Raw genomic sequence first — 270579 nt, 5'->3', positions numbered from 1 at the left:
TACTCGAGCATCAAATTAACTAGGTAGGTACCTACATATTATGCATAGGTATTTTACAAATTTATTTTTCCGCTGGAAAATAAAAATTGATAAAATTGAAATTTTTTCCAATCGTTTTCAAGAATATTACTAAGTACCTATTAATTCTCGTTACGAATTTTTTTCTCTGTAAATGGTAACAAACTTTGTATACAAAATCACGTATTATTTATCTGCATTCTGCAGTATATACAGTATGAATTCTCTATATCTACATAATAATGTCACGTGCGTTCTTGTAAAGTTTTTCATTCAGAATACTCACTTAATCCTACGTCTACCTATCAATGAGCTCAAAGTCTTAAAAGTTATGAATTACTTTTTTAATTTCATTCATATATATCGTAATACTCGAACTTTACGCCGGAACTTTTCTGATAATTACCGGATGTGTTGGGTTATTATATTCTTGACCCATGTAATAAAAATATTTTCTTATACTTTCTATGAGGTTATAGGTAACATAGATCGGAAATTCAACTAATTAAAGAATAAAGTACCTATCAAGTATTTGAATATACTTATATGCACGTAGATTGGAAGTGGAAATCTGATGAAATACTTGAGCTAAATAGGTTCTTTAAATTTAATTTACATACCTATATGGAAACGATTATTTTTTATTCGATTATTTTATCTTGGAGGTTATGTGGTCAATTGCCCTTACCTACTCTCATATTTACTCCGTTTCTCAAAGCGAATTAAGGCCATATTTTTGTTTACTATTTTCAAAAACCTACTCGTTCTATATTTCTGCAGTAAATTTTGTCCGATTTTCATTTCAATAGAGGGGATATCACGAGTGTGGAGGGTGGAGGGGGTTGGATCAGGAAAATCAGGCCATGTTCAGGGCTTTTGGAAATTTAATATTCGATGCATCGCATTATTTCGACATTTTTGAAGATGTTGTCCTAATTTAAGGGTAGTCTGCTGGATGTGTCTTCTTTTCAATGAAAATACCAATTCCGAAAATTTCTAGAGTTCAACTTACAATATTTAAATGTTCAAATTTTCATCTTAATTATTGGTGTTGGTGAAAACTAGGTCAGAAATCGTATTTGTTTAATTAAATCTCCCCATACATTTTTTTGGGGGATTCGATTTTTGAAAAAATGGACTGATCAGTTAATTGCTTTCTCTAGCAGTATAGGTACCTATACTTCAATATTCTCAACATTCGAGGTCAACACAGGATTATTCAAAACTCTTAATTTATTAAAGGAGTTGTATACTTACCCAAAATTAGAGTCTACATTTTTTTCTCATCCAATTCAATCTGCAATAAAAAAATTTGTAACTTTTTTAACGCTTTTTTTGAGCGAATAAGTTTCAAGATCTCTTTGATCTATAATTTCAACCCCGTCGACTTTTTTTTTACACCGATTTAAAAAAAGAATTCAACTCTGAGTAAAACTTTGAGTTTGACTCAAAATTAAAGTTTTCAGAAAACATGCCTGAGCTGACAAGGGAACCTCTTGAGGTGTCACACTCCGATTTGAACGGGACCGCGATTTTTGAATAGAGCATAGTCTAAAACGCCCAAAACCAAATTTTTAGCTGCCCAAGTTCATTTTTCGATTTTTCGCGAATTTTTGAAAATTCAAGATTGACTGTTTTTGGCGATTTATGCTTTTTTTTAAAAGTACGTACTTGATCAGTAAAAATGGTCAAAATTAGTCCCAAAACTGATATCATTTACCCAAATCCAAATTTTACCATTTCCAGCCATTCTGGAGCCTCCAGCGCGATTTTTCAATTTCTCCAGAATTTTGAATTTGCTCCAGGAGGCGTGAATATGAAGTTGGGCAGCTAAAAATCGAGTTGTATATTACACTCGACCTGTTTAACGAGTTTATCTACATTTGAGCCGATTTTGAGAGTGACACCTCAAAAGTGGCTTTTTCTTTTTTCAAAATTAAAAAAATCAAAAAAATCAAAAGTTTCTCGTTTGTGTGGAAATTTTCAAAATTCACGCGAATCGCTGTAATTTGTCCAAAACTAACCCCCCAAATCAAAATTTCACAATTTCCAGCCATTCTGGAGCCTCCAGCGCGATTTTTCAATTTCTCCAGAATTTTGAATTTGCTCCAGAAGGCGTGAATATGCAGTTGGGCATCTAAAAATCGAGTTGTGTATTATACTCGACCAGTTTAACGAGTTTATCTACATTTGAGCCGATTTTGGGAGTGACACCTCAAAAGTGGCTTTTTGACCAGTTTTTTTCAAAATAAAAAAATCAAAAAAATCAAAAAATAACCGTTTGTGAGGAAATTTTTGAAATTTGTGCGAATCGCTGTATTTCTTCAAGAACGAACCCCCGGAGCGCAAATTCTACCATTTCCAGCCGTTTTGGAGCGAGAGAGTGACGCCTCAAAAAAACCACTCTTGAGGTATCACTCTCAAATTCAGCTAAAATGTGGATAAACTCGTTAAACAGGTCGAGTATAATATACAACTCGATTTTTAGCTGCCCAACTTTATATTCACGCCTTCTTGAGCAAATTCAAAATTCTGGAAAAATTGAAAAATCGCGCTGGAGGCTCCAGAATGACTGGAAATTGTGAAATTTGGATTTGGGGGGTCAGTTTTGGACGAAATACAGCGATTCGCGTGACTTTCAAAAATTTCCACACAAACGGGAAACTTTTGATTTTTTGTATTTTTTAATTTTGAAAAAAAGCTGGTCAAAAAGCCATTTTTAAGGTGTCACTCAAAATCGGCTCAAATGTAGATAAACTTGTTAAACAGGTTGAGTGTAATATACAACTCGATTTTTCGCTGTCCAACTTCATTATCCACGCCTTCTGGAGCAAATTCAAAATTCTGGAGAAATTGAAAAATCGCGCTGGAGGCTCCAGAATGGCTGGAAATGGTAAAATTTGGATTTGGGTAAATGATATCAGTTTTGGGACTAATTTTGACCATTTTTACTGATCAAGTACGTACTTTTAAAAAAAAGCATAAATCGCCAAAAACAGTCAATTTTGAATTTTCAAAAATTCGCGAAAAATCGAAAAATGAACTTGGGCAGCTGAAAATTTGGTTTTGGGGGTTTTAGACTATGCTCTTTCCAAAAATCGCGGTCCCGTTCAAATCGGAGTGTGACACCTCAAGAGGTTCCCTTGTGAGTCTATTTTAGATGTAGGTACAGGTACATATACCTACTTAACTTTCAAAACACTTGGAAAATTGAATATGCCTGTAGAAAAGACAATTTTCAAAAATTTTAGCCACCCAATTAATTTCTTGTTTTTAGTAGAAGTAGGTACCTCAACATGTAAAAATATTAATTTTGAAAACTTTTTGTTTGGTTTCTAAAGGGCTCAAAAAATAAAGGATTCTAGAGTGGAATTTTTCAAGTTTTAATTTTGTTTTTATGATCAAAATGAAATATACCATTTTTTTAAACAAAATTTTAATTTTATTATGTTTTCAAGAACAAATTTTTATGCGGAGGGACAATTTTCCTCGAGAGGCTGAGCTCAAGCTGAAAAGTTCGACTTGAACAATTTGTTCATGATGAAAAAATAAATAGTATATTACACAACGAGGGCCGAAAAAGTGATTTTGGATGAGGGTGAGGTTTGTGACCCGAACGAAGTGAGGGGAACAACTCACACGAGTTCAAAATCACTTTTTCTCCAAGTTTAGTGAAGTAATTTTTCCTGAACGAGGGTGGAAAGTACTTATTTTTACATCCGAGCGATTCTCGCGAGGTTGGAAAAGTAGTACTTTTCACCCCTAGATAGGAAAATCTTTTTTCAGTTCTTTCATTATAAAAGAAAAATCCGAGAAAAACGACCCCCCCCCCCAAAACACAACTAGGGAACCTTACAACGCAGCAACCGATTTGAACCCATTTTTTTTGATTAAGTGAAGCTTAAATTGGTACAAAAAACTTGTGATCAGTGTTTTTGTAAAAATTGAAGCGTTTTTTTGAGGTAGGTATTTGGTGAAAAAAATCGTACGTGAGTGGAAAAGGGAATGAGATTCTCACTTAATGGCAGATTTTTTTTTAGTAAATTTCCTACACATGACCCATTTTCTTCTGTCTATCATCAATTAATGAACCAAAAAAAAAACAAGCCCAATAAATTTCGACGATTAAAAAAATTACCTACCTACCTATTTTTATTTAACCTCTTGCGAAACCTGTACTAATCATAAAACTGATTATTCCCTCACATATAGAATACAGAATCAATGACGATATTTCCTTCCCTGTTTGTCCCTCCTCTCCCCTCCTCTCCCCTTTCTGCTATTCGTTATGAATGAAATGCTACCAAATATCTCATTAATATAAGTAGGTAACAGATAAATTTCTCATTGATACTCTCTTGTAGCTTTTGGAAATTATTTCATCACCATTGAGAAAAAAACAATTTCCACATCGGTTCATTAAAATACATTTATAATCACGATTGCAAATAATGAAAAGGAAAAAAACACACTGGGCAATTTACTAGATTAATTAATTTCTGAAAAAAAAAACGCTTCACCGTGAGTAGAGTTGTTGAATCGCGTTGATGGTATATTTTTCATTGAAAAATATCGCTAGGCTGCGAACTCGATCTTATGAACTGCTTTTTTAGCTTCATTCATATCGTGCGAACTGTACACGAGGGACTTTTCCGATAATAATCGGGATGCATGAAGCATGACCTATTTAAAGGTGACGCTGACGTTTGTTTTGAAAACCATGGTTGTGGAGAGAAGCGATGCTTTTGAAATGATGGAAAAAAAATCAATATAGCATTTCTCATCGTGTATATGTATTATAAATCTAGGTATATATCTTTCAACCCCCTCTCCCCCTCAACTCCTTTAGCTTTTAATGAAAATATACCCTCGATTAATTCTATATAAAATACCTATTTATCGATGTAAAAGTAAGTACTTAGCTAGGTATAGTTACTTTGGTGTGATTATTTTTGGTAAATTTTAATACGTTGGTATTTTTTTATTCGAATGTTTCAGAGCAGGGTTCCAAAATCATCTAGAATTCTCAACCACGGAACATGAATCGGATTCGATCGGTGTTGTTTGCACATACACCTGATGTTTAACCTACAGTGGGCCACGTGATGGCCTATATTCCATTGAATAAGAGTAAGGGACAAATTTATACTCGAGTTATTTTCATTCAGTCGAATGGGTTTCGTTGTTGCCATGTTTATAGGTGGAAATTTTCCTGTAAGTTGTGCCCTCGTCGTCGATTTTGCTGCGAATGATTTCGAAACATTTTTTAAATCGCGAATTTATATTTTTTAAAACGATTTTTTTTGGAAATGAAAATTTTTACGTTGCCAAAAATGATAAGGAAAAAATCGAGTCGAGATTTTTACAAAATCCGAATAAAAATTTTTATAATTCGAAAGAGATGAAAAATGGGTGAAAAAAATTAATCTACATCGCCTCGGGTGACAAGACGCGCAATGAATGAATGTTGCGATGAATTAAAGGCAGCTTTTGAACACATCAATCGATTACTAGGGCAAATCTATTCATTACACCGAATGCACTTTTTTCGCCCCTGAACGCGTGGCCTGGCGCGTACTCGTATCTCGAAAACGACGAGCTTTTTTTCCGCAGCCTGCGGGTATTTGGCCCGATAGCTTTTTGTATGTGTACTCGAAATAGCCGATGATTTTACGATTTAATTTTAAAAATACATAAAACCATACGTTGGACGTTGTGAGAACTGGAACTATAAATATGCGCAGTAGCTTTAATCAGCCAGACGAAAAATAAAAACACCCTACGGTTTTAGGTCAAACCCTCGAATGACGTCAGAGCACCGTTGCAGTATTGATTATTAATAGATAGAAAAGCAAAACTTTTAAACAATGTTTTACGTTTTAATAAAAAGAACTTGTCAACTTTTCGTCGTGCTGGTGAAGAAAAAAAATGAAATTCGTCGACAGGTGAAATTCTGCAGGGTTTTTGGGTTGAGAAGATTGGAGATTGGTCAGTTTGTGAGGGGGAGGGGGAAGGGGAGATGAATTTGCATTTTTGCTGATCTTTGAAAAATAGCTTCGATTACGACTGTTGGGGTGGCGGTTCCCCCTCCCCCGTTTGATTAGATGAAAGCATTAAACCTGCATTTAAAAGATACTCGTACTATACCTATATTATGATTTTAAATTTTTTAGCATTTTGATTATATGTGATCCAGATTCTATCGTGTAGGTAGATGGTGCATATATGCCATTCTTGTTACATTTATTTTGTACACTCGAAGCTTCGAAGTCGAAGTTTGAAAACATTTCACTGTTTTATCGAAGTACATACCTACCTATACTTACATAAATGATAACAGAAATTGTTTTTGTTATGTTATTCAAAATGTACAAACGACGCTAGCAGATTGTGAATATTTTAACGAACGAATATGTAGACCTACCTATACGTACATTCAGCTGATCTATGCTACGATTATTATTAGCAAAGGTAGATACGTAAAGAATGAAGGAGTAAGAGCTCTAAAATACAAATTGCCTCAAATCTTATCAACAGTTGGTTCGAAAGTGCCTACTCGATGATAACAGATTTGAAAAATCAACCCTCGTTGCGAAAGGGTATGTCGGCGTGCTCCATAGAGTAGCCCCTATAGCCTTATACTTATGCTTGGTGGACATTTTTTTGAAAATTTTTATCGCATTCCAATCGAATCGATTCATTTTAGCCGAAAAATCAGACCTTGAAAATTTCAGTTCAAAAAATTAATTTCAAATCGTGCCCCAGCCCTCCTGTTTATCTGATGGGGAAAAGGGAGGGGTTATGAGGCTCAAATTTTTTAGAATGGTAGGAAATAAATTGTGTCTGTAATTAAATACTTTATAGTTTTTCTACTTAAAAAATTGAAGTCATCATCATTGAACTTTGACCCGGTGACCGATGTGTCATCAAGTTTTTTCTTTGGTCTTCCTTTGCTCCTCCTGCCAGTTGGAGTGTATTCTCTGACTTTTCGAGGGGACCATTCGTCAGGCATTCTATCAACGTGTTTTTGCCATTTCTTTCTGTAATCATTCACCCATCAGATGAATGGCTCTGCTCCTAACTCATTCAGGATATCTTCATTCCTTTTCCTATCGCATCTCATATATCCTGCCATATGGCTCGCATGAATCTCATTTCCTCTGCAGTTATGTACTCTGCTTTTTATATCCTTTCTCATTGTCCATGTTTTGCTTCGATACAGTATGGTAGCATCCTTAGTGGGGAACAACCCCACGACCTTTGGATTCGGAGTCAACGAACATGTGTTGCACTCTGGCGGTGAAATGCATGAAATACATGTTATCATGCTGAAAGGGGGACATTTCCATACTCACGCACACTTACACACGCGCACACACGACTTGTCAAGATGCGAATGAATGCGATTCTCTGCAAAAAGTCCCCCTTTCAGCAAGTCGATGGTGGCGCTGCAACGAGATGTTAACGCCGACTTAGATCACCAAAACAGGTCCTCCAATATACACCAATGGGGAAGAGAAGCAGAGGGAGACCACGGAGGAAACTCACTGACACCTCAGGCTCATCCTCAACCAGTTCCACACTGTAGCACTAGCAGACAGGCCAACAGGCCTTCCCGCTTACAAGGAAACCACGACAACGATGATGACGACAGTATGGTAGCATTGGTCTTGCTCTTACCAGGGTATTGTACTCGTAGATTCTTATTCGAGTTTGGGATTGGCTCTCACTTTTTGTGAGGGAATGGCTCGGTTCATAACCCCGCTTACTCTCAGGAATTTGTTGATCTTAAGTTGTGCGTCAACCTCTCCTTCATAAGATAGTTCGCACCTGAGATACTTAAAGCTTCTGAACTGTTCTACTGGTAGTCCATTTAAAACAATTTTACTGTGTATTGGCTCTTTTCCCCTCAAAGGCCATTACCTACCTTTGTTTTTGACAACGAGATTTTCATTCCATATTTATCTGCTACTTTCTGAAGATTGTATATCATTCTCTGCAAGTCATCTTTGTTGTCAGCAAAGACCACCTGATCATCAGTGAATAGCAGGGTAGTGACGTGGGTGTCATTGCCTCATTGGGTGAAAATCTGCCGATGATAGGTATGCAACAAAAAATGCGACAGGAATTGCAACACTTTCCACCAATACTTTTCCGTTCATTAATCAGCGCGCGTATTTTTATCACACAATAAATTCTGCCAATGTCCAATATTCATGAAAACTTTTTTGGCTCTGCCGGGGGTCGAACCCAGGTCTCTGAGTTGGAGAGCAAGTTTTCTACTTACCTAACCACAGGGACTTGTGATGGAATGAATGCAAATACTTCTGTACTATGCTAATTTGCGGCTCTTTCATCAAGAGAATCACAAAAGAAAACACAATTTTGCTGTTCCCAAATTTTTAAGATTTAGCCAAGTAAATGTGAAATTCTTCAGTTGGATTTATAGACACTGGGTCTGGACCTGCGGAATAAGACAACCAACTGCAGCCTGTAGGCCGAGGGGAACGGAAACGGCAAAGAAAACTTGTGTAACGCAAATTTATCCCGCTGGGTGCTCTTGGCAGTGCTGTACTTCAATTTTGCAGGCAACAGGGAAGTACAGCGCTGCCAAGAGCACCCAGCGGGATAAATTGGCGTTACACAGGATATCTTGCCAAGATGGCTGCCAGTTGGTTGTCTTATACGCAGGTCTAGTGTCTATAGTTGGATTCTTCAATTTTTCCCAAATAAAGTAGGTCTAGAACTAAAGAGTAATGCGAAATTTCTTTTGTTGCTTTGCTCAATATTGGTCTGTTTTCAAAATTTGGAAAAAAATGGGAACCACTAATGAGATCTGAGAGAAGAACCGCGGTTCCTGTGCATGAGGAACTGAAAACAAGCGATTCTATTATAAAAATCAAAGAATCACACTTTTGAGAACCGCGGTTCTTTTAACCTGAGAATCGCAACATCTCTGGCTCCATCTAAGCAAGACCTTCCCTTTCAAAATCCATTTTGGCATTCCAATATTACTTGGCTCCACATGGCTCTCGATTCTTCTCATTAGCATCTTTGCAAGTATTTTGTAGACAGAATTTAGTGGACTAAATCTAGTAAATCAGGGAGCCCAATGGTCATGGAAGTTATGAAAAAGTAATGGATTTTGCTCGAAACACAATTGACAATTTTTTCAATAAGCCCATAAAATGAACAAAAAATTAAAAATGAAAGATTTGTTCAAAAAATCAGAAAAATGATAAAAATTGAAAACGAGTAGGTACCTTCTTGCATACAAATTTTAAAAATGTCCTCTCAGTTTCAAGCTATTTGATTTTTGTTTTTGGGGGGAGGGCGGGTGTTTTCATGTGGTAAAAATGTGAAAAATAGGTCATGAAAAAGTCATGATTTTTTGTCTGGGAATTTCATTAGACACCCTGTAAATGCTTCAATCAAATGTGGGTTCGGACCTTCGGAGGAAATTGAACTAACTGAGAGGAGAGTTTGAATGTCCTGAAAATTTTGAAGATCAATATTCTGTAATTATAGTCATGTTTGTTAAGTGCTGAAATTCATTATTAAATTTTGGCGAATTTTTGGAATTCAAATTTGGCCCATTTGTCATGAAAAAAATCAAAACCTGATTAAATTAGAATAAAAGGTTGAAATTTGGTTTCTACCCTACTTTTGACCTTCTGAGTCGACTGACGATGGTTTTGAATCGTTCTGGAGCCTCGAGTGGATTTTTGTATACTTTCAAAATCTTTTGGTGCCGTTTCAAATTCAAAATTTTCTCCAACGATGAATTAATTCAATCTTTTTCCTTGAAAATATTCATTGGGGACAAATTTTGGAGTTGAACCAGCACAAAAATATTCTGAAAGTATACCTATGTATGTGCCTAAATTGATCGAGGGGTCACAAAGATAGTAAAAATAGGTGTTATTGAATTCCATTTTCACTCTACTTACAGCTTTTTCTTTCATAAACTAGTGGAGAATCTGAAAATCTGCTGGAGGCTTTAGAACAGTTTGAAATTATTACCAATCGACTCGGGAGGTCAAAAATATGACAGACATCAAATTTCAGTATTTTATGACAATTTGACCAAATTTTGATTTTTTTTCATGAAAAATAGGCCAAATTTCAATAATTTTAAAGAGTTTGCCAAAAATGAAAAAATGAATATCCCAAAATTTTCATCAATTTAATCTGTCTTTCAAAAACTTGGAAAAAATGCCAAAACTTTCAAAAATAACTTTTTAACATTTTGCCAGCATTTTTTTGAATTTGCAAATTCGAAATATTGAGAACTTGAGCAAAAACCGTACTCATGATTAAAAACTTTCCTTGAAGAGGAGACTTTTCCTCCACTTTTTTGAATACCTCAGCTTCATTCAAAGCTAATAATGGATCAAGTACGCCTGTGTAGGTAAATGTTATTTTCTCTCTCTTTTTTTTCTTTTTTTTTTAAAAAAATACATATGTACCTAGCTATAAAACGGATTGATTCAGATATCGGGAATGAAGAATGATGAATTTTGAACTCTGAAAAAGATTACCCTCATGTTCGAGTTTTTTCATCCTAAAATAAAATGATGAATATAAATTTTTTGTTTCAGTTTCAATTGTTCGAATATTCTGACGTTTTTGAAGTGATACCTACATTTCGTCGATTGTTTAATTTACGTAAAATCGTACATGTAACTAATAAGTTATCGCCTTGTGCACCACCGACTAGATATTCTTTTTCGATTGCTGTGCTTCAGAATGTATCTACATATAACGATATGATCGCCTTACCAACAAAAATGTGTAGTATTTTAAACCCATCCAAAGGTTCATGTGTAGCAGCTTCACAAATAGGTACCTAAGTGTACTTTTCGACGCGTTGCCCTTTTTTTTTTTTTTTTTTTTTTTTTTTACGGCATAGTCTACATACACATACATTGTAGTTGTAGATTACCGAGTATTTATCTTATCACTGTTGTGTATACTTATCCGGCTCGCTATCAGTTTGAATTAACAGAAACGGAGTAGGAAAAAAATTTTCTACTCGTAACATAATATTATACAGTCCCCTTTTTTACGTGCAGAGGTTGCTGGTGCTAGATGATCTCAACGTCTGATCACATCTTTAGGTACCTACTGCTCTCGGAGACCAATATTTTCTTCAGTCGATACGAGCAATTGTTAAGGATCAAACATAGTCGGAGATCTGAGAATTTATTCTTCGGCGCGTAATTTTACGTGAGAGGCGAAGGATCTCTTATAATTATATATTCAATTTTCAAGACTATTCTGATACTTCTGATGGAATCTGAAACCGGATGCGAGTTTTTCATCGATTGGTGAGTAGGTTAATGATTTTATTTTTAATTTAGATGTTGGTACTTTATTAACAAGTACCTACCTACATATTTAGAAAGTTTGCGAATTGAAAAATATGTAAGTGGTGCGATTGGTTTATTATGCTTATACTCAGGTATCGACCTCCCCCCCCCCCCTAAAAAAGCTCCGTAAAAATTAAAGAACGTGTTCAAGTTTTTTTTTCTTCAAATTGATCATAAATTGTATTTAATAGCAAAGTGAATGAAGTGAATTAGCTAAACTCAATTCGAGTATCAAACTATATCAACTTACATTTCGTTATTCTACCATGTGTCTTTAATTTTTAATTAATTTCTGGATAATTTCACGTTGAAAATGAATCAACTCAAATACAATTCGATCTATTTTTTTTTCATTCGAATCGTCGTGCATCTTCTTAGTATACTTACCTATCTCGTTTTGAAAAAATAGAATCCACTAGTCACGCCACCCTTTCATGATTGTTCAAACTTTTTTTTTCGAATGAATAAGCCAGAAAGACATTTAGAGGTTATATTAGAAGAAAAAAAAGATATTCTATTTTTAACTCATCCGTGTTCCTAAAAATTTATGAAACGATGCATCAGGCGTCATTTTCAATTTTTATGGTATTTTGACCGCGTTTGACAGTCCTTGATGAGTTTGGGGAGGAGGAATTGGACTATATGCCCTTTGGCTTTCAAAGTACCTAGGAGCAAAAAAAAAAAAAAAATGATTTGTGAACGTGACTTATGGCACATCTAAAGGGTGTTCCGGAAATCATCTGCCAAAATTCAACCGTAGATAGTGCTCGAGTAGACGAACAGAAAATGTTATTATGACAAATTGCCTATCTTAGAAATTGAAGGGACAAACTTAAATTGTGTCTAGCCCTTCAATTTTGAAGATATGACTTTTTTTGTTCATCCACTCAAATGCTATGTCGAGTTAATGAAGTCAATTGAATGATCAAAATATTTTTTCACTTTTGGCGAATCTTTTAAAATTGGAAATTTTGCCTAAAAAATGGTGTAACTTCTTCAATTTACAGTTTAATGTGGTAAGAAAATGTTTGCAACATTGAAATGACTTTGATAACCCATATAGTGCTCAAATGGACCAACAGACAAACAAAAAAATATGTTATTATTACAAATTGTCTTTCTTCAAAATTGAAAACGAAAACGCAGTTTGAAAACTTGAAATCCTCAAAATTTGAAGTATCCCAAATGTGGAAATTTTGAATCAAGTTAGCCCCTTCAATTTTTAAGATTTGTTACAATAACATTTTTAGTTCGTGCACTCGATTACTATGGGTTATGGGCATCATTTGAATGATTCAAACATTTTCTTATTTTGATGATTTTTTCCAAAATTAGGAAATTTACTTATGTAGTTCCTTCAATTCACAAGATAGGCAACCAGTCATACCATAATATCATTTTTTGTTCGTCTACTCGCGTACCTCTACCTATACTATCTATAGTTTGAATTTTGGCAGACGATTTTCGGAACATCCTGCGTATAATAAAATCGAAAATTCGTTTTTTTGCCCGTGACCTAATACATAGAAGGAATTGTGTAAATGGATGTTGTGACATGTTTTTCGAGAATCGGTTTGATACTAGGTTGTAATCAAAGGTAAAAGATGAAAGGTCCAAATATTGATGATGTCATCATTGAAGAGTCTCATTTTCTCACATTATTGTGATAACAATTTCCATGGTAATTGAATACTCAAGAATATTTTCAAGTTGTTTTTTTTTTGTCCGCGTATCACGTCAAAACTAGTGGACGGATTTTTTTGAAATTTTGCGTGGACTTTCTCACCATTGTATATAGGATGGATGATGTGATATGACATTAGTTTTTCGTTTGTGATATATTGCCAAAAATATTTTTGGTAAATTAGTCTTCAGCTTCGTTAATTACTGGTAATTGTACCTACTTCTTTACAATTTGGTCCCGTGCGAATTCTGCGCCAGGAGCTCCTATTTCTGTCTGTATCATATCCAATGATGAATGAGTTCTGCGCCAGAAGCTCAAATTTTGAATATCTGTGTACCTAATCAATGAGGGATGAGTTCATGAGCCATAGGAGCTCATGTTTTGAATATTTCTGTGCCACCTGATCACGAGTGAGTTCTGCGCCAGGAGCTCCCACTTTTTTTGCCATCCGACGATGAATGAGTTCTGCGCTAGGAGCTCCAATTTTTAATGCCTCTGATTCTACCAATAATGGATGAGTTGAGTTCTTAGCGATACGAGCTCAAGTTTTAAATATTTCTGTGCCACCTAATCATTGAGTGAGTTCTTCGCCAGGTGCTCAAATTTCAAATGTTTCTGTACCTCCCAATGATGCGTGAGCTCTGCGCCAGGAGCTCCTATTTCTGTATCATTCGATGATGAACGAATTCTGCGCCAGGAGCTTCAATTGAATATCTCTGTATCTACCAATAATGGGTGAATTCTGAGCCATAGGGACCCAAATAGTAAATATTTTTATACATACTTCCTGATCATGAGTGAGTTCTGCGCCAGGAGTCATATTTCTGTACCATCCGAAGATGAATGAGTTCAGCGCCAGGAGCTGTAATTCTTTATATGTAGTTTGGTCTCACCCTATGGCTTGTGAATTCTGCGCCAGAAGCTAAAATTTTGAAAGTTTGCTTATTACTACCTGATCATGAGTGAGTTCTGCGCCAGGAGCTGATATTTTTGTAGCATCAGATGATGAATGAGTTCTGCGCCAGGAGCTCCAATTTTGAATATCTCTGTGTCTGTATCTATCAATGATTGGTGAGTTCTGAGCCTTGAGAGCCCAAATATTAAATATTTTTGTAGATACCTCCTGATCATGAGTGAGTTCTGCGCCAGGAGCTCATATTTCTGTACCATCCGAAGATGAAGGAGTTCTGCGCCAAGAGCTGAAAATTCTTTATAGTTTGGCCCCACCCAATTCTGCGCCAGGAGCTCTTTTGAATGTTTCTTTACCACCCGATCATGAGGGAGTTCTGCGTCAGGAGCTCCCATTTCTGTATCATCCAATTGTAAATGAGTTCTGAGCCAAGAACTCAAATTTTGAATATTTCTGGACCTACCAATGATTAGTGAGTTCTGCGCAAGGAGCTAAAATTTTGAATATTTCTGTTCACACCCAATGAGGAATGAATTCTGCGACAGGAGCTCCCATTTTTGTACCATCCGATGATGAATGAGTTCGTGTTCCCGAAGCTCAAATTCTCAATGTTTCTTTACCACCCGATCATGAGTGAGTTCTGCGCCAGTAGCTCCCATTTCTGTATCATCCGACTGGTAAATGAGTTCTGAGCCGGGAACTCAAATTTTGAATATTTCTGTACCTCCCAATGATTGGTGAGTTCTGCGCCAGGAGCTCAAATTTTGAATATTTCTGTTCCACCCAATGAGGAATGAATTCTGCGACAGGAGCTCCCATTTTTGTTCCAGCTGATGATGAATGAGATCAGGCTCAGGAGCTCAGATTTTTATAGTTTTTTACCACCCCGATCATGAGTGAGTTCTGCGCCAGGAGCTCCCATTTCTGTATCATCCGAGGTGAATGAGTTCTGCGCCAGGAGCTCAAATGTTATATATTTCTATTCCAACCAATGATGAATGAATTCTGCGACAGGAGCTCCCATTTTTGTACCATCCGATGATGAATGAGTTCTACATAATTATGAAAGTGGGCAAATGACCACCCAGTGAAGCCTGTTTGCCCACGATTATTTTCATACTTCACTCCGAAAAAATGATGAATATTTTTTCTGAAAAATTGTCATTGTGTTTGGCATTGGCAAGCTAGTAAGTCAGAAGGCAAAATTCATTAATTGAAAAGATACAGTGGAAATCGCTTATAATGAGATCGGTTAGTACGAGATTTCGGATACAACGAGCAAAATGCTCGGTCCCGAGCACATCGCCATTTAAACATGTACAATATGGTACCTGTTAGAACGAGCTCATTTATAACGAGGAATCCGGATAGTACGAGCTGAAATTCTTGAAATTTGGTTCGTTTTATTGTTTTTTCTTCCGCTTATAACGAGTGTTCATGCAGAAAACATTCATTAAATCCCAAATTTAAGTTTCATAGGTCAATTTGGTAAAATTTTGAAATTCAAGACAGATTTTGTGGCATTTTTTGAAAAACAGAACTTTCTAAAAAGCTGTTGGAGTCACTAGAATTGCTCAAAACGATTTGAAACCGTTACCAATCGATTTGACAAGTTGAAAACAGTAGTAAAATTGGCAATTTTTCTGCTGAATGTGTTATACGAGTATCATTTATAACAAGAAGCTCTTTATATCCAGTTATTACAAGATACTCGTTATAAATGCAATACCTTTTAGTACGAGAGACCGGATACAACGAGCAAAATGTCCGGTCCCTTCAATCTCGCTATAAGCGATTTCCACTGTATTCAGAATTTCAGACAGATCCGGAAAAACGTCATGAAAATGGTCAAAATAAAATTTTAGCCAGTCTTACGAACTCGTACTTGTGACTCTTCTCATTAATTTAAGAATAATTCTTCAAGATTTATGCCTTTTTCAAATTCCAACAATAAATTTTTGAGGCAAAAAACTAAAAGTGTCTTTATTTAAAAGAGCAGAAATGGAATTTAAAGAATTGTACCGATCTAATTATAGCTGATAGCTGAAGAGAGATAAAAGTTGAAATCCTCAAAATGGCCCACTTACAGGGCACTTTTAAAATTTGCATGCCAAATTTCAGCTTTTTAGATCTCTAGTTCATCTTGAAAAAGTAGAGCAAGTTTTTCAAACTCAAAAATAAACACAAAAAAGCTAATTTCTCTCCTCCAAACCGCTCGTCGTAGCACATTGATTTTTGAATATGTGATACAACTTCTGATTTCCTATCGATTGATTTCTATTTCAACTTTTTTGATTTTTTTCACACATCACCTCCCCTCCACCCCTTCTCAAAAATTTGGAAGAACTCGAATTTTGTGTCAAGATCATCCTCACTCAAATTCCTAAAATTCAACCTCAAAACAAGCGTAAATATGTACCAAATTTGAGCTAATGTCAATTGTCATTGGAATAAGTATGCCTCTGGTTGAGCTGTTTTTAGTAATTCAAGGAAAATGAAATCAGTCTGCGGATAAAGTTGATGAAAATGGTCTTTTGAAACCCAAAAACGGATTTTTTGAGTAGTTTTACACCAATTTTGGAATCATGAGGTCACAACAGTAGTGAAAACAGTCTAAAAATGCATATTCTGTTGTATGATACATACATTGGAAATTTTCAAGCGATGAAATTTTTCAAACAGATGCCCCTTGAGCTCCATTTCCAGGCAGATTTCGGAAAAACCAAATCCAGGGGTTAAATTTCACTCCTTAGAGCACAAGCAATGCACAAAGTATCGTTCTAATCAGTGCGTTGATTACTTCTGACTATTCTCACACTTCAAGATGCGCACCACAAACTGGAATATTGGAAAGAATAATTCTCCACAATGACGTACTCGTAGGTACACAACCGGGCAAATATTCAACCCAGAATAATTCTCAGTCAAGATTAAGTATGTACAATGAAGCTTACAATACAATTATTACAAGACGACCAGGAAGAAATCCCCTATCTCGTACTTTTATACACTCTATGGTTGAAAATTATACGCATACGGGTAACTTTGGCCTATTATTATACGGTCAACTTATCGATAATAATTTCCGTATCCTCGATACCAGGCATTTTATACCATTGATTCGGCTGTTGTTGTTGTCGTGAAAGCGCAATAGTTGCGAAAGGATGGATATACCTACTCGTATATAGCGACTATACCAGAGGATATAGAATTACAGAATAAAGCAGCCAGCAGAAGGAAAAAAATTACAAAGGTTGGAACACGACCATCACGATGAATGAGCTTCTTAAATGAAAACCGTTGTTGCGGTAAAAGTATATCACCATGTAAACAGGCTTTTCCGGGCTGAAAACATGAATGGCAAAATTTCAGTCAACTAAACGATGACCTAGTTTTCGAATGCAGCACTTAGTGCAGTCCGATTCGTCGGCTCAGCTCGAGCACACTTTCAACACCGCCGCCGCGTCCAAACGAGGTCAACACGCAGCTTTCAAACTTCTGCTCAAACGAATACCTAGCTTTAAGTATATATTTTCCCGTCGTCGTCGTCGTCGTCGTGTTTGTGTGAACTGGAAAATCTAACAATTCGTGTGCCTATTCCCCCCTCCTCCCTGCCGCTACCCCTGTCCTTCCTTTCTCGATTAATCGACAAATAGATCATTCTGTAGTAGGTACCTACGTAATACGTATACACATACGAACAACGATGGATTTTTCTTCCTCGAATTTGGCATCCAACTATATACCTATCTACGTATGCTTTCATTCGTATATTTCTACGAAACAGGCAAAAAAACACGCCGAGTTTAACCCCCATTCATTTCTTCAAGCTTAATGATAATGTCGATAAAGCCTCGTGTATACGCGTTTACTTCCAACACGTGGCTTTGTTCTGGCTCTCTAATTTTTCGTCGGATTCTAGTTTCGATTTTTTTTTCTTCTTTCATTTTAGCCTCTTTCTATACCGAATAATACTATAGGTACCTACGTATAAGTTGTATATAGGCTATACGAAACAGAAATACTATACCGTTTTGGTAGGTACATATTATAAATACGAATATTACTGCTAATTAGGCCACAACTTGCGTTATTTTTGTTCGCATTGGTTTTTCCAAGTTGAACTTTCTTGGGGAAAATACACGGCTATTACATCGCGTATATCTACTTTATAACTTGGAAGAGTGATAAGGAGGAGGGGAAGAGGTGGAATTCTCACACGTAAAATCCATTAGGCCATTTTTAACCGAGTCTAACGAATTAAATATCGTCTACTGGTATGGTAAAGTGTTAATTTACCTACCTACATTATATTTTTCATTATTTTCCTATGTATACCTACCTATCTACATTTTTTTTTGACTCGTGATATCGAAGAAATCGGCTTCAAAAAAATATTTCACACTAAAATTCAGAAGAGATCGATGGGCATAAATAAGTATGTGATTCCACAGTGTACAGTTTTTAGGAACATTATTTTTTGTAAATTAATACCTACATTTCTTATTTATTGAAAGTCCGGATATTTGTACATTAAAATGGCATAAAAGACTGTGACATGATATCAAAACGCCAGAAATTGGTCATTTTTGTTTATAAAAGTCCAAAATAAGGATGAGGATTAATCGCATGCTTTTTCAATTATTTAGTCGGTGAGCCCCCATAAGGATCTATTGCACCCCCCCCCGATCGATTCTCCGAGACAACTTTTTTCTTAAAGGGGAAGTCCTAAGGAACATTTCTAGCCCTTGTACTCATAAAAAAGGTGGCCCTATACTTACAAAATGGCGGCCATTTTGATTGACAGGTCAGCCGAAATCGCAGATTTTGCGTTCCAATATGGGACTTGTACTTTAAACCTTACAAAGGCAGATGAAAAGATCAGGCAAAAATTCATCACCTGTCAAAATTTCAAGTGCTCAAGTGCCTTTTTCGATTTTTGGTGAATTTTTGAAAATCAAATTTGAGTCAAAAATGAGGGGAAAAATCAAAATTTTACCAAATTGTTCAAGAAAGCTGAAATTTGGGATATACCCTATTTTTGACATGCCAAATCGATTGGAAACTGTTTCAAACCGTTTTGAGCAGTTCTGGAGCCTCCAGCAGATTTTTGAAACTCGAAATTCCCACAACATTTCATCACATGGAGTTGGAAAGCCGAAATTTACCCTGCGAACTAATTTCAATACACCACGAAGTCAATTGCAGGTGAATTTCAAGTCGTTTTGGAGCATCCAGTGACTTTTTGAAAATTACTGGAGCCTCCAGTAGATTTTTGAAACTTGATATTTCCCCAAATTTCATGAAATGGAGATGGAAAGCCGAAATTTACTCTGCACTTCAATTTTACCACCAGTCCTCTGAACACGACTTCAGGTGGGTTCAAGTTATTTTGGAGTCTCCAGCGATTTTTTGAGAATCACTGAAGTCTCCGCCAGATTTTTAGCTGAAATTTACTTCGCAAACTAATTTCAATACGATAAAATGAAATAGTTTTTTTTAGCTTACAGCTACTTTTCGGAAATTTTAATTTTTCAAAAAACGCCATACAACCTTTCAAAAAGTCGCTGGAGGCTCCAAAACGACTTGAAATCCACCTGCAGTCGACTTCGTAACACATTGAAATTAGTTTACAGAATAAATTTCGGCTTTCCATCTCCACTTGATGAAATTTTGAGAAATTTCAAGTTTCAAAAATCTACTGGAGGCTTCAGTAATTTTCAAAAAGTCGCTGGAGGCTCCAAAACGACTTGAAATCCACCTGAAGTCGACTTCGTAACACATTGAAATTAGTTTACAGAATAAATTTCGGCTTTCCATCTCCACTTGATGAAATTTTGAGAAATTTCAAGTTTCAAAAATCTACTGGAGGCTTCAGTAATTCTCATAAAGTCGCTGGAGGCTCCAAAACGACTTGAAATCCACCTGCAGTCAACTTCCTAGCGTATTGAAATTAGTTTACAGAATGAATTTCGGCTTTCCAACTCCATTTGATGAAATTTTATGGGAATTTCAAGTTTCAAAAATCTGCTGGAGGCTCCAGAACTGCTCAAAACAGTTTGAAACAGTTTCCAATCGATTTTGCACGTCGAAAAGAAGGTATACCGTAAATTTCAGTTTTTTTGGTCAATTTGGTAAAATTTTGATTTTTTCCCCTCATTTTTGGCCTAAATTTGATTTTCAAAAATTTACCAAAAATCGAAAAAAGCACTTTAGCACTTGAAATTTTGACAGGTTTTGTAAGTAGAGGCACTTTTTTTGATGACAAGGGCTAGAAATGTCTCTTATGACTTCCCCTTTAAGAAAAAAATTGTCTCAGAGAATCGAAGGGGCGTGCAATAGATCCTTTTGCGGGCTCCCCGACTATGACTCGAGTCAACTTGATAGAAATATTGGACAGACCCTCGGCCCAAAAAACATATCAATGTCGAGGATTAATGCTCCATAAATCCATAATCTTTCACTCTTCCCCTCCGGTCTCCTAAGCGATGGTCCTCCTGTATGTACAAGTCCTTTAAAATTGAAAATATAAAAAAAATTAAATTGAAAAGAAGTCGATGGAAATTTTTTTCAATTTTCAATGTCTGCGTTAGAATTTCCCGAATTAATAATCATCCTACATTTAACAAACAAGTAATTTGGCCAGTTTTAAAAATTCTGGACAGAACCCCGGCGCAAAAACATACTTATCCATGTCAAAAGTTTTTTCAACAATTTTAATCTAAACTTTTGAACAATTTCTTTTTTAGAACCCCCCTCCTCCTTTCCTCCAAGTCTCTTAGACAATGTTGGCCTTCCTGTAGGCATAAACTACGAAGCTTTCAGACTTGAAGAATAATGTTGAAAAATGAAATTGAATGAAATTTTGATTTTTTTGAGTGGGGGGGGCGAAACAATGTTTTTTAAAGGAGATTCTGATTCAGAAATTGAAAAATTCTAGAAACAAAATATCTTAGAATAAAATATAAAAAAACGATTTTTCGGAGGATTATTTCACCCACTTGGCCACTTCTCTTTCAACTCACCGTAGGTCTCATCCCCTCCATTTTCCGGGTTTTTTAGTTACGCTTTCTGGTTTAAAACATACCTATGCATTGCACAATTTGTTGGTAGGTACTTATTTGAGGCAATTAACGAAGTTAGTTTTCTATTCTGTATTTTTATTCAAAGACTCGTGATCGATGTTATGAGCATATGCATGTACTTATACGTGTACCTAGCTACTGTATGCATTCAAAAAGATAGGTATTTTTAGAGAGAGATTTAAATTGATATGTATTTCCTGTGTTGATCATTTTAAATATGTAAGTTCATCTTCCTGTTAACCTCATCACTGATAAGCCGGACTTGCATCAAAGCTCGTTAATAATGACTTGGAAAATCGTATACGGGGTTATCTTTTTATATAAATTTATTCCGCTTGAAAAGAAATGCTTAATGCTTAATGTGAAAGAAATCACTTATTTTTTTATTTTATTCAACTCTCACGTGTAAGTATGTACATTGACGAGATTGTAACCCGTTGATGATTTTTTTTGAAGTGTTTAAATTGATTGAATCGAATTATGAAGCATGATAACACGATGCTCGTTGAACGTGAAGTGAAGTTCTTCATTTACTCTGATTATGGACCATTTAAGCTGACATGGTGTACTCCAATTTTAAGGAGGCTAATTTGAATCAAAAAAATCATTTTATGGGATTTTTTGGCGAATTTTTGAAAATTTAAATCTGGTTTTATGGAAAGTACCTATAAAAATTTTATTTGATTGGCTTTTCAAACAGAACAAAGAAAAATCAAAAAAACATTCAAAAATACATCATCAAGTCAAATTTCAAATCCTAAATTTCAGTTTTAGTTTTTTGATGATTTTTTTGGAAATTTAGAGGTCCATTTTCTGTGAAAAATCAAAATTTGATCAAATTAATACCTCAGGTACTTTTGAAGTTTCGACCCTTCGAATTGATTGGAGATGGTTTAGACTTTTGATCCATTCTAGAGCCTCCAACGTATTCTTTTGGATTTTCCAGTTTTTGAAAAATTACCATCTTTGTGACCTTTTTGATCAAAAATTCAAATTTTCAGAATTTGTTTCTACATGTTCAAATCCCAAAAATTGGGGATGTTGAAAGTGGCGCAAAAACCAAATTTCAGGTTTCTACTTCAATGTGATCAAATTCCATATTGGATTACTTATCAGAAATTTACCAAAAATCGAATGATGAAATTCAGCTTCTGAAATTCGTCGCGAGCTGCGAAATTTCAAAAATTTCCAGACCATCGAGTACGAACTGAAAATACTCGCAATATGACCATAAATAAAATTCCTATTAGGTAACTGAACAATTTTAATCAAATGCTTGAAAAACAAACACTTGAAATTGCTCGTTGAAACTGAATTACACACGCTAGGTACTCAATGAATATAAGACCTTCGAATACTTTTAATGAATGAAGTTCAAGTTATATACCTCGGTTTTTCATTAATGATGTTTTATTTCAACCTAATTGTATTATCACATTTATCACTCACGTACAAGTACTGTACATACATACGAGTAATACATAATTAAATTACTTTTTTATCTACCAAATGGGCATGTCCTTTTCTGATTGGTTAATCTGCTACTCAAATAGTACGCCCGTTATTAAGGTTTAATTAAAGCTCCATATTGTACCAAAATTCAGTATACCTACCTAATCGTTTCGAATTAGAAATAATTTAATGGGAAAATTGGCATTACCAATCGTACTCGTACGTAGAAAGAATATTTTCATTTATCCATTGTGGTTTGGAAATAAAACGTATGTACGAGTACCTATACCTATATACTCGTAAATGTTACCTACCTTCTTAAATTATGAATACCCTTTCGAAACTCAATGATAAATAAATACCTAGATGAGATTATTGCTCGTGTATTTTCATATCCATAGCGTTACGTACCTATACAGCCAACTTGCATTGTTTGTAATCGATATAATTTCTAAAACAAATATGTAGGTACTTCGTTTGGTACGTCCAGTTTAATGGTAACCAATTTCGATCAAACTTTGTTAAAAACAGTCCAATTATTTCGTAAAAATAGCATATTCCTACTTTCCTACTTGAAAATTAAGTGGTCTGCTTCTCTGTGTGTACAATAATTATCAATTCAGTGACTGCCCTACTTGGTCATTCTTCTAAAGAAATGTTGACAAAATTAACCATATTAATGAATTCGTTTTGTGTTCTACACTTTTTATTGTTTGTCGAGTTGGACAAATATTGTGAAAATTGTTTTACGAAATATACATATTCGAGTATAGGTATCTACCTATGTAGATAAAATATTCATCATTTATTTTTTCGCTATAGCTTCGTGACCTTGAAATTTCAAAAATGATTATTGGTATATTACATACGTTGACCTGGAATTTTATATTCGAGAAATGTTCGGGATTACAACAAATATAGGTACCTATATTCGAGAAAGAAACATGAAAAAAGTCATCACTTGAAAAATTTGTCCACCGGAAGCAATTTAGCCCAACTTGGGGATCAAATTATCATTTTTTGGAAGGTAAGATGTCTTTCTTTTAAGGCTGCATTTAAAATTTCAAAATTTTAACCGAATGATGTGCACTTTGCTCAAAAAAGCACCTCATTCGTGTTCAGAAATCATGGACATTTCAAAGAAAATTTCCCACATTTTCAAGAATTTGACCAATTGATGATTTTTTTTTTTGCTTCGGCGCCTTTTCCTGGAGCGCTTAAAAGTCGATTTGAAAAGTTCATAAACTTTTTTTTTATTTGACCCCCCCCCCCCGGTCGATCCTCCGGGACAACTTTTTTTTTAAAGAGGGAGTCCTAAGGAACATTTCTAGCCCTTGTACTCAAAAAAGAGGTGGCCCTATACTTAAAAAATGGCGGCCATTTTGATTGACAGGTCTGCCGAAATCGCAGATTTTGCGTTCCAACATGGGACTTGTACGAAATTTTTCAAACCTTACAAAGGTAGATCGAAAGATCAGGCAAAAATTCATCACCTGTCAAAATTTCAAGTGCTAAAGTGCCTTTTTCGATTTTTAGTGAATTTTTGAAAATCAAATTTGAGCCAAAAATGAGGGAATAAATCAAAATTTTACCAAACTGTTCAAGAAAGCTGAAATTTGGGATATACACTATTTTCGACATGCCAAATCTATTGGAAACTGTTTCAAACCGTTTTGAGCAGTTCACGAGCCCCAGCAGATTTTTGAAACTCGAAATTCCCACAAAATTTCATCAAATGAAGTTGGAAAGCCGAAATTTACCCTACGATCAATACACCACGAAGTCAATTGCAGATGAATTTCAAGTCGTTTTGGAGCATCCAGCGACTTTTTGAAAATTACTGGAGCCTCCAGTAGATTTTTGAAACTTGAAATTCCCCAAATTTCATCAAATGGAGATGGAAAGCCGAAATTTACTCTGCACTTCAATTTTAATACCCTCTGAACACGACATCAGGTGGGTTCAAGAATTATTTTGGAGCCTCCAGCGATTTTTTGATAATCACTGGAGTCTCCACCAGATTTTTGAAACGATTTTTTTAGTATTTTTGTGCCACTTTTAATACATTTCAACTACGTTTCATGCAAGTTAATTTCAGTGGTTTTTTGTATGCTGTTTTTATGTAATTTAAAATTCATTTTAACTTTGCTTTACACAATTCTCGTTGAATTTTCTTGATAATTTACAAATTTTTGATATGTAATTTTTTGTGCCATTTTTAATACGTTTTAAAAGATAGTGGTTTGCAATTTTTGCCTAATTCCGTTTATTAGTTGTTTGATGTTTTTATACCATTTTAAACTCATTTTTATTTTTGTTTCGTACATTTTTGTTAAAAATTCACCAATTTTTAACGTTTTTTTGTTGTTGTTTTTTTTTTAAATTTTGAATTCATTCCAACTTCACTTCATGCAATTTTTGTAAAATTTTGTTTATAATTTACCAATTTTTGGTAGTTGATTTTAATCATTTTTTTTAGTGTTTTTTTTATCTTCGTGACTTTTTAAAAAAATGTATTTTAACAATGTTTTATGTATCTTTTTTCCAAATTCTTCTACATATGTAAGTATATTCTGGAGATGAGTAAATTTTTATTTTTTTCAATTTTAATGTATTTTTTAAGTGCTTTATGCCATTTTTTATACATTTCATACATGTTTGGTACAGTTTTCGCTAAATTTTGCAGAAAATTCATCAATTTTTTGTAATTTTGCATTATTTTAGTGCTTTTTACTTTTTAATACATTTTCACGACGTTTTATTCATTTTTTAAACTAAATTTTGCCAAATTCTGCTAAAAATTTATCAACTTTTGGTAATTTTATTTCATTTAAGTAAGTATTTATTTTTTTTTTGAAATTATTACTCAACACTACTAATTTTTATGGGGTTTTTATGGAATTTTTAACATACTTATTTCAATTTCAATAATTTTTCACGTGACTTTTGCCAAATTTTGCCAAATTCTGCTGAAAATTAATTAATTTTTGGTCATTTTTAACGTAAGTACTCGTATTATTACTATGATTAATGAAATTTTTGTAAAATTTTACTCTACAATCCTCACGTATCTGAGTATATAAGCGAAATGTCCACTTCAATAAGAACATAACTCCCCCACCATCCTTCTATATAGTGTTCTACGAGGTTGAAATTATTCCCGTTCTGTTCACCTCCTATGAATTTTGGGTTTCGGTACTCATAGTTTTTGAGCATCTCATACCACAGCTTCCCCTCTCCCACAACTCCTTCGGGCACAAAATGCATCCTCAGGCTAAGCTGAGCTTGGAGGGGGGAATGGGAGAGGCCCTTCTGAAAATTTGAGAAATCAATTTTCGAAAAATATGTAGAACAATATATTTAGGTATGTAGATGAGAAATTTTTTCGGAGGATGATTTTTTTTTTTGCTGGAAACTTGGAAAGTTGGAGAAAAATTCATTTTGAGTTGAAACAAGTTGCCTTTACTCCTACTTGTTTTTATCTACATCATCCCCAACTTGGCCTCTTGTTTACCTGTAAAAAAAAAAAAAAAAAAAAAAAAAAACAGCCTGCAGTGTAGGTAGATAAACAGATGTAGGCATAAAACACACTCAAATATCTATCATAATTCATTACACACGCGTGCATTAAACTAGGGCATGAAAAAGAGCTGTATTTTTGATAATTTGATCCAATTTTTTCGTTATGGAAGGTACCTATTCAGCCTCATCTACTTACGTGCTACGTCATCGGAGAAGCTCTACTTTTGACGAACAAATTAGCCAGTTCAACCATTAGCCACCTGCCAACCTTGGGTAGGTACCTAGCTACTTTTCATTCGCGTAAACGCTATTGGAAATTTTTATTTTCAAAAACGAAATTAAAAATTGAAAAATGAAATACCGATCTCGTCTCTATTGCCAACCCGTTTCAGTGGGAAGTACACCACATTTATAGCATAGCATAGCATATCCCTATAGGTACGACTATACGAGTACATAAGCTGCATACACAATACACCATACACCATTCCCATTCAGTATATAAAGAATTACATAACAAACACACCCAGGAAATAGAGAAGAGAACGGGGAGAGTAATTAATACACGCTATACACACACACACAGCAGAGAAGAAGGGAAGCTGAAGCCGAAGCTGAAGAAGAGAAAAAAAACGTGCGATCGCGATGGTGGCGGGTTCAAAGTAAAGTATAAGAAACAGAGCCAGAGAGAGGAAAAAAAGGAGATATTTTCAGATCTTGACGTATACTTGTCATATACAGAGTATACCCAAAAGGAACAGAGAGAGAGAGAGTGAGAGAGACCGAGAATCGAGGGCCAACCAAGGGGGGGCACACAGAAGACGAAAACGGATAAATAAATGATGTATTTATGTAGGCTATATCGAACACTGGTCTCTTCTTGGTTCAAGTTGGGAAATATTTTGCTTCTTCTTCGCCTCGGGTAGTATCCTAACCGAATGTACACATAAATTGCACTTACACTTACACTTGCTTCAATTCCTAGTGTATTGAAAATTTATGAATGAGCCAACGCGTACATTCAGTTTTAAAATGAACTAGTAAAATGGAGAACGTGTACCGAGCTATTCTCTTTCACCTTTTGTCCAACTAGTGCGTTTATTTTTTTTCGTATACGTTTTTTTTTTTAATTTTCGAATTATTTTTTTAAATAATGTAGATATTTACAAAAATTCTCGAGAGGTGAAAAAATTACTTAGTACCTAGGATAGTCAAACGTTAGTGTCGAACCGAGTGCGAGGAATCGGTGTATTATAAATGTGCATTACGCAATAAAACAAAAGTAACGTTATTTTCAATTCATTCATTGATGTTTTCGGATGTAGTTCATATTATTACCGTAACTTATGAACGAATATTTCGAACCCGTGTGTGTCGAGGTCTTGGGTGCAGCGTTTTTTATTCTACACGAGTGTTTTTTTTCATCCGCGTTTTGGCGAATTTTCATCGTAAACGATTCTAAACATCTCGACGATAATTACCATCGAATTAAAATTAATTTCGCCATCGCGAACGTAATAAAAATATCATCGAAACGGGGAACTATTTTTTTCGTGATTTTCATTGAACGTTTTTCGAACTATCATGCGTGGTTTAGTGAACGTCGTCGCGCATGCGCCGACTCACTTCCTGCCTTGGCAAGTTTTAGTTCATACATTTCATATGCCTCGAAAATGGTGGTGAAACGGGTAAAATGGATACAATTTAACAGATTTTTATTCCAAAACGATGACAGAGGCGACTGAAAAGTAAGTTTTTTAATTTCGCATTATTTCTAAATAATTGCTCGTACGTAATTCGCGAATTAAAATTAAAAACCCGACCAGAATCGGATCGACCTAGAAAGTTAAATATACACAGGCGTATATCAATGATTCGGTACTTAACCCATTAAGATTTTCATTTCCATTCATAATTTTCTCTACTTGCGAATTTTTCGACTACGTGTTTTTGAAAAATATCTTCGAGTCGGATTATTTTTCTGCATCGAATTCGAGTGTTGGTGGTTTATTTTTTTCGTACGAATTGAATCGAATTGTGTGGCCGTGCGTATTATATATTTTCTTCGCTGCTTCTCTGTGTGTCTGTGTCTTTCTGCTGTGTTCTCTCTGTTTTAAATGTTTCTCTTCTTGTGTGTATCTCGATGAACGGGCACGTATATATAACACCTACTCTCGTGTAATAATTGTGTAAATCGTAGCAAAATAGTTTACGCGGATTCATTTTTAAAATATCTGTTGGCTTTTGTATCGTATATATATATTCGAGTATCGTACGTTGAGTTGAGTATTATCTACGATAAGGTGATCTCGATCTCGCGATCGAGTGGTGGGTTTCTTGAGTTGAGCACACACTCGACTCGATGATTATATTATTTTGATGGATTCGTTAGGTTTGTTGACCTTCGTCTGTGTGTGTTTTTTTTCTAAACACCTCGAAGAGGAAAATATTATCGATGATTGAGGATGATACGGTTTGAGGAGTACTCCTATCGCTGCTGTTTTCTGCAGTCTTGATGGCAGCAACCGGTTCGATATGGTAGTTTTTTTGTTTTACACGTTATTATTTTTGTGCATTGGCTTACGTTGTGTATTTTGCTTGTATATTTTGTGTGTATTTTAGTATTATAGCGTAAACATTTAGTCCTACGCACGAGAAAAAACATTCGCAAACGAAAAGTAAACCATCGTCGATGTTAAATTCGAGCTTCGCGAACGCACACAGCACGTTAAACAGATCTGTGAGTAATTCGTTTCCCTGGTCGATGTGATTTTGATGAGAGTTGAGCTCGAGTTCTGAGTCTTCTGAGAGACCATCGACAGCTGATCGAGCTACAGGATCATCGAGTAAGAGTAAGATATTCTGGAAAGGAAAGATTATTTCGAAGTAACGCTAAATACTTTGTTTGAAATCATCCTAGTATTTTATTCGATTTTCTCACGAGTTTAGTGTGTTCAGCAGCGAGAATTTCGTGATTCGTTCGACAGATGATTGAGCTACGAGATCATCGAGTAAGAAAAAGATACCTCCGTTCGAAAGATTCGTCGTAACCGTAGAAAAGGTCATCTCGAAGTAACTAAAAATCTTGTTTGAAATCATTTTAGTATTTTATATGATTTTATGAACGATTTAGTATGTTCAGAAGTGAGAATTTCGAAATTAGATCGACAGCTGAACAAGCCACTCAGAATCATCGAGTAAGAGTAAGGTACCTACGTTCGAAAGATTCATCGTGACCGTAGAAAAGATCATCTCAAAGTAAGAGTAAGGTTCCTACTTTCGAAAGATTCATCGTAACCATAGAAAAGATCATCTCAAAGTAAGAGTAAGGTACCTACGTCCGAAAGATTCATCTTACCCGTAGAAAAGATCATCTCAAAGTAAGAGTAAGGTTCCTAATTTCGAAAGATTCGTCGTAACCATAGAAAAGATCATCTCAAAGTAAGAGTAAGGTACCTACGTCCGAAAGATTCATCTTAACCGTAGAAAAGATCATCTCAAAATAAGAGTAAGGTACATACCTACGTTCGAAAGATTCATCGTGACCGTAGAAAAGATCATCTCGAGTAAGGTACCATCGTTCGAAAGATTCATCGTAACCGTAGAAAAGATCATCTCAAAGTAAGAGTAAATATACCTAGGTACGTTCGAAAGATTCGCCATCGTAACCGACTAATCGTACAAAAGATCATCTCAAACTAACTCTAAATGCCTTGTATGCAATTATTTCTAGTATTCGTATGATTTTGTAGAGAGTTTAGAATATCTCAGCGAAGATTTCGTGATTCGATCGATATTTGATCAAGCTACAGAAGATCTTTGAGGAAGAGTACCTATATAAGCTAGAAAAAAAAGGATCATCTCGAGTAACGCTAAACACCCTCCTTAAAACCATAGGTACGAGTACCTAGAATTTCATAAACAATCGACCTATACGGACGTTTTTTTTACAGCATTTCGTTCGTCTAAATTTCATTCGAATATCACTGCTTGACCGTATTCTCTGTATTCGCGACCTAGTCGAATCTGTATAAACCCACACCGAAGCTTTACCTAAGACCGGACATCGTCGTCGCTAAGTAGGAAACTATTCCATTCGTGTACTTAACGTAATTAAGACGCTGTAACTCTCAATGTCCAGGAAATCGTACCCACACAGCCGTGAAGATTTTGAAATTTCGCAGTAGCCATTATGGGTACCTAGAGAGAGGAAAAAACCGCCGAAAAACGACTAGAGGAGGCTTCTTATATGTATCTATATATTCTACAAGTACCGAGTATCTAATTTATAGCATTTGGAATCTGTTCGATTGCTATACGGTAGCGGTTTCGCATTTCATTATAACTAACGTTAGATTAATATCAAACGCGTATATATAACGTGCTCAGGTATTTCGGCGGTGTAACGAGCGACGACGACGCGCTGTTGAACGTGCAAAGCGTATTACACGATAAAGGCGTTTCCCTTTTAGACAATTCTCAGATCGTCGAGTATCACCCTGTATACTCTGTGATGATGGTTTGGTCTCCTTATGAATACTAAAATTGTTCTAATTAAAGTGAAATTTTCTTCTTCGTCGCGAGAACTGAGCAGCGAGCACTTTCTAAGCGTGTATTTCATCGTCGCGTTCGCAGAGGAAACGATGTGATTTGCAGGAAGGAAATGTCGAGAATGGCAGAAAGAATGGTTATGGTGGTTTAAAAGGATTGTTAAAAGGTGGTTTGGATGAGGGTTAGAATATGATCGAGTGAATCGAAACGAGTGAGGGAATATGTGTATGAGGTAAAGTACGTATCTAGATTTATGGAGGAAAAAGGTTCAAAGAACGATGGAATCGCAAATGGACTTGGAAAGGAGATTTTATACACTTAATTGTAGTTCTATGAATATTGAAATAATTGAAGGGTGTGAAATTCGTTGAGTTGAGGAGCATTTTTAACGATCAATGTCTGTTGAGATTGGGATGAGAGGGACTTCACAAGTGAGCAGAAGAAAGAATAGTCGAGAGTTCGAGTTTATTGAACAGAAAGTCTGTGATATTTTTGAGTTACTACGACTTACGAGTATGTTTGAAATCAACCGAAAGGAATGAAAAAACTCCAGTATTAAATCTGGTTTTTTGTATAAATATTTTCTGAAATTATCATATAGATATAGATTACGAGGAGATGATTGAGAAAATATTCTAACCATGAAAAAATGATATTTGCTTCTCGTATTAGAAATGAAATTTATTCAATTCAATTACTCGTAATTTTCACGTCGAAAGTGAAAAAATTCGAAGGTTCAAGGTGAGAAAATATTAGAAAGGTAGGAGAAAAGTTGGTTCAGAGGTTTGAAAGTTTCTGGACCCGAGATTTTAGTATTGAACGTTGAAAGCTGATAAATTAATTTAAAAAAATAAATATTATCAAAATTTTTAAAAACAACGTTGATGAAATCTAGCAACCTAATGCATAAAATTGTTTTATTTAATTAAAATACGTACAGTTCGAGTATCATATCAAGCATATGACAGTTTAATTTCGATTTTTGACTCATAATTCGAGTTTTTCAAACGTTAATGATTTTAGAAATTGAATAACGATGAATTTTCCGAACAAATTTTTTAGTTTTCCCTTTTTTTATGTATTTCATTTTTTAATTGCCTGTGTTTTTTTTTAAATATTTCAATTGTTATGTATTTATTTTGTTCATTTAGGAACCTCCATTGCTTATTTTTTCCATTTTAATGGTGAAAAGTGACACTAAAATCAATTTATAAACGAAAATTATTCGAAATCGTTCGACCCGATGGCTGAAAATATTTCCATACGTTAAATTTTGGCTTAAAACCCCATAAAGGTTGAAACAAAAAATGTCAATTTCCCGCCAAAATTAATGAAAAATTTATATTCGTTTGTAAATAGAAAAATGTTCCAGGAACTAAAAATATTAAATGGTATTTTAGAGTATGAAAGCATCATGATTCGAGTATCAAGTTCACGATTATTCGACTACGTTGAAATTCTTATCCAAAGTTTGTAAATTTTTTGAAGTTTTGTGTAAAATAATCTAAAGAATTGCGTCGATCTTGGAAATTTAGGTGTTTGCGGCGAAAGTAACAAGACGAAAGAATTTCTCACCAGATGAGTAGACTGTTGCGATAGTAATATGAAGAGAATTGGCGAAATTCTCAGAGCGAAAGTGCGAAAAATATTTTTCAAGTATGATAAAATTGTTCAACGTTGAAATTTTACTTTAAATCAGACGTTTTGATAGATAATTAGGTAATGTAAAGTACATTCATGAAAAATGTGAGCTAATTCGCGTCGATTTGAATCAAGGTGGGGTAATATTTTCTTTTTAAAATTTCTATATCTACAGGGTGTCCGAGGAATCGTCTATCGAAATTATAGACGAACAAAAAACGTTATTATTACTGGTTGCTTGTCTTGTAAATTGAAGGATTTGCTGGAAATTTATTAATTTTGAAGAATTCGTCAAAAATTAGAAAATATTTGGATCGTCTATAATTAAAGGGGGCGAATACAAATTTGAAAATTTAGAATTTTCAAAATTTAGGGCACCCCGAATTCGGAAAAAATTACGTTTTTTTGCCTCCCTGCTTGAGTAAACGATTCTTGGAACACTCTCCATAAGAATACAAATGATTCTGAATGTAAAAAATGCAAAAAAAAACTTGTTTGAGACTACTGATTTCAAAAAATTTATAATTTTTTTGTAAGATGAGAACTGAATCATCCTTCTCCCTCCTTTTCCTGTGTTTTAATTTCTTGCATCAATTTCATAGTCGTATTTAAAAATTATTCAACATCACAATTAATATTTTCCCGCCATAATTCGATTTGAGGGGAAAAGGAACAAAAATTCTCTTGTGCAGCGAAAAAGTTTATCTTCATCGCTGGAATCGTCGTTAATTAATTTGATTAATCGTCCCAATTTCTTCGATTGATAACTGTTTTAGTCGGAGTAAAATTCGCTTTGATAATTCTTTCATAGTCAGAGTGCGTATCTTATCCGCGTCAGATTATGAGGTGCTCGAGACCTTATCGCTTATCCATTTTCCATTTGGTTTAACGGTTACCTATGCTATATGTAGTTCTGTAGATCTAGATAGATTAAAAATGACACGTGACATTGTCACATTTGATGAACGTGATGAAAAGTGCCAAAGGTGTTCATATTTGAAATACCATTCGTACTTGGAGGGCATTTTGGCGGAAAATCTCTAACCAAGTTGTGTGGATATTATAAGACGAGATGTTGTCATTAGGTAAAATGTCGGACTTGTAAAAAGTATTTCAATCCCGAAAGTGTACCTGTGAAGAACCCTCGCATTTGAGGATTTGCTCGCTGCTCTCTTATACCCCTTCAACAATAATATGTCACTTAAAATCAAATATATAAATTTACGCAAGGTTTACAGTCGTCGAGCGTTATTTTTATTTTATTTTTTCCCGAGCAAAAAAAAAAAGATAAACACTACTCGTAAAACGAAGCAAAAAAATAAAAATCCGATTACGTCATGCTCTCGGAATTAAAAAAAAAGAAAACTCCGCTTTTAAAACTGAAAAATAATATTAACGAAATGTCGTCAAGTATTTCGAGGTTTCCGTTTGATTTGCGAAAATTTTTGCACCCTTCAATTTTACTTTTTATAAATACTCGGCGATTCGGATCCGAATGTCTGTGTACGTAGGTTTACGAAACCTTCCATTTACCCTTCCCCTTCGTCTGTCCTGTCGACAAAACCAGCGGTATACCGATGCGGAAATATGGTGGATGAAAACTGAAAAGCGAAGCGAACTGTGTAAGGGTGTGTATCTTTTGAAAATGTCGTCTCGATTCCGACTGTGTATAAGAATTTGCTTTAATAATTATCGTAATTAAGGGTATTTTTTCCCCAATTGATATTTTTGTACAAGGAAGTATAGGTGGGTATTCGTTTTGGGTGAGGTGGTTTGATTTTTTTTTCTTGACGTAGGTATCTTTTTATATAAGAAGAAATGATGAATTGATGAAGAGGAAGGTTCGTGAGATGTATAGGTTTTAAATTTAGACTGAAGAATGACGATGTAGGTATTCTCGAGGTTCAATGTGTGGGAATTTTTTTTTCCAAGTTGATTGAAAATTTGGCTTTGATGAAGATGAATTTTGAGGTTGATTCGGATGATGTGGAGTTGATGAGCTGGTGATTGGGATCAGATTTAGAGAAATCGTGTTTCATTTTTTAGTCAGTTTCAGACTCATCCTGTGTGAAGTGTGAATAGTTTTTTTCTTCTTCTTAATGACTGACCCATCATTCCAGGGAGCAAAATGATGGTAGGTACTCGTGACTCATGATCATCAGATTCTCATTTAGAAGGGTAATTAAAGAAAAAGATCATGAATTTTTGGGGTTTTCCACTGAATTGTTGAAAAAACTTGTTACATAGGATCAATTGTGACCCAACAGAACATCCTTTCTCTTATTCAAAACGGTACCTTTTAATTTTTCAAACTATAGTGAACTGGTTTCGAGATACGTTTCTTCCATTCAACGATGAAAATAATTACTACCTACTCCCAATCGTTTTTAAAAATCCTTCCATCCTCTTTTATCTTTTGGACGACTCGACGATGGTTTACTTCATTCGTATAGAAATCACCCTGGAATATTAATCTATGAAATTAAAGACCAAACGAACCTATGTATCTCTATCTAGCCAGGATTAAATACTATGTTTCTCGATCTCGAAGACGAGCACCGCACTCATTCATACCTCTATACACACATTAAAGCCAGAAGATTCCGGTTTCGATCGGGTATATGATCTCTGATAGACGACGATTTAGTTCAGACAGAGGCAGGTTGTATTTGTTAAGATTTTGTTGTAGGCTTTTCTAAATCTCGATCTCGATACTCGCGACGACGGTGAGCTAAGGAGCGCGTTGTCGTTTATGAAGATAATGGTCGTGGGAGGTTTTTTTTTCTTACTTTTTACGTGGTACGTCCGCAGTCTGCCTCTGTATAGTCTGTAGAATGATGTAGATGTACGTGGTACTTGTACTATTACGAGTACAAATGGCCAAGTGCGGCGGAGTTGTCAGATTGATCGAGAAATAGGAAGTTGTGGGATATGGTTAATGTACTTATAATGTGGATTTTGTTTTCTTTTTTTTACAATTTCAGGTGATATTGCCATAAAAATATGTATTTTGTAATTGGTTGCATTTGCATTGGTGGGATTTTGTTGAGGATATTAGCTGTGAATTGGGTGATAGGAGTTGGTTTATAGGAGTGAGATATGAAATTTGGTCAATTTGAAGATGGCAGTTTTGTATGAAAAATTGATCAGTGTGAATTGAAAACTTTCTGTATAAAAAAATATTGAAAATATGTAGAAATAGAGGGCTCTAGTTAGTAGTAATATTGAAATTGTCGTCACCTCCTTCGTGAGAATCTCATTGAAATATTCGGAAAACTGGTCTCGAAGTACCTATGTAAAAAAAGGTAGTGTGAGGCAGGGCTGTCGAGAGCCAATTCAGGCCTGGGGTAAGTACATATAATTTGCCCCCATTTCTAGAGACAAAACTATACCAATGTTTTTTGAGAGGGGGAAGGGGTTCGACTGAAAATTTGTCGACTGATCAAGGAAAAAAAATATCAATTTTGCTGGCTGATGATATAACATTCATATGATTGGAAAAATTTTCATTTTCTATTTTAGAGATTTTTTGGGGCCCAAATGTGATTTTTTCTACTGCAAAACAGGAAATATAAATTGGCCCAAGTAAAGCAAGGGCGAAAGTTTTTGAAAATTTGACTTCAAGAGGCCTGAAACGATTTTTTTTAGCGAGTTGATTCTGAAAGAATAAATAGGACAGGCCCGAGCGAAACTAAGGTGAAAAGTTTTGAAAATTAGTATTTTGAGAGAACTAAAACCGATGCTTTTTTATGCAGAGAGTTTATTTTTGGCTTTTTAAATTTTAGAATTAAAATTTTTTGGGGAGAAATTTCAGCCTTCCTGAAAGCGTTCCTTTTTTGACGAATCATTTCCATCGATTTGACTCATTTTACTATGAAAATATGCAAATTTTTCCTCTATTAGGTAATTCCAGTTTTTATGGAAATTCATTTTTTTTTTTTTTTGATTTTAGCATCCTCAAAAATTCAAGGTGTGCTTATTTAATTTTTTTTGGAAATTTTAACATCAAACTCGTTTTTAAAAAATCTGTCATTTATTTTAATAGGAACCTGAAAACTGAAAACCAAAACCAAAAAAAATCCAGCGAAGATTTCTTCAAATGTAGGATTTCTGATTTGTCTCTTCTCATTTTTGGAAGAAAGAAGCGTTCTTGTCCGTTTTTTTTTTTCAACTAAAAAATTCCATTGGGATTTTAATTTTATTTTTATGAAACTTCATTTATGATATCACATAACGTACCTAACTCTGGCATTTGAGAAATTCTGACCTGGATATGGAGTTTTCAAAATGCTGCTTTTGGAAAACTTACATGAGTGTAAGGTAAGGTGTTCCAGTTGGAAAATTTTTTCAAAAAATTGACGGACATTGCCCAGAAAATCGTATGAAGAGAGGGTGATTTCACACGAGAAATTCATCAAGTTGATTATAAACACATTGAATAAATTACCTCCAATTTTTATACTTATGAGGATTGCTGCGGTCACTTGAAAGAAAAAAGAACACCATTGTCGTTAAATTGGCATTCAGTGTTGCGAAAAATAAAAAATGATCTCCTAAAGGAAGACGTTTTTAAATCTTGATTAACGAATAATGAACACTTCGCATGCGTATGTAATTGATCAACCTATTACAGCTGCGAGTTGATTTAGTGGCAATGGCGGTCACTATTACATGATGGCAATTTACCATATCCCATTTACTCTTTTCGATAAGAATTTGAGTCTGTAATATTCTACCTGAACATATGGATTGTATAATGTACATTTTTTCTATAAGACGAATGTGGGCAATACGATTACATGTACGAGTACATATGTGTGGATGTTTCACTGGGATAGGACTGGGATAGGACGTATAATGTGTGTGAATGTGTGTGTGTGCTGTGTATAATACGTACGCGTAAGCTTTTTTTTTATCGTATTCTATTCATATAGGATTTCCGGTCATTTAAAATTGCATTTATAGCTTGACCAGCTGAATGTGCGTATGCTTGATGGTGGCGACCATTACAGTGCTTTTAACGTCATTGCAAAATCATGTGTGTAAGGTAAAGATCCACTATCGACAGCTATCTACATAGATCAAACGTAATTTGTCCTTTCTGTTGGAAATGAACTTGGAAAAATAATTCTAAATTGTTCCTTCAGAAAGAACCTGAAACTCAAATATTTTTTCATGAATTTTATTAGCCAACTACTTCTACAATTTCATGATTCATTATCAATTTTAGGCATTTTATTCTTCATACCCTCTGGAAAATAGATGCTCTCTACAAATTGTCCCCCTTTTGCCCCCTTATCCACGTCGATACTTGAATTTTGCATCTAAATATCAACTTTCGATTTAAAAAAAATAAAAACGCGTAGGTGTTTTGGCATTTTTGAAAAAAAAATTATCTAAACGAAATTTCCTGCGAATACACAAATGAATTTATGATTTGATGAGTAAAAATATCGTTGAAAATTGACGTGTACGAGTAATTATCAGCGACGTATTCCGGTGTGTAATGAAATTACTCATATTTGGAAAATGAACGTTGAGAGAAGGGATACAGTTTGAGAGTTTATTTTTTTTTGTTTTTGCTGAATATGGTGTTACGAAGGTAGGATGCAATTACTGAGTTGTTCAACTTTGACACGTGCAGTGTTTTTTGGCGCGAAGTTCGTTGAAGTTATGAAAAAAATAATAATATGAATTTTGTGGTAATTTTGATAACGTTTCGATGAATAGAAATGGCGAGTATGTTTTCATATTGCACGTTATATGAAATAGGTACCTAATATTATTTTTTAGTTGTGATAAAATCAAATAAGGATGTGGGTTTTGTGATAATTTGATCGGGCATTATTTTGGTCACTGGAGGAAAAGTCAAACAGTGAAAACAAAAATACGATGGTGATTTTTATAGAGACATTTTTCAATTTTTTCCCCGTAGAGTAGACCATGAACACTCGGAGGAAATTTAAATACGATTGCCAAAGATGATTCAAAAAGTTGTGACCGGACGTGGGAGTTTTTCAAAAAAAAAAAATCGAAATCATTGAGTTTCAAAAACACATTTTTTTGGTTACTCGTATCGAAAATCAATGGGGTTCAAAACATGGAAAAATGGAAATTAGTAGAAAAAATTATTCATAAAATTGTATTACTCGCTAAATCAACCTTTTTGCAATTTTTTATTCAAAAAATTTGACATGTTTAAAATCAGTATGGAGATTCCAATTTTGAAAATTTCAGCGATTTCTAGAACCTTGAATGTTACAATTGAAGAGCTGGAATTTCTTCTGTTAATTCCACTCATATTGATAAAATTGTATCAAATTTTGAAATGCGAGTGAGAAAAGACCAAAAAACTGACTGATGTGATACAACATAATTTGAATTTCGTGTTTTTCTAAAAATTTGAAAATGGAAGGAAAAAATCGATTTTTTTTTAGAATGATACTTATTGTGCGATCAACTATTTTTACTCGAAGGTTAACTTCGAGCTCATTTTGTATCCACATTTAGTATAAATTTAGTTGTTTGAGGTTTGTTTGATGATATTATTTTTTGTGGGAAGTGAGGAGGGGAGAATTAACGTGAAAATTCACGTAAATGAAGACGAATACTTTGAAATATGGTGAAAATTAATTCAGCTTTCTTAGTTCTTACTGAAGCTTGAAAAAATTCTTTTGAATATGTTTTTTGATATGAAATTGAAATTCTGGAATATCAATTTTTTTTAAAAAAAAGAACTTTGGAAAAAATAATTTTGAAAAAAAATTTGTTGGTTCATTTTTACGTTATTTTTAACATACATACTTCAGTGTATTTTCCAATTATATTTCAGCATTTTTTTTGTACAAATTGATGATTATTATTCGGATAGGGAGAAAGGGATCTATGTAAAATTCATATAAATGAAGACGTGTTTTGATTAGTAAATTTAAGCATAGATATAATATAAAAAAAAAACAATTTTTTTTTTTTAATGTAAAGGGGGACCAGAGAACGGGAAAACGTGGAGATTATTTTGGTTATCTATCGCGATAAACCTTATCGTTCAATTGTTCAAGTTTGATGATTCGATTCACAACCATCATCTTGTTACCTAATTTCGATAACTACGAGATAATATTATACCTTAATATGTTGCACATTATTCTATTTTCGCGCCGCATAAATTATTTCGTGATAATACAAGATACAATATAATACAATAATGATATCAACTTGCAACGGAAGCTGTGTGATCTTTGATCTTTTATCCAAAGAGTACCGCAAATGAACGTATGTATCAGAGGGATGGATTTGGGGAGTATTTTTTGTGCGTAAAATGATCAATTTTGACGATGTTGTCGTACAAGATGTGCTGTGGTTTGAAAGAGAATTTAATTAGGTGATTTAAAAGGGTATAAGGGATCGGTACTGATTCGATTCGAGTTTCTAGAATGAAAAAAATCCTTATACAGAGAGTGACATAAATAAAGGTGATCACCAAAACTCGTTTTTTGGAGCATTTGAATGGTGACTAGAAATCGATGAAAGCATCTTGAAAATTTGGCACAATTACCCCCCCCCCCCCCCCGCCCCCACTCCTCCTATTGCCCAAAAACCATTGAAAGAAAAATGTTTTCTGAAAAGCTTCAATTGTAAGTACATAGGAATAACGAAGTGGAACCATTTTGAAAAATACCAGAACTATTCAGTACCAATAATAATGAATTTTCTGGGAATTAAAAAATCATGAAATGAGACCTCTGAAGAACTAATTCAGCTAGTTGATATTCATGTGAATTTATCATTCATGATCCGTGTACATATTATACGATACCTATTTTTGGTTTGAAAATTTCCTGAAAATCCAAATTCAATTTACCCAAATTAATTTTTCGATCTCGGATGATCCTGTTTCCATTATCATCATTTTTTGGCGGTGCAAAGAGGGGTCGAAATAAATCGGAAATTTCGAAACAGCATTTTGTAATCGTTCTTCAAAAATTTACTGGAATGACGGATTTTTCGATTGAATCCTTCAAAAATTGATGGGAGAATTCTTACTTGAGGTGTCACACTCCGATTTGAACGGGACCGAGATTTTTGGAAAGAGCATAGTCTAAAACCCCCAAAACCAAATTTTCAACTGCCCAAGTTCATTTTTCGATTTTTGGCGAATTTTTGAAAATTCAAATTTCGACTGTTTTTGGCGATTTATGCTTTTTTAAAAAAAAAAGTACGTACTTGATCAATAAAAATGGTCAAAATAAGTCCCAAAACTAATATTAATTACTCAAATCCAAATTTTACCATTTCCAGCCATTCTGGAGCCTCCAGCGCGATTTTTCAATTTCTCCAGAACTTTGAATTTGCTCCAGAAGGCGTGAATATGAAGTTGGGCAGCTAAAAATCGAGTTCTGTATTATACTCGACCTGTTTAACGAGTTTATCTACATTTGAGCCGATTTTGGGAGTGACACCTCAAGAATGGTTTTTTGAGGTGTCACTCTCGCTCCAAAACGGCTGGAAATGGTAGAATTTGCGCTTCGGGGGTTAGTTCTTGAAGAAATACAGCGATTCGCACAAATTTTCAAAAATTTCCTCACAAACGGTCATCTTTTGATTTTTTGAATTTTTTAATTTTGAAAAACTCTTGAGGTGTCACTCTCATAATCGGCTCAAATGTGGATAAACTCGTTAAACAGGTAGAGTGTAATATACAACTCGATTCTTAGCTGCCAAACTTCATATTTACGCCTTCTGGAGCAAATTCAAAATTCTGGAGAAATTGAAAAATCGCGCTGGAGGCTCCAGAATGGCTGGAAATTGTGAAATTTGGATTTGGGGGGTTAGTTTTGGACAAAATACAGCGATTCGCGTGAATTTCGAAAATTTCCATACAAACGGAAAACTTTTGATTTTTTTGATTTTTTAATTTTGAAAAAAGCTGGTCAAAAAACCACTTTTGAGGTGTCACTCTCAAAATCGGCTCAAATGTGGTTAAATTCGTTAAACAGGTCGAGTGTAATATACAACTCGATTTTTAGCTGCCCAACTTCATTATTCACGCATTCTGGAGCAAATTCAAAATTCTGGAGAAGTTGAAACATCGCGCTGGAGGCTCCAGAATGGCTGGAAATGATAGAATTTGGATTTGAGTATCTAATATTAGTTTCGAGACTTAATTTGACCATTTTTACTGATCATGTGCGTACTTTAAAAAAAAAAGCATGAATAGCCAAAAACAGTCAATTTTGAATTTTCAAAAATTCGCCAAAAATCGAAAAATGAACTTGGGCAGCTGAAAATTTGGTTTTGGGGATTTTAGACTATGTTCTTTCCAAAAATCGCGGTCCCGTTCAAATCGAAGTGTGACACCTCAAGAGGTTCCCTTGTTAGATGCTCAAGTTGATTTTTCATCATTTTGTAGTAATTTGAAATTCATGTAGAAAATCAAGAAGGGCTGGAGAAAACGAAATACGAATCGACAGAGTGGGAATCGAGTAAAAATCCTTTTTCCTCGCAATTTCGACTGGTGAGGAATTAATAAATTAATCAGAGATGGAAAAATTTACTCGAGCTGCTAAAAATTAGAATTTTTCATTTCGTCGAAAAATTCGTGAGATTTTCTTGGTGGGTTGAAGTGAAAATGATCCCATCTCATACTTACATCATTGAAACGCAGAACTGACTGAATACGAAGGAAATCCCCTCTCCTAGTCTTCTGCTTTCGATTGACAATAAATCCGTGAAATTTACGACCGAATTAATTGCTTTTTGAGTCACGTGAAGTACCAGTAGAGAACCTATGGGCCCTGTTGCTTTTCTTTTGGCTCGTGCCTAAATTGGTACCGCGATTTCGAAATGAACGTGTAGTTGTGCAGGTCACGATCTATCGACGATGACCATTTGTAAACAAAAAAGCCCATTGATCTCGATCGTCATGTCTCGATGGATGTCACCACGGGGGAGAAGAAATGAGTCCATAGATTTTGGCGAATTTCCTCTGTAAACTTTTCAACTCGTGCTTGTTCGTGAAATATGTGTGTATTGTAATCGATGACCTTGAACATGTATCTTCCTCTTTAAGGTACTTTTACCTATTAATGCCTACGTCGCGAAAAAAATTCTAAACGTGATCGGACTACCTATACTAGGGATCTTTGGAATGCGTATGGAAGAGAAAAATTATAGTCGTAGTCGTCGGAAGAACGACGGCGACAGCGACGCCGGAAAATACGGCGACGTAGCCTATCTAGACACGACCAGACTCAGCAGACGACCGCCAACGCGGAAAATGTAGCCGGCCGTGGTGATGAAATTTTCGTACTAATGGAAAATTTCACGTTCGCGGGCATAAGGGTACAGGTGGCAGCGCCTATTTTAACCGGTACGCATGCTTCATCCTCCTCTTGGTATTCGTCATTGGCGCTTAAGTCGAATTTCCACGACCACCGAAAACGCTATACCCAGCCCCTCGGCGTTCAATGTTATGTACCCCCCGACACCCCCCCCCCCCGCCTCACATGAGGTACATTGTTTTGTATGTATTTACAAAGGCCGATGTGCGTTTGTATACGAATGTTGAACCTCGTGCTGCGTATATATTTAAGGCGGTATTAGGCGATTTGTTTTTTCCTGCTGAAGGGGTTCTGTGGTACTGTGGTGTTGGGAAAAATAAAGACAGAAAGGATTGCGACCAGTTGGGCCATCCGCGTTGTCAATCTTAGTGTGATTTTTGGTTCTGGGTGCCTTCGAGGTGTTTTTGGTGAGACGTTCTGGTCCCGGAAGTGGTCCATGTACTCGTATGATGATGTTTCGTCTGTTTGGGTTTACGTCGAGAATCGTGTACGGATGAATTGCGGTGATTCGAATTCGAGGTGAGTTGAATCGAGTTGAGTACGATTTTTTGATGGAATTGTGACGATATATTGAAGAATTGGCGATGATTGTATAATTGTATATACTGAATTGAATACGTGGAGCCGGATTTGGGTTCAAAATGTTGATCTGATTCTGATAGTGAAATACGTCAACTTTCTGAGAAGTTCGGTGTGGTGTGGAAATTACGACGTGACGAAGAAATACTCGTACTCTCGAAATGAGCTAATTTTTTGCATGTAATTTAATTGTGTCAGGAAGATCAAAGGGTATTATTGATTTAGGAGAAATGAAAAATTGTGAATGTTAGTTGACATTTTTCAAAAAGTTGAATTTTTTCTGATAAATTGATCATATTTGGGCGATTTTTGTCAATTATTGTTTGTTGAAAAATTCGCGAAAAATTGGACGAAATTATTCTCGAGTTAAGAAAACAAATCAGCATTCCTATAAAAATTAATAGTATCGATTTTTTCACCACTTTCTCTGTTTTAGAATTACCTAAAGTGCATCTAAAATGATGAATTGAGATTTTTGAGGCACCCTCAGACAAAGAGGGGAGTGGTAAAATCGTCAAATTTAAATCCAGTTGTTTGCCAAATTTTCTATTTTTTTTTTTTTGAAAATTTGAATCTTTGATTTGAAATTTTTGGCAAGGTTTTTTGATCATTTCACACTTTTTTTTACTATCCAGTTCAGAAATTATAGACTCGAATCTTTTTTTTTTTGTTAAACACTTAAAATTACTCTTTCTTGACAGTAAAAGAAGATGACCAAAAAGCTAACTATTTTTTCAGCAGTAATTTTTGCATTCAGCGAAGTAAAAAATTGAGAAAGCATAGGAGCTTTTTTTTAGCAGTCTGTGATCTTATGTCTTGTAAGACGAGAGATTGGAAGCAGCTGCAGGTCTTTCTGCGATGCTATAATTTCGTTGAAAAAATCGGATTCTGGTCTGAAAGTTATGATTTTCTAAGGAGGAAAACTTGTGCTTACGAATTGATCAAAGCATTGTGAAAAATTTTTGGATTGGAAAATTTCAATTTTTCAATTCAGTTATGAATTAATTGATAATTTTTTCATTTTTTACGTAAAAAAATGCCAAATAGATAACTTTTTTGAACGAAATGTAATCAGTTGTAAAATTTTGATGAGAAATGTGATCAAAAGTGACTTCTTAACGGATATTTTGGAGGGGGAGGGGTCAATTTGATCAATTTGATGACACTTCCTGCAGTTTTGACAAATCATCATTCAAATTTTGAGAATTTCCGAATAATTCTTGGTATTTTTCAATAACCTAAGCAGTTTGTGCAAAATTTAACCGAAATGAGACATTTTCTCAAATTTTGGTCGTTTTCTAATGCTCTATCAATTTTTGATATTTTTGAGAGATTTTCACAATCGATTTTACAATTTTTATGTTACTTTCTTTGTGAATATTCATTTCTAGCTCTTTAAGTATTATTTTTACGTTGGTCTTCAACCATTTTAAGTAATATTTCATTGATATCTGTTGATTGATCTATAATTTTATAGATAGCTAATCCATCTTAATTTTTCTTTGTTTCAGGTGAGTACAAATTTGCTTCCAAAAATGATAAAATATGAACTCGCGAATGAGAATAAGTGAGTAATTTTATAATCCTTATGAGAAAAGTTACGTAAGTCACTACCATACTACACCAGTAACCTTTTATTTTCAATGGCAAATCAAAAGAAAAAAATTCTAAAATTACGGAATTGGAAAATCAGCTGAAATAATTGTCCATCAGCATCAGGTTCGAATTGAGGTGATCTGATTTTCCGAATACGAATTTGGAAACAGTTGGTCAAATTTTTGAGTTCACAAACGATTTTAATTTTTAATGAATTTTTAAAAAATCAAACTTGGATCAAAAATGGAAAAAATTGAAATTTTTCCAAATAGATCGAGAAAGCTGAAAATTGTGTGCCCTGTTTTCGACCCTCCAAATCGATTGGAAATTATTTCGAACCATTTTAAGTGGTAGTTCTGGAGCACCCTATAGCAGATTTTTGAAAATTGAAATTTCCACAACATTTTACCCAATTGAGCTGTTGAAATGAAATTTCCCATTTTAATACAGCGAGTCGATTGGAGGAGGTTTCAGGCTGTTCTAGAGCATTATTCGGGTATATCTTGAAAATTTCAGATTTTCTAAAAAATTGTCTGAAAGCCGTCCAAATTATAACTTAATACCTTCTATAATCGCTCAAAAACTCAAGTTGAAAAATGGGAATTTTGAAAATTGTAATTTATTTGGGTTCGTAATAGAAAAACTGCATTTGAATGAAAAATTCTACGAAATTTTGAATACGAAATAATGAAATGAGAGAGAGCATTGTTTTCAAGCATTTGTCTACTCGAGTTCGAATGCTTGAAAAAATTCCGAATATTCTGAAGGTATTGACCAAAAAACTCTTATGAAAGCAATCTGAACTCTGAAGCACTAAAATAATTCTAGGGATAGCTTGACATTTTTTTGAAAATTTATTTTGAAATATTGAACACATTTTCCAGGTTTGAAGAAGAAAAAAAATGCAAAAATGCTTTGTGATCTCAGAAAATTTCTAGTCTTGCGTTGAGTTAATCTTTGAAGCATATCGTCGTAAAAATTTCGAGTACGTTATTTTTTTGGGAGGATTGGTGAACATTATTTTTTCGTATTTTCACCGAAATCAATTTTAGTGCAGTGGACAATTTTCAAGGTCAAGCTCCGAAATGAACTTTTACTTTGTTGAAAAAATTTCTATCGATTTCTGTACTTTTTTCTGCAATATTTTCAACGCCAGTTTTCTTTTTTAACGAGAAATTTTTCTGAGGTCAAATTCATACTCTTCATGAATCATCATTTCACCTAAATGGGTTTTCATCAGAAAATTTTTCTCAAGAGCAGGAAAATGTTATCCACCAAATTTGCTGAATCTGTACCTTCTTGATAACAATTTGATTTCACAGGTCTCCGACTCCGGATTCGAATTTGTGTTACAGATTGGTTGAAAATTTTCCCAAATTATGATGAAAATTGATTTTTCCTGTTGTGTTTGGATAATTTATTATATACGTATTATGCACATTTTATACTTATTCTTTCATATAGGAAAAAATTTCTAGGAAAAATCTCTATTACATACCTATTTGATTAGAATGAGAACAATAATGTCTCTGTGGCAATATAAACTATTTTACAAAGGGATATTAGTACGCAACATCCATGACTTGTAATCAGCTTTATCTCAGTTTTGATTTCAGTGAAAAAAAACTGCATCACTTTTTCCCCGTAAAATACCGAGTGATGCAGTGGCTCAGAGACAGACCATGACTCAGGTTTCCTGTTTGTCTCATTGTTCAGATTTTTATTCTGAAATTCTATCTATACGTTGTACACCTAAATATAGTAAAAAAAATTTTTCGAAATATATTAAAAATGAATTAATCGAGATCAGACAAACTGACGAAGAAAAATTGCGATTTATTATGAAATTGAACAAATTATCTTCTACTACCTATCTTCAAACTTGTTTTCGTATTTTGAGTTGTTTTCTTCGCAGGCCAATTTATTTTCGTAAGAAAATGTGATTTTCGAAGCTTTAGGTCAGGAAAATCATGTCAATTTTTGCTTATTGGATTGAAAAATAAGGAAAGTATTCTCGGATTTTAAGCAAATTTCTGAGGAAAAAAATGGTTAAAAGGCTCGCTTTTTGTCAAAAATTTCCAAAAAAGCACTACCTTTTCAAAAACAGCCAAAATCTCGCCTTTTCTTCTAGCAAAAGTTCTCTGTATTGGTTAGAAAACAAAACCAAGAAAAAAATCGAATTTTTTGGCTTCGAAACCTTTCAATCCCGCAAATCTTTCATCATGCACATTCGAGATTCGTCGACGTCGACGATAGAAGATGGCCTTTAGTCTTTTGTTGAAGTCTGTCGTCGTTAGACATACCATTTCCAAAGACGCGACGAGACGATTTTAGAGTTCGACTCGCGTATTGTATCTTTTGTAAGCCGCAAATGATCCAGTGGCGGGATGATGGAGTGCGAGAGAATGTGTAAGAATGCTCTTCTATAGGCAAATATTCCTTCCTTTTTTTTTCAAATACGCGATGAATGGAACTTCTGTAGTTCGGTTCACGGGTCTGTTCAAAATACACATAGAGACAAACTCCCCCTTCATCGTTAATCATTTGAATGACGCGATGCGACGACGACGACGACGGTGGCGTTTCTCTCTAGGTTTAGGATGTATTTATGCTCCTGCTCTGAGAGATGAATACGTAGGTACGAGTATATACGTATTTTGAAAAAAGAAAAATCGTCGCGTGTATATGTATGTATGATGGAAGATGGCGAGCATCTTCTGTGATGAAATTGTTACCATATACTCGTATGTACTATATGTTTTCACTGTCGTATAATATCTTCATATGTGTAGATATGTATAGAAGAACGATGCTAATCGTTTCAAGTGTATAGAGATTTAAGAAGCCAGCGATTTTAAATTTAGAACGAATTTCGTAATGATGAATACGTCCTATGCAGATACACGCACGTTCGTATTTTAATTAACCCACTTTTATACGCAGCAGCCCCTCTTTTATTTTTTTCCCAATTGTTAATGACCCATTCGAGATTATAGGAATTATTTCGGGTTTGGTTCGAGGCTAGTACGAGTGTCCCTTGTGTGTCTTCGAGTAATTAGTACATTTGAAATAATTTTTTTTTATTGGTCCCCAATCCGCACGAGGTGGTGAGGATTTTATTCCAAAATATATTCAAAACTTACATCCAAGATTAAGACTAATAATCTACAGGTTGTCTGCCCCAACCCATACCCCCTAGGCGATCACCAAGGGTCCCGACCACTGATTCCACGTGTTATTTGGTCCTTGTCTAGTGAAGTGCTGCTCATTTTCATAACATAGCCAGGACCACTAAGCTGTTTCAAGGTTAAGATTTGAAGGGGGAGAGATTAGAGCCTAGAGGGGGGGGGGGTCAGCTGGAAGTTTTTCTCTGCTTTTTAATAAAAAACCAAAAAAAAACGAATCTTTTTGAAAATTTGAAACAAAAAATTCAAAATGTTTAACAAATCTTTTTAAAGTTTTTCAAATCTTTGATGGATTAATTTTACCAATAAAAAATGCTGGGTGTCTTGAGTAATGTCAGGCCTTCGTCGAGGTATTATATTCGCTAAAAAGACAGAGAGTGAGTCACCTATCAGCTCAAACTCATCGTGTGGTAGCTCATGGAATTGCTCCACTTGTGCTAAGTTGCACGTGTCAGCTACTCATTTTCCAACGGCTGTTCCGTTGAATCAATAGATCCCTCCGGTGACGTAGGAAATATTTATGAAAGTCATGAAAAATCATGAAAAATTCATGAATTTTACTCGAAACACACTTGAATTTTTTTTTTTAAATTCCATAAAACAGAGTTTGGGCAATTCCACAGTTCTTCAGAATTGGACTCGTGAATTACAGTTCTTTCCCTGCAATTCCCAATACTAATTTTTCTCAACTTTAGGATTTAACGAATAAATTTGAAATGAAATAAGTAATTGCCTCAACTGCATAATAATCATGTCAAGAGTGATATTCCAAAACTCGCTCTGTCCATTTTTATCGAAGTGCGTTTTTCAGCGGTACCTGGTAGATGAAGTAATAACTCACATTCCTACATCATCAACCTACCAAAATGAGGTGTTAAACTCACCTAAATAGCCAATTCACTAAAAATTAAAAAAAAAATAATGTTCCAAAATGCGCTTTGTCCATTTTTATTGAAATTTTTTTCAGCAGTATCTAGTGGATGAAGTGTATACTTACATTCCTACCTCATAAATCCACCCAAATGAAGTCGTTACCTTAATGCCAAATCCGAGTATGTCCATACCAAAAAAGTACGATTTTACGCATCACTGATGAGGTTCGGATATGCTCGGAAGGGTTTGTTGAGTTCTGATTGAACGTCGGTCAGCTTCGTGCATCTTTGGTGGTGCATTTTAACTGTACTCAGATGCAAATTTTTCAATTCAGGGCTTCCCAGAGTCTTATCAGTGACGCAAAATGGCGATGTTTTTTTGGATGGACATACTCGGATTTGGCATTAAGGTAACGAAGTGTTAAACTCGCCTAAAAATCCAATTTACCCGTTTAAAGGGAAACTGTTTTTCCTCTTTCCTGAAAAGTTGTGAAAATGGACAAAGCGAGTTTTGGAATATCACTCTTCATGTGTTAATTAGTGAATAACACCTACAAGGAATTGCAGGGAATTGAGAAGGTCTGATTCTCCATGTAAAGGGAATTGGATTCCTGCATTTCACGATTCTGTTGCCTTGGGGAATCTTGATTCGAATCCAATTTGAATCATAAGAAACGGATTCTTTCTCGATTTTCTCACGCAATTAGAATCATGCCAACTGTGCCATAAAAGGAAAAAAACAAAAATAAAAAATAAAAAATTTGTTCAAAAAATCAGATAAATGAAAAAATTGAATGGACCTACTTGCTTACAAATTTTAAAAAATTTCCTCGCAGTTTCAAGTTATTTAAATTTTTTGTGAAGTGGGAGGGGGTATTTTCATGCAGTAAAATGTGAAAAATAGGTCATGAAAAGTCATGATATTTTTGTCTGGAAGTTTTGTTAGACACCCTGAAATGGCAACATTGACAGTTGGTGCACTTGTTTTTTCATCAGGGTAGTGGTGTATTAATGACATGTGTCAACTTCAAGTGGATAAGACTTTTTGCAAGGATAAATCTATAGTTTTGCACGTAAAAAAGAGAAAATTTGGTTATGGAGGGTTTTTGAAGGCACCAATTTCATATTTGATGACTAGTTGACATGACATCTGAAAACACTTCATCTCAGCATGTTAAAATTTAAATTATTGGTGTCAGTGTGAAATCGGCTGCAGAGCTGTTAGATACAAAACGTATAGATACGTGTTGTTTCAATTTTGTTCTTTGAACCAAACTGTTTTGTTATCCCATTTCATTCTGTTCTATAAAAGGAACTTTATATAAAAGTTGTACCAGTATCATTTTGTTTTGTTTCATGTTGTTTTGCTCCAGCCAAAAATTCAAAAAAGGTGAGAAAAGTAGACAATCATGTTCTAATTAATTTGAGGATTATACCTTTTCTCTACTTTCTCCATTCTGAATAAAATCAAAGCAAGTTCCAGAAGTTTTCATTTTTTATTAACAAATGCAGAAAAAAAGACAAAAGATGGATGAGTTTCTTCAAAATTTGGCCACAATTTACAAAAAATTTGCCATGAAAAGCCAAAAATTTAATAAACAGAAAAATGTTCAAAATGATTCATTTTGTTATAATGCTGATTTCCTATCTGGTCCCTAGACAACCCCATTTAAACCAATGTAAAATTAATCACGATATAACACTCATGAGCAATCATAAATTGCGTTTTAACGCTCTAAATTTCAGGAAAAATCACATTTTTTTAAAGTGATTTTTGACAGCAAAAAACCACTTTTTGTGACAAAAAAGCTACATTTTCTGAAAATTTTGGCAGCAACAACAGTTTTTTTTGCAGTTTTGATTTTTTTTTAAATGTGTAAAAACTTTTTTGGCAAAATTTTGCTCAAAAATCTGTTTTTACTCAAACTTTCAACAGTTTCAGTTCATACAAACAAGTAAAATTATTTTCGATTTTAGCCAAAAAAAGTAAGATTTTTTGACATCAAACTTTAATAGTTCCCTTTCAGATTTTTTTACTCCTAAATAAGTACATAATACAGCTAGTTGTTCAAAATCCAAAATAAAATTTACGTCTGAACTTCCTTTTATTACACTTTTTTTGTTTTGAAACGAGAGTTTGCGATATTACGCTCATCAGCGTTAAAATGAGACTTTTGCCTAAAGCGTGTTTCGGCTTATAATGCTCTTTTTTCGGTCCCTTGAAGAGCGGTATAACAAGCTTTTACAGGTTGTCTTGCCGCACTATATGTCTGAAATATCTCAGGATCCTCCTTCTTATGATGGTTCTGAGTCAATCCTTCACACCTAGTTCTTCCAGTATTGACCTGTTTGTTCTTTTCTTGGTCCATGAGATTCTAAGCATTCGTCTATAGCAATACATTTCAAATGCATCTATCCGTCTATGATTTGTTTTCTTCACTGTCCATGATTCCAAGGCATATAGGAATATTGAGAATATGAGTGTTTGGGATAGGTTGTGTTTTATTATCGGAGTTATGCTGAATTTTTGATCAAAGTGATGTCATACTTGATGAGGAATTTCAACACTTAATGCATTTGATTTTTAGTCATTTTCAGCAATTTTAATGCTTTTTGGAGTGATTTTCCATCATTTAACACATTTTTATGCGTTTTCCTTCAATTTTACCAAAAATTACCTTTTTTTGAAATTTTCAGCGATTTTACATCAATTGCACGACTTTTTCACATATCCGACACCTCTCCGGCCCAATTGACTTAAGATAATCGGGGGTCTATTGTACTTATTTTCAAGGTTTTGGATTTTTAGTAAGGATTTTTAATTTAATTTCGTGATTGGGATTTAATTTTTGCCTGTTTAAACAGTTCAGTTTTTAGAGATGATCTAGATTACACCTTACACAATATTCTATTTACATTGAGTTAGGTCTAATTACATCTTAATAATTCTACGTTAAACGAATTTACAGCTTATAATTTAGGCTTAGGCTTATGATTGATTCGTTGATCATGAAAAATTGTATGCAGTACCTATTGTGGGATCAGAAAAAGGAGTTGAGTAAACTGAATGAATGGAACTGTGAGATGTTCATTTCTGTGGTATTTCAGCAAAATACATATCCAACTGTTCCAAAATTTGAACACCTCAAAAGCAGGCATTTTTCCTACACTCTATTAATCTACTTCATATGCCACCGACTTCCACACCACGTGGGCATTACTAATAAGCAATTAAGCATACGTGTTCTGTACATATGTAGATTTATAATTTATTGTGTACTGTACTCCATCGAACGACTATAATGCATTCTGCAAGCACCATAAAAATTCCAAGTCCTTTTTTTCTCTCACATCTCTTCAAGCACGTATGCAATGCATATCTTCTTGCAGATATATCGACCAGGACGCCTCTGCTGTAGCTCAGCACAGCTCACTCCCCCCCCCCCCCCCCCGGTCCCATTCCGCTGCTTCATCGCTTGTAATTATAAACAATAAACAAATTTCACTATTATCACACCGGAAATGGCTTTATAATAACAATGTAACGTAATTCAATAGCTATAATACCGGCACGTCTTCGCCTTTTTTAATTCCCTCATTCATGTATGCGTAGACGTACTATACAGTACTCATATATGCCGGTATGCTTCTCGGATAAGCTATTGGATTGCGAGGTCGAGCATGTATATCGAATCTAAACGAGAAATACACTATACAGACGCGAGCAGGGGAGATTTCGCAATAAACATTACTGGTAAATCGTACGCCGGTAATGTGAGTTATAAAAATGTACGTGGCTCGTATAGGATTGTTTTTTGAGTACCTATTCATTTACCATTTTCTACTACCTATGCAGTATGCAGTTGGTTTCATTTTTGGTGGAATTTTTTGCTATTTAGAGGGATGCCCAGGGCTTGATCATTTCTCCTACTCAACAACTGGGTCTTTACTGCTTTTGGGCATTCTCCCCTTTCAAAGGAGGTTTTTTATTATGCTTGGTGGATTTTTTTTTTGATTTCAATGGACAGCTGCGTCTCTCTTCATCTTATCAGGACCATTTTTACTAGAAAATGGCATTTTAATCGAGAAATGTGGATATTTACACTCTCCAATTTGAACGAAATCAAGCCAGATCAAAAAAGCATGTCCTGAAACCCTCGTAACTAAAATTGCAGGCCCTAAAGTTAATTTTTGGTTTTTTGGTGAATTTTTGAAAATTTAAAAAATCCAAAAAAATTATTTTAAGTGAGATTTTCGAACTTTTTCATGAAATAGAAATTTTTTCAAGCAAAGTGAACCAATTCGAATGATTCCTTCCATTCAACTAAAACACATCAACAACTCGTATTAATTTTGAACCATTTCTGGAGCCTCCAGCAAGTGAAAAAAACAAATAGGTACTCTAGTTTTTTTGGTTCTGAATTTCTATGAAAAGTCTGCAACCAATTAGTTCAAAAACCATCAAATTTTCGGCATTTTTAGCACCGTTCGATGAAGATTTATCATCTTGAAATTTGAAAAATGCTAATGTTCGCAAATACATCATAATTTATGATCGATTGATCGTCCATTCCACATCGCGAGCTTCGGAATCTATCCATATTTTCACGGTGAGAAAGGCGATGAATTTGACGAATACGTAAATTTTAAACGATACGATACATAATCAAGACTATTTCCGGTCGTCTCGCGTATAAATAAATTAATGGAAATTCGCCTCTCTCCGTCGCCTCCTTCCTATCGCGTCGTATTGGCGGCGGTTTGTCTTCGTCACAGCCGACTCTATTTTTGCGTATCCTATTTCCTATGCGTAATCTGTGACTGGTGGTGGCTTCCTTCGGCGTAATGATAATTTCGCTGATTCAGATCACCTTGTATAATGTACTTACTTCGTGTGTGTATTTCACAAAATAATACACTTACTTGGTGAATTTTTTTGCGGCTGAAAATTACGAAGCCAACGACGTGTAAATTGATATTGAGGAAAAGCGTTGTCGTAGTCGTCGCGACTTGGTCGGTTGAATTTTCTAACGGAAACGTCGATGAAAAATTGCTAGCTAACATGGTGACGTGCTAAGTGAAAATATGTATGGTACGTCTACGTACGCAGAGCTGGGGGAAGAATTTTTTAAATTTATGAAGCACCGAGGCGAGCTGCGAGCGATTAATTTATCGGAATCGTGATCAGGGGTGCGAGAGAGGGATGGCTTGAGCGGAAATTACAATAGAATGAATCCTCATCGCGCCACAATTTTTTCCTTCAGTCTTCGTCGTCAGTCGTCTGACGGTCTGACCGGAAATACGCGATAAAGGTTACTTCAATGTGTAATATGTAAGCGGATGAACGAGATTCATATTGCTGTGATTTTATATTGGTTCGATTTCGTTGGGGTTTTAGGGTACATTTTACGATGAAATTCCCCCCCTCATCCCTCAAAAGTGCTCTAGAAATCTAATTTAGTTTGCATATTTTTTATGGCCAGAAAAATCAAGTTGGTTTATGTTAGAAATAGGACTAAAATGTTAATGAAGACGTGATTCGGGCTCGAAGTCAGAGGCCCCCAAAATTCATATTCGTAGTATAGAGGAGCTTGTTCCACGTCCATTGAGCCAAAATTCACGAAAAACGGCTTGCACAATAAGGTATGGTCGATTTTCAAAGTTGAGCCCCCTCTAATTTCGAGTAAAAATGAGCTGTCGTAAAATTATTCAAAAGTTACCTTGCGACCTATCAAAATAAGTTAAAATTTCGCGAAAAATTCAAATATTTCAATAAAAACATTTTTTGGCCATTTTTGAAGAATTCGGACTTCGAAATTCAGTCACGATTTTTCGGACTTTTTGAAAAAGTGTCGTGTGACCTATCAAAATAAGTTAATTTTTCGCGAAAATGTCAAATATTCCAATGAAAATGTTTTTTGATCATTTTTGAAGAATTTCGAGCCAAAAACTGTGCCATGATTTTCTGTATTTTTTCAAAAGGGGGTCTTGTGACCTATCAAAATAGGTTAAAATTTCACCAGAATGTCAAAAATTTCCACCAAAACTTTTTTTGTGCAATTTTGAAAAATTTAAATTTTTGACAACTGTTGTAGCAGGAATTTGGGAAATAGAAAATCAGTTGTTTAAAATTCAATGGAATCTCAAGTTATTAAACTGCTCAAAAAAAGTTTCCAATGAAAGGTGTGATTTTATGCCGAAATTTCAACCCGTTTTAATAATTGGTATGACATCCCTTTCCAAAATTCCGAAAATATGGAACCAATTTTTGACTCAAAAATTCTAACAAACTGCTAAATAGAAGTTTTGATTAAAAATTTTGATTCTTCTGTAAAAATGTGATTTTAATGGGTTTCAAAGCACCATTTTGAAAAATCTCTAGTAATATCATGATCCAAATTTAGGCTCCAAATTCTTCGAAAATGCTCAAAAAAGAGTTTGATAGAAATGTTTGACTTTCTGTTGAAATTTTAACCAATTTTGGGTCGCATGACACTTTTCCAAAAAATCGTGGTTTACATTTGGTCTCAAAATTCTTTAAAAATGCTCAAAACATAGTTACGTCGAAATATTTGAATTTCTCGCGAAATTTTAACTCATTTTGATAGGTCGCAAGGTCACCTTTGGATAATTTGTATAACAGTTTATTTTTTCTGGAAATCGGTGGGGGGGGGGTTGACATGGATAATTCCGCAATGTCCTATTATGTCTGTTGTTTTTCGCGAATTTTGATTTTTTTGAGGTGGTAGAAGCTCTGGGACGAAACTAGAGGATTTTTTTTGGGGGGGGGGGGAGTGTGCAACCGAAAATATGCTACTGCTACTGATATGAGAAAAAAATATGTACCAATTTTACCGAATAAAACGAAAGATGAGAAAAAAATTCTGCCAATTGATATCATAGGTAGGTCTTCTTATGGCATTTATTGTGACTTTGAAAAAAGTTTCCTTTCCCCTGTTCAATTTTTAGAAGCTTCATTCACGGAATTTTTTATTTTGTAAAAATTCGTATTTTGATACCTAAGTGAAAACACAATGTTTTCTATGTGAAGACGTGAAGAATTTGATTTTTTCGGTTTCAAAATTTTAGAATTTGAATGATGATTTTTTAGAAATTCCAAGTTTGAAAAAAAAAGCAAATTGACCCTTACGAATTCAGCACAGAAGTTTTCCAAAATTAGTATTTTGATATGGATGAAAGAGCTTCATTTTTTTTATGTGAGGAGTTTGATTTTTTGATTTCAAAATTTTCGAATTTGAGTGATTTTTTTTAGATAAATTTCAACTTTGAAAAAGAAAAGCAAACAGATCGAACGAACAAGTGAGAGGAAAATCTTTCGAAAATTTGAGTTTCGAGAAGTAAAAAAATGTTAATTTTTTATGTGAGGAGTTCAATTTTAGTTTAAACATTTTTTGATTGTGAATAATAAATTTCTAGAAAGTTTGATTTTGAAAAAGAAAAACTGACAGGCCTGATCGAAGCGAGGCCAGGGCTGAAGTTTTCTGGTGCTAAGGATTTCCATCTTCTCCTTTTCTTGGGCATATACCTTTATAGTTTTATTTCAATGATTGAGGTTCTAACAGGCATAATTTTTTTCTCCGTCGTTCATTCAACAACATATCGTATTTTGTATGTGTGATGTTCGAATACGTGCAACTGGACTCGGTTTTTAATGTTTTTATTCCGCTGCTTAGACACTAATTATCGGTCGCAATGTATCCTCGTATAGAGTATTCGCTACTGGAATTCTAAACTATGGTATTGGATTTCTGCTCACGTCTTGGAGGGTGCGGCACGACGATGCGGTGCGGCGATGTCTTATAGCCTGCTAAATACGTACGTTCAGCTTCGGTATACCTACTCGAACTTGGAAGAATCAGTTTGATGGCTGCGAGAATGAAAAGAGAAGATTTTGCTGATTTTATTTTTCATGTATTTTTATTCATTTATTAGCAATATTATATGGTTTATGAGAGATCAGAAGGTTCTTGAAGGCATAATACATACAACATATACTTTATAATACATCTGAATGATGATGAAAGATTAAAATTTTTCCCTCTCTCAAATACGAGTATGTACAAGCAACCGCATTGTAATCTAATTTCCTTTTGTTGGAGATGGTAAAGTCTAAATTGACGAAAAATGAATTCCTCACCGATCCCACTTCTGTTCAATGGAGACCCTAGTTCGTCAATTGGTCGCATAATTCTGTACTACTTCGACCTATTAAACACCTAGTAGCCCTTGTAATTGATATTGACGCTGGTTAGTTGAGCTAAAGATATGTACGTTTACGTAAAATGACATAAAATAATCAACCAATAGCTGACCATTTTTGCTCTTTATTTCCAATTTATACAGTCTACTATCCTTCTGAATGTCTTTTTTTAAGTGTTAATTAGTAGGTAATTATAGAATGGTGTGATTTCTCCGAAAATGAATTATAGGACTCAAATAAGCTTTATCAAATGTATTTCTCTCGTATTCTTACGCATCGTGCGTCAACAGAAGCTGCGCAACGATATCACTATCTACGACCACCTATGAAAAATTTTCTAATACGTTGATAAATTTTTTTGTATTCAATCGTGGTCTTCGACTTCACAAGCCGCACCGAGTCGTATGCCCCCGCTCTCATCTCCTCCTTCGGTGCGTCGTCGTCGTTGATCTCGTATGTGTTGTGTGATCGCCGATCGGGTTAAGAAGAGGGTATGGTACGCAAACTGATGAGCACGTGATGGATCGTTGCGATCGGTGATTCTTTTATTATGCTAATGCGCACGTGGTACGCTGCAAGGATGAAGAGAAGTGTTGGAAATATGTACAATTGGATGAATGGTGAAATGTGTTTGGAGAGGTTTGTCGCGAATGCGGATGTAGTGTATGAATTGGTGCGGAACTGGGGTTGGATTCCAATGTGGAGTCGATTAAAAATATAGTTGACCTTATGTCTGTTGAATTGGAGGGATGAAAAGTGCAAAAGTCACTACTTCAGTTGAATCATAGCAAAGGTTGAAAAAATTGGAAAATTTTGTTGAAATGTTGAGAATTTACGAAAAATTTATTTCAAAAGAACTTGAATCAACGAGTGGATATCTCTCTTTTTTGGGAGGGGGATTTATTTTCGATTAGCTTATCCTTCTGTTTTTTGGCAAAACTGAGAAAATCTGACTTGAAAAAAAATGATATTTCGCGAATAATTTTCACTTATTTGAGTAGGTAATGTGGGCAAGGATTTTTTTGCATTTTTAAAAATCAAAAATTTTAAATCAATTTTTTCAAAATTTGAAAAAATGAAAATTTTGGAAAAACAATTAAGCTACTTGAGTATTGGGCAAAAAAATTCGCTTTTATCGCGTTCTTTTGAGATTATTCACCACAATTTTATGGATGAGCTTTGTCAAATTTCAAAACGCAAAAAAAAAAAAATGAAATCAGCCCCCATTTTCCCTCACTTTTGATGCTATTTAGACCTGGAATAAATTTCCGAGTATCGACCTCGAATAATACAGCATTTATTCATAATTGTCGTTGCTTTTGGAAAAGTACAGAGACGAAGTGAGAAAATTTTCAATGTTGATGTCAGAAGGAGAAATCTAGAAAAATGGGAGGGTTTGGGTTTGAAATGCGCTGAAAAATGCCCGAAAATTTTTAAAAAACAATCCGTTGACCTGTTCTGGGGTCGAAAATAGGACGAAAATTGAGTTTTTTCCATCTTACTATTTATTATCAAAACTTACTGTGGGTTGCTTTCTCGATCGGAAACCAATAAAAATACATAATATTTGAAAAATAAATTTTTTACCCATAAACTTTCGTGGTACAAATTTTGAAAAATTGAATTTTTTTATGCATCTTTTGGGGAAAAAATGCCGATATAATGCAACTCGCTAAAAATTGTGGCTTTTGCAAAAAAATTCCAAAAACCCAAAAATTCTCCAATTTTTTCTAGAAATTGTCCGATAGTCTCGCTTTTTTGCTAAAAAATGCTAGAAAGTCTCGTTTTTTGAACCGAAAAATTGAAAAAAATCTCCCATTATTGCCGAAATGCTTGTTTTTGGCCAAAAATTGTTTTTTAATATCATCTATGTTTTACAAAAAATTCCAAAAAGTGTTGCTTTTTGCCAAAAATTGTTCAAAAGTCTTACTGTCTGCCAAAAATTGTCCAAAATGACAGATAAGTGATCTCTTTTTACCTAAAAAGTACAAAAAGTCTCGCTTTTTGAAAAAATTCCCAAAAAAATAATATGTAGTTTTTTCGCCGAGAATTCCCAAAAAAAAAAATTTGGAATAAATTCTCGCAACAGCTAAAAAAGAATTTCACTTTTTTTTCAAAAATTACCCATTTGTGCCAGGGCAATAATTCTCTAAAAGTTCTACTTTTTGTCAAAAATTGTGCAAGTCTGTCTTGCTTGATTCCGAAAATTGTAGAAAATTCTCGTTTTACAACAAAATGGCTAAAAATTGTCGGTTTTTTTTTGAAAAAATTCCAAAAAGTCTCACTTTTTCAAAAACTGTCCGAAATCCTCGATCTTTTGCCATGAATTTCCAAGACGTCCCTCCTTTTGTTAAAATTGTCTACATTTCGTTTTATTTAGCCAAAATTGTTTTTTTTTTTGCCAAAAATTGCAAAAATTCTCAATTTGTTGCCAAAAATTGCTCAAAAGTTTCGCTTTTTCGTCAAAAAGTTTTAAAATTGTTCATTTTTAAAAAAATTAAAAACCGAAACATTTCAATTTTTAATATTTTGTGTTTTTTTTGGTGATTTTTTTCTCATTATAATGATTTGGTCGCATTTTGGTTTCTTTTTTTGTCACTTTTTCAAGCTTTTTTGGTTATTAGGTAAAGTTGATTTTTTTTTTTGAAAAAAATGTCATTTCTGTAATTTTCAATTTGACATTCACCACTTCAAGGATCAAATCTGCATCCACCTCTTCCTCCTCCCAAAAAAACATTCCATGATTTTGACCTCTTTGGACTCGTTACAATGAACGTCAAATCAAGAAATGCAGTCATCTTCGAGTGAAAAGATTTTGACAAAATTCTATAAAGACCTTCATTTTGAATTGAAACTGATCCAAAAAAAAAAGTTCAGTTCTAGAGATTTTCCTGAAAAAAAAGAGATATGAATGAGTCCTCAAAGAGTAGTCATTCACGAAAAAATCGTCATTTTTTCGCTCTAGCTCCTGCCAACCCATTTTGGGATGAATGCGAATGTCTCATCGTCAGAGGATTTGACTTTTGTTTGAAAGCTACGAATAATTCATCTTATTCAAAATCATTTTTTTTAATATACCTACTTATATTGCCATATCGTGTAATTTTTGTACTCAAATACGCATTAAAATAGAATGTATTTAAATTCGACGAAATTTCTAATTTTTTTGTGTGTTTTTGTTATTGCAGTGGTTACAACGGGACGGTGTTGGTGCGTCTTCGAGCGGTGGCTATGGAAAGAGATGACAACTCCGACGGATGGGTTCCAATGGGAGCCGGCGGATTGTCGAACGTATGCGTGGTCAAAAGAACAATACCAACTCCTCCATTACCCGACGCTCCGGCTGCCACAGCTACGTCTTCCCTTCCTGGCGCTCCGGCCGGCGGCGGATGCCAGGATGCCAATGGGAACTCCAATAATTTGAACATACGGTTCGAATTCGTTATTTACGCGCATCGACTAATCGATGGCGAAGTGAGTGAATTTTCTTCATTCGTCTACTTTCTAGTTTCCACGATGAAAAATTATCACCTATAATATGTACTCAACTTTGCATTTGTATGATTTTGTTCGCAGTTGGTTTTTCGATGCGTTATTTGTAAAGATTTTGAATACAATAAAGTGATGCCAACTTTCCACAATTGGAAAAGCGGCGGCAAACGAGTCGGATTAATATTTCAGACGGCTGCGGACGGCAGAGTCTTTGATAGAGGGATTATGGGCGTGCTGGTTGAATTATCAGCGGGTATGTGTACCTATTAGAAATGCGTATAATATTATTTTCAATGTGCTTAAGAGTCGGTTTTTGTGACCCGAATTTTTAATGGTTTTTTTTTCGTGTTTCTGTTGTACAGGCATAGACTTATTACCGACTTCGTTCCCTTCTGTTGAAAGTGACAACGAAGTATTTATGGTGAGTTTGTCGTATATGTACTATCATCTGCGTACCTGTATGCGATAATTATTATGCCTTAGAGTAGATATGCGATTATCCTAACGAGTCGAATGATGTCGAGAAACTTCTGAGCGAAATCTTATCACGATAGTTTTTTAAAATCGGGCAAAAGGCTCGCAAAAATGGATGGAAGTTTCTATTATTATAGTGTCAAATTGGTTGACATTTTTCAGAGGTGTCTTTAAAATGATTTTCGAGAATCGAAGTCGCCTCCAGTGGTAATAATTGACCAAACGAGCTTAAATTTTTTTTTTGAGAGAGAGAAAACGTTCCGGTGGTTTTCCAGTCATTTTCGATTTTTAGAAGTTTTACACATTACCAAATTGGTTGAATTTTAAAGGTAACATAGTAGAAAAATCAAATTTTTAAAAAATCAATGCTCTTGGGAAAATTTATCAAATTTTCGTTTTTTAAAAAATCATGTAAAAAATATAAAAAAATTGAAATCTGTAGAAATTTAAATTTTCATTAATCAAATTGTAGAATTGCCATTGAAAAGAAGAAAAAATGTCAAAGTTCAAAATTTTTTAAAAATAATGCATACTTTTGAAAAATTGGTAAAAAAAATTATTCGACAAAATGCGTTGGCTTTTGAATTTTTGTGAAAATAATTTTTCATTGGAGTACGTGTTTGACTGGAATTTGCTGGAACAGTGGATTTGCAAACTGAGTGGGTTGAAAATGTTTAGTTGTTTTATGAAAAGTTGAAGTAGGCACCTACCCAATTTCAAATTTGAAAGAAAAATCTAAATCCTGCTGCAAGGTATAGGGACTTGGTTAAGCATTATCTGTATTTTTTTTGGAGGGATTGGGTATCTGAATTTTACAAATCATGAAGAGTTTGCCTTATGAACAGAATTCTTGTGATTTTATTTTAGCTATGCATATGACGTTAGTTCGAAACTGCAAATAAACAAAGTTCTTTGGAATTGTTTTAGCTTTCGACCAACCTGTTCTCTCCTTTCCATCTCCTTCCATCCTTTCCTCCAAAATGAAAAACTGTGCCCAATTTTTTCAAAATTCTATTTGAAAATTTGCTATTTGATTTATGGTTAGTTGATGTTGAGTTCAAATATCAGTTTTTGTTTTTTTTTTTCAATTCAACGCCTCAGAATAAAACAAAAAAAATCAACGTTTGAGAGAAACTGAGGAGTCGAACCCAAAAAAATTACCTGATATTCCAATTCAGTGACCTCGAATTACTTGGAATGGCCATGTCACTCCATACTTTTGAATTTAAAAAAAAAATGAGAGTTCGGAAAAGTACTGGGGTATTGTACCGAAAAAAGTGAGTGGATATTCAAACCTAGTGTCCTCGAAAGCCAAACATATGAGGTGTCATACGTCATTATAATTTTTTTTAATGGGTTGGCTTGACCATTAATGTGGCTTTTATTTATATACTTGTGGACATTTTGCGATTTTTTTTTTGCTCTCACTCTCCAATGTTGTTGGTTTCCATGAAAAAAAATCTGAAAATTTTAGCTCTTCTACTTAACATTCAATCGTTCTAAAGAGCCGCAAATAAAAAATAAAACCCAGTTTCTCCGAATTTTTTTCATTTCTGCGTCAGAATTATTCTAAATAATCCATTTTTCAATCCTTCTCCCTCCCTTCCTCGGCTTCCAAGGTATTGTAGTCGCCTTTTATGAAGCTCTCTAAAAATGAATAAAATGAAAAAAAAAAAATTAAAAAATATTGTTTGGGGGCCAAAGGAAGTTTTTTCGTAGAGGGATTGTTTAAATTGTTTGAAAATATTCTCACCAAAATGAAAAATTTTCAAAATTTGTTTACATGCTTTAATTGATTTTGATTTTCACCCATTTTTCAAGGCTTCGGGAAGTTTTTTTTTTAATAGTTGGTGGGGAGCGAGGTTTTTTCTGGAAGGAGGGATTATTTAAAAAGAATTCTAACGTAGAAATAAATATTTTTTGAGTGTGTTGGATTTTTTTCTGTTTTTTATTTTTGAGCTGGAAGGGTTCCTTGCACAATTTTTTGGAGGAATCATTTTCTCATATTTTCCAACAGCTTCAGGGGTGGGAACAAAACAAAGTGATACCTACTTCCGCATTTAAAGGTTATTGGGGGAAGGGGATTGAAATCAACGTATCCAAATTGATAACAATCTATATTATTGTGCCACTCAATTTTTGATTTTTTTTCCTGTTGAATTTTAACCAAACTTGGTTTCCTTGTGCCTTCTAAGAATTTTACGATCCTATTCTGCTGTTGAGCTTTGTTGAATAGGCAATGCAATTTTTTTTTTCAAATTTTCACAGACCAAGTTCAATTTTTGTTCTAATTATGAAAGTTTGAGCTTTCAGCGTAAAAGTTTGATTTTAAGCTTTCAAAACTTTGATAAACTCCTAAAATATTTTCAAAATTGTTGCATTTTTCCGACTTGAAATTTGATTTTTGGCTATTCGACAATGAATTTTCATAATTAAATTGAACTACGAGTAGAAAAGTACATACTTTCATTCTTAAAATTTGGAGAATGTTTTTTTTTCATTTTTTTTTTATCATCGTTCAGAGACGTGCAGAAAAATTGGGTGAGTTGGAAAAAGTTGGGAAATTTGGGGAAAAATTGTGTGCACAGGAAAAATCAAAGAATCGCCAACAACTATGGGTTTTTACTTCTATGTCTTGAATTATAAATTTTCAAAAGTTTTAGCTCGAGCCTGATCATTTTCCTTTTCATTTCTCCTCTCATATCAAAAAATGTTGTTTTACGTTTCGAATTCTCAGTTTTTTACAGATTTCACGCACACTTCGTTCGAGCCAAAATTGAAGGGTTGAAAAGTTGACTTCTCGCATCGAAAATAATGTTGTTTTATTTTTAAAAAATTATTAATTTTCGAAAGCTCATACCCTCGCTTCACTTGGGTCTTTATTTCTATTGTCGAAAACATTATTTATTTTCCTGAAAATTATTGTTGAAATTTTCAAATTTATTAAAGCTACAAAAAATCAACTTTTTGCGTCAGTTATTCTACTTTTCGAATTCTGCTGGGCAATTTTTCAAAAATACCTGAAGCTTTCGACCTCTCTTGGCTCGGGCAAAATCGAAAATATTATGTTCTCTTTTTAAATTTGATTTTCAAAAGCCAAAAGCCTTTTTTTTTAAAGAAAAAACGAAAAATAACACAAAAAAAATTTTAAATTTTGGATTAGAATGATTCAAATTTGTTGTCAAGTTATTAAAGCATCGTTTTTGCACATTTAAAATTATTCAACTTTTGTGTTTTCAATTCTCTCTTCCAAAATTTGTTCGAATCACATCTGGCTAATTAGCATGAAAAAAACTGAAGGGTGAGGGGGGTCTGGGATAAAAAGTTTGGAAAATCTGACGAAAAAAGTGGAGAAAATCTTACAACCCTCCTCGACACATCACTTCGTCATCCCTCTGTCATCATTATTTTCTAAATTTCCTAGAATCAAAATTTGAGTGATTGGTATTTATTTTTTTGAAACGTGCCCTTCTCAATAGTAAATTTTACCATGGCTCATTTGAAAGAGGTGTTCAAAATATCTGCTTTTGGGGCGTTCTATGAGTATGATTCTTGGTGGAGAGCCTTCTTAGTTTCTTTCTACTAGTTCCATGAACTTTAAAGTTTTATTTTTCAAGTTCTTGCGCTAATAGATGAGACAATTCTTTGCACCGTAAAGCTCATTCGAATCTCGTTAAATATTGATTAATTTCGCTGAATCGTTAGCTACCTAATTGTATACGTTCTCGTATCTACAAAATTCACTAATTCCTGTATATTTTCTGTTTCGTAGGCTGTAGAACTTCCATATAAATTTGACAATAAACGTAATAAACCAGAAAACAACAACAACAACAGCAACAGCAACAACAACGGCGGCAGTCGTCACGTATCGCCTACGTCGACGGATTCGTCGTCTCAGAAAGGCGGTGGCGGCGGCACGCCGACCATATCGGATACCAGCAGCGAGATGAAAACGTATCGTTTCAAGCAACTGTCGCCCAACGAACAAAACTACCTTTACCAACCAGCGCCGCCACCGCCTTTACCGCCATCGCATCATCAACATCAACGTACGTTGCTGGACAGCGGGAATTTGCTATCGACGACGACCGCAACGTCTCAGCGGACTCGTAGCAGCGCACCGGGCTGCGGATCCGGCTCGGCCGCTTGCTATACGCCTTCGTCGACGCACCATCAGCATCAGACGGCCGAGTCGCCTGTAATGTTCAAAAAGCATATGAGCGAGCACACCGGAAGCGAGTTGCATTTCACGATGAAGGCTGAGAAACCGCAGAGTCTGACGTGCCGACACTGCCGCAAGACTTACACCGAAGAGGAGAACGTTAAGGGAAGCTGCGAGTACGCACCGGACTGCGTACGTACCAGTATCGATACGGTAACGTGTATACCGTGCGCACGTACGATGGTCTATCATTGTATGTCCGATTCGGAAGGTAATTTTGCTCAACAGCCTTGCGAATGTGATACGTCCGATAGTGGCTGCGCCAAGAGATGGCTCGGATTGGCCATCTTATCCATTATATTACCTTGTCTGTGGTGTTATCCGCCGCTGAAACTTTGCCATTTGTGTGGCGTCTCGTGCGGCGCTTGCGGCGGTCGACACGAACCTTTGAATACTCCGTCGGCCGCTACTACGTAGCTGTTCCGGTTTTTTTGTTTTTATGTTTAATTCAAATATTTTTTTTCTCGTTTTGAGTCGTTGTCGTCGTCGTCGTAATTTTTTTTTTTCGTTCGTTTCGTTTCTGTATTTTTTCCCTCCGTTTTTTTCGTTTCGTTTCGTTTCGTTTTTTTCGTTCATCGTTCGTTTGTTCGTTTTAAAGTGTTCTGACGCGACGCGACGATTACGATAATTTTTTTGTTTTGCGAGTGAGAAACATCCATATTGCTCAAGATCGTCGCGCAAAACGCGCCCAGCAAAATCGTCCGTAAACATCTTACGAAGTACTGTGTTCAAACGTGATCAAGGTCATCAATTTTAGCGTAATTTTATCACTCTTCTCTTCTTCTGTGTTGTGTGTTTTCTTTCTGTGTGTGTCATGTCACATGTCATGTGTCGTAGATTAACGTATCGAGTTCGATTTCGAGTATTATGATGATGATTCTGATGATGCTGATGATGATGATGGATGCTGGTACGTTGTTCGTATCGGTATCGTTATAGTTTTATAATAACATAGTAGGTACATACATACCTACTGTACCTACCTATATATTGCATAAATAATATATTGCGTTAATATTTTAAAACTGTTCTATTCATCCCTCTCCTCCACCCCCTCATCCTGTTTCATTAAATTACATACTTACTTCATAATCGTACAACTACATACCTACATATATGCGACATATGACCATATGGATATAATATTATTTATTATATTATGTATACCTAATATTATCTATCTACCTATATAGAGATCTACTACCGGTGATTATTTTAAGCGTAGGAGATGCGCACTCGCGTAGATTTTTGGTTCAAGCGGTTCGCCTCCTTGGTCCTTTTCCTAGATACGTTTTCCTGACGTTTTGAGTTTTTCTCCTCTACAAGTACCTGAAAGTAGTTCCTTGAGCGTTGTTTCAAGTTTTAATGCATTTCTTCAGTGTCGAGTACCGGGTTGAATATTATTGACGAGTGCCATATCGTGCGTTGCTTTAATTACCTATTGTGAGAAATGCTCGGAGCAGAATGGCGGAGTGGAATTTTTATTTCATTTCTTCACGAGCTGGGGGTTGTATGGACGCGGAGGAGGATTAGAATTCCAAATAGGGGTGTGAAAATCTCACTGTAGCAGTGTTTTTCATCTGAATAATGAGTAAATACTCCTCCTAGTGAGGTTTGGGAGTTATTCTGTTTGGAAAATCAGTATCTAAATCGACTTCAAATAAAGCTACAGAAATGAATATCAGATTCAGGCACAGACTGGGTCGGTTGAAGGGGGGGGAGCTGGCGGATGCACCGAATTGGGCTTTCAAAATTTTATCCCCTCTCCCCTGTGAGAATTTTTTTCGTCCTGTTTTAGTCAATCAGACAGGAACAAAACTAGAAATGAATGTTTGGGGGGGGGGGGACTAAAAATTTATCACTAGAAAAAAACACCAATTTTGCCGAATAAAATGACAAGTTTTAAAAGTGAAATAAAAGATGAAATGACAATTTTGCTAGTTGATTTGATTCGAATTAGGCTAATAAAAAATTTGTTGTTTTCCTTTTTGAATTTTTGGAAGTTAGATAGAAATTGACCGGAGTAAAGCGAGGGCAAAAGCGTTTAAAAATTTGTACTTCGAGAGGTAAAAAAACGAATGTTTTTTAAAAATTTGTTCACTTTTTTAGCTCAACATTTTAGAATTTTAGTGATGGATTTTTAAAAATTTTCAATTTTTGAAAAGGACTCAGATGTTCTCTACGTTGAGAAGTTTTGAGAGCTGATATGAGGAGTAGGCTCCAGGAGTGCCATGAATCTCCAATGTGTGTCGACGAGTTCCTCATCCTTCCTCATTTTTGATAAATTTTTCTCCTTAATTGTTTTTTTGACACCAAATTTTTTATTTTTGAAAATTGACAATTTAAATTCTTCAATTTTTTGAATTTGATCCCTCAGTGTTTTTCGAGCCTTTCGTATTGAAAAAGTGAGCCATTGGGAGGATTCTGAGACGTCAAATCTTCACAAAAAAACGTTCGAACTCGGCCAGTTAAATTTAGTAAAAATCGACATGTCTCATCACATTTTCAAGATTTTTGAGCGAAAAAATAAAAATAAATGAATAATAAAAAAAAACAAAAAAAAAAGGAGACTTCTCTCCTCAACTCAGACGCTACTCCCACCGACACCCACGTTCAGAATTATTATTAAAATGCGATCTAGGAGCTGATTTCGCTCTGAAGCAAATTTTCTAAACACAGAATTTCAATTTTCAATTTTTTGGCCAATTTTTGGAAACTTAAAATTTAATTTTTTGTCTATTCAAAAAAGTCAAAATTTCATCAAATTGGTGTAGAAAGCTGAAATTTGATTTACATAGTATTTTCGATCCTCTCAAAGCCAATTTTTACCCACCCCCCTCCTCTTGCACAAAAAAATGAAACTATCTACTGGAAAAATAAGACTTCATTGAATTTACAAGAATAGATTTTGAAAGTGCTTACCAAAATTCCTCGCAAGAACAAACAATTTGAGAGTCAAATTGTATTTTTTTTTTTCGGTTGGATATTTAAAAATTCAAAGACCTATTGAAAAAAAAAAACAAAAAACAATTTGATTAATTTTATGTAGAAATTGTTCACCTCCCAAATCAATTTTGTATCCCCTCTTTCCCCTCTCCATATTTCTTTCATGAGGAGATACTTGAAAAGTAAAAAGAAATGTGGATTTGAATCCACAGAAACGTGTTTGGAAAATTTCTGTCTTAATCGATGAAGGGGAAGGGGTCAGAATTACGGTTAATCCGAATTTAAAGATATTGAATTTACTTGTGATCTTTTTTAAATGAGATTTTTTGGTATCTGAAAAATCCAAAAGTCTAATGGAAGCTCTAAAGTGACTTGAAATAATCACCAATCAATTCAAAAGTTTCAAATACATAAACCGAATTTCTGCTTTCTACTTCAAATTGGTCAAATTTTGACTTCATATTAACCAATTTAGATTTTTTTAAAATTGAAAAATGAAATTCATCCTCTAAAATTTTGCTATGTGGCGTAATTTTGAATCCTCTTTTTTTTTTTGTTTTTTTTTTTTACCTGCTCCAATAATTTTTTCTTGTCTGTGGCTAAGCTGTATTTGGGGGTGGGGGGGGGGGGGTAGAAAGATTTTATTGACCGAGGAATCTAAAAAATTATTTTTCGTAGGCCCTTCTTACCTCAAGTGTCTTGAAAACAGTTCAAAATGTAAATTTCTCCCTCCATTATTCTTTTCATTAAAAATTATTTTAAAACGTCACCTAGACTTCGAAAAATTCATTTCGGGTTTATCAAGTCATTTTTTTCTCTGATTTTTCCAAAAATTGGTCAAATCCTGATTTCAGCTTGAAATTTTGCTTGAGCCTTGAAAAAATTCCTCAAGTGTCTCCAAAAATGGTCTAATCCAAAAATTTGAAAATTTGGTTCACAATCTGAAATTTCACTTGAGCTTTTAGAAAAATGATTTTGAGCGGTACCTATTGAGTCTCCTACTCCCCTTCTCCTTATAAGTTCCAAAAGAGGACCAGTTTTAAAAATTTCACATTTTTTATTTCAGTGAAAAATTTCACTTGAATTTGGAAAACTTGATTTAGGGCAGTCAATCCCCCCTCCCCTGCTCCTCCCTCGGTTTCCAAAAAGAATGTGAAATCCAAAATTTTGAAAATTTCAATTATGTACAATTTGAAAATTCAAATCAAGCTCTCCCTTTTCTTCCAGCCTGCTGCTGCTCCTCCCTCCTCCCTCCTCTGAAAATGGCACCTGATTCAAAATACTGAAAAAATTGATGTTGGGTGGTATGAAACTTCCCTGGCCTCGAAAAGCGTCAAATTTAAAGTAGGTACCGAAATTTTTCATTTCAGTCTGAAATTTTCATTTGACATTGAGAAAATTCATTTCACGTTGCTATTTTATTTTGATCATGAAGAACAGTAAAAAAAATCAAAAACAAACTTCCAAAAATGCATAAGAATAAAATTATCACGAGCGTAAAATTCTTCGTTTTTTTTTTTTTTTTTTTTTTTCATTGCTCTTTTAAATACGCCTTATTAATTTAAAAATGAGGAGAAAGGAGTAAGATTTCCCAAAATTTTGAAATTTTTGTACATTAAAACAGCCATGAAAAAAGATTTGAGAAAAATCATAACCGTTCAATTTTGTGAAAAGTAGAGAAAAATCCTCCTAGTAAATATTAATCTAAAGAATGGACCAAATCGTGTGACGTTACTGATTTTGTGTGATTTTCATTAGGTGACTTTTTTCTGCGAAGTTTTCTTCAATAATCTGTATGAAAAAATCGTGTGAAAAAATTGATACTTTAAAAAAAGCTACGAGTACTTTGAAAACAAAAAAAAGTTGCGTAAAAACTGCCAAATAAGGTGAAAAAGTAATATTCAAAATTGAGTAAAATTCGTTAATCTATTTTATAGACTGTTTCAAAAAAATCAAATAACGCCAAAATTTCTTAAAAAATAATTTTTTAAACCTTTATTAAATTCTTGGACTGGTTTTGTATTTTGCTACGCTTTTTTTTTTTTTTTTTTTTATAATAATTTTTTCATTATTCTATCTCGTTTTTTCGAACAAACTGCATAGGTAGCGAAGAGTATTTGTTCGATTTTATTTTTTCTATTCCCTGCATATTCTCATCGGCGACCACTCTGAAGCAATGGCCAACTTTTCGTCTATGGTTTCTTAATTCTTTATCACCGGTGACATTGAATAAAATTTTAAGTAATTAGCACAAAACAAAACGCATTATTTTTATCTGATTTCATTGTGATATTGTATAAGCTATGAAAAATAGAATATTTACCGATGTGTATTATTCATCGTCGTTGGTTTTATTAATATTATAACAAACTTGAAACACGCCAAGTGTCCAAGTGTATAGGTATTTTTTTTTATACTTCATATTGTTTCACGAACACCAAGTTTTACTTTTTTTTTCAGCAGAAGTTACCGTCTATTATTTAATATTGATTGTTTTATAAATCTAATCAGACAAAGTAATTATGTTCACCGGATTACGCGGTATGTTATCGTTGAATTCGTCTTTTAAAGACGCCTGTGTATGTTTTTTTTGTTTTTAATTTTTTTCTTTTTTGTGTGTAATTTTTTTTTTGTACCAAAAATTGTATTTTTTTTTGACATGAGATTATTGATCGATTGATAATATCGTTTTTTCCCCCCAAAGTCTGATTATTTTATCTAATCGTTGAAAAATCGTCGCGACGTTAAATTACTTTATAGGTACGCGTATTGACAACCAGTATTTTTTTTGTTTTTTTTTCTCTCTCTCTCTCTTTTGGTAATACTACATTATGTTGTAGATGAATCGTACGTACGCCAAAATCTGATGTTCGTTTTAAGCGTACGAGTGTGAAACTGGTTTTTATTTTATTTTATTTTATTTATTTTCGTTATATTTAATCAATTTTATTATTAGTAGTATGATTTTTAATTTTTATGTAGGTATTCGCGTATATAAATGAAAAAAACATTGACTACCGTAACTGTACTACCTTGTTTTTTTTTCCTTTTTTTTTGTTTGTTATGTACGTTAATTCTTTTCTCTATTTCTGTGCTATTTGTTTAATTACTCTTCTCCTAAATATCCTGTGGTTTTTTTTCTCCTCCTCTTAATCCTTGAAATACTCGCAGAGTTCTATTATAAGAATAAGGTGAAGAATCGATTGCAAGGAGTTCTCTTCTTATTTTTATTTGTTTTGTTGTCTAACTATTCTTCTGTTTTTTTTTGTTTGTTTCTTTTTTCTCAACGAAGCATATGTACATATTCAAAGTAAATAATTTCAAATTAATAGTAACAATTAAGTTTAAATGTATTTCTTCAAAGACTTAGTATGCAGGTACATAACTACATATCAGTAATGTATTTGCTTTTTAATATTCCTCCTGACTGCTTTGTTAATTTAATCTCTTTGTTTTTTTTTCTATTTATTTATTTATTTATTTATTTTTTTCGTTGTTATAATATATGAAGAAAAAAAAATTGAAAAACGTATTTTATACTTAATTACTAATAAAACTTCCACGTATTATGATTTTACGTTCTGTTATGTTGTGTTTTTTTCTTCTTCATTTATTTATTCTTTTTTTTTTTTTTTTTGCTAATGTAAATGTTAAAAAGTGTTTTTTTTCGTTTAATTTTTTTTTTTCATGTAATATACCTAGTAATAATTTGTAATATACGAAGGATACGAAGGTATAAATGTTAAATAATTGTTATACTATTGTAACTAGTAATTTATTTTTGTAACTATTCTTATATATTTTGTCTGGTAAAAAAAAACAAAACAAACAAACAACCCTTTAATAAATTACTTAATAAAATAATTAACAATCCTGTTTTTTTGATTTTTTTTTTTAATTTGGGTGGTTTTTTGGGATGTGAAGAAGGTGGTTGAGGGTGAGGGAGGGGGAATTTGTGGAGAATCTGAAGCTAAAAGGATAATTAATCATAAGCATATTTTCAAATTTTGCACCTCCCCTCATAAGCCCATTTTTGAGGTATTCGCTGAAATCATGTCAAATTCATACTCGAGAGGTTCAAAAATGTACAGTATGACACAAAAGTAGTGCTTTGTGGCTTTTATTTCGAAGTGGAAAGAGCTAGCGAGATGAATGAAGCGGCTTTGAGTAGGAAAAAATGAGGGCTTTCAAAACCGACCTTGAAAATTTCAGGCCCATGCACAGGGTGTCCACAAATTGAAAAACCGGTTTGGTCAAAAAATTCAAACTGGTTTTCATTGGGCCAATGTATTCTACACACTAAGGTGACAAAAACGTGATATGAATATTTTGAAACCAGTTCATTAATACGTAACCAGTTAACAAGCTTTTGCCTCGATCTCCAATTTTTAGGTAATTTTTATTAACTGGTTGCAAATTAATGAACCGGTTTTAAAATCATGATCAGCAAAAATAGTTCAATTTTTCACACTCTACAACTTCTTTTCCAAGCTTTTTTCTCCATCTCCAATTTTTAGGTGATTGTTAAAAACTGGTTAATAAATGCGAACCAATGAACCGGTTTCAAAATGTGATTATACAGAATTGTGTAATTTTTCACGCTCTACAACTTTTGTTTCAACCCTTTTTCTCTATCTACAATTTTTGGGTGTTTTTTGGTAACTGGTTGCAAATTAATGAACCGGTTTCAAAAAATTCGTATCACGTTTCTGTCGCCTTAGTGTGTAGAATACATTGGCCCAATAAAAACCAGTTTGAATTTTATGACGAACCCGGGTTTTCAATTTGTGGACACCCTGTGCATGGGCCTGAAATTTTCAAGGTCGCTTTTGAAATCCCTTATTTTTTCCTACTCAACGCCGCTTCATTCATCTCGCTTGCTCTTTCCACTTGGAAATAAAAGCCACCGAGCACTACTTTTGTGTCACACATTAATTTGCTACCCAGCATAAAATTATAGCATAGGTGATTTTCAAATTTGCACCTCCCCCTCAGAAGCCCATTTTAGGGGGTTTCGCTGAAATCATGTCGAATTCATACTTAGGAGGTTCAATAACGTATGACTGGACACCCCATATGACTTCTAAGCTCCTTTTTGAGTTTTACCTTCATGCACCTTCCTGAGGATTATTTTGAGTAATAGATGTACCTATGAAAATTACCTCAAATATGAATTTTGCGTATTTCACCCCCTTCTTCTCTCCTCCAGGCACCAAATTTAGATGTTTTTCCTCGAGATTTTATCACCTTAGCTCAAAAATTGATCGAATAATCGAGAAATTTTTATAAAATATATTCTGCCCCTTATTTCGGATACATATGCAACTTATAGGACATCGCAAAAATGGCTAAATGAGTCTTATTTCAGTCAAAATTCTAGTAATGTTATTAGGAGAATATAAGATACTTGAGGGTCTTCAATCTATCTTGTCGCCTGATATCAGATTGGTTCCCCTGCGTAAATTGAGTATGCAACTTATTCGACGCGGGAAAAAATCGCCAAACGGCTAAAAATCCGCTCGAAAAGTGGCTATGTTATTAGGAGAATATAGGATATTAGAAGGTCTCTGATACCAAATTTCCAAGATACTCTACGTAGTAGGTCAATGTTTCGAGAGATGGCGCTACGTGTCCGTGTGAAATTGAAATAGATTTTTCGTGATTTTTAAATTACATAATTATAATTATCATTTTGGAGAACTTTGAAACTGGATCGATTGATTATGTATAATATTTTTTTGAAATGAAATTATTCTGCAGGAGATTATTATTACAAGTGTTTTGTGGAGTTTATGGTTAGCTAGTGATATTTTTTTCTGCATAGATTTTTAATTCAGTTTTCTGTACTCGAAATTTATTCCTATTTTTGAGGAAAGGGAGTAGATTATCATCGAATGAAAAATTCGAAAACGTTGTCCATTTTATGAAACATTCGTTTACTTATACAAAAAAATAATTTATTTTTTATTGGAACACAAAATAAAACTACCAAAGTTATACATTATAGGTAGTCTACATAACAAATTAATACTAATTATGTTTACAAAAAAATCAATAAAGATAAATAAATCACGAAATTGTCAATGAGAAATGAACCAAGATAGGAAAAATCTGAAGAAATCACATCGAAACAAACGCTGCAATTCAACTTGAAATTAAACTTCTTTTTAGGTAATCTTATTTCAATGTTGGAGGAATGAAAAAATAAAGGAATGAAACGAAATTTTTGCTTAAAAAAATGGGTACATTTTTATAAGAATAAAAATAAAAACAAATTAATATATTAATTCAGAACAAAAATAAGGAATAAATTAGCACGAGCTGTAGTAAAATTATTTAAAAAATGACTTTGCAACCGATCAAAATGGCTTAAATTTTTGCGAAAAAATCAAATCTTCTTACGAAAATGTTTTTAAGCATTTTTATAAACAATTTTTTTTAGCCAAAAATTTGGTTTTGATTTTTGGCCTTGGGGGTTTTGAAAAATTACCCATCATACGACCAATTGAGGGGCTTCATGGAAAAGGGGCCTCGGTCATTTTTTTTGTCACTGATTTTTACGAGTTCAAATGGACTAGAAATGTTTTTCTATAAGCAAATTTCATCAAAGAACACTTCAATATCACTGAATATGGTAGAATTAATAAAAAAAAATGATTTTAAATACATTCAGAATTTATTGTGAAAATCAGAAAAACAAAAAAAATTGACTAAGGCCCCTTTTCCATGGAACCCCTCAATTAAATTGTTTTAAAATTTAGCGAGAAATTAAAATTTTGGCTAAAAATGTATTTTGGGCCTTTTTGAAGAATTTTGAATTCTCAAAATAGGATCAATATTTTTGTAATTTTACAAAAAGGTGTCATGCGACCAGTCAAAATGGGTTAAAATTCCGTCAGAAAATCAAAAATTTCTACAAGTTTTTTTTGGGACTACGTTTGGAGTATTTTGAGGTTAAAATAAGATCATGGTATTGAGGATTTTTGAAAAAAATGGGGCCAGAGTTGTAATCTAATTACAATAATTTTACGTCCACACTTTTTTTGCCTCCATATTATGGCAATTTCGAAAGCACATTAAATAATTGATTTGATTTTTCTCATAAATAATAACAATTTTAATACAACTCTTTCTCGACGGTTTACAAAAATCAACCAAATTTAACGCTCTAATTTTTCGAAAATGTTCAAAAACAGTTTTAATAGAAATTTTCAATTTTCTGCTGAAATTTTAATCAATTTTGAAACGTCGCATGGAATATTTTCAAAAATTTCGAAAACCATGATCTAATAATATTGGGCTCGAAATTCTTCAAAACTGCTCCAAAAATAGTATTGGAAAAAGGATTTTGATAGGTCGCATGATACTTTCACAAAATTTTCAAAAACCATGAGCTAATTTTGCAACACTGTTTATAATTTTTCCAAAAAAAAAGTAACTTTAGTAATCAAAAAAGTTACAAAAAGTGCGCAAAACATTTCAAAGTAGGAAAAAATACACTTTTCAATTGAATTAAAAAAAAAAAATTATTACAAGACGAAAAATTCCAATTAAAATCGAATAATCAATTCTTTTTTACAATTTTAGTCTTAAAAACAGACTATTTCGTAATTCCTTACAATTGTGATACATTTTCATTTTGGCAATTTCTGACATCAATCTGCGGGCATTAAGTGAGACTTAATCGCAACTTTTGCCGAAAAATTAAGACTTTTCTGAATACATTTTTGTAAAAAAGCGAGTCTTTCAAGTGATTAAAAAAAAAAAATTATTGAAATTTTGCAACAAAAAAAAAAAAAAAAAAAACACGACTGAAATATTTCTAACAATTCTTGGAGAAAAACGAGACATTTTGTCAATTTTGATAATTTTTTTTCAAAAAGAAAACCAATGTTGGAAAAATTGAATTTTTGAAAATCTTAAAAAAAAATGATAATTTTAGCAACTATCATTTTGAAAAATTGACTAAAAGTTACTAACTAACCGAGTACGAGCTTTGATTACTTTAGGCTTAGAATTATTTTAAAATACTCAAAAACACTTTCGATGGAATACCTATTTGTAATTCTCGCGAAATTTTAATCCCCTTTGATAGGTCGTCATGACATCTTTTCAATATGAAAATCTGTGAAATTAATTAAAAACGTTATTAAAAGTAGAACACAAGAACAAACAGTAACAGAAACAAAAACAAACAATTTTGATATACTAAAAAGAACGAGAACATTTTCGAATATTCTTTCAAAAAAAAGCTAAGAATAAGAACCTAAATTCTTATAATATTCTTCCAACACTGATTCGAATCCTCTACAAACGTCTATCTACATCTTTGGCTTCAGAATCACCAATCTTAGAAACCTTTCGATTAATCACATCTATTCAGCTTCACATATTAACATCAATTTTACTACAATTTCCTTTATCCGCGTAATAAATGAACATTTTCGAACGTTGCTCTGTTTGTCTATTATCATCACTTTCAGCACTTTCAGTCGACGAATTATTAGTTGATTCGGTACCGCCGGAGGGTTTTTTGGTATTTTTAGCACTTTCAGTGGACGATTTTTCAGTTGATTCGGTACTGCCGGAGGGTTTTTCGGTATTTTTAGCACTTTCAGTCGTCGACGATTTGTTAGTTGATTCGGTACCGGTACCGTCGTAGCGTTTTCTTTCCCACCAGCTTTGTAATTGAATACTTTTCAGTTTGAATACACAAGCGTGAATATGTTGACAAATGGTAGTCTTCGGGTTCGAGATATGATCGATGCAATCACAAATGTACAAATGGGAGCAGATTTTACAGAATCGACATTTAAACGAACAGTTATTTATATCGCATTCTTTTTTTATGCGAATAATGGCGTGTTTTTCGGAACCCGATTCGATAGTCCATGATATGTCCGAGATTGTTTGAAATTTAACCTGAACCAGCAAACGTTTCGAACCGTTGTGGTTCGAGGTTATACGTTGATTGTATTCTTGGATTATATTCAGCAAATCTTGTTTCGTAGTTAACGCTCTGGTATGGTACGAGTCGGATGTGCGATCGTTGACTTCATTTAGAATTTGTTCGAAACACGCGCCGTTACCGATTTTAGCTGAAAAATGAATTTTCAATTAGTAAGCTTAGAAAATTGGAACATAAAGAGTAATTCTGTCCAATAATTGGAGATTTCTACGAAAAATATTTACTTGCGATCAATTCTCGTTCATCATCAGTTAAACATCTTCTTATACCAGTTCCATGACCGAAATGAGTCTTATAAAACGTGACATCTACACCGTTCGCACTTTCAACCACGGTCTACAATCGACAAATGGGAAAATATAACTATACATATGAAAACAGATCCCTAAACAGATAGAGATACATCTCGATGAAAGCATTACCATCGTAGAAGGGCAAGTTGCATCGATTTTGATACTAAGATGTCGTCGAAGCCCTGAGGCTTGAGATTTGTTATATCCACTGCGATTACAGAAGAAGTACTTCCGTTCAGTTGTATTGGTATATGTATGTCCTCTTCCACGATATCCGCAATTAACTTCTTTTTCTATACCTTCTTTCCAACTAAGAAAATCTAAACAATCGAAAAAAATTAGAACATTCGTAGATCTAATGAATAGTCAGTGGCGAAGTACTCCGAAATTATGATTTTACCAGACATGGTTTTGAAAAACAGTGTCTCCATTTCAATTTTCACGTCATGATTTACTTCGATATGTGTTCTCAACGGATCTAAATTCACGAATGATTCTTTACATTCTGGACATTTCATAGGATCAGGAGGATTACCTTTGGCAACATTTGCACGTTTGCGTAATATGACTCCTGTACATATCATCGAGTGACGTTTCAAAGATTTCTTAGTCGAGTATTCTCCGGTACACCTTTCACATGTGAAAGTCATTTTTTCAGTACACTATTAACGAATAAACTCAACGAATTATTCCTTTGAAATGAAACTAAATGAAACAATGAAACTAAGTAAAAAAGTAAGTAAAAAATTCGCCAAAAACTTCGTTCGTTATCAAAATTTGAATTCTACCTACCGGGTGTCTAAGAAATTGGTACGTTTTGATAAAGCAAAGTCAAAAGTGGGGAAAAAATTTTCCCAAGTGAAAATTGAATTGAATAACAATCAAAAAAATGTGCTTCTGAGTTGGCGTTATTTGTTTTAATGCAAAATGAAAGATTCTCTCGTGTTTAATAATTGAAATAATATAATCACTCAACAAACGCCAATTTTTTTGAATGATTATTTCTTGGACACCCGGTATTTAGAAAAATAGAAATACTGATAAGAATATGAACATTTCCTATTGGTTCTGAAACTGAATGGAACAACGTGATTGGCTACACCCCACGGTTCGTATAACAACAATCACCCAACAACAACAACAACGCATCTCCTTATCACTATCACCTCACGTGCTCGCTTTTTAAAAATTTTTCCTGATCCTAATTTTCATTTTTACATTAAAATAAAAATTACAGTAAAGTTTAGTTACAAATTTCTTTATCGAAATGTGTTCACTGTTCAATTAGCTCTAAAGAAATACTCGATCAGCTCGAAATTGCGAACATGGTTCAAGAAAAAGGCAGTCGTTTAGTCTTCAAAGGAAGCAATTATTTTCGTCAACGTATAGCTTTATCTATTCTAAGCGGTAGACCAATTGAAATTACCGATATTAGAGCTCAATCCGAAGAACCCGGTTTAAAAGGTACGTACTACGTGATGTTTGATTTCATTTATGATCAGAAATTGACTCATTTCTTCTCTCTATTCCAGAACATGAAGTCAATCTGCTTCGTTTAGTTGATAAAATGACCAACGGAATGGTCATAGATATCAACGAAATCGGTACCAAGTTATTTTTTCAGCCAGGATTGCTCACAGGAGGTATCGTCGATCACGAATGCTGTAAAGAAAGAGGAATTGGATACTATTTAGAAGTTATATTTATACTGGCTCCATTTTTTAAAAAGGGATTACAAATTACACTGAGAGGTGTAACTAATCACGAGGTGAGCTATTAATCTGCGCGTATTGTCGATGAGTTGACATGAACGTATCTTAGAGACGTTACTCTTAATCTTAAATTCTCTCCGTTTATAGAAAGATCCTCCAGTCGATGCATTTAAACACGCAGCTATCCCAATTCTCAAACAATTTATGTATATACCGGATGAGATCGAATTCAACATCAAGAAGAGAGGTGTTCAGCCCAATGGTGGAGGTGAAATATACTTCAACTGTCCTAATATCAAGAAATTAAAAGCCGTTCAAGTACGAAATGATCGATTCAACGTTCACACATCGTTGATTTCTATATTATCTTAACGAATCGTGTCTTTTCCAGGTAATGGATTATGGAAAAATCAGACGAATACGTGGTACAGTGTTTTCGTTACGTGTTTCACCTTCCATTTCTAATCGTATGGTGGAAAAAGCTAAAGGAGCTTTTTTAAAATTTATTCCCGATGTTTACCTTAGTGTGGATCACATGACTGGTCAAAGAGCTGGTAAAAGTCCAGGTACGTAATTACCCAAGTGGTTTTTAAGCTTACATTGTGCTACGAATGTATTTACAATTTACATCGTTGTGTTTTTATTATAGGATTCGGAGCATGTTTATATTCGGAAACTACCAGCGGTGTTTTTATGACATCTGATGTTGTATCAACTCCGGGCCAAGGTGTGAAAACCGTCCCCGAAGAGTTGGCTGAAAAAGGCGCGTTTCTTTTACTGGAGGAAATATGTCGAGGAGGATGTATCGATTCGTCGTTTCAAAGTTTAGCTTGTACTTATATGGCTCTTCAGGCTAAAGATTTATCTCAGTATTTATTCGGACCTCTATCTCCGTATACGTAAGTTATCCCAATATCAATGATTTAAATCATATTTGGATTCTGATTCTGACACCTGTTGATGTTGTTTTTGGTATTTTTAGAGTGCAGTTTTTACGACACTTGAAGGACTTTTTCGGAGTTGTATTTAAACTTGAACCGTATTCGAATCCTGACGAAGATGTTGTCAAACATGCGGTGACTAAAGTGAAGGTTACTTGTATGGGAATAGGTTATAGTAAATTGATTTAATTTATTGATGTGCGAATGTTTTTATTAAATGTTATTTTTTGATATTCATCGAGTTATTTTTACGTCGAATTTGTTTGGACAAATTGAAATTACACTTCGGCGCGAAATTCGCAATATTTTATTATTATCGAACTGCTAAATTATAATTTCACCTAGGAAACATGAACGGTTGGGTTACTAAATAGAGAAAACTATCCATAACTTTAAAGTATCTTTTATTAAACAAATACTCGAATACACAAAATACTTACAGATGATACAAAATGAACACTTTAATATCACTTGCATTGAAATCACTCAATTACTATTTTTTTTTAAAAATAAATAAAAATAGATATGATAATATAGGTTGAAAAAGTCGAAAAATAATTGATACTTTAATTAATCAATTAAAAACTAAAAAGAAATTAAATTACTGAAAACTTGGTATATTATGCACCGTACAAAGAAAATTCATTTTATCATTCATAATCATAATACATAATATTGGCTGAGGCCAAATAATATTTCAATCATCTGAATCTAGTAAACACTTCATCAAACCTTGATTAGAGTACAAATCATTCCAGCCTCCTGATTTGATGACTTTGATCAAGTTCGCTCGAATATATTCAATAGCTTGAGCTTTCAAACATTGTGCGTCATTTAAATCAGCTAGAACCAAAATTTTTACCACAGTTTCCACTGACAGCAATGCACCTAGTGCACTTAAACATGCATTCTTCAAAGGCGCAAGATCATATTTCTCTGCAACGAGCACCAATTCTAATGCTATATCGTTCAAATTCTCAACTTTCCCAGTGTAAATATACCGCAATATCTCTTGGAAAATTTTCTCGTCGGTATCTTTAATTTCAACACAGTTTTGTCGGCTTTCTTTCATATCGTGTTTGAACATGGCTTTGAATACTGGACTACGAGCTGCCAGGATAATTTTATGAGCTGGGTATTTCTTTCCGTTAACGTCGATTATAACATCGCTGCTATCATCATCGTTGAATAATTTTTCGAAGTCATGCACGGGGTTGGATCCATCGACTAATTCTAGTGGAAAATGATTCGAGAGAGTGATTGTATCGATAATGTAGGCAATTTTGAAATAAATCCTCAACTCGCCTTCGGGTAATAATTCGTTTGTCAAATCACTGCATTTAATAAATCGTTCGCACCACATGTTGTCGAGATGATTTTGATCACCCGTAGAAAACTGGAATTGAAAACTATTGCACTTCTGATGTTCGGAGTTTATAAGTGAAGCAATAAAACTGCCTGATATTGAGCTGGAGTTAGTCTCAATTGGAATCCTTTTTAATTTAAGAAATATAGAGTCCGGCTGGCCGCCGATCCAGGGTTCTAAAACCCACTCACGAGAATCATTCGCAGCTGAAAACGCGGACGACTTTAATCGACTATTACGCATGTTGGGTACTTGTAACTTGAAATCTTTAATTATCCACGTGAACTCGTGTTCGAATTTTTTAGCACTTGTATGAAACCAGTTTTTCGTACAGGTGGGGTGCTTTGTAAATGCAGGAGTATTCGTTGAAGCATTCAAGTCGCTCATTATTTGACTGGTTCGATGAACTTCTGTTGAAGAAAAAAACCCAATTAAAGGAATAGAATTAGAGGAATATTAATCAAATTTGCGACGAAAGTAGATATCACCTTATTTCATTAAAAAATGGCCCGTAGTAGTTGAAAATACCCACTAAAGTGTATCGGAAATTCGGAATCTTCCAATACGTCCTGGAATGAAATAATAAAGGCATTACCTATTACAAACTCTCATTTCTTATATTTCAGAGGTATGCATAAATTCACATAATGTAGGTATTGATATCCCTGGCAAGTCGATACATACTCGTAATATATATTCAGATCACAGAGCTGTTACTAAAACGACCAGGATTAACTATTATTGTCATCCATTTGTGCTACGTTGCACTGCTGCAGTAATTTCAGTGACCAGTGTCACAAAGTTTTCAGAAAATCTGAGGACGTTTTATGACTTCAGCGTAGTTCTCATGTTACACTACAACTCAGCATAAATTTAAAAAACAAATTTGAAATTACTTACCTTACTAGCATGAAATTCTGGCTAATGTGCTGATAAAACCGTAGGGCTTAGGGCAAACGATTATCAAATATGGTATATTGTATCAACTCAAACTCACAAATTATAGAATAAAGCAAGCAAATCTTTGAGAAATTAACATAGATAATTCTATTCTGCACGTATGAAATAGATCATCAACTCAGATACTGTGGAGGAGGGACCAAGTTTTTACTCACTTTTTACGCGAACATAAACAAAATCTGAATGGATCGGACCCATAGTTTGTCATTCTGTCGCAGCAATAACGAGCGCTAGTGTATGATTCATGTTTACTTTTCGATTTCATTCAAATTTTTATTTTTTATTACTCGCGTTGAAAAAAAAAAACATCGATTCGATAATGAGTATGTGATTTATTCAAATCAATATTACGTTTTACATAACAGAACAGTGTACAGGTAAGTTACAAAAATAATTAAGATTTGTATTTTGTTCTAGAGACACTAAAGTATAAATAAACAGTAGTTTTTCAATTATTTGAAAAAAATATAAAGAAGCATCTCAAAAGATTTTCTGTTTTATGTACAATCAAATTGAACACACACTACACAGGTATGAAACTAGAGGTTTTCTGGAGGGAGAGGCTGAAAATTTAATGACTGACAAGATAAATGATGGAAATACTAATTTTGCTGAATAAAATGAGGAAATGACCGAAAGTGTTTTTCAAGAGTACCATTGTAGTTTGTATAGCTACCCACTAAACCAAAATTTGGGATGGATTTCAATTTTGGGTACAAAACCATTTAAATTCTAAAACAGAAGATTCACAAACAGTTATTAACAACGAAGCAAAGGTAAAAGCTTGCGAAAAATCGTGTTTCAAAAAGTGTGAGAAGTGTTTTTTTCTAGTTTGAACATTTTAAAAATTTAAATAACATTTTCCCTAAAAGTTCAATTTTGAAGAAAATTAAGCTTGCAAAAAATTCGTGTTTCGAAAAATGTGAGGACTGTGTTTGCTTTGTTTAAACATTTATAAATTCTAATTTTTATAACAGTTCATTTTTTTAAAAAAAGGAAACAAAAAACAAAACAAAATTGAGCGAATACATGGACACAAATTTTTGAAAATTGATGTTGTGAGGTAAAAAAAATGCTTCTTCTGATCTGATTATGAGGAGTTCATTTTCTGACTCCAAAAATTTATAATTACTCATTAAAGTTTTCTAAAGAAGCAAATTTAAAAAGATAACAGAAAGCAAAAATTAATTTGTACAGAAAATGAAAGATGCTTTTCTGTAGTGTAAACATGTTCCGAAATTGTTTACTTTAATACTTCTTCAAGATAGGTATACCCAATTTTGAAACAGAAAAACAAAAATTTTGTCAATTTTTAATTCTAGAAGTAGTTACCTACCTAAAACATTGTTTTTTCACATACAATCAAATTTTTCAACCTTCGAGCATAAATATTACAAAATACAGAAATTCAGAAGTTGAGAAAATATTTAACAAGGGAGAAACAAGGTCGACAGCTTTTATAAATTTGTAGATGTAATTTTCCTACGAAAAATTATGAAATTTTACATTTGCCGCATCAATCATGATGGTAGGAGAGGGGGGCATCCCTCATCTAAACATGACAGAAATATTTCTTTAAAATTTTATCGCTCTCATAAGACAGATCGCTTCATACGTATTCCTAAAAAAATCATATCCTGAAAATATCACCTTGAAAAATTAATTTTAACCCGTGCCCAAGTCCCCCTTTTTCATATCGAAATTAAAATAGAGAAGCACGGTGAAAACGTTTTTATTTTTTTTCAGCATTAGGTACAATTTTTTAAAAGACGTTTATGTGTTTTTACTTCATTACGATGCAGTTCTGCCGTGGAAGAGTTCATGGGAGACAATCTCCTTGAATCCAAATTATGAGTCAGTTTTGTTCCCCGTGCGTCCTATGAATTTCATTAGGAAGGGAGGGGGCTTGTGTACCTCAAACTTTTTTCAAACTTATAACACTTTGCCAAATTCTACAAGTTCTTTGACCTAAAAATACAAGTGAATACCCTCATTATAGTTGAGATACAAATGGTCCAAAAGAGAGGGAAGAATGGTTAAATACCTCCCAAATAAATTACGAAAATGGAAAATGAGTAGGTACTTATCCAATTTCAGTACCTACGTTTTGTCGTCTCATTGTCTTTTTATATCCTATGAATAAAAAATGATCCCCAAAGATAATCTTCATCCCGTGGGACTCAATCGAGGGGATTCCTGTGCACCTTTTTTTTTTTTTAATTCTGAAAATTTGCCAAATTCGATGACTTTTTTTACTGAAAAATCAAAGTTGATGCTCTTATTGTAATTGGGGTACGAATAACCTGAAACAGACTTGGCACAAGAAGAGTAAGAGTATCTAAATGCACAGTCAAAAAATTCTCAAACCTTACAAATTTTCATAGGTAGTTTTTAAAAAAAAATTGGGGCCTCATAGGTTGAAATTATTCTGCAATGTTCACCTTAGTCGACACTCGAATGGTACAGCTTCACCACCAAAAAGTTAAACAATACCAAAATAATTCACTTATAATATTGAATGTTTTCTATTTTGGCCTCAATTTTGAGGTGGTAAACAAATTGTTTTCACTATGTATCTCCATGTTCCCATAATAAGCAGTTTTGCGGCGGGGGTTAAAATATAATTTCTGAGCTGAAATGTTCAGTATCTCATATTGTAGGTAAAATGAATCGACGATCGATCTAGCTATTGGGAGCAATCAAAATCGAACTTTAAATATTAGGCTCACCCTAGGGGGACATGGGACAAGTTCCATACCTGTGAACACAAATACTACTTCTTATATGATAAAACACAACGTTGAAAACATTAATACAAAATAATACTAAAAATAATTGATTTAACGTAGGTAACTGAAGTTACAAAAAATGACTTATAGTTATACAATATACATGCATAACCCTTTTCAGCGTATAGCAGTGTCAGCGCCGTACCGAGGTGGTTTTTCAGGGGGGAGGGGACATAAAAATGCCAACTCGTAACATTTTTTGTCTTGAAATTTCCAACTCAAATTTTAGAAGAAGGACTTTTAGCAGGACATTTTTTAAACAATTGAAGGATATTTAAGAGGGAAGGGAGTGGACGAGGCAAAATTTTATATTCAACTTTTTCAGTTTTCCAATATATTCAAACATTCCAAATTTTTTTTTCAAGCAAGCGTTTGTCGAAAACATAATTTTTAGCCCCGGCGCGGCGAAGCAAACGCAAAAAGCTCTCGAAAATCAATATTTCAAGAGGTACATATAAAAAATTACGTTTTTTTAGGTGATGGGGAACTTATAAGAAGTTTATTATTTTGCTTAAAAATTTTTAAATTCAAATGATGAAATTTTTTAAAAAACATTCAAAATTGAAAATAAAAGGCAAATGAGCCCGAGCGAAGCGAGGGTTAAACCTCTAGAAAATTAGTATTCCAAGAAGTATAAAACAATGGAATTCAACTTATAATTTTTTTTGAAAAATTTATTATTAAACAAAGAAAAGCAAACGGCCCCGAGTGAAACGAGGACAAAAGCTCTCGAGAATCAGTATTTCAAGATAAATAAAAACGGTGTTTGTTTGTGTGGTGATAATAAGTATAACTTATAACAAGTTTATCATTTTGCTTCAAAATTGATTTTTTTTTTTTTTAATTCAAAATCGAATATAAAAAGTAAACGAGCCCGACGAAGCGAGGGAAGAAGCTCTCGAAAATTAGTACTTATTTTGATAGGTATAAACGCCTCTCCTTAAAAATAAGTACGTAGGTACCTATCACCTACCTATACCTGCTTATTAACCAACATGAATCAACAAATACTAGATATGGGTTTAGTCGTAAATTCAAACATGCCTACTTGCCTACAACAGAAAGGTACCTATATTAAAAAAAAGGAGGTACCAACTACATATTCGCATAAAGAAAAGAAATAACATTTTCACTGAATCAGTGAACAAAATCCCACTCCACTGGTCCCTGTTAATCACTATGAAGTGATTAAATGAATGTCTCACTCACTCACTCACTCACTCACTCACTCCATTGGAAAAACAATTTAAAATCCGCAAAAAATTCATGAACCTTGGTTCATAGGGTAAGCCCCATACACAGGAGTTTGTGACCTACACTACCTACCTAGTACCTACACATTTCAGATCAGTTTGCGATGAGAATTGAAAACGTGAAAATAAATGAAAAATACCTATTAAATATCAGATGAAAATCGAACTAAATTAAATGAGTAACAATTAGGCTAATCTAATTTCTTCATACTTGCAATTGCATTTTTTCTCGATCGGTACGTGATGAAACGTTTCAAAGCAGCTTCTTTGATCCTATCGCCGTTGATACGATCTGCTCTGGTTTCATTTCCTTCGAGTATACGATTGACATTTTTTACATAGGTATTAATATAAAATGGTACAAATTGCGATAGAACAATTTCTTCAATATCATGTTTCTCACAAGAGAATTTGGTTTCTACATCTATAAGATACACGCGACAAATGGTAGTTAATTTTGAACAAAGGTGCTTTTCTTGAATAAGCTTAGGTAAATAGTATCGCAATACTTGACTTAGTACAAAAATTACACGAATAAAATTTGACTCGGGACGAATCAAGCATCTTCTGGTATAAGCTCTAAAATTTATAAGTTTATACTCTGGAGAATTTGATTTAGGTGAAGATGAATCCACAACTAGTTCCTTTCTACATAGCTTACAAACTCCGATTTTTTTGAACATCTTCTTTATAGAAAACCCAGCAATTAATGAAGTAATATTTATTACCATGATATTTTGTATTGAAGGCTGCTTGACAATAAGGGCATCATCCTTCTGAAATTCAAATTCAAAGAAGTTTTCTGTTTTCGCCGGATTCTGAAAGAGTTCTCTCAAATTTGACAACGCGCCCAATTCGTCATCCTCATCTTCGCAGTTGGCAAAAGGCGAGCTCTTGGTCGAAAAATTATTCATAACCAAAGTTTTTGTGGAATATCCAAAAGATGCTGCAGTAGGATTCACATTGCGTGCTCCATGCAAACGAATATTACCGAAAAAAATCTCCAACGGATCCTGATTCAGATTCCTCGTGCAGAGTTTGTCAACGCCCATATCAGATAGTTTCTTCCAAAGATCTTGCATTCCTAATAATAAAAAAATTTGAAATTAATAATGTACCTATTATACCGAACTAGGGCTAGGAAGATCTCCCAAATGCAGGAAAACTTTCCAAACCGGACAAAGATAGATCACAAGAGCATGCAAAATGTACTACCACCCAAAATTTCAGGTGCTTAAGATAATTTTTCCGCTTTCGTTTCGGTGAATTTTAAAAAAAAAAGTTGGGTCCAAAATTTAAAAAAAAAATAAAATTTCACCAAATTAATGTACAACGCTAAGAATTGATATGCGTCCTAATTATGATCCGCCAAATAAATTGGAAATATTTCGTAGCAAAGTGGATTGTAGGCCCAATTTGACAGATACCTAAACGATTATAAAATAATTTACCTCTTATCGTATGACCCCAATTTTTAACCGATGGAGGTACTGATATCTTATTTTTTTTGGTTTTAAACGAAATGGTAGACAGGACCGGCAAGGATTTTCTCCATAGTTTGTGGTGCGCTGACTTCTTCGACACTGCTTCACGCAGTACTTTTCCATGCGCATCTTTGCCCAGAATGCTGCTGTTGCAGCTGTCGAAGAGTTGGTCAAATAGGTTTAAAAATTTTGCCGTATCCGCTGCTTCCTTCGGCAACACAGGACCTAGAAATACAATGAATAAGTGATACACAGTTGTTAAGGTAGGTACATATTAAAAATACCTACTCACAAGGGAACGTCACAATTTGTACAATGACCCATTTGGCCTTTCGAAATAAAGGAATACAATCCTTTAAAATTTTTAGCTTTTGTAGCTGCCCACTCACGATCGGTGACGCACTCTTGTGAAGTTCCCTTGTCAGAAATAATGTGCAGAAAAACCAAAAATAGGTAGGTAGGTTTACTAGGGTGGTCCTTAACTACATGGTAAAAAAAATGTGCGATTTTTTCCGCTCCCACCCCCTAAATTGGTGACCTGGGGTGAGAAAATAATTCCCTATTTTTTATTTTTTCCATTTTCGAAAAATTCGGGCTGCGGTGGGCTCCTCAATTTTCAAAAATTTGAAAAAAACCCAATTCAAAGAAAATTTTTTAAAATTTCAAAATTTCGAGTTCCATTATCTCTAGAAGGTACTTTTTGAGTGAAAAAGACTCTCATGGCGATTTTAGCCCCCTCCCATGAAAACCAAGCTGACCCCCCCAGAATAGCTGAAATTCGGATATTATGTGGGATGTCCTAAAATTAGTTGTTTTTGGTCTTTCCTCCTCCCAACCTCACAACGTGGTGTCCTTTGGTGAAAAAATAGTTCCCTATTTTTTATTTTTTCCATTTTCGAAAAATTCAGGTTGCGGTGGGTCTCTCAATTTTCAATAATTTGAAAAAAAAAACAATTCAAAGAAAAATGGTTAAAATTTCAAAATTTTGAGTTCCATTGTCTCTAAAAGGTTTCTTTTGAGTAAAACAGACTCATGACGATTTTAGCCCCCTCCCATGAAAACCAAGCTGACCCCACCAGAAAAGCTGAAATATAAATTTCAATTATTCTGGTGGGGTTAGCTTGGTTTTCATGGGAGGGGTCTAAAATCGTCATGAGAGTCTATTTTACTAAAAAGAAACCTTTTAGAGACAATGGAACTCGAAATTTTGAAATTTTAAAAATTTTTCTTTGAATTGGTTTTTTTTCAAATTTTTGAAAATTGAGGGACCCACCTCAGCCCGAATTTTTTGAAAATAGAAAAATAAAAAATAGGGAATTATTTTCTCACCCGAGGTCACCACTTTGGGGGTGGGAGCGGAAAAAATCCCAACTTCAAAAATAAGGACCACCCTAGTATTCGTGTTTCATTTTAGTTGGACATTCTGAAGTCAAGGAATTCTCTTGTATGAACCTAAGTCGAATTAAGTAGGTACCTACCAGCGGCAAACGTCATTGTGGACGCGACTTTATGCGAAAACACTTGAGCTGCCACGCTGACCTTCATTTTTTTGAGCTTGTCTTCGTAAATATGCTCTGGCGTTAATTTGGTGAGGATTTGGAAATCTGTATTTGCGACATCCTTTTCGTACAGTTCTTCAATATGTGCCCAGGAAGCTGTGTATTCTACTGGTTTTGTCTTCTCTTCATCAGTGAAAAAATTGCTGGGCATTCTGAATGAAGCGTACTCAGATTCCAGCAAATTGTTTCTGATACACTTCAGGAGGTGAGGTGGGTCGAAGAGTGGTATAATTTCTTGTCCATTAACGTAAAAGCCCAATGATCGATTTTCTTGTTCTTTGCGGAATGCGGCTTCAGTGGTTTCCAGCTTCATGAAGTTTATACAACGAGTGTTTATTGTGGACTGGTCACACACCGTTGCCACCACTTTTAACCCTACTTCCTGGGCACATTTGATGTTTTCAACTATTCGCGCCTTCAAAGCGAACGCCTCCATACTACTTTCGACAAAGTAGTAGCTGAGGGGCTGTTTCCACTTTTGGTAGATTCCCCTCAGCATGAACGTTGTTGCGTGATCTGCAAATTTTGGTTTTCTGTCCTCACCTCCCAAGTCGACCAATCCTGTGATTTCGTCGCTCTTCCGATCATACGACAAATTAGGTTTTATATTAATTTCATCGAAAATCAGCGTGCACAACCGATTTTTTCGTGGCATTCGGGCTACTTTTTTTTTTAGGAGTTGTTTAACTTTCGAATTGATTCCAGTTGTGAAGGGAAGATTGTGCAGGACAGTCATCAACGTGTTTTTTGAAGGCAGCGCAAATGTTTTTTGAAGCAATCTGTACGACTTTGGGCTGTGTTTGTACAAATTGAGCGCAAAAATCTTGTCATCAAGTGAATACCTTCTGCCTTTTTTCTTTCTCCTCTGGCATTTCACTTGACAGCGAAAGAAATTTTTTGAGGCTCTATTTATCCGGGCTTCTTCAATTCTGGCATAAATACCATCTTCGTTTCTTAAATTTTCTTCCAAAAGCTTCACTCTCGTTTTCAAGTTTTTAATCCGCCGGACATACTTGATGCTCTTTTTTTGCGCTCTTTTAACAACATTATATAATGCCAAGGCCTCAGGAGACAGTTGTTTTAGTCGTGTAACGCCGGCCTTCTTCAAGATGGATTTGTTTTTTTTTTTGCGGCCTGAACCTAAAAAAAGCGAAGTAAGTATTAAATGAAGCATAAATTTTCCAAAATTTTGACAGAATTTTTCATTTTTGTTTTAATAGGTAGGTAGGAGCGGCATTTTGTGGTTCTTTTTTGAAATTAATAAAAAAAAACCTTCGAAAACATTTCTTATTTTCTATTATTTTTGAAAATACCTAGTCAATTTGAGTTTTTTACTTTCCATTCGTTCATAGGAAAAAGAAATAGGTAGGTACAAGGTACATATTTAAACTTTTTTCTTATTTTTGTTCTTAATCGCTTTTTGAATAGCCATTTTTTCAAATTTACGTGAAACCTATTCACAAGTAGACCTACAATTGGGTATACAGTGAGCTATATTTTTGATAAAGTTGATGAGCCTTCTTTGGTACAAGCAATTGAAGGGCTAAGAAGAGAAATTGTTATCGGAGTGGATAGGGGATTTTGCGCCAGGAATCAATAAACAAACTCCCGAGAGATATCCCAATTGGCAGAAAAATTTTCATTCTGGACAAATCTACATGGAGAGAGCACGTAAAGATATACTGTTACCCAAAATTTCAGTTGCATTTTTCGATTTTTGGTGAATTTTTGAAAATCAAATTTTGGCCCAAAAAAATGAAACCTCAAAATTTTTCCAAATCAACCTAGAAAGCAGAAACTTGGTACCTATACAATATATGTATATCCCACTAGGGTGATAGTACTCATTTCCATGCAAACTTGGGATTTTCACCCCTTCCAGCCCTCAAATTGGTAACCTGTGATGAGAAAATAATTTCCAATTTTTTTATTTTTCACATTTTTGAAAAACTTGGGCTGCGGCATGGATCCCTTAAATTTAAATTGGAGGAGGAGGGGGCACAGGACCAGAGATTCCCAAATTAGTATCACGAACTCACCAAATGGCTCCCCGTTAACTGAAAAAATTTTCAAAGTTTATTGGGGGGGGGGGGAGGTCGAGTATTACTAGTTTTGTAGAATAAAACGGTGAATTTTTAAAGTTTAATACGTGATAAAAATTTCATTGTTTAGGTTTAAAAATTTTCACTTTTTCCTCTTTTAAAATTTTCAATTTTCTTTTTTGAATTTTAAAAAGCTTTACTGATGATTTTTTTTTAAATTCCAATTTTCAAAAATACATCTCGTAATAAGGACAGTGGGGTTCACATGTATCAACTATAATTGATAATTCATCGAAAATGAACAATATTATGCATTTTATTCAAGCAGCTACCCAAATACACAAAACGAGTAATATTAGACTTTTTAATGTGGGTAGGTACCTACTTGAAATACAAGTTTCAGGTACTGTATGGGGCCAACTGGGTTTTCTAGGGAGGGGGATAATATCGTAACGAGAATTAATTTTACTCAAAATTTTAAAATTTTAAAATTTCACAGTAAATTTGTACTTTTTTTTTAAATTTTTAAAAATTGAGGGTCCAACCGCAGCCAGGGTTTTTCAAAATTTGAAAAAATAGAAAATAGGTAATCTTTTTCTCACCTGAGGTCATCACTTTGAAGGTTGGGAGCGAAACAAATTGCCAATTTTTTTTTCGTCATGTACTCAAGGACCACCCTAATACCCCACTTATAACCACCAAACCGATTGAAAACGAATTCGAGAAGTTATGACTAAAATTCTTCTTAGCTTTCTACGTTGATTTGGCGAGATTTTTATTTCTTTCAAATTTTGTTCCAAATTCGATTTTCAAAAATTTGCTATAAATTTGAAAATGCACTTCAACACCTTAAATTTTGGTCGGCAGCATATTTTTGCATGGTGTTACAATCCAACTTTTCTTGTAAGAATTAACTGAGATAAATATTTATTTTCCTCCACGCTGAAATGTTCTAGTTGGTATAAGATCCTTGACCCGTAAAGTATTTACACTCCAATAGAATTCGTGAAAAGAATTTTCAACGTCTGAAATTTTTGGCCAATTCATCAATGTGAAATTTGGTATGGTAATGGGGAGAAAAAAGGACCTACAATATATACGTAGGTATTACAAAGCCAGGTCCTCATCTAGCTCGGACACAAGCCACACACCGATTAAAATAACCAACAGCAACAAAATGTATGCTACCTACAACATACATATGTACTTGTAGATAAAACATTATGTAAGCAATACATACATGAACAATTCACCAAGCCTACAACATACCTAAACACCATACATAAGTAACAGCAATATCATCGAGGGCGGATGGGCAGTTTTAATTTCATTTTACCCATCGTTTATTGGCATTGATTTAAGCAGAAAAGTACAATTTATATGGGATGAATTCACAGAATTCAGATATCATTTAAGGAGTACTTTATTGTGCAAGGATGGAATTTTCAAGCTGCCACATTTTGCAGTTATCTCCTAGCATGAGAAAATAATGTTGTACATTATTATTTTTAATGTGAAAATCTCTCACCCTAGTTGAAGCAATTCAAAAAATAAATCAATTCAAGTATCCGAAAGTTGATCATTTTTAGGTTGGAATTTTTGTAGATTGCCCCGCTTTGAAGAAAATATCTTCCCTGATCCTCTAACAGAAGAACCTGTCAAAGTAGTTGCCTTCAGGAAAGAGTATAGTCTTTGAAAATTTATGAAAAATATATTTTTAGTAGGTAAAAATGATGCAAATTAGTCATGAAATTTATGTTAAATCCTTAAAACTTAATTTCAACATTCATGGCCATTCTGGAGATTCCTGAATCCATTTCACCGTTGACGTTAAGAATTCTCCAATTCTTCAACCTGCGTCGATAATTCGCTGTTGAATCCATCAATGTGCCACTCGGTGGGGAAAATAAGAGATAGAAAAAGACTTGACTATTTATTTGTTTTACTAAGCCAAGTCCCCATCTAGCTCCGACATAGCCACACACCGATCAAAATAACTAAGGAAACGTACTTATGCTACATACACTCAATTATTACGTACTTGAATACTATGTACCGTAGGTACCTAAACAATTTACTAGGCCTACAATATAAATACCTAAGCTACTAAACAATACGATCAATAGTAGAGAGGAAATTGTATGCTCTCTTAATTTTGGTGAAGTTAAATTGTAGAAGATTAACATGTATGCTAAAAAATACAAGAATTTGAAAATTGAAAAAAAAATTTCATATTGACCCTACAAAAAAAGTTGTTATATGCATTTCCCCCTTGAAATCATAAATTGAATAAAAAGTTTTGAATTTTCAGCATAAAGCAGCAGTGAAAAATCATATAAAAAACCTCAAATTCGTTGTTTTCCAAACTACGTAATTACGTAAGTACATTTTAACAAGTTTAAATATGAAATTCTTATAAAACTTGAAAGTATCAATTGTGCAATTTGTGCATGAAATGAAAAGTAATTTCATGAGATTTCACACAGGGATGCACTGGCCCATGATGTTACCTGGTGAATTGACAAAGGTCTCGAAACACCAATGAGCCCCCCCCCCCTCTCCTCGCTTTGTATTCAAAGCAAAAATATACGATTTTAACTATCTCCAAACATGAATTTTCACAAACTTGTGCTCTCGCTTCCCTTGGGCCTGTTCGCTTTTTTTTGTTTCCAAATTGAAATTTTAAATTACCTATTTTATTCAAATAACAAAATGATAGAGTCAAAAAATTGATGCATCGCAAAAAAAAATTTTCACATTTCAAAACGCGAATTTTTGACAGCTTTTGCCTTCGCTTCACTTGTCTCCAATGAGTTCTTTACTTAAACTGAACTTACAGAAACATTTACCATTCACTCTCAAAACAGGATTTCGCCCTCGTTTCATTCGGAACTGTTTGTTTTTCTTTTTCATAATTAAATTTTTCAAAGATCCTTCATTCAAATTCTACAATTTTGAAGCAAATATACATATACAAATTTTTGAAAAAACATTGTGTTTTAAAACCAGTGCAACTTGCGTAAATTTAGAACGAAAAATAATCATTTTGAAATAATCATTACTTATTGCAACTATGTATTATGTATCAATCAACTGGAAAAATTGTCATTTCATTTGAAAAACTTGTTTTCTCATACAAGTTAGAAAATTGTCAGTTCATTCCCTCTTTCTCCGAAGAAACTTCTACTTTTGTTCCCATAAGATTAACTCATTTTTGCGAAATTAAATGAAAGATAAATAACAAAAATCAATTACACAACTTGCATTCGAGTATCTGAACCCGACGAAAAAACAAGAGAAAGATTCTGAAGGGAGAAAGGAGGGGTTGTGAAGGACTCATTTGGTGCATTCACCAGGGTCCCCCAACCGACCTATTCCGCGCCTGATTTCACACACTGTACATATAATATAACATAAATGCTCATGTTTTAAAATTGAGTTTCAATACAACACAATATCTAATATACATTTTTAACATATAACACCACATTTACTAGATGTAAACTAAGTACTTATGTACTACATAATTGAAAATTAAAAATTAAACTTTCACCAGTTGGCCGGATTATATGTACCTATCAGAGTTGCGCATGATTAAAACAAATACATATAAAAAAATTAGTGTTTTAAACCAAAACAAAAAAAGACAAGAAACGTTGAAAACGTTTTCAAACGTGTTTTTTTTTCACCTCCGACTTTCTAAAAAAATAATTTTTTTTCACTATCTCATAGAAAAAAAGGTGGAATTGAATGAACTAGATGTTTCGATTTTCATTTTTCTTCCTGTACTTTTTTTTAGACAAATTTTGTGTTTTGATTGTAATTTTCCAATATTTGTAGAGCCTTATAGCAATTTTATAATGTTACCTACATCTTAAAAATTGATGACTACCTACATAACGAATATTTGAAAAACTGAATCCAAAACAATTAACAATTGAATTTGTGTTTAAAAAGCATTTTGAACATACATTTTCAAACAAGGGGAAAAACTGTTTTAAAACAATATTTTTTTTCAAAGGAAACACGTTTTTGTACAATTCTGATAGGTATACTACATTGAGGAACGATGAAATGTACTACCAAACTACAAAACTATACTACCTATACTAATGTTGGGTGGGCAGTTTCTTTCTAATGTTGGTTACTTGGTCAGCTCTAACTAAACAATAACAAACTACAAGATAAAATAGTAAGATGATAGGTACAAAAATCTGAAGAAGTTTTCAAGCATACCTTTCCGATTTCCTGGCTCTTTTTTTTTTCGTGTGACATTACTGGGAGACCTCTTTGATTTTTTTCGTTTTTTCCTGGTGCTGCTTCGTTTCCTCCAGCTCATTCTCCATGTCGCTGATATTCATAAGTTTAGCTAACATAGAAATAAAGTGTAAATTAAAACACAGGCATAATTGAAGTGAATAAAAAATGAAGGTAGGTATAGTGATTTGTATTATTACATTATGAAATGCGTGTGTACCTACCGGAGTTATTCAACGAGTTGTCATCGATATTCACAGTTTCCATTGAAAATTCATTCGGGTCTATGTCAGCATCTCGGATATCCAAAATTTCAGCTAATAAGTATAAAAATAAAGTGCAAATTAAAACACAGGCATAATTGACATGAATATAAATATAGGTAGGTAGTACTTGTATTATTAATTTATGAAATGCGTGTGTACCTACCGGAGTTATTCAACGAGTTGTCATCGATATCCACAGTTTCCATTAAAAATTCATTCGGGTCTATGTCAGCATCTCGGATATCCAAAATTTCAGCTAATAAGTATAAAAATAAAGTGCAAATTAAAACACAGGCATAATTGACATGAATATAAATATAGGTAGGTAGTAACTTGTATTATTAATTTATGAAATGCGTGTGTACCTACCGGAGTTATTCAACGAGTTGTCATTGATATCCACAGTTTCCATTAAAAATTCATTCGGGTCTATGTCAGCATCTCGGATATCCAAAATTTCAGCTAATAAGTATAAAAATAAAGTGCAAATTAAAACACAGGCATAATTGACATGAATATAAATATAGGTAGGTAGGTAGGTAGGTAGGTAGGTTGTGATTTGGATCATTAAATTATAAAATGAATGGATCCTTAGTTACGTACCTGAGTTATTCTCCAGCTCATCTTCGATATGGTCTACATCCATGTCCATTGCACATTTGGGAATTTCTACAAAAATGAGGTTAATAAATAAATTTTGCTGAAATGTAAGCCTGTTGATAGCCGTTACAGGACATAGTTACGACGTTACGAGTATCAATAAATTCTTACTTAAACAGGGGAAGGCATCCGCTTTGAGAATTGATCTCAAGTGATCCCTCTCAGCTCCTGGCACTCGTTGATTATCAGGAAAATGTTCATTACAAACACGGTAACTTTTCCGCACATTTTCTTGACTTTTTAGATGTAGGTCTGACCTTCCCACTTGCTGCAGCCACAGTTCATATCTCTGAAATAAAATTACAATAAATACTCATGTGCATAAAGCTTTGATTCAAATACGATGTTGATTTGAAATACCTACCTACCTACTAAACAAACTATTTTAAAATAATTTTTCAATCTCTTTTTATAATTATTTTGCCACTACCTATACATGTACGCATTAGGGTGGTCCTTATTTTTGAAGTTGGGATTTTTTTCGCTCCCACCCCCTACAGTGGTGACCTCGGGTGAGAAAATAATTCCCTATTTTTTATTTTTTCCATTTTCGAAAAATTCGGGCTGCGGTGCAGTGGGCCCCTCAATTTTCAAAAATTTGAAAAAAAACCTAATTCAAAGAAAAGTTTTTGAAATTCCAAATTTTCTAGTTCCATCATCTCTAGAAGGTCCTTTTTGAGTAAAAAAGCCTCTCATGGTGATTTTAGCCCCCTTCTATGAAAGCCAAGCTGACCCCCCAGAATAGCTGAAATTTGTATATTATGTGAGATGTCCTAAAATTGGTTGTTTTTGGTCTTTCCTCCTTCCAACCCCACAAAGTGTTGTCGTTTGGTGAGAAAATAATTCCCTATTTTTTATTTTTTCCATTTTCAAAAAATTCGGGTTGCAGTGTGCCCCTACTGCCCCTCAATTTTCAAAAATTTGAAAAAAAAACCAATTCAATGAAAAATTTTTAAAATTTCAAAATTTTGACTTTTTGAGTTCCATTGTCTCTAAAAGGTCCCTTTTGAGTAAAATAGACTCTCATGACGATTTTAGCCCCCTCCCATGAAAACCAAGCAGACCCCACCAGAATAGCTGAAATTAGGAGGAAAGATCAAAAACAACCAATTTTAGGACATCTCACATAATATACAAATTTCAGCTATTCTGGGGGGTCAGCTTGGTTTTCATGGGAGGGGGCTAAAATCACCATGAGAGGCTTTTTTACTCAAAAAGGACCTTCTACAGATGATGGAACTCGAAAATTTGAAATTTCGAAAATTTTTCTTTGAATTAAGTTTTTTTCAAATTTTTGAAAATTGAGGGGACCACCACAGCCCGAATTTTTTGAAAATGGAAAAAATAAAAAATAGGGAATTATTTTCTCACCCGAGGTCACCACTTTAGGAGTGGGGGTGGAAAAAATCGCATATTTTTTTTTGCCATGTAGTTAAGGACCACCCTAGTATGCATACTTGAAAGTACTTAGTATGTAACAACATTTTCAAAATGTGTGATGAACTCTGAGAGATGAATTTTTCAAGGGACCTCCAATTTTTTATCATTTATCACTTGCATATGGCTATTTCAACGTCAAAAATAGAATATTTGCCTATCAATTCAGCTCTGAAGTCAACAGAGGGTACTTATTTCCAGGTAAAGTAAGTGAAATACCCTTCTCAGATTTTTGACATTTAGCTGAAGCACTGTTAGGAACTTTTATGAAAAAAATTTGAAACCAAAATAATTTCTCCGCCTCACCTCTCATGACCACAATTACAAAAAAATACTTTTTTGGGATAAAAAATCATACTTTAGCGAGTTTGGATTAAAAAATTTTGGATTCATCGAAAACATGTGTAAGAGACATGAGTCTAGGCACATGAATTGTTTTAAAATTATTTAGTCCTCCAGAGGGGGAGGGGGTAGATATTGACAAGATACGTTTTGAAACCAGCATATATCAGAACCTAATTCTGGTACAAAATAATTTTTTCTCCTAAAAATATGTTTACATGAATAGGTGCTATTTTCATAAATTGTTTTCAAATTTTTCCTCAAAGGGGGATCATCCTCAAAAATTCAAAAAAATTTACGGTGTTTTTCTTTTTGTAATTAGAATGTGTGAAAAAGGTGAGCAACACTACATGCGAAAAATTCAGTGTGATGTTTAGTAAATATTTTGTATGTGTGATTTTTAAGTAATACATATTATAGTCCAGTCATTTTAGCAAAATTTTTAGTCGAACCTCGAGAAAATTAGGGGCAAGCTGAATTTTACATTAATTTGTTCAGATTGGTCTCTAAAACAACCCATCAAAAGTTGCACACTGCAACTTCACCGCTACCCCCCCCCCCCCCCCCCCGCAAGAGGTCATTAACCTTTGCCGAAACATGTTTTTCGGCTTTATCGCCGAAATGAAGGGTCCTAGAGGGAAAATGTTCGAGTAAATATTATTCTACGTTAAATTTCCTATTACCATGACCAGTTCAGTTTTTCCCAAAATGGCGATTTCACCCTTAGTAAGGAGGGGATAAAGTTGTCAATTTTATGGAAATTGTTTTAAAAAATGAAAATCGACAATTTAGAACGTGAACTCGGTTGCGGGTACACTCGAAAATATTTTGACCAAAGTTGCACACCACAACTTGTATGCTACCCCCGCAAGAGGTCATTAACCTTTGTCAATCTACGTTTTTTTGCAATTTAACCGAAATGAACGGTCGGAGGGGAAAAAGTGATTGAACTAAAATTGTTCTACGTTAAATTTCCTATAAGCATGACCCGTTCAGCTTTTTCCAAAATGGCGATTTCACGCTTACTGAGGGGGGAGAGGGGTAAAGTTGTCAATTTTATGAAAATTGTTTTACAAAATGAAAATTGACAATTTGAAACGTGAACTCGATTCAAGGTACATTCGAAAATATTTTGACCAAAGTTGCACACCGCAACTTGTCCGTCACCCCCCCCCCCCCCACCGCAAGAAATCATTAACCTTTGTTAATCTACGTTTTTCGGCTATGCCACCGAAATGAAGGGTCGGAGAGATAAAAGTTTTCTTTTCTATTTTGAAAACTAAAAATGTCAAAAATTTCCTAGGACACTCAAAATGCCTCCCAATTGATTTTTTTGTTCGAAAATGGGCTGTAAGCCAAAAATCGTAGCTTTTTATGTTGATTTGTTCGCGAACTGCTGTTCATTCACATATTTTTTCAAAAAACCTCATCGGAGAAAAGTTTGAATTTGAACCAAACGAATTTGAAAATATGTTTTCAAATTAGGTACCTAATCGAAAGATACACCAAGATAATGAACCTTTTATTCTTTGATACAAATTATTCGAAAACAAAAAATTTTAAAAATTCGATGGAGTCTCTCGAATTCTTTGAAACCACAACCTATCAATTCAAGAGGTCAATAATGGTGTTTAGAAAAACAAAATTGAAGTGAGTTTATTTGATTCCCCTCGATAAATCTTTATTACAAATTATAATCATTACCTTACATTGGTCACCTGGGCAGCCATACCAGTGGAATCTTTACAACCCTGGAAGAGCACAAAGGGTCTCTAATATTCGGTCAAAATTTGAAAGTGAAATGACATGTTGTCTGTGACCATCTCAATGAGACTGAATTCAAATATTGGTTTATTTTTTCATTTTGACTAATCAGCTGGACTTGAACCCACCTCCCTCCTTCACCCTCTGATACCTAGTACCTTTATTTTTCAACACATTTTTCTGCTATTTAATCAAGTTTTAACTTTTAACAATTTAAAACATGATTTTCTGGTGTTGATTTTTAGAGATGTTTTTGGGATTTTTAAATTTTTTTCAGGCAGAACTTACTAAAAAATTACCTAAATCAATTTCTTGATTTTTTCAATGTTTTATAGGTACCTATTCAACATACTTTTTAAAAAAATTTCTAATGCTAGGTGTCGTTTTATTCTTTTTTTAAAAGCATATTACCTATACAACAAAAGCAAATAGGTACCTACCTAATGAGAAAGTTATGGCATAGAAAGTTAAGTATCATCTTTTCAGTTTGAAAAATTATAATTTCATCAAATTTTCGTTTTTTAGAATATTTTTCACAATTTTTTTCAAATTTTTAAAATGTTCATGTGACACCTATCTAGGTATTTATCAAAAAAGCAAAATCAGTTTTTTAATTACTTTTTTCAATTTGAAACACTTCCACTGTAAGGCTGAAATTATGATTACGCAAACAACTGCTTATAGGAAATTTGACTTAGAATAATTTTAGTTCAATTACTTTTATCCCTCCGACCCTTCATTTCGGCGGTATAGCCGAAAAACGTAGATTAACAAAGGTTAATGATCTATTGCGGTGGCGGGGAGGGGGGGTGACGGACAAGTTGCGGTGTGCAACTTTGGTCAAAATATTTTCGAATGTACCTTGAATCGAGTTCACGTTTCAAATTGTCAATTTTCATTTTTTAAAACAATTTTCATAAAATTGACAACTTTACCCCTCTCCCCCCTCAGTAAGCGTGAAATCGCCATTTTGGGAAAAGCTGAACGGGTCATGCTTATAGGAAATTTAACGTAGAACAATTTTAGTTCAATCACTTTTTCCCCTCCGACCGTTCATTTCGGTTAAATTGCCAAAAAACGTAGATTGACAAAGGTTAATGACCTCTTGCGGGGGTAGCATACAAGTTGTGGTGTGCAACTTTGGTCAAAATATTTTCGAGTGTACCCGCAACCGAGTTCACGTTCTAAATTGTCGATTTTCATTTTTTAAAACAATTTTCATAAAATTGACAACTTTATCCCCTCCTTACTAAGGGTGAAATCGCCATTTTGGGAAAAACTGAACTGGTCATGGTAATAGGAAATTTAACGTAGAATAATATTTACTCGAACATTTTCCCTGTAGGACCCTTCATTTCGGCGATAAAGCCGAAAAACATGTTTCGGCAAAGGTTAATGACCTCTTGCGGGGGTAGCGGTCAAGTTGCGGGGTGCAACTTTTGATGGGTTGTTTTAGAGACCAACCTGAACAAATTAATGTAAAATTCAGCTTGCCCCTAATTTTCTCGAGGTTCGACTAAAAATTTTGCTAAAATGACTGGACTAATACCTATTATATCGAAATATAATATCATTCCTGAAACTGCAATAATATTGTGGAATGCATAAATATTATGCCTACTTTTTGGTACCTAATTATTGCCAACTTCGAAAAATCAAGCCGACCCTGACCTCTCAGATTATAAAATTTCAAAAGCTTTTGCCCTCGCTTCGCTCGGGCTACTTCACTTTGTTTTCTTCAACTTTCTTTCTAAAGGATTTTCTCTAAGATCAAAGCAGTAGTAAGGCCAGAAAAATCAAGTGTTGCATATATGTACAAAGTTTTTTACCTCTTGGATTAGAAGATTCCGCTCTGGCCAATTTAATTTTCTTCTCCAAAATTGAAATATTTAAAAAGTTTTCATTAAAATTTGAAATATTGAATCCAGAAATAACGTTTTTTTGACCTCCTGGATTATAAAATTTCAAAAACTTTTGCCCTCGCTTCGCCCGGGCTACATTACCTACTTTGTTTTCTACAATTCTATTTCTAAAAAATTTTCACTAGAATCTAAACACTAGCAACTCCAAGAAATCAATTTTTGACATAAAAAAAGTTTTTACCTCTTGGATTAGAAAATTTCGCTCAGGTCAATTTAATTTTCTTCTCTAAAATTATTCAAAGTAAAAAGTTTTCATTCAAATTTCAAATATTAAATCCAGAAAAATAATCTCACACATTAGAAACAACGTTTTTTGACCTCTTGAATTATAAAATTTCAAAAGCTTTTGCCCTCGCTTCGCTACGGCCAATTATAATTTTATTATGCTTATGGAACTTACTGAGGAAATTTTAATAACCTTCCTCAAATAGTTATTCATCAATACGTTAGCTCCTTGAAGGAGATGGAGGGGTGGTTGGTAAAAATGGAGTGCATTTTCGCACCCGGCACCCCAGAAAACCTACCTGACGATATTTCACATGAAACATGACTTTGGGCCCTTTTCCCCGATTTGCTCCTCGGGCCCTAATCCTTAAATCCGCCACTGACAATGTTTCATCAAAATTTCAAAAATCCGTGGACAGAGGCATTTCACCTATTTTCCTGGGAATACACTTTCAATTCTCAAAAATCTAGATTTACTGGAGTGATTTTTTTTCGGAGAAACACTTTCAATTTAAAAGATGGCCTCTTTTTGAATTTTGAAAATTAACCTTTTTTTCTTTCAAAAAAGTAAATCATAAATTTTGGTCTGAAATATCGAAGGGTACGAGTATTCCTGATTAAGATAGTTGAAATGACCATATCCTCGAATTTTTGAAATTTCATATTGAACATTGTTGTATACCTGTAAAAAATGTTGAACACGAAAAAATTTCACCCATAGTGACTGGAAACAATTTTTTTCTGATGAAAAACCTTAATTCAACGAGTTTAGAATTTAGATTTTTGAATAAAAATTTTTACGACTCAAATCAAATCATCAAATCTTACCTTTTTCTCGCTCGGGAATTTGTGCATGCGAATCTGCCGATCCCGATTGTCATTTCGGGTTCGGCAGTTCGGTACACAGCAGTACACTACCATTAATATTAAAAAATAAATCTAAAATCACACCAAAATTTACATTGAAAAAGATCAATCTCAATCGACATTGTGTTATTACAACCACATTTGTTATCATCCTGTTGAAAATTGTAGAAAATTTTAAAACATGTTTGAACCCTGTTTTGATGGCCACAGGTGTTTACTGTGATGAATAAAAATATTACAAGCAGCGCTCAGAAAATTCAGCGACAGAATGACAAACTACATGTCTGATCTAAAATAGTAAGTCTATGCCAAACTTGGTCTCGTTTTTTGTACCATATGAGTTGAACCCCCATGGAAATTAAGAATATGGCGATAAAAAATAAAAATGAATTCCTCGCCGGTTAATTATTTTATCAAACCTAATGCTAATGAAATAACCACATGATTGCTGAATGGTAGCTATTAATAGCTATGGTAGTGTGTTTTGCTTTTGTTAATGTGTTTACGCTCCCTTCACTCCCATGATCAAAAAATTACACACCTTATAAAATTTTGTTGATGTTATTGTCATTGTTGTCATATTGGTTTCCTACAAAATGCAACCAAAACGACATCATTAAAACTTCTACATTTTCTGCTTCCACCTTCAAAGTTCAAATTTCGATCATGGTCGATAAATTCCACAGATTTTTTAAATTGAAGTTTGAACTTGAGCATATGTGATGACTGATGAGAGATGTGACTCAATATTCAACCATTGAATAGAATTCATGAAATAACTACTGGCTCGATCAGAACAAAGAAGCATTTTATAATTTATTTTTTAAGCAATTTATAGCAAGTAGGCAAAGGTACCAAATTCAATCTAGCAATTTATAAAGTGGGTAGATTAAAGTTTTGAAACTGAGAAAACCCTTCTACATATTATGTACCTATACTACATCACTTGCATTAAAATTCAAAATCAAACATTCAAAAATGGAAAAGTAAAAAATCCGAACATTTCACGAAGTCGAATGATGATATAAAGTGAGCTCTTTACATAACATTTACAATCATGATCACTGGCATCAAAATTCCTTGGTGATTTTTTTTTTCAAGTGAAAAATTAGGGCATACTTTGAGAAATAATTATTTATTTTGAATTCATCAAAAATAACAAAAATAACTTGAAATTATATTACAGCGTCATTTTATTTATAAAAATGTATTTCATCGATCTGAATCTAATAAACATTTCATCAAGTCTTTATTCGAGTTCAAATCATTCCAGTCTTTTGATCTCATAACTTCTAATAAATTCGCTTTTACATATTCAATCGCCCGAGTTTTCAAGCACTCCACATTAATCAAATCCGATAGAATAAGAATTTTTACAGCAGTTTTTTCAGACAGTAGCACACTCAATGCACTTACACACATATTCTTCAAATGCTCTAGATCATATTTTTCAGCGACCAGCAGCAATTCCAATGCGGTATCTTTCAAATTCTCAACTCTTCCTGTGTAAATATATCGCAATAGTTCTTTGAAAATATTCTCATCGATATCTTTAATTTCAATGCGATTTTGTTGAGTTTCAGCCACGTCGTGTTTAAGCATGGCTTTAAATACCGGGCTACGAGCTGCCAGAATAGTTTTATGGGCTGGATAATCCTTTCCATTAACGTTAATCATAAGATCACTACTCTCTTCATCATCGAGCAATTTTTCCAAATCATGCGTAACACTATTAAATTCATCTATTTGATTTGGAACATCATTCGGATTCGTAAAATTGACGAATTCCCGGTTGAAATAAAGTTTGCAAAGAATCCTCAGCTCACCTTTCGGTAATAATACGTCGTCGTTTATAGAAATCAAATGATCGCATTTAATGAATTTAAACGCGTGGATATTACGAGTACTATCTTCTCCACGTAACTCAACAAAAAAGTTCGCTTCATTAGTATTTGCTTTACGATTCTTGGAGTCCATGAGTGAGATAGTCACGTTTCCCGAAATTGGTTTAAAGTCATGAATCCTTTCTGTTCCCAAATGTAAGCTTATACACAACCAGTCTTCGTATTCTTGAAGATTATGGTTATAATGATCATTGATTGAAATCTCTAAATACCACTCCCACTTGGAAGAATCATTCGCAGCTGAAAATGCAGATGATCTCAGTCCTTTCTGACGGATCCTGGAGGCATTCGTGCTATAATCTTGAATTATCCAGGTGTATTCGCATTCGTATTTATCAGCTTTCGTATAACACCACTTTTCAGTGAGAATGCAGTCTTTATGTGAAGCAGGAATAAACGAAAACATATTTGAGTCGCTCATTGTCAATATAAGTTTGGATGGTTGCAGAAATGACTGTTAAACAAAGAAAGCCAGATTGATATTACCTAGGTATACGTTATCGATTAAAGTAAACACGAGTGACTATGTAAAAAGCTCACCTTATTTCATTGAAACCAAAACAAATTTTGATTCTGGTGCATGGTTCAGGAAACGCATACAAAGTATTCCGGTAGTAAAATTGAACTATAGTAAAGTAACAGTTGAGTAGATTTTAGGTATGTGTAAAAGTAAACCAATGTACTACTTATAACAGCAGAATGATTGAATGAATAAAAATGACTGAAAAATTGTATAATAAAACTATAGACAGTCTATAAATAAAACAAAATTCCGCTGATTTTGAAAGTCGAAACACATGATGATGAATATTGATAGTGATACTGTAAGCCTTACTTTGTCAGCACGCAGGTGGATGCAGTACTTGTACTAATAGTTCTACTTCCAAGTTCTATTAAACATCTTGACTTTGATTTTTTCAATTTTTTTATTCGTTGTTTTCGTTTTTTATTTTTTTAAATAGCTACGTATTTGACTATTTGTTGACAAGGTTGACTTGAAGGTATTGCATTGGTTGTACAAGTTAAGTTGTACATTTATTCGGTACTACTTTGAATTTTAATTTTGATCAAGTATTACGAGATTACGAGTTACGACTCGATTTGTTCATTAAATTTATTGACAAGATTCAAAATTGTTAATTTATGAATTATTTCCATCTTCAGAGTTCAAAACATTGAATTTTTTCGTTTTTGTTTCCTGAAGCTTTACAATTATTGACAGTGACACTCATCAACAAATTATTAAAAAACAAAAATGAATAAAAAATTCAAAGTTTAGAGCCTGTAAAATTTAATAAATATTCAATATTTAAAACTAAGTACTAACCCTCATCAATCAAATAGTTATTTTATGGTTGACGAATTTGGTTTGGTCAAATAATAATACAAAAATTAAAATAAAATAAAAATGGTAAAAAATTTTAAAAATTGAAGTTTTTTCTTTTTTCAAAGCTGAATTATAAACAAAATGAACGAATACTTCGTTTTTTTTTTTTTTAAGAAAGAAAACGAATTAAAAAATCAGGAACGTGAATTGTGATTGAAATGATTTTCATTTTTGCTTTTTTAGTAGAGTTGTCGGTTTTTGGTACATCTTTGAACGTATGAATGAGGATTGACCTTTTACTCACTAAATAGGTTGTCCTCCTTCCAAATTCTCATTACGAAGCGTTTTTTCAGATCGCTTCCTTCACAATCCTAATAAGAGGATTTTGGTCCACGAAAAAGCAGCTTGACCCAGAAAAAAGCTAGCAATCTTGATCACTATTCAAATGCTTTTATTCTTTGAAGCAAGTAAAGTAGGTAGGCTACTAAATAGTTCTAAATAATGGACCAATCGAAATAGTAAGAAATAAGGCTGTCTGAAAATCTTTTATTTAGCAAATATTCGAACACTTTGAATACAGATGATACAATATGAACCATTCAGTATCATTATACGCACTTACATAAGCCAATAAATATAATAAAATGATAAAAAAAAACAAACAAACACCTACTCGTATGTTGAGAATTGGAAAGAAAAAAAAACATAATATATCAGATCAGTGAGTAATAAAAATTAGCGGATGGCTAATTTTTCAGCATCCTGTGCTGTTTAGTGTGTAGGTAGGTACCAAATACGTTTCATCAAATCATGGATACCTATAAGCGTTTGATTTTCGCCTTCTGATCTCATACGATGGTACTGAATTTTTGAGTTTTTCAAATAACGTGCGCTGCTCAAGTCGACGCACTTAGTGCATTCAAGCACGCTTTCTTCAAAGGTCCAAGATCATATTTCTGAGCAACGATCATCAATTCTAACGCTATATCGCTTAAATTCTCAACTTTTCCGGTGTAAATATAGCGTAACACCTCTTGAAAAATGTTCTCGTCGATATCTTTGATTTCTATGACACAATTTTGTTCATTCTTCGAGGAGTCATTTTTAAACATCGCTTTGAATACTGGACAACGAGCTGCCAGGATAGCTTTATGTGCCGGGTATTTCTTTCCGCCAACATCAATTATAACATCGCTAAAATCGTCATCGTTGAATAATTTTTCAAAATCTTGCGCACAGCTAGATTCATCCAGTGTAAAATGATTCGAAACTGTTATTCTATCCCGAAGTAAGGAAATTTTGAAATAAATCCTCAACTCGCCTTCTGGTGATAATTCGTTCTTCAAATCACAGCATTTAATGAATTTTAAGCTGAATTTTTCAGTTTCAGTTTCCTCATTGAAGTTACGCACAAGGGTATTAGATTTCTTATTCTTCGAGTCCATAAGTGAGGCACGCACACAACCCGACATTGAGCTGACGTTTGTTGTTGTACTGGGAAACGTGATGAAATTGAGAAATAACCACTCAGGGTCCGGGGATTCCATTAGAGACTCATACACACCCTTGATTTTGAGTTCTAAAAACCACTTGCAAGAATCATTCGCCACTGAAAAGACGGGTGATTTGAACTGATTTCGACGGATACTGGCTATCTGTAAATTGTAGTCTTTGATGATCCATGTGAACTCTTGTTCGAATTTTTTGCCACTAGTGTAAAACCAGGTTTCTGTACAGATGGAATCTTTTTTAAATGCAGGAATATTCGTTGATGCATTCAAGTGACTCATCGTTGAATTCAATTGGTTCGACGAATATCTGCCAGAGAAGTGAAAAAAATTAATTAGAGGAAAATAAAGTACGAGAACTGTTGACTAAATTTACGAAAAAGTTACTCACCTCATTTTATTGATAGCATTAGCAAATAGCAAAAAATTTGGTTTGGATGGTTTATTGAAAATACTACAAAGGTGTTTCGGAATCATATTCAAATGCCCTAGAATGAAATGCCAACGTATCAATGAAAAATAAACTCTATGAATGAGGTATAAGTATGTAAATTCACATTATCGCGTTCATAATCTAGAATAAAGATTTGCGAATGGATGGATACCTATACTAGATGTAGATATACCCATATACAGTACAATGTCACTGTTACGTTCAGCTGTAGGTATGAGTTTATTACGTACTAATGCAACTGAACTAAACTATTATATTATTGCATCATTACAATTCTATGCTTATAAAGAAAAATTACTTACGTTATATACTTATTTATATGTATTCAGGTACAAGTCTCAAATGTTCAAGAATGTACGGCGATGAAAATGAATAATAAAATAATTTCGTTTTCAGTCCTCGAGTAGGTTTTTTCACACATCTCTTTTCGTGTATTCTGTTCTTATCAGTTATCAAACACGTGTTCTAGCCTAGCGATCTGGCGTTTTCTCCCTCCCTCACCTTTTTTCCTTCCAAATGCAAAACGCAACCAAAACGACATCATTTTTGAAACATAACGTGATGAAATACGAGTGTGAAGTAAATCTCTGCTTTCCAATTCCAACTTTATTTGGTAAACTTTTCTGGACATTTCAGGCTTCAAAAATCTGATAGAGGCCCCAGAACTGCTTGAAATGGTTTTGAACCGTTTGCAAATCGATTTGGCAGGTCAAAAATATAGGCCACCTCTAAAATTTCAGCATTCCAGGTCAATTTGCATTTGATAAAATTTTGATTTGTCTTTATCATTTTGACCCAAATTTTATTTTCAAAAATTCATCAAAAATCACAAAATGCACTTCAGTTTCTAAAATTTTGCCTGGTGATATATTTTCCACTTTTGCATGCTCTTTTGATCTAGTTTTTTGTCGGCGGTTCTAAAAACTAATAAAACTTATTACCATTCACTATAAATTTCTACTTCATTGAAGTTGTAGCAGCTAGATAAGTACCTCTACCTACTCAGTGGTTGGGTTATAAGTAGACTAGAAGACTACCTATTATGCCATGATCATTCATTACTCAAGTTAAAAGTGCATAACTTTTATTCTACAACAATGATAATTGATAAACATATTCAAAAATATAGGTATAAGAACGTTCCTGAATGAATTTGAATGATGCTTATAAAATGAGCTCTTTAATCACTTTGCATCAAAATCTCTTGATTTAAAAAAAAAAAAGTAAACAAATTTTGAGAAATATAATCATACCTATACTTATTTTAAATTTATTAAAAATAACAAATCAACATTAACTATAATATGTAGTAGGTATTCGAATGCGTAAACATAAATTATGCAAAATACAAACTTAGGATAAGTATCAATGTCTACATAATTTTATTCATAAAAATATAGGTAGGTATTACATCAATCTGAATTTAATAAACATTTCATCAAATCTTTATTCGAGCTCAAATCATTCCAGTCTTCTGATCTCATAACTTCTAATAAATTCGCTTTTATATATTCAATCGCCCGAGTTTTCAAGCCCTCCGCATTACTCAAATCCGAAAGAATAAGAATTTTTACAGCAGTATTTTCAGACAGTAGCATACTCAATGCACTTACACACATATTCTTTAAGTGCTCCAGATTAAATTTTTCAGCGACCGGTAGCAGTTCCAACGCAGTATCTTTCAAATTCTCAACTCTTCCTGTGTAAATATACCGCAATACTTCTTCGAAAATATTCTCATCGATATCTTTAATTTCGATGCGATTTTGTTGAGTTTCCGTCGTATCATCTTTAAACATGGCTTTAAATACCGGACTACGAGCTGCCAGAATAGTTCTATGTGCCGGATAATCCTTTCCATTAACGTTAATCATAAGATCACTACTCTCTTTATCGTTGAGCAATTTTTCTAAATCATGCGTAACATTATTAGATTCATCTGTTTGGATTGGAACATCATTCGTACTCGTAAAATTGACGAGTTCCCGATTAAAATGAAGTTTGCAATGAATCCTGAGCTCGTCTTCCGGTAATAATACGTCCTTCTTAGAAATCAAATTATCACATTTAATGAATTTCAACGTGCTGATGTTATTATCATCTCCATGTAGGAACTCAACTAAAAAGTTCTCTTGATCGGTATTTGCTTTTTGATTACTGGAGTCGATGAGTGAGACCGTCACGTTTCCCGAAATTGGTTCGAATTCGTCGATTCTTTCTCTTTCCAAATATAAGCTCATACATAACCAGTTTTCGTCATTTTCAAGTTGATCGTTATAAAAATCTTTGATTCTGACATCTATAGACCACTTGGAAGGATCATTCGCAGCTGAAAACGCAGATGATCTCAGTCCTCGACAGATCCTGGCAACATTCGCACTATAATCTTGAATTATCCAGGTGTATTCGCATTCGTATTTTTCAGCTTTCGTATAGCACCACTTTTCAGTGCGAATGCAGTCTTTACGCGAAGCAGGAATCGTTGATGCATTTAAGTGGCTTACTGTTGAATTCGACCGGTTCGATAAATATCTGTCGAAGAAGTGAAAAAAATTAATTAGATGAATTGAAGTAGGTAGTAGAATACTGTTGACTAAATTTGTGAAAAAATTACTCACCTAATTTCATTGATGGTAGATTGCAAAAAATTTGGTTTGGATCGTTTGAAAACTCTAAAAAGGTGTTTTGGAATCATATCAAACCAGTAAGTATACCTATCATAGAATGAAACACTATAAAACACATTAATAATAAAAAACAAACTCTATTAATGAGGTGTACCTATGTAAATTCACATAATCGCGTTCATAATATAGCATACTGAGGAATTGCGAATTGGATGAAAACGTAGTTATACCAACATATGATTTCATCAGCTGTAGGTAGGTACTGTATTCGCAATCCAACAATTGTATTGCATCAGGAGTGTTCGAGCGATTTTGCTTTGCTGTATCTACAGCATGTTCTTCGAACGTTCTTCTATAAGGTGCAGTTTTACGTAAATTTCTGCTTACTTTTTTACAACGGATGAACAGGTGTTGTAAATAAATAAATTCAATTTATTGATGTGTATGAATGTTTTTATTAATAATTATTTTTTCATATTCAACGAGTTATTACGTCCAATTGTCTGAAAAATTAAAGCGACGTACGCTTCTGCGTAAAATTCGAAATCTTTTTCTATTATCGAACTGCTAAATTGTTTCACCTGGAAGGAAACACGTAACTTGGTCACTTACAAATTATACTTCATTGAAGCAGATACTCAACGGTTAGGTTATTAAAAAACAGAGTATATAATATACTCATTCACAACTTGAAAGTATCTTTTACTTAAGCAAAAACTTGAATTACTCAAAATACTTGGGTAAGTAGTTGATTATAATTATTAGGTATACATATTAAAAAAAATATAGATTTACCAATCTGGTAGAAAACTGAAAACTTCAAAAAATGAATTGAAGTAATACTATAAAGTGTAATTAAAATAAACAACTCAATTCATCAATATGCATCGTACGAGTTATCTGAAGCTAGTAAACATTTCATCAAATCTGGATTACAGCTTAAATCATTCCAGTCTTCTGATTTCATAACATTAATCAAGTTCTCTTGAATATACTTAATAGCTTGAGTTTTCAAACACTTTGCTCCATTCAATTCAGCCACAGTCAAAATTTTTACAGCAGTTTTCTCTGACAGCAATGCACTCAGTGCGTTTAAACACGCGTTCTTCAAATGCGCAAGATCATACTTCACAGCCACGGGGATCAATTCGAATACTATATCGTTCAAATTCTCAACTTTTCCGGTGTAAATATAACGCAACACTTCTTGGAAAATTTTTTCATCGGTATCTTTAATTTCAATACGATTCCGTTGACTCTTCATCGTATCATTTTTAAACATGTCATGAAATACTGAGCTACGAGCTGCCAGGACACTTTTATGAGCTGGGTACTTCTTTCCATCAATGGCAATTACAACGTCACTACTATCCTCATCGTTGAATAACTTTTCAAAATCATGTGTATGATTAGATTCATCCAATGGAAAATGATTCGTAGCAGTGATTGTGTCGCGAATGAAGGCAAACTTGAGATAAATTCTCAACTGGCCTTCTGGTAATAACTCGTCCTTCAAATCACCGCATTTAATAAGTTCCAATCTGACTTGTTCTTTTTGACTTTTTTCACTGCTCGTTTTATAGAAGTTGTGTGAACAAGAATTGAATTTCCGATTTTTCGAGTCCATAAGTGACACACTTAGACTGCCGGATATCGGGCTGATGTTAAATGCACAGGGAACCATATCAAAATTGAGATGTAAACGGCTGTGCTCGAATTCGAAAGAACCATAACTCCGGGACATGTTCAGTTTTAAAAACCACTTGTACGAATCATTAACTTCTGAAAGAACCGGCGATTTCAATTCATCTTCGTAGATGTTGGCCATTTGTAATTTGAAATCTTCAATTATCCATGTGAACTCTTGTTCGACTTTTTTAGCGGTAGTATACAGCCATTTTTTTGTACAGATAGAGTCTTTATTTAATGCAGGAATATTCGTCGATGTAGTCGCGTGGATCACTCTTGAATTTGGCTGGATCGATAAATATCTATGAATATGTAAGAGAAAAAAAATTGAAAAATTAATTAAAGAATTAAGATTCGAAGAACTATTGCCTTTTGCAAAAAAATTACTCACCTTATTTCATTGATAGCTGATAGCAAAAAAGTTGATTTTGGCGGTTTAAAAATCCTAGAAAAATGTATCGGAATCATACTGAATACTCTGAAATGAAACGATAAACGCATTAATAAAAACGAACTCAAATAAAATGGGAAATTAGATTCACGTATAATCGTATTTACATCTAGAATGTGGATGATGTGTAAGTGTAAGGTGATCACAGCCAAGCTATTTTACAATAATCACTAGCTATTAATCAATTCTCTGATAATCAGTATTGTATGGTACACTCAAACACTGCTATGTTAACGAATAACGAGATTAAAAATAAAAAATTGCATACCTTCAAGCGAGATTTTGGTTCATACGCTAATAACAATAACACAGTTGGGTTAAGTATTCAAATTTCAAGAAGATGGCGAAGAAATATAATGCATACAAACTTATTGAATTCTTACGACGAGTTGGTTTTTTCTTGCATCACTCTTATCTCTGTCTCTCTTATCAAACACGTGTTAGAGTGTTAGCAGAGCGTGCGAGCGAGAGCGACTAGAGTTCGGGAGAGAGTGAGAGAGAAGGACAAACGCTGGAGTGGAGGGCCGGACGAGCCTTTTTTTAGTTTTTTTTTTAAATGGTGGGTTTTGATCTCACTCATTCACTGTTGTTGTGTAAAGGAGGGTCTATACTGAACTTAACCGTAAACTTATTCCCTTAACTTAAGAATAAGACTGGTTTATACTGAATTTAATGTACGTCAACATTAAAGTTGCCTTTGTTTAACTTCTAGGGTTAAGTTTAAGGTAACGGTTAAATTCAGTATAGCCGCACCTTAAAATTTCAAATTTTCGCGAATGCATGGTATACTTTGAATGTGTACGTAGTAAAAAGTGCGATGCATTTTTCCAAATTCGAAATATTTTTTTATTATTGAACTGCATATGTACTTCATTGAAGCAGATACTCAACGGTTAGGTTAACTTAAAAAACAGAGTAATCGTTCATAACTTGAAAGTATCTTTTACTTGAGCAAAAATAGCATTACACAAAATACCTACTTACAGATGATACAAAATGAACATTTCAATTACACTCGCATTTATGATTCAAATCACATGCAGATAATAAATTTTTTTTTAAAGAAAAAAAATATAGATTTAGGTACCTACCTACCAATTAGGTTGAAAACTGAAAACTTCAAAAAATGAATTAGAGTAAAACAAAAGGAAGTAGGTATATGTGGGTACCTAATTAGGTAAAATAAAAAGAACATGAATTACGAATTACTGGAAACTCTATAAGTACCTACATCATGCACCGTACAAGGAAATCATTTTCAGCACCTATCATATTTATCATAGTAATCATTTTCATTGCTGGTTAAGCATTTCATCAAATCAGGATAACAGTCTAAATCATTCCAGTCTTCTGATTTCGTAACATTAGTCCAGTTCTCTAGAATATACTCAATCGCTTGAGTTTTCAAACTCTGTGCTCCATTCAATTCAGCCATAATCAAAATTTTTACAGCAGTTTTCTCTGACAGTAATGCACTTAGTGCATGTAAGCACGCGGTCTTTAAAGGCGCAAGGTTATATTTTTCAGCAACGGGAATCAATTCGAATACTATATCGTTCAAATTCTCAACTTTTCCGGTGTAAATATAACGCAACACTTCTTGGAAATTTTTTTCATCGGTATCTTTAATTTCAATACGATTCCGTTGACTCTTCATCGTATCATTTTTAAACATGTCATGAAATACTGAGCTACGAGCTGCCAGGACACTTTTATGAGCTGGATACTTCTTTCCATCAATTTCAATTATAACATCACTACTATCCTCATCGTTGAATAATTTTTCAAAATCATGCGTAAGATTAGATTCATCCGCCGGAAAATGATTCGAAGCAGTAATTGTATCGCCAATGAAGGCAATATTGATATGAATCCTCAACTGGCCTTCTGGTAATAACTCGTTTTTCAAATCACCGCATTTAATTAGTCTCAAGCTGACTTTATCACATTTTTTAAGACTTTTTTCATAGAAGTTGTGTGCACAAGTATTGAATTTCTGATTTTTCGAGTCCATTAGTGAGGCACTTATACTGCCTGATATCGGGCTGATGTTAAATGCACAGGGAACCATTTCAAAATTGAGATGTAAAGATTCGTGCTTGAGAGAATAATATTGCAGGGGTATGTTCAGTTTTAAAAACCACTTATACGAATCATTAACCTCTGAAAGTACAGGTGACTTCAATTCATCATCATAGATGTTGGCCATGTGAAAATTAAAATCTTCAATTATCCATGTGAACTCTTGTTCGATTTTTTTAGCGGTAGTATAAAACCATTTTTTTGTACAGACAGAGTCTTTATTCAATGTAGGAATATTCGTTGATGCAGTCACGTGGATCATTCTTGAATTATTTGGCTGGATTGATAAATATCTATGGAAAAAAAATATTGAAAAATTAATTGAAGGAATTAGGATTCAAAGAACTATTGCTTTTTGAAAAAAAAATACTCACTTTCTGTCATTGATAGCTGACACCAAAAAAATTGATTTAGGTGGTTTAAAAATCCTGGAAAAGTGTATCGGAATCATACTAAATACCCTGAAATGAAACAATAAACGCATTAATAAAAACGAACTTAAATGAAATGGAAATTTAAATTCTCATCGTCGTATTTAAAACTGGCATTTGGATGCAAACGATGATCACAGCCAAGCTTATCATACAATAATGCTATGTTAAGAGATTTCGTGACAACAGAAAAATTGCATACCTTCAAGCGAGATTTTGGTTCACACGACAATCAGTACCACAGTTAGATAAAAAGAATCAGTTAACGTACCTATAGTTGAACAAGTTGAAGAATAAAGTATTCAAATTTCAAGAATATGGTGAAGGAAACGCAAAAATTCTAGCAGTTTGTTCTTATGGCAAGTTTGTTTTTTCTTGCATCACTCTCATGTTGTTGTCTTTCTTATCAAACACGTGGTCTAGAAGAGCGTGCGAGCGACCTAGAGTTCGTGCGAGACCGACGCAAGCGCAGGAGTAACAGTACTATGTACCTCCTTTATATTTTTCACCAACACTGCTTTCAAAATTCAAATAAAAAAACGAGTACGTAGCTACATGGTACAAACCTATGTTGAAAACTTTGAAAATTCATAATGGTGAATGTAAAATCATTAATTCATTAGGCATTACCTAGGTCATTATAAAAATTGACGGAGATCTAATAATATTTCAGCTTCCTACATCCAATATATTGTTCATCAACCAAGTTCATGCCAAGACGGAAATTGAAATTATAGCAAACTTCAACTTTACTTTACTCTTTAATTCACATTTTATGAGCTTCAGCCTTCATTCATTGAAGGAGATAAGTAGGTATAGTTATAGGTGTGTAGGATGTATAGGTCTACAATTCTGAATACATGACGTGTAGTTAACAAATCAAAATACTGAGAAACAACACAGTCAGAATTTTTTTTTTACTTCGCAAATATTCAAACACCCAGAATATACAAATACAAATTGAAGAAATTCAGTAGATATTAGCATTTCGTTCTCGCATTAAAGTCTGCTACAAAACAATAAATAAAAACCAAATACCTATTTGATATAAGTAGCTTTAAAAAATCTTAATCAATTGTAAAAAGTGGAACAGACAGGAGGCATTATAATATTTCAGCATTCTATTACACAGTTGGACTAAGTATACTGTTGTATCGTTTTCTTTAAATCTGGATAAGCATTCAAATCATTCCAGTCTTTTGATTTCTTAACTTTCTTTATGTTCCTTCTGATATAATCATTCGCTTTTTTTTTCAAATTAGAGACGCTATTCAAGTGGGCGAAAATCAACATTTTTACAGCAGTTTTCTCTGACAGCAATTCACTGAATTTTTTTGAGCACGCTCTCTTTAAAGGCTCAATATCATACTTGACAGCAACGGGGATCAATTCGAATACTATATCGTTCAAATTCTCAACTTTTCTAGTGTAAATACAACGCAACACCTCTTGAAAAATTTTCTCATCGATATCATTAATTTCAATCCGACTTTGTTGATTTTTCATCAGATCATTTTTAAACATAGCTTGAAATACTGGACTATTAACTGCCAGGATACTTTTGTGAGCCGGGAACTTCTTTCCGTTAACGTCAATTATAATATCGCTGCTATCTTCATCGTTGAATAATTTTTCGAAGTCGTGCGTCAGGTTAGACTCGTCTAATGGAAAATGATTTGAAGCGGTGATTGTATCACGAATGAAGGCAATTTTGAAATGAATCTTTAACTCGCCTTCAGGTAATAAATAGCTTTTCAAATCACTGCATTTCATTAATTTTAAGCCGACACCACTGGTGAATTCATGTTCTGCACTCAAATGGAAGTCTTGTGTATACGAATAGGATTTCTCATTTTTCAAGTTCATAAGCGAGACACTTACACTGCCAGATATTGGGCTGAATCTGGCTGAACTGCAAGACATCTTTAAATTGAAATCTAACCATTCACACCACAGTTTAAGATCGTTGTCTTTATGAATTCTGCGGATAGTCGGTTCTAAAACCCATTCAAACGAATCGTTGTGATCTGAAAGCGTAAGACACTTCAATTCCTCTGTACGCATGTTGGCTATTTGTAAATTAAAATCCTCAATTATCCATGTGAACTCGTGTTCGATTTTTTTAGCAATAGTACAAAACCAGTTTTTCGTACAGATTGAGTCTTTTTTTAACGCAGGAATCTTATTCGTTGGTGCATTCACGTGGCTCATTCTTGAATTCGGCTGTATCGATAAATATCTGTCAACGAATGAAAAAAATGCGTAATTACTTACAGGAAATGGAATTTCAAGAACTATTGACGACTTTTGCCAGAAAATTACTCACCTTATTTCTTTGATGGACGATACCAAAAAACTTGGTTTTGGTAGTTTAAGAATAGACCTACTGAATAAGTGCATCGGAATCATATTGAATATCCTGGAATGGAATAATAAACGCATTAATAAAAACGAACTCAAAAGTAACTAAATGAGGAATTTAAATTCACATAATCGTATGTAGGTATTTACACCTCTCTAAAACATCGGATTATATCTATTGTATCGTATATAGCGCTATATTATAATGTCATTTTGAGAAAACAGAAAAATTATCTACCAGCTCATACCTTTAAGTGAGATATCCACACGCTAATAACACAGTCGGATGAAAAAATTACTTAACGTACACTAAAATTAAAGAATGAAGTATTCAAATATCAAAAATATGGCGAAGAAAATTGAAAATGCATAAAATTCTGCAATTCTTAGCTGCGAATATCAGGGTTCGTTTTTTCATCTCATCCGGTCTTATCATACACGTGTTCTAGATTCGGTTTCTTCCTCCCACTTCCATCAGGCGTAAATCTAATCTAAACCAGAATTACCCATCTTTTCAGGCATTTTCAAATGTTGGTTTCCTCCTGTCACTCATGTCTAGTCTAAATACTCGTAGTTCACAAAAAGGACGAATAACGACGCTATACCTGGAAACACTTTTAATTCAGTAAATAATAAACACCCAGGATACTGATACAATAATAAAATAATAATTCAATATTATCTCTCATCAACACTGTCTTCTAAAAAAGTAAAAATAGAAAAAACGAATACGGTACCTACGTTGAAAACTTTAAAAAATAATTCATAAGTTTAAACTCATTAGGTGATTATATAAATTGAAACAAATTCAACATCCTACATCTAGTATATTGTTCATCAAATCAGGATGAGCGTTCAAATCAGTCCAGTCTTTAGATCTCATAACTTTTAACACGTTAGCTCTGATGTACTCAACAGCCTGAGTTTTCAAATAATGCGCATTATTCAAATCAGCGATAATCAAAATCTTCACAACGTTGTTCACCGAAAGCAACGAACCAAGTACCTTTAAACACATTCCCTTTAGTTGCGCTAGATCATATTTTTCAGCAATGAGCATCAATTCTAATGCTATATCGTTTAAATTTTCAACTTTTCCCGTGTAAATATAACGCAATACTTCTTGAAAAACATTCTCGTCCGCGTCCTTGATTTCAACGCGATTTTGTTGATTTTCCATCAGATTATTTTTGAACATGGCTTTAAATACTGGACTACGAGCTGCCAGGATAACTTTATGAGCTGGGAACGATTTTCCATTCACGTCAATTACGACATCGCTGCAATCATCGTCGTTGAATAATTTCTCGAAATCGCGCATAGGGTTAGATTCGATGAATTCCAATGGGAAATGATTCGTAACGGTGCCGATATCCCGAACATAAGACAGTTTGCAGTAAATCCTCAACTCGCCTTTCGGTAATAGTTTACCGTCTTCGGCAAGTAAGTCTCTAAATTTGACGTACCTCGCAATGCTCACATTATTAGTTTGATTATTCACAAAGAACTCACGTTGAAGAGTCTTTGACTTTTCATTATTCAAGTCCATGAGTGAGATATCCACGTTTCCTGATCGTGGTTCGGAATTAGTGGTTTCACTTCGGCATATCACAATGGATAACCAGCAATCGGATGTTGGACAATTGTAAGAACTGTAAGAAGTGATTTCCATTTCGAGCGACATAAACCATTTGCAGGAATCATTTGGAGCTGAAAACTCAGATGATATCAGTTTAGTACGGACAATCCTGGGTGCTTGAAGATTGAAATTTTGAATTATCCAGGTGTACTCGCATTCTAATTTTTCAGATTTAAAACAGCACCAGTTTTCAGTACTAGAGTCTTTATGTGAACTGGGACTGTTATTCACGAATGCACTCAAATCGCTCATAGCAGAAATAACCTGTTGAAAAAAAAAACAGATCGGTGGAATTTAACTATTGATAGGTAGAATAGGTATCAACTAGGTAGTTAATTAGGTATCAAATCAATATTCGAATATGCCATGAATATGCAAATGGTAACGTACTTAGTAATAAGCTTACCTTATGACGATGTTCTGAAACTAATTTCAGCTAATGTAACGCAGCTGGTAAAATAAAGGGATTTAGGACTGGTGCACTATTCACAGAAGCAACTATGCGAATTTCTAGAAATCTAATCGTATCAACACAGCCGCAATTATGAATAACATTTCTATTTTCAATCGATTTCTTATAAAAATTCATATGATCCACTGTACTTACACAAAATGTGCGCAGTTCTTATCATTTCTTATCAAGGATTACGATAACGACGAGGCAGGATCGAATGGTTTCCACATGTAAACCTTATTTTGTCAGCTTGCAGGTGGATGGGGCCGATGGGGTTGCAATTGGATTAGATAAATTTAATTTCCCAAGTTGAATAACAAATTTCAAGGAAATTTCAGCAGTTTTAGTTTAGGTGATAAAGTTTTTTCGATGCTTTTACAACTTGGGTTTAGAGGAGGTTTCAACGATATGTTGCGCAACTCTAACTTTTGCCATTTGTTAATGGAATCTCGAATCTCATAACTTTTTTGTTAATTTTTAATTTAATTTGCAATGATTTGTTGTTGTTATTTTTTAATTATTGGTTTTCTTTTCAACTGTCATGACCCCTTACTCGACTCGTAACTATTCGTTCACTTGTTGATGAACGTTAATTTTGAATTGAGTAGGTATTTATAAATTATTGAAGTTTAATCCGAAATTGACACTCCCACATCTATAAATCAAAGATTAGTGATCAACTAATAGGTAATTCCGAATTCGTGAAGCAATACGTTATATAGGTACCTAATGAATAAATACAAAAAAAAAAAAAAAAACGAAAACAAAATATAAGAATTTCAAAATTTAAAATTTCAACTTTCTAAGTTTCAAACTTGAAATTTTTTCATTTATACTCGGAAAAAGAAGTATGGGTAATTTTTACTATTTCGGTAACCGGATCCCATGTTAAAATTTGTTTCGAAACTCAGTATTTCTCACTGTTCAATTACAATAATTTTTACTGTAATTCTATAGTTAAAATTATCCCATTTTAATAAGTTTTACTATGCCAATAGTAAAAATGACTGTGAAATTTATCCTTGAACAGAATAGTAAAAATTACACTGAATTTTGTACGAAAAAAATACCATACAGAAAAGTAATTTCTGCTTTCATCATCGAATTGAACCACACGTTGAGTGATTTTTACTATGAGATTAGTAAATTTTACCATGAGACTAATAAATTTCACCTAATTCCAGGTAAAATATATTTTTTGGCTGACATTAGTGACATTTATTACTACCTATTTGACAAGTAATTTTTGTTAAAAATTTTTTCCGTGTACCTCCACCCATTCGTTTTTTTTATGGAATATTATTTGATTATTTTGTTAGTTGTAAATTATCAAATAATTGCACTTGCACATCATCCACCTGCCAGCTGACAAAATGTCTCTGATTCTGATCAATGACTTGTAAATAGTAAAGTTGGTTCTTTTAAATTTCTTCCTTCAGAATATAAAACGCAACTCAAACGACATTATGTTCATAATTTTCTTTTTTATCCTACAGCTACGGTAGATTTTTTCAATAAGGGAAGTCATCGTACGACTTCATCTCTTGCACAAAATTTTTGATTCTTACTATCAAGTAAAAGAACACTTCTATAATCACTTGGATCAAAATCGCACAACAATGAAAAAATTAAAAATAAATAGGTGCTTCATAACAGATTATACCTACATAAATAAAACATATACAATAAGTATAGCAGAGAGAACCTGAAATAGTAAGCACTATTGTGGCTTGTGGGTCTGGGTACTTAGTAGTGAAATGTCGATAAACCAAGTGTAAAAAATTAGCAATTAATCCTCAACTTATTTTCTGGTAGTAGTTCGTTTTTGTGAGCGATGAAATCGCAACATTTGATGAATGTCAAGTCCAAATTTTCGCTCTGATCTTGTATATTGACATCTTTCTGGATAATATTGCAATTTGCAGTTCTAATTTTTTTGAGTTCACAAGTAGGACAGTTGGACATTCTAATATTTGTAGGTATATAGATGATAAATGTTTTCAAAAGTATTTTTATATGTATCAATGCCTATGTTTTTGTAGTAACCGGTCACAATATTTTACCAGCATCACTATTCTGAGATTTTAATCCAGTGATGCCTCAATATTCACGATTTTATTCAAGACTTTCTCCTGCCAAAGAAGAAAATATAAAATCGATGACATTGGAAATACGTAGGTTAATTGTATTAGGCCTAGCAAGGCGTTGATTAAATTTGAAATCACTTTTTCATTAATTTTTGATATTATCACAGCAGTACCCAAGTTTGTCGAAACATTTTCAAAATATTGAGAGTAGATGGGAAAGTTGAAATGCTTGGAGATTAAATAATACATACATAATATTGCACCAACTCGTATACATTTGGAATGTTTATACATAGGTAAGTAATTAAAAAATAACATCACATCGCACTTCTCTTTTTTACTAAGTTGATTTTTCTTCCAGAAAATAAAATACGATCAAAATGCATTTTTAAAGTCTCAGTTCCACTTATAAAATTCAAAATTCATTTTCCTACTTGCCTACTAGAAACAAATGATCAAGTTTAGCTATTTAGTACAGAATATTTTTTATTCAGGAATTATTTAGAACAATCCTTCAAATATATGAATATGAGACAACATGAACATTGGAATATCATTGGCAAAAAAAATCGTAAAACAATAAAATGAGTAAGTACATTAGGTACCTACATTAAAATTTTTGAAAATTTTTTACATAAAATCACCTCTTTATACAGTATCAGCACATGACATGGGTACTAGTTCAAATCATTCCATCCTTCCAATTTCATTATTCCTTTCAAGTTTACTTCAAGTGTAAGCTACTAGCATAAGTTTTCAAGCTCTAGACGCTATTCAAATCCGCAAAAAATCAAAATGTCAACAGTACAATTTGTTCTTGAATGTTCATTGTTCTCAGATTATATGTATCAGCAACGGGTAACAAATTCAAACGCTAAATCCTGTAAATTTTCAAATTTTCTTAGCCACTGCTCCCAGGATGACTTTGTGAGCTGGGAATTCCTTTCCTTTAACATCGATTACGAAATTGCTACCATCTTTATCGTTCTTCTGGACGAATTTCAAACGACATAATTCCATTTTGATTTTTCAGGACGAAGTTTTTTTTTCACAAGGATCGGATCTCTTATTTTTTGAGTCCATGAGCGAGACAGTCACGGTTCCAGTGTTTTACTTTACATGACGTTCAAATTAAAATGCAACCAGTCGTACGATTTTTTTTTATCTTTATCATACAAACTTGAAATTGACAGCTCAAAAAATCGTTTGCGGCATGAAAACGGTTTGTTTTCTTTGATGCTGGCGATATGTAAATTATACTAAGAAATTATCCATACGAATTCGCATTTGAATTTGTTGACCATCGTACAACGCCAGTTTTCAGTCGATTTAGGAATATTAGCGACTGTATTCGAGTAGTTCATTGTTGAATTCGGCTTGTTCAATGTTCAAAAAACACCTGTCGAAGACGTAAGAAAATCAATGATTTAAATTGAAAGTAGGTAGGCATTGATTGAATCATCAACGAAGTACTTGCTTGATTCTAGCGATATGCGATAGATGATATACCCAAACAGTATGGTTTCCTCAATTGTTCTCAAAATACACGACATTGTGGGTATGATATTGGAGTCTTGGTATAAAATAAGAAACTCTTTATGAAAATTGATTTTGGTGTCTTTCCCTACTTTAATCATGTGCAGCTGATCAGCTGAGGCGAAACATTTAAAAATTGATACTTACAGAACATTAAATTCATTAAAATCTGTAATAAAGAATTAAAAGTAAAATAATGATTGTATTATCAAGTAAAAATATAAAATAAATTCGAAAAATATAAAAATTAAAAAACTGCTTGATTTGAGGGGAGGGGGTGAAAACACATCAAACACATGAGAAAGCTGCTTGCAAAAATTTGCCTACAAAGATTCCAACGTTACCTACTTCTTTGTTGATTTTTCCTCCAGAACGCAAAATGCAACCGAAACGACATTTTTTTCAAAGCTTCTCCGCAACTATGATTTTTCCATCATATTTTGAAAATTATTACACAATTTCGAATTATTTCGATCAAAAATGATTAAAAATTACCGAAATCCATTTCAATTCGCTAAACCACTCCCGAAAAACGTTTCAAAATCAAATCTAGCGACATTCTAGCGAAACACAAAAAGCATTAATTGAAACTTCCCGCCACAGAGATGATCTCGAATACGCGTTTTTGATTGGCGAAAAGGCGTGATACGCCATAGAAGTCGGTCCGGATACGGCTTCTGATTGGTTATCTCGACACAGATACCAGGTCGGTGGTAAGTGGAAGAATTATACTTTCACCAATTATACGCGGCTTCACTACAGTAGTAAAGTTTACATGGTTTACAATCGGTGAACGGTGATTGTTATTTTTCCGAATAAATTCATACATGGCCTAAAAGTGACATATTTTGAAACACGCGTTACCATTTTTATTTCGAATATTATGTAAAAAATCGCGTACATAGATCTATTCTACGATTAAATCACACTCGAGTTAATAATCCGCTTTACCCGAGTTGTTTGTAAAATTGAAAATTAAATGTGTTATGAAATGTATAGTATAAAAAAAGAGGACATCAAATGGCGTACATAAAAGTTCATTGTTCTTTGATAGTGTAATTACTTTTGGTAATGAATTTTCGCAATATATATTTTTCGTCGTTTGTGTGGTTCGTAAATGTGTGATTTTGGTTATTGTTTTTTTTGAAACGTGTTTTGTTGTGTGTTTTTTCGTCGTCGTCGGCGGCGGGTGTTTTTTTTTATCAAGTGTAAAATTTTTCGTTTTCGCCCGTCGTGTATAGTAGAGTATATAAGATTCATTTGTCACCATGATGTGCAAATACCTACGGAAGATTGTAATTAAAACAGGTCAATATAATGTTTGATTGTAATAAGCTATAGATGGCACCGCACGCTTTTCAGTAACTATTGAATTGTGACGATTTGTCATACATACGGCCCATTTCGTTATTATTTTTTCCAACTCGGTTTTTATTGTTTTGTTGGAAAAAGTTACTCGCCAAGATCGGTATATATAATATTTCGGTGAAAGATCATTGTTTCGATTTTTCTTTTACGTGTGCGGTTATATATGTGTTGCGAGTTATTCGAGGTTAAATTAATAATTAAATTGTTATTCTCTCTTTGTTACTATGTTTACGTGTAAATTTGTGTTTTTTCAATCGAACCAAGTGATAGGCGAAATCATTTTTTGACCATTGTTAATCAAGTGCGCGTCTTCGATCTTCGTTTGTGTTGTACATCGTATCATGTTACCTTGGCTACTGCAATAAGAAAAAAGGTGAGTGATTTTATACTATTTTCTTGGGTCTATTGATGTATGTAAATTTTTCGTCGATGATAACAAATTGCTATACGCAAGAAACGCTGAAACACACCACGATGGGATCTGCCTCAGCCTGCGTTCAGTTGCCAGTGTTTTCATCGTATCGACCATTCCAATGCCCGTTCGGTTGCCGGTTTATTCACACATTTTGTGTGTTTCACGTTGCTTGGAAAACTTATTCTCTGTTCGGATACCTACCGAGGAAACGATACACGACGATAATGCATATAAAACCTTCGCTCAGGGCTCACAGCTCGACTCGGCTCGGCCATTATTGACCTGAATTCATATCACTACGTCAGTCGTATTCGTATAGTAGAAAATTACATACATATAACATAACGGTGACATCTGTTTTCATAACAAAACACCATTCTATCGCCATATTACCAGTACCTTGAAACATTGAGTAAATTTTTTTTTGCACCAAGTTTGCAATATCGAACACATCTGTGTTTACAGTTCATCGAGTTTATATATTTACATATATCTACCATGTAATATCTATTTATTTGTTAAATTCTAAGTGCTGTTTATTCCAAGTCTTAAGGCATACCGGCTGAGTTGGTGATTTTTTACTAGCTGTTCGTCCCACTTGTTGAAGAGAGTCGAAGTCGATCGATGGTGGATGATCTATCATAATATTGTAAATGTCCGACCGGGAAAAGTTATCACGGTTGTGTTTCTGTATTCGTTGGCATAAGCGTATAGCTTTTCCCCTTTCGGATGTTTATACAAGGGTAATCACTCCAGGTAAAGTATCGCTGATTTTGTATACGTAAGATTGTGTGTGTATTGAACTGTAAACACTTGCTGAAAACCAATGCATCTCGTTCTGTGAGTGTAGATTGGTGTTTTTTTTAAAAATGTAATTGGTGCAAAAAAATCAACGTACTGGTATTGGCTGATCAGCTTTTGAAATGATTTGGAAAAATTCGCGTTCGTTATCTCACCTTTGACCTGACCTGGGTTTAGATATGATAAGCTGTATGCGAATAGAGTTTATCGATGGGTTTCGAATCTGGGTGGGTGTATCGAGTTGTGTTTGTGTAATTTACCAACGTTTTCAGATTTTTTTGAGTTGAGTGATCTTCAAAGTACCCTTTCGAGGTGATCGAATCGTTTGAAAGGTCGCTGTAAGAATGAACTTGATCGAAGACTTCATGTTTGGTTGTATTTTGACTGAAAAGTTGGAAGAGATATTGTGTCCAGATCGAGAGAGTAAGAGCCATTTGGTTTGTACGAAGATTTGAAGGAAAGATGGTGATTGTTTGTACGTAATATTATAACTTAAATTCGCTGAAAAACGAGGGTAAAAGTATTTTTGAATCAGTAGTTTGGAAAATATGATGATATTATTTTGAATGATAAAGTATCATCAATTTCGTCGAAAGTGGACAAATCAAATTGAAATTTGAAATACATCAAGATATCAAATTTCACGTATTTTATTTGTTTGTGTTGATCAGTAAATTGGCATAATATTTGAGTCGTAGCCGAGTCCTTTCCATCATTTTATTGTTGTTGTTGATGTTTTTTTTTTTTTTTTTTTTTTTTGGTTTTGAAGATTCAAGCTTGGATGAAACATCATAAATTTTGTGAAATTTCATTTTTCATGTTAATTCAAGTCAGAATATTACTTTCTAAATACTAAAATTTGATATGAATTTGTTGTGACTTTTCCTCTTGTGGTTTGGCTCAATTTTTTCCCCACCTAGTAGGTCCTGCAAGTTCTGACAAAACCCTTTCTTTCCACTAAGTGGTGTTGAAAATCAAGAAAATTGCCGGAAAAAGTTCCACACTTGGCTCAAAATAGTGTATTTTTTCATATTTTGAAACTCATGAAGATCCATTTTTCCATCTAATTTATTGTTCAAAGTGGAAAAAGAAGGGAAGAAATAAGGACACCGAAATTGTGGCCAAAACACTCTGAAATATCAATTTTCATCAAAAAATCCTGCTTTTTTTCAGTCAGACTTCAAATTTTCAATTCATTTCTCCTTTTTCTGGAATTTTGAAAAAATTTTGTTGAACAGGGCTTATCAGTGGTGGAAAATTGGAATTGGAACTGAAACTGAAACTTGAAAAAGCAAAACTGAAACTGAAAAAAGCAAAACTGATTTTTGGTATTTCGTTTTTTCCAAAAAATTTCCAAAATATTACGAATTTGATGAGAAAAAGGATGGAACTGAAACTGAATCTGAGATGAGTTGAACTGAAAACTGGAAATAAAATGCAAAAGTTTTTCCATCACTGAGGCTCATTTGCCGATTTTTTTAAAACTTAAATTGCTCAATTTCCTCCCTGCATAAAGAAACGTTTATTTATTATTTTTCACTTCTCAAAACATGAATTTTTGAATACTCTTATCAGTATTATCTATTTTGGCTTCCCTTCACTTGGGCCCGTTTGCTTTTCTTTTTCAATTTTGAATTTTTCAAAAAAAAATTTCAACATTCGCTTGCTTGTGAAAAATCCCAAGATGTTTGAAGGCATTAAAAAAAGCGAAAAATTTGAATTTCCCCCTCCCCTTTAAAAAGTTTGAAGTGTTTGAAAAATGTCCTAAAAGTTCTGCTTTTTCATTTTAAAATTTTGTTAGACATCCTGAAACTGGCTACAATTGATTCGGTAGCTAAAGCACTCGAATGTTGAGAAGAAGAAGACGAGGAAGGGGTAAAATCTGTAAAATACCCTCGAATATAGTGGAAGCATTTTTCCATTCAAAGATCGTAAAACACGGAAAACACTCGAGAAATGGCAACACTGCAATTTCAAATATTGAGTAAAATAAGATAAGAAAAGAAAAAAAATCTGAAAAATACGCTCAAATTTTGTTGGAACATTTTCCCATTTGAGGATAGTAAAAACATGGAAAACACTCGAGAAATGGCAACACTGATTTAGTGGATGAAATGCTCTCAAATTCGAGATTAGTTTTATTCTTGGTGAGAGAAGGAGAAGTGAGAAGTAGGTTAAATTTGAAAATTACTCTTGAATTTGAAGTTGATGTGTAATTTTTTGAAAGAAAGAGGAGTAGAAGAGGATGAAATTAGGGGAAAACTGTGCTCAAGGATCAAAATTTTGGGAACGAAAATTTTGAAAATGTTCTTCAAAAGTATTGTAATTTTTGGTATCTTGATTTTTTGCCAAAGAATTGTCGAAAAATCTTGTTGTTTTGCCAAAATTGCAAAAAAGTTGTTTTTTTTTCAAAACTGCTAAAAAGTCTCAAGTTTTTTGTTGAATTATAAAAAAATATTTTTGTTTTTTTTTCTAATAAGCTTTGAAATTTTTCATTTCAAAATTTTAATTTTTTTCCAATTTTTCTGATTTTTTAAATTTTTCTCAAAAACAGAAACAATTTGACCTGAAAATTTTTTGGAATTAATTTTGACTTGTTTTTCCTCAGAGTATATCACCTCATGTGATATGAAAGACTATTTTTCCTTGCTTAACGATTCACTTTTGAATTCAGCAGCAAATCAAGGTAGATTTGGTGAAAAGAGGGTGTGAAGAGATGGGGGGGGGGTACCATCTCAAGAGACAACAAACTCATGTTCTAATTGTGATGAAATTCGCTTCTCAAACGTACTTTCAATTTTTGACTCTGATAATATGTGAGCAAATTACCATATTTGAAATATAGAATATAGAGGAGGAGACGGGGGGGGGCTTAATTGCCACAGAAAACGCGTATTATTCAAATGATGATAAAATTTGCTCTCGATTTGTATTTTTTGAAAAAGTTTTCAACCTTTGACTAATTACTTATTTTCGAATATCGAATACCTTTTTGGCAATTTTTTTCCAAAAATTTGGAAGGAAAATACTGTTAAGAGTCTATTTTCTGATTTTCTTTACGCAAATTGCCAAGTCTCCGATTTTCGACGATTGAAAGAATGAAGGAGATAAATGTCCATAATCCATATTTGTGTCTATAAGCATAGAGGTGTTTTGGTCATCATCAATTGAAATAATGAAGAAACAGGTGAAATTCTTTTTTTTGAGACCTTTTTTTGGATATTTCCTTGCTTACTGCCTTCTCATTCTGAAATTTCAGAGAAAAACAATCGGAAATAGAGTGAAAATTGCAGTTCTAGAAAAATGTCTCTGGGGTCAATGACCTCAACCGCTGAGAAATCAGTGAAAAATCGCCGAAATATTCATGAAAGTGAAATTCGTTGGTGATGCGTCGTATTTTATTGTTGTTTCTGTAAATTTCACTGATTTTTCAGTCGGTTTCACTAATTTTCACCCGATTAGCGCAATGGCAATTCTAAAATTGCCATTTGTCACTTTTTTGGCAAATGGCTGGCAAATTGAAAATGGAATAATTTTGCCAATACTTTTGCCTAGCTTTTGCCAATATTTTGACATTATTGGCAAAAGAGTGGTAAAACTTGGATTAAAATGGAAAACATGACAAAATTGCCAACAATGGCACTTTTGAGAATCGCTGCAGAACAGATGACACTCTGTTTATGCTAGTTTTGACAAAAATTTGCCAACATTGACAAAACCGTGGCAAAAAAAAAACGATTTTTTCAGAAAAACAATCATATACTTGAATGAGTTTTGAACAAAAAATTTTGAATTCACCTAAAATATCCAGAGAAGACATGAGTCTAGCCACAGGAATTTTTTCAACAATTTTTGACCTCGCAGGGGAGAGATATTGACAAAAGAAAATTTTAAACCCCCATATCTCCAAACTTAATTCAAGCACACGAAATTTTTTTCTTCCAAGAATATACGTGCATGAGTAGGTCTAGGGACTACCTACATATAAATTTGAAATTGAAATTTTTTTCAAATTTTTTCTCCAAATGGGTAATTTTTAAGAACTTGAAAAACACTCAAAAATGTGTTTTGTGTGTCGTGACACCTTCAAAAAAAGCGAAATGTACTGCCAGTGATGTGATGTAGCTTTGAAATTTCGCGTGAAGGCCTCTAAAAGTAGTAGAATATCAAACAACTTCTTGAATACCTCAATTTGAGCCAATACACACCCCCTCTAGCCTCTCCCCCAATTTTTGGCGAAAGTAGATTAACAATATGGGTATGGTTATCACATGAATCGAACCCGCTGAATACGAATATGAAGTTAGATTTGCAGTTGACTTTTCTAAGGGCCACATGAGGAAGGAGGTTGCCCAAAACTTGAATTTTTTGTGAAAAATGCTTCATTGTAGCGCTATTTACGCCTTGATTGGAAAGGTTGCATGGAATAAATACGCCATAATGAAGCATTTTCACAAAAAAATTCAATTTTTGGGCAATCTCTTCCCTTATTCCCAATGAATTCAAAATTCTTTGATCAAAACTTGTTGAAAGAATGACTTTTTCTATTAAAAAAATCGTTTTTTGCCATTGTGGACAAGGGGATGGGGCGAGGGAAATTTTTTTGGGTCCGACATTGTTTTTAAAGGTACCCAGCAAAGTTTCATCTAAATTTCAAAAATCCGAGGGCAGGGCATATCACTTAGTTCACCCAGTAGTACCCTTAAATGAAAATTTAAAACATTACAACGCGATGACAAACAAATATATTCTTTTAAAGCCCATACTCTAATAGTGTAGGCATAGTTTAGTGGTTAGGGCATTTGGTTAGGAATCGTAGGGACCCAGGTTCGAATCCCCGTTAGGTAGGTAAATAGTTCAGGGATTTTTCGTAGGAAGAGTTGAACTGAAAAAATACTTCAAAGTGTATGCATGACAGATCGCAAAACAAAAATCAGAATTGCACCTTCCAACCCCCTCATTTTAATTTTTGAAAATTGAGTTCTGAAATATAATCGCCAAAAAACTGCCACCAAATGGTAAAAATAATAATGCCAGAAAACTGCCATTACTTTGCCATTCAATGTCAAAGACCAACCTTTTGCCATAATGGCAAAGCTGTAATGCTGCACGCTCATTGGCTGGAGCTTTGCCATACGCTAACCATTTTTTTGCCATTAGTACACTTTTTGGCAATGGCAAAATAATTTGCCATCAGCGCTAATCGGGCACTGAATTTAAATTTTTACTGTGTTTTTGCGATTTTCACTGATGTATGATTGGAACAGTTTTTTTGAATAATGTAATGCATCGAAACTTTCTCATTAAGTTGGGGAAGAAGAGGAAAAACAAAAATCGATCTTTTCTGAATGAATTTTTCGGCTGTAGTATCGTTTTTTCCTCAGGGCAGTGTTGCCAGCTCGCCGTTACCAAAAAATGCTGCTGCTGATTCAATAAATAATATAAAATCGACTGGAACGAAGAACTAAGTTTGAAATGTTGTTGAATTGTCGATGAAATCGGGTCATTTTAGGGTTGAATGCCCCCCTCTCCTCCTTCACCTCATCTATGATAATTCTGATCGACTGAACAGACGATTTTTCCGTCATTAGACGAAAAATTCAACTCATCGAAAAAAAATAATAAAGCAAAAAATTTACATGATTTTCGAACTTTACGCAAAATTTCCAAAATAATCCTGGTAGCTGTTTGTGTGGTATAAAATGGGACCTTTGGGTGGTAAAACTATCCCCGAGTGCCACTACTGGTCTTGATTATGGTCGAAAACCTTTTGACCAATAATAATATTGTAAATTTCCACTTGAAATCTGAATTTTTTTTCTCGAAAAAATTAAATATCGTCGCATAATAATTATTATAACGAAAACTTCACAAATGAACCTTTGTGAGAAGAGCACGACGAAGCTACAAACAATATCACACCGTTGCTTAGACGCTGTTAGGGTGGTCGGGGGCTGGAGGTTCCAACAGGGATGACTATAATATTACAGAGTGTTTAAAACGAAATGAAAATGATGGCGATGAAGAAGTAGGAAAGAAAAAAAGCAAAATAAAAGAGAAGAAATCCCTCCCTTTTAATAACGAAGTACACTATTACAATGCCGGACTCGAGATATACGAATCGCAGCTGTACTGTACCTATACGTACGTAAAAATGCTACGTTGCCAAATATGTGAAAAGGCAGTTGTCGCCGGTTTAAGTGGCAGTGGCGGCTACGACGGCGAAGGCGACCACGACGATGGATAATTGGCGCTGAAAGTCGGTATAGTAACGCGCCGTGTAATGCTAATTATTTTCGAAGAAGCGTCGTTACGACTCGCGAGCATCGCGCCTCTCTTTCGTGGACATGGATGGTGCTCTTGCTGTTATGCTGTTGGCTTACAGGGGGTGTAATGGGGTGCCCCGAGATGAATTTTTTATTACCGGAGTAAATTTCAGTTTGACGAATGACGTGTCAAGTGCGTTCACCATTGTGCATTGTTGTGTCAATGTGCTTTGTACGAGAGTGTGTGTATTGTGTGCAGAGAAGCATATACTTTTACATTATGTGCCCGGTTTTTCATCAAAAATTGAAAAAAAATAATGTAACGAAAGGGTTAGTTTGAGAGACGACAACATGGCAACGTTGGCGACGACGTTTGAAGCGTTTTCAACGTGAAGAATTTACACTTGTATGATCTTTCATTTTGTTTAATCCGCCATTAGTCGCGTCCCTATTTATGACGTGATTAGTCGCGTGTTTGATTTTTATCTGTGTGAGTGTGCGAGTTCTACATAGAAACCAGCCAGTGTGTACTCTGTGTAGTATACTTATGTATGTGTTTCGAGAGAGAAAAGTAGCGTTACTTTGCCTCCTTCTCCTCTTCTGGGTCTTACCTCTTCATCGTCGTGGGTACTGTTTCATCATCATCATCATCGTCGTCGTCGTCGTCGTGATCGTCTCTCTATATCTGTTTCTGTGTTGTGTACCTTCATCCATATGCTGGAGGAGCGTGTATATGTTATTCCGGTTTGGTTTGGTGTTCGTTTTGTTGGGATATTTGCTGGATGGTGATGGTTATTCTGACTGAGAGTACCTATAGTATGTGTAAGCCATGTAGATGTGTTTGTTCGAGAAAAGGTGAAGAAAAAGTAGAGGTGTGTGTGCGATTGTATGTGAATATATTTTCATTAAACGAGTCGAGTGACGATAGAGCGTACCGTGTTTCATTTCCTCGTACCAGTGGGTAATATGGTGCTCTGGTGCTGTGCTGTGTTGGTGCGTGCAGGCTTGTATCTACATTCGATCTTATTCAGAGTCTGTCAAATTCAAGTTCGTTTTGTGTGGAATGGAAAGGGGCTTGAAAAGTTGCGAAAATTTGAGCATAATTGACTTTTTTGAATTATCTATCGGTCGAGAAAGTCGAGAAAAGGGAGAGTATTTTGATAGTAGATTAGAAATTTGATTGAGAAAAGATGGAAAATTTTGCTGAAAAATAGTCAAAATTTGAGATATTGTAGTTCTCAAAGATGGTTTGACGAAGTGGTTTTCAAATTTCCGTCGAAAAACTTCCTATTTTCTACTCAGCAATCAAACACTGAATACAAAATCGTTTTTTTTTTGTTTTTTTTTTTTTTTTTGGAATTACTGCAAACATAGTTGATTGCTAAGAAAATCATTTTACTATCTCAAATCGACATAAACTTTTATGTGACTTGTGAAAATTTTCTCATCTTCTCCCCCCCCCACCTTCAAAGTGGTTGGGTTCGCGGACGAAAATAATCCTTGAAAAGTGTAGCCTTCATGCTTGAAACTGAGCTGTGCCGGAAGGACCTCTTCTACTACTCGTAGTTGAAAAAATCGAAAATTAACAACAAAAAAAATCCAAATTCATCTTGAAACTTTCCATTTCTGTTCCAGAATTCTTATTTGTATGGAGTGTCCGAAAATTGAAAAAAAAATTTTGAACGAAATTAAATTAATCGAAGTTGGTAATTTTTTTCAAAAATCTCATTTAATGGGTTGAAATGATCCTAAATGATCCCCTTTTTAAGGAAAATCCCACATTGATGCCTCAAATAATGTTAGTTCCCTTGTAATGAAGCCTTCCAAAATTGGGAAAAATAAGAGTATAGGTAAATAATGCATTGAAGTGATTCAATTGTTTTGAGAATTTTTCATCTCTGGTAAGAATCCTTCTACAATGACTAATTCAAGAAATAAAAAACTTCGGCCTCGAAATAATATTTTTGATTTTTTGCAGAATTCTGACTCAGAAATGAGAAATTTTTCAATTTTTGTTACCAATTTTGATTTATTTCCATTTTTCTTGATTTTTTTTTCAACTTTGGGTGAGGGGCAATAAGTACACAGGAAGAGTAGAATAAGTAGCTTTGAAGATCGAGGGAGGTTTTTTCTCAAAAGATAATTAGTCAGAAGAACTCTGATGCAAAAATGGCAATTTTTTTCGGGATAATTGAATTTTTATTCTTTTTTTTCAGGAAGGTGAGGCTCCTCCTTGTAATGAGTCGAACAAAATGTGAATATGAGGCGAAGCAAGTTCACAGATGAAAATTTGAATGGTCATAATAGTCAAGTATTTGGTGCAGAAATCATTGATTTCAAGCATTTTTCGGTGCTCCAATTTCGAGAAATTTTCAGTCATTATGGGAAAAAAAGTTTTTCTGAAATTTATGTAACCTACTTTGCCTCAACTTATTTATACCTTTTCACATACACAATTTTATGCTATGAACTTTCACAGATTTACTACTCACTATCAGTTATTCAAAAATTGCGTTTTTTTCCCATCTTGGGTGGTGAGTTTTTTGAAATTTGGCTCTCAAATATTCTTCATTTTCTTCTGCGAAGTACCTGCTGATCCAAAATTTCGAATACTTTCATTATTGACTTGTTGATTTAGAGTGTCAGTTTCACTCAGAATGTCTGCTGATGGTATTAATGAAAGTACAATAATCGATGAAAAAGCTCAAAAAGGACTAATTATGTTTTTAAAAATTGAAATTCGTTAAATGTACATAATTGTTTTTGCCCACTACGTAGAAAAAAATCGAATTTGAAAAGTTAGTCGAAAAAATCACAACAATCAAGGAGAAAATTTCAAAAATGCAGTAAATTGATTTTTTGGTGCGGTTGGGGGGGGGGGGGTGTATGATCGAAAATTGAAATTCTTTTTGTCCATAAATTGAAAAAAAAACGGAAATTGAATTTCTATTTTGAAATTTTGTCGTAATAAGTACAATAATCAACGAAAAATGTTTCAAAAATGTAGTTATTTGGATTTTTGAAGAGGAGGAGGAGGGGTGTGTATGAAGATGAATTCTCTGATTGTTAATCGTCCATGAGTTGAAAAAATAATGAATTGAATCGTCGAAAGAAGTACAAGTTTCAAAAATTCAGTGATTCGAATTTTTTGAAAGAGGGGGGCGGTTCAGAAAATGTTCATTGATTCACCGATAAATTTCTATTTGTTGGGTGATGTTGGAATAAAAAACTCATTAAAAATCACAGTTATAAAAATTCCTAAACGCAAAATCGAAATAATCTCGGAACTGAAACCCTGTTGCCAGGTCATTTGGACCTAGCTGAATTGATGCAATTAAATAAATTTGACTTTTCTCATTTTTGAATCAACCAAGGATTTGATTATTTCACAAATATTAACTTACTTATGAGTACTTTGTAAAGTATCGAAAAATGACCTTTTTTCCTTTTTTTGGGGGGGGGAGGTGAAAATCTCGTTTTTTCGACTTGGCTTTTCAACTCTCGTCAGTCAAACTTTGAAAAACTTGGCAAAAAGACTTTTTCCAAAGATCGAATGAAGAAATATTTTTGATGAAAATTTTTATGTACCTACTAAAAAATGATTGATGATGATTTTCCATCACTCCTCGTGATATCCACTTCTTCACAAATTTCAGCAATTTGCTTGATGTGAACGTCTTTTTGGGAGGGAGGATGCATTGAACGGCACCTTCAACCCCTCTTCTCATCCCTTTGCAATGCGTTTTGTAATGTGTGAAGAAGGTCTCAAATTTTCGTTTTCGAAATTTCGCATGCGTTTTGTGCTCAAGTTTGATTTTTTGAGGAGGGGGGGGGGGAGAGTCTCGCATGACCGAAATGAAAATTCTTTACGATGGCGCCATGTTGTATATTATGTACATATATGGTCTTGAATGTTTTCATTGCTTGTGCTTATAATTTCCATAAAATCCAGATTCCTGGTGAAGAAGCTACTTCCGTCCATCTCAGAATAGTGGTAAAGGAGGAGAAAGATCTGGCAAGACTCTGCGATTATATCGTTGACACTATTTTCGGTAATTTTTGCCCAAAAATCTGCAGGTATTGGAAGTGTTGTATACTGAGGGGGGAGAGAAATTTGTGATGGTTAAACAGCTATATATACATAGTTATCGTATTGTTCTTTTTTTTTTTCAGTCGTACAAGGGACGGGGTGTTGAAACGAAAAGAGACGACGCGCGCGCGTGTAAATTGAGGAGAGAAAGGGGGAGTAGAAAGTAGCAGAAAAATATCGGATCGGAATACGAAAAAGCTTCTATTCGTTCGGCCGAACCGAAGAAGACGCGAAGGAGAAGTGTGGTACCTCTACCTACCCCGAAGAGAACAAGGGACAGGGATGAAATGAGTGAGAGAGCGAGCAGCGTGGAGAGAGGAAGCGGCGCGGTGGCCAAAGTATAACGACGACGAGCGTTTGTACGTGAGAGTGTACGTAGTATGTATAGATATAGTATAAATGCTATATGAAAAGGAAAAAGCCAAGTTGGAATGTATGGTATCGATTTTTATAGCTTTTGTATTTGGAGGTATCGGTCGTACGCTTACTGTTATGTCGAATTGCATGTTGCGATGAATAAACGTCGAGTCAGAGAAACTAGCAGAAATGTGTATAACGAACGACGACGTAGGTATAGTTGAAGATCTCGAATGTGGATGGAGATTTACTGATATTGATTTATTTTGAGAGTGAAGAATGCATTCTGAATTCTCAAATGTGTGATTTAGAATTTGGATGGAACATTGTAAAAATTTCGAGGGAGAGATGGAACATTTGCATAGTTCCCTAAGATTGAAGGGGTAACATTTTTCAGCTCTGGTCTTGGAAAAATTGATGAAAATAGATCAAAGGTTGAAGGGAATAGAGGAATAACCTGATGTGATGCACGAACTTGAAATAAAGAACGTTGGTATATCCTATCAGTATTTGTGGGAATGACCACCAGAGATCCCGAGAAATTGGAGTCAAAGGAAAGGTCAGCTCTATTTTGGAGGCCTTGAAATTGTCCATAATTTTGTCATGGTTTGTTCCTTGGAATTGATATTCAAACTTTTTAAAAAATACTTACTACTTCGAAATGCAAAAAGGGACATTCAGAGGAGCTGCGTTTCGTGCTATTGCTGTTTATGGCATTCGAAAATGTAGATAAGTGTTCAGTAAGACACCCTGTATAATGTCGTCAACCGTCGCCAGTCTTTATTGTTTTCATTATTATATACTCGTATTACCACATTTAAGTATATAAGATGTCTAACGGAGACAGAAGTTCTACGCGAGGTCGTTTCTTTGGCCCAGTTTTTGTACATATATATACGGCCACCTTATTGACTCGAGCGACCATTTTTGATATTTATTTTCATCGTTACTTGGTCGGAATAAAAAATGAATAGCGTTGTCGGGTCGGCGCGGGGGTGCGAGGTCGGCTGATACGATGCAGCAGCAGCGAGAAAATAACGGCGGTGGCGTGTTTTTATGTATATATTGGCGTTTTTAGCGGATCGATGCGTTTTCACAGAGAGTAGGTTTTTGGTTTGGAGAAATGGTGTGGTGGGTTACAGGGTTAGCGGCGGTGGCGCTGCCGACGTGGTAACTAATTGTAGAGAAGATTAGCCTTTTTTTTTTTGCCATTTCTTTTTTCTTTATGCGAGTTGAAAAGCATCAGGGGTGTTGGTGAGCGTTCGGTGGAGCGAGCAGGGATGCTGGAAAATGATGATGGTGCGTGTGCTGCGTAATCTCGCGTATATTTGGTACAGCGCATACGAGTGTGTGAGTATATATGGATGATAATGGGGAAGAATGTTTTGCCTTTGCGTCGTTTCGAGGCGAGGCGCGATGTACCAGTGAAAATATGTGCATTTAGGTGGCCACATTGCTTGACATCTCGACCTTTTCTCTATCTCGACGAGGCGAGGCGAGATTTTCACATCGAAGGTGGGTGTAGATTGCTTGAAAAGAGTAGTATTGAAAAATCTTTCTGAAAACAGCTTTGAAAGCTTCCATGCCAGAGCAGACTTCATTCTTGAACTTCTGGTCTCGCCAAAAATCGAATAAAATGATTGATTCTGAACAAAATTCTAAACTGAAGCCAAACTGGAAAAATAATTATTTTTTAATTGTAGTTTTTCTTCAAAAATTTCATTGAATTCGGTCTTTGAATTAGTAACTAAATATTTCCAAAAAGTAATGAAATTTCAGTAACTAAATTGAGTGAAAATTGCATAAATAATGTGTTAAAACTTCTTTTAAACTCGAGCAAAAGCCTTAAAAATACTGCAAATCAGTAAAAAAAAAAAATGATGAAAATTGAAGAGTAAAAAATAGTAAAAACGCTTGTTGAAAGCATCCAAATCACTGAACATAAATAAAAGTATTAGAAACACTGTAAAATAATTATAAAGTATTTGTAAAATACGATAAAAGTGCATGAAAAAGTGTTGGAAAGTGGAAACATCTTAAAATTATGTATAAATACTTGATGAAACTATTGAAATCGCTGAAAATCACCAAAAAATATTTTAATCTCGGTGAAATTAGTTGAAAAATACAAGAAGTGTTGAAACAATGAAAAAACACTCAAAAATGCGTTGTAATCACTGAAAATTAGGAAAAAGTAATGAAATTGAGGTGAAATTGGCTGAAAGTGCTTGAAAAAATATTGAAAACTCAAGAGTGTCTACCCGCAGGAAAAAGGCACGAAAGCAAGAAAAAAGCAAAAATTTGACCAAGAGGAAAATTTCTAAAAAAATTGGCGTTATTATCAAAACTGTCGTTTTCAATTTTTATTCTGTTTCCTCTTTTTAAGAATTATTTTTTGGCCAGTAATACGTAAGTAGGTATGAGCTAAAACTTGAAGAATGAATTTTGAAACCTATTTGCTTTTGTGTTGAGGAAAATTATGCAATTGAGTAATAAACGTACACACGTGCACTTCAAATTTTAGAAATTCGCTGAGAATGGAATCAAAATCAGTTTGTTTGCGATGACTTTTTAAAAATTGAATTTTCGTTTACAATAAAATTTATTATGACACGTGCATCTTTGATTCAACAGTTGGTTGCTAAAGTTGTTTTGAAAAAGATGCGCAATTCATCCAAAATTGCGAATCCCCCTCCCAGTTTTCTCAAATTTTTTCCCTAATGATTCAAGGAAAGGCAGAAGAAGCTTGCTTCGCTTGGCCCACTTGGACTTTTTTAAAAATGATTGTTCAAAAACAATGAGATAGTTTTACAAAATCTTGAGTAAGTAAGAAAAGAAATGAACATTTTGCTCATGATTGTGTCGAATTTTTTTTTAATTAAAAAAAGTAGTCTAAAAATCACAAAAATGTCTCGACCCGGATTTCAATGAACTGTACGAATCTTCTTAGAGGTTGCGTGACATTTTTTTGACAATTCAATCGTGGCTTTCAATGATGAAATGGGCAGAGAGGGAGGGGGGAGAAGAGAGCGAATCTTGAAATCTTATGTACCTTGCTACCTTTATGGAGGAAAATATCAAAAAAAACAACTTGAAAATCTGGGGTGCCTTGAAGATTTGATTTTTTTGGTGTGGTTTGGTTGGGGGGGGGGGTAACTATGAGTAGATTTGACGGCATTGACATGATACGAAATTTCATTTTGGGAGTATGAAAAAGCAGGATATTAAGTTCTAGAAATAAGCCCCTACTGCCCTACATCGACTTTCAATAAAGGTACTGCAATAAATTTTAGCTCCTTGGTAGAAAAGTACATTTCTATGCTTGATCACAAAATTTCAAAGTCTTGAGTAGTTTGTTCATCCTCAGCAACAGCTTGAGTGAAAGCAAAGATCTCTGACTCAAAACATCCTCCGTTTAGGTGAGCATAAAGTACATAGGTTTTGAAAGAGATTTACGTCATACATCTTAAGCATAGTCCTTAGTCCTTCAACTTGGTGCGCCATAGTTATTCTCACTGACATCAATCCTCCAAAAAACTCCTCATCCTCCTTCAGATGTGATTTTTTCGAAATTCGAGTGGAGGCTCCGTCCTCATCAATGAAGTGAATGTTGATTCTGAGGTATTCACTGACTGAGGAAGAAGTAAAGGTCACTAGGAATTGAGTCTAGGGAGCAGAAATAATCAGGGGGCATGAGTAGGTAGTCCACTGAGAGGTAATTTCAAATTTCAACACATTTTCATTATTATGAAAAATTTCCTTTTACTCGGAAGTCAAACTGCTGTTGAGATCAAACAAAATTATCTAACAATTTGAAATTTTGTGAACAGTACAAAAAAATGCCTCTTCATTTTCAAAGTTTATCTAAAAGGTAGTTCCATGAACTTGCTTGCCAGTTGCCACATCTCATATATTGAACGAAATTGATTAGTTTTTAATGGAGAATCACTGTAATCTATGCAAATTCCAGTATGGCATGAGAGTGTTTTTTCTGCAATTCTCTATGGTAAAGACTGGCCACGATGCCGATTGGTCTGATCATTATTGTTGTAATCATCATCATCATCTGTAGTAGAACGTATGCTCGATTGGTCCAAACTCTTGTGCTCGGGTAATGTGATCTTGCCGTTGTTTCACGTTTGTTGGTACAAAATGAGATGGCATGGTGATGGCGTGCCGCAGCTCAACACAGTATGTCCACCGACGAAGACCAAGAAAAAGGCGCGCGACACAACATGCACAGAGGTGTATGTTCTCTTGACCTCGATGCTGCATCGAGAGTATGCATGCATGCGTATACGCAGATGGCTGTTGTGTTTATGTGTAGCAGATCGTCGTCGTTGTCGTGTTGTGCTTACCCAGCAATGTGCAGAAATCTGGCATGTAGAGGCTATCGCGCACACATTATTGTACTGCTTGAACTCTCTCTCTCTGGGTGATTCTTTGGACGAGCATGCACATCGCTCACACCGTGGAAAATAAAATATCATGAGGTAATCCCTTACTTGGCTCGATGTTTTGTAAGCGTTTTTCTATATAATGGGTATCAGGTGGTGCATTGTTAGTCTGTCTCAGCCAGTTAGAGTGTCTACTGTTGTCCGTTCTTCTTTTACTGTCAGAGGCTAAAAATTGAGCCGAGGAGACATTTTAGCTCGTTGTGCTGCGAAAGAGAAAGAAGAAATATAATTTCTCCATGCAGAGAAAACGAAAAAACGGCGAGTCAGTGGATGTCTGACATGAAATGGGAAAAAATTGCTTGTGCGGTGGCGGGTGCACACCACCAAGGTCGTCGCGTGCGCCTCAAGACAGAGATGTAGTGACGGAGTGAGACGGCGATGTCGACGTCGACGATGCACATTTTGAAGGCGATTGCGGCTGACGATGACGAGCTGAGGCAAGGGATGCTATGACTGCCATACATATACCCAGCTATGTATGTAATGTACATACAATGCTACTGAGTATCCATGTAGATAGAAGGGAGCTGGGTGGTGGCAATGGCAAGAACTTGATGCTGTATTATGCATTTACATATACTTATGCACATTTTTGTGCCGCAAATCGTGGCGACGACGCTACACGAGCCGACGTAAATTATGCAGCCATCTCATGTAAAGTGTATGGCACTATGGCTTGAGCATACATCAGTGCAAAAGCAGTCATACAAAATATTGTACATTTAGTGATGCTGAGACAGATGGATGGATGGATGAACTGAGCAGTGCATTGGTTTAGAAGTGCGGGCGTCTAGAGATACATACACTTATACATAAATGTAGTGGATATGTGTGGTGGTGGCTGGCGGTAACGGTGGCGACGTATCGGTCAACGAAACGCCACTGCACCGTACCGCACCGCGCACGACCCTGTCATTACTATGCTGTAATACGTATGTAGTACGAAGTGGTATAGTATACATCTCTCTCTGACGCACACAAGCGCACACTCAACGCTTGTATGTGTACCAAAACACCAACCAGCTGGTGGATGAGAGATGTAGTATGAGGAAGAGAGATACACTCGACGCGCGCGCACTAACACACATACACACTCAGCATGCTATTGCTATAGCTATAGACAGATATACGACATATATCAGTAGGCTGGATGTGTCAGTGAGCCATGCGCTCGTCAAAGGGAAAGAGGAGAGCACAGCTACCGCGCCTGAGACGTAACCAAAGTGCGCGACGAGGACCGAAGAAGGACAGAGATGGAATCAAGTGAGGGAATCGTAGAGCGTGGAAACGTGCGGTGTAGTGCGACGGATACACAGTGACCGTGGTGGAAGTGAGACACAACGAGGTGTGTGACGAAGATGAACAGGGTGAGGAAGTGAGTGGCGGTGTGTTTTAAAACGTGCATTCGCACACAACGCCAGTCACCCCCACTCTCTGTCGCTCAGGGAAAGGTACCGATGTTGCGGGAGGAAGAAGGCAGCGCCGCATTCCCCTTCCCTGCCATTGAGAATGATATTATGTAGTGTAGTGGTAGTAGTCTAGTAGGAAGAGAGACCGCAGAGTAGTGTGCGCGGTAATGGTGGCGTGTGTGTGCACTACTAAGTGAGTGACTGAACGGACAAGAACGGAACTGAACGGATTGAAACGAAACGAAACGCCGAAGACGACGACCGTCGCTGTTTCTTCGTCTCCCGACCCGCGCACATTGGCCAAGTGCACGAGGGGAACTCCTTTCAGTGCGGTAATTCACGTTGTGTGTTTGATACATACGCGCGGCAACCTCGCACCCTCTCTATCCGTATTGCCGACGCGTTTAATATTTCGCGCGGCTGTAATGCGGCGGCAGCGGTCGTTGCCGCCGCCGCTGCCTCACTTTTTTCCTCGTTTGAAAGATAACCGCGTGACTGCGGTGATGGTGTACTTTTAAAGATTGGTGTAGACGAGGATGAGGTTGATCATGATGATGATGATGATGATGATGGAACAACCTCTGCCACTGAGTTGACGTGATCGACAACTTTGAACTCCTCAGACAGTGTGTGGTTCAAGTTTACCTGTCTTCATGAAGGGTGTTTTATTTTGGGGGGGGAGGATGGTTTCCGTGGATTATTCGAGTCAAGTAGTGATGAAGATGCTGTCTTCATATTTCAAAACAAACAAGCTATGATTCTTCTTTAGTGAAGGGTCTCAATTGTCTCCAATCTCAACTGAGCAAACAAAATTGTACCATGATGACCATATCTCAAAAGTTTATATTTGGACGAAACCCATTTTTTTTTTGACAAGCCCGATCATGTGTTACGGAAGTTGAAAGTTGGAAGCAAAAAAAATGCTTTCAACCTACAAAAAAAACTTTTTTTAATTAAAAATTTAATTTTTTTTCATTTTACAAAAAAATTTGCGTTCAGAAATCTTTCAATCAGCTCTCAACAAGAAGATTTTTCACCGAAAAAAATTGAAATTAAAAAAAAGTGTTTTTTTTATACCTTACACTTGAATTTTGCGTCAAGGAAAGTATAAGTAGAAATCTTTCAATTTATCTTTCAATCAACAAAAAAAAGCTTAAAAAAATTTATTCAACAAGAAAAATTTTGCGCCCAGAAATTGGAATTTGAAAAAAGTTTTTTTTTTTAAATTTCATTTTACAAGAAAATTTTGCGTAAAGTAAAGTAGAAAGCTTTCAAGCAACAAAAACAAGTGAAAAAATTTATTTATGTAATAAGAAAATTTTGCATCGAGAAAAATTGAAATTAAAAGTTTTTTTTTGTTATTTTATAAGAAAAATTTGCGTCTTGAAATCTTTCTATCAAAAAAAAAGTTGAAAAAAAATGTGTTCATCAAGATAATTTTGCGCTGAGAAAAATGGAAATTGATTTTTTTTTTTATTTTGCAAGAAAATTTTGCGTCGAAAAAAATTGAAATTAGTCGAGTTTTTTTTTTTATTGAACATAAACATTTCGCGCCTATTTCATGAATGATGTCTTGCACAAATTGAATTTATAATTTTCCTGAGTGTTGACACTCAGACCAAGTGGTGTGCTGAAATTTTATGCATGAGTAGGTAATTGAGTGAGATTTCTGTATGAAAGTGAAATATTTATGGAATTATTATTTTCAAATTCTAGCGATTCACAGCACTACAAATAAATTTATATGAAATGATTTTCGTATTGCATACTTTGATTTTTATGTTTTACTGGCTTTTGCTATATTTTTGGCAACTTTTTAGGGGCTTGTCTACGTTTTTTATTTTTTTAAAATAAACTTTTATGATATCGTTACGAGTTATTGGGTACTAATAAATCTTTTGATATTGCAACAATTCCCTCCCAAACACCTTGTATCCATTTTTATGATGCTTTCCCAGGTTTCTTCATCGCCCATAAGGCTGCAAATAGTTTTTTTCAATAACTTGACAGTACAGTGTAGTACATATTTAGTGGAACTTCTTCTGAGAGTCAATGATCTGGTCTTATAATTCTATCATTTCTTTGGTTTATGCTTTTTCTATCTAGTTCATTAATTTTTTTAGGCTTCGCGTTTCAATTTTAATTCCTGCCAAGTGCCTACATCTCTTTAGAGAAGTCTTGTATGTACATTTGTGCATTGTTTGCACTTTCAAACATTTGCACGCAAAAACTAGAATCAGCATTTCTGCTGTCCCACTAAAGACGGCGAATATAGCAGGTGAAAAAATGAGCAAAATCAGCAAACGCAGCCGCTGGAGCAGCGCTAGAATGTGCTGTCGCTGTCCGTTTTTGGTACAGTGTACTATAGAAAGAAGAAAGTTATCCGTCGTCGATCAATGAAAAAGTACAACGCGCCTTGTGCCTTGTGTACCTGCGTAACACATCCTCCGCACGCGTTCTCTGTTCGTCTTTCTGTTTGCTGCCAGCTCTTGTGCTGTGACTGCCGGCGCTGCGCTCGTTCTACGCTCTGTTTTTGCGGCTTTTTTCTTGGGCCAGCTAATAGACGAGTTTTCGTTAGCTGCCAGCTGGTGTGATGTATTGCTTCTTGATTCTCGCCAGCGTCTCGACGATGTGTATGATGAAGTGAGCATTATTCGAATACTTGTACTCGTATTTGCTCGTTGGAATGGGCATGTCAATTATCAATGAGAGATCTTTGTGTTGAAGAGCGAGTGCGATGCGAAGTGCCAGGGTTGCTTGGAAAGAAATCTGCAGTAATTTGGAAAATATCGGACAATTTTTGTGCCAAGTGTAATGCTGCGAGAGAATCCTTGCGTTAGTTTGAAATTGTGATAAAACGATCGGTATGTGTTACCCTTTTGCGAAGGTTATTCGACGCGAAATTTCCAATTTTTCCCGCCTGGTACCCGCGAACATTAACCTTTGAACTCGAGAACAGCCGTAAAACGATGTCTATCGACTTGGCTGAGAGGTTCAACTGCCTTATTTCATCCCCTTTTTTCAGTTCCTCTCGAACAGTCTGTATCGTTTACTTGATTGTATGTACTAGAGGAGAAAGTTTGTTATAGGGTGCTTGGGAATGCTGATTCATCCGATGCTCTTAATGATTAGCGAAGACTTGCTGGGAAATCTTATTAAGAGCTTACTGTTTTTTTTTTTTTTTTTTTCAAAAAACGTCATCGGAGATGGAAGTTTGTGATTTTTTCTGACCATTTTAGTCGTATAATTTTCAAAATTGTAGTCCAATAATGTTTTCTTCTCTAGTACAGGGAAATATTGAATATTGCATCCTATAGGATAAATGATGAGAACTGAAGTGAATTTAGCGAAAATTTGGAACACGCGTTCGCATGTTTTTATTCTCGATGCTCTTTTCAAAAATGATCTCCCAAGTCCTACCCTGACATCTTTCATCTTTACAGCAAGTCTTGTTACAACCTTATCCTTGAATATCCCTCTTCCTAAAACTGACCTTGGTTAAGTTGACATTCAAGTTCAACTAGAGGAAGTATATTATAGGCGCTACCCCTGTTGTTGTGAAAGTGTGCAGATCAATTTCTATTGTACGCATGTAGAAGTTGTTGGTCTGTTGTTTAGTTTGGGGAGATTCTAAGGATGATTTGTTAAATAATGGGCATGATATATACATATAAGTAGAGTGGTGGTTGGTGGTGTGGTATTTAGGGGGACTGTAATACCTCCTGTATGGGTGACAACTCTTTTGACTTCGTCTATGGCATTGAAAATGATACATGCGGCTTAATGGTCGAGTACAGTAGATTTCGTAATTATGCTGACTCGAGTTTCGAAACATTTTTGTGAATGATGAGGAAGTAAGACACGTGGTGTTTGTATGCCCAGCGTCCATTTTTTTGCCAATTTTTAGCATTTTCAGGTATGAACAATGTTTGTTGACCGCCGATGATTGAAATTTGTGTAGCCTATACTTGGAGGTAGGTAAGAGAGATTTGAAATGCTTACACTGTGTTATATCAGAGTCACAACCCCTAAATGAGGTATGGTATACATACATATTGTAGTAATGCAGTGTGGTATATAGAATTGAAATTAAAACTCGACGACGACGTTGGTTGACGTTACTGACGAGGATGGCGACGACGACGGTGTCAGTGTCGGTTAAATATGTTTCGTACACAGCACTCTTCTGTTTTGTGTGTCGTCCATTTAATGAAAAAGGGGATCTGGAACGGCGGGGCTCGAGGTAGCAAAGAAGGGTTACGGTAGCAATGCGGCGGCGGCGGTAGCGACTGCTGCTGCTGCTGTGGCGGTGGACGAGCGCGGGCATGAAGAGGAAGGAGAAAAGCCGATAATCGATGGCATTTTCGTACGTAATTACTCATTTATCTCGTAATGGCGGAGACGTCGGTGCGGCGGTGGTAAAAAGCATCGCATCGGAGGTGGTGGCGCGGCGGCAACGTCAGCGTCAGCGCTGGCGGCGGCTATGGAATATTTCTTTGTAGCGGTATCGGCAGCGGTAAAAGTGGCAGCGGTGGCTGTTGCAGCCGCGTGCATACTATGCTATTTTCTTGCTTATCGATGGATAGGTGGTGTGTTTTCTGTGCTCTGTATATCGTATGCATATACACTTACACACCTATTACCTATTTAGAGTGTAGATACAGATAGGTAATGTTGGTACATTTATCTCCATGTATACGTTACAAATATATTTCAGCTTAATTTATGTGCTGTGCTTCAATGTTCATCGAAGTGGATCCGCGATGCACAGTAAAGTTTATGTACCCTTTTCCCCCTGTTGAAAGAAAAAAACAGAACTTAGGGGAAGAGGAAGTAGTAGAGAACGATATCAGTAACCAGTAATGCGAAATTGAACTGTTGACATACTCAACACTTCTATGTGTTTGTTTTTTTTTTTTTACGACTTGAGACTTGGATTTGGAGGGAAATTTATTACTGGGTTGAAAACTTGCACTTGATCACTTACATTATGGTTTATTGTTTAGGTGCTGTCTTGACCTAACGCAGGTGTCGGTAATTTTAATATTGTTGTGGGAATTTTATCTACAAATACTTGAAAAAGGTGAAAAATTATGTGTTTATTAACCCTTGATTTTGTTTTTTGTTCTGTTTAGGAAACAAAATACCTATCATTTGGAAAAAAAATTCAAGAAATTATATCATCGATGTTATGGTTTTGTCTATGACGCGACAATAAACTAATATGTTCAGCATGTGATAATTGGTGAGTTTGTTACCTGTTTGTATTACTAGAATAATTTGAACATATGATTATTGGACATTGAACGATCAATACTGATGAAAAAGAGTGCTTCAGAGTTGAAGACCAAATTTCAAAGCATCGTGGCCATCACTCAGCTAATTTCTGATTGCAAGAGAGTTTTTGCATTTTGCTCAAGGGTAGTTGTCGTATTTTCACTGAAAATGGAGAAATGTAATTTTTTAATGTTCATAGTAGCCAACCTGTCCATTCAGATTAGCTTAAGTATGATTGGCTGTATCTAGTCTTTGATTTTGAGGATGATGTGTAGAGATAGGTGGTGTAATTTAAGTTTATTGCCATTTGAAAATTTACAAGCATTTACAAGTTTTGTTAGGTAGGTAATAAAATCAAATGATCAGGGTTTTTTTGCTATTAAAGATGTCAATATTTTATCAGTATTTTTTCTTTACTGATTAATGATGTTGATATGAGATCCAATATTAAAATATCAACATGGAAAACTAATATCGACAATATCATCATATTGTCAAAAAATGAGAAAAAATGTACAAAATGGATGAAAATTGAAATTCAAAAGAAACTGTGTCAAACATTTTTTTTGCAGTTTTCAACTACTTTGCTACAAAACACGAATGATTGGTACAAAAAAGTGAAAAATAGGTACATACTTTTTATATAATTTTGACGACGTATCTCACCTTCGTATAGCAATAAGGTTACATCTCAAAGAAGTGGAATTTTATAGGAGAGTGATTCTCTTTTTTAAGAATACTTCGAGGAGAGGTGTTTCAGGAAGGAATGGATGAGACAGTAAGATAAAAGTACGGTATGTACCTACTTGTTTTCTGTCCAACAAATTTCATCACAAAGTGATGTAAAATGTGTAGGTCTGAACAGGGTATATTTGCAGAGTGTCTACTGGCAAGAAAAAGGCGAGAAAGTTAGAAAAAGGCGAGAAATTCGCGTGGGTGGCAAGAAAGTTAGAAAATAGTATAGAAATTCCTTCGAAAAGCAAGAAAATTTCCAAGAATTCACATCAAAAATCTCTGAAAAATTGAAGTTATCCCACCAAAATCTCAAGTTTTTATTTTGTTAAAATTGATGTTGTTCTACTTTTCGAATTGAAAATTTTCCAAAAATTTTGCACTCGCTTCGCTCGGGCCATTCAAGCTGATATTTTCAAACATTTTAAGAATTCGAAAATTAAATAGGAAATTTTTGATTTCCAGGTACCCAAACCATTTGAAAAGTGCAAATTTTTCATTTTCTAAACAGAACGACTAACTTTTCAAAAATGTTGATATTTTTGTGCTTCGATGAAAATGTAAAATAAAGCATACAACATGGTCGTTTTTTCGTTTTTCAAACCAATTTTTTGAACGAATTTTCGCTCTCGCTTCGCTCGAGCAGTAATTTTACATTCATTTCAATAAAATGATCATTCATTGTGAAAGGTTTTATGAAAACAATCTGAAATTCTGATTTTGCTCTCCTCTCAATCACAAATACAATATACCTAAGCTCTTTCATGGTTTGATCTTGTAATTGTATATGTCACTTCAGCACGTTAAAATTTTGATTTTTGTCGGAAAAATAACAATTTTTTTGTTGAAAAAATGACATCATACTCCATTACTCTCCCTTCCCCAAATAACATGACTTCGATCCGCATTCGAGTTTACTTTTTATTTTGTTACTGTTATCATCATAGAATTGAATTCACTTCAGTAGACTTGCCTCAACGTTTGTTTTTATTACGTTTTTTTATTATCATTTTTTCATTTGAGAAATAAATTCACTCCTCTGCTTTGAAGAATATATTTCTGAGAAATTTTGTTGGGGGGGGGGGGTAGAGGGGTTTGCGACGATTATCTATGGATAAATATGAAGAGGGGTAAGAAATTTCATTTTTGGAAGCAAGAAAAAGGCGAGAAATTCGCTTTTTTGATTTTAGTAGACACTCTGATTTGGAGAGGCTCTTGACAAGTAGTGATATTATCGTCTTGTATCAAAGGTCAGTTTTTGGTTAAAAAAAGATGAGAACAGAGATGGCTGTGTACTTAGTAGAAAAAATTCAGAAATTGCTGTTGTAGAGAACCCTGAGAATATTTGCCTCAATGCAGGGTGTCTAGCTGTCTACTGCCTGAAAAAACTACTAATTTAGGGGGAGGGTAGTATAAAATTGGAAAATGGCCTAAAAAAAGTACGAAAAATTATTGAAAATGTACAAAATTTATGAAATTCATACAAAACTTTGAAAGGATTTTCAAAATGAAAAAAAAACACTTGAGGAAAAATTTTTTTGAATAGTATATTACACAACGAGGGCCGAAAAAGTGATTTTTGACGAGGGTGAGGTTTGTGACCCGAACGAAGTGAGGGGAACAACTCACACGAGTTCAAAATCACTTTTTCTCCGAGTTTAGTGAAGTAATTTTTCCTGAACGAGGGTGAAAAGTAGTACTTTTCACCCCTAGATAGGAAAAAATTTTTGTGCATCCATTTTTTTTTTACCTAAGAAAAGTGAAGTGAATATCGTTGCGTTTTCACAATTTTGCAATGCTATGCCATATTAATTGTGTAATGAGCCTTTTGTGAGGTGGAAAATGTAAAATTAATGACATTTGTGATCCATAACCTAGAGATGATACAAATGATTTGGGTTATTGACCCCTTTGATGTGAGAGGATACAAAATGTTTGAGGTTATTGGCCCATGAAAACGCACATATAAGTTTTGTGAAATGTGAAGACAGTTTGAGATTGAGGGAAGGATCTTCTGAGTGATACTGACATGGAGTTATATCTTGTGTAGGATAATGATGATGATTGAACTCCTGTGACTCACAGGCTGTGAGAGGTGGCCTTGTTTGTGGAATGGTAGGAGACATCTATAGCAATGACATTTCAACTGTCGCAATTATTTTTCATGGCTTTTTGACTGAAAGGGACTTCGGATGGTGCCGCTTTACACTGTAGGTCATAAAAGATTGCTTACCAAATTAATATCTACTTTTCCAAGCATGATATGATAGGGGTTGATGGAATTGTATGAGGGGTGAATGTTTCAACATCATGATTTGCCATCTTCACATCTCTTCTGAACAATTTTTCATTCAGCTTTCAAACAGAACTTGGATGACTGATTATTTCCTTGTCTATTGACTGGGGGGGGGGGGGGGGGGGAATTGTGATCATATGAGGCTCGAGCTTTTCCACACATTGTTATGGTGCAGTAACCACTGATGCTGAAGATGGGCTCTATACTTGTGAGGTGTTTATGCTCACTTTTCACATGCGTATGATTGCAGTTTACATTGGTACACCATACACCTATAAACCTATGGGTATGCTATACTTAGTTGAAACTGAAGGTACCTACATCCATGAATGTGCATCGCGTAGGTACACCATCACCATACCATACACATTGCAGTATACACGTTTTCGTTGTTATATTCGTAGCGAAGAAGAAGAATTCACGTCCGTTTATATAAATAATGGCTTTACATTACTTTATGGATTCGGCAACAACGAGATAGATGAAGGGTGAAGTAGAGGCGAAACTATGAACAACGGTCGACGTTCGGGGGCCGAAGGGCTTGGGTACAAAAAGGGGAAGGGGGTACGTGTACGCATTAAAAAAAGTGGAGTATGAGGTAACGGCAACGCAGCTACAGCTACAGCAACAACAACGACGACGACGACGACGACAACAACAACGATGAGGAGGAGGACGATGTTACCAACTATATGTATATACAGCAAAGCACAGCACACACAGCACAGGAAAAGAAATGGAAGATAGCGGAGCGAAAAGGATGGAGTGAGAGCGGACGGACGGACGGACGGCGCGAAATGGTGAAGCTCGATTGCGGCGCGGCCGCGGCGGCCTACGTGTATATCTTCTTCTCTGTGCTGTGTTCGGCTTTGGGTTTTCAGTGTTGCTGGGTACGTTTGTGTGTGTTTGTGTATATAAAATGATGGTTTTACGTATCCATGTACTACTACGTTTTATATGTATATGTGTGTATGACTATGAGCCCACGTTTATCGATCGGACCTCGTCGGATTAATTTCAGTTTATTTTCTCTGTTTCTCCATCTCCGCATCTCTGTCGCTTTCTCACACTCTACACTCCCGTAGTCGATGTTCGAGTGTGTGAAATGGTCTCTTTTTGTACGTAGTATATGTCGTATATACATTATGTAAGGGTTGGTTGGTATAAGAAAAAGACATGTGAAATGTGGGTACCTTACCTATCTGCTATTGTGCGACAGAATGATGGAAACTTGAGAATAAGAGAGAAAGAGAGAAACTAGCAATCGTATCTGGTACTTGCCTACTTTTGCAAAAGAAAGAAAAAGAAAGAAAATGAAAGAATCCGTTCGAGCGAGAATACAGAATGAGCCAATGTGTTAAGGTATCCGACAATTGAGTGTAGTGAGATGTGTGCTGTAACGTGGTGGTAAAGGGTGCACTACTCGTATGTACTGTAGACATCCACTCTACGAGAACATCGGTATGTAGTATATGTCTGTGTACAGTATGGTGTAAGTCTCAGTGGTGATATTTCTCTCTAACCATTGCCCCTTTTCTTTCCTCCTACCCAATCCCAAATACTTCAGTGTGGACTTGGAAGAAAAAAGAGCTACGAGAAAAAATACGATTTTTTTACTCTCTCTCACAGCTAGTACAAGTTCAATTCAAAGTTGGTTTTGGAATGCGAAAACGTCGTTGAGCATTTGACTACAAATTTTCTTCCGAATGGATGCAGGAAAATTGTTACTGAAGAGATAGCGTTGTCGTTGTTGTTGTCGTGAAATCTTAGCCTAGTTTTACGTACCGACGCGATGGAGCTTTAGACGTCGTCGTCGTCGTCGTGGTGGTGGCCGAAGAAGAGGGTCGTTGAAACGAAACAGCCTAAATGCGAAGTATATTAGTAGGATAAAGGGTAGTACTTACAGAGGGTTTCAACCCCTGAATTGCTATACAAGTTTTTGTGGCGACGTCGGGTGTCGAACAAGACGCCCGCCGTCGATGTAACGCGACGTGACATGACATGAGATGGGATACAGGGTGAAGCAGTCATCTGATTATTTTTTTTTTGAACGATGAGATGATGGGGTTTTCACCTTGGGAGGTATTTTTTAGCAAGATGAGAAAAGGAAATAGACTGGTGTGAGGAAAGGGTTTGACTGGATAGAGTTCATTATAATGAATTGAAAAGTAAAAGCATTGGGGTTGATGGTGGAGTGGAGAGTGAAGAGAAAACGTTTCTGAAGTTATGCTTAGTTGAAAATTGATCTTTTGATATAGTGGCGTAGCCAGGATTTTCTCAAGGAGGGGGCAAAACCAGATTTTTAGGCATGAAAAGTCGAAATGAGAGGTAATTTTCTGGAAACCTATCGCAATATGTGGTGATTTTTATGAAAACGAAGGCAAAATTATTGCTCGAGCGAAGCGAGAGCGAAAATTATTAGAAAAAATGGGTCCAAATAACAAAAAAAACGTCCATTTTTGCATGTTTTCTTTCAAATTTCCGCTCGCAAGGGGGGCAATGGCCCCCTTCGCCCCCTTGGCTTCGCCACTGTTTCGATATCAATTGTAAACAAAGATTCTTTCAATTTCATAAGAATTTGTAATATGTAATTGTATAAAATATGTAAGTAATATGAAATTTGTTGAACTAACTTCTCAGTTGCTGAAAATTATCCTAAATTGATGAAACAAATGAGCAAAATTTTGCGAAAATTGTAGGAAAATTTGTTGAATTGTTATAAAAATAGTTGGAAATGTCCGAAATTTAATGAAATGTCGGAGATTCGAGTAAAATATTCAGGGACGAAACTAGGCATTTTCTTTGGGGGGAAAACCTGTAAAATTTTCATGATAATTGCTAAATATCACCAAAAAAATCTGTATGAAACGTTAACACATGTTGCAAAAATTGCTTAAAGAAACTTTAGAACTTGTTTAATTTAAATATAAAAACAATTGAAAATGACCATCATTTGATGAGATATTTCAGAATTTTAGCATAATTTCAAATTATGAGATATTACAATAAAATTGATCAAAATTATCAGCACAATGATGATCACCAAGATATAATTCCATCTTAAAATGTAAATTTTTTCCTATCAGATGGAAAATGGCTCAGATAATGAAATGAAGTTTGACAACAATTGCATGAAGCATCATAAAGACTGTGAAATGGTTATGAAAATGACTGAAAATTTCCAAAAATTGAAGGAATTGAAGTAAAATTGGCGGGAAATTGCTTAAAACCTCATTTAAAGTTGATGAAGTATTTCAAAATATGGATTGAGCTGATTATAATGATCAAGTGACTGAAGTCTTATGGAGTTTGTGAATTTGACGGAATTAATTGATAATGCGTCGACTTTATTGTTCTAATTTCTTCCCTTCTCTTCCCTTCCCTTCCCTTCCTTTCCCTTCCATTCAGTAGAAATGTTCCCCTTCATAGTTCATCAATTTATATCCAGATTGTCAATGCTGGTTTGTAGTTGCGCTACTCTATGATGTTCCATTGAATAGTATGGCTTCAAAAGTCCATTTTATCAATGGGACCTTCCAAATGTTGAAAATCGCATACTCAGTCATCAAGAAAGGCTGTTTTTTGAATCCCTTCTTTTGAGAAACAATACAGAATTATCTTAATTGATAAAGACAGGTGTACTGAGGTGGTATTGAAGATTTCAAATTTGAAGTTCCAATGGAATCAGTCGAGTAGCTTTGCTTGTCTATCAGTTTCATATCATCACTTTAGAAAATACATGGAACAGTAGCTGGAAAAATATCGTCGAAACCTCTCTGCCCTCTTGTCTCGCTATGAAATCCGAAAACCACTCTTTGACTTTGGTATACTTTGGTTGTTACTTTTCAAGATGCTGCAAAACTTTGAGAATATTAAAACTTGGTATACTTACATAGTATTTATACGTACTACATACCACCTACGCATTCCATTCAATGTATATAGGACAAAACAAGTGAAACATGGTAGTATCGAGTTAGCATCAACATTTCAACAGCAGCAGCAGAATTGGTGGAGATGCGCGGTTTGGCAGCGTGTTAAGTATATGCGTGGCAGCGGATTTTTTTCAGGTTTTTTCCCTTTTTTCGTTTTCGATACTGAAGTACATATAACTAAAAAAAAAAAAAAAAAAAAAAAAGGCTGGCGGAGTAGAAAAGAGTGTTTTATCGGCGCAGTACCCCGCTCCCTGTCGTCGTCCTTGCGCGAGAAAACAGGCTGTATAATGGGACGAGAGAAGACAGCGTGAAAGAGAGAAATACAGCAAAGGAAGACAGGCGGCGAAGAAAAGAAAGAAGGATGACGATGGAGAGCAGTACGTGTTTAGGTAGAGAAGAGAGAGACAGATAGAAAGAAAGGAGTAGAGTTCTCAAAGGAGCACCATCGTCGTCGTCGTCGTAGCCGTATACGCGACTGGTAAAGGCGGGAAGGATGAGAGAAGTTGGGGTTCGAAAGGGTTCGTCGAATTTGCCACGCACACACGTACTCGTCGTACATTTAAACTGCGAAGAACGAGACATGGTGCGAAAGAGACAGAACTGGCGAAGTGTATGTACTCTGTGCACGTAAGAAAACGAGCCGATAGCGCGGATAGTGCGCGAAAAAGAGAGACAGAGATGACAGCCGCAAAGGCGACTGTACCAAGAGAGTAGTGGTAGCCGCCGCATCATCAACAGAGGTTACCAGGGTGGCGGTCGGCTCGCCTTGGATGAAAGTAGCTGTAGCAAAGCAGCAGCGGTAGTGCGGCGAGTCCGGGTATTCCCCGCTTCGTCTTTGGCTCACTTTTCTTGCTTTCGTTCTCGCTGTATATAATGGTGTTTGCAGTAATTTTTTTGGTATTCTTGTTTTCACCGAGTTAGTTTTGAGGGTGAGGAATAAGATTCGTGGTTTGTTGCAATGTACGGCTGTATAAATGTCTTGAAAGTGCGTAAACCATCCTAACTTTGTTCGAAAATGTGCAGATTCATTTTCCTCGAACTTTCAGCAATTTTGGGTAACAATTTGATACTTCTGGCTTTCTGTACTTCCATTGTTGACACGATCCTTCAAAGAGATCAGTCTGAAGACTGCCTTTAGAATATTTTTAGACAGTGTTATAGGTACTAATCATGTAATTGAGGTGATAGGTTAGCAGAATTCGACTTTCTGCTTGAGCGAATATTAGGTCTGCAGGTCTGACGTTCTTCATGTTTCTTTTTCAATGTAGCCAGGGACATATAAGAGGAAGGTATGGTTCAATTTTCCTTCAAAATGCAGTCATTGAACTCCAATCTTTTTCGTCAGGTTCAAAAAGACACGAGATTCGAGGTCAATGCCCTCTCTGTCGATTAAGTTCTCCAGTTCAGAAACCAATGAGGCCTCTGAACAGTGTTCCAAAGATTCAGGTATACTTTGCAGAGGCGTACAAACTCTAAACGGCGCCAATGATGCTTTGAAAGGCTCATAGAATTTGCATACCGCACAGTAGTCAGCATCGGGAAGGTCTCAAAATCAGATCTATGTAGTAGGTGAAAGATTCAAACCAACTGTGGTCATTGATCTAAACAGCTGAGCATGATTTTTGTCCCAAATTAACGAAAAATGAAGATGATTGTATCCAGTCATCCATAGCAACATTTTGGCCAAGACACAGATTAAACTTAAAATGAAAGGTCAAAATCATCACTTCATCAGATCTTCTACCCTCCAGTAATTTGAGCCTTTTCAAGACCCGAGAAGCATTTGTGTAACCTACAGTGGCAGATTTTGTTCATTTTTAGCAACTTTGTCGTGCTTTAGCTGGGTTGGGTTGAATAACGAATGGTTTTACGCTTCGAAGCTGCTGGAATGAAATGGGATGGAGGTTTGACTTTTACAAGAGAGGAAGGGTGGAGGGCAAACATATAAACCGTAATAGTAGAAGACAGAAAGCGAGAAAGAACACATAGATTGGGAGGATTGGCTGTGCGAGATGAGATGGGTTAAGTATACATACAGAAGCAATGCGAAAGGCGGCAAGGCAGGCAGAGGGATGATGATGAACGACGAGATATATACGAAAGGCGACTTTCTCGCACCGCTGTCGTCGTCGTCGTCGTCGTCGTCATTTTGTAGATGCGTGTTTTTGTCGTATTTTCATCATCGTCGTCGTCGTGCATTGTATTATATGTATACACCATAAAGCTACGCCGCTGTCGTCGTGGCGGCCACCGCTGCTGCGACGCTGTGGCAGTAGTGGCTGTTGCTGTACGTGCGAAAAGCGACGCTATCGGGAAAACAGGAAGGGATGAGATGAAAAGCCGAAAAAGAGGATAGGATGCGAGGATGGAGGCGGAGTGGCTGCTAAGTGGATGGTGGGATACGTGAAGCGGAATACCAAAAAAGGCGAGTGAACGAAAGAGAGCGGCGCGAAATGAATGGTACATATAGCCGACAAAGATAGACGCAAAAAGCAATGATAGATGGGGTGAGAGGTGCCGGCCAAAGGATTCTCAGGCAGTACGAGCAGCAGGAAAAAGCGTACACGCGATACTTGGGAAATATTTTCTAGATTTTGAGACGTACTTTACTATACTGGCTGGCGTATTTTGGTGTATTTTAAATGCGCGCTTTTCTTTCTTCTTTCTCTGTCTCTCTCGCTCGATCTCTTTTCATTTGCCTTGTTCGAGCAGGTTCGCCTTTTTTATTACTTTTTTTCCTTTCTGAGCATTTTTTTTTTTTTTTTGTAAGTATAAATGGAAGAGTGTGTATGGTGCACGGGTATATGGCGAAGCAGGTGAAAGGGTACACAGAGAGGGCACTTTGGCGTAGTTTTGTGTTTGTCTAACTCGAGAGTGAGCTAGTGAACAAACGAATGAGAATTTGTGCAAAAGCAGAGCCAATTCGATTGGGTTAGGGGGGATTGAGAAATGAAAAATGCCGACAGATACTTCAGTATTCAAAAATATCTTGGTGTAATGATGCCTGAAAGTGTTGGTGATCTACAAAGTATAGAGTTCGATTTATGTTTTCAAATGATGATAAAAGAGTTGAAGATTGCTTAAATTTAAACCAAGAGATAAAATTTTTGAAAGTTTTGGCGAGTAATTGAAACCACTACAGCCGAATGGAATAATTGCTTGCAAACAGTGATAAATTGATTACTTCATTCATAGAAGCAACCCGAGGGCGAGATTACTTACATGAGGGGCTAATTTTGAGGAAAGAGTGGCGAAAGAGTGCAAATTTGAGTAGAATTGTGGTTCGCCAAAGTTGAGAAATTTTTGTGATGTGATGCTAAGAAATCCAAATCTGAGATCATGATCTTTCAAAATCAAATGCTTAATCATTTCATTCATTTTGCTTAAATTGTCAGAATTTTTGAGTTCAATTTAAATCAAAAAGTGGGGATGATCCAACGAGCTAAGGGTGACAATTTTATTAGAAAATCATTCTTATTTGTGATAGGAGACGTCCACCGACATTGTTCTGTGATTTTTTTTTTCAATTGGACACGAGGCATGATCAACTTGACGAATTTCATAATCCCTCTATAGATTGCAGCTCCTCAGTGAGGAAGTTACGAATACTCGTGTAAGCCTTTGTCGTGACGTAGCCAAAGATTTTTAAGTTCATTCTGTCCCCTTCATTTGTTTTAAAACCAAGTTGTGGAATATTTTCTGAATTAAGCTCCTCTACATATATATTGAAACATTTGGTTAGCCTTGTACAGTTACATTACAATGAACTGTGTTGAAATCTACAACTATCAAATCCTGTAAAATGGCGTGTTGGAAGATAAAAACTCGACGCCATATTTTTATTTGATTTTTTTTCGTTTTTGTGTTCTTTGTTCGAATAATCTTATCACATGTTACGAAAATAGCTCCAGAAGAAATGTGTGTGTACATATATCGTTTATTGATAAGAATAAGGCGTTGGTGTAGGAAAATAATGTACATATATGTGAAGACTGTGGAGTATTGGGTAATCGAAATAACAGACAAACAAACATAACAGTAACAGACCAGCGGGTGATAGGTTGTGCACGTGGTTGTTCTGCGAAACGCGGGTTTTCTGTTGCTATGTTGTGTAGAGTCGAACGTATGGCGACAGTCTGTGATAGAGATGGAGGGTGTGCCACCCACCCATAATTTGGTATACGGGGTGTGAATATGCTCAACGTGTGGATGGATGTATTATCAAATTCTACATTGGTGGATTAGATAGTATTCTAGTCGCAAGAAAGGACTAGTGTTCTGTATGTGGATATGATTATGTAAAATTTTCAGATGTACGTATGTAGTGTTGTAATTGTGAGATTGCGGATGCTCTGGTGTCCAGAAGATGTGAAGGATGGAAGAGGAAATGAAATTGTATCGTTATGAACGGCTGCTTTGACACCAGCAGTGGTGGTAGCAACAGCAACCGCAATAAGTAATAACGATAAAGATTGAAGTGGTGGGGATTTTGGCTTGGGTATGTTGTAATAAGTCTCAACTCTCGACACATGTAACATAAGTATGAAAAAAACGATCAAATATGGAATGATTTTTGTATCCGAATTGAAAATACAAACATGCTAGTTGATGTAAGTGATTGTGATGCGTAGAAGTGTAATGTATATTTTTGATGAAAATCGAATTGTCTTGTGAGATGAATTGAAGAGGTGCGAAACTGATGGGAACTACTTATAACCATTGGATAAGGTATTTTGGCTTTTGTTCACTGAGTGCTTGCTGGAGATTTAGTGAGGTAATGATAATCATAACTTATGGATATTAGTTTATAACGGTATTTTGTGCACTTCTAATAAGGTCTAACGATGAATATGGTGTTGATGTTTAGACATTAATACGTACGTACTTCGTAATCAGATTAGATTGTGTAGAATTTCGTAATTTTAAGAACGAAGAAAAATAAAATTAGTTGATTGAGAAGTTTTTTGTGTAGTTAATAATTGTGTAAGTTAGTTTTACCAAAATTTCCTTTTTTAATGTTGCGAGGTCATTTCCCCCACTTTTTGGACCGAAAAAATATATCGAGGGGTGGAGAAATCCGAGAAAAACATTTTTCAAAACTGTAACTAAGAATCCTATATGGGACAAAAATTGAAAATTGTGAACAGATTCTTTGGTAATTGATATTAAAGTTCAAAAACAGTCGAGAACGTTGATTTTTGATTTCTGATTTTTTGATGACGAATCTGATGCAAGTTTGATGCCAGTATTATACTCAGTCTCGGTGTTTGTCATTTCTTCACTTCAATGAAACATTGGTGAATTTTCCTACCGAAAATCTTTTTTTTTTTGCCGAAATTGTTAAGAAGTCTTTCTGTTGTCAAAATTACCACTCAGAATCGCCGAAAGATGTTGCTGTTGCCTGGGGAGACTTTTTATTTGTCAAAATTACCGAATGGTCAAGTCTTACTTTTTTTTCCAAAATTGTCAAGAATCTTGTTTTTTTTTTCAAAATTCATTCCCAACAAGTTTTGCAGTTCTACCAACATTGCCGAAAATATCACTCTCCCCTTCTGCCTATTCTCTTCCAAAAAATTGAATTATTTGTACAATTTTTGATTATTTAGAGTATGCATGTCAAAACTGCCTCCCCATCCCCTCTAGAATTAGCTGATACACGAGTAGACAGTTTTAAATTTCCCGAAAGATTTATTGTAGTTACCTTTGGACTCGACAGACAGGTCACCTGGCTGGGATGCATTCTGCTATCCATAATGTATGTATTTTGAATCGATGATTATATTAGTGGTCATAGTGAGAGGAAACGATTAGAAAAAAATTGCTAAAAAGAAATGAAAGGAAGAAAGTATATCTACCTGATATTTCCGTAGGTTCTTATCTAATCCGGAGATATTATTCGCGCGCTTTTACCCTTCCTTGTTTCGATCGGTCTGTGTGTTTTTTTCCTCTCTCTTTCGGCATGTAATCTAAAACGCGATCACGAAACTTGGTCGTGACAATTTATAGAGTTATTTCTATGTACTTACACCAGGCAGTATACCAAAGCGGCTATATTACTGCAATTATTGTGCCGATGACGATGAATTGTGCTGGGTCAAAGCCCAAAGGATGCAGGAGTTAGATGGCGGTGGCTTTGTGGCGTTTTTACTGTAATTGCCTCGAGGTGATATTTTGAGCATACTGACTCCGTATAGTTATCCTGTTTTTTTTTCCACGTGTATTTCGTTGCATTATCGACTTACTTGTGTATTATGGTTGGTCGTGTCGAAGTTTTATAGCCTCTTGGGCGATGAAGAATGGAAGAAAATCGGTTTACGTATGTGTACTAATGGTATTAGTGACATAAAAAGACGCTCGATCGTTTTTGAAACACTTGCTTATTATTTATCGAAAAAAAATTTCACAGTTGCAGCCACATAATACGAGTGGGGAACGATCAAGTACATATTTCTCGATTCTATGTCTGCCTGTATATCTGCCTCTCTTCTTTTGCGATTTCGTGCTCGATGTTTTCGATTAATTGTGCAATTAATAAGCTCGTTATCGGCGTAATTTTCAAATATGTAGTATCGATGTTGTGTTATTTTTATCGAGGCGTTTCTTAAAACTCTGTGTAGCGTAATCTTTGCTTCGGCGACGTAAAGAGAGAACGAACAGATCGATAGGGAAGTGAAGAGGAATGATTTAGTGTGCACTGAAATATGTATGTACATTGATGTCTATGTATTTGACTTTGGGTACCTACTTGTGAGGTTTTCTGTACTTCTTTTCAATACGATTTGCAACAGTTGAGTGGCATTATCGAAAAATTCCCTCCGTGCCGTGATTGCACAATCGCTTCTTATGATCAAGAAAATAATCTACGTGCATCGAGTGTAAATTTCGTTCTCGTTTTCCCGCGAAGTAATTACATTTTCTGGGTAAAATTAGTATAGCACATTTTCGAGAGCTCTATTGCTGATTTTTATTTTCGAATTGTTCATATTTTTGCGTATGCGATTTTATGACAACGACGACGATGCGAAGATCTTTATGGTTTCTGTAAGTAAAGGATAGCTGGGTACCTGAGACGGCATGGCATGGCACAGCGATCGATAAAAAGGTAACTTTTACGTATTAAACGTACTTCGTACAGCGGCGGTGCCTTATTCGGTTTCGCAGACAGCGTGGTGAGGTTATGGGCCAGTAGAGCAAGTTTCGAAGGTCGAATGAAAGCGCACTGTAGAAAAGATGAACAGAAATTACTCGCTATCAGGACTTGGAGACTGGACGCGGAACTCGAAAAGTCGAAACTGGGTATTTGAAACGTCCCTTTGAAAAACCCTTCAAATTGTTGCGACATTTGATCAGGAACTGTCGACCACGGACCAACATTTCTTCAAACTAAACTTACTATTTTCCAATTTCTACCTTCTGCAAAATTTGGAGCTCCATGTGCTTTTTTCATACTTCTGTATTTTTACGTCCAAATGGCGGGAACGAATTTTGAAAAAAAATGAGGGATATTCGATCAAGTACTACATAGCTCCTCAATATGCATTCTTCGCCTTCGCTCGTGATATAATTAATTCGAAAGGATTTTGAAACATTTTTGGTGGACTGGAATTTTGCGAAGTGGGGCGAAGGCTCTAAGATGACTCGAAACTGCATTTAATTGATTTGGGTGGTCACGCGGAGTTCAACTTTTCGCTCAATTTTGTAAAATTTTGTGGAAATCGTGATTTTCAAAAATTTGCTGGAGATTTTCGAAACGATTTGAAACTGCACTTGATCAATTGTGGTGAGAGGGGAGGGAGAGGGGTCGGAAGTAGTATAAATACTCGCAGATCTCAGTTTTTCAGAGTTGAAGTAGCTGAATGACATTTTATTTTTTTCACCTTCGCCCCAAATTTCATTTTTGAAATTTCCCATCAATTTTAGAAAGGAACCTCATCACCTGAAATTTAAGCTGGTGTATTTTTTTCTAGGGCTGTAACGTTTCGTTCCTTATCGTTTCATTTTCTGAGCTTAGCTGTTTCGATCACCCGTTTCGTTACGTTCCATTAAAAGCTATTTTGTTTCGTTATGTTTCGTTTCGTTTCGTTTTGTTTCGTCCCAGCCAAAAAAGACAAAAAAGTGAGTAAAGTGGACATTTTTTTTATTAGTTAGAAGGCTATACCTTCTCTCTACCTTCTCTACTCTCGATATAATCAAATCAAATTCTAGAAATTTTCATTTTTTCAATTACAAACGCAGCTGAAAAAAATTCATGAAGAATGTGATGCAACAATATTTGGCGGAAATTTAGGAGGAAACTTGATATGAAAAGGTAAAAATTGAAGAATCCGAAACATTTTCAAAAATGATACGTTTCGTTATGTGTATTTCGTTGCGTTTTGTTCAATTTTTAATTCGTTTCGTTTCGTTTCGTTTCGTTTTGATTGCCCTGATTTTTTTCATGTTCTTTCGATCAAGCTTTGAACCAATTCCAGGGTATTTAACAGCCAACAGGTAGTGAAAGTAATGAATTTAGTCGAAAAGGTAGTGAAAAAATGAAAAAATTCATTAATGTGTCCGTTCGTATTGTTTTTTTTGTTTTTAGGGTTTTTGCTGCTAGCAGCATAAACCCTATTGCAATTGATTATTTTCAATTTAATTTGTAGCCAATCAGTGAGCAGTATTTCGGAGAGACCCATTCTGTGATTTGGATTGGAGAGTGCATCGAGTCTGTGTGACGTCAGCGCCGCGTGTAGGCGACGTTTTAACGAAATGTGAAAATGTGTGATGTTCTTTAATCTTTATTGTTTTGCTTTTTGCTTTTGCTAATTAATTACGCTAATTATCACTGAATGACTGAATGTACATATGATAAATGATAATAGGGATGGAAAGCAGGAAAGCAGAAAGCTAGCTGAAAGCTGAGGAAGTAGGGGGGTTGAAAGCTATTAGCTAAGCAAGTAGCAACTTAAAAGCTAGCGAAAGCCAGACCAGAAGCTTTTTATTCAGTTTTCTTTATTTTTTTTTGCAAATTCGTTACTCCGTAAATTTCTTCTTGCTTTTGGCTGTGATCAAATTTACGAAAAAAAAATAAAAAATAAAAAAAAGCACCTAACAAAAAGCAAAAACCCTTTTGCAATCAGCGAATAGCTGATGGCTTGTTTTTTAATAATTTTGATTGAAATTGAAAAATACTTCGTACACAAATTTTCTTCCAATTTCTATTTTTTCAAAAATTTTCCTGTTAAGAATTGCTCATTTTTTTTGTTCAAGGAAGGGAGAGGTGAAGGAGGTCGAGTAGAGAGTTTTCTAAAAATTTGGTTGATGAAAAGCAGTGAAAAAGTAGTAATTAAAAAAAAAAATTACCATGGATTCAGAATTTATCTTCTAGTTTGGAGATCTCCCATGTAAAAAAAATTATACCAATATTATTTGTTTCTTCGCATGTTGTATTCAGAATTTTGTTTTAAAAAAAAATTCATAAATTTTGTATTATGTAATGATGTTGTAAACTTCTGGAAGGGGGGGGGGTGGGTATTGGCTCATTTTTTTCATTTTGAAAACGTATTTCTACTGGTTCTTCTCAAGTTTTTCTTTTTAGTTTGCGATTTTGTTGAACTTCCTGTAGAACAGATCCACATTTTTTTTGGCACATGGTAAAGTAAGTCAAATTGGTCGTGACTGTAAGTGAGCTGGAATCTAATATTGGACAAATCCTAGCTCTAGACTCTGAACTGTAAACCTTCCAAAAGTTTATTCGTCTTCATCGCAGCTTTCCATAAATGAATTTATATATGCATATGTGCGAGTACCTGCTACTTTTCTTGCAATATGTAAATTAATAGTTGCTAACTTGGAGTTGGAGGTGATAAAAACATGGGCGATGAAGGTGGGGTGGTGGCTAAAGAAGACGATGGTGGCACGAACTACCTATGTATGCTACCGTAGTGTTTGGTATACTTACGTGGGATGTCTTCCTATATGGATAAAGTGTACGTGTATACGACTTGTGTGCAGTATACTTTACATTATGTACATTACATATTTACACCAAAATGTGTTATAAATGCGCGCGAAGTCGTTAATTATCATGATCCTCCCGTCTCCTCTTGCCCCAAGCTACCACCTGCAAGTTTAGTCCGTTGTATTTCTGTACCTACGCGAGTATATTTGTATGGGTGAGAAGGGCGAGGGCGGTAAAATTATCGCGGCGGACATTTTATTAGAGATGTGTCGTCATCGGTGTACTTTTAATAAATTAATGCAGTTTTAAAGCTTAATATTGTGACGTGTAGCTGTGAATTTTTCGTGAAATTTAAAACGTTCAACCTTCGATAGGAAAATTCGACGTTTAACTTTGAGAATTTCCGAACGAGATGGAAGGGTAGGGGTACCGTGACCTGAACTGATAGGTGTATTTGTGGAATATTCTTCCCACGTGTTCAATTTGAAGTTTTTTTTGGCTATTGGGTGAGATGAAAAATTTTGAGAAATGGAATAGATTTCTGAGCTGTGCAATTGGGTATCCTTTTTCAGCGTGTTGAAAGGACTATCGAGTAGATTCTTTAATTTTTCGCTGGAAATATTAGGTATATTGTAAATAAAAGTAAACTGTTACGATACGCGTATGATATATTTATTATTGTTTATTATTTGTACTCGTAATTCTCTGATCTCTGAAGTTGACTAAATGATTTGTTTATGTTGTGTTTCAGGTGAGTAAATGAAGCATATCCGAAATCGAATCCATCGATCAATAAATAAGTAAATATGTCAGATTAAGTATTAGATAAGACATGATTTGAGTAAACTTCGTAATCCAATCCATCAATTTCTTCGAAACACCGTACAAAATTTTCCAGAAAATTCATTTTTTGAGCTACAGGTTCAGATATGTGGCCAAGGTGATTGACATTCAAAGACTGCCGAAGGAAAGTCAGCTTCTTCGGCTATTTCTACTCTATATAAAAAGAAAAAATAAACCTGCAACGTCTTACTTACGAAATAATTCGATAAAAATGTTGGCATCGCTGTGACAAAAATAGAATATTTTGATAAAAATTCGAGAAATTTGTAATTTTTCAAACAAATCGCCATCGGGGTCGTCGAGCGGGAGCAACAGTTGCGAAAAAACTCATAAATCAACGAATCGCACACGCGTAACTCGTCGTGATTTTTTTTTTGAAATTCCGATTAAATAATCGTTTGGCAACGTCGCATTCTACGAAAAAAATTATTCAATTTGCTATTAATGATTCATTTGTATTTTTTTTTTTTTTTTTTTTTTGAGACTATTATCATCAGTACGATTATTTTAATATACAAGCTAGATTATTTCGTCGAATAGAGCTCCGCTTACTTTTTACCAGTAAACGCGATGTGTTTGGCAACATGGCTGGGGAAAAGTTTCCCTGAAATTTGTTCTATTTAATTGATAGTGCTACGACGACGACGATGACGACGACGATGGAATTACGAGTTACCGTGTATGAGATAACGTATGTTGTGTATATGGATATTATATGTATTATATAGGTGTACCTACCTAGTATTCATTACCTGCTACCTATGTAGGTATTTCTCGTGCTTACTTATTTTCTCTCGTTCCGATAGTGAATTTATTACGGCGTGCTAAAGTATAATTTTGGATATATGTGGCAACGTCGCCAATGTTTAATCGCTAATGATTCATGAAGTATTATGCTCGATGAAGTTCGAATATATTACAAATATGTATGCGTCGAGATTTTTCTCTTACATGGATACATTGCTTATTATTTATGCGAATTTTTGGCGGAGAAATTGGAAAAGCGAAAGAAATTTTATCGATTGGATGTACTTTACTGGATGTTTAACAACATGACAACGACGCTTTTTTAAAGATATTTCGCACGCGAGAATTGTTTTTGCGGTGTTTTGCAACCGATATGGATGTAAAATTGATAGAAAACTGCATGAGGATGAGCGAGTAATCGAACATTTTAGTTGGTTGAAAAGAGAATTTTGAGGTTGCTGTGTATGAATTAGGATGGAGTATTGTGATCATATTTCTCGAATATTCAACTCGTTTTGGGGAAAATAGCCCAGTTTCGAAAGATGCGGGGTGTTTTACAGTAGGTATTTCTTATTCTGTTTACCCTGAATTTGTCCTGATGAAATTTGCAAAAAAAACATCACTTTGTTCCTTTTTTTAAAAATGAAAAACTTGAAATTTTTCCATTCATTTGCAATTTTTTATTTTTTTGGAATTTTTATTCGTATTGTTTTTTTGTCCTTTCTAAAAATGAAAAAATTTCCTGTTGAGAACCTTGCTTTTTTTGACGAATTGCATTGCATGAACAAAGGGATGTTTTTCCATTTTTTCTTCCATCTGACTTCATTAAAATTTTCTGTTTGTTTTATTTGCTCTGTATTCTAGGATTTTATATTTCATTTCTTCATTTTTTTTCTAATTTTCTCTGAAAATATAAATTTCAATTTGCTCTTCTCCCCTCGCCCAAAATATTGAAATATTTGAAAAAAATTTCTGTTGAACGCATTATTTTTTTGTCAAAAGTTGCAAAAACGTCCAATTTTTTCCAAAATTTCAAAAAAAACTAATTTTTTTACATTTTTGTCTAAAATTTTCCAGTCATGGGCTTTTTGTGCCAAAATTCCGAGTTTTTTCTTCAGTCCTGTGTAAAAATAACAAAAATTTCGACCTGAGAAAATTTTAATGTCCTTCTCCCCTCCCCCCCCCCAATCCTGTTGTTTTGCCAAAATTGAAAAAAAAATTTCCATCTGTTTTCCATCAAATTTCTAAATTTTTCAGTCGAGTGCTTTTTCTGTCTGAATTTCACCTTTTTCATATTTCCGAGCCCTCTTTAAAAATAGAAGAATTATTTTGACTTGAATAAGGTATTAATCGACTTCGCCTTTCTTCTATCCTCTAATTGAAATATATGTAATAAAAAGTTTCCTGTCAAAAGTCCTGCATTTTCGACAAAGTTACTAGAACGTCCTGATTTTTTCCATAATTGCAAAAAATCTGCTTTCGCCATTTTCTTAGATCAAATTTAGAAATATTTCGTTGACTTACTTGGAGTATTTTTTTTTCAGAATTCAGACGTTTTTCTATTCTTTCGGGAGAACTGTTTCTGTTGAAAGCTCTGGAAAACGTGTAAAAAAAAGTCCTACTTTTTCTAGTTTTTCAATCGTATTCAGAAATTTTAAATTTTTTCGCATTTTCTTCCAGAGTTTAGATTTTTTTTTTTGCTTTCGAAAAAGGAAGAAGTTTACTACCTCTCCCCTTCCTCATTGAAATATTTGAACAAGTTATGTTGGAGTTGTTGAACACATATTGGTCCCCAAAGAAATTACTTTTTACTGACTCAATTACTTATAGTTAGAAGAATAGTTGTGAGAACTCGAAGATGACCTAAAATTTGAATGGGAACGTTACATCTCAGCACGAGCAACATTAGAATAGTTTCTTTGATTTTTGTTAGTCTGTCCGGTTTGCAATGGTTTCGCAGTAATATATGAACACCATTTCCAGGAATTCTCCACATTCGTCTTCGTCCCTATTGTAAGACAAAAAAATACATTTAGTGGCTGAAAGTTTTTTTGTTTCGTTATATGTAGTACAAAGGTAGTGGTTATGCTGCTGTTTCCTTTTTTCCTTTCTTCGTTGGTTTGTCGCTCACCGAGGACAATAGATTCGGTTAGCATTGTAAGAGTAAGATGCGATTGATGTACAGGGTATGTGGAGTGAGTGATTTGGCGGGGATGACGTCGGTCGTCTCGAAGGATGGTATTTTTACGTTACATTTCACCCTCTACCCTGTGGACCAAGGTATCTATATCTGCATAATTCCAAGAATTGATTTAAACGAAAAAAGAAGAGAGGTGGTGTTGTATGCGTTGGCTTTTGATTCCGTTAGTAAATACCTTTTGGTTCAGTTTCATTGTTGAATGTCAGTTGAAGTGCATGGTGACTTGTGTCTGGCGTGGTGAGATATTTCGATCTTGGCATTTTGCGATATCGGTCGTGTTTTGTAAAACGTTGCAAATTTTGTACCGAGTGATTTTTATTTCGCCGCGTTGTTGATTCGATGATACAACGACAAGCTTGTTGAGTGAAGTTTGACCACCAAGCACTCTCATCGGTATTCGGTTCACCTGCTGATGATTATTGCATATGTGTGTGCTCGTGTACGTGTACATTCATATCTAGCAACACTGGACTATCGACTGGACTGGAGACGCGAAGAGAAGCCGCGAATTCATCCGTGATGGTGATGATGATGAAGAAGATGATGATGACGACGAATGGTGTGTATTACACAATCGAGTGTGCTCTGTTGCGATACGTTGCAGTAATACTAGTGGTAGTAGTTTAGGAAGTGTATACCTAGATTGTATAGGAACTACTCTACCCGTCTGCCTCTCTATAGCGACGATCTGATCGCGACTCTATTTTCTAGTATACTATTCGTGTTGTTTCGCGTTCGCGATAAATTATTACCTTGTGCCGATGAAGTTGTATACATCGGAGAATTGGCAAGTGCGCTGTGTACGATTGAACTCGTTGTGGTTGTACTCGTACGTATTATATTTCTGGTCTTTGGAAACACCAAGAATATTGGTAAATCATTCCAGTTGCCTGCTGCCTTGCAGTAATTATTGAAGATTCTCGTGGACCTACCGGTGTACGAAGGTGTTGATCTCGCGGCGAGTTTCTCCGATGGTGTTTGCCCTTCTTTCTGGTACGTAAGTATTGACGATAAAGCCATGCTTAGGTGAAGAATTTCACCTGTTTTAGTGTCTATTTATGATCCTCGTATGCCCTATGACGATCGTGATGCGATTTTGTCTGTATCGTGTATGTTTTCGTAATGCTCGTATGATGCATGGTACAATGGTACATACGTTCATGTTTACGTAGATAATTCGCATCAAGGTTAAGGTACCATCAACGTGTGAGGTGTCCTGTCGCGCGCCACGCCGCCGTTCCGGGCTTCGGGTTACATAAGCGCGCCTCTGCTCTGCCTCTGTTCGACTCCGTCAGAGTTGGATGGCTTGAGGGGGCGAATGACGCGACGCGACGCATCGTACGGGGCGGCGCGGCGGTGTGGTGGCGATGACGACGGCGAGGATCGGACGAGAGCGTGCGCGCGCAAGACCAAGACGTCGCGACGCGAAGAGAGTACGATGGTTTTAATGAACTTGGTACCGTATGCTCGGAAAATACACGATGTCTGTGTAGTGTGTGGTTACGACTACGAAAGCTTTAGGAGTATAAATATCGCGTGTACTTGCCGAAGGTAGCGAACCATTTGGTCTGGTGCGACTTTTTTTGACGGTCAGGTTGCTGACCCATATACGCTACAGGGTGTCTCGAATTTTCAAGAATAGTTCACGCGGTGAGGTTTTATATTATTGGGACTCTTGTTTGTTGGACTGTATAGGTATACGATTGCACGTGGATTTTTAGTCACCTTAAGTCGTGGTATTCGGATGTGATGGAAAGGGGATTTTCGGTCGAGAACATCGAAATATCAAATTTTCATTTGAATTTTATTGAAGCTTTTTTCGTATCTTCGACGATTAAGTAGTTAATTTGAACTAGTTTGGGGTTTCTGGGCTGATTTTTAATGTAGATATTTTGTTAGAATCTTGTTTCGGAATTTTACTGTTTGATTACTAAAAATAGAAAGCGATTTTCCTTTCGAATTTGCTTATGGAAAACTGTTTAAGAAACCGGTTTGCTGGTTGAAAAACAGTCGTTTTCAAGTGTTCAATTAGTGACTGAATGACGATCACATGTTCTTCTAATGACGATACAGATGATTTTCAGGAGTTCACTTCGAATGAGCGACTACTCAAAAAATTTTCAGCCTTCGAGCCGTAATATACAGGAGACTGTGGCAGGGGTTTTCAAATTAGGGTTATTTTTTAAAAAAAACGTGTTTTTGTCATTCCTGAGTACTTGTGCAAAATTCTAGTCACCCTTTCCCTTCCCTTCCATAAAAGTATGATTTGAGTTTCTGAACTTCTCTGACCCATCGACTTTGATATTCAATACCTGCACTTTTTGGGCCTTTATAAGCAACATGAAGATGGCTGGATTGCCCAAATTTTGATTTCTCATCAACTTTTTTATCAAATTTTCAAAAATATAATGCTAATGTTTTTATACATCTTGAAGTGAAAAAATACTAATGATATCAATACGTGAAAAATTTGCGAAAGTGCATCAAAAATACACCTTTTGACAATATTGCCAAATAGTCTCGCTTCTTGATTTGAAAAAATTGTCGCATTTTTGCAAAAAATTACAAAAAAATTGGATTTTTTTCTGAAAATTACCCTATAGTAGGTACCTTATCGCTTTTTAACCAATAAGTCTCTGTTTTTCGAAAAATATTGCAGAAAATCATCATTTTTTGCCAGTAATTGACTAGAAGTCCCAGTTTTTGCTAGAATTTTCAGTCTTTTCTTTGCTAAAGATTTTTAAAAGTGCTCGCTTTTTCAAAAATTGGCAACACTGCTGAAAATTGTCGTTCTATGCAGAAAAAAATCAAAAAGTCATATTATACTTTTTTCCTCAAATTGTTGAAAAATCCTGCAAGAAAAATGTAAGTTCTGTGCCAAAATTGCTGCATTTTGTTAAAGTTATTGTCAAATTTATGTTTTTTTGAAAAAAATTCAAATTCTTATTTTTCAGCATTATAATATTGCTGAGGATTTTCATCTTTCTTCTCAAAAATGATCCAAAAGTCGTTTTCTTGCTAAAATTTGGCAAAAAGTATCACTTCTTTGCTAACAATTCTCAAAAGGTCCTCTTCACAAATTGTTGAATTATTGCTTTTTTGCAAAAAAAAAAAAATCCAAAAAGTCTTGCTTTTTTTCTTTTATAAAGGCCCTTTTTTTTGCCAGAAATTTCCGAAAAGTGCTTCCTTTTGTTAAAATCATCAGTTTCGTTTTTTTGCCAAAAATTGTTTCTTTCAAATATTGCAAAAATTTCACTTTTTGTTTTAAAATTAGCCAAAATTCTCGTTTGTCTTACCAAAAAGCTGCAAAATGTTTTTTTTTTTAAATGTGAAACGAGAACATTTTTGTATTATTCCTTTTTTTTGGATATGTTTCTATACTTTGAAATGGTTTGCTCATGTTTTGTCACGCTTTTGGTTGCTGAAGGTAGGTAGTTTTTTATTGGGGGGGGGGGGGGATTGAGTACGAGTCCTGTTGATGAAAAATCGAAATATTCGTTAGGTACTCAATCTTCAAGTCGCTTTTGGAGAACTAAAAGTGGTATTCAATTTCAAAATCAACGTACATATCAGAATGATTCAGAAACTGAAATCATACCTTTTTCGGAGGGAAGGGATGCCCAGATTTCTGCAGAGGTCGTAGTATTCAAAAATGACAAAAACCGCCTTTTTTTTGAAAATGATCCTATTTTGAAGACCTCTGGCTCAGTTTCAAATGTGGCTAAAGGCTCAAAATTGTCTAGGTTGTCCCGTTTTCATAGTTTACTTCCTCTCTAAGTTTTGTCAAGATCCAGACATGTTTTTTTATGATAAAGTGCCATAGGTCTTTTTTCAGTTTTTTTTTCAATTTTAAAAAAGTACGGATCTCAATGTTAGCGAAATAGGTTCTAATGAATGTGCCAAAAATTTCGAACCTCTGGCCTTTGCAGATACTAACATCCGTGGCTTTCAACGTTGAAAAATGGTCAATTTTTGATATAGTTTTCTTTTTAAATTTTGAAGCCATACTTGGTGCGTATTTTTGGTACCACAGAATGCAGTTTTTTTTCGTTCTTCTAGTTTTATGAGCGCTGGAGGGTGATTGTAAATGTATCTACTTAAATGTGTGACTCGATAATATTTTTCGATATCGAAACTACTGTTTTTTCAGAATTTTGAAGGCACAGTTCTTAGCTTATGTGAGGGTTCTGAATGTTTCTTACGAGTATGTTCATTTGAGTCTGTTTGGCCATCATTGAAACCCTAACTTTTTTTCAACTCGAGAAACTTGGGTCGTCTGCACTTTTTTTTTGGTAAATTTGTAGGAAGGATAGTATCAGATAACAATATGTGTAGGTACATTAGGTGGTTGATCAGGTATCTGGAAACCCCATTGTTTGTTTCTGTTGTTTGCTCTTTTTTTGCCATTTCTTCAGCGTGTGCTATATTGTCTTCAGTATTCCGTCGTCGTCGTTGTGTCGCCTCTGCTTCTATAGGCACCATTGAGATAAATCGCAACATCGTCGACATCGACAAACGACAAAACGACAAGGACGATGTCAGTGAACTCTCTTCAATACCCCGGACCCTTATTCAGTGTGTAAAACTGCTCTTATGAATAGGTCTTTTTGACCTAGACTCCCTGTAACAAGGTTAACGCTATAGCAACAACACCCTCGCGACCCTCGTCAATATAGTAATACGACTAGTCGACTACGAACCCAAGACCATGGTTTAGTGTAGAGTAGACGCGTACCATTGCATTATTAACCTGCTGATCACCACAGTGCAGGCAGAAGAGAACACACGACCAAGCCAGCCTTACAACAGGTGTATCGCGAAGCGAGCGGACACTGGACGACGGAAATCTCTCGCTCTTGCTGGTGTGTTCCTCTTCTTCTCTTTTTCTTCTGGTTCTTGGAATTGACCGCTGGAGCTCTACCTGTACGCCCATTACTATACGCTACGATACGATTATACGAGTATTTTTGTCCGTTCGTATTTCTTTCTCATTTTTTTCTTCCTCTCTCGTGTAGTATACTCTTAAACGTTTACAACAAACAGTTAGATTATATCTTCGTGTACGAATATCGTCGTGACGTAGAACGAGTTTAAATTTCACCGCAATGTATGCGACCGAAGACCTAACTGATGTATTCACGTTGTGTGTGGATCCATACCCACCACCATGATGGTTTATCTGGTCAAATGACTCGTGTCGAGGAACTGTAGTTTTTCATTAAAAAATTTGCAAGTTTAGGATTGAGATATGAAATTTGATTTTCAAATAGGGTGACTATTTTATATCAGACCTATGAACCACGAACCAGTTGCTGTGGAACCAATTCAATGGTTGGAAATCTTCAATCAGTTATTCCTTACTTCATACTTTTTGTTGAATTTCTGTTGATATTCGTTGATTCGAAATTGTAAGGGAAATTCAAAAAATTTGGGATAGAAAATTTTTCCCAATTTTATGGAAAATGATGGAAAATTTGACAAGTTTTCGACCTAGGTACTGAAACTTGACTATAAAGCAGAAAAAACTTCAAAATATTTGGTCCATATTTTTTAGAGCAGATAAAAATCCAAAATATTTTGTTTAAAAAAATGAAGTGCTGGTATGTTGTCAATGGGATTTTGAAAAAATTTTCAAGGACACCACAGCTAATAATTCAAAATCCTCTTTTGCTCGAGCTGAATATGTTTTTTTTCCAATGTTGGTGATGACGACAATGACGACGAGTTGATTAATTTATATACTGAAATTTGAAGTAGGTGAGGTGCCTGAGTACTCGTGCTTCATGGGACTTGTGTGTAGTCGAAGAAACGCATACACATGGCATAAAACTGTGTAGATAAGGAAGTAGTGTCTTAGAACGAAGAAAGGGGAGAGGCACAGGCACATACTACGTATTCGTGTATACTTATGATGACTGAGTGTTTTGTATGTACGAACGTTATTATATTTTCTTTTCCGATTCCAATCAAACAGCAATCATGTGCATGTGGTTTTGAATGTGGCGGGTACCTACTTCGAAAATTTGTTCAGTTTCAGTTTATATGTTACCTATTCAGTCATGCAATCGTCCTCAGTTATCAATTTTTGATTACGATTGATAAAAGGCCAAGATGTTCTATTCCGGCAATTCTTCTAATGGTTTTTTTTTTAAGGAATGAGGAATTCAAAATCGTCTTATCCCCTTCCTCCCTCCCTCCCTCACTCCTATTGTGAATTTCAGTCAAGTTTCTCCGCCTTCTTACTTACAGAGATATCTATGATACCTGATTTATTGGCGATGATGAAGTTGTTGGGTGGAAAAATGATGAAAGATTACTGCCCTTTCATTCTCATCATTCAAGTTACGCAGAATTCGATTTGAAAATTAATGATAACAGCGAGGCAAATGATGCCACCAAAAATCAATATGAAAAGTTTCAATGTGTTGAAGTGTTGTCGTTGGTGATCCTTTTTATCAGTCTGTGTATCTTATCGAGCTCGATTGCAGAATAATTACGTCTTAATTCCCATCAGGAGATAACACTTCGAAATTCTTTTTTAATCGCAGCAGCTTTCATTGTGAGTTGTGGCCATTTTCCATGTGTTTTTTTGGGCGATGCTGGGGTCTTCCAATTGATTTAAGAAGTAATATTGACAAACAGGGTGTTTTCTGGTTGATGAAATGGACGGTGCGAATTGTATGTAGGTCCAAAGGTCGAGAAATGGTGAAAAAATTGTGAATTCTACTCGAAAAAACGTTGATTTTTGCCATTTATGAAATAATATTTTTCAAAATTTAGCTCATTTAGTTGTTTGAATTTCGTTCGGGGACATTTTGATCGAGAAAAGATGAGTGTGGTGTTATTTTGATGTTCGATTCCGTCAGCATTGATTTTTATATCGCCATTCTTCGAGCGAACTACGAGTAATTTTTCAGATGATTTTTTTTGTTTGGTTCACTTAGTTGTAAATTGATTATTGTTCTTTTTTTCAAGAAGATATTTTACACGATGCAGTCATAATGTCTCTCATAACGTCGCTAATTATAAGGCGATACTGTTCGGTGAGGAGGAGGGTAGGAGACCTATAGATAGATGTACATACGAGTAAGAACGCGAGAAGTACATTAGTACATGTATGCACTTCTGCTGACGTATGGGCGCTAGAGAGTAAAATAAGATGAAAAAAAATTTACGAGAGAGAAAAATTAATTATAATTTCATTGTTTCTTAACCACGACGTCGACGGCGGTGCGGTGGTGTGGCGACAACGACGACGATAATTAAAAAATGAGTTATAAAATCGAAAATGGAAAATGTCGACGTTAATTAACGATCAGTCATAGGTATTGTATGCACATTGCTCTATGCAGTACCGCAGTAGTATGTGTTTAGAATTAAATGTGTTGGAGTTCGTAGGTCTCACTCTTGGTGCAATTATCCTACATAGATGAGGTTGTTTCCAATGCTACGATTCTATATGATGAGCAGGGTTGAGGCATACGAGTTGTTGAGATGTGATCACAGATTTTCCCATTGTAAAAATTGGTTGAAGGGTGTTATATGTAATTGGTTGATTTGCTTCGTAGTTTTCACTAGTCAGGCTCCCTTCGTCCCTTTTTCAGAGAGCAATTTGCGATATACCTACCTAAATGGTTCCAAATTTTTTCTTGGTGTCTCGATTGTCATTTCTCGCACTTTTATTTGTTTTCAAAATTGAAAATTAGGTATGATAAGGTGAGAATTTGTGGAAGAAATGAATGCATTTCTGACTTCGCCGAATTTATTTTGTTTCCGTTTTGAAAAATATGTGAAAAAATTAAAAGAAAAAAAGGAATACGAGAACGAACGTGATTTTTCATTTTGGTAACCGGAATACCTGTTTTGTGTACCTTTATCTATTCACTTTTGTGTGTGTGGTGAGTAAAACCCAATTGTTATACGTTGTAGAATGATTAATAGTTCGTTATTGTAAATATTCAGGTGTACATTAAACCTGAAACAAAATCGGCACTGCACTATCTTCTTTTACAATGGAATTTGACTGACGACAGTGTGACGGTTTCCATAATTTAATGAGTCCTTTGACTGATCAAATAAATCACTCATTTCTCCTATGCTGGGGATGTTTCATTGCAATATTGTTTTCACTTCGACTTTGATCTTTGACTAGCTGGTGAGAAAATTCGACGAGTGACCAGACTACTCGATGAACGGTCAAAAATACGGGAGAAATCGAAGAATCTGGTCACAAAAATTGTTCCCAAAATGAATTTAATTGCATCGAACTCATGATGTTTGTTCGAAGTATTTTATTATGATTGAGAGGGGGAGGGGGTTCAGAATATGTCTGCAAAATTGAAAAATTGAAGAAAAGACTAGGAATTCAATTTTTTAAATTTGGTAGATATTTTAGGGAATTTTGGAGGACTTTACATGGATGTTTCAGTTTAATAAATGTAATGGAAGTGAATGACCCCTTTGTATTGGTTTTTTAACAAAAACAAATTTTTGTTCAATGTAAATGGCCTGGGTAAAAGTGAAATGCTTACGGTTTAAATATGGCGTCGAAACTCAGAAGTAATGTTGCTGAAATTTTACAGTGCTAGGAAAAAAGTGCTGTAAAAATCATTGAAACTTGGTAAAAAAAAAAAAAAAAAAATTGAAAGAAAATTTCCAGAAAAAGTTTCAAAAATATTATGAGAATAACTTCGTAGAATAAGAAAAAGAAAAATCGATGAAAATTCAGATGAAAGTGGAAGCATTATTTGAGAAAGTTGTTGTAAATTCATATTTAATTTTTTTTTCGTAGTTTCTCATATTTTTTGTGGCTTGATAATATATTTCTTGACATTTTTCATCAAAAGTAAGTACAGAAACTTAAAAATATTGGAAGATTTCGATCAAATTCAGTGGAGATCTTTATTTTGAGTTGGAAGTTACAAAAAATGATTTTCAACCCATGGAGTTTGTCTCTGAATGGGAGCTACGGGCTCTCAAAATCGCTTATTTTTGGTTAAAATCGTGTTTTGAAAATATATTTTTCTTTTCGATTATTACACATTAATATGTGAAAACACTGAAAAAAGTAATTTTTGAAACCGCGAGAATATTTTAGAATTACACTGTTGCCAATTTCCGACCTTCATTGTCGATTTAAAAAAATCAAGAAATTGCCAAAAACTGAGTATCGGGATTTTTCGATTTTTTTGAAATATAGTAGTATTGTTCCGAAAATTGTCACCATATTCCAAAATTTTCCTCGGATTCAGAAATGATATCTTCGGCTGTTCAAGAACAAAATATATGAAACATTCGAAAGAAAATATTGTCAAAGGACGAATTTACCTGAAAAGCAAAGAAAGTGTTTTTGGATCCGACACAGAATCTCAAAATGTATAATAGGGTTAAAAAGTACTTTTTTTTTTCTTGGCTATATAGTCTAAAGTGGTAACACTACATTCCAGTTGAAGACCGCGGCACGTTTACATTTTCAAAACAGGACTTTCTTATTCGATGCTATATTTCCACTAATTTCACATTAAATAGAACTAAATTTACCTGTGGTGAGTTGTTTTGCATTCTTGCTATCATGTAAATGAAATATTTGTTAAAACTATGAAATAAAGTGAAATAATCGCCGAAGTTCTTGAGTGATAAGAAAAGTCCTGTTTTGAGATGTAAACACCTAAGAGCACAGAAGTGTTACCACTTTTGGAATGTAGTGTTACCATTTTAGACCATATAGCCAAGAAAAAAAAAGTACTTTTTAACCCTATGTCTTTTGAAAGTGAGTAATTTTTTCAAAGCAGGTTAGGTAAATGCTGAAACGAAAAAAACATGATTTTTCAAAAATCCCTTATTTTTGAGGGCTCATTTCTCGCCTCGAGGTACGCTCAGTCTGTATGTCGTTCAACTGGAAATGAAAGTCTCTACTGAATTCGTGGGTCAAAATCCTCCGACATTTTTTTTTTCATCCTTTATGTTCACAATCTTTGGTAATGATCTCGGTTTGCTCTTGTTTTCTTCTGGTTTTCGTCTAAACTACATTTTTGAGCGAGTTTTTAGACGATTCACGTCACAGAATTCCAATTTTTGGAAGATGAAAACTAATATTATCATTTTTTTGAATTGCAACAGCTTTCAAGACTTGACCTGAATTCACTTGTTTTTAGGAAAATTGCTCGATGAAGAGATACCTCCAGTTAATTTTGCGTCTTTATCCTTCAACCCTTTGACGCCTGAAAATTTTTGTGAAAATATTTGCATGTTTTTAAGAACTTTTGTGAGCGTTTTTTGAAGGAAAAAAAATCGTGACTTTGAATTTTGAAATTACCTTATCTTGTAAAATTTTTGTTTTATTTTTATGTAATGCATTCAAACAGCTGACCTGTCATCATCAGCGTCAACGTGGGTGCAATTTTTAAATTTTTTGTATTCTTAGGTGACAATTATACTCTCATCAGATGAGAATGCAAAAAGTACGATACGATATGCTCATACAGTACCGAGTACGTAACTATAACTAAGTGTTTCAAAGAGCTCGATCCATCGATGCATTCTTTTCCCTAAAGATTTGAAGCAGAAAAAACACACGTTGCTCTGCCTTTTCTGTCCATCCCTTTGAATCGTGTCGGAATAACACGATCACGAACATTTTTATTTCATTTTGGAGACTGGCAGAAGCTCTACATGCTACTAGCAGTACATTATATGTACATATGTAATGTACGTATGCACAGTTGTTGAGAGATTGCGCGTATGTGCTCGTGCCAGCGCTCGCGCGTCATTAAAATTAAGAAACAAATTAAAATTTTTATTCGGCTAAGTAATCGAAGGTCAAGAGAGAAATACGACGTGTATGTGTATTTGGCGTTTTTCTTAAATATATACGTATCACTGCGCAGGGTGTTCCTCTCTATCTGTGCCTCTCTTTCCCTATAAGTAATGCGAGTACATACATACACATAAGTACACTAAGTACCTACAGCAATACAGAATATTGTAACGATGGCAGAGGTATGTACTGGGGGGCATCGCAGCAACAATTGCGGTATCATGAGACAGAGACGGCGAGCTATTCTTTTACAGTGCTGACTTATACTTGTACACTACATGTGTACGTTATTTATAGCCTTTTTTCTCTTTCTTCTGCAGTTACCTTCTCTTCATCATTTTGTCTTGTCCCCGGAGACTCGATCGTTACGTTGATGTTGGCGCAGCTCTTGCAAAAAAAAAATCAACGTAAGAAGTTACAGGTACACCTGGCTCTGAGCAGAACCTACCAGAAATCGCTTAGTACGAGTACTTCTTTTTCTACAAGTCTAGTGTGTTTATGACGACGACGACGACGACGTGGTGTAGATCAAGCAAGGTAGAGGGATGAGTCAGAAGGAGTACCTATTGACGATGGACTGGAGCGCCCGAGTGGTTTAGCTAGGTACATCTCCTCTGTTCGATCTCATTGGTCTTGTGGTAATTAGAATCGCGATGTTTGACAGATTAGAGACGCATCATTGTGTGATAGGTGAAAGGTGACTGTCGAGATGGATGGAAGACCAAGTGAGGGGGCGGGGGTTTGCGCGCAAAGAAGTACTGGAATGTGGTCTTATACACGTATATCTAGGTACTTGGTACCGCGTGTGTTTTTTTTTCGGTGGCGCGGCACGTTTGCGTTTTTTTCCCTCTCGTGCATAGCATAAGACAGAAGGTAGAGTAGACAAAAAGAGAGGCAAGATGGTTTATGTGGTCGGTGACAATGACGACTGCAGCCTTCGATGATTCTAGTGTATGTAGTGTAATTATCATGGCCGCTGATTTATGTCGTCGTCGTCGTCGTCGTTGTCGTCAGGGAGTATGTATCGATGACGATGAAGACTAGACGTGGACGTGGACGACGATGATGATGATTCAGAATGGAGACGAGTGGTGGAAATGTGGAAAGAGAGGAAAGGATGGTTGATAAGGATTCCTTTTTGCATGTCGAAAATCCCCCCCCCCCCCCAATTCTTTCATCTTTTTTTCTAGTTTTTATGGCAATTTTTTGATATTGTTGAAATTTTGTTTGGGGCTCACGTGTTCTAAAAAAAAGCCCTGACTATTGATATAATGAAATGAAATGTTGATGATTGGCATTAAAAAGTACAGAAATGACCAAATACAACGAGTTTGTGGTGAAAATCAAAATGAAAGAAACTGGGAAAAAAGTGATTTGATTCGTGAAACAAATCATATCCTGTTTTTGTATTGTCCTTTTTTTTTTTTGCTTAATTCAATAAAAAGTCCTCTTTTGAAAAATTGCCAAAAATTCTCGCCCCTTTCTTAAAATTAAAATCAACATAATGTTTTGTTTCATCATCAACGTTCAAGAAAATACCGGTTTTTTTTTCAAAATAGTCAAAAATTTTCAGCTTTGCAAAAATTGCCAATAAATTTTATTTTTTTTTAGAAAATGCATAAAAAGTTTCCATTTTTAAATAAAATTTTGTAATTTTTCATTACATTTTATTTTCTTCTACTTTCAAAATTTTGGATTTCATCTGTTTTTTTTTTCTAGTTTATCTCGCAAATGAAAAGTTTCGACTTGAAAAATTTCGAATTGAGTAAATTTTGATTCGTCCTCCTCTCCCCCCCCCATCCGCCTCAAAATTTCAAGATTTACAAATGTTTCATTAAATGAGGAGCGATATTCCAAAACGCCCTTAGTGCATTTTTTTCGAATTGCGTTTTTAAAAATAAAAAGTGTTCCAAAACGCACTTTGTCCATTTTTATTGAATTTTTTTTAGCGGTATCTGGTGGATGAAGTGTATAGCTACACTCCTAACATCATAAATCCACCCAAATAAAGTTTTAAACCCGCCTAAATAGCCAATTTACCAGACTAAAAATTAATTTTTTAAAATGGACATAGGGCGTTTTGGAATATCGCTCCTCAAATGTACTGCTAGCTACTGCTTTCATCTTACTTTTCCATGTCTTTCTACTCGCTGTATACTTACTGATAGTTGCACTTTTCTTGCACTAGGGGTTATTTATCACCTTCTGCGAAAATTTTCAACTGTCCAAGTATCACAACCCTTTCCTATCAATATTCTTGCAGAAAAAAAATCGTTGTCAAATTTTTTCGATTTTTTTTTTTGGAGTTTTTCGCCTGTTTTGATGTATTTTTATTGAAATTGACAACCATTTTCCTAATTATGCTTTTCAAACAATGATTTGAATTGAAGATCAAAATTTGCCCTTGAGAACATTTTTGAACCAATTTTCTGACCAAAGAGGGAAAATTTCAAAAAAAAAAAAATTCTTTTACATTTTTTGTTTTTGATAGGTATATGTCATGTTTTTTACTTTTCTAATATTTTGTTTACAAATTTTATTTTGTTACACTGTTTTTGTGTTCAAAAAAAATGGAAAATCGGACATTTGATTGAATTTAGAGATAATACATTTTCAGTTCTTTTTCCCTTCATTCTCCAATAAAAATCGAGTTGATCCATATGTTGGAACTTCAACCAATTCTTCAAACGTTTGTTCAGTTGTTAAAAACGTTTCCAAATTTTGTACAAAAAATTAGCCAAAAAGAGAATTTTATCCGCACTCTTTCCCCTTTGCCGTCACTTTGTTTCCCAAATACATAATAATCGATAAGAGCAATTACATAATTCATCCGAATTAGAAATATTTTCACATATTCGCTATTTTGCATCTTTTCTGAACTGAATAAATCAAATTTGATGATGCAATAATTTTCAAAGAATTATTTCTAGAAGTGATGAAACCGGAAATGATAAAAGTTTATTACGAGTACAGTACGTACATATTTGAAAAATGCATTTGTGCAAGAGGTCTGATAGTTTGAATGCATACTTACTTATTTGAGGTGAGAAGACTACTTCATCCTTTTTTACTCGTCATCTCTTCAAGTCTTTTCTACCCCAATCGAGTTGAAATAAATGAGATTTTTAGCATCCCCTTTCCTCACCCAATATGCAACCTCGGACCAAAAAATTAACGTTAGAATTTTTTAAAAACCATGACTCGTAATTTCATAAGGTTCAGGGTAGAAAATTTGACTCATATCAAAAATATTAGTTCAATTCCTAAACTTTTCTGGAAGAGTTTGCAAGTTTAAAACTTTTTTGTATAAACTAGACGTATTTACTTCCGATGATTCAAATTCTGAAGTAAAAGGAAAAGTCGAGGGAGGGGAAAAGTGAATTGAATTTTTACAAGTATCGAAAAAATTCCAATTTCCAAATCGCGCGGATTCTTTTGCACAAAAGTACGTATTTCGTAGTGGAATCATAAATATTCTTGAAATCTAATAGGCAAAAGATTGTGAATTTCAAATACATACATGTCTATTCGTAGATATATGTAGTGTAAGTAGGTAGTATTGCGATGGAAAATTCTGCTCGTTCGTCGAAAATTTTCCGCACATCGATTATTTTCACGTGAATTAGCAAAAAAGTCATAAAAACTGACGAAATCAGATGATACGAAAAGAAGAACGTTGCTCGACATTTTTGTCATTTCTTGTGAAAAAGAGAAACGTTTTAGAAATATGTAGGAGGGAAAAAAGCTCTTGTTGGAATCGAAATTTTGATGAAATCTATACCGAAGGTTAAGACGTGTACGAGATGATGGTATGGGGAGAGGGGCGATGAACAAATTTACTACAGTGTATTTCTCGTATTCTAACTCATACACCTAGACGCAGAGGTATAGGTAAGCTTAGGTAATTACGTATGAAAGATTTATAAAAGAAAATTGACCACTGAGAAGAGAATAGGGTCGGGGTACGTGGTGCATGTCTAATGTACATTGTGCAGCGGCGACGGCGACGACGACGTCGACGACGACATCGCAACATCAACAACACCATCAGTCCACCATCGTATAGCGTCGTTGGTGAAATTAAATTCGAAGTATAGAGAGTAATTTAGTAGAGTACACGTAATAATTCCGCATTTAAATGACCACCATTATGCACAGAGAGCGAAGATGAGTCGACGACGCGAAGCTCTTTAATTAGAAAGTTTGCTCGTGTTCGTTGAAATATTTTTTTTTTTTCCTATTTAGATGGAAACATTTTCCTCTAAGAAGGAATAGTGTAGCTGTGTATCTGTATACAGGTGACTATCGGAGCAAATACGAGTAGCAAAATACATATATCGAATGCGTAGTAGCTATATTTTCAAGTCGATGCGGTGTCGTCAAAATACGTATCTACGAGGATCAGTCGAGTGTGTAAAAATATACGCAGGACGTGAATTAGCTCCCAGAGTTATCGTCTATGAAGAAAATTCTTCATCTGTTCCAGGTTTTTCGAGACGTTTTACGACGATAACGAGAGAACCGAGGGGTAAAGCAAGGGTATTGATAACTCTACCTACGCGAATATCGATCCACGAATATGTGTGAACTACTTTTCTTCTTTTTAACGATACCTGCGTCCGTTTTATTTCCACGAAATTATTCGTAATTCGCCATTTTACCTGAAACACGATTGGTGCGATAAGACTTTTTGGTTCCTGATCGTATCGATTGCTTCAGAAATGTACAAGCGAGAGGAAAAAAATTAACGATTAGTCATTATTATTTGTACTTTAGAATTCGCACTTTTTATTAATTTTCTCACGCTGGAATTATCGCGAAATACCAACGTCCGTAGAGCTCATCTGTGCATAAGTTTATCCAAATACCATAACTTATTCGAGGCGAGTGCATGTTGATCGTCGTCATGCTCGTGCCTCGTACTCGTACGTTATTATTTTATTTTTATGAATGGAAAACACCAACGAGCGGAGTATTTTAGGACGCACTTGATGCGGTCGTCGAGTTCGAGGTGAATGTAATTTTTTACTCTTTTCGACAGCAAAGCAACGAGCTAGCTTGCGAGAAATCCTGCCTCTACGTCTTCTTCTCTGTAGCTATTGTCAAATCTCCAACCTTTGACCTGGAAATAGGCAATAAAAGGGAGAATCGGTTCGCTTTAGGGGATGTTTGGTCGTCAATAAGGTTCGAGGTCGGTTCAATGGTCCAACTATATACATGATCGACGACGATATTGGCTTTACTTTTTCAACGTTTTGTTTTCTTTTGGTATGAAAGTTTGGGCATTGAGAGGTGAAGGGATTGATTAAAACGTGTTATCTTCAGTTACGGTGCATTGATTTGATAATGATTGAGATTTGGATTTTTTTACACAACGATTCGTAGGAATTTTAGGTTTGTACTCGTAGCTGTGTTCAAAGGTCGTGTGATGTATGGAATGGTGGAATTTGAGGGGTATTCTAGGTAATGGTGAGGTTTTGTTTTGACTCGATTTAATGAGTTGTGAAATTAAGGCGAATTTCAACGCGAGGGAGACGTTTATGAATTGGTCATGGATTTGAGATGAATTGTTACTTGTTATCGGTGCGACCTTTTAGAGGGATCTGATTATTGAAATGAGTTCGTGTAAGACATATTGAGGATTGACTTCGGCTCATTTGATTCTAAGATACAAAAAAAAGCAAGTTTGGGTACTGTACATGGCTATTGAAGCTTGATGATTGTAATTTTGAAAGTGACTTTTCTGCCTCCCACCCCTCACCCTGCCTCAATGATATTATAATTTTTGAAATTAATCTTCAACTTTCAGCAACAACATAATATGTACTATGTGACATATTATTAGCAATTTCTATTCATGAAATGACTTTGATTACTTTTTTGTTTGTTTATGTATATTTTTATTTTTATGTAGTATCCCGAGATGATTTTGCAACCAACTAACCTATCATTTGTTTTATTTGTTTGTTTTAGGTGAGTAACGAATCTTCACTTTGCAATAATTCAATCGTCAGTAAGTACAGTGCTCCGAGTAAGTTTATATTTTTTTTTGTTAGGATTTCCACTGGTTTGGAAAACCACAAAAATGTTGACTTGAGAATGGGAAAAATTTTGGATTTTTTTGGCACATTTCTTAATGAGATGGTTGCTTGGAATTTTTACGATGCCAGCAAAAAATCATCGTTGAAAATTGATGAACAAAATCATCAGCTATTCGCTGATTGCAAGAGAGTTTTTGCATTTTGATCATTGATTACCTTCAATTTTTTCTTCAACTTCGGACTGAATTTAGCACAATATAAAAAACTCCTTATTTTTTCCATATTTTCTTAACCCTTTCGGCTACGAGACAAACTGAAGGATAGAATTCGAAGTGCTTTAAACTGAGTAAGGCCGGTTGCTGCCTAGAACTCAAAATTTACTAGAAATCGCACATTCAGAAAGTATTCATGTCACAAATGGCAATACACCTTAAATTGTCTATTATTCCATTTATGACACCGAATAGCATTATAAATCAAAATCAAGCCTTCTGAGGCATCTGATACTTCAAGATGAACGTATTAGTACCAAGCATTTTTGAAAATAGAAAAAAAGATGAACTAAAATAAAATAAGTTTGAGTAAAAAAGAAAAATTATTGAAGAAAAACAAGGCATGCGACTTCAGATAGTTATTCAAACTGCAAATGTTTGAAGGTGTTTGCTTGTGGGAGGATTAAAATTGATGGAAAAATCTTTGTGTTATAGAGAGCATTTTTCAAAATTTTAAAAACCCATGTCACAATTCAACGCTAATTTTCAATGAAAATCTGACAAATATGTGTCATTTTCATCTTCTGACACATACATCTCTCTTGAGATAATTTGCTTGGGCGAGTAAGTTGCTTCAGAAGATGACTGGGTAAACTTTTGCAAGCATTTGAATTTTATGATGAATACTGTGTCATAAAGACTGCGCTCAATCAATTCATTATCTGTAAGATGACTTCTAAAAAGTAATTCCAGTGATTCCACAACATGACGTACGTATTTTATTTTCATTATCTCCTTATGACAAACAGATTGAGGGCTGTATTATGACACAGTATTTATCATAAAATTCAAATGCTCGCAAAAGTTCACCTAGTTATCTTCTGAGGTAACTTACTCACTCAAGCAAATCGCCTCAAGAGAGATGTATGTGTCAGAAAATGAAAATGATGGCATACTTTTCAGGTTGAATGGTGACACGAGTGTTCAAAGTTTCAAAAAATGCTCTCTATAACACAAAGATTTTTCCATCAATTTTAATCCTCCCACAAGCAATCACCTTCAAACATTTGCAGTTTGAATAACTATCTGAAGTCGCATGCCTTATTTTTCTTCAATAATTTCTTTTTTTACACAAACTTATTTTATTTTAGCTCATCCTTTTTTCTATTTTCAAAAATGCTTGTTATCAATATTTTCATCTTGAAATATCAGATGCCTCAGAAGGCTTGATTTTGATTTATAATGCTATTCGGTGTCATAAATGGAATAATAGACAATTTAAGGTTTATTGCCATTTGTGACATAAATACTTTCTGAATGTGCGATTTCCAGCAAATTTTGAGTTCTAGGCAGCAATCGACCTCACTCAGTTTAAAGCACTTCAAATTTTATCCGTCAGTTTGTCTCGTAGCCGAAAGGGTTAATTTAAAGGATTCAGATTTTCTACCACAAATCCACGATTAAATAAAATTCAAAACGATAGAAAGAAAGGAATGTAAAGAAACCACAAGTTCAGTGAAAATTTCGTATCCTCGTACTTTTTTTTTATCGAATGTCGTTTTTTGCAGAGAACAAGTTGAATTTTTTATTCACTTATAAATCTTTGATAGATGATGCTAAATCTCTGATAACCAGAGGGGAAGGGGCGAGGATAGAACATTACAGCAAAACAAGGGTGGCTTGGAAATGAGGTTGTATGGCATTAATCTTGAGAATACAAGGAGCTCCATTATAGCCAAAAAATGAGTACCTAGTGTTGTGGAACGTGAAGTTCATCTTCCATCACTTTTCAGCAATCAAAGTTTAAAGAATTCAAAATAAACATCTTGAAATTTACTCTTCAACAACCGAAAAGTGGCCAATTTCAACACCCCACCTCCGAGGGACTCAGTTGTGGAAAATGGCCCACGTTTGATGTTAAATGAAAAGAAATATGGTTTGTCCCTAGAAAAATTTGCCAAAAAGGTCGATTGGTTGGGTTTGTTGTACACGGTTTATGGGTCCATTTCAAAATTTAATTACTGATTGAAAATATGAAACGAAAAGCAGAAGAAATGATCGTAAAATTCTCTTTGAAATAAATTTAAAAACCTCAGGGTGCTGATTAAGTACTTTAAAATGAAAGTTCTAGAAGAAAAAATAACGTCGCTGTTTTTACTCGAAGAATTAAACGATTAGCACAGGTTGATTTTTCTATTCATAATCGTCGCTTAAGGTGTTCCACTTCTGTTCGGTTTTAAACTTGTGTGTCGCGTCGCAGGGTCTCTCAAAGTGGGTGATTTGTTGTATGTATGGTCAAGCACGAGTTAGCCGAATGTTCCTTGGTTTAATAAAATGAATTTTCGAGAGATTTTTGACGAATTTTAAAAATGAAAAATTATACTCCGAATTAGAATTTTATTATGGTTTGAGTATGAAAGTTTGAAATGAAAGTACGGTTCTACTGATTTATTTAATGAAAAATTCGTGTTTTTTCTTTGCTCATCAGTGACCAACAATCCGGAAACCACATGCTTAAAATTATTTCCCTCTGTAGGGAGACTGAGAGAAATTCATCAAAATCAATGCGGAAAGTAGCGATTTTAGTGAGTGAGTAACCTGTGCATCTCAACGTCATGCAAATTGCACCAAGTGCATGCTCATTTCTTTGAATTCTGAACCCTACTTCTATTACTATCAAATTACTCGTTTTTCTCGTATTTCGCAAAAAATAATATAAAATAATCGATTTGTATTCACTTCATGTAGGTATGTAGTACTGCGAATCGAACATTTTCATAAGAAGGAAAGAACGCCGTCGATGACGTAGATGTAACGACTTCGACGACGACGACGACGATAGCGACAGAATAATCTCGTTAATTTTTCGGTTAATTTTATTTCTCTCTCTTTCTATTTCTCGCTGACTAACTAATTTTATAGTCCGTTATTTTGACCTTGGTATGTTGAAAATTATAATACTACGGGCGGACGAATTGCGCGCGATTTTTTTTCTTTTTTTTTTTTAAATACAATAATTTAACTATTCCTTTAACCGCGAAATTATGCCGCCGCTGGTGTACGATAACGTGTAATCGCAAACTAAATACTGAATGTGGCTTACAAGTGTATTAATATTGTTCATTGCGAGTAACGTGCGCCGAAAGTGAGTTATTACGCCAGTGTGAGTTCAATTTCGGGTGCATGCAGGATGAAGGTGTATTGATGGGAAGGATAGAACTCGCTTTTTTATATCTGAAATGTAGGTCAGAGAAGAAAAGTTGTGAAATGAAACTTTTGACTTTTGGTTTTTAGCTATTAAATTCAAAAGTGAAACTTTCAATTCAGGCTTTCTGCTGCTCAATTCAGCCAGTAAGAGATTGCAGTTTGTGTGGTGATTTGGTAAGAAGACTTAAGTCATACTTGATCCAATTTTGAGTATTATGGAGCCATTTTTGAAACATTTTGGAATAAAACAACAGTACCTACAAAGCACAGTAATCACAGATTTCACCGAATATCTGTAACCAGGGTGACTTGGTTCTCCTGTTGCAGACTATGACCTTATCCGTGTCTCAGGACTGTGAATTCCTGGCTGGCCAGGAGGGGGGGGGCATGTTACATCCAAATCAGTTCAAATTTTGAATTTTGGGCTAAAATGTGATTTAGAAAGCTCTTTTTTTTCAAAAAATTTTCATTTTGATTTTTTACACCACGTTCCTAAAGAGGGCTCAAAAACCAAAATTTGCCTTTCGCTATATTTTTCCTGTCAAGTACTTTAGAGAATTTCCAATTTGAAAAAATTGATTTTTCTGGCTTTGATAGGGACTGAATGAAAATTTTTGGAACTTTTTCGACTTCACTCTTGTAATGGGGTGTCATACTTAGAGGAATCTCAGTTTCCCACACTTGATTATAGGTTTTGGCTTCGTGCCAAAATTGGTCCAATTTAGTTCTATTCGAATATGATCTCATATTTCCTTAACCCTTGGTTAGTCGCAAGACGGAGCTTATCTCCGGATAGGTCCGGAGCTTTCATTCATACTGCGACTAAATCGCACTTTGAAACTTCCTTATTAGTCGCATAATGAACGAAACCTCCGGATTGCGTAACTTGAATATTATTTATTTTAAAAAATGTCCTTATGAAAGTTTAGTACGCACCAGTTTACCTCACTCAACAAAATCCAGTACTTGAGCTTTATTTGTAAAAATCCTTGTATTTAAGTGCTATGCAAAATTGAAATATTGAAAAACCAAAACCATAGAAATGTTTTTTTTTTTTTTTTTTTTATAATCCACCATCGTCTACGCCAAATTTCGTTTAAATTCGAAAAAATTGTTGAGACGTCAACATTACTGACGTGAGGAAACTTCCGGGTCCTCGGAGATTATCTGGGATAGACTAGTGCACTTTACGCTCCAACTGCAAGCCTAATAATTCTTGTAGCAAGCCGCGTAACCGGTCATTTTGTAGTCTGAAGTCCCTGGAACACGGTGGTGTATTCAATTTTTCTATACAACGTGTTGTAAAAATGTTGGACGCATCCGAAGTGACTGAGGTTTTTTTTTATAGAGAAAATTAACCTCACTTAACTACACTATGATCACTTTGAATTCATTCAAAAAATTTTGTATGAGTCAAACAAAAAAAAACTGAGCACACCACTGTGTTCCTGAAGCTTTGGACTACAAAATGAGCGCAAACATACTTTGATACAGAAATTAGTTTTGCTGCGAGAGCGCAATACGTGATACTATCCCTGTCAACCCAAAGATTTTTCTCGAAAACAAGTATCTTCTTCATTGTGTACACATGCCATCACTCCTCGCACTCCGTTCAGCCCTCCATCACCATACCTAACAAGCTACACTAGGGCTACACTACTGTCTACTAGTGATAAGAGTGTGTATGAAAAATCAACATGCAGCACAAAGCGTTGTGTAGTATCCGGAGGTTTCATTCATGGTGCGACTATTACCAATAAGAAAAATCCGGAGATTTCATTCATAGTGCGACTAATGGAGATAGTATCCGGAGGAAAGCTCCGTGGTGCGACTATTCCGAGCTTTCATTCAGCAGCGACTTACCAAGGGTTAATCTGGTTCAAACATACAAAATACAAATTCATTAATTGACCTTCAAAAATTACTGTTTACTGATTGCAAAAGTGATTGCAAACAGACTCAGTAGCAGTTTCTGTTGCTCTGCGACATCTTTGGTAGTAGTTGTTTCATTTTCAAGGTATACCATTATACATTAGAGAAAACCTTTTACGAGTTTTTAGCTGTATGTCTTACAAGGGTGGTTTATTTAGGAAAGGAAATGAACGTGCGTATCTTTCGATATCTATGAGCGAGCATGAGAGGTAAGGGAGGTAACTTAGTAGAATGAAAGAATGAACTATCCATATTATTCCATTGCGTGGTTGTATATTTAGCTGGCAGCAGCAGCCAACGATTAGGACGAATCAACGAAATAGTCTATAAAATGCAGAATAGAGTGCACTACACGTTCTACAGCTCATGCCACATGGTTTCATATTTACCTACCAATTTGTTAATTTCTTACTCCAATAGTCTCTTAGAATCGTTACTCGTACAGTTTTTCAAAACAAACACATTTTTTCCATATTGTGTCTATGTGTGGGTAAGTAAGTTGTGCACTCGATTGTTTCGTGTAGGTCGAGGTGCAATATCTGCTGTGTTGATTGTACTATTATAGGCTATGCATTAGTAGACGTGATAAGACAGAGTAGTAAATTAAGGTGGAGGGGTAAAAGGGGTTATTTTTTAAAAATATATTTGTATCGTGCACTTATTATTGTATTGTCAAGAGTCCACACATACGTTTCGATCAGAACACGTGTTTGTTTCGTGGCACAATCGATCTTTTGAGTGTGTATGTGTGGTTTCGTAAATATATCTGTAGATGATGGTATTGTTGTAAACGTTGATTCGATTAGTACTCGGAAGACAAGTGGGAAAAGTTTGTGTTAGATGATGAAATACCTATAAGGTAGTGGAAGAAAACGTCAACGTGCGCTATGTTCGGTGTGGTGTGAATTTGTTCGTTTTCTAAAATATTATATTTTGTGTGAATATCGAGGGCAGTTGTGAGTAAGTAGATGTAGATTTGATTTGATTGAAAGTTGACTGAAAAATTCTTGTTTTTTAAAAAAAGTTTTGAAAGCCCAAGCATTCAAGATGCCAGAAGCAATATTTTCAAGGCGTCAACTCAATTTTTCTACATCCTCTGTGGTTTTGAAAATTTGGGCAAATATTTTCCTGATATACAGAGTAATTTTGTGAATAAGGGAAAGCAATTGAGCACAACAAAGCAAGTGCCAAAGCTTTTGGGAATCTGTAATTCAAGAAGTGACTTTTGTATTATTCTTTTGTAATATTATGATGGTCATGAAAAGGTTGAAAAATTTAGATTAAATTCACAACTTCTGGTGATTTCTTGGGCGTACGTAACTTTTTTGCAGAATATTAAAACCGAATAAAAATATTGGTTCCGGTTTTGAGTGTTTTGACAAGTTTCCACTTCCACTTCCAGTTTTGGTTTTGCTTTCGGTTTTTTCCTTTTCTCCCTATTTTTTAATGGGAACAGGGGAGTAATTTTTCAAATCACAGTTTTTACTTCATTTCTACCAAAAATACAGGATAAGTGCACTCCTTACCAGTAAGCATGAGTAATTAGGCTAATTACCTATCTGAAAAATTCCAATACCGAAACCAGTTCAGTTTTTTATTGGTTATGGTTTCAGTTTTGATTTTGAATTCGAAAAATAACGCTCCTGGTTTTGGTTTTTGTTTCAGTTTTGAGCAATTTTAATTGTTTTTTTTGGGGGGGGGGGGTTAAGTTTTGGTTTTTGTTCCGGTTTCATGCTCTGATTTTTGGTGTCTTCAACGATCAACTTTTGATTTTTTTTCACAACTGGTGGACGGTGGATACCCTGCAGATGAATCTAATTCGGACTCAAATGTAGTGTTCTGTTCTGTTCTGTTCTGTTCACCAGCCCTGCTTAGTGATGTCAGCAACTGGAAGTTTCATAGGTTTCCTCGATGAAGTCAGCCCTGTTGCTAAATGGGCTCAATTTACCAAAAAGTAGTTATTTCAGATTCTTGATCCCAAGTTCTGAGCTTTATCATCAGGACTTTTTGATCTCGTTTATACAGAATAGTTTCAGCTTGTCATCAGGAGATTTTGGGTTGCAGGTTCAGGTTCACGTTTAATCTGAGGGTCTCATAGATTACCTTTCAGGATTCTCAATACTCTTGAGTTACCATGTTCTAATTCTGATGGCATGACGTATGAATTTAGAGAATCTGGCGCTAGAATCGTGAAATTTCGACTGTAGAACAATGCTTCGATGTACAATCCTCATTGCAACGCGATTTAAGCTGTTGAAATGAGTGCGACGTTGCCACTTTAGGTTGGAACTTCTTAATTTATACTTTCAGTGTAGTACATACGTTTACGTACATATGATGATGTATGCGTACATGTTCGCGTACCTATTTGAAGTGGAATGATGGGCCGTGGACGGGGTAAGAGGAAATGGAGACAGTTCACTTAGCACAATGCGAGAAATTTTCTCAATTCGGAACGGGATAAAAATAATATTTTGCTAAATACTCGACTATGAGGTGGTGGGTGCAGTGAGGCGCGAGTACGATGTACATTTGTATGTTGCTGTTGCTGTTGTAGAACTGCTGTGCTGTGGCGACGACTGCGACGGCGGCGGCGGCGGTGGCGTCAGCAGCAGCCATGACGACGTCATCAATCATAAACGTAATAATATTTAAACGAACATCGCCGTATCTTACCACCTCACTTTACTCGGCCCAGATGCCCTCCGCCACCTTCGTCGCCACTGCCACAGCCGCCAAAAACACGTTAACATAAAATAATATCTACATACATGTACCCGGGTCGAGTTGAGCCGAGCCGGGTGCCTGCTTTGCTTATACTATATGCTTACACGTATGTATCTCGTCGTATTATTACAATATATTTATATACCTACTACACTTCTTATAATACTCATATAAAGACCAGCCAATGCAATATGTATATGCAAGTATGTGTGCGAGCGAGTGAGAAGATTCAAGAAGAAGAGAAAAACGGCAACAATATAGCGGCGATAATTATGGTCGAGAGTACACGATGATGTAGAGAATAAGAAGAAGAAGAAGAAGACGCACAGGCAGAGGCAGAGGCAGCAGCGGTAGAAGTAGCGTGTGTTGCGGCGTCAGCGGCGGCATCAGCGTTTGCCAACGGCCTATTTGGCAACGTCGCGTGAAAAAAAAAAACAGTTGATACAGTGGTTTTTAAATTATTCGATGAATTGTACGCGAACGTGTACCTAATATAGTGTAATACCTTTGTTGGTATGTATGTGTGAGTGTGTCTTGGTGTCTCTGTGTGCATCGAGACATTACTATATAAAGTAGACTATACTATTGTCGTCATAGTGGTTGTTGCCGTTTCTGTTACTGTTCTTGCTGTTGTTGTTGTTGTTGTTGGTTCTTGGTTTGTTTCTCTGTGTCTGTTGTGTGCAGAGCAGCAGACGAGATGAGAAATAACCTCTCCAATCGTCGATGGTGGAAGAGAAGACTGTTGAAGTTGTGTGCGGATATTTACAGCAGCAGTGATAATGGTCGTGCCGAACAGCAAAGCAAGAGGTTTGCATGCAATCACCTACCAACAGGAACAGAGAGAAATGGTAGAGGAAGAGTAGGCTGCATACTCTTGGTGGAGTCTGGTAGCAGTCTGAGCAAATGATGATGACCACGACAACGATGATAATGAGGATGCTGCTGATGAAGAGGAAGTAGAAGGAATATTTTGTTGTTTTTTTGGTGCCCATACATATACATTTGATGTGATACGATGGGACATCGACATCCATCGTTTACTCTCTCATGATGCATAATATACCTAGACCTATCAGTACTTATACTATACCTGCCTACCTGTATAAATAGCGGATCAATGGCGGCGCGGTTCTTGTTACTAAAAAGACAGAGAAACCTAAATGTGTGTGTGTGTTAGTGTAGTATGCGATGGAACGGTGACGGTAAAGTGGCGGCCGTCGCCGCTGTAGCCGCAGCAGCAGTCATGTAGCAGATGTATATGTGTGTATTGAAGAGAAAGAGGTACACTCTACACATATTATACCTATAAGTTACGTTCGTACGTGTCCTGGCCTGTCCTGTACGCATAAATGTGTGAGATTGTGTGAGTATGGGTAAAAAAAGAGAAGAGAGAGATGGCCAGGCAGTACCACTACCTTGCCGCTGCTCGATGGTATAAAATGCGAGAGTCTTGTCAAGAGAGTGAAGACGAAGAAAAAAAGCAGCATAATTGGACGAATTGGGTGAACAGTAGGGTTGCAATCGTTCACTTCCTACAACGTTGCCATGCGTTGTTAAACCTGTTTACCTGTATTGTCCTTCGAAGTGAGTTGATATGACTAGAGTGTGAAGTGTACAGATGTTTTACAGAAAAAAAATAAAACCTTCTCGCGGCATCTAATTATATTGTAATAACGAACGTATTCTAAATCGATGGTGTGGTTTTGGTATTCTGGTATAATATGGTTTTCAGTATTATTTCTTTCCTGTCTTACTTTCAAAGCCTTCTTGTGTATGTGTGTGCGATGTGGTATGTTTGTTGTTCGATCTGTGGAACATTATGGAGTGGAAGTTGTTTCGCTGAAATGTAAGTTATGAAAAAAGAGCCCCCAAGTGAGTGGATTTGTTAAAGTCTCTTTCAGGGTAACTTGAATGGAATGAAAGTGAAATTCTTTTGAAAAACTTACATTTTCAAGAAGCAGGAAGATGTTTCTTGAAGCGAACAAAATTGAATGGGGTAATTGATTTTTCACGGGTCAAGCATTGCAATTTGCATTTCAAGAGATTTTGTCACCACTGTGGAAATCTCAGATTCCAGACTGAAATCTATCTCGAGGAAGTGGAGCTGGTGGTTTCCACAGTGAGCCAGGTCAATGACCCAAGAGAGCTGAATTTATTCTCTATGGTGACACATGTGCTGAGCCTCTGAGGAAACCTTTTGGTTGCTGGCATAGATTCTGAGGGTTCATTATGTCAACAATGTCTTCGAAACGCTAGCATCGTCTGGGAACTCTTGAGGTGTGCTCAGTAATGTCTGCATCAGCAACCAGTTGGAGGTTTCCTCAATGAGATCAGTGACTGTAGATGGTGAAGACAGCTCCTTTGAGAGGCCCTCGGAGCGCTGACCTGATTCTGTTCAGAAACTGGCACAGCAGCATGTGCCGAGGAAACCCCCAGTTTGAATCCGAAGGTTTCCTCAGTGATAGAAGTTCCTCAATGAAGTCAGCAACTGGAGGCTAATGAAGTCCGCTCTCTTGGACCATCGAAAATGCTGAAAGGAACCTCTAATGGTGTCTGGTGTCAGGTGTCAGACTCATATAGGTTTCTCCAGCGAAGTCAACGAAATTGCGGATACTCGTGTATTTCATTTGTGAAAAAAAGACTGTAGCGATGTGGTGAATAAAATCTCAATGATCTGTCTCTGTAAATTTTGAGAAAATTGCTCCTTCCTGACGCATTCGTGGTAAAATAAACTGATAATGATGCCATTGACGCGACGTTGATGATGGCGCTATTAATGGGGAAAAAGCTACACTCGTCTGTACTCTTCTCCTCCACCGTCGCCTTCCTCTGCAGACTACAGATGAGGTAAACTTTGAAAAATCAAAGCGTCCTCGTCAAGCCCTAATGATGATTCCACAGTGTATATTGCGAAGTTTTTCTCACTCCTTTGTCAGCAGAGCTTTCTCCTCCTCCACATCCTGGCTTTATTACCCTTCTCTTCTCTCGCTCGGCCTCGGCTCGTATAATTCTGATTAACGCGGCGGCGGCGGCGTTCGTTGTGGTCGTGGTTTTGTTGGTCGGGGGCGCGAGTGCCTGCAAAATGAAAAGACGAACGCGAACAGATACTCGTATAATATTTTCGAAGGGTTGTGCGAATTGGAATGAACCATGAGGCGCTCGAGGGGAAACGAATGGTGAGAATAAGTCGCCTGGGACGCGAGAAGAACACGAAGAGGACGAGGAAGACATGAACGAGATGAAGGAATTTTCCATGCTGCAAACGCGAAGCAGACGGTGGAAAAGCTTGAAGGGGGAGGGGAGAAGGAATTATTAATTTATCGCAGTCCTCCTCGTGCTAATTAGGAATACGAAACGATGCGAACGATTTTTCTGGCAGGAGGCGCTGCGTGACTTGTTTGGGCTTCGAGTTGACCTGGAATGGGAATTAGAAAATCAAAAAAATGGGGGGGGGGGGTTTCTGCAGGATGTTGAAAGTATAGTAGTTTTTGGCAAATCTGATGTAAAAGTAGTAAACATTTAATAGACGTGGAAGAAATGGTTTTCAATTTGATTTTTTTTTTTTTAGTTCAATGTTTGAGGAGGGCTCCGAATGAACCAAACAAAAAAAAATTGTAAAAATAGGGAAAGGGATAAAAAATTGACTGGAAATATTTTTTGAACAGTGGTGAAAAAAATATCTGTATGTGTAATAAGTAAAAGAATCCTGAGAATATTGAAAGAGAAACTCCTAACCAACCAATTTCGCTCAATTTTTTTCTTTTTAATGATAGTATCAACCCACTGATCAAAAAAGAAAAAACCAAAATTTTGAAATTCAAGGTTCAAAAAATCAAAAAGACACTATTTTTGAAGCGCTTCAAATGTGACATTGATCAAATAAAAATATCAATTTCTCTCTTGTCGATTTTCTCAGAAGCCAGAATTTCCCCTCTCCCTTCATCGAATATAATCTAACAAATGAGTAATGAAGCATTAAAGCCAAAATCACTTCCAATTTCCCATTTCTCCTCAGGATTTTAATCCAAACATAAAGGTCACTGTAACGAGAAACATTCCTTCGAATTTTAAAAATCCTCCCTTCATATTGCAGCTTCACTGGTCCCATCTTGTTTATGTACCAACATTGCACGAATTATCCATGACCTCGAAAGGAATCATCTTGGCACTGGATCAAAACCAACACACGATCATTTTATTTGAAATGAGGGGGAAAAGTTAACAGTTGAATTAGATACTCGTTGAATATCCAGAAGATGATGAGGAAGGCTCGTTACACTCTAAACATTATCGAACAGTACCTAGAATGATTGAGGAAAGGACGAGGGAGATGGTTATCGTGAAAAATCCTCATCCAAATGTGTGTAAAATGTTGTAATTTTCATACAGCTTCTCTCTCTTTCTACCTTCTCTCAACAAAACGCATGTGCGACGATGAAACGAGTAATATTTCAGAACAGCCTAACGAATTTATATTTCGGTCAATAACCTTGGTAATTTATATGGCTATAGAATCTCATTTCGGTTTTGTCCATCGCGAAAACCTTGCTATACGCAGCTATCTAATCGATAAATGAAAAATTATCCGTTTATATTGAAAAAAAAAAAGATGGAAATATCCTTCGGAGATGTAGAAGTTGGAAAAAAAATAAGTACGAGGAAAAAAGAAAGAAAGCTACCGAGCGAGGGGTGTAAAAATAAACTATGTAGAATAAAATAAAAATACCACGAAAATGGAGAGAGAGAAATGTAGATACGCGCAGAGAGCCAGAGCGACAGAGGAAAATTGAGCCAGGGGTACATTGGACAGGGAAAAGGGCAAAAGAGGAAACTGGAGATAGGAAAAAAAAGCAGCGAAATCGACGTAATTAACCCTCTCTTCGCGTTTCGTGGCGAAATTTCCGATCTGTGGTGGTGGAACTTTTGTGCTTTAGATGCGTGCTTGTGTTTGACTGTGCCGAGCTTATAGTGTATACTGACACTGAGTACACTCGTCGTCGTATAACTCTCGGGTGTAATCCCGTTAAGACGACGACGTCGACGGATGCTGCGGTATAATGGAGGTGGCGATGGCGGCAGCGTGCGCCGCGAAAACACGATGCCGACATAATAACGTAGAGTATAGCTCTGCTCGGGAGGTGAATATGATACCGGGTGAATTTTCCAGAGGGGTTGAGAGAGAAAGAGAAAAACACGAACGAAAGACAAAGATGCGATGGAAAACCCACAAAATGCCACAGTAGAGCGAAAGAGCAGAGACGCCGCTACGGTGGCGGCGAGATAAAAAGTGAAAAAAAAAAACCGAAGGCAGTCGAGAGAAGAGTGTAAATTTACGAACGAGGGGAGCTTTTGCGAAGCGCGAGAAGTTAACCGCCAAAAAGTACTCGGCGAAGTTTTACGTGTGCTAATGTGGAAAAATGGAAAACTATACCAGGCTGGGAATCTCCATCTCCCTGCCTGCGCTTCGCTTTTCCGGTCGCCCTCCGCCAGCCTTCTATTACCCCTATTGTGTGTGTGTGCTTTTCCAGGATGGGGTGGCGATTACGCGGATATATGCTGCATGTTTTGTTTTAAGAACGAAGGATAAATGAAGAAGTGTGGGAGTCGGGGAGCAGAGATGAGGGAAACGGGGAACGATAAATTAATCTTCCAACGACGACGAGCATGGTTTTTGGGCTGAATTTCGAGGGAATTTTCGGCGTATTTTTTCGACCATGGTGCAGTGTGATTTGGTGTTGTAGGAATTTTCCATGAAATGAATGTCCAGCATGGCATTTTACTGCAGTGAAAAGTTGATTTTCCCTTTCTCTCAGCTCTTCTTTTAGCCCATGCTGAACTGTGCAATGCTTAGAAATGAGAAGTTCCTGATTTATCGCTCCATTCAACTCGAGCCTTGATCAAAATGTAAACAAATGCTCGGACCATTAACCCAATAGAATGTCTTGAAGTACCGTACCTGCGATGCGAGTTTACCATTAATGGTGATTTATCGAATTAGGAGAGGTGAGAAACATTGTGGTAGTGCTTCATATTCGACCCCACGTGGGATTTTCAGCCCGAAAATTTTTTGTGGGAGGGAAGGTGCATGATCAAGCTCTTCCCTGATAATATGCTGTAAGCTTAATTTTTTTATTTGTCCATTAAAGTATTGGGTATCAAAGGACAATAATGTGTGTAAGTTTTTAACTAGAAAATCTGCTCATTAATTCATTTTTTTTCAAATGCTCGAGAAATGTGATCCATCTTCATTGGTGACCACAACCATCCCAAAATCCCCAATCAAGCAGTCTGGTCAGCCTGCCTCGCTAAGCTGAAAAAAAGTTCCATCTTTTCTATAAGTTTCCCTAGTGAACTAGTGAGCAAAACTTTCTTCTGTGCTGAAGTAAAAAAAAAAAATGTTTACGAAATGAAGAGATATCCATAAGTACGTAATACAACTTTTTCAATTTGTTTAGTAATGAGAGGAAAATTTTTATAGTCTGTTATTCGAATTGAGCCAAACTTCATCGCACGAAACCGAATCTGAAAGAAAAAAAATTGTTCTAATTACTGGTGTCGAATTTAGGGTGAGTCGACTGTTTCAAGTGCCAAAAAATTTTCATTTCATGTTAGGAATTCTGTCTGGTGAAATATCCTCCCTCCCTCCCTCCCCCTCTCCGCGAATATTCATCCGATAACGATTAGTCATCGTTTAAATTTATTTAATTTGTTACATTATTTTTATTTTTCGTTTATTTTTACATAAATTCTCATGCTTTGAACAACTTTTACACTTTTGAAGGTAATTTTGCACTTTTTCATTCATTTTTATTATGGCATTTTAACGACTTTTACATTCTTTCTACTTTGAGGAGTGTTTTTCATGTTGATTAAAGCAAGTTTTATCACATGTACAATTACTTTAACAACGATATTGTTATTTTGATCTTTTGTCGCAATAGTTCTGATCTTTTTTTTTTTTTTTTTTTTTCAATTTATTTCAATTACGCTGTTTTGAATTAAGTTTATACTTTTTGATGAATTTATTTTAATTTTTTTTTATCTAAATTTTTTTCTCATCTCAGGTCATCATCTGAATCGACAAACCATTCTAAACCTCTCCCTTTTCAGACACCATGAAGAAATATGGGAAATGGGGTCTTCTTTGAACTTCTGCTGTATCATCTTAAGGTGCTCAATTTTAAAATGCGGTTCAACAGCAAATTCAAAAATATTCATTAGCGTATCTTCTATGTTCAAATTTTTAAAATCGAGCTGAGCCTCAGCTTCTGGATGGCCCTCTTAAGAAATTACCTTTGCGTAATTTTCACCTTTGACTCTTCCTTCTTCCTGGGTTGAATCTAGGTAGATCTCAAAAGAACCTCATTCCTTAAATTCGACCTCTTTTGATCCATTTGAACTGGTGCCAGGTGAAATATATACTGACGTGCTGAAAACCAGCTGATTGAGTTGAAAATGTCGAGAAACATCGAACTGTTTGGATCCCCCCTCCCTGCTCCAGCTCTCAAAGTCTGATCCGCCTCACTAGCCATCATTTTTCAGAAAAATTTTGCCTAAAAAGAGGGTTAGAGAAAAGGTTTTCGTAGATAACGATTGTGCAGGGGCACTTCAAATTTGCCGAATCTTTGAAAAAGTCTGCGTCGAAGAAACTGATGCCATTCAGATTAGATTCAATGATCTTTTATAGTTTTTTGTTGAAAATTGATTTAATGACTCGAAATTTGGACTTGTTGCATTTGAAAAATGTAAAACGAAAAATGGAATCAAAATCAGTTTGTTAAGATACCTTTTTATAAATTGAATTCTCTTCTACTACATATTATGAATTGACTCCAAAATGAGAGAAAATTATGGGAAAATTCACGATTTTAAATGAATTGTGCATCTGTTCATTACTATTTTAGCAACAAATTCTGAAATTCAATTTTTTTTTTTTGCAAATTCAACGGTTAGTTGCTAAAGTTGTAAAGAATATGGACAATTCTTCCAAAATTACGAATTTTCTCCTGGTTTTCTCAAATTTTTTGCCACAACGGTTCAAAAAAAATACAGAAAACCCTTTTTCTTATAAGTTTTTTGTTGCCCTCGCTTTGCTTGGGTCACTTGTTTTTTCAAATTTTTAAAAAATGGTTGTTCAAAAACGATGAGGTATAGTTTTACATACAAAATCTTGAGTAAGGAAAGAAATGAAAATTTTGCAGGTCATTGCATCAAATTTTTTTCAATTCAGAAAATTAGTCCAAAAATCACAAAAATGTCTCGACTCTGGATTTCAATAACTGCACGAATCTTGTTAGAGATTGAGTGAATTTTTTTTGACAATTCACTCGTTCATTTGAATAAAATGATGAAGTGGGCATACAGGGGCGAGGAGAAGAGGGTGATGTGAATCTTGAAATCTTATGTACATTCATGGAGAAAAATATCAAAGAACTCTTATCAGAATATTTTATAAATCTGAGGACACCTTGGAGACTTGATTTTGGAGTTGGGGGGGGGGGGGGTCAACTGTAGGTAGATTTTACGAAATTGACCCGGTACGAAATTTCATTTTGGGAGTACGAAAAAAGCACGAATTGAGGAGCTTTCTGGATTTTATTTGACACCCTGGTGATCATTTAGATCAGACTTATTAGTTCCCCCCCTTAAACTTCTTAATTTTGAAAGGAAATTTGAAATCATGTGTGACCAATCGTTTTTCACAGTTTCAAATGCGGCAAATTCAAATTTTGAGTCATTTTTCGAATCAGAATCTCCCTTACTTCTCAAACATGTTGATTGGGGGGGGGGGGGTGTAAATTAGGCGTGACATACGAGTATTTGTACTATTTTATCGAACGAAAAGTGGCCGAATTGAAGTCGAACGGAACGAGGAAATGACCCACATATTGGGGTATCACTTTGCACTCCTCACATCAGTCCATTTTGATGTATCAAGACCATTATGTTGGGGTTGTTTTTGAACATATTATTGATTTACATTGTCGTGAACGTATACATACCACTTATATGCATAAGCATAACTATAATATCACAACTAAAGCTACGCTTCGCATACTTACTACCGTGTACGATGTTTTTATTGTACACTTAGTACATTTCATGCTACCTATAAGGGTGTGTTATGTATACGAGTATGGTGTTTTCGTGTAACATAACGTATCAGAGAGACTTGCAGAGTAGGTACATGGCATGGCACAGGCACACAGATAGAATGAGTTGGAGAGAGAGAGAAAGGAAAGGGTATGAACGGGTTATAATTTATTGAACGACGAAAAACGCGCGTTAGGTTACGTTTGTAAGAGTGTATGAGGAGTATTGGTGGCGGCGTCGTTGGCGGAGGCATCGGTGGCGTCTGCGGCTGCGGCGACGACTACCGCGCGTCAGCGGTAACGCCATAATCTACGCTGGGAGTAAAACGAACGGCGATGGTTATTATTTTTATTCAGCTGATTCACTTGTTCACTTTTCCATATACTTGTATAGTAAAACTTTCGCGAGGTGTTCTCTGGAATGGTGTATGGTAGTATTTTGGAACGATGATGAGGGGGGTCGGGGCCGGGGCAGATAAGTACAGTGGCTGTGGAAACTCATCTGTACAGCTAAAGGTATATTGTACACTATACAGCCAGTACATATGTAGAATATGTATGTGTGCGTGCACTACTGTACATACATGAGCGACCGTCCACCGCTGTTCGCCTCACTCAATTCGGCTCGCACAAAACACTAGAGAGAAAGAGACCCATCACTAGCTCGGCGAACTTTTCACGTGCGTATTGATTAACATAACGGTGTAACGATTTTTGTGTATACGAAAGCTACAGCAACAGTGACAGCGGCGGCGGCAGCAGCAGCAGCAGCGATGGCTTAGAGAAAGACAGATATGTACCTACAGCATCACGCAGAGAGAGAAAGAGAATCAACGATGGAGAAAGGGAGAGAGAGAGAATTGTGCTCTAGTGGCAGGCTTTAGTCTTTCTCTCTGTCTGTCCTTTTCTGTCTCGTTTGCCAACTCGTTGGCTCTCTCTCACTCGCTCATTCACTCACTCTCTGTGTTTTTAAGTATTTCTAGGCGTTTTGATTTGAATTTCTCGACGGCTGCGGCGGCGGTGGCGGTGGCGCTAGCACCAGCGTCAGCGTCGGCAGCATCGACGGCAGTGTTTTATTGTCGGGTAAAAAGCACGGCGACGATGGATGTGTAAGGGCAAGCGGGGGGCTTCCAGGGGTCAGGGGGAGGCTGGCTCGGATGCGGTGATATGCGCGCTGTGCGGTGTCGTTTAGGTCGTGGGAAGGAGACGTTTAATTAGTTGCGCTAGAGGTTCGTTTATCGCGTGTGCGTATCGATGAGGTGTTTTTTTTGTTGTTGAACTTTTTTTCCTCTTCTTTTTCTTCTTTTTTTTTCGGGGGAGGTGCGCGCGTTCGACGCGCGTTTCGGAGATGAATTTGGATGTCGGGCTCGGGTGCGTTTAGCTACTCGACGGTCGACGCGGTTACAGGGGTTGTAGATGTTGGGGGTGGGGGTGGTGGTAGTGGTGCTGCTGCTATGTGTTCATGTGTATAGCACGTATTTGAAAAAGATGGCGCTACTGAGAGCGCCCGCGCCCACGACCGCGTCCGGGCGCCCTCCGGCCCTTTACTTGAGCCCTTTGCCCCGGCTCGGTGAAAGTGGCGAGGCGGGTCGATGTGCTCGGCGTTGATGATTTTACACTTTTTCGCGCGTTTTTCCTTTTTTTCCCTTTTTTTTTTTGCTTTGTATAATGTATTGGCCGATCGATGCGATGATACACGAATAAGGTGTTAAATGTATATACATGTATATTGGTAGTTGGTACCTAGACCTGCCTATGTATTGTATAAATGCTATAATTTTCTCTGTATCGAGGCAACTGACGTACGAACTTACTGGATGTGGGGTGAAACGATATTGAATCCTTTGAATTCGCCATACAATTGCAAAATTCGAGAGGGCAAACAAACAGTTCGTATACGAACTTTCAAGTTTGGAAATTGAAATTCTAACGGAGAGTAAGAATTATCGAGCTCGGTACATAATTTCAATTCTTACAGTGGAAAGTCCCAGAGCTCCTAAAAGTTAGATATTAAAATTGGTTGCATTTTTTGAATTTTTTGGTTACTCAAGTTATTTTCCCCCCAAGTTTTGAAAATAAAATTTTTCTGAATCTCGACTCTACGTCTTAAAAAACAGTTTAGCTTTTCCTTTTGTAATCTTGCCTTTTTCAAAAGTTGCCAAAAATTCTCCTTTTTTGCTAAAAAAAAAAAAAAGTAGTTTCTCGCAAAATATTCCAAAAAGTGTTATTTTCCTCAAAATCTTGCTTTTTCGCCAAGAACTGTATAAAATTTTCAAAAATAGATAAAAGTATTGCTTTTTCGGTAAAAGTTGCGAAAAAGTATCACTTTTTTCCAATTTTCCAAAAAGTATCTCGCTTTTTGCAAAAAACTGACAGAAATTGAGCAGTCAAAAGTTGAGCTGTTTATTCCAAAAATTACCCAAATGAGAAGTATCACTTTTTTGCCTAAAATTTGCCAAAAAGATATTGTATCTCCTCTGCCAGTAATTCTCAGATGCTCTTGCTTTCGACAATTGTAAAAAGGCTTCCACTTTGCCGGTTGTCAAAAACTACCGCTTTTTAGCAAAATTTTCAAGAAGTTTCGATTTTTCAAAATTTTCTGAGAAGCCGTGCCTTTTGCTAAAATGATTTTCAAAACCTCGTTTTTTGCTTGAAATAAAAAAAAATGAATAAAGGAAACTACAAATTGTGGTTATTGCCAAAAGTTCCAAAAAGTTTCCCTCTTCTCCAAAAATAGTCCTAACGAGCTGACAGAAATTGCTAAAACTGTCCAGAATTAACTTTCTGTCAAAAATCACGAAAATTCTCGCTTTCTAATGTTTTTTGGTGATTTTTTTTGCATCAAAATGTTTTGCCCATATTTTGTTTGGGGGCGGGGAGGAGGGTGGTGGAGGGAGGAGTAGAGCTGCAGACTGTTGTAAGAGGTCAAAAAACGTGAAAAATGCTACTATAGAATTTTTAGATCTTTAGAGAGTGCTTCAATAGAATTGAATGATTGGAACTTGCAAAATACGCATCAGTGACTTATTGTATTTTTTTGAAAATATGGAGTTCCTTCGAAAAGGCTCCAGGCTGTTCTAAAGATTAAACTCAAAATTGGTTGTGCCAAATTTTAACCCCCCCCCCTGGTTAGTTTTGGAACGCTGAAGATCTTTCTATAATTTTCAACCCTGACTCCTTCCAGTACAAAAGTCAAATACGAGTATACTCGTACCTACATACATCCTAGAAAATCCCTACTCCCCAAAGTTCGACCTATTTTACGCCCTTAGTCTGCTCAGAAACGCTTAGAGTTCCTACTCAAGGGGCTCCCAGATCTCTAGATTTCTCCCTACCTCCCTTGAAGAGATGTTTTTTAGCTTTTAATGTTCGCGAGACTCCCCTTCTACTTCGCTTCGTGGTGTTGAAAGAAGAGCACTGTACTGTGATTTGTAGAAATTCAATTTTTATTTTGCATTGCGCTTGAATTTTTATTAAATTACCTCCAAATACTAATGTCGTTTCGTTTTTTTGTTTTTGTTTGCAGAAAGCCAGTGAAAAATCGAAGTAAAAATCATCGTCGACGAAGATAGAGAAGAAAAAAAAAAGAGGAGAGACACTCCGACCAAATTCTACGCCCAAAATTTTTACCTTCTACTCGTTTGAAACGTGTGTATACGCGTATACATGCACGTGTCGGAGAACGACGAATGATGAACGAAGTTGACTGGACCGTAGACGACGATCAGCTGACCAGCGGCGTTTACGTTGGCGACGTTTAGTATCCAGCTATGGACTCGTATGATTTATTCGGCGAAGATGTCGGTGGCAGCGTTTTGGACGGACTATCAGATCTGGGAGGCGACAACTTCGACCCGGCGGCACGCGGCGCAGGCGGGCCGCCGGCAACGGGCGGTTACGGCGTGCCGCAGTCTGCGTATCCGCATCAGATCGGCGGCCACGCGCCACCTGCCGCAGACATGCATCAGGAATCGCCGCTGCAAAAACTGGCCAGTTTCGGAGGAGATTACTCGGCCGCCGCCAATCACATGGAGGCGGGCGGACAATCGCTTTTCCATCCGAACCACGCCGGCGCCTACGACGCGGGCGGCGGTCGAGCACCCGGTATGGGCGCGAACGCGAGCTACGGCAGATCAGCGATGATGCCGCAATCTCGACACGCGTCCGGTCCACCACCCGGTGCCAATCAGTACGCGCCGTATTGTCCGCCGGAGGCGATGTACGGCGCGGCCGGCGGTCACGGCATGGACAGCATGCAAGCGTGGAACAACTATCCGCCGACCAGTATGCGACACTATCCGCAAATGGCGGCAGCTGCGGCCGCCGCTGCTCAGAATCCGTATCGGCAGCAGTCGCATATGAACTACCAGCAACCGGCGCCTCCGCAACAGCAATCCGACGGCCAAGGCAAATCGCAATATCCCTCGCAGCCTGGTATGATGAATTCGATGCTGCAACCCACCCACCAAAACATTCCATCCAGCAGCGCCTCGTCAGCGGCCGTTTACCAGCAACAGCAACAACAGCAGCAACGAGCGCAACAACAACAACCCCAAGGCCCGGGCGGCCACAATTACCAAAACATGCTGTACTCGAACGCGGCCCCGGCCGGGTACGGCGCCTACGGCCAAATGAGCGCGCCGCAGCAAAACTCGCAATCGTCGCGCGGCGTCTCGTCCCACCATATGCAGCAATACTCGCAGCAGGGTCCGCCCCAACAGCCCGGACCGCCGCCCCAATCGCAATCCACGTCGCAGCAGCAGCAACAACAACAGCAGCAGCAGCAGCAACAACAACAGCAACAGCAGCAGCAGCAACAACAACAGCAGCAGCAACAAATGCAACAGCAAATGAACGACATCGGCGGTGCGCCTAACAGTTACAATCACATACAGTCGCAAATGTCAGCGGCGCATTCCGCCTTCAGTCAGCAATCGGTGCAGAGGCCTATCGGCATCGAAGTGCAGCCGGGCGCCGGACCGCAGTACCAGTCGGCGGCGCAGCAAGCTCAATCCAAACCGCATACTAGTCCACAGAGCGCGAGCCAGTATCGCGCCTCGTTTCCGCAACTCTCGCCGCAGATGTCACCCCGGCCGCAGATGTCGCCTCGTCCTCAGATGTCTCCGCGGCCGGTCATGTCGCCTGCCAAGAGCTCGCATTCGTCGCATCCGCATCCGTCGCAACAGCAGCAGACGACCATGTCACCGCGACCGGGCGCCGGCTCCAAAAACGTCATACAACCGCCTAGCGGAGGCCCCGGCGGCTATCCGCAGCAGAGCACGTTGCAGCAGCTCGAACAAATGGTTATGCCGTCTACGAACTCGAGCCCTACCGAATACCCGGCGTATCGAGGCAGTACCCAGCTGACGCCGCCGCATCACTGGCAATCGCCGCGAACGCCCAACAACAGCCTGCAGAACATGTCCGAGCAAGGCTTGTCCGGATACCCGTCGTCGATGGGCGGAGGCGACGATCACGCGCCTTCGGACGCCGGCGGTCCCGGCAAATCCGGCATGTCCATGTCCGAAATGCAAAACATTCCGCCGCAGCAGTCGGATCGCTCCAACGCGCCCAATAACATAGACTTCCAACCAGGATCTCAAGGCAGCGGGCGATACGGCTCGTCGGTCGATTCGATGGGCGGCCAACCTACCCAGCAACACATTCCGGTCTCGCGGTCGTCCGGCGACGTCATGGATCAGCAACAACAGTCTTCCTCGGATGTGCGCGGCTCGGCCGGCGGCCCCGGATCGGGCCCGTCGCCGTCGCCTCACCATCCCGGCATGCACAACGCTCTGAATCCGTACGGCGTGCCGACCGGCAGCATGATGTACAACGACGCCATGTCGCCGTACACGCAGCAAAACGGCTCCAAAATCGACAGCATGGTACCGGGCCCTAATGAACCGTCCGATCGTACCAGAGAAGAGTTACCGCCTACATCGCAGCCATCCGGCAGCATGTACGATCCACATTCGCACGCGCAGCATCAGCCGCATCCGATGTATCAAGTACCCATTACCCATCAGCAAGAAATGGCCGCTATGCAGCAACAGCTGCAGGAACTGTATTGTATGCCGCCCACCGGACCTGATCATCAGCATAGGGTATGTTTGTGAATGTAGTTTTTTTTTTCGCTCAAATTTCAATTGGCGATGAATTAATCGTGTTTTTTTCAACCTTTATGTGCAGATAAATCGAATTCAAGAACGAATAAATATGCTCAGACAACACGAAGCCACCGAACAGTGTTTAGGAGGTGTTCATTGTCCGTTCGCTACGTCCATTTCGTATAACTTAGGTGTTATGGATAATTCTATGGCAATGGTACGTATTTTTCTTACACATCTAACAAGAAAATCTCTCTAGTGATTTTTAGAAAGAGCATTGCCTAAAACCTCCGTAACCAAAATTTCAGCCGCCATAATTGATTTTTAGATTTTTGGCTAACTTTTAAAAATTCGAAATTGACCATTTTGAGCAATGTTTTTTTTTTTCAAAAAAAAAAAAAAAAATACAGTAACAATAATGAAACTTGGTTTAAAAACTAATATCGATCCTCTCGAAACAAGTTTCGCCATTTCGGGCATTCTGGAGGCTCCAGTGCGATTTTCGATTTCTCCAGAATTTCCAAATTTCTTCAGAAGAAGTGGAAATCAACTTGGGCAGCTAAATATCAACCAGGCTGAAGAATTTATCGTCATTTGAGCCGATTTGCAGAAGGACACCTCAGCATTCTCCAGTCATAGTTGAAATTGAAAATATTCCAATCAGAAAAATGGCACTTCGATGTACATCCGCCTGGAAATTGGGCCAAATTAAAATAACCTCGCCAAGTAGCCAGGCTGCGAATAAGTCACAATTCGAGTTTTAGCTACCAAGGTCAATTTCCACGCTTTCTTGAAAAATTTTAAAATTCTACAGAAATCGAAAAATGCGCTGGAGGCTCCAGAATGTCTTCTAACAGTAAAATTAGGGTTCAGGGTACTTCGCTTAGTCAAGACAAAGCCATTCGTGCAGATTTCAGAAATTTCTCCATAAACAGAAAATTTTTGATTTTTTGAATTTTTCCCTTATAAACATTTTGGTCAATAAAATACACGGGAGGGTTTCTCCTGGAAATCGGCCAAAATGGAAACTCGTTTGATAAGTCGAGGATACGCCATTATCTCCATTTTTAGCTGCCCAAATTATTTTTCACGCTTCCTGGAGAGATTGAAAGTTGTACTGAAGGCTCCAGAATATCTCAAAATGGAGCAATTTGGATTCGTAGGGGAGGGGGGTAGTGGTTTTATACGACTTGAAACAATTTCGTTCTAATTTCCAAAATTTCATTTTGAACAAAAAATGTTTGATTTTTCACCTTTTGAAGTAATTCTGAAACTCTTATACTGAACGATTTGGATTTTTTCGGCCATTATTGCCCTACTCATCCCTCTAGAATATTACATGTACACGCGGAATTTTTCAACAAAGGCTTCTGAAATGACCTAATTGGTTAAAATAAGTATATGAAACATTGCTAAGTAAGGTAGTCATTATCGTATAAAAGCCAAGCTTTCATTTCTGTGCGCTGAAAATCTTTAAATTTTCATTAGGTCATCAAAAATTGAAGTTTTTTTTTTGGCGTATTCTAGTCATTCATCGACTTTCTGTTCAGTTGTAAAGTGACAACGTATGGTAGTTATGACGCATTTGGTTTAAGCATTTTTAGCTGTTTCGATACTTTTTGTTTTTGTGTCATTACGTTACAAACGGTTTTGTGATATTTTAAATATCTGAAAAACGTCTCCTCAAATATTTTGTGTCATTTTAGTGATTCAAGGTATTATTTTTGTAAAGCTGACCAAGTTTTATCTCGTTTAGTTAGCCAGTTTTGGGTGAGAACTCTGATGAGGTTATTTTTGAAGATTTTCAGTACACTTTATTGAATTTTTAATGCATAAACTTGGTAAATGTTGTAAAATTTGTTTGTTTGGTTGTTGAAATTTTTTGAATCGAATGAAAATCACGTTTTCACATGTCTGGTGTTACTGTCAATTGATTGAAAAATGTTGTTTGTCCCCTCAGTAAAATTAATTAATCAACGAGTAACAAATATATCTGACCGTTGTTTTTTTTTCTGTTCACAGCAACAAATGCCGACCAGTGGCCGAGGCCGAGGCCGAGGTCGAGGTCGGGGTCGAGGCGAAGCGCGAGCATCGCCTCGGCCGCGTAAAAGTCGCAAAAAAGCGGTAATGGAGATGGAAACGCCGATGTATTCGCCTCCGATATTACCTCCTCACGAAGCGCATCCGCCTTACCACGAGCAGCCTCCGACGCTGCTGCCGATGCCGCCGCACATGACGCCCAACTATTCGCATCACGACCTTAACGCTTCTGTTCCTAACCTAATGCACAACGCGGCCGGTCCGCCGCCGACGGGCGCTGGGCCTCCGACGCCGCAGCCGCATCCGCCGCCGCCTACATCAAATGTAGACCCATCCGCGTACCAATCTGTTCCTCCGCATTTACAACCGATGCCGCCTCAACTTCTACATCACCAGCCGCTGCCGGTACCGGTGCCGTTGCCGCCGCACGCGCAGCAGCAGCAACAGCAACAACAACAGCAGCAGCAGCAACCTCAGCCGCCGCAACAACCACCTCAACCACCACATCATGAACAACCGCAGCCGTCGTCAGTTCCTCCGCCGCCGATTCTCGAACAACAGCACGTTCCGCCGGTGCAGTCGATGCTGCCGATGCAGCATCAGCAACCTCCGCAACTCGAAAAAGAAATCGACGATCCGAGAACGCGAATGGAGTACGAACCCGTACCTCCGCCGCTGCCGCAACCGCATCAGCTGCCGCCTCCTCCGCATCCGCACGTCGAACATATGATGGAGGCCGAACCACCCACCATGCTGGAGCCTACGACCGCGCCCAGTAGTCAAGAAATGGATATGGATCGCGAACACGATCTCGATTCGCAACCGTCCGAACTCGGCTCGCAGGAGGAGCCGCAAGACGATCAAGATTCCAGACAAGATACGGACGATTTCGGCGCTCCGGCCAGCTCCGAGGATGTGGAGCCGGATCGCGACGATTCGTCCGAGATGCGTATCGATTCGCAACCGAATACCGCAGATACCGAAGATCACGACGCTTGCTCTGATAAAGAAGAGGAGCCCGAAATCGACCGGTACGCGGATACGGAAGAAGCGGATATCGAAGATGCTGAAGACGATGCGGAACCGGAACGCGATAATAGTCCGCCTGTTCCGTCGCCGGCTGTGATATCACCGATTGGTGAACAACCTGTTTCGCCCGATAGGTGCTCGTCGAATAGCGACCCGCCTATGTTGACAGCGGAATTACCGACTGAATCTTCTTTAAACACTAGCGTATTCAATTTTACCGAAGACGAAGAGCCTCCGCCTCCGTTGCATATGTCCATGAACGGATCTCCTAGAAAAATCAAAATGCCGAGGTGAGTTCGACTTGCATATCTTTTGGAATCATTTTCTAATTGGATAGGGCACAAATTCAGGTAGAATTTTTGAAGAAAATTTCATCCCATTTGTGGGGGAGGGGGAGGAGATACCATTGACGCTGTAGAAGTATTCAGAGTCGTTGATGTGTCTTTGAATCTCACTTTTTTCAAATTCGTAATTTTAAAAGAGTTCGAATTGTTTGAAAAATCGAACTATCTACGAATAATTCTTGAAAAAGTTGATCTTGACGTCGTGTTCTTATGTTGTTTTGTTTTTGTTCACAGGAAACCTCGTAAACCTCGAGAGCCTCGAGAACCTCGAGAACCTAAAGCGCCTAAAGAACCTAAACCTCCTAAAGAACCAAAAGTAAAGTCACCACGAAGGGCGAGAACGCCCAAAACACCTAAACCACGTAAAAGTAAAAAGGAAAGCTCGTCCGAAGAAGTCAACTCGAACACCGAAACTAAACCCAAAAGGTATTTAGCATTTTCTACCTACCTTATTCCATCAAAATCTTTCTCCAGTTCTCTAATCCTGCCCATTTGTTTCTTATGTTCGCAGAAAAAGTAAAAAGAAATCACTAGCAGCTGATTTCGAGTCGGCCAAGTCGCCTCGTCTCGATCAAGAGTCGATATCTCACGACGACGCAGTCGATTCGAAAAGTCGTCCCGATGCCGAATCGGACGACTGGTCGGATACGGCGCCATTATCAGCGCTCAAAGACGAGACCAAAGACGAAGACGGTAAAACGAGCACGAACACAACGCAGGATGCGGATTGCTCCAAATTGGACTCTAGTTTTAACGACACAACCGCCGGCTTATCCGAGTCATCGACCGTTAAACCCGAAGAATCCGGCGAAACTGTCGAAGACGAAGTGCCCAAAACGCCTCAAAATACTTCGCAAACCAAAGCCAAACGAAAACCAAAATCGAATCGGTCTGCGAAATCGAAGTAAGTGACTCAGAAAATACTGCTCGTGTTCTTTGTTGTACATTGGCGATAATATTTATCTTAATTACTTCTTCGGTTATTTTTACATTATTTTTGGTGTGTTTTGTTTGCGTAGAATCGTTACTAGTTCGTCTAAAAAGAAAAGGAAATCCGGTATTTTGGGTAATAACGACGAATCGGAAGGCGAAGTTGACGAGTTACCGCCATCACCGGTAGGAAATGATGACGATGCTGGACAGGTTAGTGTCGTATAATCGATGTGAACGTCGGCCAGTGTGCGAAATGTGGTATTAATTGCGCGGTTTTCTTGTGTAATTTCGCAGAAACGACGGTCTGCCAGAAATACTCACCGTAAGAAATACGTGGACGATATTATGTTAGCTATTTCGGACGAAGACTCGAGAAAGTCGCCGTCTCCCGTTCAACGTAATACCGAAACTACCAAATCCTCTACTCCTGAAAGATGTGGATCTCATTTTTCAGATTCGGCTGTGAAACCCAATTTTATTTATGTAGTGAGTTTTCGAATTTCTATTCAATTATCCGTATTATATTATAAGCTGTTGGTGACTGTAATTAATTTATTTTCTTCTGCGCAGAATACCACGGACGAAGATTCAATGGTTGTGCAATACATATTAGCTTCGAGAACAGTTACCAGGAACAAAGCAACCGTCAACGAAAACCAAACCAATACCACTGGTGAAGCAGCAGCTGACGATTCGGCCGCTGCCGCTGCTGCCACCGACGACAAAACCGAACCTAAAGATGACCAAACCGAACAAGTCAACGGAGAAGAAAATACCTCTGCTCCGAAAGAAGAAGAATCGACGGCTGCATCGACGTCAGCTTCGGAAGAAGCTGATAAAAGCAACGTTGAAGCCGAACCTGCTCCTAAAGAGAAAGAAAAGGAAAAGGAAAAAGAAAAAGAGAAGGATAAGAGTAAAGAAAAAGATACCGATAAAGACAAAGATGACGATGACGACGATGAAGAAAAGAAAGACGACGGAGAAACCGAAGAAGTCGAAGAGTATTACGTCAAGTATAGAAATTTTTCCTATTTGCATTGCGAATGGAGGACCGAAGAAGAGCTCTTCAAAGGTGATAAGAGGATCGCCGCTAAGCTCAAAAGGTTCAAGCAGAAGATGGCTCATAATACGAATATCTTCGAAAATGTGAGTTTAGTTTGGAGTTTCAAACGTAGGAATGACGATGGAAATCGATTGGTTGAGTTAATTTTTCTTTAGTGAATCTACCTCGTTGCTGAGGTTAATTTGATTCTTGAAAAGTGAATTTAGGAAGTGGTTTTTGATCGATTCCTGTAAAATCGAGTGTTCCAATCGTTTTCCAACCATTTTCTGATATCGTTACATCACGAATTCGTTTTAACATCTGTTTATTTTTCCACAGCTCGAAGAAGAACCTTTCAATCCCGATTACGTCGAAGTAGACCGTGTTCTAGATCTAGTCGAACAAGTCGATCCGGCCACCGACAAAACCATCAAGCATTATCTAGTGAAATGGCGATCTCTACCGTACGAAGACAGCACGTGGGAACTCGAAGAAGATATCGATCCTATTAGAATACAGCAATATGAAAAATTCAGCAAAATACCGCCGAAAGATCAATGGAAGGTGAGTGAAATCAATATTATCTCATTTTTCCTTGTCTCTGCTCCCTTTTGTCGTCCCTTTTGGAGTATCGTGTGATGATTTGCCATGCTAATACCGAGGAAAATTCGAATCGAAGCCGTAGGGCTCTAGTAGAATTTCTCCTATGAGTTAGAAAACGCACTGATCGAACGAATTCGCCCTTGAACATATAATAAGAATGATCCACGTGGATCTAGTAAACTCTAAAGTGATGATTTGCCATGCTAATACCGAGGAAAATTCGAAACGAAGCCGTAGGGCTCATTGAGTAGAATTTCTCCTATGAGTTGAAAAACGCACTGATCGAATGAGTTTGCCCTAACTAGTCTCTGTAAATCAAGATTTTTGTTTTGAATTTAATTTTTACGCTTTTTTATTATTCGTAGGCGAAGAAAAAGCCTCCTCCTAGCGAATGGAAACAATTGGACGAATCGCCAGTGTACAAAAATGACAACACATTACGAGAATACCAATTGGAGGGCTTGAACTGGTTAATGTTCTCGTGGTATAATGGGTATGTATCTTATTTATTAATACCTAAACCAATGATATTTGAAGCCTAACTCACACTTCTACGGTGCTCTGCGATTGGATGATGATTATTTAGCCAATTAGCACGTAATCTTTGTGTTCATAAGTAACTAATTGGACGTTCTTATTGGTTGAAAAATAATCTTATCACGGTGCACTGCAGAAATGGATGCTGAGCCAATCCGTACTAAAAGGAGGAGTTGTTTTCTCTAATACATGTTTTTTTTTCTATTTCTCTGCGCAGACGAAATTGTATCTTGGCCGACGAGATGGGTTTGGGTAAAACGATCCAATCTATTGCATTTATTCACGCGGTATGGAAATGCGGAATACGAGGACCGTTTCTGGTCATCGCTCCTCTATCGACTATTCCTAATTGGCAGAGAGAATTCGAAGCTTGGACCGACATGAATGTAATCGTGTATCACGGATCGTAAGTATTGATTGATATGCGTAATTTTCTTCGTTCTCGAGTTTGTTTGAAATGCTAATCCACTCGTTTATTACAGATCGGCCAGTAAACAAATGGTACAAGAGTACGAGCTGTATTACAAAGGTCCCAAAGGCGTTATCAAGGATATAAATAAATTCAACGTGCTGATAACGACGTTCGAAATAATAATTTCCGATTGTATGGAGCTGAAAGATTTTAATTGGCGTGTTTGCGTCATCGACGAAGCTCACCGACTGAAAAATCGCAATTGTAAATTATTAGAAGGTCTGAGACTGCTCAACTTGGAACATAGACTGTTACTATCGGGAACGCCGCTGCAAAACAACGTCAGCGAGCTGTTCTCGTTACTTAATTTCCTCGAACCTAGTCAATTCAATAGTCAAGAAGCATTTTTACAAGAATTCGGCGCCTTGAAAACGGACACCGAAGTGCAGAAATTACAAGTGTTGTTGAAACCGATGATGCTGCGTCGATTAAAAGAAGACGTAGAGAAATCTATCGCTCCTAAGGAGGAAACCGTCGTCGAAGTGGAACTTACCAATATCCAGAAGAAATATTATCGTGGTATTCTGGAGCATAATTTTACATTTTTATCCAAAGGTACCACTTCGGCCAATATACCTAATTTAATGAACACCATGATGGAGTTGAGGAAATGTTGTATTCATCCTTATTTACTAAACGGTACGTTGAAATTAATTCGAAGTGGAAAACTTTCACGAGAAAATCTAGAGCTTGGCAATTAATTAATTTTGAATTTGTTTTTATTTTTTTCACGAACAGGAGCCGAAGATCAAATTCAACACGATTACAGAATATCCCAAGGTGAAGATCCGGACGCTTACTACAAAGCTTTAATCCAATCTTCTGGTAAAATGGTGCTAATCGATAAACTGCTACCGAAATTGAAATCCAACGGACATCGTGTACTGATTTTCAGTCAGATGGTTCGGTGTTTGGATATCATCGAAGATTATCTCGTATTTAGAAAGTGAGTTTATAATTCTCGTCTTCGAATTCTATCTCGAGAAACCGACAATTTACTAAAACGCGTCGATTTTGTTGTTTAGATACCCATTCGAAAGATTAGACGGCCGGATCCGTGGTAACTTACGTCAAGCTGCCATCGATCGGTTCTGTAAACCAGATTCCGATCGGTTTGTGTTCCTTTTATGTACTAAAGCCGGAGGTCTCGGTATTAATTTAACCGCTGCCGATACGGTCATCATTTACGATAGTGACTGGAATCCTCAGAATGATTTACAAGTGAGTTTCATTGCGAGTATTTGCCCACTGAGTCCGAATATCTTTATCAAACGATACTTACGATGATGGTTCTTCTAGGCTCAAGCTCGATGCCACAGAATAGGTCAGCAGAAGATGGTCAAAGTGTACAGATTATTGTGTAGAAACACCTACGAAAGAGAGATGTTCGATAAAGCTTCACTGAAGCTCGGTCTTGATAAAGCTGTGCTTCAAAGTATGAATACCTCGCTGCAAGGCAAAGAAGTCAGTAATAGTAAACAACTCACGAAGAAAGAAATCGAAGACTTGCTGAAAAAAGGTAAAATTTCGCCAAGAATTAGATTAAATTTTATGAATGAACTGTTGTGCAAAATGAAACTAACTCCATCGTTTGTGTTTGAATCGTGTAGGAGCCTACGGCGCCATTATGGAGGAAGACAACGCCGGCGATAAGTTCTGCGAAGAAGATATCGATCAAATTCTAGAACGGAGAACTCAAGTAATCACCCTCGAGAGTGAAAAAGGATCAACTTTCTCGAAAGCCTCGTTCGCATCGAGTGGTATTCGTCAAGATATCGACATCGACGATCCCGATTTTTGGAAAAAATGGGCCAAGAAGGCGGAAATCGACCCGACCGAAAGGGACGAAATGGTAAGAAATCTCGATCGAACTCGAATTCGTGATTTGAGAGTCCTTCGTTAGAAAAACTATTGAAACTTGACTCGAAACCATTTTACAGACCGAATTGGTGATTTCGGAGCCCAGAAGGAGAACGCAAATCAAAAGGTACGGTCACGATGAAGCCGTTGTCGACATGTCTGACTTGGAGACGTCTTCTATCGATTCTGACGAAGATACAGCCATCGGCGTCGGTCGAGGAAGAGGTAAGATTGCGAAACGAGCAACCGTAGAAGAGTATTAGAGCAAGATAACTCCATGTTTCGATTTTTCAGGTCGAAGAGCTAAGAACAAATTGAAAAAGACTAAAAATAAATATTTCATGGACGATTACGTGCCCAGAGATGGCGAAGTTATGTACGGATGCTGGAGCCGTAGCGAATGTTTCAATGTCGAAAGAGGGTTGTTGACTTATGGGTGAGTGAAATTTGAAATTTTTGTCAATTTTTTTTTCGATATTGAATGAATTGTTTGATTAATTTCAATTGGTATTCGTTTAGCTGGGGTCGATGGTCCGAAATTCTCGCCACCAACGAATTCAGAGATGGCTGGAAAGAAAGCGACATTGAAGATTGCGCTCGTGTCATTGTAAGTATTCAACGTAGTATTTCTTTTTTTTACGTATTTTTAGATCTAGCTGTGAGAAGAGACTGAAATTGAAACTAGATTGACAAGTTTCTGTGAAAATATCATCACAGTTGTTCAGTCGTACGATAAAACACATCCCCATAGTAGGGATTTTTTCCTACTCGATTCATTGAGATTTTATTACGTAAAATGAAAAACGTTTTGTGTAAATATCTCGTAAGATTATTCTAATTTACCTACGTAATCTGACGCATATCGAATCGCAGTCGGTATTATAGCATCTGTGTAAATGAAAAGTGATGAGAGATTTAATATTCGAATAATTGTGCTCGTGAATTACGCGATCGAAGAACGATGATATCATTGTTTATACGTTACGTTAAGAATTACGTTTACTTAGGATTTTTTTTTGCTTTGTTTTCTCGCAGATGCTGTACTGTTTACGATTCTACAAGGCTGACGAAAAAATCAGGCAATTCGCTTGGGAATTAGTGACTCCCGATGACGTACCTCCCGAATTCGCCGGCGCACCTAAAGACTCGATGAATGAAAGTAAGTCGAAGAGCTCCGGAAAAATATTCGAGAAAGAAAACACGTACTTATTACGGTATCCTTCGTGTCTTTTCAGATAATCCATACTGCCGAAGTCTAAAAAGAAATAAGAAATTGAAAATCAAAGACGGTAAAAGTATAGACGCTTCACCGGTCGAAGAAGTCGAACATTGGAGTCGATCGGATAAATTCGACTGTGATCTGTTTCTCGACAGCAATTACCGTAAACATTTAAGTCGTCATGCTAACAAGTGAGTAGTTGGATTTCGAGGTCGATCACCTTGCGCTAAATTCGTCGAAACGAGTTACTAATATTTTTTTCTTGATTTTCACAGAGTCTTATTGAGAGTCAGAATGCTGGATTACCTGAAACACGGTATTATCGGAGATTACGCTCAGCAAATTGCCGAAGGTGTATCCGCCAGGTACGATTTTTGCTCAAATTTTGTCTTATTTTGATGTCTACTTGTCGGTTTGAATTTTTATGTCTGTCTGAGCTCCACCTCTCGTTTGTGTCATCGTCTTTGAAAGATTATTTGACGATCTCGGTTTTGGTATTTTAATTTTTTTTTCGTCTCTCATCACGGCGTTATGAAGTCAAAAGCAATTCCTTCTATTAAAATACACCAAACGACCATTAATTGTGAAACCAATCGAAAATGTTGAAAAATTAATTACAATACTGAGCGATGGAAAGAAGGTTGTACCGTGAAAGCCAATCGAAGCGGTAGAGGGAGCAAAAAAGCAATGAATTTAGTTACTCGTCGTTACAATTGGCGAGTGCTGCGCTGGTCATCCTGCCTTAAGGAAGGGAACCACCAAAGGAAAGGGAGTACGAGAGTGAACGAAAAGGATGCTTTTTTTCGTGACATTTGTTTATATAGATCATTAGGTCGTCGTCGTTGTAGTCGTAGTCGTCGTACTTATCGGTTCATTAGCGACGGCGATGACTACTCGGCTAAAAGAAAACACGACGAGCATGAAAGGTGGTGAATATTTCTATAATTTATTCGTCGTATGGCGTGCGCAACAACGATGTAATGCGTATTGCATGACTTATCGTATCCGGGCGGCGGTAACGACGACGGCGGCGACAGCAGTGGCAGCAGCGAACCCAGAGCTTACGGAATGAAAGAGAAAAAGAAAATTTATAGTTGAAAAAAGTTTTTAAAAAACTAACGAGCGCGTTTGATATGGGTTTTCGAAGGTTAACTTAACGACGACCAATACACGATGACAACGGCGGTGCTTTTAGGAGTATGTACATCGATTTGTTAATAAGTAATAACACGAAGAAGAGGAAAGGGGCAGGGTAAACGGCCAAAGAGGTTACCCAGTTCACGTACCTGCTCGTCTTCTTCTTCGCGACGCGGTTCCGTTGCTCGTCTTTTGTTTATTTTTTCGTAAACGCGATTTTATCGACGGTCGAGTAAAATTTTGTGGATTTTTTTCGCTGATTGTGATCGTTGGAATTGTGTAGTTATTCGAAGTGTCGATGGTGACGAGAAAGTTCCTCGAGAGGATTATGGTGTTGACTTCGTTCGGTTCGTGTGAGTGATTAAAAGTGTCCCAGAGAAGAAAGGGTTGATTTGGAAGGTTCTGGCTTTGATTCGAAGCAAATGAAGTCGTAGTTGATGAAATCGATGGTTGAAGTGTTCGAGTTTGAGTATTAGGTAATTGAATGCATATTATTGAAAATTGTTACGTTACTTTAATGAAAGGGATCCCAGACCAGCGAACCGATTACGTCGATGGGCAGTTTATATTTTGTGTTTTGAGTTCCCCCCTCCACATCTTGAAAATATGCAGACAGAAAGGCGCCTAGATAGAAGTATTCTGAACTAGAATTAATCAACAGGTTGATGACGTCATCGTATCTAGAAAATTCAACGAACCGTAGCCAGCTCGGTTGATACTCTGCAGTTGATCGTTATCCGAAGAGTACTTTCCTTTTCCTATAGAATTTTAATTTTTAATCTTCACACGAGTGTGTATTTTTTGGTTCAACCTTTCGTTTTAATTTTGAATGATGTTTCTCTACTCTTTTTGCGAGCGATCTTGTTAGCTAAACGAGTCGGTCTCAATAATAGTATAGGATTCGCCAAGGACGAAGTTATATTTGATTTTACGTCGGTTCATTCGTTAATTTATTAGCCGAAGCGAGGGCGAGATTGCAAAAAGGCAACTTATGGTAGGTCTTCAGTTAATTCACCATATTCGTGCCGTTTTAGGAATATTGATTTCGTTCGTATCATTTCCTTTTCTACCCTTGTACGAGTGTTTCGTACGAACGAGTAGGTGTTTGAAATGATACTTTAATATCGAATGACGAAGGTAAAAGAATTGTTTTAATGAATTGAATCGAAGCTATATTCATTTCAAGCGGTGATCTAATTATGTACGTAGAATTATTCTTCAAATTTATTTACGGAAAATAGTATGATTTTTCGTATACGATGATTTATTAATGACGAAACACGTTTATTAAATTATGATTACAGCACTTTACCGATTAATCCACCTCATTGCGATCAAGCTCCAACTACGTGGTGGGATAAAGATGCCGATCGATCATTACTAGTCGGAACGTATAAACATGGTTACGAAGCCTATGCTCAAATGAGAAGTGATCCAGCTCTAAGTTTCTTAGCTCGTTGCGGTCCTAATCCACCTCCAATACTGTAAGTTCTCAATCACTTATCATCGCTGGTTCCCTAGAACCGTGGAAATTAATTCCAATCATTTTTCAAACCCACAGAGAAGAAAAAGAAGTCGGTAAACTGAGCGATGCCGACGAAGGAGGATCCGAACCACCAACTCTATCGGAGGAATTCCCATCTCAGCCATCGACACCGATGACTGTCGCTGACGACTCGGCCCGTGCTGCTACACCGGCTGCCACCGAAGAGGATACCAATCGTGCTCCTTGGCCATCGGTTGGAGATCTCAATAACCGACTTAGAAGAGTGATAACATCTTATCAACGTAATTTCAAAAAAGAAGAACTCAAATTAGCGCAGAAAGCAAAGGTAAATATTTACTCCATCGTACGAGTAGTTAGGTCGTTATTTTGTTCCTCCTGTCTCTTTTTTTTCTTTTTTTTTTTTACTCAAGAGTTTCCGTAAGATACGGTTTTTTTTTTAGTACGAGCTTAGATATGTTTTTTTTTTTGATTTTTTTTTTTCATATACTTTCTCTCTTTCTCTCGAGATTTCTTTCAGTTGCGTTATTTTTTCAGTAGAGCTTATTATCGATTTTGTTTCTCGTAGTGGCATTGTTATAATTACGTATTATGATTTTGTAGTGTGAATGCTGAATTTTATTTTAGTTTTTTTTTCTCTTTTTTTGTTTTTGAGAGTTTGGAAAATGATTATAGGGTGAAGGATAGAGATTTAGGGGTAAAGCTGGGGAAATATTAGAAATTTGGAACGTTCGATGAATTTTTTTGGTTCTTTTGAATGCTTAATGTGAATAATCATACTGGGGGAAATTTGGATTACTGAGTGGCATGTTGGGAGGAGGAAGGGGGTGGTTAGATGGTTGAAAATTTCTCTCTCGATTTTTTTGTATTTTCTGTCAAATATTCAGCTTTATTTCCGAGTCGAAATTCCCTCCTTCCTATTCCTACATATTTCCATCGTATTTATTTTCATCTTTGGAATATTTCGAAGGAGAACTTCGGTGTTAAAATTAACTCGTGATGTTTTGGATTTTTTTTTTGAAAATTGATGCTTTTATTTTGATGAACAGATTCACATTTTTGTCTCTTTTACAAAATTGTAATAATGTTTGTGAGTATTGGTGAACATAAGGTGTAAGATAGTGAAATTTGTTCTTAAAATAAACAATTTTACTCATCATGTTCGAATTTCGAATGTTCCCAGTACAAATGGAGCTACCCCGGGTGGAGGGGAGGGGGGAATTTTGGTTTTTCTGTTTCACATAATTGAATTTTGATTTCGGTGTATTAATTGTCGAGAAAATTGACAACGTCGATTTTTTGTACAATTTTTTTCACTCAACACGTAAATTATATTAGGGAAAAAATGTTCAGTTGTAGGTTATCACATTCGAAAGAAATTATCAACATTTGGTTTTTTATCGAAATTATTAATCGAACGTCCTATACTTAATATTTCCTATAGCTGCGAATGTTGTGTAGTCATTCGATGAATTTTTTTTTTTTCTTTCAAGTACTAAAAACTGATAAATACAAACACATTATCGTTTAACTTTAATGCGCTGTTTCTTTTTTTTTTTTTTTTAATTAACAAAATCACAGCGCATTAAAGAGATAGTGAATTTGATCAGGGTTGTTCGAGAACGATTAAAATCAATGTTTTTTTTCTCATGGTAATTTCTTCGCTTGTGTCAATTGTCCGCATGCGAGTTGTATTTTTAAATGTTATTTATTATTGTTCTATGATTTTTTTTTTTGGAATATTTCTCGTTCACGTACGAATTACGCAGTGTTAAGTTGATGATGATGAGTCGGTTCGATGCGGTGGTGAAATTTTCCACGAGTAATGTAGGAATGACGATGATGATTATGATGGTGTTAAGATCTGTATAAAAATTTGATAACTTGAAAGGAGATGTAAGGGTTAGGGATTGACATTACAACTAAATGAAAGTATACAATCGTTCGAATACCTACATGTATCGGTCTTTGGCCATTTTTTTTTTTTTTAAGGTTTAATGACACGATTAATTAACATTTTTTTAACGGGTTAACCAACGTAGCGTTTGCTTCTTCTTTTTTTTTTCGTTTTTTCTTTTTCTTTTTTTTCGTTTTTTTGGACTGGGGGTTGTTATTGTTTTGTTGTGTGTAGCAGCTGAGTTACGTGGCCGATTTGCATGCGCCCACACCATCTACCACCATCGGGCCGGCCTCTTCGCACGTATCCGTCGGCACGAGCACGGCCACTATACCCGTGGACGTGGCCTCCCTAATCAACCCGCACTCCGGATGGGATTGGCAACAGCTGGCCATGTACATTTGGGTCTGTATTTTGCCTATAATAATCTTGTTTCTTTTTTTTTTTCATTTTTCGTTTTTCTTTTCATTTTCATTTTCATTTTTTTTTTCTTTTTTTCTTCATATCGAACGATCGAGGGGGGTTTTTATTTTTATTTTTTTGAAAAAAATTATCGAGTTTTACTTTTATAAGGGTACCTATTGAAAATACGAAAAACTAGCCTATAAAATGGTGAAATATACGCCGCAATTGAAGGTAGAAGGTAGAAGTGGTGTGTGGTTAAATTACGTATTATCTGGTATTGCGACACCTTTTTATATTTTCTTCTTAGAAAGAGACGGATTTTTAAGTACACTTGTAGGAGTCTTTGAAATAGTTTGTGATTAAGAGGAGGTAGGATCAATACGATTGTGTTGTGTAGTGCATGATACATTGTTATGTATGTAATGTAAATAGTACCCGATGTGTGCGATCATCTCGCAATGATCGACGTGGGTATTTTTTACATTATTTTGTTTATTTTTACGTATCTATATAAATTATACGGTGTATGTTGTATGTAGTATTAAAACTTATGTAATACGGGAATAAGGTGTATGTGCGTATTCTTCTCTAATATGTCTCGGGTTAATATTGTGATGGTGGTACTATTGATCTTCCCTAGGCACTGTCTTTTCTTCTTCACAATTTACCGTAGTCGAATGTATACTTTTTTTTAGATTTTTTTTCTGATATCATAATTGTGAGATTTTTGGGGGCGATTTGATGAGAGATGTATGTGAATGAGGTTGAGATTCAGAGTTGCTCATGATTAGATGAATTGATGTAAGAGTTTCATGATGATTTTAATAATAGCGAAGTAGTCGAATGAAGATGTTTTTTTTGTACTTTTTGTATTAAATTGACATTTTTTCATTTCAGGAGATGGAATATATCTGTAAATATTTTGAGGTTGAGGCAAATTTTATCAAAATCGGAATTCGATAGTCGATTAATCGAACAAAATCGATTTATTCATTTTAGAAAAGTTCTCTTCTTGTAAATTCACAAAATTCGACATTCATAAGATGAATTTTTGCAACTAAAACGCCATAAGTTGTGGATACAGGGTGTCTAGAAAAAATTCTGAACTTCATAAAATTGAGTTGACAAATTATTGAAGAAGTTCTAAAAATTCTCTGTATTCAAATTTTAAGCCCCGAATTTTCAATTTAAAATTCACGAAAATTTCATTTTTATCCATCTTATGGTTGAAATTGAAAAAAAAATGAATTCAAGTTCTGGTTCACTTGTAAAAATTTACCTCCAATTTTGATTTGGAATGAAAAGAACTGTGGTAGAGGGGAGGGGGCTTGATCATCCGAGAATCTAAAAACACTGTGTTAATGATCTTCCAATAGTCCAACTTGATTTGGTGATTTTGGGACACCTTGTGCACCTGATCTGAATGTATGAAGAAGTTTCGTTTTGATTTTTAAAATCCATCTCGAGGGATAGAAATGGTGGCGGGGGCAGGGGATGGTTAAGGATCTTGAAAAAAAAAATCTTAAATATCTGGAGTGTATTTTTAAGGAAAAAGCTGGAAGGAAGAGTGATAATTTTTCATCATTTTTGTTGTGAATTTATTTAGGGGAAGGGGGGTGTAATCTGAGGTACTATTTTGATTCGGTGATTTTGTTGGACACCCTGTAGACCTACTGCAGCGTGCTAAAAAGTTTCGTTCCGATTTTATGGAGGATGAGGAGAGGGGGAAGGGAATCTGAAACACATTCTCAAATACCCGAAGAGCATTTTTTGGAGCAAAATTGGTGAAGGGAAAGGAAAAAAGCAGAATTTCCGAAATTTTGTAAAGCATTTTTGAAAAAAAAAGTTCAATCGCTGTTCTGGTGCTGCGAGCACGAAGGCCCTTGTTGAGGGGAATTTTGCAATTCAGCAGTCATCTGATCTTTAGAAAAAAATTATCAATTGTTCAAAAGGAAACAGATACCTCTAATTTTAAATCGATCTTTGCTATCGAAAAAATTCTACGATATTTTTTGGGATTAAAATTCGAATAGGAGGGAAAAGGGGGATTGAATAAATACGCAATGTTCTTTATCTTGCATGGCTGGTACTTCTCTTTTCCTCTTTTGGTTCCTATCTTCGTAATGGTGATAAGTAGTTCTCTTAAAATCACGAATGATCAACAAAATATTTTGGGCTGCAGGCTGACGGGATCTATTGAAAAAATTGCATCACTCAGAAGCTTAGAAATATTAAAATCAAAGTATTACCAGTACATACTTTATTTTCTTACACAAAATAGGGTATTCCAGTCATAAATACTTGAAATCCATTCAGAAAAACATTTTTAATCGAGAAATTTCTCAAGAATAAGGGCTTCTGAGCTGAAAGGCCCTTTTTCCACGGAACAGTGGTTTGATTCTTACTTTACGTTGACAACTTAGGAAAAAAAAAATATATATGGACACTTTAAGGGGAGGGAGTGATTGAATTGAAATTAAATTTTTAGCGTTGATTTTTGTATTTTTTTGTGGGGGGGGGGGGAGAAAAAATTATTGCAATGTTGAGCTTTAGATTCAGATTCTTATTTTTCAACACTGATGTATTTTTTTGAATGAGAGGAAGGGAGTGGAAATAAGTCCCAATTTTTTTGATATTTTTGATGTTGAAAAGAAGACACCTGAATTTTTAAGAAGGATAAAGGAAATATTTGAAAATACTTGCTCTATTAAACTTGGATCAAATTTCCATTTTTCAACTCAGATGCCTTCTTTCAGGTGGAAAGGTTGGGGGGAAGAAGTTGACAAAATGAACATTGTTATGTTTCGAATGTATGTATCTCAGTGTGATCAGAGAACAACGTTGGAATCCATTATTTCCTCCTGTTACCGAATCAGAATCATTGTGAATGTTTTTGTAAATTATTTGGGTTGTGAAATGATGAGATCTTTGCTAAGTGGTGGTGATATTAATACTTCGACTCTTCCCCTTCTCCATCGAATTCAGATTCGAAGAGAAGTTGCACATGTGTAAAAATTCAGAGCGCTGGTTTAATAAGAGTGGTGATCTCTGATTATGGGAACACGAGTTTTTATGGATGATGTAAAAATAGAGCTATGTTGGTCTTGGTACATATTTTTTGAGTTGGAAGTTTGTTGAGCACATTTACCTACATCTTGGTGAAATTGATTTGAACGAAGTTGTGAAATGTATATTTTCTTCTTTTCTCCCTCCTACATACTACAAAGGTGTTACGGTACTAATAATCATTTAATCACACACGCTGCTCCTTCTATCCTGGAACAATCACGACCGACGACCGACGATTGAACGAAAATGAGTCAGAAACGTGCGAATGGCACACACACTTGCCTACACTTACACGTATTAATCTCATATTTTTTTAGCAAAAAAAAAAACAACAAAAAAAGGAAAAACTCTTCTTTAATTCTGTGTAAAAGTGACGTTCAATGTGTTCATTTATTTTTTTTTTAGCGTAGAATGATTTTCTTTTTTTTACAGCGCGTAGCTATTATGAAGTGTTATTTTTTTTTTTATTGTGAAAACTTACAGCATGTGTTATAAATTTTTTTATATTTTTATATATTTTGATGATCTATATGGTGCGTAGATGTTTTTTGTGATTTTTTTTTCTTAAATTGCACTTGATGATTTTTGTATTCGCCGGTTTTTTTATCGTGTAATCACTTTGCTGTGTGTTTTTATTTATTTTTTTAACATTAAGACAATCATGATAATGAGTTTTTTTTAATTGATCAAAAAATGAAGGGTTCGAATTTTTTGAAAAAATTTTAGCTTTGAAAAATTGTAAAAAATTATATTTTGATTCTAGTAACCGATGAACTTACATTGAAACAGTGTTGTTTATTTGATAGGCGTTGATGTTCTTCGTAAATTATCCGGAATGAAATTTTTTTTAAAAGAAAATTTCCAAAACGATGAATAAAAATGTAAATCAACGTCGTCGTTCTGAATCGATGTATTTTTTCACCAATATGGGTGTTTTTTACCATTATTATTTTCATTTTTTTATTTCATTTGTTTATTTTTTTGCCAATCGAATCATCGAATTTTTAGAATTCGACAGCTTGGTACGAAAAAATCGTATCCGTGTCGTAATATCGTTGTAATTCAACACCCGAAGGTGTATTTTCCATAGACACGATTTATGGTTACGATTTTTTCGTAGTTAGGATAAGGCTGCAGTGAAGATGGATAATGTGACGAAAATTTCCTGTCAAATATTACATTTGGTTAATTGTTTTGTTGTTATCAACCAATGAAATCGAGGTATTACATCGTACGATTTTGCATCTATTATCTTCAGTATCACTGCAGCTTTTTGACCTAATTTATGGAATTATTTTTGCGTTAAGTAATTATCCAAAATGAAGAAAATTGTAATAAGTGTTTATCGAAGTTCGTGTGTTTCTTCTCATTCGCAGAAATTCGAACGGAAAGAGAAAATCGAGCAGATGTATCGTGAAAAGGAACGTCAAAGAGTCGAGATCACCCAACGAAAATGGTCTAAACGAGAGGAACAAGAATTTTACCGAACTGTGTCAACTTATGGCGTGGAATTTGACAGGTACCTTAAATGTCATTTAATTTTTAAAAAAAATGCTGGATCGATACTAATAATTACGTTTACAGGGCGAGAAATCGTTACGAATGGAGCAAATTCCGATCGTTATCGAAACTAGAGAAAAAATACGATGAAACGATGACCGAGTACTATCGAGCATTTATTGCTCTTTGTAAGAAAGTCTGCGGGCTCAAATTGACCGAAGACGAAGGTAATTTAGACGCAGAAATTATCCGAATTTAATATTTTTAATTCCATTTTCGATTCGTATTAAATATTTGTGATTTTTACAGAGAGTGCCGATTTCCCAGTCGAAATGATCAACGAAGAAAAAGCTCGACGTGCTTTAGAACGAATAAATTTGTTGAACAAAATTCGAGAAGTAATATTGCCTCATCCTTTACTCGACGAACGTCTCAAGTTATGCCAATTATCAGCCGATGTACCCGAATGGTGGGTGCCTGGCAAACACGATAAAGATTTACTAATCGGAGTCGCAAAGTGAGTAATTTTCACGTACGCAGAACTTACTACATATTTAAAATTCGAGAGTATAAAAAGATGTACAAAAACCGGTTGTCAAAAAAAAAAAAAATGACATGCTGTTTAAATAAAAAGCCTATATTTCTATAAAGAATACGGGGAAAATTCACCAGATGTGTGGGTTTTTAAATTCTCTTTCTTTTAGATACGTTGTTGTTGTGTGAGGAGGGTTGGGGAGGTTGGGATTACCATTATGGCGCGATAATTAACGACTTTGTTATCGTGTGAATGCGTATAGATAGCACGTGTTAAGGTACATTTGTATATGTATTTGTATGCTGGTGTATTGTACATCTATATCATTTATATGTGTAGCAATGGTTGGACATGTTGAGTGTTTCGAAAGGTGATTTTTGTCACTCGGGTATAAGTTGCGCGCTGATGCGTTGCTCGTTTCTCGGTACCGATGTTTGTTTAACTCCGATAACGTCGATCTGATTGCGTTACTGTGTTTGTTTTGTTCTAGGCACGGACTCGGTCGAACGGATTTCTATATTTTGAACGATCCCGAACTATCGTTCAGAGAAATAGTGAATAAAAATGTAATGTCGGTTGTGAGCGGAGCCGGATTCAAAACCGAGATACCACCGGCTGTGAAAATCGAGAAAACCGAAGATATCGTACGCGTTGACCAGAATCAAATCGTGGTGACTTTGGAGAAAGGCGAAGGCACGCTGCAAATTGAGAAAATCGCCGCTGTGAAGAAAGAACCAGCCAGTGAAGATCTCGTCGTGACGACTGCCGGCGAAACGACGGTTACGCCGGTTATCGTTGGCGGCGCTGATGCTGCGACTGCTATAGTTAAAAGCGAGCCTTTAGAGACTACCACCACTGGGTCGAATGATGCTTCGACTGAGAAAATCGCCGATTCTGTGAAGACTGAAGAACAACAGACATCCGGCGATGAAGGTGCTAAACCCGATGTTGATGTGAAACCCGATGTAGAGTGCGAAAAACGAGACGAAGAGGAGAAAGAAACCACCGTAAGTATTTTGGGATGATAATTTTTTTTCAATTTTTGAATATAGGCTTTGATGATGCTTTGAAAATTGAAAATTTATGGAAATGTGTCGAATCTAAATCAAATACATAATAGAAAATGATTTAATGAAAATCTCAAAATTGGCGATTTTAAAATTTTTACCTCAATTTAATTCCGAGAAAAAAATATTTTTACAAGGCCAAAAAAAGGGTAATAAGAAAAACCAATTTTTTAATAATTGAGCTAGAAAATTTTTGACCTCCAAAAATGGTTGGAAATTGATTCGAGTCATTATGAGCAGCTCTTGAGCCTTCTGCAAATTTTTGAAGATGAAAAAAATTTCTCAAGTTTACAGAATTGAGTTGAAAAACTGAAATTCAGTTGATACCCTTTTTTTTGCATGTTTCGTTGACTGAAGGTAGTTTCAAGCCAATCTTGGGCCTTCAGTAACATTTTGGAGGCTTCAGTTTTGCAAACAAATGATTTCTTGCCGGAAATTGCCAAATATCCCTTGTCAAAGTCTCGAGTTTTCATCAAACCGTACAAAGTTGTTTATATTTTAGATATCGACTGTGGTTATTTTGTGGCGGAAGCCTCAATTTTGACATAATTTTGACAGAAGTTTGATAGTTGAACGTGAATCGTCGTTTTGTTTCAAGAAATTGATTTTTTTTTCAGTTTCCAGATAGAAAGAAATTAATTTTTTCATCAGACAACGAACTTTTTTAAACATCACGCTTTGAAATTTGATTTTTTTCAGTTTCCAGATAGAGAAATCAATTTTTTTGCAAAACAAAAGATTTTTTAAATCGCGCTTCGAAATTTGATATCTTAAAATCTCTTCAAGCCATTTAGATTAAGTATTAATTTTTTTCCGAGCAAGTTCTATACATTTTACTCATACAAACCTTGCTTTCTTCATTTTCAGACCGACAAAGACGCCGGATCCGTTTCCGATCGCGCCCCTAGTCCGGCCGCCGAATCCGAAGACGTCACAGCCGATAAATCAGCTGACGACGAACGAATGGACGTCGACGAACCGCCATCATCAGATTCGTCACCGGTCAAAGAACCCTCGTCTTCGAAATCGAAGGAATCGCTCGTCGAAGACGAACCCACCGAAAACGTCACCGACGATAGCGAAAGCAAACCCGCAGATTCGTCTATCGAAGAACGACCACGAACACCTGCTTCTGTCGAAGACTCATCCTCGGCAGTAGGCAAAGACGAATCTGTAGCCACAGACGATCAACCCGCTTCTCCAGCCAAGTCCACCACGGACGAAACATCCGCTGCGGCCAAAACATCGGACGAGTCTAGTAAAATGGATGTAGACGAAGACACCGCCAAAGAAGAATCTTCAACTTCGGTTTCAGTCGAATCTAAAGAAGTTCAATCAGTCGCCAAGACCGAAGAAACCGAAAGCGAAGTCGAAAAAGACGAAAGCGTCGTGAAATCTGTCGCTGAAGATAAGAAACCACTCGAAATAGTCGCCAAGAAGGAAACCTCTTGTGGAACTGCGTCGGCTATGGAGAGTGTGGGCAAATTGAAAGCCCTGTTCCCCGAATTAGAAGTCATGCGAAAGAGCACCGACGGTACCGAAAGTTCGAATTTCAACGCCAGTGCCGCAGCTGCAGCCGCTGCCGCTGATAAACAAGCCAAAGCGTCTCAGCTGGAGAAAACTTTCGCCCAGTTGATCGCTCAAAGTTACCAGAATCCTATTAAATGGCCTAAAGTGAGTATCTAGATGCAAAAGCAGAATTACCCAGGAGATGAGTAACGAATTAACGTAATGATTTTTTGTGTTATTTTTGCAGGAACATGCAATTATCATCAGATTGCAGCATATAGTCGAATGCGTCGAGAACGGCGAATGGCCGGTTAGTAGAACGTTCTCGGCTTACGGAATGCCCGGCATGAACACCTCCAATATGGACGTAGATCGAGACAGCGGCACTCCGAAGAGAGACACGTTGACACCGTGCTCGTTACCAGATGGATCCGAGATGATTACCATTACCACCGATCACGCTTTCTCCGCTGGTCGAGTATCGGCTGCGGCTGCGGCTGCCGCGGCAGCAGCAGCAGCGGCGGCGGCGAATAGCAATATACCCGCGGCTGTGTTCAATACCAATCCATCTTTGTCAATTACGCCGACCGGACCGGGCGGTATTAAGCGTAAGAGGCATATTGCCATCGATGTGGAGACAGAAAGAGGTATTTGGATATTTTCAGAAACAGTTGCGATGATTTTAAGGGGAAAAAAAGGATTTTTATTAATTTGATTTTTTGTGTGTGTGTGTTTTTTGCAGCTAAATTACACGCTTTACTCAATAATAATATTCAGGCCGCTCATAGCGGTAAACAGGCTACGTTACCGACGTGGGATCCTACCGAGGAGGAGGATACGAGGTATGTGATTTGATCGATAGTTGGATTTTTCTGTAGAATGACGCACCACAAGTTGAGAGTGATGTTTATTTTTCATTTTTTTTTTCATTTGCAGACGTTCGACGTCCATTCAAACGTCACATATTCAACCACCTCCGGCCCACCAACATTCCTCATCCAGTATCAGATCGTCGCAAATCACAGCTATGCCTTTCGATTTGAAATTCCACTCGAATGTGACCAAAAGTACACCGAATACGACTCCCAGCAGCGCTTCTAGCAACGCTCCGATGGATTTATCGGCTGGGTAAGTTAAAAATACAAATAACCAACTTCGATAGCGCGAAGAATGGATTTTTAACGAATGATTTCGCGTTTTTTCAGCGGATCTTCGAAATCGAACGAGGGCGGAAGATGCGTCGGTATCGATTTAAGTTCATCGTCCAAAGGTGGAAATACCGGAGCATCTGGTAACGATTCGAATTCGATGATGGACGAAGTGCAAGATTTCTCGATGCCGAGTAAAAGTCGACACTCGAATCAGTTCCAACAACCGGCTGCGTTATCCAGCTCGTTCCAACAGTCTCAAGGACCAGCTTCGAAGAGCAAGTTGGACGATATGTTGACCAAACTTATGCAAAAGAAGAATTGCGTAAGTATTTAGATCCATGAACGAGAAAAATTTATTCGATCAATCCGGCGCGATTACTAATCCTACTTTTAATTTTTTCCTTACAGCCCGTACCTGTCGAAGAGCCGGTACTCGGTAAAGAGAAAAAGAAACGTAAACTAGACGAAATCGTACTCGGTCTGCGAGAACAACAAGCCACACCCGGTAGCAACGCTTCGGGCAGCGGCTCAAGCGGCAGCGCCGGAGTATCCGAAATGATCCCGAAAAAATCACCCGTCTCGCCTTCGCCCAATTTCGCCGGAAACACGGGCAAGAATTCGTCATCCAGTGCCGCTTCGCAACTGTTATCCAGATCGTTGGGCGCAGTCGCCGCAGCCGCAGCTAGTGGTAAATCGGTCGACCTGTCGTCGTATTTCGGCGACCAACAGTACTTGCTGAAACAGCAGCAGCAGTTATTCCAACAGCAACAAAGTCAAGGTCATAAAGTTCCTCTACCGCCGTCTAGCGCTTCGTCAGCGGTGGCTGCGGCCGCAGCTGCGGCAGCGTTGTCTGCAACGCAACGTGGTAAATCTTCGTACGAGGCCATGATCGCCGATATCACCAAAGGTGGTAATGATCTCGCTGCCAAGATGAACAGCAGCGCGTATTCGTCCCATGATGCTAAGGTGTGTTGAATTTTTCACGTTATGATGAAAATTAAGGCGTTCAAAATATGATTTCGAGTAATTCTACGATTATTATTATTTTTTTATTAGGTTAATAAATGGCTGGCTGAACAACATATGCCGGAACAGACTTTATCCGCTGAGTTCTTAACCGCGCCGAGAAGAAGAAGGCCTAGAGTTGACCCAACCCTATTAGACTGGAAGAAATTGAGCGGCGAGGAGAACGTGTCCGTTATTAATCGAGAAACCGGCAAGAAAGTGAGTAGCAGATGATTTATTTGTCTGTGCATCTATAAAAATTTTTGGGAGAAGGGAAGGAGTTAGAAATTTTGCTGTCGGAGGTCAAATTTTTCATCAATGACTGATATTTTGTGCTCCCCACATATTTGAAACGCAAGAAATGCCTTCCCTGTGGGCCCACTTTTTCCAAGGCATCTTCGCAAACAAAATTGTGCTCAAATTAGGTGCCAGGGCTGAAGATGAGGTTCTTTCAAAATACCTGACGTGGTATTAATGACCCAACTAATGATTTTTGTCCAGAAATATTTTCTGTAAAAGTTTCTTGTAATTTTTCTGGTGTCAAATTTGACGTCTCAAATTCCAAGAACGCTTTAGAACGAGTAACTTGAAAATTCTAGAGTATCTGAGAGGCCTGCTTATTCATCTTTCCCTATGTTTGCTCTTATTTTTCTGTTTGTACTCGTATGTCCTGATATCCTATTTTTGAGGCTTTTCTTCATCTTCTCCAATCAAACTTTGAATCTTCATTTTATTAGTTAAGGCTTTCAAATATTTACTTTGAAAATGAAAAAAAATCAGACTGAAAAATGTCGACTTGGGTAAATTCTGACGCAATCGTACCTACCTACCTACCTACTTCCCTCCCTCCCACTCCCACTCCCTTGAAACATTACAGAAAAATAAGTCTTGCTTTTATAGCCAAAATCGCCAGAAAGTGCTTTTTTTGAGAAAAATTACCAGGAAAAAAAGTGAAACTTTTTATCTAAAATGATTCTATTTCTCTTTCAGAAGTATAAATTTTCAGAAGATTCCAAACAAGTATGTCTTTTTCTTTAAAAATGTTATGTTTGTTTTGTAATTTTTGTTTTCTTCTATTTTCAATTTTTTTTTTTTTTTTTTTTTTTTTTTTGGAAAAAATGTGAATTTTGACTTGAATAATTTCTCTCAACTCTCTTCTCATTGAAAAATTCTCTGTCAGTAGTCTTGTTTTGTTAAATAAATATTGCCAGAAAGAATTTCTGCTTTTCGCCAAAATTTCCAAGAATCTTGTTTTTTCTCCTGAAATTGCTTAAGTCGTACGTTTTATTCAAAATTACCAAAATTCTTGCTTTTTTTTAACCAATAACTGTCAAGTATTTTCAAGTCTTGCTTTGTCGCTGAAATTGTCAAAAAAAAAAGGTCTTCCTTTTTTGTAAAAATTTCGTAAAATTTGTATCACTTCTCCAAAATGGCCTAAATGCCTCGCTGTTTTGCCAAAATTACCAGTAAGTTATGCTTTTTGGCCAAAATAGATTGCAAAAAATTGCTATTACCTGAAAAATTTCAATGACAAAAATCGCCAAAAAAGGTCAAAATTTATTTATTGAAAATTGACAGTTTTGCTTTTTTAAGTTTTTTCAATCAAACTTTAATTTTTCCCAATCTCATTTTTACCTATTGAAAAATTTTCTGTCAAAAGAGTGTTTTTTTTTTTCAAGCAAAAAAAGGTCAAAAACTTCATGTTATGTCAAAATTTCCATAAATTTTGTTTTTTTTTCAAAAATCTTGCATTTTATTCAAAATTCTAAAATCGTGAAAAAAAGACTTGCTTTTTGTTGAAAAGCACTACTTTGTAGCTGAATTGCTCAAAAAGCCTTTCTTGTTTTTAAACATTGCATAGAAATTTTTTTCCCCCAAAATTGCCGAAATTTCTTGCCGTTTTGCCAAGAATTACCAAAAATTTACGCTTTTCGGACAAAATTACTAGAAATTTTCGACTTTTTGTCAAAATTATCCAGATTTGAGGTTTTTTGCAAAAATTCCTCAAGTTTTTTAGCCAAATTCTCAAAAAGTTTTGCATTTTGTAAAAATTGCAAAAAATTAATTTTCCCCAAAAATTGTCCAAGTCTCTCTGTTTTAGTAGAAAATTTGCTTTATTGCTACATTTTTCGTAAAAATTGCCTGAGATCCGTTTTTTCTCCTTGAAATTACCAAAACGTCTCATTATTTTGCCGAAAATTCCAAAACTTGGTTTTTCGCCATAAAACCTCAACTTTTTTTAAATCGAAATTGGCTAGAATTTTGCTTTTTTCCTCGAAATTGCTGAAAAGTTTTCATTTTGCCAAAATTTCTGAAAAGTTTCGCTTTTTTGACAAAGACTGTTGAAAAGGTTCTGTGATTTACCAAAAAAATAGCCAAAAAGTCTCCTTTTTTGCCATAATTTTGCAGAAGATATCCCTTTTTTTCCATGTTGCAAATCAAACTTTAAAAACTTCAATATTTTAATTCCCCCCCTTTTTTTTAAATTTAATTTAATTTTTTTACAACAGAAATAGAAAAATGTTGAAATTTATTCAACAGGAGATTTTTTCAAATTCAACTCGACCCACTATTTTCTCTTCAAAAAAATATACATGAAAACTTTTGTTGTCAAAAATATTGTGAGTTAGACATTTAGAAAGAGAGTGGGGGAGGGGGTCTAGAAAATAGGGTGGGGTAGGAAGGAAGGTTTTTAGCTGGACAATTTCTATGTGGATTATGCGATGCACCCCCCCCCTCCCCGAATAGATGAAAATAGGAATCTTATCGTTTACTTTTCTGCTTATTACGTTTAAATTCCTAATGTTTCCATTTCTGTGTTCACAGTTGACCGGCAGCAAAGCGCCAACATTGAAGAAACTGGCCAGCTGGCTGAACGACAACACGCAATACGACGTCGATCCCAAATGGGCCGAGCTAGTGAAAGAACGAGGCAACCTACCGCACGACTTGCAAAAACGTTTACCGTTGGATCGTAAAAAGGGCCCGGGACGACCACCGATCCTGGCCAGTCCTCCGACATCGCAAGCGCAATCCATGAGTTCTGGTAACTCGCACATACCTACCTCGTTAGCCTCCAATCTACCATTCTCATCGCTGGCCTCAGCCGCAGCCGGACTAGGCGCGATGAATCCGTCGTCGTTGCTGAACAGCTTGTCTATGGGTAATTTCGATCCTAAGAACCCACTGCTATTCCCGTTGGCAGCCGGAGTACCGAATATGGGAGCCGCGTTGAGCGGTATGGGTGGTCTGAGTAATATGAACTTCTTGGCTAATTTGGCCGGATTCAGTTTACCCGGATTGGCTGGAATGGATGGCAGTTCGCTTTCGGTGGATCACGGCGGAAGTGGGAACCAAGGCAGCGGTAACACCGGTAGCTCCAGAGGTGACGGTGGCCAGCAAATGAAATCTAGTAAGAATCGCAATAAACCGGATAGCGGAAGTGGGAGCGGTAGCAGTTCGAAGAATCCGGCTGTGTCGACCGCATCCAGTATGTCGTCCGGGTTCCCGTTATTCCCGTTCAATCCGAGTCTGTTGTATACGCCTTTCGGGCTATCGGGTTTGAATCCTTTGACGTTACAACCGGGATCGTTACCGCCGGCCTACGATAGTCTGGCTTTACTTAACGGCAGCCTCGGAGGTATCACTTCGAGCGCTTCTCAAACCTCTACTACGTCTAGACATAAGAGCAGTACCAGCGGCAGGAGCTCGGCTATGGTTACTTCGACGAACGCAACGTCGTCTTCTCCGTCGACCGGCAGATCATCGAGTAGTCGATCGGGAACGCCTCATTCGCAATTCCAAATACCGGAAAGTCATCTGATGGAGAGTTTGACGAAATCGAGAAGCGGCGGCGACGGATCGTCGTCGAAGAGTAACCGTAACCGCGAAATCGATTCGATACGTCACCTGATGTCGGGTATTTCGCCCTCGTTGGGTGTATTCGACGCGAAGAAGCTGAAAGAGCACCAAGAAATGTTCGAGAACCTTAACCTGAATAGTAAATTTTCGCCCGATTTATTCGCTCGTTTACCAAGTCACGGAAGCAGTTCGTCTTCGGCGGCCGACGAACGCGCCGCTAAATCTCACAGCGCTACCAGCGATCTGATGGAGAAACTACTCAAACGTTCGGCTCCGATCGAGCAAAACATACCATCGAGCGTGGAACGTCCGTCGAAACGTGCCAAAGAATCGAGTCCGGTATCAGTCCCGTTGCCGGTACCGGCCATGAGTAAACTGTTCGGCAACGGAATCGCAGCTGCTGCGGCCGCAGCCGCTGTCGCAGCGGCGGCCAACGCCAACGCATCTACCAGTACACCTCCGTCGACGACACCCGCAGCCACCACGGTGGCCAGCAACCTGGTCGATTTCAGCGTGACAGCTACGACGGCCGCTAGCTCGGCGCCGTCGTCGGCCGGAATCGATCTAAGTGAACGGAAAGAATCATCGGCCGGATCCGATCTGTCCGCAACGGCGGCGATATCGTTGAGCACGAAATCAGCGAGTTCGTCGCCTTCGGTGAAACCAGAACGAACGAAAACGCCCGAAACGTCGACGACACCGACACCGACACCGGTCCCTCCACCTCCCAGGACCCCTTCACCTGTCGTCAACGAACCTATCGAATGTGTCAAACCGATCGTCGAAGTGACTCCGGTCCAAGCGGTCGAAGAACCGATTGACGAGCCCAGTGAGATGGCCATGGCCGCCGCAGATGATATCAGCGAGCCCATGGAACTGAAAGTAGACGCAGCGCCGGCCGCTGCCGAATCGACGAGCTCGACTAGTCCGCCTCATTCGCCTTTATCGGCCGACAAAGACGATCCGGCGTCTCTGAACAAGAAACGTAAACCGAGAAACAAAAAGAATATCGCCAGCGTTATGAATACCGAAGACGCTGTCGAAAAGAAAAACCTAAGGAGTAGTGCCGGACGAGCGGCTGCTGCGGCCGCAGCTCGTATCGCCCGAGCAGCCGCAGCCGCACAAGACGAACAAACCGCCGAGTGTAAAAAAGACGACGATTCGGCCGCCGTGTGACGTAATTTTATACGCTAATTCGTTTTTTTTTCATTTATTATAATTATTTGATTTTTTTTTTAAATGTAGAATTTGTTGTTCGTATGTTTTTTTTCTTCTCTTTTATTTATGTCTCATTTGTCTATATATTTGTCTCTCGATGATTTTTTTTTTGCTATTTTAAGCGTGAACGGACATCTTCGTGTATTTGTTTATTATTATCATTATTTTTTTTTTTTGATTTTCTCTCTGTTTTCTATATTTTAAGAAACGATTATTAGACGATGGAGAATGTTTTTCTAAGCGTAGCTTCTCTCTCCTGTTTTTAAAGTAATTGTTAGGTTTTTTTTCTTTTTTTTTTTCGTGTATTTATTTTATTGGTTTTTCGTGTCGCAAAAATGTTTATGTACATAGAATACGTATAATTGATAATGCGACGACGAAGAATTTTTTTTTATTTTTCTCGATGAAAAATCTTGTAATATAATTTGCCACGAACGAGACGATGTGGTTTTTACGAAAAATCGCGATTCTGTTTTTTTTTGTTTTTGTTTTTTTTTACGCTAGAAAAATCAAAATATCTTACTCGAAATTCTAGTGATAATCTTTCGCAATTTTTTTTTTAATTTTTTTTTTCGATGTAAAAATCTCGAAAACATTGTTTTTAATTTTTTCCCCCCTGTCTTATGGTTCTTTGGATTTTATTTGATCGAAAGTTCGATGATTTTAAATGTTCGATATAGTTTTTATTTTTTACGCCTATTTATGATGAGTGTACTTTTAATTGTTTATTTTAATTGTTATTATTGTTATTTTAAACAACCTATTTAATCGATTATAATACGAGAATTTCCTACGAAATTATTAAATTGATATCAAAACGATATAGGGATTGAATGACTGATAAACGAAAGGTTTTAATTGAGTTTGAAACGAGGAGAGAATTTCAAACCGAAACGAAAGAAATTAGAAAATGCGCGATTTTTATTGAAATTTTTTTTTTAAAAAAAACCCCTAGTTAAAATTGGCAATTCGAAAAGAGTAAAAATATCCAATAAAACTCGTTAATAAATTTTTATGTAAAGATAAAATTATTTTAATTCGTTATTTCTTTCCTATATTTTTTTTTTGTTTTTTTTTTATTCGGTATTTGAAAAAATGAAAAAAAAATCATCGCTTGTTTTATGCATTCATTTTTTTTGTACATAAATGTACCACACCTAAAAGAGGCAAAATTGGAAAAAAAAATTAATTTGAAAAAAAAAATCAATTTGTACAAAAATGTGTACTTGTTTATGTGAATTGATAAAAGTATGTTATTATGCAATATGAATAATGGGCTCTCTAACGAAACAAAAGATAGAAGATAGAATGAAAACGAATCGATTCGACGAGCAAAAACAGTAAAATGAAAATAAAATGTTAAATCTACATGAAATTTTTCTCGAAAAAAAAAAAAAACGTGCGACGACTTATTTTCGGTAAAAGTTTACTGTGATAGTCTGTTTTTAATATTTTTATTTTTCATATTGCACTAACAACTTGGTTAAATACGCTTTTTATTATTGTGATTACGTATATAATTTTATTTATTGTTCTTTTTTCCCCCCTTGATTATTTGTGTAATTTTTTTTTAGCGCAATCCCAGTATTGATAATAATTACTCCAGTATTATTTTGCTGGCTTAGCTGTTGGCAGCTTTTGTGTGTGTGTGCGTGTGGATTTTATTTATTCCATTTTTATTTTTCTCTATATGAGTTTTCCCCCTCTCTTTCTCTATCTCTCTATATTTCTCTCTCTCTCTCTCTCGTGTAAATAAAAATTATGATGTTATAACGAAAACGAAAAAAAAAAATTTCGGATGCGGAGGTTTATTGGATAATTAATTACGACGTTGTATATCGTGTATAATTTTTTTTTCTCTTTTCTACGTTATGATATTTTTAGGTATATGAAATTTATAAATATTAATGGTGTATGTGAGTATTCATTGTGAAACCCCTTCTCCCTTGCTCCTCTTTGCCCTTTTTGAAAAAGTTTCAGCGCAAGTAATTTATTTTTGCAAAGTGCAACAAGTATATGAATTGGTTTGTGTATGCGCGTGTTTGTATATTCGATATATGTTTATACGATTATAAATGTTTGTTCTGTCTTTTTTTTTTTTTGGTGTATATAAAATATATATATCACATAGTTATTAATTAATTTATATTTATAAACAAATAGGAATACATATTATTGTAAAAATCACATTAAATAAACAAAATTTCCTAATTGGGTTTTTTATTTCGAATTTTTTAGATGTAGTCGATGGTAATTGTTGCCACGTTAGGGTGTGAATAAGCTAGCTCAGGGGGAAATGATTTGAATTGATCGGGTTTGGGGATTGCCCAGATTTGACTAGATCGGAACAGACGTGGTCAGATCTGAGTTTTGATCAGGTTAGAGCTGTTCAAATCCAAAGGAGGAAGCCTGATTTGATTGTATCACCGACCTGATTGATGAGATCAGATCAGACGTAGTCTGACTAATGTTTTGATCGGGGTTGAGCTGTTCTGTTCAGGCCCGGTAGAGGAGACCTGATTCAGGGTGTCTACCAGATAGTGAAAAGTAGTGATTTTGAAAGTCGGTAGTGAAAGTAATGAAAAAAATAGTGATTTTCAGGAATTTTGCTGAAAAGTTAGTGAAAAATCCGAATTTTCCACCCTAGAAAAATTTTGTAGAAAATGGCTCATTTGTTGACTTGTAGAACTTTTTTCGTTTGTTTTTTTTTCATGTTTGAATTTTATTTTTTTTAATAACCATTCAAGTTTTAAAATTTTGAAACAAAAATAATGAACTTCTTCATTCATTACCCAAGAAAACAGGGTTTTTATACCACCCCTCAAAATACAAATTTTCAATAGCTTTTTCGAAAAATTGGTATATTTTTTTCCAAATGTTGTTCAAATTTTCCATTAATTTTTTTAATTTTTTTATTTTGATAAAAGTTCTTCATTCGCCCAATTTCATTACAGTGACCCTTAAAGGTGAAAATAAAATCAAAAATTGAAATGACAAAATTATATATTCTTGACATCAGCTTGCTTGAAAAAAATCTTGGGATGTTTGAAGACTTTGGAAAAGCGAAAAATTGTAATGTAAAATTTTGTCTCGTCCATTCCCTCCCGCTCCTGAAAAATCCTAGGTGTTTAAAAAATGTCCTGCCAAAGTCCTGCTTTCTTATTTTGAAATTTTGTTGGACTAGACACCCTGAAAAATCACTGCTAAAAAAAATCCTTCATGGATGAAAACGTGGTACTTTCTCCATCATAAAAAATTACAAAATTCAAATCAAAAAAAAAATGAAAAATCTTTTCTATGGCGGGAGGAGGGGGGGGGGGAGTTGAAATATTTTGAGTGGCAGTGATTTTTTTTTTGAAAGGGAGTGATTTGATTTTCGGTCAAAAAATTCCGGTAGACACCCTGTGATTGGATCCAGCCAAATCTGATCATAGACTTGATTAATCAGATCAAATCAGACCTGGTCCTAATAGCTCTGGACATTCTCTGCATCAAATATTAGATTTGTTCAGACCTGATCAGATGCAATAAGGGAGACTTGATTTTGATCAGATTCATTAGATTAGAGGAGATGTGATTAGATTACATAAATCTGATCAGATCTGCTCAGGAGTTGGGAAGTTGGGATCAAAGTTCTGATCAGACTCAATAGGGCATACCTGATTGGATCTTCTGAGATCTAAATAGATCTAATTGGATTGGATCTGATCAGATTCAATAATTTGAGAACTTACAACTCTGATCCGATCAGATCTGAGAAGATCCAATCAGGTCTATCCTATTGGATTGGATCTGATTAGGTAGACATCTTGTTAAAACTCTGACCTGAGCAGATCTGATCGGATCCAATCAGGTATCTATTGATCTGATCAGGTTTCTTCTGTTACTGGATCTGATCAAATCCAATCAAATCTCCCCTATTGCGTTGATCAGGTCTGAACAGTGAGCAGATCTAATTGGATCCACTATCCAGAGAATGCCCTGATCTGATCAATCAGTTCTAATCTGATTCTCTGATCTTATCGAATCATAGCTTTGATCTTGATCGGATTGGATGACTTCAGATGTGACCAGATTTAAAACTTAAAAGAGAAGGCCTGATTACTGATTAGATCAGATCAGAATCAGATCCAAACATTTTCCTCCAGAAAAGGAAGTTTAAAATTTGCAATTGGTCAATTACTCGAATGATCTCATTTTATTTTGCATGAGGCTAGAAATTTCATTAGCTCAGCCGAAAATGATTAGATCGGTTCAGACCTGACCACGTGATCAGATCCAATAAGGGAGATCTGATTCAATCTAATCAGATCAGATCCGGACATTTCCTGGATCTAATGAAAGACCTGATTGGATCTGATCAGGTCCAAAAATTTTCTCCAGAGATCATAATTATTCATAACGTTCATCTAGCTAGTACTTACAACCTCCTGCCATATGCCCCTCCACCCCACTGTTTGATAACTTTATGAGGAATCAATACAAGTCTGGCTAAGCGTGACGCATAAAATTCCTGCTGAGTTAGTGGAATTCTCGAATATAAAACAGTCAGCACTCCTCGAGCTTCCGTGACGAATTTTTCAAAGTCTTCATCATCAACTGGTTCATCTGTAACTGTAACTGTAAGTAAGGATAAAATAACCGCAATTAATTACCATCCACATAAAATACTCAAGTAACAATAAGTATTAACTTACGGTCATTATTATTATTAGCAGTATTTAATACAGGTGGAAATAACGCTTGTATATCCAAAAGGTCACGAAGTCCATTAGTAAAGTAAAGCCTTTTGATTTTGTGGTTTCCATTTTAAACGGAAATTTTCAAAAACAGAAGAAAATTTTCATTAGTATATTAAATTTGAATTAGAAGCATTGATGAAGGCAAGCTAAAACTTCACTTACACGTTTTTCAACTCGTCTCGAGCTTTTTTCAGTTCTCCCTGTTTGAAGGATTTACGGAAATGTTCGGTTTTCAATTGACGAAAAAACTCTTCCAAGAACTTCTTGCCATCGAAGTCGACCATGGACTTCAACTTGGGCATGTACCTTTCCGTGGACATGGTTTTTTAAAGGATGAGGATGATCAAATGCAAAGCTCAGCAAAAAATCCAAATCAAAAAGGAAGCGTAGGTAGTTTAAAATTTCAAAATTTACTTTTTTAGTTTTTTTCTTCACAAAAAGGTGGAAATGAATCACGAATGAATGAAAAATAATAGTGATATGCCTCTAGGGTGCTCTTGAGCAACACAGTGCATGTGCACGTGCAGGAGCAACACCTCCTATACAAGAAGGCCAGAGCACTGGTTTTCTGACGTCACAGCTGGAGGCGATTGCGGCTTCATTGTCTTATAGGAGATTGCCCAATTTCTCAGTTTTTCTTGAATAATTTTTGAATGGTTAATGCTACAGATTTGAATTAAAAACCAGCTTGTAGAGGAGAAAGAGTAGATCATTTTTCATGTTTCAAATACCTATGTGCTCGATCAAATTTTCGATTTATTTCAATTTATATGTAAAAAAATTGCAACCTCGAAACTTTGAACTTTGATAAATCGAAAATTTGATCGAGCACATAGGTGTTTGAAGAATGAAAAATGATCTACTTTTTTTCCTCTACAAGCTGGTTTTTAATTCAAATCTGTAGCATTAACCGTTCAAAAATTATTCAAGAAAAACTAAGAAATTGGGCAATTGGCAGTGAGACATTTGACCCATGCGACATATGACCCATGCGACATTTCACCCATGTTTTTATCAATTTTGGATATTCACAAAACGACATTTGACCCATGCGACATTTAACCCATGTTCTGATAGATGTTTGCATCAGACCAATATGCGACATTTGACCCATGCGACATTACACCCACATGAATATCCGATGTGAAATAGACATTTCGCCCATGCGACAATTGACCCAGGGTAATTCAAAATAGCGACATTTGACCCAGGCAACAATTTAATTACAAATTGGGACAATTGACCCATGCGACATTTGACCCATGATGTTATTAATGCTGCCATTTCTCCTTTGCGACATTTGACCCATGCGACATTACACCCATTAGATATTGTGAAAGTAGCACTACGCAGTAGAGGAAATCAAAGGCAGCCAACCATCTACATAAAACTTCTTTTAGATCTTTCCCTGTATTTAAAAATCAGTGCGTGCGGTGAAATACAAAATATACCTTTTCAATTTTCATTCTCTGTTTTATATGGGAAAGCAGTACTCTCGTCACAGTATGGTTCCGCATTTCAATGCTTTCATTTATTGCAGGGTCGTAAATAAATACTTACTAGGAATGTTGGAATGTACCTGTTTTTTTTCTTCTTTTTTTCCAACAAAACTACCCTTCGGCTACAGTATAGTATAAAAGAGGACGATCTTTTTTTTTTATTTCCTATGCTGCATTCTGCATTTGATCTGTTTCACTGTACGAGTAAAAACCACTTACAAAGTCAAGTTTTCGTATGTTAAGAAATTCATGTAATTGATGTAACATGATTTAAACATATTCTTCACTTACCTACCTAAAATTATACGTACCTAACAAGGGAACCTCTTGAGGTGTCCGCCTCCGATTTGAATGGGACCGCGATTTTTTGAAAGAGCATAGTTTAACACCCCCCAAACCAAATTTTCAGCTGCCCAACTTCATATCTCAATATTTGGCGAACGTTTGAAAATTCAAAATTGACTGTTTTTGGTGATTTATACTTTTTTCAAAAAAGTACCTACGTGCATACCTAATCAGTAAAAATAATCAAAATAATTCCTAAGACTGATATTAATTCCCTAAATCCAAATTTCGCCATTTCCAGTCATTCTGGAGCCTCCAGCGCGATTTTTTAATTTCTCCAGAATTTTGAAGGTGCTGCAGAAGGCGTGAATATGCAGTTGGGCAGCTGAAAATCCGAGTTGTGTGTTATACTCGACCTGTTAAACGAATTTACCGACATTTGAGCCGATTCTGGAGGGGACACCTCAAGAGCGGTTTTTTGCATGATCAGCTTTTTTTCAAAGTAAAAATATGTATTCAAAAATCAAAAATTTTTTAAATTACCGTTCGCGAGAAATTTTTTGAAATTTGCGCGAATCGCAGTATTTTGTCAACAACTAACCTTCCGAGACCAAATTCCGCCATTTCCCACCGATCTGGAGCCTCCAGCGCTACTTTTAAATTTCTCCAGAATTTTGAATTTGCTCCAGAAGGCGTGAATATGAAGTTGGGCGGCTAAAAATCGAGATGTGTGTTAAACTCGATCTGCTTAACGAATTTATCCATATGTGAGCCGATTCTGGAGGGGACACCTCAAGAGTGGTTTTTTGACCAGCTTTTTTTCAAAATAAAAATATCCAAAAATCAAAAATTTCCCTTTTACGAGAAAATTTTTGAAATTTGCGCGAATCGCTGTATTTTGTCATTAATTAATCCCAAGAGAGCGAATTTGGCCATTTTCAGCCTTTCTGGGGCCTCCCTTTATCGAGAGTTTTTGCCCGAGCGATTCAAAAAAATCATACCTAATTCGAATACAATTACTTAATATTTTGAAGCACAATAATAAACTTCTTATAAGTTATAAGTGACTCGTCTCACAAAGAAACATCATTTTTCATATCTCTCAAAATATGTACTAATTTTTCAGAGCATTTGCTCTCGCTTCGCTCGGGCTCCTTTGATTTTTAATTTTATTTTCAATTTTGAATTTTAAAAAAATCATTATTTGAATTTAAAACTGCTTAAAGTTGCCTAGATACTCGTCACACAAAAAAAACATCGTTTTTTAAACCTCTTGAAATACTGATTCTCGAGAGCTTTTTGCTCTTGCTTCGCTAGCTCTAAAAATTATATTTTAGACATCCGCCTGCTTAAAAAACGTCTTGGGATGTTTGAAGCAGGGCTTAAAACCATTTGGATTTTATTGGTTGTTGTGGTAGGTGGTTTTTAAAGGACTCAAAAATAAATGGTTTTTGGTTATGGTTTCTGAATTGGTTTTCCAATCACAAACCATAACGGTTCCAATTGGTTTTAAGGTTTAGGTTTCAAAGTTTTTCTGGTTCTGGTTTTGAAATGGTTTCAATTTTTTTTAATAAGGTGTGGTTGTGGTTTTGGTTCTGTAATAATAGTTTTTTTTTTGCGGTAGTGGTGGTTTTTCACATCAAAAACCATTTCAAATTTTCAAATGGTTTTGGTGGTTGTGGTGGTTTTGATATCAAAAACAATTTTGATTTTCAAATAAATTTATACAAAAACTAATTCAGGACTACTAAAAGTATGATTTGAGACAAAAAACCAGAAAATTTCCATCACAGGTCTGGAAAAATTGAAAAAAAATAGCAAAAACCAAAAAGAACCATTTCATGAATTGGTTGTAATTGGTTATGGTTACATTTGAAAATTGAAATGGTTGTTGTGGTTGTGGTTTTCTCCAAAGAACACAACTTTTTGGTGGTTTTGGTTGTTTCAATTCAAATTTTTTTCCCAAATGGTTGTTTTTAAATGAATTGGTTTTCATTTTTTTCAAATATATTGGTTTTTTGTTGTTGTTGTTGTTTTTGAAATTTACAAAAAGAAGTTGAAATGGTTGTGGTAGTGGTTGAAAGTTAAAACCAATTAAAAACAATGGTTATGGTGGTTTTATTTGGTTTTGGTTTTGGTGGTTTTAAGCCCTGGTTTGAAGACATTGGAAAAGTGAAAAAGATGAATACTCTCAAATTCGGGGAAAATTAATCTCGTTTAATTTACTTACCTAGCTTAGAGTATTTTTAGCAAAATTGATGAATTTTGATTCTATTTTAGCTCAATTTTAAACCTAGAACCCCCACCACCAAGTTTATCAAAAATCCGCCCATCCCCTCTTTCAAAATTCTCTTTTTTGCTCTATAAAAGTTTCCTTTAATGGAAAAAATGATAAAGGCACATACTTGTTCAGAGTGTCGAGCACTAGTGGAAAACAAGTGGTTTCAAAATAATGTTAATTACCTACTCTCAGGGTTTTTTTTTTGTGGGGGGGACTCGGGGGGACGCTAAGAAAAGTTCGAAATTATCAAAAAAATTCCATAAAAACTAAAAATTGAACGAATTTGAAAAAAATGAAAAAATGAATAAATTTTGGTAACTTTTTAAACAAATGTTGAATTATCGGAATAGTAAAGTGCGAAAACGAGATAGCATTCAAGTTTGTACCTCAGTACTTATTTTGCACGTCGGGGAGCCCGCTCAAGAATTATTGCACCCCCCCCCCCCGTCGATCCTCTGGGAGAACTTTTTTCTTAAAGGGGGAGTCCTGAGGAACATTTCTAGCTCTTGTACTAAAAAAAAAAGTGGCCCTACTTACAAAATGGCGGACATTTTGATTGACAGATCAGCCGAAATCACAGATTTTGCGTTCCAACATAGGCCTTGCACGAAATTTTTTAAACCTTACAAGGTAGATCGAAAGATCAGGCAAAAATTTTTCATCTGTCAAAATTTCAAGTGCTTAAGTGCATTTTTAGATTTTTGGTGAATTTTTGAAAATCAAATTCAGGCCAAAAATGAAGGGAAAAATCAAAATTTTACCCAATTGACCAAGAAAGCTGAAATTTGGGATATACCATATTTTTGACATGCCAAATCGATTGAAAACTGTTTCAACCCGTTTTGAGCAGTTTTGGAGCCTCCAAAACATTTTTGAAACTCGAAATTTCCACAAAATTTTATCAAAATGGAGTTGAAAGCAGAAATTTATTCTCCAAACTAATTTCAATGCGCTACGAAGTACTGCCGGTAAATTTCAAGTCGTTTTGGAGCCTCCAGCAAGTTTTTGAAAATTCTGAAGCCTCCAGAGGTTTTTTTAAATTTTAAATTTTTACAAAATTTCATCAAATGGCGATGGAAAGCTGAAATTTACTTATCTACACACTCCAAATTTTAACACTCTCTGAAGACGAATTCAGGTGGGTTCAAGTCATTTTGGAGCCTCCAGCGACTTTTTGAAAATTACTGGAGGCTCCAGCAGATTTTTTAAACTTTAAACTTTTACAAAATTTCATCATTGGAGATTGAAAGTGAAATTTATTTCGCAGAGTAATTTCAATGCGATATAAAGTCGCATACATGGCGGTTTCAAATGGTTTTGAAGCTTCCAGCTACTTTTTGGAAATTTCAATTTTCCAAAAAACGCCGTACGACCTTTCAAAAAGTCGCTGGAGGCTCCAAAACAACTTGAAATCCACCAGCAGTCGACTTCGTAGCGTATTGAAATTAGTTTGCAGAATGAATTTCTACTTTCCATCTCCGTTTTCGAGTTTCAAAAAAATCTACTAGATTCAGTAATTTTCAAAAAGCGCTGGAAGCTCCAAAATGACTTGAACCAACCTGAAGTCGTCTTCAGAAGGTGTTAAAATTGGAGTGTGTAGATAAGTAAATTTCAGCTTTCCATCTCCATTTGATGAAATTTTGTAAAAATTTAAAGTTTGAAACTTCGATTTTTTCTCTCTCAAAAATTCAAATTATGTACAGAGACCGAGTGGGGGGGGGATGAAAATTAGGGGCTTGCAACTTCAATTCAGCGTCCCCGTCAGAAAAGAAATACAAAAAAAGGCCTGCCTACTCTTGTCTACCTATCTTCCAACCAAGTTGGGTAGGAAAATGAAAGTGGTAAATAAGCACTCGAAACTCACATATTCCACTAGTAATTGACATGCTGAAAAACTTTTGTTATCATTATTTTTTTGATTAAACGGTCCTTTCACTTGAAATAGATCAAAAAAATTTTTTGAAAAAAATCAAAATTCATCAATTTTGAGCGGAACATGGCCAGAAAATTATCGCGAAACATGCGTTCCCACTAATTTGAGGTCGCTAAACATGAATTTTGATTCAATTTCAACACAACTATACACCCTGCACTCCCCAATCCCGCCAATTGTGTTTCACCACAAATTCCACCCCCCCGCCCATAAGAAATTTTTTTTTTGAAAAAGTAATCTGCGGGCTAATTAATGATGTTCTGATTGAGCCATATACCAATTTTCAGCTTGTTCGGATGGTTTTCGGCCAAAATAACCCCAAAAAACACATTTTTATACTGTTTTTCGCCTGAGCAGGAAACATCCACTTTAAGAGTATAAGCTGTACTCCACTATACATCGCAATCTAAAAAATCCAGCAGAAATAGTGAAAAAAATAATTTTCTGGGGTTGTAATTAAACGAACAAGCTGAAATTTAGTATATGACTGTTTCAGTAGAACATTGATGTGTCTATACACAAATTTTACAAAAAATCAATTTTGGGAGGGGAGGGGTGGATTTTGGGACGAACTTGATGGTGAGGGTTTTTTATTTAAAGTTGGGGTAAAATAGAATCAAAATTCGAGTTCAGCGGTCTTGAATTAGTGGGTAGACCTGTTTCGCATTCATTTTCTGGTTATATTTAGTTCAAAATGGACGAATTTTGATTTTTTTTCAATTTTTTTTGTCCTTATGTAAGTTAGCGATTCGTATAGTAGAAAAAGTGATCAGAACTAAACTTCTTCAACGTATGGATGTGAATAAAATATAAACTGTGAAAAAATCATTTTTTCGCGTTGTAACTATTAGATCAAAAATTTGAAATATAGCAATATACCTACATTAGCGATATGTTGGTACCTATACCTACTGTTTAAAAAAAAATTTTGGGGTGAAATTTGACAATGTAAGGGCTTGTTCGTATTGCAGAATTGAGGTTTAAATTGACTTCAAATTCGAATTCAGTGACCACAAATTAGGAGGGAAATAAATTTTTACTTGGGTAGGTATAGTTACCTATATCGTGCAGTTATTATTATTACCTCGTTATTCTGTTCAAAGTTGATGAATTTTGATAAATTTACTCCCAAAATGGATGTTTTGAAGAATGATTTGAACGGGACCGCGATTTTCGGAAAGAGCATGGTCTAAAACCCCCAATACCAAATTTTCAGCTGCCCAACTTCATATCTCGATATTTGACGAACGTTTGAATATTCAAAATTGACTGTTTTTGGTGATTTATGCTTTCTTCAAAAACGCACGTATTTGATGAGTAAAAATGATCAAAATAAGTCCTAAAACTGATATTAATTCCCCAAATCCAAATTTAACCATTTCCAGGCATTCTGGAGTCTTCGGCGCGATTTTTCAATTTCTCCAGGAGACGTAAATACGATGTTGGACATGCTAAAAATCGAGTTGTGTGTTATGCTCGACCTGTTTCCCGAATTTATTCACATTTGAGCCGATTCTGGAAGGGACACCTCAAGAGTAGTTTTTTAACCAGCTTTTTTTCAAAATAAAAATATCCAAAAATCAAAAATTTCCAGTTCCCACGAAGGCGAATTTCACCATTTCCAACCATTCTGGAGACTCCAGAACTATTTTTCAATTTCTCCAGAATTTTTCATTTGCTGCAGAAGATGTGAATACGATGTTGGGCAGCTAAAAATCGAGTCGTGTGTTATACTCGACCTGTTTACGATTGTGTTCACATTTGAGCCGATTCTGGAAGGGACACCTCAACAGTGGTTTTTTGGCCAGCTTTTTTCATAATAAAAATAGGTATCCAAAAATCAAAAATTTCGCGTTTGCAAGAAAGTTATCGAAATATGCGCGAATCGCTGTATTTCGTCATTAATCAAGCCCACGAGGGTAAATTTCCCCATTTTCAGCCTTTCTGGAGCCCCTGGAGAAATTGAAAAAAAGCTCTGGAGGCTCCAGAATGGTTGAAAATGGCGAAATTTGCCCCTCGTGGGTTTGATTCATGACGAAACACTGCGATTCGCGAAAATTTCCAAAATTTTCTCGCAAACTGGAAATTTTTGATTTTTGGATATTTTTATTTTGAAGAAAAAGCTGCTTAAAAAATCACTCTTGAGGTGTCCCTTCCAGATTCGGCTCAAATGTGAATAAATTCGTTAAACAGGTCGAGCATAACACACAACTCGATTTTCAGCTGCCCAACTTCATATTCACATCATCTGGAGCAAATTTAAAATTCTGGGGAAATTGAAAAATCGCGATGGAGGCTCCAGAATGGTTGGAAATGGTGAAATTTGGATTTGGGGAATTGATATCAGTTTTAGGTCTTATTTTGATCATTTTTACTCATCAAATACGTACGTTTTTGAAGAAAGCATAAATCACCAAAAACAGTCAAATTTTGAATTTTCAAACGTTCGCCAAATATCGAGATATGAAGTTGGGCAGCTGAAAATTTGGTTTAGGGGGTGTTAGACCATGGCTCTTTCCGAAAATCGCGGCCCCGTTCAAATCGGAGGAGGACATACTTCAAGAGGTTCTTTCTTGTAAGTAGGCTACTTAAAATTAGGGGTATTATGTATCACATTCGTATAAATATGTATAACGCCGGGGGAAAACATCAACACATGGTCTCGTCTCTGTCTAATCCTCTAATCTATCCAACTTACGTTAATTTATAAAAATTAAAATTAACTACGTACTTATGTACATCTACATACATAGGTACAATATGCTTGAAATAACGATTCCGCCATTCAACCATTGGTGACTTCGCGTCTTCCTATTTCATTCATTCATGGGATGGCGATCGGCGGGGAAGGGTGGAGTCGGAAGGGTCTTTAGCAGTTTACTCATTACTGTTACATTAGTAGGTGTTACATAGTTAGTATAGAGCAGGTAGAGGGTGTACAGAGGGAAGTAGCTATACCATAGCTACAGTAAGCATTTCCGTCCGTTGCATTTCTAAATAAACCAGTTTGAAAAAAAATATCAGGATTGACCCACCCGCTACCATCTAAAGTCAAATCACTAATTACTAGAGACTAAGGATACTTTTCGGCATCGTGTGCTGTCGAGTGCTTTCGGCTACGCTCGTTTGACTTGTCTCCATGAAAATGAAATATTCTCCTTATCAAAGATGAAACTCCTGTTTCCTTTTTGTTCAAATCTTTCTTTTTCATAATCATATTATTTCATACGAATATTGTACGTATTTTAATGATAAAACTCGTGTTAGTCCTGTTTCTTTTGAATTTTAATCTGTTTCATAATTTCGTCGACAGTCTTGTACTCTTGTTAGACAACTTGGTTTCCGATCCGAACATTACCAAATGGCAAATATAAAGAAAAAACAGCTGTGATGATACTAGTCTTTCGAATTCAATTTGAAGAAAATGTAAAACGTTAACAGAAGTGACGTTGTTGTACAAACATTTGGAACTTGGAAGTTTTTCAAAAAAAGATTGATATCACATCAGTCAAAGTCAAAATCGAAAAAATCTTATCAGATTTCCGGTACCACCTCTTGTGGTAGAACGGCCAAGTATTAGAATGGTCAAGTTGTAGAAAAAGAGGAAAAAAAAGGGAAAAATATTTTTGTTGCCAACCCACTTTGTTTGGAGAAGAAAATTTCGTAAAATAAATAATAATTAAAATGAAAAGTAAAGCCCAAGTATTAGAATGGTCAAGTAGTAGAATAGTCAAGTATTAGAATGGTGTCAAGTATTTGAAAAATAGGGGGAAAAGAGCAATCTGTTATAAGAGGATGAGGAAGTGGTACTTAAGACTTATTACTTTTTTGGATAATAGGGTACAAGGGTAGCCGTTTTCAGGTTGGGGGGGGGGGGCGTTGTGTCCGCTCACCTCGGCTTCGCCTCGGTTGCGCGGGTCGCTTTGTTGTTCATACTATGTCTGTTAACTTCCCTCGGCCTTCGGCCTCGGTGAGTACAGTTTTTTAGAAACTACCGCAGGTACTGTCTACATACACGGTAATGTCCAGCCTCCGTCTGAACTCACCAAGCGGAGTAATGCTCATCGAATGAAATATAAATTTTAAACGGCTCGGCTTTGCCTCGCCTAATTCTCACATTCCCCGAGTCCATCCTGATACATATTTGTATTTTCTAACACTTGTCCATTCTAATACTTGACTATTCTACAACTTGACCATTCTAATACTTGGGCTTTACTTTTCATTTTAATTTACAAAATTTTCTTCTCCAAACAAAGTGGGTTGGCAACAAAAATATTTTTCCCTTTTTTCCCCTCTTTTTCTACCACTTGACCATTCTAATACTTGTCCATTCTAACACATGAGGTGGTCTCCAGATTTCCAACTGCTCACAAGGCATTTAACCCAAATTATGTGTATATTATTGAGCAACAAAAAATTGCATTCTACAAGAAATACAATGAAGAATACGTAAAAGACAATATAATATTCGAATGTTATAATTAATTTTTAATTAAAATTAAAAATCTCATCAACACTATCAACAGGAACAGGGAACTTGAATCATTACAAAGAATAAAGTCAAACGAGCGTAGCCGAAAGCACTCGAAATCACACGATGCCGAAAAGTATCCTTAGTCTCTAGTAATTAGTAATCAAATCAAGTACATATTTTAAAAGGGAGATATTCGTGTTAGTTGCATACACTGACAAACTCCCATCCTTGGTAAATTCAACGTTTCAAAAATCTATAGGTTGGCAGCGGCGCTGCGTTACCTGGATCTTGCCTTACGCACAACGTTCCGAGATGGGTGTAATGTCGCATGGGTCAAATGTCGCAAAGGAGAAATGGCAGCATTAATAACATCATGGGTCAAATGTCGCATGGGTCAATTGTCCCAATTTGTAATTAAATTGTTGCCTGGGTCAAATGTCGCTATTTTGAATTACCCTGGGTCAATTGTCGCATGGGCGAAATGTCTATTTCACATCGGATATTCATGTGGGTGTAATGTCGCATGGGTCAAATGTCGCATATTGGTCTGATGCAAACATCTATCAGAACATGGGTTAAATGTCGCATGGGTCAAATGTCGTTTTGTGAATATCCAAAATTGATAAAAACATGGGTGAATTGTCGCATGGGTCATATGTCGCATGGGTCAAATGTCCTGGTCCCATCCCGATAAGACAATGCAGCCGTAATCGCCTCCAATGCCTACGTCACGTAGACTTCTTGGAGGTAGTGCTCAGGCCTTCTTGTATAGGAGGTATTGGCAGGAGGCACTTGCAGGACTGCAGATGCACCTGCATTCGAAGAATGCAAAAAAAAATCCAAAAATTCGATCGAAAAAAAAATAAAAAACCATCTCTAACAAAAAACAGTAATTACTTCGCGTAATTACCGAACGAAACGTGACGAAAAAAAATCCAACCCAACTTTTGATCTGTGACATATTTTGAAACGTGTGGAGGGCGGAGAAAAGGCGGGGCGAGTGCAGGTTTGCTGGTTAAAAAAGCGGTTCCGTTCAAACAGAATGCAGGTAAAGCAGGCGTCTCGTTGGTTGTTCTGCTCGACTGTTCGGCGATTTTCGTCTTTCGGATGCGTAACTCGTATAAAAAACGTTCATTTATTTGAAGTAATGTTGCGAGAATAGGAGCAAGAATCGGCGTTATTTTACTGTTCATCGTTCGCTGTATATACAATAATAATTGTAATTAATTTACGTTCACGAATCGCCTTTGTAATATGTGTTTTACGTATTAATTTCGTATTAAAATGTGAAATAATTTCGATCACAATCAGCTCGAAATCGTATTCTAGAGGTGTCCACGAGAGTATGGTGAGTAAAAAAAGCTTTGTTTTTGGTTATCAAACAAAATCAAGATGGCGGGCTAAATTTTTCAATTTCGCTTTGTTCGCAACGTAATTTAATTATTTTAAATATATTCGCGTATCGGAATTTACGTTCGGGGTATGTATGTCGTGTTAATTTTCTCGCTCGATCGAACGATATCAAAATGTTGGGTAAATTTTACAGAAAATAATTAATTACGTATTTATATATGTGGGCCCTATGTTGTGTGTTTGTGTTTTGTACTACACATGTTTTCCAAAACCTATGGTGGGGTGTGATAATTACGAATTTTCCGGTTTTCTTATTTTTCTGTGTAATTAAAACTTTTTCACTCGGATAATTTACCTGAGATCATTCGCAGGTACGTCTACGTTCAAATTAACGAGACAGTTTTGAAAAATTCGCCTGTATTTTGAATCAGCTAGGTCGTAAAATCGGCTTACTCATGTGCAGTGATCGAAATTTGGGTATTCGGTTTTGAAAATAAATTCAACTAGATAATGAAATGAAACAATTGTCTGGAAAATGAATGAAGAGAGCTGAAATGTAATTATCCAGGAGCGGTGTGTTTATGTTAATGAAAGCGAAACGAAGGTCAATGTGATGTAAATTTTGGTGTTTGTGTTTTTGGGAATTGGGTTCGAAAAATTGGTCATCTTTGTATGTTAAAATCATCCCTGAGTATTTCAGCTTTCTGTTGGATCACCTTCGAGTAATGGTAGTTATTCCTTGGGGGCAAACTTTCGATTAATTTATGCGGAAGTAAAATTCGTAACCAGAGTTGTAATGATAAGAGATGCTAATCAGTTTCGACTTGATCGTTGTGCTAATTTATCGACTCTTTGTACTAATTTCTCCATGTATTTCGATTGTTTTTCCAGCTGTAACGTAATAGTGTCCTGAATGGAAAGGGGAAAAAGTGCTCGGTGGAGTTGTCAATTTTTACACCTAGCAACAGATGGCAGGTGGAGTACATGCTTCTTCCCCGGGCTCTGCAACTGTCACTCATCAGGTATTGAAAGTGGAAATTAATCGATCGCTCGGTTATTATTATTAAACTCTAATCTAATCATCGTGTACAAATTTCACAGATGGGACATTCAGTCCGTCGTCCAGAATACTCGATTCATTTAAATGGCGAAACGACGAGTTCGACGAGAAAACGTAGACGAAGTTCCGATGCCGGTTATCAGTTGGATTCGAAACGAGCGTGTATTTACAATCAACTTCTAACCGATATGATTATCGAAAAGGAGAAATATTTGTACGTCTCGTTATTGGAAAAATACAGAAACACAGATCAAGATGATTTTCTCGAATTCATCGACAAAACCAGCTACCCCGGTAACGTATTACCATTTCCAACACCACTCGAACCCAGACACGAGTATTTATCCAGCGAACCGGATCCTTTCAAACAATCGTTACGAAAATTGATCGAAAAAGATTTAAAAAAAGGTAATTTAACGAACGATTTTGCTCGGAAATTCACCTCTAGGTGGATTTATTTTTTTTATGATTTTCACGCATTATTTGCAGTTAAAAGTGAGCCTAACAAAACATCGCAGAAAGATTACCGTTCCAAAGCTTATTCTCCTATTGTTTTAATAAAACCGATTCCAGAACGGTCGAATCACGTTGTCGAAAACAATTCCCAGCAAATCGTTGCCAAAAATGAAGCATCCAGTCGAGTATCAGATTCGCAGCAAACAGTTGTCAAAGCCAAACAGCTACCGAATCAATCAGGCGATAATTCCCAGCAAATTGTGGTCAAAGCGAAACAGGTACGAAATCGAGTATAGATATTTTTCCCACGATGACGGTTGATTTCGATGATGATTCAAATGGCACATGATTCTTTGTAATGTGATTCATATGTACGAGGCATTTGTCTGAGAATTAACCCGTCTTCGGTTTATTTTAATCGAGTATTTTCTTATTCTAATCGTGGCGTTGGTTTTTTAGGAAGCTTATGTACTTCAGAGGGTAGCGGAGCTCCAGAAAGCAGGTCTATGGCCTGAGAAAAAGTTATCAAAAGTGCAAGAACCGCCTCGAACAAAGGCTCACTGGGATTACGTTCTGGAAGAATTAGAATGGCTGGCTACAGATTTCGCCCAAGAACGTAAATGGAAGAAGGCAGCCGCCAGAAAAGTAATCATCTTTTCACAAATTTTTTCTCCCTCCAGATTTTGTTGTAATTTTATGATTTCCCGAGCAGAGATCTCGAATGATTCAAAAACATTTCCAAGAAAGAGAAGCCCTCGTACTTAAAGCAGCCAAAGCAGCCGAATTACACAAACGAAGAATAGCGAGTCATACAGCCAAAATGGTGAAATTATTTTGGAGTAATGTGGAAAAAGTACGTTGATCGTCCGTAATGCATCTGTTCAAATTGATGCGTCGAATTCTAACCTTCGGTGTTTTTTTCACTCAGCTCGTGGATTTTAAACAACAAACCAAGCTAAAAGAAAAACGTCAGCAAGCCTTGGATCAACATCTTAGCTTTATTGTAGATAAAACTGAAAAATACTCATCACTGGTGGCCGAAAGTATGAATAAATCTACGAACAGAGCTCAGTCACCGGACGAGAATTCCGATGGTAAGTTCTTTGAATTTCCATCTAGATCGATTGGATATCAATGAATGAGCAATTAATTCTGTTTTCAGCCGAATTTGAACCGAATCAAAGCTCTAGCGATGATGAAGAAACAATCGAGGCTGAAGAAAAAATCAGAGGTGCTGAAGTAGATCATAGTAAAGAAATTGAAATGCTTAAACGAGAATCCGAGTTACCTTTGGAAGATCTCTTGAATCAGTTACCCAGTGAATATTTGAATAATGTTCCCATTGATGATAAAATTAGCAACGAGGTATTGAATTGTTCATTTTATCGGATCCGAATCGTTTCCGTTTCGTTCATTTCTTATAAATTCTTGTATTTTTTGTTTTTAGAAACCAATTGACGACGACGATGAATATAAAATGGAAGATGATGAAAGTGACGACGAAACGACGCTGTTGGAAGAAGAGAAACGACAAGGAAAAGTTGATTATAAATCTGAAATCGCTGAATTACAAGTGAGTTGAAAACTCGACACCTTTTTTTTCATCGAATTATTTCGTCTTTTCTTTACTTTTCTGATGGTTGATTTTTTTTTAGGCCGATAATAACTTAAGCATAGAAGAACTTATGAAAAAGTACGCTGCCGATGCACCTACTGGAAATTCCATCGATTCGAATTCTCAATCGGGTAACTGATCACTCGTGCAACAGGTAAATTTTCTACGTATTCATCTAATCAGTACTGTTTACATTGTAGAAAGCTCTTCGGAAAGTACCGCCGAAGAAAGTGCAGCCGAAAGCGACGCTAGCGATAATGAAAACAGCACTATCGATAATTCAGACGACGAAGATGATGAAAACGATGAAGACGATGATGATGACGACGACGAAGACGACGACGATGAGAGCAAAAGCGACGATTCAGATGAAAGTAGCGATGGTCTCATGTCTTTGTTGAAGGACAGCACATTGGTATGTGGAGAGTTCTATTTACTGTCGAGATTTTGATCATTTTTAATACAACCGAATTGATTTTACAGGAAAATGGAGATATGAACGAAGAAAATACAGACGAAAAAATCGACGATGTGGCCGCGATTGCTGAAAGTATCCAGCCTAAAGGAAATACGCTGTCTTCAACGAGTGTCGTTACAAAAGTTCCTTTTTTATTGAAACATACCCTTCGCGAGTATCAACATATCGGTTTAGATTGGCTGGTGACCATGTACGAACGTAAATTGAACGGTATATTGGCCGATGAAATGGGTCTGGGTAAGACCATCCAGACTATCGCGCTGTTGGCTCATTTAGCTTCGGATAAAGGTGAGAATTTCTGAAAATAATTCTCATATTGAATTCTAGAAAGGTTAATAATTATCGTGTTTTTTTTTTTTCGCAGAGGATTGGGGTCCTCATTTAATTATAGTTCCTACGTCTGTGATGCTTAATTGGGAAATGGAATGCAAAAAATGGTGCCCGGCTTTCAAAATATTAACTTATTACGGAAATCCGAAAGAAAGGAAATTGAAAAGATCCGGTGAGTGAATTCAAATCTCCACTACGAGCGGTGGAGGGTTTTTTTGAGATTAATTTTAGTGTTTTTGTAGAGTCGATCGACCAAATCAATGGTGTTTTCAAATTGAATTTTTATTTCGAAGAGTACTGAAATCGATTGTTGTTTCGAAAGCGATTCTTTATTTGATTATAATGACGATAAATGAATTTTTTCCGTTAGTTAAACGTTCAACAGGTATGATGATTCTAGAAATGTGCAAAAAATTGGTAAATTTCGTTGTAAGGTAGGATATTTATTATGACGAAGATGAAATGTAAGGTAGGATATTTATTATGACGAAGATGAAATGAATACTTGTCTATTGAATTGAATATTATGTTTCGAGTCGATTTCATGGTTGGTGATTTTTATTGAAACTGAAATTGAATTATCCTATGATCGATTTTTGTATTTAGCGATAAATTAAAATTAGATAGAATACGTGAGCGAACAAGAATCACCGATTGTGACTGGGTTTTATTGTGTTTTCACAGGTTGGACGAAACCAAACACATTCCACGTTTGTATCACTTCGTACAAATTAGTATTACAAGATCATCATTGCTTTCGACGTAAGAAATGGAAGTATCTAATTTTGGACGAAGCGCAGAACATAAAAAATTTCAAATCCCAAAGATGGCAACGATTATTGAACTTTGATTCAGAAAGGTAACTATTTTATTACCGAATTTGTATCTCTGTTTTATCCTCATATTGGACATTCTGATGACAATTTTGCAATTATTCCTCTCTCTAGGCGTTTACTATTGACCGGCACCCCTTTGCAAAACAACCTGATGGAGCTATGGTCGCTGATGCATTTCTTGATGCCGAATTTATTCGCTTCTCATCACGAATTTAAAGAATGGTTCTCGAATCCGGTCACCGGTATGATCGAAGGAAACGCCGAATACAACGAAAATATCATCAAAAGACTGCACAAGGTATTATTACGACGTGAAATTTAATGGAAGAGTTCCAGTTGTTTGTAATATTGTAATAATTATGATCTTGGTGTTCTTACAGGTGCTAAGACCGTTCCTTTTACGAAGATTGAAAACTGAAGTCGAAAAGCAGTTACCCAGTAAATACGAACACGTGGTCATGTGCAGATTATCGAATAGACAGCGATATTTATACGATGATTTTATGTCTCGAGCAAAGTAAGTCTTATCACCGGTGAAACGAGACCGGTAATTACATCGTAGCTGTGTTTAGAATATTACTGAACGTTATGCATTGCTTTCAGAACCAAGGAAACATTATCTTCGGGCAATCTGCTGAGTGTGATTAATGTTCTTATGCAATTACGTAAAGTTTGCAACCATCCTAATCTATTCGAGCCGAGACCGATCATTTCGCCTTTTCAAATGGAAGCTTTGGATTATCAAACAGCTTCGTTGGTGTTTGCTGCCTTGGATTATGCTCCGTTTGAGGTGAGCTGCCTTGTTGAGAATTTCGGTGTCGATTAGTGTATGAGAAGTTGAGTTTGTTTTGTGGATAAGGAAATTGAATGAGAAACGTGTTAATCAGTGAAATATGGCTGGCTGCGAACGATTCGATGTTTTTCTTTTTTCAAATTAGAGATCGAAAACGTTGAATTTTATTTCATTCGAAGAAAAATTATGATCTAATTTTGTTCTGTCTTATTTCAGCGTGTGAACTTGGACTCGTTGAATTTACGTATCGTCGATTCGGAAACAGAATTGACTGCTTGGGCTGTGCATCGCTTGAATAAATTACGCGTTCCTCGAAGATTAATCCAGGAAATCGACAAAGCTCCCGAGGAACCTCCTCCGTTGCCGAATGTGTTGATGAACGTGCGCTTGAGGAGAAGATCATCGACGCCGGCATCGCGGCCGCTACCACCACTATCTTTATTGTCATCATCAAAATTCGTTGTAGAGACATCTCCGGTGTGTAGCAGTGCTAACAACTCGATAAAATCGGTGAGTGGATCTAGAAGTGCTTCTTATTTTCACCAGTTACCGATTAATAATCGATGGTTTTCTCTTCTGTTGTGGCAGAATAACACCTTGATGAAAGGTAACTCTAAAATAACATCGTATTTTAAAACCGCTTCGACGCTGCCGACTTCGGTAGCTACGGTAGTTGCGACGAGCCCGGTTACCACGGTGTCTACGACACCTACGATGTTTCCAGCCGGTATGAAAACTGCCACCGCTGCTACCTACACTGTTGTTAGTAATCCAATATCGGCGCCAGCGACAGGAGCAACAGGATCTGTTGTACCTAAACTGAGATTGGCTCAGGTTTATAGAAACATTGTTCCGCAAGATGACGTAAACAGTGAGTAAAATTTTTTTGTTCGGTTACGTAAGGAGATTTTTTGTTTTTACGTGTATTTTTATTATTCGTTTATCTGCAGATATGGCTGTGAAAACAATCAAACCGGTTGGCAATGCGACCACGACGATGCCAATAAGTACAACGAATTTAACGTTTCAATTTAAAGGAGGTGAGTTGAGGACTTTTTTCATTTTTTTTTTTTTTTACATTCATCTGAGATTTATCGTCACAAAAGCGTTGGGGGAACGAAATGGAATATTGAATGGGTGCTTTTTGTATTTCGCAGGTACCACATTGAACGCGTTAGCTCCGGGGAAAATCTGTTTTACTACGGCTGGTTCGAAAATCCCCATTCAGGCAACTGTGTTGAGAAATATGTTACCAGTATCGTCACCGTTGAAGATGAATAATAATAACGCCATCGTCGCCACTGCTTCCGGATCATCGCAGCCATCGATTATGCAAACCGTCGGTGGCCAAAAAACGTACATAGCGTTGCCTGCAAATTCCAGTACGTTGACGGATTTAGCTTTTGAAGTCAACGAGTATCGTCTATGATATGTAAATATTTTTCTTGATTTGTTTTGCAGTGACCATTTCACCGGGTCAGAAAGTTATTCTAAAGAATGTCAATGCCAGTGATCTTAAAGCTCCGGTTATTAAACTACCTCAGCTGGCACAGGTTGGTATTCGAGTGATTGAAAAATAGTTCAGTTTACGAAGATCGAGCTTCGACGTTTATTCGGTTATTTTTTCGTTTTCAGTCTAATTATTATACCTCGTCGAATGTGCTCGTGAACAACGCTCCGAAAACCACCTCTGTAACGATACCAAAACCGATCAGTGCGACGAACTGCTCACCTACGCAGTCTAACGCCGGGTCTCCATCGTCATCGGCATCATTCGCGTCTAGCCTTAGCTCAGCATCGTCTTCTGGAACAACAACGAGAAGTCGACACCATCACGACAGTAGTAAAATCAAAGAAGATTCCTCGTCGTTGGAAGACGTAAGTGTAGCTCTTTCGTTCTCTGCTCCTGAAACGAATTTTGAATTATTAATCAAATTGTGATTGTGTTTCCGCAGCCGATAATCGTAGAAAAACGTCGTCATATGCGAAGAGAGAAGCTACGTATTTTAGGCGTAACCAACGATCGGAAATCTAGTCCTTACGTTGTGTACGGCAGCGACGTACGAGATTCGCTGAAGATCACGGCGGATGTGGCGTCATCGTCGTCGTCCACGTTATCGAATTCGGATTCGGATTCGGAGAAATACTGGAAATACGCCGGCCATGTGAACTGCGTCAACGCTCAGTACGCGAAACACGTGTACGACATGTGTTACACGTTAACGAATGCCTTATCCGATTCGGTGAAGTCTATCGAAGAAAGAATACAAGACTTATCGGAGACTTTTTCGAGGTAAAACGAAACGACCGTATTTAAATTACGTTTTGACTTCGGCGTAGATATTTATTTCTTATTCGATTGCGCAGATTCATCGTTTACGTACCGGCTGTGAACGCTAGACGTCCTTCGATGCACGTGTCGCGTCCGAATCCGTCGAAAAGTTGGTCGATGAGGTACACGGAGGCTGTGCTGGAACGCGAATTAACCCCTAAAGCCGTCTGTCTGCATCAGGTCGTTTCGAAAATGAGCACGGCGTTTCCGGACAGTCGGCTTATACAGTACGACTGTGGTAAATTACAAACGTTAGATACGTTATTGCGGCGATTAAAAGCCGGCCAGCATAGGGTACTGATATTCACCCAAATGGCTCGTATGCTCGACGTGCTGGAGACTTTCTTGACCTTCCATGGGCATATCTATCTGCGATTAGATGGCAGTACGAGGATAGATCAGAGACAGGTAATTAAGGAAGATGATTAGTGAAATTTTTTCGTCTGGTTTTTGTAAATTTATGAGTTGGATGTGTAATGGATGGATTTTTTCAGGTTTTAATGGAGAGATTTAACGCCGATAAAAGATATTTCTGCTTTATACTTTCGACTCGTTCCGGTGGTATTGGTGTAAATTTGACGGGAGCTGATACGGTTATATTTTACGATAGTGATTGGAATCCGACGATGGATGCGCAAGCGCAAGATCGATGCCATCGTATCGGACAAACCAGAGATGTGCATATTTATAGGTAAGCCTACGATTACCTTTTGGTGAAGGTTTGAGGATAGATTAGCCCAACCTGGAATGAGGAGAAAGGAGTCTACTCTCAATTTCTGCCGTATCCATTAACTTCTTCGTTTTAATCAAGTGGTTTTTTTTTCAATTCGTTACAGATTGATAAGCGATAAAACAGTGGAGGAAAACATCTTGAAGAAAGCTAATCAGAAGAAATTACTCGGCGATTTGGCCATCGAAGGCGGTAACTTTACAACGGCGTATTTCAAATCTGTAAGTAATCGAATTCGAAATCACTTGCCCTATTTTTGCGCGAATCCGGCGACGATTTTACTAATTCGCGATTTTTTTCCTTCAAATTTTCAGACCACCATTCACGATTTGTTCAACGTTGATCTCGACGAATCTGATCCGGCTAAACGAATGTCCGATATAGCGCCGCCGGAAGCCACCAATTCGTCTGCGCAGAGCAACGGCTCCGCTGCAGGCACCGCTGCAGTTGCTACCACTGGCGTCGAAAAATCCACGTTGAACGCGTACGAAACCGCTTTAGCTGCGGTCGAAGACGAAACAGACGTGAACGCTGCTAAGACCGCGAAAGAAGAAGCGGTCGCCGAATTGGAAGAATTCGACGAGAATATACCTTTGGTGGATAACGATAACGCAGATAATTCTACTTTACCGACCGAAGCCGAACAAAAAGTTAACGCTCTCTTGGAACAGGTTTGTCAAAGATTATCTAAGAAAGTGTTCTTGAAAAATACTCGTATTTAACGCCCAATGTGTTTTCTTATTTACAGTTGACGCCGATCGAAAGATGGGCGCTGCAGTTCATGGAAACGGTGGACGCGGAATGGGCCGAAGAGCAGCTGGCCGCAGCCGAAGCCGAAATCGAACAACAGAAAAAAGAATGGGAAATGGAACGTTTAGCCATCGAACAAGCGGACGAACGGTCGAAACGTCGACGCCTAGAAGACGGTAGCGCCGACACAGAAGACGATAACGCATCGACGTCTGCATCGACCAGTTCGGCTCTCTCGACGCATCACAACTTGACGCGTCAGAGTAGCACATCCGGCGGCGATTCGAAGCATCATAATCAGCTCAGTGCGTCGACTAGTGCGGCAGCTGAATCGTCATCGTCTCATCACAGTCGATTACGATCGACGAAAAAAGATAAACAGTCGACGACTCCGGTGACTCGAAGAATGGCTAATAATCGTAGAAGCGTCGCCGGCGGTTCTGGAGCTGGACACGGTGAGAGTAACAACGATACGAGGAAACGGCATGCCGGCAATGCCAGTCGACTAAGTGTGTGAGTGGCGAGTGAAGTGCTCTTGTTTTGACAGATAAAAGCGACTGGGGATCGTACTTCGATAATTGGTGTTGTTGATCGGAGATGACTACTCGATATACGTAATAAGTGTTTCTATGTTGACCATATTGTTGATTGTATGTAATTTACCATCGAAAAGGTGAATTTGACGAGTGTTTCGGTACGTATAATATATCAATTGTTTTCCCCTACCTTCTACTTTTTTGTAAACCTTGTTTTTCTGATTTTTATTCTTATTATTATTATTGTTGTTGTATAAACGTACATTCATTCATTCAACAGTATATTTTTTGTAAACAATTCTCAAGCGATGTTTAATTTTTTTATATGTACATTTTTCTTTTTTCACCTTAAGATTATGTTTGTGTTGTAATTAATTGTAATACTACTTCTCTCTTTTTTCCCCCCTGCGTGTCTATATTCATGTTGATTTTGTATAAAATTAAACAGATTGTTAGTTATTTAACCGAGAAGGTGATTTCGTTTTGTGAAAAGTAGAGAGTGGTTGATCACAGTGCAGCTGAGCTGTTATTCCTGCTCTCTACTTCGGTTTTGTCGTTGTTCGCAATGACTGTTGTAAATTGGGATTATTGTGATGTGTGTGCGCAAGTGTGTTGGTGGAGAAATAGATTGCTTTCAAAGATACCTATCAGCTGGTTGATTTGAAATATTGTAATTACTACTGTACCAACACTCTTACTGCATTTTTCCATCAGATATATTTATTCGAGTCAAGACTAAGGAAGACGTGTTGAACTCCTGAAGTGAGAAAACCAGGAATCGTTACTGTGATTCGGTCAGAGTATCATTGTGGCATTTTGTTGTGGCGACCAATGAATTAAAAATCAAAAGTTGAGTTTCTTCCTTGCACGTTTAAAAGAAAACGTACAGTTGCGAACTTCACTAGATATTGAAGATATTGGGAAAGAAAATCAAATCAAATGCAAAGAAATTTCATTCAACTACATACAATGTAATAATTACTAGATTTGTCGGTAATTACCATGAATTACGCATTTTCGATCTTTGTCAGTGTTGCCATTTGATAATTATTTTTCTTAGTTTAGATCAGGGATGTCTAGCCAATGGGATTGGCTAAAGCTAACGGCTAAAGCTAAAAAAAATTAGGGCTTTGGCTAAGCTAACGGCTATTGGCTAATGTCTCTTCATTGGCTGGCTATTGGCTGGCTATTAGCTGGCTAATTTTTATAATTTTTCAAAAATCGAGTGACCCCTCTAAATACTCCTCTAAATGAGCACATTCCCATTATAGATATTGTTTCTAGTTTTAGGAAATAATTATTGTTTCACAAACGTGAATCACAATTATTCGCATTCACGCATTATTTGATTATATTCATAAACTGATTTCTCATTCATTTTCTAGAAAAACAACGATCATTGAAAAAAATTAAGAAAAAAAAATCGGAACCGCCAATGTCAAACTACTTTTTTGGTCATTTTGGTCCAGTGTTGCAAGAGTGGAGTAAGAGTAGGAGTAAGGAGTGCAAGGAGTGAGATTTTTTGAGGAGTATATGCTTGGAGTAAGAGCACTCCAAGCTGTAGTGTGGAGCCATACTCCTATGCTGGAGTACTCCCACTGTTTCAAAAAGGAGTAGGAGTGGAGTTGGAGTGTTGCCAAATCAAAACTCTTTACTCCTCCTTTTTTCCCTAATTTTGTGACTAATTACATCAAAATGTTACTGTTACTCACGTATTTTCAATTCTTTTATTTGTTTATTTTACTGTTTTTCTCATTTGTTATCGCGAATGATATTATTTTATCAATTATTGATATACTTTTACCATCTTACACCTTTAATTCATGGATATAATCAATCACTCAATATCTGTTGAGTCAAAATTCCTGAAAAATAATGAAAAATGATAGGAGTAAGGAGTGGAGTAGGAGTGGAGTAAGAGTGTTGACAGTTCCTTTGGAGTGAGTAAGGAGTGGAGTATAATGAGTAAACTCCAAAACTAGGAGTGGAGAGTGGAGTTTGGAGTATGATGAAAATGCTTGGAGTAAAAAGCACTCCTCCGGAGTGCTGAAACCAGCACTCTTGCAACACTGTTTTGGTCTTTTGCTTTTGATTTTATTACGAAATTAAAAATTTTCATTTTTTAAAACATTTTTACCCACAGGAAACTCATTTACTCACCTATTTATTTTCAATTTTAGCCAATCATTGTTAGCCAAAATCAATTGGCTAAAGCTGGCTAATGGCTAAATTTTTTGTTGATTGGCTGGCTAATGGCTAATGGCTAAACGTCAAAAATTCAATAAGCTAACGGCTAATGGCTAATGGCTATTGGCTAGCTAGACATCCCTGGTTTAGATTTTTTTGACATTTACCTACTTGGATCGTTTCTATGAAAATATCATAATTTTTACAAATTTTGATACTTTTGTATTATTTCGTTAATTGAACTTAGTTACTAATCATCAAATTTACTTTGGGTTTTGAAAAAAATCGAAAACCCTTGCTCGTTTGGTAACTTCGGCGGCCATTTTCTTGTTTGTGATTGTTACAACCTGTAAATAAAAAATGCCGGCACACTTCTCAAAATTGAAAAAAATGTGTTTTTGTTTCAAAAGATAACAGTTGTCTCAGAATTTACGTTAATTTTAATTAATTTCATCCAGATTAACTTTAGAGTGTGATTATCTAATTGTTATATCGTTCATAAATGTCTTTAATACCTAGTTAACGTAACCTCATATTGTAATATCGGTTTACACTCCTTCGCGAGTACAACTTTTATCTGAAGAAACACAAACATCAACCATGGAGGAAACGGATTTGAATAATTTGCTCATAAACGCCGAGCAACTAGCTTTAAATCCCGAAGAAAACATAGGAGAGTTACCCAAAATCGAACGAACTCTCAAACAAGTCTACGATGCCACCAACGAATTATGGTCGAGACTCACCAGCGAAGGATTGAAAGATAACGAAGCGTAAGTGTTTTTGAAATTTGCATTACGCGAATTCGATCACTAAAAATATGTATTCTCACCGAACATCTTTCGCAGGAATCTGCTACTTTCCACACGAGGAGTAGACTTGCCATTCTTATCGCAGAAACTAGAACGTATCACAGCTCGAAGATCGTTACAGCCTCTTGATCCTACTCCGGTTACCGATATCGATGCTTTTTTGAAAAACGAATTGGAAAATTCTATTTTATCCATCGTCGAATACACAAGTCAAACGGTAAGTTGGTATTTAGATTGTTATTTTGGGTTATTTCGTCGTATTAATAAAATAATGATTGTTTCTAGTTGGAAGAAGAACATCAAAAACGAATCGACGAAGAAATCAAGAAAACCGCTCGTAATCGTAGACTGAAATTCTTGAATTGTTTGTACGGGTTATCAGAATTAGATCCTGAGATTCCAGTTACTAGAAAAGTACCGTATTCGTTAATTTGTTAACTAGATATGTATTTTGTGGATGATGTAATTACATAGTATAACGATGTGTTCCGGCGCAGGTTTATCCTTTAAAAGAACTGTACTTCAGTTCAACTAGTCATATGGATCAATATCAAATCGCGTACGCTGAAAAACTCATCGAATACAATAAAGAAGTATTGGACGATAAAACAAAACTAGATCTGTTATCAAAATTCATGTCGGTGGCGGCTCCAAATGATCAAGTATGTCGTTTTACGATGGTTTTAGTCTTAATTCGTTCAATGTGAACGCTTATTAATTGGTTTTCGTTCTTTAGAAAGTGAACGAATTGTGGAGAATAGCTTCAACGATGAGTCAAATACCTCCTGTTAGTAAAGGAACTATTCTAGAAGCCAGAACTAGTTCGATGGTAGTCGATAAGATGATTCGGCAAGCTCGTATCTACTTGGAAGATCGGTGAGTGAAAATTATACCCTATTTTTAATAGATTTGATTACTTTATTTTGTTGATCGAAATGATTCCTATCATTATGAAAAGAAACGAACGATGTACTAGTTTCTAAAATACTTTCTATTAATTTCAGGTACAAAATGTTCATGGAATCTGTAGTCTCGAGCAACATGTTGACTGCTTGTCGAGGAGGCGAACCTGGCACCTACGCTTTAGTCCGAAGTTTCGTCAAAGCTGGAAACGTTACCGAATATCTCGGTATGGAACAAGTATTCGTCGACGGATTACCTTTCTGGCCGGTATTTTACTACTGTTTGAGATGCGGCGATCTCGAGGCAGCTTTACATTGCGTCAAACAATTAAGGTACGTTGAAATAAACTCCAATCTGTAGATCGGATTATACTCAGCTTTATTTAAATTCACAGCAGCGACTTCGGCGACCTCGTGAAAATCGTTTGTGAAATGCGTAACACGTCTTCTCGTCGACTAGCTCCTCAAACCGAGAAGAACTTTTTACTCGAGTACAAACGCATGGTTCGAAACACCCCGGATCCCTTCAAAAGGTACAGATTTGATTTTTAAATTCGGATGATTAATTTTTAAACTCATTTTAATTGTAATCTTTGCGTAGAATTGTATATTGCGCCATTGGTGGCTGCGATGTGACCGATAAACACCCGGAAGTTGTGAAAACGGCCGATGATTACTTATGGTTGCGTTTATGCCAAGTACGAGACTACGGTGAAAATGATAACTTGAACGAAAGCCTTATACCGAGTTCGGATCGTTTGAGTTACTCCCTACTGCAGTCTTTGATATCGGAAGAGTACGGCGAAACGTATTTCAACGCTTCGGAGCAGCCTCATGTTTACTTCCAAATGCTCTTTTTAACCGGACAGTTCGAAGCTGGAATCGAAATCTTATACAGGAGCGCGAAATTCGCCACGCATTCCGTTCATATCGCTATAGCTTTGCACGAGCAAGGATTATTAGCCTTATCGGATAATATTTCGAGGCCTATTTTATCGTCTATATTTAAAGTAGATCCTAAACCTTTAAAAAGGCTCAATTTGTGTACCATTGTCAAAACGTACGCTGGTACTTTGCCCGAAGCTGATGCCGAAGTAGCGTTGAATTATTTGTTCACTTTGAGGTGAGTGATCGTCGAACTCGAGAGGAGTGATTGAAGAGTT

General features: G+C 36.0%; 11 protein-coding genes and 2 long non-coding RNA genes across 30 annotated transcripts in view; 5 read left to right on the top strand and 8 right to left on the bottom strand.

Annotated features, from left to right (window-relative positions):
- Positions 1-27101: 27101 nt before the first annotated feature.
- LOC135833415 (sprouty-related, EVH1 domain-containing protein 1-like) lies at positions 27102-72043 on the top strand. 3 transcript variants are annotated; one of them, XM_065347226.1, is made up of 5 exons: positions 27102-27791; positions 60217-60502; positions 60605-60773; positions 60883-60941; positions 64767-72043. In XM_065347226.1, exons 1-5 carry the CDS (start codon positions 27772-27774, stop codon positions 65634-65636), a joined length of 1404 nt encoding a protein of 467 aa, XP_065203298.1. In that variant the 5' UTR covers positions 27102-27771; the 3' UTR covers positions 65637-72043. The 3 variants fall into 3 exon arrangements, with proteins under 3 accessions (XP_065203298.1, XP_065203297.1, XP_065203296.1); XM_065347225.1 differs by lacking the exon at positions 27102-27791 and adding an exon at positions 27961-28581; XM_065347224.1 differs by lacking the exon at positions 27102-27791 and adding an exon at positions 44648-44721.
- Positions 72044-76324: 4281 nt separating this feature from the next.
- LOC135833416 (uncharacterized) lies at positions 76325-78211 on the bottom strand. Its single transcript, XM_065347227.1, has 4 exons — positions 77827-78211; positions 77556-77746; positions 77358-77469; positions 76325-77263 (listed from the first exon to the last, which is right to left on the bottom strand). Exons 1-4 carry the CDS (start codon positions 78074-78076, stop codon positions 76551-76553), a joined length of 1266 nt encoding a protein of 421 aa, XP_065203299.1. The 5' UTR covers positions 78077-78211; the 3' UTR covers positions 76325-76550.
- A 364-nt stretch (positions 78212-78575) lies between these two features.
- On the top strand, positions 78576-80312 carry Rtc1 (RNA terminal phosphate cyclase 1). Its single transcript, XM_065347228.1, has 6 exons — positions 78576-78890; positions 78959-79194; positions 79286-79456; positions 79530-79704; positions 79788-80037; positions 80121-80312. Exons 1-6 carry the CDS (start codon positions 78752-78754, stop codon positions 80266-80268), a joined length of 1119 nt encoding a protein of 372 aa, XP_065203300.1. The 5' UTR covers positions 78576-78751; the 3' UTR covers positions 80269-80312.
- A 154-nt stretch (positions 80313-80466) lies between these two features.
- On the bottom strand, positions 80467-82550 carry LOC135833419 (protein roadkill-like). Of its 2 annotated transcripts, XM_065347232.1 has the most exons (4): positions 82346-82550; positions 82130-82259; positions 81934-82014; positions 80467-81855 (listed from the first exon to the last, which is right to left on the bottom strand). In XM_065347232.1, the coding sequence occupies exon 4, from the start codon at positions 81830-81832 to the stop codon at positions 80777-80779; it is 1056 nt and encodes a 351-aa protein (XP_065203304.1). In that variant the 5' UTR covers positions 81833-81855; positions 81934-82014; positions 82130-82259; positions 82346-82550; the 3' UTR covers positions 80467-80776. The 2 variants fall into 2 exon arrangements, with proteins under 2 accessions (XP_065203304.1, XP_065203303.1); XM_065347231.1 differs by lacking the exon at positions 82130-82259.
- A 13722-nt stretch (positions 82551-96272) lies between these two features.
- LOC135842502 (uncharacterized) lies at positions 96273-96780 on the bottom strand. Its single transcript, XR_010558133.1, has 3 exons — positions 96659-96780; positions 96425-96517; positions 96273-96311 (listed from the first exon to the last, which is right to left on the bottom strand). It is a non-coding gene; the product is annotated as an uncharacterized LOC135842502 (long non-coding RNA).
- Positions 96781-104388: 7608 nt separating this feature from the next.
- Positions 104389-106029, bottom strand: LOC135833418 (speckle-type POZ protein B-like). Its single transcript, XM_065347230.1, has 2 exons — positions 105717-106029; positions 104389-105630 (listed from the first exon to the last, which is right to left on the bottom strand). The coding sequence occupies exon 2, from the start codon at positions 105595-105597 to the stop codon at positions 104485-104487; it is 1113 nt and encodes a 370-aa protein (XP_065203302.1). The 5' UTR covers positions 105598-105630; positions 105717-106029; the 3' UTR covers positions 104389-104484.
- A 1005-nt stretch (positions 106030-107034) lies between these two features.
- LOC135833414 (speckle-type POZ protein-like) lies at positions 107035-109157 on the bottom strand. Its single transcript, XM_065347223.1, has 3 exons — positions 108768-109157; positions 108403-108499; positions 107035-108321 (listed from the first exon to the last, which is right to left on the bottom strand). Exons 2-3 carry the CDS (start codon positions 108486-108488, stop codon positions 107400-107402), a joined length of 1008 nt encoding a protein of 335 aa, XP_065203295.1. The 5' UTR covers positions 108489-108499; positions 108768-109157; the 3' UTR covers positions 107035-107399.
- A 536-nt stretch (positions 109158-109693) lies between these two features.
- On the bottom strand, positions 109694-113762 carry LOC135833413 (speckle-type POZ protein B-like). 3 transcript variants are annotated; one of them, XR_010556461.1, is made up of 5 exons: positions 113501-113762; positions 113340-113385; positions 113173-113259; positions 111084-113083; positions 109694-110997 (listed from the first exon to the last, which is right to left on the bottom strand). XR_010556461.1 is itself a non-coding variant. In XM_065347222.1 (2 exons), exons 1-2 carry the CDS (start codon positions 111158-111160, stop codon positions 109878-109880), a joined length of 1197 nt encoding a protein of 398 aa, XP_065203294.1. In that variant the 5' UTR covers positions 111161-111379; the 3' UTR covers positions 109694-109877. The 3 variants fall into 3 exon arrangements, 1 of the variants encoding a protein (XP_065203294.1); XR_010556460.1 differs by lacking the exon at positions 113340-113385 and having other exon boundaries at positions 113501-113526; positions 113601-113762; XM_065347222.1 differs by lacking the exons at positions 113173-113259; positions 113340-113385; positions 113501-113762 and having other exon boundaries at positions 111084-111379.
- A 396-nt stretch (positions 113763-114158) lies between these two features.
- On the bottom strand, positions 114159-120408 carry LOC135833412 (speckle-type POZ protein B-like). 6 transcript variants are annotated; one of them, XM_065347219.1, is made up of 6 exons: positions 120152-120407; positions 118355-120009; positions 118072-118164; positions 115948-117984; positions 115689-115775; positions 114159-115607 (listed from the first exon to the last, which is right to left on the bottom strand). In XM_065347219.1, the coding sequence occupies exons 3-4, from the start codon at positions 118152-118154 to the stop codon at positions 116883-116885; spliced, it is 1185 nt and encodes a 394-aa protein (XP_065203291.1). In that variant the 5' UTR covers positions 118155-118164; positions 118355-120009; positions 120152-120407; the 3' UTR covers positions 114159-115607; positions 115689-115775; positions 115948-116882. The 6 variants fall into 6 exon arrangements, with proteins under 6 accessions (XP_065203291.1, XP_065203287.1, XP_065203288.1 ...); XM_065347215.1 differs by having other exon boundaries at positions 118072-120009; positions 120152-120408; XM_065347216.1 differs by having other exon boundaries at positions 116017-117984; positions 118072-120009; positions 120152-120408.
- Positions 120409-124588: 4180 nt separating this feature from the next.
- On the top strand, positions 124589-241240 carry LOC135833410 (chromodomain-helicase-DNA-binding protein 7-like). Of its 6 annotated transcripts, none has more exons than XM_065347210.1 (40): positions 124589-125563; positions 148121-148230; positions 206509-209089; positions 209175-209309; positions 211115-212451; positions 212740-212931; positions 213017-213409; positions 213525-213648; positions 213733-213924; positions 214009-214584; positions 214820-215044; positions 215449-215576; positions 215838-216026; positions 216103-216731; positions 216831-217038; positions 217118-217313; positions 217392-217611; positions 217703-217944; positions 218033-218177; positions 218247-218388; positions 218472-218559; positions 218988-219111; positions 219188-219362; positions 219447-219536; positions 221613-221792; positions 221870-222140; positions 223947-224114; positions 228560-228702; positions 228768-228910; positions 228993-229200; positions 229709-230225; positions 231153-231959; positions 232042-232441; positions 232537-232636; positions 232731-232922; positions 233000-233267; positions 233354-233911; positions 234002-234169; positions 234941-234970; positions 236777-241240. In XM_065347210.1, exons 3-40 carry the CDS (start codon positions 206753-206755, stop codon positions 238985-238987), a joined length of 14451 nt encoding a protein of 4816 aa, XP_065203282.1. In that variant the 5' UTR covers positions 124589-125563; positions 148121-148230; positions 206509-206752; the 3' UTR covers positions 238988-241240. The 6 variants fall into 6 exon arrangements, with proteins under 6 accessions (XP_065203282.1, XP_065203280.1, XP_065203285.1 ...); XM_065347208.1 differs by having other exon boundaries at positions 223944-224114; XM_065347213.1 differs by lacking the exon at positions 223947-224114.
- On the bottom strand, positions 240609-244284 carry LOC135833411 (uncharacterized). Its single transcript, XR_010556459.1, has 3 exons — positions 243934-244284; positions 243727-243815; positions 240609-243649 (listed from the first exon to the last, which is right to left on the bottom strand). It is a non-coding gene; the product is annotated as an uncharacterized LOC135833411 (long non-coding RNA).
- Positions 244285-255278: 10994 nt separating this feature from the next.
- Positions 255279-265979, top strand: LOC135833407 (helicase domino-like). 3 transcript variants are annotated; one of them, XM_065347200.1, is made up of 29 exons: positions 255279-255594; positions 256491-256621; positions 256701-257067; positions 257233-257393; positions 257575-257760; positions 257828-257968; positions 258044-258209; positions 258278-258480; positions 258563-258688; positions 258771-258861; positions 258931-259145; positions 259214-259496; positions 259573-259710; positions 260223-260397; positions 260486-260672; positions 260755-260891; positions 260978-261164; positions 261384-261677; positions 261756-262038; positions 262118-262207; positions 262325-262549; positions 262629-262720; positions 262803-263045; positions 263123-263460; positions 263535-263907; positions 263994-264190; positions 264336-264450; positions 264544-264900; positions 264978-265979. In XM_065347200.1, exons 2-29 carry the CDS (start codon positions 256568-256570, stop codon positions 265494-265496), a joined length of 5943 nt encoding a protein of 1980 aa, XP_065203272.1. In that variant the 5' UTR covers positions 255279-255594; positions 256491-256567; the 3' UTR covers positions 265497-265979. The 3 variants fall into 3 exon arrangements, with proteins under 3 accessions (XP_065203272.1, XP_065203270.1, XP_065203271.1); XM_065347198.1 differs by having other exon boundaries at positions 257149-257393; XM_065347199.1 differs by lacking the exon at positions 255279-255594 and adding an exon at positions 255951-255970 and having other exon boundaries at positions 257149-257393.
- Positions 265980-268056: 2077 nt separating this feature from the next.
- The window catches only part of LOC135833408 (nuclear pore complex protein Nup93-like), a 7822-nt gene continuing 5299 nt past the window's right edge, over positions 268057-270579 (top strand). Inside the window, exons 1-8 of the mRNA XM_065347201.1 lie at positions 268057-268475; positions 268551-268731; positions 268800-268928; positions 269012-269176; positions 269251-269390; positions 269519-269749; positions 269812-269949; positions 270018-270539. Of these exons, the coding sequence (XP_065203273.1) occupies positions 268303-268475; positions 268551-268731; positions 268800-268928; positions 269012-269176; positions 269251-269390; positions 269519-269749; positions 269812-269949; positions 270018-270539 (1679 nt within the window). The 5' untranslated portion in view covers positions 268057-268302. The remainder of the gene's footprint in view (positions 268476-268550; positions 268732-268799; positions 268929-269011; positions 269177-269250; positions 269391-269518; positions 269750-269811; positions 269950-270017; positions 270540-270579) is intronic.

This window comes from Planococcus citri, chromosome 1 (genome assembly GCF_950023065.1).
Source record: "Planococcus citri chromosome 1, ihPlaCitr1.1, whole genome shotgun sequence".
NCBI classification, from domain to species: Eukaryota; Metazoa; Arthropoda; class Insecta; order Hemiptera; family Pseudococcidae; genus Planococcus; species Planococcus citri.
Note: the sequence above shows the minus strand (reverse complement) of the source record. Positions and strands in the feature narration are given on the sequence as shown.

What these genes read in the sequence shown, in the direction of transcription:
- LOC135833412 (XM_065347215.1), bottom strand. Translation starts at nt 118,187, where the DNA reads ATGCGTTTATTATTCCATTCCAGGATATTCAATATGATTCCGATGCAC. An exon ending in TCGTCCATCAAAGAAATAAG is followed by an intron (nt 117,985 to 118,071) that starts GTGAGTAATTTT and finishes ATTCGTTGACAG; the next exon opens with ATATTTATCGATACAGCCGA.
- LOC135833418 (XM_065347230.1), bottom strand. Translation starts at nt 105,597, where the DNA reads ATGAGCGACTCAAATATGTTTTCGTTTATTCCTGCTTCACATAAAGAC.
- LOC135833415 (XM_065347224.1), top strand. Translation starts at nt 44,690, where the DNA reads ATGATAAAATATGAACTCGCGAATGAGAATAA. An exon ending in GAACTCGCGAATGAGAATAA is followed by an intron (nt 44,722 to 60,216) that starts GTGAGTAATTTT and finishes TTGTTATTGCAG; the next exon opens with TGGTTACAACGGGACGGTGT. An exon ending in ATCGACTAATCGATGGCGAA is followed by an intron (nt 60,503 to 60,604) that starts GTGAGTGAATTT and finishes TTTTGTTCGCAG; the next exon opens with TTGGTTTTTCGATGCGTTAT.
- Rtc1 (XM_065347228.1), top strand. Translation starts at nt 78,752, where the DNA reads ATGGTTCAAGAAAAAGGCAGTCGTTTAGTCTTCAAAGGAAGCAATTAT. An exon ending in GAGGTGTAACTAATCACGAG is followed by an intron (nt 79,195 to 79,285) that starts GTGAGCTATTAA and finishes CTCCGTTTATAG; the next exon opens with AAAGATCCTCCAGTCGATGC. An exon ending in AAGAGCTGGTAAAAGTCCAG is followed by an intron (nt 79,705 to 79,787) that starts GTACGTAATTAC and finishes TTTTTATTATAG; the next exon opens with GATTCGGAGCATGTTTATAT.
- LOC135833419 (XM_065347232.1), bottom strand. Translation starts at nt 81,832, where the DNA reads ATGAGCGACTTGAATGCTTCAACGAATACTCCTGCATTTACAAAGCAC.
- LOC135833407 (XM_065347198.1), top strand. Translation starts at nt 256,568, where the DNA reads ATGGCAGGTGGAGTACATGCTTCTTCCCCGGGCTCTGCAACTGTCACT. An exon ending in TGGATTATGCTCCGTTTGAG is followed by an intron (nt 261,165 to 261,383) that starts GTGAGCTGCCTT and finishes GTCTTATTTCAG; the next exon opens with CGTGTGAACTTGGACTCGTT. An exon ending in AGCGTTGCCTGCAAATTCCA is followed by an intron (nt 262,550 to 262,628) that starts GTACGTTGACGG and finishes TTTGTTTTGCAG; the next exon opens with TGACCATTTCACCGGGTCAG.
- LOC135833410 (XM_065347208.1), top strand. Translation starts at nt 206,753, where the DNA reads ATGGACTCGTATGATTTATTCGGCGAAGATGTCGGTGGCAGCGTTTTG. An exon ending in AACCCAATTTTATTTATGTA is followed by an intron (nt 213,925 to 214,008) that starts GTGAGTTTTCGA and finishes TCTTCTGCGCAG; the next exon opens with AATACCACGGACGAAGATTC. An exon ending in CAAATTGACCGAAGACGAAG is followed by an intron (nt 228,911 to 228,992) that starts GTAATTTAGACG and finishes TGATTTTTACAG; the next exon opens with AGAGTGCCGATTTCCCAGTC.
- LOC135833413 (XM_065347222.1), bottom strand. Translation starts at nt 111,160, where the DNA reads ATGATTCCAAAACACCTTTTTAGAGTTTTCAAACGATCCAAACCAAAT. An exon ending in TCTACCATCAATGAAATTAG is followed by an intron (nt 110,998 to 111,083) that starts GTGAGTAATTTT and finishes CTTCTTCGACAG; the next exon opens with ATATTTATCGAACCGGTCGA.
- LOC135833416 (XM_065347227.1), bottom strand. Translation starts at nt 78,076, where the DNA reads ATGACTTTCACATGTGAAAGGTGTACCGGAGAATACTCGACTAAGAAA. An exon ending in GTTTTTCAAAACCATGTCTG is followed by an intron (nt 77,747 to 77,826) that starts GTAAAATCATAA and finishes TCGATTGTTTAG; the next exon opens with ATTTTCTTAGTTGGAAAGAA. An exon ending in TGAACGAGAATTGATCGCAA is followed by an intron (nt 77,264 to 77,357) that starts GTAAATATTTTT and finishes TTCATTTTTCAG; the next exon opens with CTAAAATCGGTAACGGCGCG.
- LOC135833414 (XM_065347223.1), bottom strand. Translation starts at nt 108,488, where the DNA reads ATGATTCCGAAACACCTTTGTAGTATTTTCAATAAACCATCCAAACCA. An exon ending in AATGCTATCAATAAAATGAG is followed by an intron (nt 108,322 to 108,402) that starts GTGAGTAACTTT and finishes CTTCTCTGGCAG; the next exon opens with ATATTCGTCGAACCAATTGA.